The sequence below is a fragment of the Dermochelys coriacea genome, chromosome 19 (genome assembly GCF_009764565.3).
Source record: "Dermochelys coriacea isolate rDerCor1 chromosome 19, rDerCor1.pri.v4, whole genome shotgun sequence".
NCBI lineage: Eukaryota > Metazoa > Chordata > Testudines > Dermochelyidae > Dermochelys > Dermochelys coriacea.
In genome coordinates, this window is record NC_050086.2 from 4,002,567 (window position 1) to 4,284,253 (window position 281,687).

At 53.1% G+C, this 281,687-nt stretch overlaps 7 protein-coding genes and 1 pseudogene across 16 annotated transcripts; 4 read left to right on the forward strand and 4 right to left on the reverse strand.

Moving 5' to 3' along the window:
* Positions 1 to 6,206: 6,206 nt before the first annotated feature.
* On the forward strand, positions 6,207 to 12,665 carry TMEM35B (transmembrane protein 35B). The gene is made up of 3 exons (XM_038377237.2): positions 6,207 to 6,554; positions 9,669 to 9,849; positions 11,896 to 12,665. Exons 1-3 carry the CDS (start codon positions 6,447 to 6,449, stop codon positions 12,024 to 12,026), a joined length of 420 nt encoding a protein of 139 aa, XP_038233165.1. The 5' UTR covers positions 6,207 to 6,446; the 3' UTR covers positions 12,027 to 12,665.
* Positions 12,666 to 29,973: 17,308 nt separating this feature from the next.
* Positions 29,974 to 32,504, forward strand: LOC119845248 (G-protein coupled receptor 183-like). Its single transcript, XM_038377234.2, has one exon. The coding sequence runs from the start codon at positions 29,980 to 29,982 to the stop codon at positions 30,988 to 30,990; it is 1,011 nt and encodes a 336-aa protein (XP_038233162.1). The 5' UTR covers positions 29,974 to 29,979; the 3' UTR covers positions 30,991 to 32,504.
* Positions 32,505 to 56,222: 23,718 nt separating this feature from the next.
* DLGAP3 (DLG associated protein 3) lies at positions 56,223 to 193,922 on the forward strand. Of its 2 annotated transcripts, none has more exons than XM_038377985.2 (11): positions 56,223 to 56,763; positions 164,177 to 165,245; positions 176,286 to 176,491; positions 178,439 to 178,553; positions 180,539 to 180,773; positions 181,918 to 182,258; positions 182,827 to 182,912; positions 184,832 to 185,259; positions 185,519 to 185,610; positions 186,140 to 186,283; positions 189,175 to 193,922. In XM_038377985.2, the coding sequence occupies exons 2-11, from the start codon at positions 164,217 to 164,219 to the stop codon at positions 189,391 to 189,393; spliced, it is 2,895 nt and encodes a 964-aa protein (XP_038233913.1). In that variant the 5' UTR covers positions 56,223 to 56,763; positions 164,177 to 164,216; the 3' UTR covers positions 189,394 to 193,922. The 2 variants fall into 2 exon arrangements, with proteins under 2 accessions (XP_038233913.1, XP_038233918.1); XM_038377990.2 differs by having other exon boundaries at positions 56,473 to 56,763; positions 178,487 to 178,553.
* A 1,964-nt stretch (positions 193,923 to 195,886) lies between these two features.
* SMIM12 (small integral membrane protein 12) lies at positions 195,887 to 199,638 on the forward strand. 3 transcript variants are annotated; one of them, XM_038377611.2, is made up of 2 exons: positions 195,887 to 196,044; positions 198,401 to 199,638. In XM_038377611.2, the coding sequence occupies exon 2, from the start codon at positions 198,432 to 198,434 to the stop codon at positions 198,708 to 198,710; it is 279 nt and encodes a 92-aa protein (XP_038233539.1). In that variant the 5' UTR covers positions 195,887 to 196,044; positions 198,401 to 198,431; the 3' UTR covers positions 198,711 to 199,638. The 3 variants fall into 3 exon arrangements, with proteins under 3 accessions (XP_038233539.1, XP_038233540.1, XP_043361858.1); XM_038377612.2 differs by lacking the exon at positions 195,887 to 196,044 and adding an exon at positions 196,292 to 196,315; XM_043505923.1 differs by lacking the exon at positions 195,887 to 196,044 and adding an exon at positions 197,541 to 198,069.
* An 18,294-nt stretch (positions 199,639 to 217,932) lies between these two features.
* On the reverse strand, positions 217,933 to 224,173 carry GJA4 (gap junction protein alpha 4). 5 transcript variants are annotated; one of them, XM_038377791.2, is made up of 2 exons: positions 223,964 to 224,173; positions 217,933 to 221,256 (listed from the first exon to the last, which is right to left on the reverse strand). In XM_038377791.2, exon 2 carries the CDS (start codon positions 221,236 to 221,238, stop codon positions 220,234 to 220,236), a length of 1,005 nt encoding a protein of 334 aa, XP_038233719.1. In that variant the 5' UTR covers positions 221,239 to 221,256; positions 223,964 to 224,173; the 3' UTR covers positions 217,933 to 220,233. The 5 variants fall into 5 exon arrangements, with proteins under 5 accessions (XP_038233719.1, XP_038233720.1, XP_038233722.1 ...); XM_038377792.2 differs by having other exon boundaries at positions 223,324 to 224,155; XM_038377794.1 differs by lacking the exon at positions 223,964 to 224,173 and adding an exon at positions 222,561 to 223,961.
* A 9,675-nt stretch (positions 224,174 to 233,848) lies between these two features.
* Positions 233,849 to 265,987, reverse strand: LOC119845570 (gap junction beta-3 protein-like). Of its 3 annotated transcripts, XM_038378028.2 has the most exons (4): positions 265,410 to 265,987; positions 260,926 to 261,021; positions 243,501 to 243,603; positions 233,849 to 235,627 (listed from the first exon to the last, which is right to left on the reverse strand). In XM_038378028.2, exon 4 carries the CDS (start codon positions 235,594 to 235,596, stop codon positions 234,790 to 234,792), a length of 807 nt encoding a protein of 268 aa, XP_038233956.1. In that variant the 5' UTR covers positions 235,597 to 235,627; positions 243,501 to 243,603; positions 260,926 to 261,021; positions 265,410 to 265,987; the 3' UTR covers positions 233,849 to 234,789. The 3 variants fall into 3 exon arrangements, with proteins under 3 accessions (XP_038233956.1, XP_038233958.1, XP_038233955.1); XM_038378030.2 differs by lacking the exon at positions 260,926 to 261,021; XM_038378027.2 differs by lacking the exons at positions 260,926 to 261,021; positions 265,410 to 265,987 and having other exon boundaries at positions 243,501 to 243,730.
* Positions 265,988 to 266,324: 337 nt separating this feature from the next.
* LOC119845258 lies at positions 266,325 to 267,636 on the reverse strand (annotated as a pseudogene).
* A 5,724-nt stretch (positions 267,637 to 273,360) lies between these two features.
* LOC119845397 (gap junction beta-5 protein-like) lies at positions 273,361 to 281,318 on the reverse strand. The gene is given in 4 exon segments (XM_038377649.2): positions 273,361 to 274,095; positions 274,097 to 274,413; positions 274,416 to 274,618; positions 281,099 to 281,318. Coding segments are annotated over 3 exon segments (843 nt in total). The 5' UTR covers positions 274,594 to 274,618; positions 281,099 to 281,318; the 3' UTR covers positions 273,361 to 273,747.
* Positions 281,319 to 281,687: the final 369 nt, after the last annotated feature.

Consider the following 281,687-nt stretch of genomic DNA (forward strand, 5'->3'; position numbering starts at 1 on the left):
CCTTGGGGGAAAGGGAGAGGTGGGGACAGCCTGGGGCTGAGGGGTGTCTTGGAGGCCCCCAAAATTTTTTAAATCAAAATGGGGGTCCTTGGGTAGCTGAAGGTTTGAGAATTGCTCTACTAGAGGTTCTCCAGACTACACTGCATTGTACCCTCAGGGACGGGATGGAAGAGCTTGAGAAACCACTGCTGAGAATCACCAGTTCTCAAACTTGGGGATCTGGTGTCCCAAATCTCAGCTGGACAAGTACTTGGCATGTCACCTTTGTGGTTGCAAGCAGTGTAGTCATGGATTCTTCTGCCACCAACCTGATTTTGGCTCCATGCCACCGCTGACTGAGACCCACTCTCAGAATGGCTGGGAGCCCTTTGAATCTGGTGCAGGCAGTGAACTCACCCCCAGGGCTGCACCTGGCCCACTAGGAGCACTCCAAGAAGACCCAATGGATGTGTCTTGCAGGAAATGGAAATAACACCTCCCAAGAGATTGTTCCCTGCAGCCTTTGCTGCTGCCCCTTCCTGTCCTGGGATTGTAAAGAAGAAATTCTGGTCCAGTAATTCCCAGGCTCAGATTCTGGCATGATGATGATGGACCCCGCGCAGACCTGCAGATGTGCTGCAATAGCAGAGCAAAGCATTGCCTGTATTTTAAGTGCCAACAACCCCAGTTACATCCTTCTCCCCACCACTCCCAACAGGAGCAATAATTTGCCTAGATTTCCATTTCCTGAACGGGGGCTGTTTGTGTATCCGTATGAGGCAGGGCACAGCATGCTGTACTGGGGGGTCAGGACACCTGGGTTCCATGCCCAGCTTTCCCACTGACCTGTGTCATTTCACCTCTTTGTGCCTATAATGATACTGACCTGACCTTTATAAGTCACCTTGTTGTGTCAGAAGCATATCAGCTCCCGACTTCTCCCTTGTGCTTCTCTGGCCGGGCAGAGCGTTTTGGAGACGTGCAGCAGCGGCTGGAACCTGGCCCTTGCTGAAGGCAGCTCATGCAAGGACCCTGACATTTAAAAGGTGGTGGTGATGATGTGGGAAGAACCCCACGCAAGCACAGAGCCAGCCCTGGAGTGGGAGCCATCCCTGACCTGCTCACCCAAGTGCCAGCAGCAGAGAGGGAAAAGGGGTTTGCAGCTCCAGACTTTGCAGAGAGGGCAAAGGGAAAATGGGCTCCAGTCTTCCAAAGTGGCAGGCAGCTGGGCCCTGACGGAATCTTTCAAAGAAAGGAATCTTTCAAAGGGTGTTGAATCGGGTCTTCAGCTTGGGGTTTGAACTCTTGCTCTCTTGTGCCTGCTCCCTGAGCTAACCCCTGGTCTTGTCTTTAAAGCAGGTGCAAAGCTTTTCTTACCAAAAGTGAACACTCCACTCTGCAAGGCTTCCTAGAGAACAGCAAGTTACCCTGCCTAAGACCTCCTCCAGGGTTAATCTATGCCACAGGTAGCAGAGCACAAGATGGCGGCATTTCCAACCTGAGGGAGAGGACAGGAACCCATCGAGGGCCGAGGAAGCAACAGGCTTATGTGCACTTCTCCAGTCCGATCCGACCAGCTGTCAAGACGACATCTAGCAAGTCGAAGCCTAATGGGAACAACCTCCTAGCAGGAGCAGTGGCCCAGAGGAATATGCAACCAGCAGCACTGAAACCCTTTCCTGGTGCTACAACACAGAGTTTGCTGGTGTGTGGGCTCACCTGCCTGCCATTGGCCTGGAGGGATCTGCCTTTGCTGCCCCAGATCAGAAAATCCAGAGCAGAGGTCCATGTCTATGTACCCAGAGGGGAAGACAACACAGACTGTGAATCGCTGAGTGAAGATATGAACAGTAAGCTGAGTTCATTGAGCTTGCAAGATGAGGAGTGAATTAGTTCACTGGGAGTTTAGTGTCTGGCCTTAAAGAAACTAGCACTACAGTCTCAGGTGTGGTTTTGCTGTATAGCAGTTTGGCATCCCTAGCATGTAACAATGGATTCTGTTCCATTATAAATCTAATGATGAGGGTGGCGGGGGAGGGGAACATCTTGTGAGATCTTTTTTCTAGGGTGTTCAGGACAGAGGGAAGGATTCCTGGGTTGTATCCCTAGCCCCACTGCTGTGTCTTTAGGCAAGTCACTTAACCTCTCTGCGTCTCGGCTTCTCTAAAATGGGGATAACACTGACATGCTACGAGGTTTGATTCAGCAATACTTGTAAACTGCAAACAAAAGTTGCTGAAAAAAGTGTTAGGAAACAATATCCCGGAACCCTCCACTAATGGTCCAGAACACCACATGTCAGCGTCACTCCAGTGTTGATTGCTCAGTGCAGCACCCAGTCCCTATTGGCATATTTCTGATCTCATGCTGCTGAAGTCAGTGGATTTACACGGGTGTGGTAACCTATAAATTCCCAGGCTGGATCAGACCCATGGTCGACCTAGTCCAGTGTCCTGTCTGAGAGTGGCCAACACCATGTGCTTTAGAGGAAGGTGGAAGAACTGCCCCCTCCCCCCAGGCAGGTGTGGAATAATCTGCCCTGTGAAGGTCTCATCCTGACTGCTGAGAGAGAGAGGCTTAAGTCCTGATTTTTAGAGCACAGCCCAAAGTCCATGTGAACTGGGCACGCTCAGCTGCTTTGAAAAGCAGGCTCTGTGCTCCCAAGAAGAGGTGGGTTATGCACAGAGCATCTTTAAGATGTGCTGGAATGTAAAGCTGTTGGCGTAGATCACAATCTAGGAGGTTATCCTTTCTGTAATCTGTTTTTAAATGTCTGGGGGGTGAATTCAGGCTGAGCATAACTCCACCCAGACTAGGTGTGTTACAGCAGCAAGATATTTGATCCTTATGGCATTTGAAATGGGCATCTTATGTTCTTGGATAAGGGGGAATTAAATGGTTCTTGCAGCATTTTAAAAATTAAAACCAGGCCTCTGTTTTGCACACTAAGCCGTCCCAGCAAGAGAATTTGGATCAAGATTATCAGGAGTTTCCAGAACCCCTGAAAGGATTGGGTTGAAACATCTTCTTTATTTAAACACAAGCAGATTCTTTTTCAGCCGAAGTAAAATGATTTCCTCAGGCTGGCTTCTCTTTATGCTCTTCTACCCTTTCCTGCTTTAACAAGAGTCCTGGGAGACCTGGTTAATGTTTCATGCAGTGATGTGCAAGGTATTAAGGACACACAATCCCACCCTGGAAGAAGGGAACGAGGTTGCCTAATGCAGGAATCTATTGTTCAGAAGGGACTTTTAAAAAGGCTTTCACAGAAAACCCTACTTGAGTTCTGCCCTTTTCTCTGCTGTATTTCCAGTTGTTGATTAGTTTGCAATCCAGAATCGGTCGGGGTGCTGTAGACTAGTATGCTGGTGCCCTGTGACCAGCTCTCCAACATCTGAGGGGTCAGGGAAGGAAAATACAACAGCCAGAAATGGGCTGTGTTTGTTCCATTCTATTCCCCAGTCCCACATGCTAAACTCTTTAAAGGAAGGACCGATGGCAAAAATATCCGTGCAGAAACCTGACTCTGGTTTGACCCAAATAAATACAGCACGAGAGCAAAGATTGCTTTAGCCTCAGGAAGGGAACTGCAAAGACTTATGCATGTGTTTAACTCTACTTATCGCCCCCTGAAGCCTTGACATCTGTAAAGGCCAGGGGCATGCCCTGAAGCTGCCTCCTTGGTCTCTAGAAGCCCAGTGTAGTAAGATCAGGCCCTGAAACAAACCCTTGTATCAGAGGCCCAGTATGAGGCCTGAACTAAAGTGATGGTCAAGACTTTGCGAACATAAAGCTAAATTAAGCTGTTAGCCAGAGACAGGCCCTACTCAAGAAGAAGGCTGCTAATTGCATGTATACATGTGCCAGGATGGCACCAGAACATCCCGTTACAAACACATTCCACAGAGATAATGAGGAAATGGCTGGCCCATTCTGAAGGCAGAGTCAAAAGGATAACATGATGGATAGAGTTGTCTGTTCAAACCAACCTGTACCAGGAAAGAGGCAGCACCCTAACATGCAGAGGGGTTGTACCTTAATGCATCAGGAGTGAGGTGTGACTTATTTGTACCTGTGTATAAGAATGCACCCCTGAAGGGATGTCTTTGTCCGGCCTAGGGGGCAGTGGAGAATCCTGCCATGGACTGAGCCGGTCCATTGTCAGGAGGCATTTTTCTTAGTATTTTCTGTAGAGTCTGCAGGAAACTATTACTGTGCTTCGTTTGGCAATAAACCTGGCTGGGTGCCTTTATCAGAGTCTGTGGTCATTGGGGGTTCTCTCAGGGCCTGCTGGGTCAGCGATCTGCAGAGCCGGGGCAGCACACAGAGGAACACACACACGCAGCCGACTGTTATCATCACTGAACAGAGCAGAGCACCACCACCAGTTTTATTTGTTTTTAAATGGAAGTTCCCAGCTGTTCAGGTTGTCTTGAAAACATGGACCCATATATTAGCAGATGCAGTGATGCCTTTCTGCATTTACACAACAGGAAGGGGTGTACCCCATGCATCAAAGACCATATGATAAATGTCCACATTGTTAACTCTTTCACTGCTTACCAAAGCATGTAGGAAAGGAGATGAGGGATCAGCTTATGAGGACAGAGATGGTTTGTCTATACTTAAAGCAGCACCGCTGTAGCGTGTCAGTGAAGCCATTACCTACGCCTTTGGAGGGTACCTCCCATCGGCACAGGTAATCCACCTCTCCAAGAGGCAGTGTGGTACCTGTGTGGATGGGAGAAGCTCTCCTTTGACGTAGTGCTGCCGTCTACACCAGCAGTGAGGTTGGCATAACTGCATCGCTCAGAGCGACGTGGTTATACTGACAAGGTGCTAGGGTAGGCCAAGCCTAAGCTTTCGTACGCTATAACTGTCAGGGTTGCAAGGCTAGCTGCAGCTGTGTCCCCTTCCTGGTCTCTCTGAATGCACCCCCTTAGGTATCAGGCCTTTTGCTTCTGCCTATCCTAGGGGTAGACAGCAGGCTCTGGGCTACTGTACCCTGAATATCAACAGCCCTTATGCTGCAGACCTGGCTCGGTTTGAGCACCTGGCATTCTGCCCATCGGGAGTCCATGCCCAGAGCCATGCAGTGATCAGACAGCCTTCTTACCACCAAAGTACTGTTCATTTTAGCAGTGGGAACAAACCATATGAGCAAAAAAAGGAGATTGAAGCAACAAACAATCTACATGTGTGTTTACAGAATCTACAAGTTCACCGTTCCCTGAAGACAACATAGGCTGGCCTCGCGTCTTCAGATCCCCCAGGGAGTGTCTATGTCTCAGCCTGATTCCCCCAAACAACTACCCCCTCTCTTGGCAGCCGTCCTTGTTAAGCCTGCCAGCATCCTCTAGGTCTCCTGGGATCCCGTGCCTCTTCCTGTCCTGGCACTGTCAAATCTTCACGTTTTTGCCAAGAAGTGGCTTATCTTGAGGCATTCTCTCCCTTGCTGGTTGTTTTTCTTACTAGCCCCTGTCAAATGAAACCCATGTGTTTGTACAGGCATACCCCAATAACCAGGCCCTGTTTTCAGTGATGATTGCAGAACAGCTGCACATCCACCCCAGCACTGGTTTTTAGATTGTGAACGCTTTAGGGCAGGGGTCTAATCCGGCTCTTTGCTTTGTATCCGTGCAGCATCTCCTGCCATGGGGATTCTGGTCCATGACGGGGGCTCCTGGGTGCTAACTGCAAAACAAATACTACTAGTAACAGAATGAAGATCTGAACACTCTGCTGCACGTGGGATTGGGAGAACAGGGCAGTGCTGCTAACACTTGTGATTTTTTTCCATGAAATCTGCAATACCTGATTGCTTAAAGCTCCAGCTGCTGGAGTCAGGTGATTCCGTGACAGTCTTGACTTTTCAGTTTAAAAACAGAAATTTCTAGCCTTCATGCTTGCCGAGGAAAGCTTGAAAACACGACATGAGAGTGCACCCAAAAGGCTCAGAAGACAAGGGGGGCGGAAATCTTGTACTTTCCAACATTTACTTTTTTTTTTTTTTAAAATCTCATTTTGAGGGGAGCCGCCCCGTGCTTTTTTAATGTTTAGTGTTGCCAATCTTCGGCTAGGTCTAGCTACAAGCGCTGCAGCTGGAGGGTAGACACTTGCTACAGTGCTGGGAGAGGTTTCCCCCCATTGGTGTAATAACCCCCCCGAGGCTGTAGCTAGAATCCTTCTACCAGCTGAGGTTGGTGTAACTGTCGGGGGGGGGGGGGGAGTTTTTCGCACCCGTAGCCAGGTAGACACACGCTGTAGCTGTCTGCCAGGCCGGGGCTCAGCCCCACACCTCGCCCGGCCCCGGGAGGGCGGAGCCCGGCTGCAGGACACACCCGCCCGCCGCGCCAGGGACCCGCCGCCGCCTCCTCTTCCGCGTGCGGCGAGCCCGGGGGCGGGTCCCGCCTTCAGCCGCCGCCTTTGCCCGGGCCCCGGCCGCCGAGCCGAGCCCGCCCGGGGCCATGGCGCTGGTCTTCCCCGCCATCCGGGTGCTGCTCGGCCTCTTCTTCCTGCTCACCGGGGCGGTGAAGCTGACGGACCAGATCTCGGCCGAGCTCTACCGGCAGCTGGTGAGTGCGGGGGCGCCGCCCCCCCCCGGCCCCGGGGCTCGCAGCGCCCCGGGGCTCGTCTTGCAAAGCCGCCGCGGCTGAGCGTGGGGCGGGCTGTTGTTTGTTCCAGGTTCTTGCGGGCAGCGGCCGGGGCCGCGCGGGGGCGGGAGCTGGGTCGGTTTTGTTTCCCGACCTGGGCGGGAGGCGGGCTCGGCCCCCCCCGCAGCCTCCGAGCGGCTCCCCGTGAGTCCTCACCCCGGTCCAAACTCGGGTGGGTGGCGAGCCCCGACCCGGTGGCCGCTCCCTGGCTCTGGCTGGGACTCTGGGCAGCCGGGCTGGCCAGTGTCCGTCCCCCCCCCCCCCCTTTAACAAGCGAGGCTCTGGGAGTATTTCCACCTTCCCCTTTTCCATTGGCACCGTGCATTTAACCCCCACCCCACTGCACCCCTGGATTGTGGGGTAGTTCCCCCCCCCCCCCGAGTTGTAAAGAACAGGAGGGCGACTGACCCCGAGCAAATGAAAGTGCATCGCAGATGCAGGCCAGGGGCTCTTCCCCATATTGTTGTTGGTGCTTTGTGTTGTGGGAGAGCTCAAGTCATGGGGCAGCACCCCGTTGTGCAAGGGGCTGGAGTAGAATCAGGGCCACAGAGTGAAATATTTACCAACCAGTGTTAACACAACTTACAAACATGTATCAAGAGAGATCAAAACCTCAGCTTAACATTGGGCTCTGCCTGGAAGCTTGTTACCTTTGCTAGTTGTGCATTAAACCCTAGGATGGCAGAACTGGCAGGGACTGGAGAAATTATCTTTGCTTTCCCGCAAGTATGTTTGTTTGTCTAACAGCATTTTGCCTGTAGTTACTTGCCCTGTTCCCTTGTCTAGTCAGTCAGTTTTCCTCTGTTGGTTGTGTGGCTTTCTCACAGCAGCAGGGGAAAGCAAAGCAAAGAAAACAAAACAAAAGCTATTTGCAAACCCACAACTGGTGGGGGACTCGGGTCAGAGGTGGCATCTGAACAGGCTGTTACTGGCGTTGGGTGGGATGGTCCAGTGGCGAGGGGTCAGGCGAACTGGGTTCTATTTCTCACCTCTGTCACTGGGGTCAGGCTTTCCAAAACATCTCAGCACCAACCGTGTGAACTGGGGCGGGCACGGCGTGGGCATGCAGATTTTCAGAGGAGTTCTGAGTATGGGCTACATGTTGGATGCTGAGCAATCTGGAGAATCTAGCGCCATCCCTGGCTGCAGGGCAACTGCATTCAGCCCCCCCGGTAGGCACAGGGATTGGTTATAAACCACAGGTTGGGAAATGCCGGGGCTACGATAAACTGATTCTACGTTACTTTCCACGTAAGGGTTGTTGAGCCTCAACCAGTGCAGTTATCGGGAGAGGAGGTGCTTTCCAGGGTCACTTAGGCACGGACAGTCCAGAGATCAGCAGGTTGGGTGCTGAGCTTGGAAAATCTGACCCCAGATGTGGGTGCTGAGCACTTGAAAATGGGGGGGCCTGATTCTGCTCTCAGATCCACCCGTGTCAATGAAGACTAATTCCATGGAGTTGCACTGGTTTTACACCTGTACAGGTGAATGCAGCATCTGGCTCACAACCCTTAATATCTGTGGCTAGTAGTGTGGGATTGTTATGGCAATTTTTCAGGAACTGCCAATATCGCTGTGGAGCTCCCTGCCAAGAGGCTTTGCAGAAACAGACAAGAGAAGTAGTAGTTAAATCATTTGCCAATGAACTTTCCCTGATATGACACAAACATAAATGAACTTTGATTTAAGCTGAGGCCAACAGGGAATAGAGGAGCAAAGAGCAGAGGTTTCCAGTTATCTCTGGCTAAGGGGCAGTTTTTGCCCGCTGGCAATATTATCATAAGAGGAGAGTTTTAGCACTGGAATCATAAACTATCCATATCTCAGCAGCAAGGCATTCTCTGCCGCCTTGAAAAATTCCACCTGTAACCTCACCTGAAGCATTGATGACGATGATTTATTAGGGTCGCGGCACCTATACATTCTGGCAGCACTGGCGTTGGCTTCTTGCATAAGAACGGCCAGACTGGATCAGACCAAAGGTCCATCCAGCCCAGTATGCTGTCTACCGACAGTGGCCAATGCCAGGTGCCCCAGAGGGAATGAACCTAACAGGTAATGATTGACCTAACATGTACTGTTAGTAATTCTTAGTCCTTGTATAGCCCCTTCCATTGAAAGAGCATGTAGCTACGCACGGTGGGAAGTATCATTAGCCCCATTTTTTACACGGGAAGTAATTTGCCCAAGGTGACCCACTGATTTAGTGTCAGAGCTAGGGAGAGAACCCAGGAGTCCTGGCTGCCTAAGCCCCCCCCACTCAATGCACTGTAAGAACCTGTATAATTAAAATTCCCTAGGGTGGTTGTGGGAAGGGTTCTTAACTGCACCCCCCACTCTCACCCCGCAGAAGGAACCTCGAGCTAGTCCAAAAGCAGCCTGGAGATGCAGGTTGGAGCCGTGCACCATGGCGTTCCAAGCGCAGGGCTGCTAGGCTGAGACCAGCTTCTTCAGGCACAGAGGGCCCCCGGCCCAGGGTTGAATTTGCTGATGGATTGAAAGGTCCGGCTGCCTGTTTCACAGCCTGGCTGGGCCCTGAGTGCTTCAGAAAGCCTGGCCAGAGGTGTTGGGAAAAGTGGTTGGGCTGGCAGCCCAGGAAAGTGGGATCCTAAGGGATGGGAAGATGCTGGTCAGATGGTGGGCGGAAGGGGGGATTTCAGGTGGGGTAAGAATTTACTACACTGCAGGGCAGATTGTTGGTGCTTAACAAATAAATATGTCCCTTCTAGGCCTAGGGCTTGATTTCTGGCAGTGCTGTGCCCGTTGACTGCCCTTGGGGGCACCTAGTGCTACTGCAGACAGGCCCTTTAATTGGGAGCCCCCCAGCTTCCTTTCTATACCTCAAAGCAAGGGGCGCCCTGCTCCTTTCCTAGTGCCCTGTGGGCTCCAGGCTGTAGAAGGGGGCCGCCCAGCTTCTTTCTCCCAAGGACCATGCACCGTAACTGAGCCCGTGCTGTGGTCTCGAATGCCCTGTCCCCGGGAAGGGAACCGCTGCGGCCCTGTACCCACTGACTGACGCTCCCTTCCCCATTCCAGAAGTCCCAGTTTGTGCAGTTCGCCGACGTCTTCCCCCTGAAGGAGTTTGGCTACAAGCCAGAGCCGGAGCAGTACCTGCAGGTGGTCGGCTGGATCGAGGTGGTGGCCGGGGCGCTGCTGGCCTTTGGGCCGCAGCTTCTGCAGGAGATCAGCAACTTTGTCCTCACCATCGTCATGATCGGTAGGTGTTGGCCGCTGGGCTCCTAGGTGGAGCTGGCCAGCGGGGCTTGTTACTAAGAGTTCCCCAGCCTGGCTACCCCCTCTCCTCCCCTTCCACTAGGGGGTCCCAGCTTTTGTTGCAGTAGCCCCAAAGTTGATCTTTTCTCCTCTGTGGTGATGCCACCCCATCCTCCAGAGCTCCCAGCCCACCCCCCAGCTCTCCAGGTAAAGGGCTAGGATTCTTTGGAGCAGTCTCTGGTGGGTGATGCCCTCTCCCTCCCCTGGAGCTGGGTGCAGGGTCCCCACACTATCCCCAGCCCCTGGGGCAACGGCACCTTGAATGGCAGGCTCTGCTCACCTGAGCCCTGTTATGTGCCTATGCGGTGGCCGAGCCTAGGTGTGACTAACATGACCCGCTGAAAGACACCCAGTGTCCTGAGCCAGGGATAGAAAAGGTCAGTCAGGTCTCTGCTCTCGGCAGGTGGATTGCTTTCTGCGGGAAGTTCCCCTGGGGCTTGGCCTGGTTGCAGGAACTGGGACTTCTAACAATTCCTTCTGCCCTGATATTTAGCCTAGATTTTCTACTCCCTCCCCCCCGCCCTCCATCTCCCTACAATTCACTCCTGTTGGCCAGCTCTCAAGCCTCCCCGGCTCTTAATTATCACTGTCCAAGCTCAGCCAATCGAGCTCTTTATGTTCCATCATTTAAATGCACCCCCCCCGGCCCTTGATGGGTATAAATCCTCGGCAGCCTCCTCCCTTCTCGCACCAAGTCTCCTCAGAGCGGCTCTGGAACAGTTCGGTGTTAATGGGGGTGTCGCAATGAAAGGTGGGCATCAGTTTAACCCTTAGGTTGCTGGCATGGTGCAAAGGCAAGTGCAAGCGCCCTTGCTCATCGGAAATACAACCGAAGAGGGAAGCTATTCTTCAGGGTGAAAGGCTGCCATTTCCATCTCTTGTCCCTGGCAGGATTCACCTAGCGGGGGGGCTGGCTGATAACCATGTGCCCAAATGGCCTGTCAGTTACAGGCCAAAACACCACTGTCTGGCAGCTGGAATCACGAAGCTGCACATGTTAAACTGGGGACCCTTGGCTTGCAATGACGGAGCTGACCTTCAGTAACCTGGCCCTGCAAGCTCCTGGGGCTAGCAGGCATCCATCAGGTTCAAATCTAGCATGTTAATAGCGTCTCCCTGTCTGCCAGGCCCCGGGCTGTGCAGGTCCGGTGGTGCCTCGTCTGTCCCGTCACAGGACGATGGACGTTGGATTCCTCTCGGGCCCCATCTATCCCAGCCCCGTGGCCAGCACTGAGGGCTCCGTGCAGGGGATTTACTGCTGCTGTTTTGACCAGCTCCGTGGCAAGGTTAATTAGAAGAGAGAGTGGAAAGCACTTTAGAGTCATGTTTGCATCCCTTTGGCCCTGACTCCATGAGGTGTTGCTCACCGGGTTGTGGTCTGGTGTGGGGAGGGGCAACGGAGGCTTTATGTCCCCTCTGGGGATGCTGGGACCTGATCTGCTCCCTCCAGCATAAATTAGAGCATCCCCAGAAGCTGATCTAAATTTACCACCCCATTTGGATAGCTCCGCTGTCCCAGAATAACAACCCCCATCCCCTCCTCAGCATGACCCTGGGGGCTGCAGGGTGAGCCCAGCAGGGCTGCTGGGCAGGCACCATCCCACCCAGTGTCCGTCCCTCCCTCCCCCTCCCCCCTATGCTGGGGATATTCCAGTCTGCCCGAGCTGGGCCTGGCACCTCAGGACCTGGTCAGCATCTGTGGAGTTCAAAAATTATCCCCCAAAGAAAACCTTCTGCACCTGATTCAGGGTGTTGCACCCTGCCTGAATCTGCAGAGTACCTGGGACAATAGCTCCTAGAGGTGTGAATTGCCCCCATCCATCTCATGGGGTTTGTTGACTCTGAAGTGTAATGACTGCGGTTCAAGGCCAGGGGGCTACCTTTTGGAGCCGGGTGCCTTGGGCTGCTGGTGAAGGAGAGGCTCTGACCTTTCATTGGTCCATCCCCTGACTTCCCCAGCATGTTTTCTTCTCTCTCTCTCTCTCCCCAGGTGCCATCTACACCCTGCTGGTGCTGAAGGGGCCCTTCGCCATGTGCGCTCCGGCTACGATCTGCCTGGGTCTCCTGCTGCTGCTCAACATACGAGGAAGGGGGGGCAGGGCCAAGTCCAAGTTTGAGTGACTGGAATGAAATGGGGGGGCGGGGGCGCTGGATTGGCAGAAAATGATGTCACCCCCCCAACAAAGTGTTGCAATGACATGGCTTCCTGCCAGTGAACTGGCTGTTTATGTGCAGTACAAACTCTAAAGCTCCTGGGGAGGGACCAGCAGGCTGACTAATCTGGGGGGGCCCTGGGGTACCTGCTGCAGGTGTGTGCAGAGCGTGGGGAGCAGCTGCCTGGCTGGAAGCTTTGCACAGAGGCTGGGAAGTTTCTCTTTCTGCCCTGGCTTTGAAGGCAGCCAGGTGGGGCAGGGTAATTGGAGCTGGGTCATGATGCGTTGTGCTGGGAACTCCTGGGGGGGGGGGGGGGTTGGAAGCTGTGGAGCGTGCCCCAAATGGGTAACAGCTGTGAGAGTTCCCACAATGGGTCACCCTCCAACGTGACCCAGGCGGAGTCCAGGGGGTCAAACTCCCGTGGCCCAACGAGCCCTTCACCTCTCTGCCTATTTTGCTCTGTCGCTAAGAATCGTATCATGGCGCCAGTGCCCCCATGGAGCTGTCTGGCCGGACCTCGGGGGAGGAGGTGGTGCTGACTCTGCTCTGTACGGGGCGGGGGCTGCATAGCGCTGACTTTTAAATAAAACCTCTATTTCCAGGCTATTTCGCTGCCATGGACTGTTGAATCCTCGCTGCTGAGGAATGGGAAAGGTTCTGGGGGTGCTAATCCCATCCTCGCCCCTTGGTGGGCAAGGCATGTGGTGGAGGAACCAGGCCTCTCGGGAGACTCCCTGACCATGCCCTGGATGGGCCATGCCTGCCTGCTGGTCCAGCTGGGCCCAGGGGAGGGTGCAGGTGGGGTGTGAGCATAGGGTGGGGCTGGGCGGAGCTTGCCTGTGGAGGGGCTATCCAATAGCTGTGACCCCCCCCTTCCTCTAGAAGTGGGGCTGGGCTCTGACTCTCACCCGGTGGGAAGCAGCAGAGAGCCCTAGAGGTCAGAGCTGGGGAAAGCCCCAGTGCATAGCTGTGGCCAGAATGATGCTGAAGGTTCATGAATGGTCACAAGGGCCTGTTCTGTAGAACTGTTTAAGAAAAAACAGACAGATTGAATTAACTTAAACAGAGGGGGTCTGCTGCTTGCCCCCTGGACTGGGTTAAGATTATGAGTGGTAAACAAGAGGAGGAGGGGATGGGAAATTAATGGACCAAAATTGGTGCTTTGGAAATTAGGCCTAATGGATAGGCAAAAGCAAGAGGCGGGACCATTCCACCCATCGCCCCTTTTGGGGCCCCTTAAAAGAGGCTTGATGAGAAAGGAAGGGACTTTTTCCACCACCGCGGCTGGGGCAGGATTTTTACTGCGACGCTCAGACCTTGATACTCCTGTGATGACACTTGACCATCTGTGCTGCACCAGCAAGGACCCCAGCCTGCTACGTGTGAAATTCTGCTCTGTCTGCCCAGCCCCTGGGTATCTTTCCATCCCCCATGATCATCCTGCTCTCCTCTCTTGGCTTTTCGCCCTATCCTCGGATCGGCTGCACCGCAGGGCAAGAGGAGACAGTCCAGCCGGCTCTGAGGAAGTGCAATGAAGCAGAGGGACCTGCCGTGACCAACCAGATGATGTCCCCAATTGGGGAGGCAAGCCAGGGCCCAGAACAGCAGCTGTCACGGCCGGCCTGCCAGCCTAAATCATCCATTCGTAATTGATCAACCACCCCGTGTCCTGCGAACGTCAACCAAATCTGTATTTCCCCCCATCTATGCTATTCTATCTCTCCTCTCCCTTCAGCGTCTGTGTGTTTTGTCGAATGCGGCGACTGATGTTACTGACTCAAAATTGACCAGAACTACCCCTTTCTTTCCCAGCTGGGAGGGCTGTTTGGCAGAATGAGACTCACCCATAATCGCCCTCGCTAGAAAGAGACGTTGATCAGGTTTTGTTATTTGTGTTGCATCATCCCTCAAGTCCAGTTTCAGTGTTTTGCCTTGTTTTGATTCTTTTCCTTTCCTGGGTTTCAGTTAGTAAATTTTTAGCCTTTGGCATGAATTTCCTGGGGTGTTCGCTGTGGTACTGAGCGGCCGTGGTCTCCAGCTACCCCTTCTCCCCCCCCACCCCCACGCTACATTTAACGCTGTTTAATGTTGGACAGTGACAGGATCATGTTCGTGCTTTGGGCCTGCAGTGTCCATCCAAATTAATACAACAGCGTGGGCTGTGCCTCAAGGCCCCTGCAGCCTAGTACAGTCGCACGCAAGTGGGGAGCCCAGCCTGTCCTGCTATGCCATCCCCTGCTGCCTCGGGCTGGGGTCTGTAATGAACACGCCTTACTGTGGGTTACGTTTCCCTTTCCTCAGTGCAACTGTGACTACGTTGGCATCAGCCTGAGGCTGTAGCATCGTGGCAAGAGTCGTGCCTGTGTATCAGAGACGTTGGCAGTGCTGCGGTTCTGTGGGCAGCAGAGCCTAGTGGGTCACTAGTGGTCAGCTCTGGGTTCAATGGCCTCTCTCTTGCCCCTGTAACTGCATTGGCTGATTCGCCCTGCACCCAGGGAGGGGAGGATCCAGCCATGGGGTGGGGTTGTAACTCTGGCTTGGAAAGGGCTGTAGCTCCCAAGAGCGCAGCTGGCGACTACAGCAGGCGCCCGGGGATGCCACAAGCCTCCTGGTGCCTCGAGGACGAGGTCTCCCGCAGCCCCTGCCAGGGGCTCTCGTAGGGCAGAAGGGGGCTCCTAGCCCTTAAGTTGCTTGAGAAGATGCAGCAGGGACTGGTTTGGGGACAAACACTTCCTGCACAAGCTCGGTCTGGCAAGGGAGGGCGTGCGCGTGAGCTGCTGGCATCCCCAGAGCTGGCAGTGTGGCCATGGCTGCACCAGGGCTTGTGGGATCAGGGGGCAGTTGCTGGCAATTCAGGGAGGGACAGATCCCTGCCTCGCTCCCTCTGCTGCACCCCCACCCAGCAGGATTTAGCTTCACCCACTGACAACCCCGCCCCCCCCCCCCCCGAGCCCGGCTGTGAGGGATTCTGGCTGTGACAGGTGCGGCCCTGGCTTGGGATCCTGGGGGAAGGGGGAGGACTGTTCCTGCTGCAGCTGCCGGGCTGGGTGGCTCTCTGGGAGTCCAGGCCCCTGGGGCACGCCTGAGGCTCAGGGCTTCCTGCTGGCTCCCCACCCCTCCATCACTTGTAACATTCCCTGCATTTTTCCCTAGCCCCGCTGGCTCCTGCTCTTACAGGAGCAGGGTTCACTTTCCTTCCTCTGCTGGTGAGTCTGGTGTTTGCCAGCAGGACGACTCCAGGGGCTGATGCCCTCAGTGTGGAGCAGAGACGGGCCAGGCTTCCCCACTCTGCCCCAGAGCAGGGCCCTGCTTGGGGTCTGACAGCAAGGTTTGCTCTCTCGGATGAACCAATTAGCCCCCTTGCTGGCGGACCCAGAGGCCAAGGGCTGTGTAGCTCCAAGGACTGAGCTCCTTGCTTGGCCCTACCAGGGAAGGGTAGCAGCATGTTGGCAGGTGGGTATGTGCTTCTCATCTGCCTTGGGGGGCATGGCATGGCCTAGCAGGGCCCCACAACTTCCTAGACGCAGCCATGAGCTTTCCCGTTGGCCCCCACAGCATGGGAAGCAGTTTGCAATGCAGGCGAGACCCCGGGGAGCAGAAGATCAGAGAGCAATCAGCCTGGGGGCGGATGGCAGGTGAGGCACAGCCACTGTGGGGGTGGGAGCCAGGCAGCAAGCTGGAGCCTCTGAGACGTGTGCTGGACCAACTGTCACAGGGCCAGGGCGTGAGAGCCTCAGAGTCCCTGGGGGCCTTGCTTTTGTGGTGAGGCGTGTGTGTCAGCGCTGAGACAGACTGAGAATATAGGCCCCGATTCTCCATTGCCCTGCCTGGGTGTGGAAAGCAACTCGGAATAGTGGTGCTCGCTTTGCACTAGTGCAGGGTTTCTTAAACTTCATTGCACCGCGACCTCCTTCTGAGAACAACAATCGCTACACGGCCCTGGGAAAGGGGGACCAAAGCCCAAGCCCCGCTTCCCCGGGGCGGTGGGGGCGGGGGCTGCCAGAGCTCAAAGACTTCAGCCCTGGATGGTGGGGCTTGGATTTTGGCTTCAGCAAGTCTAACACCAGCCCTGGTGACCCCATTAAAATGGGGTCCTGCCCCACAGTTTGAGAACTGTTGCACTAGTGGAAACAGCTATGCCAGAAGCAGGGCAGTGGAGAATGAAGCCCAAAGGATTTGCCAGGCAAGCCCAGATAGCACGTGTCTAGATAACATCTGAGACCTCAGAGGAGAAGGAAATCCCTGCAATGTACCTGATTCCCTGACTGGGATAGATTCCTTCCTGACCCCTACAGCTTACACTGTGGAGCCTGGGATTTGATTACCACCATCATCCTGCCTTGCAGAGATACAAAGGATGGGCCAAATCCTATCCACCTACTGAACACCTGAAATGCCTGCTGGAGTCAGTGAGATTGAGAGTGCTCAGGATCTGATCTTGGGTTAGTGATCCAGTCTCAGCATTTGCCTCAAAGTACTCCTGCAGCAGGGAGTTCCACAGCTTGATTATGTGCTGCATGAGAAAGCATTGGATTCATTCTGAAAATAAAAGAAGAGCCATCTTCACCCTTCACATGCTAATGTGTCTGAGTTGCCAGCACCACATCATAGCCCGGTGAGCTGCTTGGCGAGCTGCTTCTTGGTCTGATTTTCGCTGACAATCAAAAATAATTATTTACCCCCTTCTCAAGCCTGAGACGAGTATTTGTGACTGGGGCCTGAAGGAGACCATGCGAGACAGTCTCAGGGGCATACGTGCTGAAACTAAGGGGGTGGAGGGGGCTGCCGCACCCCATGGCTTGAAGTGGTTTCCATTATATACCGTTTGGTTCAATGGCTTTCAGCACCCCCACTATACATATTGTTCCAGCCTCCACCCTGCTCAGGGCCTCAGATCGGCACCTCTGACCCTCTTGCTCTTTGTTTCTGAGAACTGAGAATTAACTTTTGGGAAAGTTGTGGGCAGGACAACCTCTGAGAACCAGGTCACCTCGCCCGTTACCTCCACCCGCATCCAGTGAAAAGGCAGCTGGGTGGGCTCTGAGATCGGGCGGATGCACTCAACAGGCTCACTGAGGCATTTATTCCAGAATCCCCTGGGGGATTGCAGCCAGACCCAGAGAGAGGCACTGGTCCCCAGCTCTGGACATTTTGCTGCTCCTGAAATTCCCAGCTAACCCCAGCCTCAGAGGAGAAACGGCCATTGGGAAGATGACACATCCATGGTCAGGGAGGGCTTTTCTTGGTGTGTTTCTACTAGCATTGATTATTCAGATGCCAAGTGCATGGGAAGGAAGATCTGAGGTCCCGGACGACTGGAAAAAGGCTAATGTAGTGCCCATCTTTAAAAAAGGGAAGGAGGAGGATCCGGGGAACTACAGGCCAGTCAGTCTCACCTCAGTCCCTGGAAAAATAATGGAGCAGGTCCTCAAGGAATCAATTCTGAAGCACTTAGAGGAGAGGAAAGTGATCAGGAACAGTCAGCATGGATTCACCAAGGACAAGTTATGCCTGACTAATCTAATTGCCTTCTATGATGAGATAACTGGCTCTGTGGATGAGGGGAAAGCAGTGGACGTGTTATTCCTTGACTTTAGCAAAGCTTTTGACACGGTCTCCCACAGTATTCTTGCCAGCAAGTTAAAGAAGTATGGGCTGGATGAATGGACTATAAAGTGGATAGAAAGCTGGCTAGATTGTCAGGCTCAATGGGTAGTGATCAATGGCTCCATGTCTAGTTGGCAGCCGGTATCAAGCGGAGTGCCCCAAGGGTCGGGCCTGGGGCCGGTTTTGTTCAATATTAATGTTCTTCATTAATGATCTGGAGGATGGTGTGGATTGCACCCTCAGCAAGTTTGCAGGTGACACTAAACTGGGAGGAGAGGTAGATACGCTGGAGAGTAGGGATAGGATACAGAGGGACCTAGACAAATTGGAGGATTGGGCCAAAAGAAATCTGATGAGGTTCAACAAGGACAAGTGCAGAGTCCTGCACTTAGGACGGAAAAATCCCATGCACCGCTACAGACTAGGGACCGAAGGGCTCGGCAGCAGTTCTGCAGAAAAGGACCTAGCACAGTGGACGAGATGCTGGATATGAGTCAACAGTGTGCCCTTGTTGCCAAGAAGGCCAATGGCATTTTGGGATGTATAAGTAGGGGCGTTGCCAGCAGATCAAGGGATGTGATCGTTCCCCTCTATTCGACCTTGGTGAGGCCTCATCTGGAGTACTGTGTCCAGTTTTGGGCCCCACACGACCAGAAGGATGTGAAAAAATTGGAAAGTGACAAGCGGAGGGCAACAAAAATGATTAGGGGACTGGAACACATGACTTATGAGGAGAGGCTGAGGGAATTGGGATTGTTTAGTCTGAGGAAGAGAAGAATGAGGGGGGATTTGATAGCTGCTTTCAACTACCTGAAAGGGGGTTCCAAAGAGGATGGATCTAGACTCTTCTCAGTGCTAGCAGATGACAGAACGAGGAGTAATGGTCTCAAGTTGCAGTGGGGGAGGTTTAGGTTGGATATTAGGAAACACTATTTCACTAGGAGGGTGGTGAAATACTGGAAAGGGTTACCTAGGGAGATGGTGGAATCTCCCTCCTTTGAAGTTTTCAAGGTCAGGCTTGACAAAGCCCTGGCTAAGATGATTTAGTTGGGGATTGGTCCTGCTTTGAGCAGGGGGTTGGACTAGATGACCTCCTGAGGTCTCTTCCAACCCTGATAATCTATGATCCTTGGTGCACATAGTCTCCCTGTCTCAGCAAAGAGACCCCCAGAGGGGGCAGGAGTCTCCCATTGGTGGGAGTTCCATTCTCCCAGTTCACAGGGAGGGTGGCAGGGATGCTTGAAGATCGGACCATTGGAGGAAATGGAGGTCCTAATGAACTGGTGCTGGCCAGTACAACGTACTGTGTGTTACGCTATCACTTTTCCTTATGTCTGCAAAGAAACCCCTGCAAAATGTGGCCCATACAGTGCCGTGAGCCTGAGTCTGTAGACAGACTGAAACTCCAAGAGGGATGTGAGCATTGATCACCATGGTGTGTTGACTCTGAAACCTAATGACAAATGTAAACAAACACCAGCATATTTCATTGCGGATCCTTTTAATCAAGAAGTCAGTGACTCACTGTTTGTGGGTGGAGCTTAGTGTGGGCAGAGCCTGAATAGAGGATGGCTACTTTTCCCTCTACAGCCTGACCTCTGCTGTATTGGAGGCCTTGGGGATCAGTTAATTATTTACTCTCATGCTTCCCACTCACAAACACAGAGCAGCAGGCCCAGTATTGGGTCTACGATCATACACTGGCACAGTGCCCATCTGTGTGGTTTCTGGGTGCACACACACATAGCTGGGAAGGGGCCCACAGGTTCCAAAAGGAAACCATCTAAGAATGTATTTCTTCCCTTCCAGCCAACGTTCTCAAAGCATGTTATAAACATTAACTAACTAACCCGTGCAAACCTTGATGCTCAGGTGGGGGAAACTGAAGTACCGAGAGAGGGAAGTCATGTACCCTAGATCACACCGCGAGTCTTGGAACAAAACCCAGGTCTCCTGAAGCCTCAGTGCTGGAGCCTTTGATTCAGCACAGACCAATCAAGTGCTGCACACGTATCTGGTGGGGCTTCTGGGTGTTAATTCTGAACGTCACTTTGAATGAACAAAGAGCAAAACCTGAAAGGAACAGAAACTCCAGCTTTGCTCTCCCTTTGCCGCTCGTTCAGTAAAGCTGGTAAGTTGTGGAAACTTGACCACATGGAGTTGTCATGCTCCCCATCCATCCCTCGGGCTGCACTGCACCAAATGCATGCTCCGTGGGCTTGTGCCCCGCGGGCTCTCCCACTGTGGGTCTCTGCAGGAGCCCGGTTCTCAGGGATTCCTGTTAATGTTTCCCTTGGCTCAGAGCCCAGGGGATTCAAACCCCTCAGGCCATGATCCTTGCTCCCCCCATTCCCGTGGGATGCGCATAATTCAGCTAATGTGATCATTAGAGGTGCAAACAGGAGCTTAGTGAGTAGGAACATAAGAACGGCAATATTGAATGAGACCAAAGATCCATTTAGCCCAATATCCTGTCTTCTGATGGCGGCCAGTGCCAGGGGCCCCAGAGGGAATGAACAGAACAGGGACATTCCTGTCCCCATTCCAAGCTTCTGGCAAACAGAGGCTAGGGACACCATCCCTGCCCATCCTGGCTAATAGCCATTGATGGACCTATCCTCCATGAACTTATCTAGTTCTTTTTTTTGAACCCTGTTATAGTCTTGGCCTTCACAACAGGAGCAGGATGGGGATTTTACCTCAGTATACTGCACTGGTGAGACCAATACTGCATCCAGGTCTGGGCTCCACATTTTAAAAAGGATGTTGAAAAATTGGCAAAGGGGCAGTGAAAAGCCACACAAGTTATTTGAGGGCCGGAGAAAATCCCCTGCAGTGAGAGATTTAAAGAGCTCTGGCTGGTTAGTTTATCAAAAAGGAGCTCGCAAGGCGACTTGATTACTGTGCACAAATAACTTCCCAAGGGGAAAATACCAGGCCCGAGAGGGCTCTCTAATCTAGCGGAGAAAGGCCGAACAAGAACCGGTGGCTGGTAGCTGGAGCCAGATGCATGGGAACAGAAAGGAGGTGCATGTTTTTAACTGCGAGGGTGAGTAAACGTTGGAACGTGCTGCCAAAGGAAGTGTCGACGTCTCCATCTCCTGATGGTCCAGCCTGGCTGCCTTTCAGGAAGAGGCTTTAGCCCAACACAAGTTCCTGGGCTCAGGACCGGGCTAACTGGGCGAGGGGCCGTGGTCTGTGCTATGCAGGGGGGTCAGCCAAGCTGATCTGAAGGTCTCTCCTGGCCTTTGCATCTAGGAATCCACGTGGGAGTCGCTCATCTCCCAAGGTGAGCGTTGTCCTGCTGAAGTCTGGGGTTGAGGTCAGGACCAGTCGTGGTCAGGCACTGCCCCAGGTCCAGCCAGAGGTGCTAACCCTAGTGCAGCTGGGCAAAGACATGATACCCTGTAACTTACAGTGGTGCATCTTGCCTGAATAGTTAGCCGCCAAGAAGTGTAACCAACATCAGTCCCCAGGGAGTGAATTCTCACCAGGAGTGGGGCAGGTGCTACTATTCTGCATCCCAGCTATGGTTAGGAAGAAACTTCACCACTGAGAGAAAGGGGGGCCAGGACATCTGGGTTCTGTGTTCAACTCTCCTACTGCGTATGGGTGAGTCACTGCCGCACTCTGTGCCTCAGTTTCTCCACTGGTAAACGGGGCTAGCGACACCCTGCTCTCGGCATGGGTGGGGGAGCTGCAAGTGTTAATTTCTCCAAGTTCTGTCCCTCCTTTCCATCCCCGATCCTGTAGTGAGTGCTCTGTGGTTAGATTCCTGAGCCCCACCGCAGTCCATGCCAGCGCAGACCCTGGCTTGCACCCTCAGCTGCCACGTTGCTCAGTCAGTCCGGCCCTGAGAGCAGGGAATAAAAGGGCCCATTATCCCTGCTGGTCACACATGGCTGATTCATCCCAGCCGGCACCAGGCTTCCTGCTGGGCTAAGCACTCCGGGCTAGTGTGGGCAGGAGGACTGGGTCAGGGAAACAGGAACACCCTTCACCTCCGCACAGAATGGCCCCCGGTGCTTTGTGCCCGGGACTTTCTGCCTTAGCTGTTAGGTCCCATTGTTCTCATCTGCACCCCATTCTGTGTAGATGTGCATGACGTGGGCCAGGGGCTGACGTGGGAGCCAGGGCTGCGTCCCCACAGCCCCACTTGCAGTACTGCTGGCCTCCTCAGGCTTGGGGAAGCCTTAGAAGGGCTTTTCCTCGAGAAGTCCCCTTTTACAAACATGCACAGGTGCCGTGCCCTGCCCTGCCTCCAGCTGCCACCCCATACCCTGCGACACCGTGCGGATTAACCCTTGACAGAGAGAGACGGCACTCGGGGGCGGTGAAGATCAGACGTGCCACACAGCCTAGCCGGCCTCCTTAAAACCTCCCAGAGACCTGGCTCAGCCAGACAGCAATGTGCAGCAGGGACGGGAACGCTGCCGACCCACAAGCCAGCCTTGCAGGGTAAGAGACCAGCTTGGAGCCAGGAACCTGAGCATCCCCTTTGCACCCCTTGCAGCGACATCTCATTGGAGGGGAGTGCTCAGAAATAGCGAGTTCTTTGGATGGGGCTCTCGGAAGAAGGGGGTGATTTGCTGGGTAGGGCCCAGAGCCAGTATTCCACCCCCCTTCCAAGAGGAGCAACTGGCTAGGGGGCTTTAGCAGGGCAGGCTGCTTTTCCCTCCTTGAAAAAACATTTAGCTGCCCCGCCGTAGCTGCTCTGGTTTCTACACTAACAACAGAGCATGGAATGGCCTGGAATGGTAGAGCCCTGTTATTCCTAGAGATGGGAAAGTCCTAGAGATCACTGGGCTCCTTTTTCTGCCATGTGGGATGGGCCTGCCATTCAGCTGTGACAAACAACGCTTTTGGCTCAGCGCTGCAGAACCCAGCGGGGTAGCACTGTGCAAGAGTGAGCTTTGGAATTTGTATCCTGGGTGTGGGTGAGTGTGTGAAGAATGTCTCTCTCTCTCTCCCCTTGGCCCATCACTTTGCTGCTCTGTGCCTCAGTTTCCCCATCTATTCAAGAGGGATATTGCTATATCACCTTTGTAGAGGGCTTTGAGAGCTACTGCTGTTGAGCACAATATAAGAGCCAGGGTGCATTATGAGGATCTATATTCCCAGCTAAGTGCCACTACTGCTTAGTAATAAACAATCTAATGAGAAAGCTTAGGAGGGCCAAATCTTTTTTTGTTATCGAACTCACTGCTCTGCCAGTGGGCTTGGAAACGGAGTTGGTGCATGCAGAATAGTGTAACGTGCTGTGTCATCGTGACATTTACAAGAGCACCAGCTTTTCGAGGGCCCTGCACCAACCAGTGGGGCTAGGTTCCCCCCGTCCCCCCGTGCTGATTTGTTTGGAACTCAGCCCTGCTTGTGAGTGAAGCACAACCCTCCCAGAAATGAGGGCCACCCAGTGTTCCCGGGAGGTCTCCCATACAAGCACTAACCAGGCCTGAACCGGCTTAGCTGCCAAGATCAGACAAGATTGAGCACGTTCAGGGTCTGGGGACAGATCCTCTACTGTTGTCAGTAGAAGTTAGGAGCCTAAATACCTTTGAGGATCAGGGCCTTGGTGAGTAAATACCGACACTTAAGTGGGGGGATGATTTTGGTGCTGGTCAATGTGAAAGGGTCAAGGCAGCCTGAACTCTGGGGTGGCCTTAAGATCCCTTCTCTGTAGCTCGGAGTGTTTCTGTGGCTGGGCTGAAAAGCTCAGCTCATGTGGTTTGAGTCTCTTGAGAAAATCTGCTGCCTTTCATGGCTGTCTGTCAGCTAAGGGCGCCTGGCAGTGTCTCGGCCTCCCAGCGTGGGGCTGAAATGACTCGCGCCAAAAAAGCCACAGCTTCCTTGTAACTCTGTGACAGCCAGTCCCTGGCAAGCAGGATGTGTCTGGGCTGGGGAAGCCTCTTTCTCTCTCTCCCCGACTCCTGCTCATCTGCCCATTTGAAGCAGGGCTGCTGCAGAACAAGTCAGACAGGCAGAGTCAGTGGGTAAGGATCAAACCAATTTTCTTACCACTGGTTCTCTGTGGGGGCTCTTTGCTGCATCTCTGGCGCTTTGCCCTGCTGCCTGTGGGCCCAGCCGTGGGGGTGTGTGTGTGTGTGAGTGAGTGAGAGATCTGCATGGCCCCCATGAATAGAGCAGGGAGGTGTGAGCAGCAGCTTCCTGCACTCCCGCCCTGGGAGGGTTCCAGCTAGCCAGTCTTTCGGTGTGCTTGGCTTCGTTGCAGAGACTGCTAACAAGGGGCCCAGCTAGTGTCCAGTAAGTTGGTGGTTTCAAAAGTGTGCGATGGGGGGAGAGAGGAAACCTTTCTGGATGTCAGTAAGTCCTAGAGCTGCACGAGCTTGAGGCAGGGTCACAGGGGCAGTGATTCAACCTCAAGCTTCAGGGCTCAAACCTATCACCTGCAGGGGTCAGGAAGGAATGTCCAACCCCCTGGTCTCAGCACTCAACAAGTGGCTGAGTGCCTTTGCTGGAAGCTGGCTCCTCTCTGGGACAGGGCAGTAGCTGCTGATACGATCTGAGATGCTCGTTCCTTCCCGGTGGGAACGTAGCCTGTTGTTGTGGGAGTGGAGCATGTGGCTAGCACAGCGCTGGGCGAGTGTGCACAGCGGATGAACCAGCGATTGCCAGGCAGAGAGAAGCCAGCGCCTGGCTCGGCCGAGGGGGAGCCGCACTGCCTGGCTGGAGCAGGACACAGGCAGGGACACGTACGCGGCTGTGGCAGGAGTGCTAAGCCCCTGCAGCTGCGAGCTGGAGCTGGGGCAGCATCTCTGCAGGATCTTCTCTCAGTGGCTTAGACCCTGTGGCCCTGGATGCAGCTGTGCCTCTGACTCACGGCAGCTTGGTAAATCCCCCAGGAAATCCTTCTCTCTGTGACAGCCCAGAAGGGCTCTGGAGTGGGGCTGGGGATGAGGGGTTTGGGGTGTGGGAGGGGCTCAGGGCTAGGGCAGAGGGTTGGAGTGCGGGGGGAGGGCGGCAGGGTGGGGCTGGGGATGAGGGGTTCAGGAGGAGGTTTGGGATGTGGGGGGTGAGGGCTCTGGCTGGGGCTTGGGATGAGGGATTTGGGGTGTGGGGCAGCTCAGGGCTACAGCCACGCAGAAGGGAAACTAGCAAAAGAAAAGAAAAGCAGAGGCGACGAAGGGACAGAAAAAGCCCAAAGCAGCCACCTGGGGCTTCCTGAGCTGCTCTGGTCGCCCATTCACTCCTCTGAACTTCCACCCAAACGCCTCAGCCTGCTGCTGGCATCGCTCCCTTGGGCAGCTGCCCGCTGCCCCTGGCTCAGGCAGGGATGCTCCAGGGGAGATACCCAGCCCCGAACACTGGTGGAGCCAGGCCCCTGTGCCCTGAATATTTCTGGAGCCCAGGCGCCTCGGGCCCATATAACTTGCTGCCCCCGATCAAGTCAGACTAAATCTGGCTTCCTTTGCCTCTACATTCGGGGTTTTCCTTTGGCCCAGGGAATGGCAGAGGCTGAACCTCGCTGCACTGATCTATGGGGCAGCTGGAAATATCTGCAGTGGAGCAAGGGCCTATCTGTCCTTTCCACCTCTAGCCATGCAACCGGGCCTGGTATTTCTAATGCACGGCCACTGGCCATGGCATTTCAGCCTCAAGGACTCTCCTGGGTCAGGTCACGGGGCAGGGAAAGTACTGACATTGGGTGAACGTCTGCCTATCGCCTGCTCTTGGAGCAGAGAGCCACTGCCGGACTAGGGTTCTCGATTGGGCTGCAGTCCCAGGGGGTTTCCCTGGATTGAAAGGGATGGGGAAGTTGGATTGCATCGAGGATGCGCAGCCCAGCTGCTCGTTAGAACCACAGTGCTGAGCCTCCTGGCTCCGTCGGAGCAAGGCTCCACTGAGTCGCCTCCTGAATGGTCCAGGCAAAGAGCTAAGGCTGGGAGGTGCTGCAGGAAGTGGGGGTGCTGGGGGAGGGACTTCAGCCAGCTCTGATGCCCCGATCCCTTTCAGGAGCCAAGGCGTTGGTTTGGCTGGAGGGTGGCGTGGGGATGGCGCTGGCCGCAGTCCCAGCCCCTGTATCAGCTCGGCCCGGAGAGGACCAGCTCGCGTTTGGATCACATGCCTGGGAAAGAAAAAACTCCAACTCCCCACTGCTGCCGCTGGTGCCTTCCTCCAAATCTGCTGCCGGTGAAACCTGGTGCTGATTTCCCCTGGGATAATGACTCCGGCTGGGTTGTGGAGGTGCAGGGCTTGACCTGCTCTGTCTGGGGCCTAGATGCTACGGGGATGGGTGCACTGCGGGGTGACTAGGCAGTCAGATGTGCAGGGTTAGATTGAGGGATGGCTGGATGGACGGGAGCATGGATCTAGAGACAGACAGTCCCTTCCTCCTTAACCCACAGGGCTCTCTGGCGCACCAACCGTCTGCCTTCAGGCGAGCCGTGGGAAACACTGCACTCGCGTGGTTGAGACATTAACGGCCAACCTGGCTGGCTGGCTGTCAGGCGCCGGGTTGTGGTTTGAGGTTAGGGTTCTCTGGTGATTCCCCTGCAGCATTGTGGCTGCTGACAGTGCAGTGATGAGCAGAGAGTCCCGTAGGCGTAGAGAGTGGTTTACATGCTGACGGGGGCTGTACGGCGTAAGGAGCCCGAGCTGCTGTCCCATGAGCTGTGTCCCAGCTCTGATGCAGGAATCTCCTTGCTCATCCCGGAATGAGTCCTCTCCGGAGTCCTTTCGGGCTTGGCAGCCTGCTGACTGCACCCCAGGCCAGCCTCCCTCCAGCGTCACAGGAAGCTGGGGCTCAGAGACTCGGTGCAGCAACCGGGTAAGTGTTGATGCTCTCCAGACCCTGCTAGTCCAGCCCTGCTCCCCAGACAGCTCTATTGGGGCGTGTGAAGAGCAGGGGTCTGGGCTTGTCTCAGGGCAGTCATGGTGCTGGATTGTAGGGGGAGGCAGAGATGCTGCCCGCTGAAAGGGGCTGGGGGCGGATGGCAGGTTTGACAAGGATAGGTGCTGCTGAGGGGATGGCTCGCTCGCCCTGCCGGCGAAGGATGGGGGCCGGAGGGGAATCCAGCTCTCTGGTTAGCGGGAGGTAGAAGAACATTTTTGTCCCCTTGGGTCCTGGGGTTCCTGGGGCCTGGCTGGCCTAGGGAACAGCGATGGGGGCTGAATGCCCAACACCCCCAGCCATGGCCAGTTAGTGTCTGTGTCCTCTATCTCTAGGTGCTGAGGAAACAGGCAGCAAGGATGGATGGGACCCAACCCCCCTGCCATCCCCAGCTCCCAGCAGGAACCGGGCATCCGGCTGGGGTCTGCTCTGCCCAGGGATCACGTGAAACCTCCCTTCACCTGTCACCAACCCTTGCCTGCACTGCAGCCAGACAGGGAGGGGAGCTGCTGGCCGGGCAGGGATTTCCCTGCATCTGAAGCACTTTGTTCCTTCTGCAAAGCGTTTCAAACTGATTGAGGACACAACTGGCTCTGTTCTGCAGAGAGCCACTGGGTTAAGGGCCAGGTTCTTCCCCTTTTTCAAACAGGGCTGGGCTGCCTAATTCACATGGAGCACTGAGCATCAGTGTCATTTGACTTCTATAATGGGGGGGGGGGCTGGGCTCCAGTCAGGCCAACGGGGCCACGCGTGTGTGTGGGCAAATTCCCTGCCTGCCCATGGGGGCACCATTTCAGATGTTTCGGGGGGAGGAGGAGCATAACTTTAACCATGGTTCCAGGGTTAGGTAGTTAGTTACTTAGGCAACTGAAAACGCTTGTTTTTTGGCAGATAATAACTTACAATGCTCCCGTCAGATCATTTCTATCTCATTCCTATAGCAAGAAAGAAAATTTAATAAATATTAGACCCGCTCAGCTCTAATACTAACGTGTTCTGACATCTTGTGGCAAGTCACTTACGGGACACTGGTGAGGTTTAAATTGTACGGTCTCGTCATACTCAGATACTCTTACTGAAGTCAGAAGGGACCATCATGATGATCTAGTATGACCTCCAGCACATCACAGGCCATAGAACCTCCCCAAACACTCCTGTAACAGACCCCAAACCTCTGGCTGAGTTACTGACATCCTCAAATCATGGTTTAAAGACTTCAAATTACAGAGAATCCACCATTTACATCTGCAAGTGACCCATGCCCCAGGGTGCAGAGGAAAGTGCAACCCCCACAAGGGTCTCTGCCAATTTGACCCCAGGGGGAAATTCCTTCCTGACCCCAAATCTGATGATCAGTTAGATCCTGAGCATGTGGGCAAGACCCACCATACAGATACCTGGGAATAATTCTCTGTAGTAACTCAGAGCCCTGCCCATCTAGTGTCCCTCTCCAGCCACTGGGGATTTTTGCTACAGGCAGTCGCTGATGGGCCACACGCCATTGTAGGCCATCCTGTCACACCATCTCCTCTAGAAACTTCCCAAGCTCAGTCTTGAAGCCAGTTCGGTTTTTCTCCCCCACTGCTCCCCTTGGGAGGCTGCTCCAGAACTTCACTCCTCTGATGGTTAGAAACCTTCATCTAATTTCAAGCCTAAACTTGTTGATGGACAGTTCATATCCATTTGTTCTGGGGTCCACACTGGTGCTTAATTTACATAACTCTTCTCCCTCCCTGGTATTTGGCCCTCTGATGTATTTATAGGAAGCAATCATATCTCCCCTCAGCCTTCTATTGGTTAGGCTAAACAAGCCAAGCTCTTTGAGTTTCCTAAAGTAGGTTTTCCATTCCTCAGATCATCCTAGTAGCCTTTCTCTGCACCTGTTCCACTTTGAATTAATCATTCTTAAACATGGGAGACTAGAATTGCACACAGTATTCCAGATGAGATCTCACCAGTGCCTTGTATAATGGTACTAACACTTCCCTGTCTCTAGTGGAAATATCATGCCTGAAACACCCCAGGACCACATTACCCTTTTTCACAGCCGCATACCACTGATGGTTCATATTCATCCTGTGAACAACAAATAGACCCAGGTCTTTCTCCTCCTCCTCTGTCACTTCCAACTGATAGGTCCCCCAGCTTATAGCAAAAATTCTTGTTGTTAGTCTCTAAGTACATGACCTTGGTTTAAAGACTATTAAATATCATCCCATTTCTATTACTCCAGTTTACAAGGTCATCCAGATCTTCTTGTACGATATTCTGATCCTCCTCGGTATTGGCAATACCTCCCAACTTTGTGTCGTCTGCATATTTTATTAGCACATGCTCACTTTTTATGCCAAGGTCAGTAATAAAAATGTTTAAGATTGGTCCCAAGACTGATCCCTGAAGAACTCCACTGGTGACCGCCCTCTAGCCTGACAGTTCACCTTTCAGTATGACCTTTTGTAGTCTTCCCTTTAACCAGTTCCTTATCCACCTTTCAGTTCTCATATTAATCCCCTTTCTATCCAATTTAACTAATTAATTGCTCATGTGGAACTGCATCAGACACTTTACTGAAATCCAGGTAGATTAGATCTACTGCATTTCTTTTGTCTAAAAAATCAGTTCTCTTTTCAAGGAAAGATGTGAGTAACTTTGTAACTGCCTCTGGAATACAACAACTGAAATAATTGTAGAAAAATCTCCAATTACTTTCTATCATTTAGACGACTTTTCCCAGTCCACCAAGCTTGAAACAGATCATTTAACTTGAGGAAACATCCTACCAGTCCATTCTTATCTTAATCACCGTGTTTATAACAAAATTCTGACTCCTAGACCCTGCCTCAGGGCTCAAGCTGGGAGCAGCTCATCTGTCTCCTCTGCAGAATTCATTGCATTGCACACTCAGGATGCCTGCCTGAGGCTTGCAGTTTGGGGGGGCAAAGTCCTCCATGACCCCCCAAACTCCACCTGTGGCTGCTGTGCTCATGTTTGCTCCACATCTTCTGCTTTCAGACTTTACTGTGAGTTCAGTGCCTAGATGCTAGCTGGATGGATAGAGGAGTGTCTGTGGAGATGGATGGGGAGAGGGGCTGTATGGAGAGGGCTGAATGGAGAGGGGGAGAGGTCTGGGTGGATGTATGGCTCATTGGAGGGGTGTGGAGGGAGAGAGAGCTCGAGGGGTACTTATGGGGCTGGCTGGCTGGATAGATCAATGGGTGGATGGGGAGATAGGTGGAGGAGTGGGGATAGGATTAGATAGAACTTCTCCGGAGTTTGAGGGCGTCAGTTTGGCTCCTCCTACCCAGCAAGGTGTGCTGGGGCCAGGTTGAGAACACAGCTTTATGAGGGGCTCCTAATCAGTGTCAGTCCCCCGTCCCCCCAGCTCAGGACTCTGACCCCCTTTCAGGCACACAGCCAAGGCCTCCCCTCTAACCCTGCCCTCTCTTGTCTTCCAGTGGTGCTGAGATGAACAACTGGACGGCCAGGCTGGAGGCGACGGAGGCACCCCTGGGTGCTGCCCGCGGGGAGTGTGAGCTGAGTGACCCCGTGCAGTTTGTGCTGGTGCCCCTAGTGTACTGCATGGTGCTCTGTGTGGGGCTGCCTGGCAATCTGGTGGCCCTGCTGGCCTTTCTGCAGAGTGGCCAGGTGAGGAAGGCCATCCGCATCTACCTCATCAACCTCACACTGGCCGACATCCTCTTCAACCTCACCCTGCCCCTCTGGATCCCCTACTACTTGGCCGGGGGACACTGGACTCTCTCAGATGCCACCTGCCGTCTGGCCGGGGCTGCCTACTACATAGCCACTTACAGCGCCATCGCCTTCATGACCCTCATCAGCTTCGATCGCTACTGCACCGTGCGTGTGGCCAGGCTGGACCTGGCTCTGAACCGGCACCACGGGGCCGTGGCAGCTTGCGTGGCGGTCTGGCTGCTGTGTTTGGGCTGCGCCATCCCCACCCTGGCAGCCCAGCAGATCTGGGCAGGCTCTCGGGGCACCAAGTGCTTTGAGCAGTCTGCGGGGCACAGGAACTATGCCTATGCCATGGTGGGCTTCTTCGTGGCCTCCTTCCTGGTGGTGCTGGGCGCGTACGCCTCCATCATGAGGTCGCTCTCGGCCACGGCCTCCCACGGCAGCCACCGCCGGCTGGCCCGGGCCATGGTGCTGGGCATGCTGCTGGTGTTCGTGGTCTGCGTGGCCCCCTACCACCTCACCCTGGCCCCCTGGGTGGCCAGCCAGACGCAGACCCCCGGCTGCAGCCCACCCTCCACCCTGGACATCCTGCACACCCTGAGTGTGGCCCTGCTGAGCCTCAACAGCTGCATCGATCCGCTGATCTACTGCTTCTCCATCAAGCGCTTCCGGGCTGATCTGTGGATGACTGCGCGCAAGATCGTCCGGTGCCTCCCACTGCCCCCCTCCCCGCTGGAGAGATCCATTCCCAATGTCCGCTCCTCCTCCTTCACCTCCTCCTAGCGGGGCGGCTGGGAGAATGGCTCATGGCTTAGCTCGGCTCCCTCTCCAGGGCACTGGTCCACCCTAGCGCCAGCCTCCAGCGTCTTGGCCTCGTTGTGAGAGTCTTGGACTTGCCACCGGAGCTCTTCCAGTTGGGTGCGGGAGGTCACCTGGTAACAGCATCTCCCTGGCCTGATTGGAGGGTGACCAAGTGCCCGGTGTGAGCTGGGGATCTGCTCCCTCCCAGCGTGCCCCGTGGCAGGAGGTTGGCAGGAACGGTTTTGCTGACGAGTCTGAGCCAACCTGCCCAGATGCACCCGGCCCACCTGGATCTCACTTGCTGCCACCCCCAGGCAATCCAGCCCCCCCCCCCCGCTCCTCTGGGGCATGGGCCTTCCCGGGGCTTCGGCTGGATCAGAAGATTCAAGGGACATGGCGGTGGCACGTCTCCCTCCTCAGCAGTGCTGGCCTTGTTGCCTTCATGTTGCTGCCGGAAAGGAAGGCTTCTCCTGGGCTGCTCCTGCCTGTTTTGGAACCCCTCCTTTGCTCAGCACGGGTACGGAGCTGCCCCATCCCTGCCTTCCTGCTCCTCTGGCGCATTAAACTCCCCTTGGGCAGATGTCCCCTACCATCGCTGCTCAGGGCATGTCATTCACCCATCAGCCCCATCAGAACGTCTCCAACCCCCCCCCGGCTGGATTGTGGGGACTTGAGCACTAACAGCCATTAGCTCCTGGCCCTCCTGATGGGGATGTGCCCCGGAGGGTTCCGACGGGCTGTTAGTTGGTGGGAGGGATGCGTGGCTTGGTACCTGGTGTGACGCCCATGGCCAGACAGAGGGTCCCGCCTGCTTGGAGACAAGGCTGCTTGGAAACGGGCCAGGTGAATTTGGGCATAAACTGCGTTTGCTCTTCAAAGTTCTTTCCCTTGTCTCCTAGCTCGCAGCCAGTTCCCAGCAGGGACACGTCATCTGGCTGGGGTCTGCTCTTCCCAAGGGCCTGTTGATATGGGGTCTGTCATAGGGTGACACTGGCCCTTTAAGAGGGAAGAGGCCCGGGCACCTGTGACTGGTCACTTGACCCTCAATTAGGCTTAATTAGGGCCCTAAGGGATCAGAGCTGCCTGGGGCAAGCAAAGGAAGGAGCAGTTGAGAGCTGCTGGGAGTGTCCCGGTGCTTCAGGCCCCCTGGAGCAGGAAGGGGTTGCCCAGAGACCAGCAGGAGCCTGGCCACTGGCCTTTCTGAGCTGGAGAGCTAGTGCTGGGGGGCAGAGGAGGTTCTGAGCTGGGGGACTGTGGTCAGGTCAAAGAGCCATGAGGCGGTTGCTCTCAAGTGGCTGGCCGGGCAAGTGGGGGCCTGCACTGAGGGTGGAAAGGTGCTGGGGACCGAGTGCTGATGGGCTCCCGGGTGGGTGATCTAGAAGTGATGTTGCTGGAAAGAGGAGTGGAAAACCAGCATGCACTGGTGTGTTTTACTAGGGAACTGGGAGAAGGGTTTTTCCCATGAGGGGTCCACAGACTAGTGCATGTGCACGTGTACATGAATAAATTCTGCCCAGAGATGGCATCATTTGTATCAGACAGTGAGAGAGACTGTGCTCTTTTTTTGTGGTTGGGCTGAGGGGAAACTGAGGCACATGCACCTCAGGTTGGGTGCCTTATTACAGGGTCACTGTTAGGTCCCTTCCAATGCATCTTCCCCCAGCAAAAACCCAGACAGCTAGTGCCAGGGGCCCTGTGGGGCCCTGTTGTATGTGGTCCTCTGTGGTGAGTGGGGACAGCTATTTATAGTGCACTCTCTAGTAGCAGTTCCCCAGACTAATGGGAAGGGGGCACAGCTGCTCCAGGGGGGCAGATCCATAATCATGAGTGGCAGTGACCCGGGGGTTTGCTGTACTGATGGGGAGGTGCTTACCCGTCAGGGAGACTTTAATAGCAGCAATGGGGAAGGTTATCCAGGACAGGGCACTGGGAAATAGCAATGCCCCCTCTAAGTATAATGCCCCCTCGATGTATGGATGGCTACTAACTGGCTCTGCGTCTGCACATGTGTCTAATAATTGCTGGGTGTTTGACCCCCAGCCCCATGATTATTTTATACTAAATGAGGCTATTTGGGAACTTAATTTCACACCCCAGCCCCCATGCAGCGAGCCCCCATGAGCAGCAGGTTATCCCCAGCCCCAAGCTTCTGCCTGGCGCAGTGTGCCCTGGAACCTTCCAATGTCCTGTCCCGTCCGCACCGGGTGCATGTTAAAGATCCTTGTGGCGCATCTCGTAAGATCAGGCAGGGCTGGCCCAGAGTCCACTCCGGGGTTTCCCTCCCCTGGGGTGTGCAGTGTTGCTGTATGCCTGGCTGCTGCCCTCTGCCCCAGAGGTAGCCACATTTCAGTCCATGGCATGTGCAGGCGGTTGGTGAGGTGCTTTGGGAGCCTTGGTGATGAAAGGGGGCCAAAGGCTCTGCTTGGTATTAGCTGGGCGAACACATGGTGCCGTTGGGAAGTCAGTGCAATCTGCGGTGGGTCCTAGAGGCTCTTGCAGGGGAGCAGAGGGATGGAGCCAGGGTTCACCGGTCCCCGGGGACTGCAGGCACTGAGACGGCACATTACGCTATCGTCTGTCACCCTGCAGCGCCGCTGGCACATGTGGGGCTAGCTCTGACTCGGGGCTGCACGGATAATTGCTGGCAGGACTGATAGCACCTTCCATGAGCTCCATTTCTGTGGCCTGTTCGGCCGGGCCCTGCTGCCAGGCACTCCGGCTTCGCAGCCCATCCCATTCTGCCAACCCCCTTGGTTTGAGTGACAACAAGCCCAGGTGAGATGCCCATGCCCACACCAGATTAAGCCCATTCCTTCTTGTCCTACCTTCCGGGGACAGGGAGAATGATGGATCCCACTCCTTTGGAACGGCCTTTCACATATCTGAAGACTCTGATCAGCTCCCGGCCAAGCCCAGACATGCCCAGGTTTTTTAACCTTTCCTCAGAAGTCGGGTTTTGCAAACCTTTTAATCATTTTTGCTGCTCTCCTCTGGACTCGCCGATTTGTCCCCATGTTTTCTAAAGTGTGCTGCCCAGAACGAGACCCAGTTCTCCATCTGCAGCCTCGTAGTCCTGAGTAGAGCAGGACAACTACCCCCCATGTCTTACATCTTATGCTCCCGTGAACATACCCCAGAATGACAGTAGCCTTGTTTGCAACTGCATCACACGGTCAACTCGTATTCCGTTTGTGAACCACTAGAACCCCCAGATCCTTTCCTGCCACCTAACTAGTGAGTCCCCTTTTTGTAGCTGGCTATTTGATTTCTTTCCCTTCCTAAGTGAAGCACTTTGCACTTGTCTTTATTGAACTTCATCTTGATGATTTCAGACCAGTTCTCCAATTTGTCAGGGTTGTTTTGAATTCTAATCCTGTCCTCCAAAGTGCTTGCAGCCCCTCCCTACTTAGTGTCATCTGCAGATTTTATGAGAGTGTGTGTCTGTGCTTTTGCATGTGTTCCTACCTGTGTGTGCGCATGTGGTTAGTGTGAATTTGCATGATTGTGTGTGCAATGTGCATGTGTCTATTGTGTGCAATTGCGTATGCATGCTTCTCTATGATGCATATAATTGCGCACACATGTCCCTGTGCGTCTAGGATCTGTGCAGTGTGTGGGCGTGTTCCTGAATTTTGTGCGCATCCCCAGTGTGTGTCTATGCTCTGTGTATTTGCACAATCATGCATTCATAGATTGTAAAGCCCAAAGGGAGCACTGTGATCCTCTGGGTCTGCGTTAGACAGGAAGGCAGAACAGACCTGAATTAATTCCTGGTGGAACTAACACAGATCTTTTAGAAAAAACATCCCGTCTTGATTTAAAAGTTGCCTGTTATGGAGATTCCACCACAATTCTTGGAAGTTGTTCCAATGGGGAATGACCCTCGCCTTCTTTCCACTCTGAATTTGTTGTAGCTTCAACTTCCAGCCATTGGGTCTGTATGTGTATGTGTCTTTGATGTGCCTAGTTGCACACATGTGTGTCTTCATGCACATCTATGCTGTGTGCAACTGCCCAGGGGTGTGTGTGTCTTGCTGTGTGCAATCAAATGGGCCCCTGTGTGTGTGTATCTGCATTCACATGTGCGTGTGAGTCAGAGCTGAGGTTTCTTTGCCTAAGAGCTGACTGTTAGAATCTGTTCCTCCTGGTCTGGATGGGGCTGCTTGTCATGCAAACACTTCAGCTTCCTTCTCTCCCACACTGAGTCACAGCTGTCTAGCAAGGTCCGGATGCACTAACCTGCCCCTGTAAAGGAGCTTGTTTACAGCCCTGAGAGCAGGCTGCGACCCTGCTATGCTCTGGGGGTTGGCACGGCCCCTGTGGAGGTTCCCGTGGTGATATCACCAGCTGGTGATGTGTGGGCAGCCCGGTGACCTTGATCCCTGCAGTAGGGTGCCCAGATAGCAAGTATGAAAAATCAGGACAGGGTGTGGGGGTTAATAGGTGCCTATATCAGACAAAGCCCCAAATATCAGGACTGTCCCTATAAAATCGGGACCTCTGGTCACCCTCCCCTGCAGCCCCAGCTTGGAATCTGTTTAACCCCAAGTCTTGGCACCTACTCCACTGTAGAAATGCCAATCCCCACCCCAGGGCGTACGCTCCCCGTGGGGCACTACAAATGTGCCTAAGCATCTCCCTCTCCCACCAGGGCTCCAGCAGGGGCTGAGGCTGGGGGCATTGTTTGCAGAGCCCCCAGATGAGAGGACACCTGCACCGTGACCCCCTGTGCTGAGCTAGGAGAGGCCCTGATGGGCCATGCAGTCCCCCGCTGTGCCATGCCTGAGACACCTGATTCCACTGGGCGGGGTGCAGCAGGGAAGTGACGACGTGAGTGGGAGAGACCCCTTTCAGAGGCATGAAGAAGGGGGAATCTTCTCTGTCCTGCCTGCTCCTCTGCTGGTATCTCTGGCTGCCAGGAGGGGGAGTGTGCGGGTGCAGGGCAGCTGGTGCAGACCCACTGAGCTGAGTGAGTCACGGGACTTGGTGCAGAGTAGCAGCCGTGTTAGTCTGTAGCTGCAAAAAGAACAGGAGGACTTGTGGGACCTTAGAGACTTGATGCAGAGTTGGTGGGGGGGGAGGGGATGGAAGAGGGGGAGCCAAGCTGCTGGGGGAAGAACAACAGAATCCCTCCAGCCTCTATCATTCAGGCTGTTGCCTCTGGAGAGCTTAGCACTGGCTGGGGCAGAGGGTGGGGGGCTGGGAGCAGTGGAAGGATGGGGGCCAGTTCCCACTTATTTGCTCAGAGATCCCCTAGGAAGGGCAGTGTCTCTTTAGGAGGGTCAGCTCCCTTCTGTAGCCACCCGTGGCAGGGGAAACAATCCTGGCTCTGCACAGAAATAAGACGCCCCAACATTGGGCAACCACCTGCAGTCTGACTCATGCCAGTCTGGTGTTTTTCCTTAAAGCCCCAGCTCCCGGAGTCATGTGAGCATCTCAGCATTCAAAGTTTCTAGCCCGGATGATTGTAGAGAAGCTTGAGAAAAGGCTCAGACACCAGAAGGCAAAGCACCCCACATGGATTGTGAGTCCTTTAAAACTGCTGCTTCCGGGGGCCCTGGTTTCCGGCCGCGTGCGGCTGGCAGGGCTGTGGTAGAGCTGACCTTGAGCCCCGGAGAACGCAGGAAGTGAGCGGCTGTTATACACCTGTGCTCCCCCAGAGGGCAGCAGCTCACACGCATAGACAGGTCTAGAGATCATTCATAAATAACTCACGAGGCGCGGCTGCTCCCCAGGTGATGGAGTCGCACAGCAAGGGGAGCCAACCGAGGTGCGTGGCCAGGGTGCCAGCCCCCTGCTGCTGCAGCTGGCGGCCACCACCGTCCTCAGCCAATACCAACCCCACCTTCGCTCGCGTCACACCAGCCCCTGCCCAGCTGCATCAGCCCAGCCAGGAGGGGGTGTGCCCCCCGCTCACGGCTCCTGTGGTCCAGGCTGACCCAACCACCCATGTTGGCTGCACAGGCAGAGCCGGGTGCCCCAGGAAGAAATTGAGCAGCGTGGCCTGGGCCCAGCTGCTCATGGCCGCAGGATGGTGCTGGGCTCGCTCAGGGATTCTGCTCCCCAGGCTGAAGGTGAGAGGCTGGGCTAGGTACTGACAGTGGCAGGTCTCAGCAGTCCAGGCACACAGCACGATAGATCGGTGCTGCGCACGGAGCCTGTGTCCCACCCCCAGCGCTGAATGACATAGCCGGAGAGTCCAGTGATGAACCCAGGCAGGGGGAGAGAAGGCCAGAGACAGGGAGAAGGGCATTGGTCACTGCTGAGGCCAGGAGTCCTGACTCTTAGGCCTCTGGCTTTAATTGCTCTAACCACCAGATGCCCCCACCTCTCCCAGAGCGGGAAGAAAACCCAGGTATCCTAACCACCAGCCCCCGAACCCCTGCTCTAACCCACCCCCAGAGCGGGAAGAGAACCCAGGTGTCCTGACCACCAGCCCCCCAGCCCCTGCTCTAACCCACCCCTAGAGCAGGAATAGGACCCAGGTGTCCTGACCACCAGCCCCCCACCCCCTGCTCTAACCCACCCCCAGAGCTGGAAGAGAACCCAGGTGTCCTGACCACCAGCCCCCCACCCCCCGCTCTAACCCACCCCCCAGAGGAGGAATAGTGTAACCCCAGTGTAACCAGTAGACACCTCTCCAGTGACAGAGCTGGATGCCAGGCGAAGCCAGGCCTGTTTCCTCCCAGAGGGTGAGACCCGGGTGCTCCTCAGGTGCTGGGTTAGCCCTGGCTATGGGCTGTTGGTGGCTCCAGAGAGCTGGCTGCTCCCTGGCAGGGCGGAGTGTGCCCTCCTCTCCATGCTCCCGCTTCATGGTCTTCTTCAAATAGCCTGCGGGGGAGTGGAGGGGCCTTAGCAGAGCGTTGTGGGGGAGCCTGTAGCAAAGCCGGCTGGGGCACAGGGGGTGCGGAGCACTTGGGAGGGGCAGCCCTCAGACTGCTGGAGTGAGAGGAGAGGAGGGACCTGGGGCAGGGAGCCAGGGTTGCCCGCAGGAGTCTCCGATCGCTCTCCCTCTCTCTTTAGGTGGCTGGCTGTCACCTCTTTGTGCACCTCTGTCCACGCTAGCCCCTGCTGCGGCCGCGAGGAGTCCCGGCAAGTCGTCAGCGCTAGGAGCCCCAGATTCCCCTTTCGCTGCCGTGACGTATGCCAGCCCCTCGGGGGTGACACAGTCACACCCACGAGTCGGTCTCACGTGCTGCCCATGGGAGGGCCGCATGCCACGGATACTCGCACATGTTTGCTCACACCCACTCACACTCACACGCGGGCTCTCGCCTCCCTTGTGTTCTGCCTGCACCTAGGGCCCTGGGTTCAGCTGTCACTTGGAAGGGAGGGCGCCCCCTGCTGGCCAGGCAGGGCAGTTTTTACCAAGCCACCTTGACACTGTCCCCTTATCCCTGCCCAGTCGTATGCCCCTTGGCTGGGCTGACCTGTGGGGGGAGCCTGTCTGACCCCCTCCCCCTCGCCACTTATGGTGCAGGGACAGAAGGTGGGGTGGGGAAGAGGAGGATGGGATCTAGGAGCACCCCCAGAGTTCAGCTCTGGACTGCATGTGGTGATGGGGATCACAGGGGATGTGTCTCTGGTGCTCCTGTGCCTAACCCCCATGTGCTCTGGCTGACAGGAGCTGGCTCTCCCTGGGTCTGGTTCCTGCCCAGTGGCAGGAAGCAGTTATGGTTTATGGAGTGTGTCCTTGTCACTCAGGTTTATCGAGCCTGAAAAGCAGGCTATGAAAATCCCCAGGTGGTCACAGCAGAGAGCCCCTACCTGGAGTGGATCTTCTTCCCGCTGAGAGCTGGCAGAGTCCGTGCTGCCCTCGGGGCTCGCTGAATCCATGGCTTGGCAAGGCCAGGACTCAGCCTGGGAGCCACTCCAGCCTGCACCAGATTGGAGCCCTGGGCCTGTTGTACTCCGCTCCTGGGCTGGGGAGCAGGGGGCACAGCCAGCTCCCTCCACATAACCCTCCACAGGGGGAAACTGAGGCAAAGTGACTTGCCTCCCTGGCTGACTTTGGAGCAGCACTGACAGGAGCCCAAAGGAGGGTGCTGCTTGGCCCAGCCCCAGGAAAGGTGTTCTGAGGAGGACAGGAGCATGCACTGCTATAACGGCATCCACACTGGGGGGTTTCAAAGGGGTTTGTTCCACTCTCAAACGGATACAGTTAAAGGGGTACAAAAACAGTGTTTAGATAGGATCTTGGATTGTGAGTTGATCAGGGCAGGGTCTCTCCCTCACTATGCGTCTGTACATCATCTGGTGCAACAGGCCACTGATCTTGGTCAGGATCCGTGCAGCGCCTGGCGCAGCGGGGCTGCTGATCTCAGCTAGGGACTCTAGATGCTACCCTAGTGTAAATAATAACATTGCAAAAAGTGCCAAGGGAGTTTTTAGGGACCAGATCCTCCTAGGTCTTTAGGTACCTAACTCCTCTTGAAATCAATGGGAATTGGGCACCTAAATACCTCTGAGGATCTGGGGGATGTAAAAAGGCGACCTCCCTGTCTTTCCATAGGAACTTGGCCCTGGCAGTGTGAAAGGCGCTTGGGGTGGCAGTGCCAGCCGGCCAGAGAGCTGCCTGAGTCTGTGGAGAAGGAGTTGGCACTTCGACAATCATGCCTCATTTCTTGTGCCCCCTTAACCTCAACTCTGATGCACCATTTGAAATGCAGACACTAATTAGCCAATTAGAGAACGGGCGGCTTTCTGGGGAGCCCAGCACCAGCAAAGGAGCGGTGGGGACCCAGCACAAGTCCCCAGAGCGCTCTTGCCTTCATCTCAGGCCTTCGTCAGCCCTTTCGTTTGCACCATCCCCTCCTGTCTCAGAGCGTGCATGTGCCCTTTGACCCTGGGGGGAGGGGGCTCTCTTTGGAGGGCTTAATTAATTGGAGCGTTGGAATGAATTAAAAGGAATAACAAAGGAAAGAAACGTGGAGCTGCCTGGAGTTCTCCGTCACCTCTCACCATATGCTGCCTCTGTCTGTTCTCACCATAGGCACCCTGCTGCCCATCTCTAGCCATCCATCCTTAGATAGACAGGGAGGGGTTTGAAGGACGCATGACTGGCTGTCTAAGGAACTTATCTGGCCCCCGTCATCACAGTATTTGAGCCCCTCATAGCCTTTAATGTATTTATCCTCAGACCCCCCTAGGACAGGGTCTGGCTCTTTTCGCTCTTGTACAGATGGGAAACTGAGGAACAGAGAGGCTAAATGACTTGCCCAAGGTCACACACTGAGCTTGTGGCAAAGCAGCGAGTTGAGTCCAAGATCTCCCAAGCTGCCGAACCAGAGGACTCTGACTAGAGAGCTCGGCCCCGTCAGGCTGGCTGTACCCACTTGAAGGCCCTGAAGTCAGGGGAGATGTTCATGCCCTTGTTGATTTCAAAGCCAGATGGGAACATCTGCTCTGAACTCCTGCAGAGCACAGGCCAGAGACCCTCTTCTGGTGGATCCTGCCTCAAGCCCAGAACCTGTGGCTGAGCTGGACATAGTTTCTAGTTGCAGGTGAGTGGAGGCAGTTTTTATGGGGGCCTCCTTCACCTCCTGTTCTTTTGGTTTAGTGTGTTCCCATTGCTGTTTTTCCCCTTGCTCTCCACTGGCATGCAGGATTCACCCTCATCCCTTCTCCTAAACTGCTGCTGAGTGCTGTTGAAACAGCTGTTATGCCCTTCCCCAGAGGTGGCCGCATCTCAGCAGTGCTGGGAAGTTAGGAGCAACTCCCTTGTACTGCACTTTGGGCCTTTTGAGGCTTGCTGTGTCAGATGAATGACTGTTAATGCTGCCTTAATTAATAAGTGTCATGACTTATTTTGCCCGCCTCATGGAGGATTTCGTTCTGGCATTTAAAAAAAAACCCAGACCCCTTACTTTATTTGAGGTTTGAGTAGAAAGTGATGATTATTATTAATATGATAGAGGAAGGGTAATAAAAAAAAGCAAGAGCATTAACTAAAACAAACCCCTTTTGGCCTAGGAGGGACACAGAGATGTACCAATAACCCAGCACTGCCCTAGCTAGCGCTGCATGCATCAAACCAGCCATCTCCCCAGCAGCCCGTCAGCCCCCTTCTCTGTTGCTAGCACTGTCTCTCCCAGCCCCCTTCCTCTGTGGTTGGCAGTTCACATTCCCTTTGGCTCTGGGTGGCTGGGGTTCAAAGGGCAGGTGGGTTTGTTCTGGGACTAGAGGGAGATCCCGTGCATTCCCAGTTTGGGGTGGAAATTGGACTGGTTCAGTGCGGATTTATACCTATTCCATCTCTATGATCTGTCCAGGCTCCATGAATTGATTTAGGAGGCGTGCTGGCTATCGAGTGTGATGTGGAGATATTGCAAAGGCTGCTGAGCTGCAGCATTGCTAATGGCTGCTAAATATTTCAGCCAGTGCCATGAAATGAGCTGGTGGGGGAAGGGCTGGTGCTGCACTGGCCCGTGGTCCTCTCCCCCCCATGGCACAGCATGCACTGCAAGGAATGATCCCACTGTGGGAAAGGGAATTTGCACCCAGCCTGGCCTGGGTCTGGAGCTGTGTTAGCTAAGTGAAGCAAACACACAGGCCTGGGGTCTGTTTTACCCGGCTCAGGAGCCATATCCCACCTCGGCTTCCCATCCCAGCTAGGGAAGGATAATTGCCCAGTGCAGCCATCCAGCAGGATGCCCTGTCCAATCCCTGGTGCTAGGCACACCACCAGGGGTTCACTGGCCATGAGAAATCCGCTGAGAGCTTGGCTGCTGATTAGAGGGTCCCTGAGCTGGAACCTGGAGTACAGGGTGGGCCCGGGTTCCCCTGCCAGCCACTGGGGAAGTGGCACAGTCAGGGCAGTGGATTTGAAGATCTCCTGGGAGAGTCTTTGATACCCCGGAAGGGGGAAAACACACTGACCTGACCTGAGGGCCAAGCCACGGAGAGAGAGCACCCCAAGTTGCACAGAGAGAAGCTGTGGGGTGTGCAAGTGAGCGACGGAAGGGGATGTTGGACCTGGAAGGAGCTAATTCCCAGAGCAGGCCAGGAGGAGGCGCCCTAGCGGTGAGTGAATCCCGTGATGCTCCCCATATTATGGCATGGCCACAATCTTGTAGCCAGGGCCCTGGACTGGCCACAGTCTCCCAAGGAAAGTGCCATCCCCGGCGATACGCTGAGTAGCCTTGTGCTGGCCAGGGCAGGGGGCCTGCTCTGATCTCTCCCTGGCATGGCCCATTCCCCCTGCTCTGAGGGCAGGAGGGTGCGATTGGGTTTCCAGACTGAGCTGGTGAAAGAAGGGGATTGATGGCCCACTGGGCCAGGCTTCCCTTTGACAGCTGCTGCACTTGGCTTGGGTTCATCAGAGGCAGCCCCATTGTCAGAGGGAAGGCCGAGCCGTGGGGCAAGGGACAGGCTTTCCGTGCATCGGAGATGAATATGCATGATCCATAACTCCGGGTGATTGAAGACTTCATCGGCCCACCAGCCAGAGCCTCTTAATTTAGCAAATCATCAGGGCTCGCGCTCTCTCTCTGAGCCCTGGGGGTGTTGTGATGGTTGTGGCTGATAAGGTCATGCTCTCGTGGGATGTGTTAAAAGCCAGAGCGTGTCTGTGTGGGGCTGCATGTAGTGCTTGCCCATTGGCAAAGCTCCTGCCCTGCATCTCACAGCTACCTCCAGCAGGAGCAGCTGGGCACGGTAAATGCCAGAGAGGCAGGGAGCTGGTAATTCTCCTTTTTTCCCTTTCAACCCCTGTCCCCTGCCCAAGTAGCCTGTGAGGCCATTTGTGGTCTAGTTAAAATCAGCTGGGCTAAGAGGTGATTAACTCAAGAAATGCCGCCCAGCGAAATGACCGTGATCATCTCAGTTCATAACAAGCCCTGTCTGCTGAAGCATCCCCAAGTGCTTTACGAAGGATATATGCAAATCGCCTCTTCCGTGGCTGAGATGCAGCCACCTCTGGGGTGGAATGTGGCCACTGCTTAGCAGCCACACAGTAACACTTTGCTGTGGGACAGGAAGCGAAGAAGAATCCTGCGTCCTGTTGAAACTGCTGGGGGAATGCAGGGAGGTAGGATGCAATCACCTGAGTAAAGATTGGGCCAGGACCCCAGGGCTAATCTTCCAGTCTAGCAAAAAAAAAAGAAGCAAAGCCTGGGCTCTTTAATGGGTACAAGGGCTCAGTCCTACAAACAGCACAGTGCCCCTAGTGCCATGCCGTGGCATTCGCCCAGTTCTGATTTGGGGAGGGACAGCCCCACCTCTGGAGTAACTAGCTCCATCTCCTGCTGCTCCCCTGGGTTTCCTTTTGCTCTGGCCCCTGCTTGGCCCGCCTGGAAGCCCAACTCAGCAGGGGTGGATTGCATTGCACCAGGGACGAGGAGCCAGGTGATTAATGAAGAGTGTGGGGTGACCCCCTGGAATGGGGGTGTATAGATCCCATCCAGAGTTCAGGAGGGAAGGGGTTAACCTTCTCCTGCTGGCTGGGTGCAGGGGTTTGCAGGGCTGGACCAGCTGTGGTGGATGAAGTACTCTCACTCCTCCCTGGATCTAGATCTGTGGTGGGGGTGGGGAGCCAGGCACTGGGGTCATGGGGAGGGTCTCTGGGAAAGGCTGAAGTCGAATGGCGAACGGGCTGAGAGGGCAAGTCCCTTGTCCTATCTGAGTCCCAGGCCCTACCCCATTGCTGAGCCCAGTGGCTGAGAGAAGCCCGGTTGTGTCTGGGTTTGGCCCTTAAAGCGATAGACATTCATTCTCCTGCCATACAGTGGAGCCCACCAATAGGGATATAAACCCGCTCAGGCTAGCAGAATCCTCTCCTGCTGTGCTCCCCCAGATCAGGCCCCGGGCTCCCCTCCCCAGCATCCCTCTGGCCTTTCCTGTGGACCCTGGGTTGTGCCCCATGAAAGGCTTTTTTTGTGCAATGATGCACGTCGAGGGGGCCAAGCCACGCGGGCCCCTCTTGACCTGCACTGCACCCTGCAGGCAGGGACTGGAGAGGGGTGGGGGAGAAGAGACACTGCAGACCAAACCTCCCTCCTTCGCCCCTGTGGGATGGCTAACCGGGGAGAGGTAGCTCGAGAGACACAGGGCCAGGGGACGCTCCATGCGACACAGACTCTGACCGGATCCTGCAGTGGCAACTTCCCGGTGTGTGACAGTGAGTGTCCTGGCAATGCCCATAGGGTAAGTGACTGTGATTTACCTCCTGTTATGGCTGGAGGTGCTGGGGGAAAGTCTGGTTCTCACCCTATTCATGCTGGCTTTAGCCAAGTTTAATTCCATGGGGCCTGAGGCTAAGATACTCCAATCCTCAATGTGGGGCTGGGATGGTGTGTGAAGGTTAAGGTGACTTGAAGTCATCTTTATGTCTCCTGTGTTCTGGGCTATGCCAGGGGGAGGGCCCTGCCTGTCCCAGTGTCAATCAGCCTCAGAGTTGCTCTAACTTATGCTCTGTGCCCCATGGGTCCTGGGAAGCAGAGGATAACTGTAATGCAATGCAATGCAATCCAGACCCATCCATACACCAGGGGCTGGGAGCAAAGCTGATGCACAACCCATCAGCTCGGGAGCCCCTAGGGGTTGCTTCTACCCCACTTTGAGGCCACTTTATGCAGCCAGGGTAGGTGAAATGGGACTGAGAGTGGCTGACTTCAGCAGTCACCTGGCTCTATGCCAGTGGGAGGGGAGCCGGGCCCAAAAAGCTGGGTGTGTTGGGCACAAGTTGCAGGCTGAGGTCTCAGGGCGATCTGGCTGTGGGTGTTGCAGTGGGAGCTGCTGAAAGGCTGAGCCTTAGTTTAGTGCCTAAATGGGAGGTGGGCTCGCTGAAAAATCTGGCCCTAAGAGCCTTGGCCAGAGCTGCCCAGGTCGGTGTCAGAGCTGGGACTAGACCTGCAGGGCCGGCGAGCGGTCAGTTTGAGTGCTGCAAACGTGCAAGAACTCCAGCAAAGTCAGTGGCGTGATCCAGGGTTTACCCCACAGTAACAGGGCTCCGGGTCTGGCCCCTGGGCAGGCTGACCTTTGATCTCCCCGTGCTCCCACCATTGGATCGTGTTGCCTTCTCTGACAACCCCCGTCCTCCCGATCCCACGGCCGGCTCTGTTCCACGGCTCGCCGAGCATGGAGAGTCCCCACCTAGCACCTCTCCCTGCCAGACACGCCCAGGGGTTAATGTCTGTAACACGCCGTGGCCCCCAGGACGCACCATCCATTGGTAATGAGGTTTGAACAGAGATGCCCAGAAGCAGCTCACGTAGCTGACTTGATAGTGTATTAATTTTTAAATGCACATATGAAAATTGAATTCTAATGTATGTAACTTCTCGAGGATGCTCCAGTCCCCTCCTTGGTAACTACGGCCCCTCCTTGGTAGCCGGGACTCCTCCAGCGCCAATTGCTATGCTGGGAAGCAGTGGAGATAGGAAAGCAGCTAGGGGGTTGTAATCCGGTTCCTGCCCAAACCTTCATGCAGGCGGACACCAGCATTGCTCACCTCAGGTACTCAAAAACCAGGAATCACCCCCACCCAAATCAGGAGATCAGTTTAAAAATCAGGAGGTTTTACAAACCAAAAGTTTTTTTGGATTATTTTTAAATTCACCTTTAAAACAAACAAACAAACCTTTATTCCAGGACCACATTTTCCTGCTTTTCTCTTCCGCCCTGAGGACTAGAAAATGAAAGCTGAGATTCTCATGAAATCCCATGACTCCAGGAGCTGGGGCTTTTAGGAAAATGCCCAGTAACTGGAGACTCACCAAAAAACCACCAGAGTTGGCAGTGCTGTGGGTATAATATAAATCATGAGCTAAATGAAGGTGCAGCCCTGCATGGTGGCTCCAGTGTTTGGTGCTCAGTAAAGCAAACTGCTATGTTGCTAAGCTTTGTCTGGGACACCCCCAGTTCTCCCTCCTTGCCTTCCATCCCTTCTCTTCAGCAGAGGCAGACTTTCCTAATTCTGAGATGAATGTCAGGCAGGGGGTGAAGGTACATTGGCCCTTTCAGCTCATCCCTTTGTCTCAGAGCTAAGCTCACCCCCCCAAGTCCCCAAACTATGCCCACTAGTGGTGCTATAACAAAATGCTGCTCACAGCCATTGGTGCAGATCTTTGCAATATGATCATCCCTCTTCTTCCTCATGTGCTTGGATTAGCAGGAAAACAGCTCACATTCAAATAGACATCATTAGGTTTCAGAGTTATCATCTGGTTGAGTAAAAGAAAAAAAGCGGCGGGGGGGGGGAGTTAATCATTGTTTCAGGCTGCCTGCTGTCAGGCAGATGTCACTGTGTTTCAGGCTGCCTGCTCTCTTTACACCAGGGCATAGTTTGAAGGTTCTTGGCCACCGTCATGTCATGAGATAGGGAGCAGCTCAGGACTGGCCCTTGTGCTGTGGTGATTCTATGCCCCTGCAAAGTCCCAGGGGGCAGCGATACAAGTGAGGGCTGCTCTGGCTGGTGCCAGGATGCTACACTAGCCCCCTGCATCCCACTGTCCCTGCCTCTGCCCCTCCAGCTCTTTCCTGCTTCCCTTGTGTAGAGATGATGCAGGGGAGAGGCGGGTGTGGCCCAGGAGGTGTGGCTGGGGGGGTATATTTTTCTGGGTGTCGTTCTGGCTGGCTCCCTAGGGGAGAAGCTGGCTGTTGACTCTGCAGTTGGCTGTGTGTGGGTCGCCTGTTGGCTGGCCGCACTGCCTCCCCGGGGAAAGGAGCCCCCAGCCATGGCCCATGGGCACCCTGCACAGTTGTGCTGACCTCAATAAACCTCCCTGACCCCTTGGCAGCTCGCCTTCCAATCCGGCACAGGATTCACGCTAGGAGTCTTGCTGTCCGCCCCAGTGACGTGCCCTTGGTTAAGCAGCTCAGGTGGGCTAGCCAGGGAACCAGTCCTAGGGTGGGAGGGGATACTGAGGCAGGGGGAGGGGAAGTGACTTGTCTGGGTCACAGAGCAGGTTGGCATCAGTGCAGGAAATAAAACCCAGGTCTCCTGAGTCCCAGCCCAGTGCCCTATCCGTGGGGCCATGCTGCCTTGAATAGGAGCTGCAGCTTCTTTCCCTCAGTGCCTGTGAGCTCATCCCCTTGCTCCACCGTATCCGTGACTCTTGCCTCTGGGTTATGAGTTCAGCTCCCAGCTCAAGGCTTTGGCTCTGCTGCGGTGAGCTCAGTGCAGAGGGGGTGTCGACCCGTCTCTTGGATGTTAAAGGGTGTGTTCTGGGTGCCAGGACTCCTGGGTTCCATTCCTGACTCAGACACTGACTTGCTGGCTAAGCTGGGCAAGGTCACTTAATCTCCGTGCCTCAGTTTCTCTGCCTTTAAAACAGGAAGAAAATGTACCAGCATCTCTGTAATAATCACTGATGTCTGTAAAAGTGCTTTGTGATGGAAACCGGAGGGAAGACAGGGGAGACTATTGTTTAAATGACACATCTGCACCACACACTCCATGGGCCTGATTCCCTGTTGCCCTGACCCTTGTGCCTCATTTAAACCAGAGCTGATGGGGTGTGAACGGACTTTGCCCCATTGTAACTGGCTGTGCAGAACACAGGGCAGTGGGGAATCCAGCTCCAGACTGCGTGCATTCTGTTATGGGCAGGGAGGTCAGCGCCCAGGGCCAGGCTCTGGCTGGCACCAGGACGAAAAGATTACCTGGCAGCGTGTGGTCAGAAGGCGCACGCCTGCCCTGACGAGCTAGAAGGGTCGGATGCAGCTTTCCAGCCACCCACACTCCTTTGCCAAGGCAGCCCCAGGTCTCTGCGGGGACCCAGTTCTGCCAGGCAGCTCGTGTGTAAAGATTTATTTAACAGGTTTAAATATTTAGCAGTAAATAAATATTAAAGGCCGAGGCATGTTATCGGAGAGTGCTGCACTCAGGCTGGGAGGGGGGTGAGGGTGAATCTCTTCCTCAGTGAGTCTGTCTCCTAGAAGACTGGGCAAGGTGGGCAGTGGGGGGCACTGAGGCTTTAAAATAACCCAGGGTTGGAGTTGGGGTGTGTGGGAGGGGCAAAGCTTGCATGGGGAGGGGAGGGGAGAGAAGACAGAGCCAGGGAAGGAAGAGGAGGGATGGGGGAGGCAGAGCACCCTTGCAGTTATGAGGCCTGATCTAATGACAAAACTCCCACTGACTTCATGGGACACGTCACAGGAGGAGCTGCCAGCTCTGCCTCGATTGGGACAGTGCCCCCCAGCCTCCTCCCTGGGAAGCAACATGGAGAGTGAAAATTAAAGCCCAGTTGCTGAATGGTAACAAACTTCAGGGTTAGTTGGTCTGTTGGACTCTGGAAGGATAGACAGACCAGGTGCATCCAGCGCATCACACAGCCAACAAGGGAGCGAACGCCCCCAGAAATAGACAGGGGATGTGTGGGGTTAGGCCTGGCTTCCCCCACTGACTCACTTGGGCAAGTCCCTGCTCCTTTGTGCCTCGGTTTCCCTGTCTGTCAAGATGGGGATAATGACCCGTTTCCTTTGTGAAGTGCACTGAGGGCTCCGGGCAATGAGTGCTATGCCAAGCTGCCAACGCGGAGCAGTCGGTGATTGGTCCTGACTCTGCCATCGTTTGATCTCCGGGTGAGAAACCACTGGAGATACTCCCAGCGCTGGCTGGAGTGTCATCTCCCTGCAAAGAATTGCAGCTCATGGCTTGGCAGGGAGAGTAGCCCTGAGCCGGTAGGAAATCGGCGTGCTGGCGAGCTGTGTTTGCTTGGAGAGCCGAGTGGGCGTATATCTCCTGGCCTCTTGTGCAGCCTTGGCTGTAAATTACCTGCCGCTGCCCTGTGGTTAATAATGTGTGAAAATGCAGGGATACGTTTTCTTAAAAACAAGCTCCAGGAAGCGTGTCCAGGCTCTGTGCTCCCCCCTCCTTGCCAGCCAGGGTCCCTTGCGCTGTGCTGCGGGCTCTCTCCCTTCAGCTGGGCTTTGCATGGGATGTCAGGAAACGAACCCCCTGGTGCAGGTGGACTCCTTCCTCACCCCTGCATAGATCAGGCAGCACTCAAGCGGAACTGTCCCTATCGCAGATTAGCAGGAGGGTCTGAAGCGGGGGCTTTCCGCCCCACAGCACAGACCTCTGCCATTGGAGCTAAAGAAGTAACCCTCTTAGCAGCAGTAGTAGGTTATTATCCTCTAGCGGACCATCTTCTAGATGCGGATGGAACACACATTTTGCCCCTGTATCACACACCCACCCACTCACACTTGGGCCTGGGTCACACACTGAGGCATAGAGATGGGAAGTAACTCGTACAGCAGGTGGGGATCAGAGCCAGAAATAGAACCCCGGTGTCCTGACTCATAGCCACCCCCACTCTAACCACTAGACCCCACTGCTTCTCTCCTGTGAACTTCCTCCACCCTGATGATTCCCTGGGATTACCAGGTAGGGGTGCAGCTGGGCATGAAACATGATTTAATAGCTGTGGGCTTCTGATTCTCGTTGGGGGAGCCTAGAGGAAGGAGAGACGGGGAGCAGGGCAGCATGGGGGGCTGTCACCTGCACTCTGAAGCACATGTTTCCCTGTCATTTATTTGCTTGCTGAGATTAGCAGGTGGTGGTTAGATGCCCAGGGGCAGTCTCTCATCACAGACCCTGATAGGCTGGCTCTCATCTCTGCTGCTGGAGGGTCCAGCCGGCTCCTTGTCTCTGGCTTCTCTGCCTGTTCCCAAGCAGCCGATCTTTCCCTTCACTTCTGAAAGCAAGTCTCCTTTCTGATAAAACCAGGCAGCATGGCCGACCGCCAGGAGACAAGTCACCCTGCTGCGCTACTGCAAAGACTTGATAATTGCCTGCCCTTTCCCCTTCTTGTACAGATGGGGAAACTGAGGACCCGGGCAGGAAAGCTGCTTGCTCAGCGCTGTGTCAGAACTGGGGTTGTAAGTCAGGAATTCCTGGCTCCCAGGCCTTTGCTCAGACTGCATCACGCTCTCTGTCTGTTTCCTTTGTGGCTAGCAGAGGTCAGCACGCCGATGGACATCCGGCTTCTACCCCATCTTGCTGTAGGGCTGCGAATGAGTCACTTCAGGACAGGAAAATGTATTTACCTACTCCACCCCCAGGAGGCAGGGGACTGGGGCTGGCTGGTTGGCTGAACTCCTCTTCTTAATGCACTTTGAGACCCCGAATCAAAGCTGCCCTGGATGTGCCTGGTGTTGGTGAGAGTGTTTTGTTTTGCTTTCGGAGGCAGCGTGGAAAGAGAGAGAGAGACACAGACCCAGACCGGGGGCATGGGGGCTGTTCCCAGCACAGCTGGGTGCTCTTGGGCAGGAGGGGGCTGGCTCCAGCCTTTTGCCTGTCTGTAAGGGCGAGAGCCCATGGAGCACACAGCAGCAATCGAAAGGGGCAGTGGGGGGCTCAGTCTTTGGGAAGGTGGAGGTGACTGGGTCAGAGCAGAGAGGCTGGGCTGAATTTGCTGGCCCTGCTGGGTCATGGCAGGCATATCGCAGTTGGAATCTGATTTCTCATTTCAAGCTCTGCTGCCCGGGGAAGGTCAGGCAGCCACATGGCATCGCCAGCTGCTGGGCCCTGCCTGCCTTCTCTGCACTGGGCTTGGCACTTCGCATGTGGGCACACGGAGAGATTGGGCACTGCCAGGCACCTGCCCTGCCTGCCACTGCTGTGGCTCTGAAGTGGGAAGGATGCCAAGGCAGGTGGGCAAAGGCAATGGGTTCCACATGCCCTGGGCTTGTGGGCTACCACAGACTATGTAGGGTACGCCCCCATGAGCCACGCTCTCTGGCCCCTCTGCTGCACCAGTGCAACAACCCTGCCCTCTGGGCACCATCCCCTGTGCTTGGCACGGATCCCTGAAGAAGTGGATTGTGGGAGATTTCAAAAGGACTTCTGGGAGAAAGTCCTTTTGAAGAGGCCAAGCTCCCATAATTCCTCGGGGAACCCCCATCACGCCTTGGTTCCTGCAGCAGCTCGTGGCGAGGGAGGGGGCGCGAGTGATCTAGGGGCTGTGAAGGTCGGGATGCCCTGTGGAGAGGTAGCTCAGTACAGACCTGCAGGATGATGGTCGCTGGCCCTGGGTGGAGCCTGGGCCAGGATCACCATGTGTTGGGGCTGGAGGTATCCCCGAGCCCGGGGACAAGCAGCCGGGACTCAGCTTGAGGTAGGACGCTGCCTGCTACTATGGCCAGAGTTGGTTCTGTGGTGATCAGAGCTGTGAAGGGGCATTTCCCTTTGGAAGCTGGCTACTCCGCTCATTCCCATCGGGCTGGGGGGCCACGTGGGAGGTTTGGGGGGCAGTTACACTGGGTGTAGCAGGGGCACATGAGGAAGTTGGCCATGATGCCAAGGGGTCATTGAGGGATTTGAACAGCTGGAGCCATTGCTGGGTGCTCCAGCCAGGCCCCCTCCTTTCCCTGGTGCTGAGAGCCCCATGGGAGATGAGCTTGGACCTGGTTCTGGCCTGGCTGCTGGATCCATCTTAGCCTGTCTGGCGGTAGTGAGCTGCAGACCTGTCCCAGGAATGGCTCCAGCTGACCCAGCATGGCCTGGAGCTGGGATCCCAGCTGGGACATGGGCTCCCTCCATGGCCTCGCCCAAGTCACCCGCAGGGCCCTGGAGAACCACACGTAGGAGGCAGCCCTGCCCTGCACTGCCAGGGGAGATGGACAAGGGGAGGCACAGCAGGTCTCTTCCGTCGTTAATTTCTGTGTGTGTCTCCAGGGGAGAACATGTCCCAGTGCCAGCCCAGGGGGCCGGGGAATTTATCTTCATCCGACAGGCGACCTCATCAGTCTTCTGGGATAATGGATGAGGAGCCGGGGCCTCTGGCCTGCGCCAGGCTGTAGGTTTCAGTTAGCACAAGAGCTGACGATTCAGGACTATGTCGGTATCATTTCCACATGCCCAGGCTGTGCGCAGGGTGCAGGAGTGAGCCAGGCAGAGCCCCAGGGCGTTTCCTCTCTGCATTCCTGCCCATCCCTCTCTGTAGAAATCATCTGGCAGGGGCTCCATTGCTTTGCCCTCCCACTGACCCCCTCAGAGGGTGGATTCTTGTGGCCCCCCTAGACCCCAGTGGGCCAGCTCCTTAGCTGCTATGAGCAGGGCTGGGGGGGGGGGGGGCTCAGCTTTCCGGCCTTTCACCTCTGCAGATGTAAATTCCAAGCTTAAATTAGGTAAACGGAGAAGAGGAGTTTTCTGAGCTCAGCCTAATGCGCGCTGAATGCTTCTCCTAACTCCCTCCCCCGTGCACTAGAGACTCCCCAGGTTGGAGCCCGGAGCCCTTGGTGTAGCTTGGAGAGGGGCAGTGCTGGAGAAGTACAGGTGCTGGCTGAGGGAGCCGGGGCACCCCATGCTGCAGACCAAGCGAGGAATGCTGGAGTCTGCGCTGCCGGTCCTCCCTCACTGTCTGCGGCCCCAGCCTCCACCCAGAGAGGGGCTGCTTTTCTTTCTCTATTACAGCATTGACCTCCACAGCCAAGAGAAATTATTCCAGGAACTGCAGCCAACCTCCTTCCTCCCTCAACCCAGCTTCTGCATGCACAGAGCTCCTGCAATTAGCCAGGTGCCTCGAGGTGGACCTTTCCCCCACCCCCCAAATGCAGGCAGAGGAGAGCCACTCGCCCCTGCTCATCACCTCACCCCAGCACCAGGGATCCAGCCTGCAGCCCAGGAAGTTCTTGTCAGTGCTGGTTACGAGCACCCACGTGAGATCAGGCCCCGCTGTGCCACACAGCCGCAAGGAGCAAGCGGCCCAAGGATTATCATTGATGGGGAACTGAGGCCCCAGCATGTACAGGAACTCTGCGGCAGAGCTGGGATTTGAACCCCGATCTCTTGATCCCAGGCTGGTGACCACAAGGCCACCCCTTGTCTCTACGGGCCTTAGAGCCTTTAAAGCCTCCAGTGGCCAAATACGGGAGAGGAAGCCTGGTCTAGCGGTTAAGGACTCCGGACTCCTGCGTTTTAGCTCTGGTGACTGGTTGTGTGACGTGGAGCAAGCCCCCAACCTCCCTGATCTCAGTGGAGCAGCGCCAGCCCTGGTGTTTGCCATGGAGGCCCAGCCCAGCAGTGAAAGAGTTAAGACCCAAGAGGCAATGACCCTGCCCTAGGGCAGTGGATCAGGACCAAGGCAGCAGGATGTGCCCTGGCTTGGGTATTAGGGAAGGGGCTGTCGCTGCTCGCGGCGCAGTTTGTGCACTGGGCTCTGACGAGTGGTGGGAGGTCTCAGGCCACTCTGTGAATTACAGGAGCAATCCAGATCGATATAACAGGGGAAATGTGAGAGTGCAGGACCTCACGTGCTACCCTCCGGCCTGCTCCACGTCCCTGGGTGACTGCCAGGGCCATGTGCGCCGAGCTGGAAGTGGCAGATGGAGGGAAAACGAATAGGCCAGGACCCAGCCACCTCCTGCCATGGGAAGCTAACAGGAGGCTGGAACGGCCCCACGGCGGCCCTACCTGTTTTTCCCTTTTGATCAGTTTTTGCAAAGTCCACATCATCTTGTCTCTGTGTTAATGCTTCCTCCAAACCAATGGCAACCCTACAATAACACGCCAGCCTTCACAGCATCCCTACACTAACATACCCGTGCTCTCAGGCAAGCCTACAATAACCAGCTTGCCCAGTATTTATAAGTGGCCCTAAAGAAACAAACCAGTATACACAGCACTCATGCAGTGACCCTACAATAACAGCCTATGTGCAAAGCAACCTCTACACGAACACACCAACATCTGCAGCAATCACCAGTGACCCTACAACAACAAACCAACAAAACCAAAGGCAAAGGCAGCCGATTACAGGATTAATCTTCCACATGGTTTATTCTAAATACCAACAAATGAAAGGAGAAATGATGTGAACCGTTCCTGGCCGAGCCCCTGTTAAAGTCATCTAGCCACCACTGAATAGAGAGGGATTTTCTTTGGCTTACCCTGGGGGAACAGAGTCTGCACAATTTGCCCTATTATTATAGCAGCAATAGGGCTTCAGTGCTCTGAGAGCAACCCAAGAAACCAGCAAAAACCCAGGCAAAGGGCATGCACTGATCCGTGTGTGTTTCCTCCACTGGGCCCACAGGGAGGCATGAACCATTTTATTATTTTATTGCACTTCTAACTGGTGCTCGCCATAATTATGATGATTAGTGAATTAGGCTGCATATGATGCGGGGTTTTGACGTGTGAAGGGCAGAAAGGAATCTCCTTGCTGTGCCACGGGCTCTGCATTGATCTGGGAGAAGGCAGACTGAGTAGTTATTGCAGAACCGATGGCAGGGCCAATTACACTCCTCGCTCCTGGGCTAGTCCCAGATCATTTTCTCAAAGGCTAGGAGAGCCCTGAGTTACAGGTTAGACTCAGAAGGCTGGAGATATGTCCCAGACATGGATTCGTTATTGCTCCCCTGCTAGCATGTGCCAGGAGCAGTGTGACATAGTGAACCACAGCTGCTTTACCAGGGACAGCGCCTAGGGAACCTGCAGGCTCCATAGCGCTCAACACAGCGAGCTACAGAGGTAAAGCTGGCAGGTGGCAGTACGTGGCGGTCATCTCTTGAGGGAGGTAGGCTCCAGCTCCCCATGCCAGCATCTCTTGACTGAGCTCGTTTTAGCCAAGCAGTGAAATAATCCATGACTGTGTTGCAGCTAAGGTCACCAACCCTCCAGGATGGTCCAGGAGTTAAAGAGGAACCTTTAACTAAAGATTATGTCATGTGATGAAACCTCCAGGAATACGTCCAGCCCAAACTGGCAGCTTGAGTTACAGCTTTACTGTGAAAATGCAGTGAAACCGCACAATGCGGCATCACCCCGCGCTGATGAGGGGTGGGGGGTGTCAGCTAGGGGAGATAGGAGACCACCTCTCTCCGCTGCCTTGGGGAGATGGCTCCAAAATGCCTGAATGGATCGGTGACAGTGGAACATGGTGACCCAGGAGCAGAGTCCAGAGGAAGGTGGCTCATTGGGGTGAGGGTGAGGTGTCACAGGTACCCATGTGAAATTCCCCTCTCAAATACACAGAGACCATTACACACATCCTCGTACAAGCACTCACTCATTCACATGTCTACATGCGCATGCACACGCACATACTCAGTCACACCTACACTAGTGTGTATTCACACACACTTGCATACAACTGCACAGGCACGTCCCCCCATACACTTGTGCACGCACACACCCCGGCACATGTGGACAGTGGTGTGAGCACTTGCCCCCCCCACCTCACATATGCAAACACTCAGGTACAGCCACACACGTGTGCACATGCATGCTGCTTTCACCGCTGTCCTGTGGGAAGGTCTCCCCCAGCAAAGGTGCCCAGTGAGCAGAATGCAGCAGACTGCGCAGGACCCAATGCATCCACCAGCTGGCTCCTGCAGGGTTGGAGGGAATCTCTTTGTGGGGCAGATTCAGCCCTTCGGGGTCCATGCTCCCCAAGGAAGAACTCAACAACTGGCACCTTGCTGGCTCATGGCTGCTTCATTCCAATGGGGGTAAGGCCAACTCCTCCCTCCTTGCCTCCCCCCTTTTAAGCACTGTTGCCTTTGCTGTCCTGGGCCCATAACCACAGCCCCAGAGAGGCCTCCTTTGCACCAGGCTATCCCCCTAGAGGCTGCCTGCCACAGCCAGATTCCAGTGATTGGTGAGATGAGTTTGGGAGCCTCAGCCTTGTTCCTGGCAGAACATTTTCCAGCTCACAAAACCCCCACTCAGCTGGGGATAATGGATGGGTAGCAGGAGTGGGATGGGGGGAGCGGGGGGTCAATCAGAAGTGCGGTGTGTGCGTGGGCAGGGCTGTGGGTCATGATAAAAGGGGCATTGGGGAGAGACACTGATAGCCTGGGGGTTGTGGGTCAGGTCTGAGCTAATTGAAAATTGGCAAAAACTTTCGACACCTCCGGGAAGGCCAGGAGCGCCTTCCGGCTTCCCTGCAGGGGAAGGAGACCTGGCAAACTCAGGACAGCCGTGAGCTCGGCCGGCGTGGCAGCAGCTCCCCGGGGCAATCACCCCGGCACCCTCCTGCAGCCGCAGCTCGGGCCTGGTTATGCCTGGCGCTGAAATAGCTCGGCCGCTGCGGGGGGAGCCAGAATCCGGCCCTGCGGCGCCCCCGGCCCCTGACGCGCTCGGGGAGCTCGCCCTGCCCAGCCGGGGCCGGGGGCGTGGGGCTCGCCCTCCGCGTGGGCATTTTCCCGGGGGCAAAGCGGCTGCTGTGTCACCCAGCGGAAAGGGGGCTTGGTCCCCGCGCCCACCGAAACAGCCCGTTCCCTGCACGCCCGCCCCGAGCGGGGGGCCCCCGGGGCGCGCCTTGGCCTCGCGCATGGGAGGGGGGCCCCCCCGTTGCCTGGCCTAGCCGCGCTGGAGAGCGGGCGAGCCGCCTGGACTGGGGCACCGAAAAGCACCATGTGCTGAGACCCTCTTGCATCCTCCCTGCAAAGCCCCAAGGAGCCCGGGCTGCCCCGGCGGGGGGGGGGGGGGGGAGGCTTTTGTGTCTGCGCGAGGCTGCACCCCCCTCCCCCCCCGTTCCTGGGGAAATCCACCTCCGCATCTTCCCCCGCGCCGCTCCCCGGGTGTCCGTGAGTAAAGGAGACGCCGCCGTGTCTGTCTTATTAACCCCCCAGATCTGCAGTGCGGGGCTGGGGAGGAAGCCGATGGTCTCCGGACCCCTCCCGCTTCCCCTTCCCCAGCCCAGCCGGGCTCCGGCGCCGGGGAAATCGCGGCTGATTTATTCTCCGGGGCGGGGGCGTGATCCTCAGCAGGAAGCAAAAAAAAATCCGGAGGAGGAGAAGCAAAAGCGCTGGAGGAAGCTGGAGCTGAGGATGTAGCCCCGCGAGGAGCGGCTCCCCGGCAAGGTAAGAGGACCGGGGCTATTGCTGGCTGCTGGGGGGGGGGGGCACATAAGGCTGCAGCTGGATCCTGGCGAGCGAGCCCAGCCTGGCGGCTAGTGCGCGCCATCGAGCAACAGTTAGTCGCCCACTTTGCAAGGGCTCGTCCCTACCTGGGCGTGGGCTGGGGGCGGATTTGCCCCCCCCCCCACCCCCGCTTTCTGGGGGGGAGGGCGTCCGGGCCCCGCCGGGGACCTGGCTCATCCGCTCGCTCTCGATTCGCTCCTGCTGGGGCGGAATCTCCCGGTGGAGGTCGCTGGTGGCTCTCTCCCCACCCACCCCGTGGGGGCTACCGGGGCTGCAAACGGGCCGGCTGGGGGCGAGCGGAGCCCGGGTAGGACTCGCTCCCGGGGCTGGTTCGAGGTGCAGACGCCCCGCAATCGGGGGGAGGGGGAAGTTGCTGAAGGGGGGAGCGAGCGACTTGGGGGCGTCCTGCGGAGGTGTGTGGGGGGCGTGTGTCTCCCCGAGCCGCAAAAACTTGCTGGCTCGGTCATCTGCCTGCTGGGGAGGGAAGTGAGACCCCCCGCCCGCCGCCCTTGGAGGTTTAAACCGGGGGAGCAGGGCAACGCGCCCCCCCCAAGTTTGTAGGGCTTCCTGGTGTGGGAGTGGCTCTCCCTCCCAGATACGCCCGGGGAGTTAGCGCTGGGCTGGGGGGTCCCGGCCCGGTCGGCTGGGAGTTCCCCCAGGCAGTCACTGGCCGCTGCCGCTGCACAAGCGATTGTAAATAGTTACATCGGGTCCTGATTCTCCTCATTGCCAGCCAGGGGTTTCTGGATGTTGAGCCACTCGGCAGTTCCCCCAGGTGACTGCCCGATCCTGGGGGCGCTGAGCCCCCGTTGGACTGTCTTGGAGCTAGGGGTGCCCTAGCGGGGGTGCCCTGCAGAGTATCTCCAGACTTGGAGCATGCAGAATGAGAGGCCGTTGTGGAAAACGTGGGTCCCTGCCTCGGTTTCCCCACCTGTAAAACGGGGGTGGGGCTACTGCTCTGCCCCGTGGGCGGTGAGGCTAAATGAGTACATCTGTGCAGTGCTTGGAGTCCCTCTGACAGAGGGTGACACAGAAGCACTGAGGAGCCTGAGCTTGGACCCCAGCAATTCCTGGAGGAGGTCCCCAAAGTAAGGCCCAGATCCTGTGAGCAGCTGTGCAGAGCAATGGGCAGGATCGGGTGCTCCGATTGCCCAGGGCAGGCTGCTGACCAGAGGGTGAGGGCAGGAACTCCGAGCTCCTGGGTTTTATGGGCTGGATTTGGTTCTTCATTGGTTTTATTTTTTTGGTGGCTACTTTGATTAATAGTAAATGCTGCTGTTTGGACAGGCCTTCTCCCTGCTCAGCAATCTGCTTGTGGAGTCACAGAAACAGTGTCAATCCTGATCCTGAAGAGAACAACACGTGCTGCGGGCCGGATAGGGGTTGTATTGTAAAGAGTGGACGCTGTGGGTCTGATTTCCTTTCCCTTTACAGCGGGGTAGCTCTGCTGAGTCACTCCAGTGCAGTGGAGAGCAGAATTGGGCCCTGGGCTTTCAACTGTTGTTGGAAAGTAGGGAGGATTGGGTTTGAGCCTCATTCTCCTCCTGAAATCCAACAACAATCTCTCTACCAGGAGCCTGGTGATGGGCAGTAGCATAGCTCGGTCTCCGATCCCAGCCTCGGTGGATGTGGATTCTTCCTTTTGTTGACTTAAATTGGAGCAGGATCAGGCCCTAAATGTAGATTCAGCTAAAGAGGTAGCGTGATGTAATGACCAGCAGCCTGGGCCATCCACTGGGTTTGAATCAGGGAGTTCTGGCACTGCAGTGCAGACCTCCTTTAGGTGAGCTATAGGAGTAACTCCATTAGCTACCAGCAGAAGTAGGGCTGTTATCCCAGAGTTGGCAGGCCAGCTGGAAGGGGGGATGGGACGGGACACAAGTACACACCAAAGGCAGGCATGGAGATTTGGCATAAGGTGAAACCTTCCTCCCTTCAGAATGTGATGATGAGGGTTAGACGTGTTCTCATGGCGGCGTCCTGTGGGCATCCGTGCCTCGACAGCTCCCTGGCATCTGTTTGTTGATGGCTCTGGTGGGCAGTGCTGTTCCTTGTTGGGAATTCTGTGGGGCAGGGGTTGACAGACATTGCAAAGCGGCTTGGGGCATTTTGCTGGGGCTAATGTGTTTAGCCAATTGTGGGAAGATTTAATTCCCATGTTGGGCTCACTCTCAGAATCAGCTGCAGGCTGCCCAGCATGGAGTGATCTGGAGGGACATCCATCCCTAACTTGCATGCTTGTGCTGTCAGTGGCCCTGTGAAAGTCTGGGTTTGCCATGTCCCAAGCACTATTCTCGCTGGCTGCAAAACCCCAAATAAGGTTGCAGAGGACTAGTCTTTCTTAGCAACAGCATTGGAGACCCCAGCATGGTGGGGGTGAGGTTGTCACTTATTGTAGGTCCTGGGTCTCTGTACGTTACTAGAGCCTAGTTTCTGTAGTGTATAGGAATTCGGTAGTATTCCTTTAAATAGTTTGGGAGTTCTCTAGTGGACCTCCCTGTCTTCTATTACAGTCTTGCCTGGAATCTCACATGAAAGACTGCAAGGCACCAGAAGGATCTGGGATGTGTATAACCTGGGTATGATATGTACAGCACCTGGAGTGGTGGGGATGAGGAGGGACCCTGCTGGTGACAGACCCACCTGGGGACATCTGCTGCCCCCCAATAGGTCCCTCCAGGGTGGGCTTCAGAGCCTGAGTGCAAATGGCTGCAGGCTATGCTAGGCCTGTGAACCTGAGCCTGTAGACGCGGCTCTGAGACTTGCTGCCTGCAGGTGTTTTTCGCAGTGTAGATGTACTCTCAGGGGTTACATCCATTGGTGGGCTTACGCCTGTCATCTAGACCCTGAGCATGAGGCTCAGAACTGGTGGGATGAAAACACAGCTGGGTGGATGGTCATTTATAATGCCAAGTCCGTATATGATGGCCCTGGAACCCAAAAGAGGGCTGGATTCCGCCGGTGTGAATCTGGAGTGATTCCAGAACAGTTACTGTTGTGTAAATGAGAGCAGGAGCTTGCTGGTAAAGTTTAGATTCCCTTAGGGAAGAGCTGTCATTTCCTGACTCTCCTGCTCTCCTTTTCATCCCACCCAAGTGCTTTTAAGTGCTCTCCTGTAAACATTTCTATGTGTTCCCCAGCTGCTGGAGTCCTCGAGGAGGCTCCTCTGTAGGCAGCTGAGGAATCTTTCCTTTGACTGAGGGAGGGGATCAGGCCGTGAGGAGCAGCATGTGATAGCATCACTGATGCACTTAGAGGAAGGGTTGGCAGAAGATCAGCCCTTTCAATGCATTTATCAAAGTGCCCGCGGCTCCCGTTTCAGCAGGAGTGTCAACATGAGAAATAAACAACCACCAACATAGCCACAGAGCCATTTGAGTACCTGGAATGGGAAGCTGGCATGGGGCTGGCGCTGTCGGAGCTTGTACCCGTGGCAAGATGGCACAGAGCGGGTCAGCGCGTCAGGGTAGAGCTCAGATGGGTAGACTCTCCGTGAACTGCATCTTATAATACTTAATGTCCTTGGTTAGCATCTTCAGGCCTTAGCCCCAGCTTGGAGCTTTCCATACAGACAAGTTCTGGGCTTTGAGCAGGGTCACAATGAAGCATGACCATCTCCCAGCTGCTTGGTGACCTGTGTGTGGCTTAGTCCACACCCTAGAAATAACTCCCAGCGTTTAAAGCCAGAAGGGACTATTAGATCTTTTAATTGGTCTTCCTGTATATCAAAGGCCGTAAGCTTTCATCCACTAGAGCCCAATAATTTGCATTTGACTAAAGCATTTCAGTCTTTGGGAGGCCAAATGGGGGTGTGCTTCAGGCAGAGAACAGGAGAGACCCAGGTGCCGGGTAGATCGGGGTGGGCAAACTACAGCCTGCATCTGGCCCATCAGAATCTTTAATCTGGCCCTCAAGTTCCATTGCCTTGCTCCGGCCAGGGGCGGGGTTGGGGACTTGCTCTGCTCCGGCACCCTGACCTTGCTCCCAGGCTGGAGCACTGGGTGGTGGAGTGGGGCAAGTGATGGGGTGGGCCTGCACTGGATGATAAGTGAGTGGGCGATGGCCACCCATGGCTACGCCCCAACACAGTGTCTTTTCTGATTTAAAAAACCACATTGCTGTCACAGCTCTTCACTCATGGCCCGCCATACAATTTCCATACCCAGACGTGGGCCTCAGGCCAAAAAGTTTGCCCACCCTTGATCTAGATCATCCCTAGAGGGCAGCCATCCCTTTGATTCCAGCGTGGCAATAAGACAGCTGCCATAGACGGCCCAGCTTCTGGAGAAAGAGTGGGTCCCCACTGGGGCGGTGGTGGACTGGAGTTAGGAGGGGAGTTTGCATTGCTGAAGGTGGTCTCAAGTCTAGCATTAGTGGGCCGCTGTCCAGGTGGTAAAACCACCACTACAACCCATTCCCTTGTTGCTGAGAGAGGTCAAGGTCTCGATGGACCATGGGGACCCTACCCCAGCTTTATGGGGAGGCTTTTTCCAGCCGGGGGCTGAGGCTTATTGTTGGGACAGTGGCGTGTGGGAAGCTTGCCCTGCTGCTGCACCGACTCTGCGGATAATCAAAGGACTTAAATCACCACTTACGATCTTTCATCAGCACTAAACTCCTAGATGCACTGCTCTGCAGGTAGATAAGGCATGGCCATTAGCCAGCATGTGGGTCATTGCCAGGGCTGTGAATGCAAGTGATCCTGGGATATTAATTAATACTTGCTATTGGGGGTTGGGGAAATACTGGGGCGCAGGAAGGTTGTGCTATAAAAGGAGTGCAAGTTTTGGGACTGTGGTACCCATGCTGGGAACATAAGTCTCATACCTCAAGATACATCTGTGATGGAAGGGGGTCATTATGAGTAACGCCCTTCCCCTCCACACCATGGGTTTTATTATGGTCTAGTCTTGTGATCTGAAGAGTAGAAGTGGAGAATCTTAGACCTAAGGTTTAAGAGTCTAAAAGTCTTACTCTTTCTGATGGTATGGCTGGGCTCTCCTGGAGCAGCGAGCCAGAGCCCCCTCCCCCTTCCAAATACAAATTCCTAAAGTTTAACTGATCTACATTTTGCACAGGCTTTGTCGGGGGCTAAACTTTTCCCAGTGCCTGTGTCCGGAATTTTTATTTGGGCCCATCAAGAGTTTTGTGGGGAGAGATATGGGATGGAATATCACTGGCACAGAATAACATCCAATTTCAAGTATTTCGGGTCCAAATATTGCACTTACAGCTAAGATCTATAATGAGCTGCACTGAATCCTGGATCTGAACGGCCAGGAAGTTTGGATCCAGATCTAAATTTTGCACTTGGCTTTGATTTTCCATCATAAGCCTGAACAGCTGGCCATTTTGGATCCAGATCCAGGTTTTGCACATGGCCCTTAGCTCTCTAATAATAAGATGAACAAAAAACCTGGATCCAGCCTACCCTGATTTTTTTTTTTTTTTTTTTTTTTTGGTGTGGATGTGGAGCCAAACGTTGCTCTTGGCCCTTATTACCATAATAGGCGGAACCAAAGCCGTGGAGCCAAACAATGTGAAGAATTTAGACACAGATCCAGATCATGTGACTTAAGCCCATCACTCTCCACACAACAGGATTCCCCCCCAAAAGCTCTCAAAGGGCCAAACCCAGTAAAGGACTGAATATTAGGTCAAAAAGGTTGACTGAACAGGCTTCTGCTGTAACACAGAGAGCATGGAGATTCCCACTGCAATCCTGGATGCTTGCTCCAGGACTTTGGCAATGAATAAATAAAGTTACATTGCCTGGAAGGATACAGAGTTCTAAGAATACTCTCCTGATTTCTCTTTCAAAATGCTGAGAGGCCAGCATGAGCTTGCATTAAGGCCCTATGCTGTTTGGGTCAGATCCCCCGTTAGTATAAATTGGCATAGCTTTATTGAAATCACGAATAGGCGGCTGGTTTCTCTTCTTCATAACCTGTCTCACCATGATATAGTGGTTTCTTCCTTCCTACAATGTGCAGCTGGGTTAATCGTCAAACAGCGGGCTGATGCACTGCGAAAAGGCCATAGAATTGCTCCTTGAAAGGCAGATTAGGGAGCTTGCGTACAGGTGGAGCAATTCCCATCTGCAAGCTGCATGGCATATAGGAATGAATCTCAAGTGGAGCAATCTTATCAGGAGCGGCTGGGGAAGGTTTTCCTAGTTACACCAGGGAGGTGTATAAATAGATCACCTTGCCCCCATTCATCATGATGGTGGATCAAGGAGAACTTTCCCCGGGTGGCTCTTGACAAGCCGTTTGGTGCAGTGGGCACCTGTGCAGAGTGGAAAGGACACAGTGGCCCCTCAGATGCAGGCTTGTCGGTCTGTTTCCAGGGTGAAGTAACTCAGTTTTAAAAAAACTTCACTATTAAAAAAGAAAAGGAGTACTTGTGGCACCTTAGAGACTAACAAATTTATTAGAGCATAAGCTTTCGTGAGCTACAGCTCACACTCACGAAAGCTTATGCTCTAATAAATTTGTTAGTCTCTAAGGTGCCACAAGTACTCCTTTTCTTTTTGCGAATACAGACTAACATGGCTGCTACTCTGAAACTGTTCACTATTAAAATCGCAAATGCCCCATCCCACACAAGGGAAAAGACCCCAGAGCCCGGGCTGTTTCATTGAGCAAAATATGAATTAAATGGTAATGAAGCTGGAACCAAAACCCAGCTAAGGGGTGTGAGACTTACACTTTCACCTGGATGGGGAATGGCCTTGACCCAGCTGGAGGATTAAGTTGCTGCCCATGTCTGGATGGGCTGCCTTACGAAGTTTGTATTTCGTGGTGAAGGCCATGGTCGGGTCGCTGGGCATGTGTGTAAAGCACTGGAGAGCAGTTCCCAGCTCCGCCAGACTCCCTGGGGGACCTGGGCCAAGTCGCTTCTCCTCACTGTGCTCATCTCCTCGCCTGTGAATTGTTTCCCCATGTGTGGCGCTCAGGCCGGGTTTCCTCATCACTTCCTAGCCCCCTGGGAACAACATGACCGTCCGAAGCTTGTACTGATGCAACCTTGCTATCACCCTGCCTCATTTGGCCTATTCATAGAATATGCAAAATTCTGTGGCTAGCTAGGGCTGCGTGGCTGTGTCTCTGCTGCTCCCCTTGGGCTCCCAAGGGTGTCACAGAGTGTGGGGGAGTTAGGACCCTGCACCCCTCTTCCATTTTACTGGCTGTCTGAGAGTCACGGTGAATCCCAGGAAGGTTTATTGGACGACAGGAACACAGTCCCAAATAGAGCTTGTAGGTACAACCAGGACCCCTCAGTCAAGTCCTTCTGAGGGCCAGAGAACTTAGACCCCAGCCTTGGGGTTCCCTGTGTTTCACCACTCAACTCCAAACTGAAATCAAAAACCCCTCCAGCAGGCTCTCTCCCCCTTCCCCCAGCTCCTCCTCTAGCCTTTGGTCCAGTTCCCAGCAAAGGTATCAGCTCTCCCAACCCCCCTCCTGCTTCATGTTACAGCCTCAGGTATCTTCCTTCAGGGGAAGAAGTCTCCCATTGTCAAGGCAGACAGTCCCAGTGAACCTCCCTGGCAACACTCCGAGGTCAAATCCACCCCACTCCCTGCTGCATCACAGAGAGGCACTGGGGTTTGGCTGGACTGAGGCTCAGGAGATCTGAGTGCTCTTCCTGGCTCTGCTACTGACCTGGGTGTGACCTTGGGCAAGTCACTTCACCTCTCAGTGCATCAGTTTCCTCTCCCATGTTTTCTAGTTAGTTGGTAAGCTCTTTGGGGCAAGGACGGTCCCACAAGGTGTGTCTGCAGCACTTAGCACAGTGCAGCCCTGATCCCAGTTGGGGCCCTTAGGGCACATCTGTGCTGCACACTAAGTCCAGGCTCTGAGTCAGGTTTGAGCCCAAGTCCCCCTACTATCCACACACAAATGAGTCTGACAGGGGTCAGCCAGCTCTCCGGAGCCAGGTCCTCAGACCTTGCTAGGGGCTGGGTTCAGAGCCTGAGTCCCACTGCGACTCGCACCCAGCCCTATGACTTTGCAGTGTGGTTGCGAGTCACGCTGCAGACCCGACTTGGAAGGTCTGCGCAGCGCAGTATGGGCTCGATAGCAAGGCTGCGAGAGCCAGGTTTACAATGCAGCGTGGACGCTCAAACGTGGGCTTGGCAACCGTGAACTGTCCGGAAGTCCAGGCCCCACAGACCTGGGCTTTGTGTGCAGTGTAGACCTACCCTTAGGCACAACCATAATACAAACAATAAATCAGAGTGAATCTTGCTTCTGCAGAAGCATCTGCCCCTCCCACTTGAATGCAAAGAAAATCCCCATTAGCTCTGAGCCATGTAGGGCCTATGAAACACAGCTGGGTACTGATGCCATCCATCAGAGGGCATTGGTGTGTGTGGGTCGGTCTCTCTCTCTCTCTCTCTCTCTAACACCAAGGCTGAGAGATTTGACAATACAGATGAGTCACCTTATTTGAAAGGCTACCTGGCTGCTGTGCTTGGCAATCCTAGAGGAATCCTTGAGATCCACATTGTAAAATCTGTGCGACTGAAACAGACTTAAGTGTCTAGTTTGTGGCCTCCTCCCACGGCTTCCTAGGGATTCCTCTGCGGCCAGGGTCCCTTAGGACAGCTCAGGCTGAGTGCTGGCAGCCAGGGCCAGGACCTGAGGCAGGCCTAGGGCCCTGTTGCAGGCCGGTGCTGCTGCCGTAAAGCGTTGGCCACGGCGAGCTTGTAGGTAGCCCTGCTTAAGTAGGGCTGGGCTAGCCTCGGAGGGACAGGTGCAGCCCTGGGGTGACTTGTCCTTTGCAAGGGGGATGGAATGCTGCACCTCCATGTCACCTCTGTCCTTCCCCCTGCTCCCGGCACTCCTCCTTTTCCCCTGCGTTCTCTCCTGCCCCCTCTCTCATGTCACACGGTCTTCTCCCTACGCCCTTCCCCTTCCCCTGTTCACCTGATCTGCAATCTGTCCCGTCTGCACCCCCTCCCAGAAGATGAGCGCTCCCCCAGAGTGCAATACAATGGAGAAGAAAGCACTTGCTTGCAGAAGGTGCTGGCTCTGAGCTGAGCTCATAGCTTGCCTGGATCTAGGTTCCCACTCAGGCTCTGCACACCCCCTTCCACTCGAAGCAAGCCAAGAAGCAACGAGCGAGAGTGCGCACAGAGCAGGAAATCTGTGCTTTCTCCCATCTTCTTTCCCAGCTGCTCCCCTTCTCTCAGGGACACTAGCTCCTGGGGATCTCTGCTTTCACCAGCCTCCTTTGAAGCAGAATGCAACTGACGGATTGTTTCGCTGCATTTTGGTGTACGGATTGCTGTTCCGGTTAGGGTGACCTGGCACTTGGAGGGAGATACTACCGCGATGGGAAAGAAATGACTTAATCATTCCCAGGCCGGTACTGTCTGTGTGCGTGTGCAGGGTCTGATCAAACTACTTGGGCAGGTATGTCAGCTCAGGAGGGTACATGGAGAGACATGTAATGGGAGAGCAAATGCACATGGGCCTAAGGAGAATTAATTGGTACAATTATACATTTTTATAAAGACAGGCAAGATCTGTGTGTCTCTCCCACACCAGGGATAAAGGGCAGAGTATCTGCGGATGAACTTTGACATCTTTCTATTTAAACTCCCGTAAAACCTTCTATAAATCCTAATTAGACTTGTCACGTTTTTACTCCCACCCCCCAAAGACTGGAATTGGAACAAGTAATGATGTGGTTTTTAATCAGCTGCAGAATTCCTATTTCTCTCGGCTCTGGTACAGTTCAGAGAGATGCGTCTCAGGGCCTTTTCGGCTGGTGTTGCCCAAGCAAAGAGGTAATTCTCTTTGTAATTCTCCCTTTTCAAACCTTGCTTACCGCACACGTACACTTCACGGCTCCCTGCACCTCCGGCAATAATCCTGGGGAAGTCCTACAGTAATAAACCAGTGGGAGGCAGCCGAGCACTCATGAGCAACACTACAGTAAGGGGGGAGGGGAGCAAACCTTTGGGGGTCTCTTCCTGGCAATCACTGACTTACTCTGGGACCCTGGTGAGTTTTATAGGAGTGTGATATTAAGAGGCACTGAAGCCAGTGGGAGCTGCCGCTGCTCGGGACCTCTGGAAATCAGGCCACTTGATCTTCTGAGCCTCAGTTTATCCCTCTTGACAAGGCTAGAAGGATACCAGGGCAATGCGAGGTGCAACTGATGCTTGTCAGCCTCTTTGAGCAGCTCCACTGAGGGCTGCTATAGAGGTACAAAGCTTTACTGGTAGCGTGTGATTTATGTATCATTCATAGCTGTTGAGTTGCACTTGAAAAAGCATTTACAGGTAGGTGCCCAGGGTCATCTGGCATGCAGGTCGATGCACACGCCCAGACAGATACACTGACAAATGGCCTCAGTGGTGGATGGCCTTTTTTCCTGACACAACCCCGTAATGTGCGACTTGGCACCAAGGTGACTGGTGCAGCATTTCAGAGTGGTAGCCTGTAATTGCAATCAAGAAAGCCTGTGTTTGAGGTAACATTAATGCTGCTGGCACGGCTCTGTATGGGCAGCCATATGAGCTGCCTCTGCTTTGTGAAGGTGTCTGGTTGAGCGTGTTAAGGGAAGGCCAACTTGTCGGGGCTACCACAGGATAAATGTTAAAGGACAATAATGATAAAAGTCCCACTTAAGCCCTCTGCACAGGAAGGAATTTAACTCTGTCAGCGCAAATCCACTTTAGCTGGGGTGATCCTTGGCACGTTGTCAGCAGTGGGGATTGAGCCTGGGACCTCTGGATTGAAAGACACGAGACTTTTCTGCCTGAGCTTAAATATCTGGCTCTGTTAGCGAAAGACTGTAGAAGCTCATCAACCTCTGTTGTCTGTGTCACAGTTCTGGGCAACTGCACCTGTATTTCCCCTCCGTGACCCGGTAAGGGGACCCACTCTAGGCTCCTCGGCTGCCACCTTTCTTTCCCAGACTCCTGTCGCTCTCCCTCCTCACCAGGGTGTCTTTCCAGGCTGCACGGTTCCCTGCCAACACTGGCCACGTGGAATAAGAGACAGTCCCTGTCCCAAACAGCTTGCAAAGCACCTGTGTTTTGCTTTCTCTTTGAAGGTGTATAAGCAGCATAACTGCTGGCAGTTATGTTACTGCACAGCTCTTTCTAAGCAAGCACATTTATTCTCAAGACAAAAGCATTACAGAGAACAATGAAAGAACCTACACCCATGTCAGTTATCTCACCAGGTATTACCTCTAGCAGGGTTTCTGGTAGGAGTCAGTTCTTCAAACCCCACCAAGAGGCTTTCTTGTGGTTACACCTTTATAACAGCCTTAGCTCTGAACATGTAATCAGCTGACAATGTGTCTCTGCTTAGGGCGTAGCTTCAAAAGAGTGGGTTTTTGAATAACTGGAGGAAGAATTTGCATTGATCCCTAAATAATTTCCCAGGAAATACTGTCCCAAAAGATCATTTGTGTCTACCGCATTGTTCAATACAATCCTTTGATCATCCAGACCCACAACAATACAGAACCTGTGCATTTAATACAGTGGACTCCAAAGAAACTTAAACTTCATTCAGTAAGGTTTTTTCAAGGGTATTGCAGGAAATTGCCCTCTGTGTCCCAGACTGCTAACCACTAGCGGGGGACAGTGTGCTAATGGAGTGGGTGTGGCTTACACATGTGCTTGAACAATTTGAGCCAATAAGAAAGCAAGTTTTGCTAGATGTATCTTTGCTCTAAGCAGGCACTTCTGTACATGTCAAGGTGATTTTTATTTTTTCTCCGGTTCTCTGCGACCAAAACCTCTTCAGATGGCAGCTGTGACCAGTGCTAGTGGATGCAAACATTTCTGAATGCTGGCCACCTGTGAGTCAGGACATCGGTAGAATAGCAAATGTTTGTGGTGTTGCCCACTCTTGCAATTTTATTGCGAGCCTCTTGATATTTGGTGCTTTTTCTTAAAACTCCTGCAGGCAGATGATTACATGAGTCTCCGGTGTCTTTTTTTTTTTTTTTTTTTTTTTTAAAGCAAGTCTCTACTCCTCATTGTTGTCGAAAGATGCTTGAAAACGTGACCAGTGTGCAACTTAATGGTTCAAAAAGCAGGAAGTGAAGAACAGTCCCCACCATTTTTATTATTTAAATAAATCTCATGGTTTTAAAGCCAGTCTCATTGTTTTTGAGCACTTAGGCTTTGCGGTCTGTGTTAAGATACATCAACTAACAGTGGAATACCATGTGGGTGCGCGCACACATAAATGAATTAAAACCGGTGGCAGCTTGTTGAGTTTTAGCATACAGCTACTAATTGGCGGCTGTTTTAACACCATGGCTTTAAGAAACTGCTCTTTCCTAACTTCTGTCCTCTGGGGTTTTGGCTGACCTTGTCTGACTTTTCTCATGGGAAGGGTCCTGTATTCACTGTGAAGGGAAAGTACTGTTTTTAAATGAGACATAGTTAACCTGTGGAACTTGCTGCAGCAGGAAATCATGGACTGAACCTGCGAGGCAGGCTATTTGAAATTACTAGTAGTATTTGTAGTGCAGTAGCACCCTGTTGTGCTAGGTGCTGCACAAATGTATAACAAAGAAAGAGTCCCTGCCCTGAAGAGCTTACAGTCTAAGTATCCATTCACTTTAGGAGTGTGAATTCAGTTTTACAACAGATCAAGATCACAAAGACCCAAAGAGGAGGAAAATAAAGCTTATACTTCAGAGTGAGATTGTTGCCTATTGGTTAGAGAAAGGGGCAGTGAGTCAGTCAGGACTCCTGCGTTGTGGTGGGGGGAGCGCGCAAGGCCGTGCCTCAGTTTCCCCACTTGTACAAAGGGAGTGTTAGGACTGACCTGTTTTGTGAAGCGGTTTTGCAGGGCCTAATTAATAAGGTGATAACCCATTTTGTGGCCCTTCGGGCCTAAGCTCAAAGTGCAGTTACTGGTTTGGTCTGTACAGGGAGTACCACTGTTGGGTCAATGTTCTGTGGGATTTGTCTCATTGCTGTACTGGAAGCATTGACATGAACCTGAGCTGACCTTCAAGACATCAATCTGGATCCAACCTCCAGCTCTGTCTAATAGGCTGCTCCAGTCCCCCAGCTGAGGGTCTGAAATCCAGATCCAAATCCAAACTTCTCTGCACTTCAGAGTGTCTGGCAAGGCACCAGCTGTCACTGACACCCTGCTGCTCTGCTCACGTCCATGGAGGGGCGTAAGGGGGCGCAGAATACAACCTTCATAGACAGAGGACTTGGCACTGGACTCGGGTCAAGATCTGGGGTTTCGATTGGCGTCATTGCTGTTAGCATTACGGTAGCGTTTGGGGGGGGGCCCTGACTGAGATACCCCTGGAATAAGAGGCAGTCCCTGTGCCAAACAGCTTACAAGCTAAACAGCCAAGGCCGAATGGAGGGGAAACTGAGACAAAGAGAGTGAAATGACTTGCCCAAGTTCACACAGAAGGTCAGTGCCAGGGTTAGGAATAGATTCTGAGACTCAGGCTGCAACTCTGTCCACTAGCCTATGCTGCCTCTCCCACCTGGAAGTGGAGGCCAGTATTTCCCCCCCAGTCTAAAGCCAGGCTCCTAGAGTGTCATTTAGGCACCTAAAATAAGTGGCCTTGTGGTTCCCTCCCCCCCCCCCCCCCAACTGCTGAGTGCCTTATTCTCCCACTGGCTCCCGTGGAATCGGTGGTGAGCACGTCCCCTTTTCCAGAGGCGCCAAGGTCGGGAATTGGGGGTCTACCGTCAGGCAGCCAGCTGTGAACAGCGCCGGGTTCCTTTTGCTGCAGCAGAAGTGCTTGTCGCTTAGCAGGTCTGTCTCCCCTGCAGCCAGCCGGCTAAGTGGGCTTCTGTGTACTGTAATCACCAAACAACCAAGCGGTTCATGGAGATTAGGGTGGATCCCTCTGATGGGGCAGCAGCCAATGTGAGCGCTGCCCGGCTTCTGGCTGTTAACTAATGCCCAGTCTGCCACTGAAGGGAGTGGCTGGGTAAATGGCAGGGCTGAGGTATTAGGGAAATCAGGGCTATCGTGTTTAATGAATTCGCCTGAGAGCGCTCGTGGGCCCTGCGCATGGAAAGTGGCTGCAGAGTCAGCTTTCTCCTCTGCCTCTGAGCCGCTGTGAACAAAGAAATGGGCAGTTTGGTGGTGGGATCCCTCTGTGTGTGCGTGCATGTGTGTGTGTGTGTGTGTGGGGGGGGGGGGGCTCTGCATTCCCCCCTCACCCTGCGGGGATGTGATCTGTGTCTCTTTCTGATGCTGGGATTTGTGGCTTTGTCAGCTCCAAAGGTTCAAAAATCAGGAGCTGGGCCCCCAGAATCATGAGATTTTTTTTTTTAAAGCAAGACATAATATTGGGGCTCTGTTTAGTTGCCTTCTGGGGTGGTAGCCAGAACCAGGAGAGACAGAAACACACTTAAGCTGGGATTCTCATGGCACCGTGGGACTCGAGCAGCTGGGGCTTTAAGAAACACATCAAAGATGGCAAGCTTAACAAGAGAAGCCTGAGAGCTGGCAGCCCTGGATTTGTGTAGGGGTCTCCCTCGCTGTAATTTTTTGACCAGTCACATCCAGGAATGGATGGTATTAACCTTGTTCACTCAGGACTGTCACCTGCCCATCTTTGTGGGGCCAGACCAGGGGTCTACCTGGTCTGGTGTACTGCCTCTGGTGCAGTTGGTGCTTCCAAGCAATGCAACCCCCTGTACTCCCAAAGGTGCAACGCATCCCCATGAGAGCAGGTGGGAATAACAGCTGGCGATCAGCCTGTGCCATGCAGCGGGAGGATAGGGAGCCTCGTTTAATGGCAGAAGCTCTGCTTAGCCACGTGGAGGAGGTGGTTTGTGAGACTGCAGCGTGGAGGAAGCCAGGCGTTGGGAATGGATGGGAACTCTACCAAGCGCCCCCCTCCCTTTCCAGCCACCTGATCTGTTCAGGGAAGGTGGTGGCAGCCTGGCAGGGGGTAAAGCCTGTAGCTCCAGCTGCGAGGTTGGACTGTAGGAGAAAACAAAGCTAAGCAAGGAGGTGCTGAGAAGAGGCTCCTGGAGTATCACACGATAAAGAGGGCAGACATTTGGAGCAAGAGCTGTAGGAGATAGAGTGCCGAGAACTCGTGTGCGGGCCCATTTGGGCATCACTGCCTTCTGCTGAATGTAATCAGAACTGCTTCACTGTGCATCATGGGCCCTGTACTGCTCAGAGATTCTCCTGCAGCTCAAGAGGGGGGGCAAATGCTTTTGGAGCAGGAGGAGCTGAGTTCTGGTCTCGCTGCGCATGGATGCTGGCTGTGCTCTGATTCCAGAGAAGGGTAGAAGCTGGGTTGCAATGGAAGAAGCTGTGTGGCTAAATGGCCCACTGCCTGCTTACGGCGGCTACCAGTGCTGTGGAATAAAGCCTTTAGAATCATGATGTAGAGACTCGTTTGTCAGGGAGTTGTGGGGGGGCGGGGAGGTGCTCAGGACTGCGATGACATAAAGGACTCTGGCTTGGAGTCCCCAGCCCATAAAAAAGAGGGTAGCTTTTAACAAAGTGGCAGCTGGGTCTCCCATCTACAAAGGATCTTAAAATAACTCCCCTCCCCTGGGCTGCTCCCTGCACGGTGCCAGAGGCGAACCCTTAGCTAGCTTATGAAATTCCAAATGCCAGGAGGGAGCCTTTGGGGCCGGAGCAGATGCAGTGCCAGTGAGCCACTGACCTAATTCATGGGTTGGGGGGAAGGGGGGCCCCAAGGATCTGCTGTGTTGTAGCACAAATTTCAATATTCCACTGTAACTTATTTAAAATATACATGCTTGTAAATTACAACTCCCTGGGAAACTTGTCCAGCTGTGCCATGCTGCGCATGTATCCGTCCATCTGTCTAACAATACGTGTGGGTATAAAATCTGGGCAGTGTGGTGTAGGGAACTCATCCGAACTGGGTGGCAATTGGCTCTGAGCGTCTCCATTTGGAAGTTGCTGTGTGTATGTATACTTGTGAATATAGCTGTGAATAGAGATTTCTCCATCTGGGAGCAGCTCTTGCTGGCTCTTGACTGAAAGCTCTTGTAAGACTACGAGTCTGTGGTATCCTGCACTGATGGGGCTCCCAAACCCTGGTGTTTTGAGGTGTTGGGGGTTGGTTCTCTAAGCTCCCCCCACAAAGGGAGGTTGTTTTGTATCCCCACCCCATGCCATAGAACAGGCTGGGGTATAGCGCTTGAAAACCATGGCTCTCTGGGCATTGATGGAAGGCAGGAGCACTGGCAAGGGAAAGGGTTATTTTGTGGATAAGGCATTGGACTGGACCCAGGAGATCTGGGTTCAGTGCCCAGTTCTGCTACAGACACGCTCTATGACCATGGGCAAGTCATTCAGTCTCTGTGCCTCCTTCCCCACCTGTGCAGTGGAAATAATATTCCTTCCCTTGCCTGTCAGGTTTGTGCAGATTATAAACTCTGTCTGCACAGCAACCAGCACGAGGGGGCCCTGATATCTGCTGGGGCTGGGAAGTGCTGCTGTGATGCAAACAATACATAACTAGTCCTGCATGTGCAGCGAGCAGGAGCGAAGTCACAAATGGGGTCATTATTTTGTGCTTCCAGACCCAACTTATTTATTTTTTTTAAAATGAGAAAGGTGATTGGGCCTTTCCAGGTAAGCTGACAAGCAAGTCAAAACCCATTAGTCGGAAGGTGTTAACGTCGTCTCTCTATCTTTGTTCTGGGGGAAAATCTTGCATGTCTCTGAGCTAGCAATCCTGAACTCTGCGCTCCAGAGGTGCATGCCAGGACATCCCTAATTTGCCTTATTAAAAGGTTTGACAAGTGCCATGGTGACACACAGAAAACCATCGCCTTGAGGCTGTTATCTGGGGTCTGTTTCCAATTAAGTCTCTTCACCCCTGGGGACTGGCAGATGAAGTCCCCAGAACAGCCTCAGAGCCTGCACTTGAAGTGTTTGCATCCTTGGTGGCACAGCCCTGAATTACTTAAGGAGATTTACGGCTCTCCCTTCTAATGGTGCTTCATTGACTCACCTCCGTGGTGTTATTGAGCATATGTGAGATCATCAGGTTCCTTTGGGATGGGGGCTGTGGATTTCAATGTGGATGGACGGGGGCATGGGGGTATTCTCCATGCTCTGTGGTGGTCTGGGCACCTGGGTGCCAGGTAGATGCTGATGTATTGTGAATATCCTCAGGAAAGAGCAGTGCGGCATGGTGAAAAGGGGCTGGAGGAGGAGAGATGCAGGGGGCTGAGACTTAGGAGGGCCATGAGAAGCAGTTGCAGCCGTGGTCAAGGAGGGAAAGGATGGGGTGCTGAGGGGCTTGCTAGAGGTAAGTGGGACAGGATCGTGCAGCTCTGGGAAAGGCGGGAGCCCCATTACTACAATCACTGAGAGTGAAATCCTGGGGAGAGCAGCCCCTGGGGACCAGCCGTTGTGCAGCCTCCAGCAGCGGGAGCATCCTGTGGGGTCGAGCACGGTGTGAGGATGTAGACAGATGGACAGACCCTACACCTGGGAAGGGGATGGGCTAGCTGTTCCATTAGATCTCTCTCCACTCTGAGCGCTACGATTGCAGGAGGGGCAGTGGGTTTTTTGGCCCCCAAATTCAAAGCCACCTGCTTTTTGCTGGCTTTGGGCTTGGGGGCCAGAGAAGAATTAGTGTGAAGAGAGCTCCCCGCTCAGCCCCCTTCCTCTCCAGGCTGAAGGGGAAGGGGTGCGCTTCTGCAGCCCACCGCTCCGTATGAGGACATGATGACGGGCTGCTTCTGTGCGGGGATAGATGCAGGGCTGTAGGCACACCCCATGCGGGGGAGCCACGGCAATCACCCTAGCAGAGGGCCAACACTTGTCCTGCATCGGTAACTTTAGGGTGGTCCCCCCCAGAGTGCCAGCCCCAGCTCAGGTGGCCTGGCCTGCTCTGTGGTGAGGGTGTGGCCAGGTCATTTGCTTTCTAGCAGCCCCTGCCGCTTCCTCTGCGGGAGGCTTCTGACATCTCTGCATCAGTTGCATTCAGGGCCCACCCCCTCTCTGAGCAGCTGTTTCAGGCTCTCAGCCCCTGCAGACTCGGGCAGAGTCCCTTTTGCTTGGGTCACGCTTTCAGACTGTTCTAACTCTCACCGTTGCAAAGAAACATCTATTTTTAAAAATGATAGCTGAGGTCCTGATACCAGCAGGGGACTCTGGGACCTGGGCCTATTCGCACAGGCCTGTGCCTTCATTTGTCTTTGCTTTTTGGGCTTGTAGGTTGGCTTGCGGGGTGAGAGGGTAGGATCCAATCTCTAAAGCTGCCACAGCTGCAGCTCTTCCTTTGCATGCTCTGTGCTGCAAGTGCTTCCCGGTCCCTCCTGTTACACGTTCCTCAGAGGTTCCCTTGGGTTGAATCGTGCTCTGTGCTTGCTGGGAAGATTAGGAGGCATGTCTGTGCAATGTGGGGCCAGGACACTGACTCCCATCGCTGCTGAGGGGGAGCTGGCGGGCTCAGTGCTGGGTATGCAGTCTCACCTGGTAAATCATTAGGCTGCTGCCACTTGCCCCTCCCTCTGGAAGGCAAGGTGGCTACGGAGCGAGAGGCCGGCATGGTCACAGCTCAGCGATGGAACTGGGGCTGCCTGCAGCTGTGACTGTCACCCCATTTATTTAGAGAAGGGAGTGGTGTTAGACGGTCTTGTGGTAAAAATACAGGGCTGGAAGTTTGGGATATCAGGGGTCAATTCTTGGCTCTGCTGCTGTGCTCTGGGGCAAGTCACTTACCTAACCTTTGCCTCAGTTTACCCAATGGTGATTGCCTACTGGTAACGCTCTTCTGGGGTTTAACTTGGCATGGCCAAACCATGCTTCTTATCCTGGGCTAAAGGACAATTTGGTCCTAAATGTTTTGTAAACCTCTCTAGAAGTGCCACGTATGTTTAGACCCACACAGATGCACAAACAAACAAATCTGTAGATGCACATGTGCATGCCTGCCGAGACCTGTCTGACTGTACTGGGACCCAGAGTATGAAGAGCCAGGCGAGACGCAGTCCAGGTGATGCCACTAAGCCACCAAGGAGTCCTGTGATGTTAATTCCATCCGCCCCTCGGCTGTTCTCCTGCTCTCCCTTTGCCTGGGTTAAATTATTTAACAGACCCCGCTCTGGCAGGAAGGGCTGCAGGCAGACGTAGACACGAAAAGAGAATTAAATTAAAAAAAAACTCCTGCTCTTACTCCTTGTCCTCTCTTCTGCACCTCTCTACACCAAATCCCCTCCAGCCAGGGGACGTGCCAGGTAACCTGGGAATTTGGCACATGAGTGGGTTTAGTTTGGCATCATTTCCTGTTTCTCAGATTTATTGCAGCTGTTGCATGGGGCCATGTAAATGAGAACATCTTGGCATAAAGAATGCAGGCCACTCTCACAGGATGGGGCACTCTATCTTGGGGAGTGGCGACTCTGAAAAAGATTGGGAGGTCCTGGTGGATAATCAGCTGAACATGTGCTCCCCCGGTGATGCTGTGGCTCAACTGTCTGATGCGATGGTTGGATGAATAAACCGGACTCTCGTGTCGGGGTGGAGAGGTTCTTTTGACCGCTTCTGGAATGCTGCGAACCGTTTGGTGCCCACAGTTCAAGAAGGATGTAAATAGATTGGAGAGGGGTCAGACGAGTTTCGAGAATGATTGAAGGGTTTGAAAAACCTGCCTTACAATGATAGACCCAGAGCTCAACAGGGCGGGTTGCGGATTGGCTTGATTAGTCTTTAAGCACCTAAATGGGGAATAAATACTTACTAAAGGGCTCTTCAGTCTGGCAGCGAAAGGTCTAACACCATCCAATGGCTGGAGGTTGAAGCTAGATGAATTCAGACTGGAAATAAGGTGTAAATTTTTAACTCCAAGAGTAATCGACCATTGGAACAATTCACCCAGAGATGGGGTGGAGTCTCCATCACTGACGGCTGTTAAATCAGAGCCCAGTGTTTTTGTAAAAGCTCAGCTCTATTTTGGGCCTGTGTGACGCGGAAGGTCAGACGAGAAGATCTTGGAATCTGCATTTCCCCCCTTTAAAGGCCAGGCTGTCAGTGATCAATTTAGGCTCCCAGGATCCTATGGTAGGTTGGCTTTAGGGCCCTATGACCCATTAGGGCATAAGCCAGCCTGAAATTGATTTTGGGGGTAGGAGCTGGGGCGTTAGGAAGAAACAGCTCCTCTGTGCAGGCTGTTGTCCACGCAGGGTTTCAAGCACCTTCCTCTGAAGCAGCTGGCACTGGGCTCCCTTCTGGCTCATCTGCTCCGTAGCCCTGGGAATCCTTGCTTCTGCAAGGGGATCTGTAGTTCTCAGCAGGATTCATAATGGCCATACTGGGTCAGACCAAAGGTCTATCTAGCCCAGTATCCTCTCTTCTGACAGTGCCAATGCCAGGTGCACCAGAGGGAATGAACAGAACAGGTCATCGTCAAGTGAGCCATCCTCTGTCGCCCATTCCCAGCTTCTGGCAAACAGAGGCTAGGAACACCATCCCTGCCCATCCTGGCTAATAGCCATTGATGGACCTATCCTCCATGAACTTATCTAGTTCTTTTTTGAATCTAGTTTGGACCTTCACATCCTCTGGCAAGGAATTCCACAGGTTGATTGTGCGTTGTGTGAAGAAATACGTCCTTTTATTTGTTTTAAACCTGCTGCCTATTAATTTCATTTGGTGACCCCTAGTTTGTGTGTTACAAGAAGGAGTAAATAATGCTTCCTTATTCACTTTCTCCACACCAGTCGTGATTTTATATTCTTATGTTCTTGCTTTCATATGTGCTCTTGGTCATGGAAAGCGTGACTGGTAGTTCAGGCTGCCATCACCTCCCCATCTGGCGGGGATGCACAGGCTTTATTGCAGATTAAAAGGAAAGGTCTTGGCATTTCTTAACAAAATACACGTTTTTTCAGTGCTCCTGGATCTTCATTTCCCCTGGGTTGGTGAGAATATTAACATGGGCTGGGCTCCCGGGGTTAGGGAAAGCAAGCAACATTTGCCTTGGCATGGCACTGTGATGGGTGTTCCTGTGTGATCAGCATGTTTGTGTGTGTGTGTCTGTGAGCGTGTGTGCCTGTCTCCATTTCTGTGTGTGTGGCCATGAGTGTGTGCACACATCCATTTCTCTGTGTGAACACATGCATGCTGTGTTTGTGTTGTATGTGTGTGAGTCTGAGTAGGATTGTGTGTGACTGTGTGCACGTCCATTTGTGTGTGTGCGCGCGCGTGCATGTGTGCTCCTGGGATGGGGGTGTGTGTGTTGTGTGCACGTGTCTCTGTCTGCGTGTGTTCCTGTATACACAGGGCTGTGTGTGAATTTCCCTGCCGTGATGGGTGAATGTTTGATTGTGTGAGTTTTGACTATGTGGGAGTGTGAAGATGTGTGTGATTCCACGTGAGTGTCTGCGCATGTGCTAGTTGTAAGTGTGACAGTACTGAGTGGGTGTGATTTCTGTGTGAAGATCTGTCTGGGTGGGTGGGTGTGTCAGTGAGGTTGTGTGGAGAAGTATCTGGTCAAGCTGGGTGATGAAGATCTCGGACCGGTTGTGCGGGAACCGTTCAGGTAGCTTGTTCCCTTTGATCCTGTCTCGTGTTCTGCATTAGGCCCTGCGGGATTCCCCTCCCCCCACGCAGCCCGAGGTCTGTCCTCCCCTTGCCGCTGTCCAGCGGATAAATTGGCGCTGCCTGCAGTTTGCATCGCTCAGCTTCGCTCTCGGCATGGAAAGCCCAGGGGGGTTCCACAGGAAGAAAGCTAATTCTCTCTCCTCGCTGCTTCCGCCCTCAGTCTCTGCTCGGCAGGAGGAGATCAACTTTATGGCTCGGTGGCAAATTCAGAGTGAGTTGAGACCCACTGGTGTGCTAGCATAGGGGGTGTGGAGCGAGCAATGTACCACGGGGCTCTGTGGATGGGAGGGTGTGGCATTGGGTAGCTGCAGAACACACTCTGTGCCCCTCGCCAGCGGGCCTCAAGCTGGACCCCCTTCCCAGGGGCATCCTGTCTCTATGGCGCAGGCCGTCGTCGGCCCCACTGCCACCTATGATTGTCTTTTTTGCGCTGTGGACACCTGACCGACAGGACCTTGACTTATTCCAGTGAGTCCACTACATGCAGGGGACCCCTGGTCGCTGCTGACCTGGGCTGGATTTGAACCAGTGACTGGACTGTGCAGGACTTCACTGCCCTGTATGACTCCCCGAGCCAGCCAGCCTCTACGGCAGGATTTGATCTTAACCCTTTCATGCCCAGCCCCTGAGAGTGAAGAGCACCCTTTTCCAGCAGCTGCTCCGTCTTCTCTTGTAGCCCTGGGGACACCCCGGGCTGCTGCTGGCCAGTGCTCAGGTGCACAAGCTCAGGTGTTTGTCACTTGCTGTGCCAGGGCCAGACCCCAGCTGGCAGCTCCAAATGGAAGGGTCCTCCTGTGACCATGTACGTTGTGCCAGTGCATAGATGTAGCCTGGGACCTCTGGTGAAGCAATGCGCCTGGTGAATACGCTGGGTGAGGGGGAGGACGGGGAACCCATTGCTCATTAAACCCATAACACATCCCCTTGGTAGGACTTTGACCCAGAGAAGGCTCCAAACCTGAGTCTAGGGCCAAGCTGGCTGATGACCTGAGGAGAAGGCAAGGTTAAGAGGACAGTGGTGAAGCATCAGGGAGGGGCTGATGGGCAGCTGTGAGGTTTCCTTCCAGAATCAACGTCTGACCCCAAAATAAGCTGCGGGTAGCAGTGTCCAGTTCATGGCACTGTGTGTACAAGTGTAATCTTGGGCGTGTGAGAGAAGGAAGTGGCTTTGGAGAGAAACATGCCCAAACGGGAGCATGCACAAGCAAGGGGGTGCGTGTGTGGAGGAAGAAAATGGCTATTTTTAGAAACACAGCCAGTTTTTTGTGTGTGCACAATTGTAAGTGACAGGAAATGTCTGTGGTGCGCAGCACAGTCAGTGGTGCACGAGTGTGAGCTGGCATGTGCTTGTGTGTGTGTATGAGGAGGAGGGGAATGGCTCACGCTGGCAACATGTTTCTGGGGTGCGTGAGGCCTTCGTGGGTCTGCCTTTTGCCTTGGCCAATGGCTTCTGATGCAATGTCTCTGTGCAGTGAGCAGATTTTGCTTCTTTGCCCTTAGAGGCCTGGGGCAGATGGGCTGTGCTCCTCTCAGCAGCATGGCGAGCTAACGAGGGGTGCACAGATGCACACCCCGGTTGGGGGCGGGGGCCTTGTTCTTAAACTCTCTCTCTCGGCCTGATGGGGCTCCTGAAACAACAAAGCAGGGCCCTCATGGGACCTACTGGTCAGCATCTGTCACAGGTCCCCAGTCCAAGTAGGCTATCGGTTTGTTACTGCACCAACTGTGAAGCTTGGATCCTAAGCTCAAAGCGTAGAGACTCATGCTGCCAGCCCTGGAGGTCTCCAGTTTGATTCCCAGTGTTGACCAAGATGGCAGCCATCATGCTTGCAGTCTGTAGGGCTTAGTTATGGACTATTTGGTGCCTCCTGATTCCCATCACTCATATCTGACTGGCTCACCTGCATGCATGGACTTGCCCTCACAACCTCTCCCCTTCATGAGGCAAGTCAGTGTCCTCGATTTTGCAGATGGGGACACTGAGGCACAGGAATGGAAGCAACTGCCCAAGGTCACCCTACTTCTGGCAGTGCTGGGAATTGAACCCAGGTGTCCAGAGACCCAGGCAGTGCCTCAGCCCCAAGGCAGCCCTTCCTCTTGTAAAAGGAGAGTGACCCACACGTTGTGCCCCACTTCCACTAAGAAGCATCCGTGCGCCTGCCTCTGAGGAAAGCCATCCTAGGGTAAAGCTAAGCTCCTAGTAGAGGCTTTGAAGCCATGGTTCTTCATTGCACCTTCACTGGGACTTTCAAGCTGTGCATACCTCCCCCTGGAATAGAATGGGCACCTTTGCGCTTTCACCAGCAAGGGACGTGTGGGCTGCATTGCTGTGGGGAGTGGTGTATGGGGCTGGGTCCAGGGATTGGGGGGTGAGACATGCGCATGAGTATGGGGATTTTGGATTGTGCTTTTAGAGATCAGCCTACCCGCATTACTATGGCCGCTGGGAGCTGTCCAGGGTGCGGAATGGAGAGACCTGCTTGCAAGTCTCTCTCCCTGTTGGAGAGACAAGGTGGGTGAGGCAATATCTCTTACTGATCAGTTTCTCCTTGGCTGCAGCAAATGATCCAAAGCCCACTGAAGTCAATTGCAAGACTGCCCCAGGCTTTAGCTTGTGGTGCTTGGCCTTTCTCTGAGCACCTTTCATCTGTGGCTCTCAAAGCAGTTTGCAGCCATTCATTAAGGCTCTTTCCATGGTGCAGATAATGATTATTGTCCCCCTTTTACAGCTTGGTAGACTGAGGTACCAAGAAGTTGAGATCTGCCCAAGATCTCACAGGGAAGTCGTTGGCCAAACCAGGAGAAGAACCCAGGAGTCCTGACTCCCTGTCTCCTGCTCCAGTCCTGTTTCAGATGTTTCCCCAGCAAGCTACACCTGAGAGAGGGCAGCAAGGACCCAAGGAGAGCTAGGGATGCTTAGCATTACTCCTCCTTGCACACTCTTAGCTGGAGGTCCCTTCATGGCTACAGGGGGCAGCATGAGAGTTTCAGTTGCTCAGGGCCCTGCCAGCTGTGTGCAGTGAGTAATGTACCCCACTTCTCCAATTGCCACCTCACGGCAGCTTAAGCCTGTGGATGTGCTGCAGCTCCAGGCCTGGTTGACAGGGAGGGCAGCTAACCTTTAAAACAGGCTAAGATCAAACAGCCTGCCTGCCTGGCCATATGTATCAGTGTGTCTGGCTCAGGTCTGTGCTGTTAATTACCTGATTCGATGGGTCTGACAGGGAGAAGGAGCAACTCAGCGTGACTCACCATACAGTGTGAGCCGAATAAACGTGAGAGGCAGCGCAGAGACACGGTCAGCAGGAGACAAAAATATTGATGGACAGGTGGAGAAGCTGCCGGTCCGCAAGACCCTCAGGAGCCTTCATGGGGGCCCATTATCAGGGAAGCCTTCTCCACTTACGAGATGGTTCAATGCCCAGAGCAGAGGGGCAGCTGAGGAAGAAGACGGGCTCAGGTGCATGCGTGAAGAGGAGCAGAGCAGTGGACGGACAGACTAGGGAGCAGGGGTTCTGTAGGGTGCCGTGGAAGAAGACGGGCTCAGATGTGTGGGTGAAGAGTTTGGGATTGTCCAGAGGGTCTGTTGAGCGAGAGTCTCGGTTCTGCTTTGTGTGTTGGTGCCGCAATTCCGTCTCTGGTCTGAAGGTGTTGGTCTGTCTACGCTAGGGGTTGGCATTGTTGTAGCCACATCACCGCAACTTCGCCCAGTGCAGAGAGGATTTGAAGAAGGTGAGGGATGGCAAAGGCCCGAGAAGGGAGACTGGAGAGATGGGTGGGTGAATCTGCTTCCCAGAGGTGCTAAAAACTTCATGGCCAAGAGGGATCCCAGCTCTTCCCCCCCTCCCCCATTTTGCTAGTGTTGTTCTCGGACTTTGTGGCAGGCTCAGACAATGTGAGCCCCCTGGAAAGTTACCCGCTCACCTACCTCCACTCCCTACACTTGCCCCCTCCCTGGGAGAGCCATGTTGATTTCACAGTTTCTTGTTTTATCTTTGCACTTTTGCAGGGTTCCTGGCAATGAAATGCCAACCATGCAAACGAGGCTGCAGGAGAGTGTCAGATTATAGGGCCATGCTCCTCCTTGGAGTGCAATCAAATATGCAAATGGGGTCCTAGGGAAGCTTGCGGGCTATTAATAGTTGTGAACATGGCTGCATGAACTCAAGTCACTTTCTTTGAAAGGACACGGCTAAGGTGGAGAGATGTGGACATTGCTTTGTGCATGCCATGTGTGTATGGGACACCAGCATGGCATATATGTCGTGTGTCCCATTACTGCTGCCATACAGTGAACATGCAGACTGTAAACATACAAGGGCCATCTGTTTGGAGATCAATTGGTCTCTGACCTTTCAACCCCCAGGTTTGTTCTCTAGAGCCAGAGTTGGGGGGTACCCCAGGGTGCTGGAGCCATGATTCTAGCATCCTGAATCTGGAAGTAGTGCTGATGGGTATTTCATTGGCATTTCATCTTCTTTCCTTGGTGAAGCACCAGCTTCAAAGCAAATGTCAGCAGCAGTCACGGGAGCAGAACTTCTGAGCCACGGGCTGCTGTTTAGCCTGTGTGGGGAGCTAAAACATGTTGTTTGTGTATCCTACAAAAATGGTGGGTGTAGAAATTGAAACAACAGAGACCCCCACCCTTTAAGAGCCAGATTTTCCAAAATTTAAGGGCTGAGATTGTAACTTGAGGGATTTGCATTTAAAATTAATAGGGATTAGGGTTCCAAATTGCATTTTACTTACGCAATTGCATGCCTACGCTCTTTGAAAACGTGGCCGTATCTTTGATATTAACTGTTCCCCCCCGTCCCAGACTGTAACTATTTAAAATGAGGTTGGTTAGAATCCACGAGCTCTGTTGCATCTCTGTTTCAGCCTTTGGGCACGCTGGGCGTCTAAAGTGGGCTCTTGGGCTCCACTGTGGCCTGGAGATGGAAACTGGGCCCCCAGTCACAGCAGAAAGCACAAGCGCTGAGTGGCCCAGCTCTCATCCTTGTGCTTCAGCCTTTTACTCTGTGCTGCGAACGTGTGTGGCACAGGGGAAGGGAGGAACGGAGCCTCACCGTGCGGCGCTGTGGTGGCTCATGACTGCAGTCCTGCTAATGAAGGTCAAAAGCTTAATGCTCCCATTGTCTTTGTTTTTTAATAGGAATCTGTTAACCAATTATCACTGCACAAAAATGTGTGTGTGGGAGGGGAACACCAGCTCCTTGCTGGAGAGCGATAACCTGGTGGCACATGGATTGCACAGACTTGCCTTCCCGTTGCTCTGCTTTGCTGTGCTGCTTGTAGCATGCTCTAATCTGACAGACCCCAACAATTCATTTGGAGAAAGGGGCTGATGGGGGAGTGTGCCTTCCCTCTGACCTCTCCCTCGCGCTCGTTACTGTCTTCTCCTCCCCTCCCTTCTCCTGTCCTGTTTTCCTTCCATCTCTTTCACTGCCTCGCCAATGAGCTTTCCTAGAAACAGGAGGTCAGTTACCAGTGAGAGAATTAAACCCGCCCCCGACTTGGCTGGCTTTCAGCAGAAGGAGGGAGGCATGGAGCCCATTGGGCTGTTGAGTGGCCCTTTAGCATTGCAACATGGAGCCTCTCCAAGCCCTTTATCCCCTTCTAGCACAAGGGCTACAGCCCTGGGAGTTCTCAATCAGCCGTGAACAATGGGCCAAATTCTGCTCACCCTGAGGTCTGGGCCCAGCTGTGATTTCACCCCTGAGTCTTTTGTGCTGTTCTGTATGTTTTTTATTTCTGGACAAGATGTATGAGGAGAGAAGCCAGCTGGGCCCTGACCCTGAGAAACAGGCTAAAGGTCTGGACCAAAGCTCATTGAAGTCAGTGGGAAACACTCTCACTGATTGTGGATCAGGCCCCATGGGAAGCTCTGAATGTGAACTGCACTATGCTCCCGCTATAGAAAGGCTTTGTCACCATCCCTCCAAGTTCTTGTATGCGGTGCCCTCCGTGGGCTCCTGAGCTAACGGCTCCCCATGGCTCTGGTTTTCTCTTGCTTACACCAGGGTGTAAATCACGAGTTGCCTAGTGTCAGTAACAGAAGCATCAGGCTCTTGCATTTTCTTTCCGTGGATGTCAAAGGGTAACCTTCCGCCACCTCCCGGTAGCTTGTCTGAGGGTATCCGATCCAGAGGTCTCCAGTTTGAAACGAGAAGTGGTTCTGGAAGACCAGCTGCAGGAGCTCACGGTCTGTGCCAGATGCAGAAGCCTCCATGTCTGGTCCTGCTTCAGCCTTTGCCGACACACATTTTGATTTTTTTCATTTGGAAATGACTTTTCCAAATGAAAGGAATTGTTTTTAGATTCAAAACATCTTTAAAAAGTTTTTTAAAAAGGTCAAAATTGGAACAAAATGTCAATTTTGTGATGCAGTGATGGCTGTGATTTTGTGATGGTTGTGATTTTGTGATGGCTGTGATTGCAGAGCCCTTGGCCATTATCTTTGAAAACTCGTGGCGAACGGGGGAAGTCCCGGATGACTGGAAAAAGGCTAATGTAGTGCCCATCTTTAAAAAAGGGAAGAAGGAGGATCCTGGGAACTACAGGCCGGTCAGCCTCACCTCAGTCCCTGGAAAAATCATGGAGCAGGTCCTCAAAGAATCAATCCTGAAGCACTTAGAGGAGAGGAAAGTGATCAGGAACAGTCAGCATGGATTCACCAAGGGAAGGTCATGCCTGACTAATCTAATCGCCTTTTATGATGAGATTACTGGTTCTGTGGATGAAGGGAAAGCAGTGGATGTATTGTTTCTTGACTTTAGCAAAGCTTTTGACACGGTCTCCCACAGCATTCTTGTCAGCAAGTTAAGGAAGTATGGGCTGGATGAATGCACTATAAGGTGGGTAGAAAGCTGGCTAGATTGTCGGGCTCAACGGGTAGTGATCAATGGCTCCATGTCTAGTTGGCAGCCGGTGTCAAGTGGAGTGCCCCAGGGGTCGGTCCTGGGGCCCGTTTTGTTCAATATCTTCATAAATGATCTGGAGGATGGTGTGGATTGCACTCTCAGCAAATTTGCGGATGATACTAAACTGGGAGGAGTGGTAGATACGCTGGAGGGGAGGGATAGGATACAGAAGGACCTAGACAAATTGGAGGATTGGGCCAAAAGAAATCTAATGAGGTTCAATAAGGATAAATGCAGGGTCCTGCACTTAGGATGGAAGAATCCAATGCACCGCTACAGACTAGGGACCGAATGGCTCGGCAGCAGTTCTGCGGAAAAGGACCTAGGGGTGACAGTGGACGAGAAGCTGGATATGAGTCAGCAGTGTGCCCTTGTTGCCAAGAAGGCCAATGGCATTTTGGGTTGTATAAGTAGGGGCATAGCGAGCAGATCGAGGGACGTGATCGTTCCCCTCTATTCGACACTGGTGAGGCCTCATCTGGAGTACTGTGTCCAGTTTTGGGCCCCACACTACAGGAAGGATGTGGATAAATTGGAAAGAGTACAACGAAGGGCAACAAAAATGATTAGGGGTCTAGAGCACATGACTTATGAGGAGAGGCTGAGGGAGCTGGGATTGTTTAGTCTGCAGAAGAGAAGAATGAGGGGGGATTTGATAGCTGCTTTCAACTACCTGAAAGGGGGTTTCAAAGAGGATGGCTCTAGACTGTTCTCAATGGTAGCAGATGACAGAACGAGGAGTAATGGTCTCAAGTTGCAATGGGGGAGGTTTAGATTGGATATTAGGAAAAACTTTTTCACTAAGAGGGTGGTGAAACACTGGAATGCGTTACCTAGGGAGGTGGTAGAATCTCCTTCCTTAGAGGTTTTTAAGGTCAGGCTTGACAAAGCCCTGGCTGGGATGATTTAACTGGGACTTGGTCCTGCTTTGAGCAGGGGGTTGGACTAGATGACCTTCTGGGGTCCCTTCCAACCCTGATATTCTATGATTCTATGATTCTATGAATTTTAGTGAAACAATGTTCTGAGAAGAGAAATTTCTCAGAGGTTTGTTTTGCAGGAAATTTTTGATTTTCTTTTTGTTGCATTTCAGAACAGAAAATTTTTGAAATCGTGGCATTTTCTCTGAAATGGAATATATCTGGTCCATGGCCAGATGTATAAACAGAATCCTTCTGTCTGCAGGTTTCTAGGTCTTGTTTATTTTACAAGCATTAAAATTATTTGACTTTTTTTAAGGTTAGGATAAGGCTGGAGACAACAGTAACTAATTATTCAAACTCTGAAACTGGAATAATTAGCCTAATTACCAGTCTCAGGTGATGTCTTATTCCATCTGATAACAGACCGAGGAAGGCAAAAATTAATGAACCCATCAGCCTGACTTTTGTAGATTGACCCTGGCTTTACACAAAGTTTAGGATGCTACCAAGGTATATTTAGCATGTGTCAGTTCCACTTAAGTTATTCTTTATGGGTGAAATTCACCAGAAGTATTATACAACATGTGTTCACTCAAAATCTGACTTCAGTGAGAGTAAAACGAAGCCTGGGTTTTGTGCTGGCTCCTCCGTTTCACCCTATAAAGTATTTTGGGTCCAGATTTTTCAAAGGGCTTCCTGTGCTGATGAGCATGCCTGTGCAAAACGACTGCATCTGTGCGTGAAAACTGTGTAAGTGACATGCACAGTGGCCGCATGATTGGCTGACTAGCATGTGCCAGCACCTGCTTTGGCTTCTGATGTAGGGATTGACACGATTCAGAGAGACAGGCTTGCACGTGCCGAGGGCACAAATTAAGAACTAAGACAAATGCATCCATTAAAATTAAAGGCAAAGGTGCTGTCCAAGGCACAATGGGAATTCAGTGTTCAACTGCCACCCCTTCCAAAGGGCTCCTAACTGTCCTTTGTGCCTGTGAAAATCTTCCCCAAGCCTCCCCCATCATCCCTAGGGCAGGTGCAGAGATCTGGGCTGCTGCTGGAGGATACGGTAGTGATTTTAAACATGGCTCAGGGTTTTAGTTGTGCTGAGCTGCCCAGGTCAGATGGAAGGGAGAACTGACTGTAGGGGGAGGAGGGAGGCTGTGAACGGGGCAGGGAGGGGCTTGGCATTAAATAAAACACCGGGGCAGTAAGAGCGTGTTGCAGTCAAGGTGAGCAGCTGTGCCTTTAAGGTTACTATGGCAATGGTGGCATTCAGCATGCTGAGAAGAACTTTCCAGCTGGCAGGCAGGGTGCCCCCCCCATTGTGTGTTTGCTGTTTAGCGATGGGGGTGCCCCACTGAGACCAGAGCAGAGGGGATAGGGCGGTGCTGCTAGGGGCCAATGTGCCACATGCTGGATGGCCAGGTTCCATGGAGGGCCCGTGCCGTCAGCCTGGGGAGCAGGATCAGGGCCGGGCAAGGAGCTGGGCCTTTGGAAAGCCCCTCACTCCAGGGGCTGGCACATGGCCTGGGTCCAGATGCTGCACCTGTGGGGACACTCCAGTCCCCTCCACGTGCAAGGTGGGAGGCTGGAGACATTGCGAAGGAGGCTGTAAGAGGGAGCGGAGTTATTCCAGGGTGGTTGGTGTAGGGGGGTAGAAATAGGAGGGACATGTCAGGCAGAACAGTTCGGAGAGTGCAAGGCTCCTAAGGGAAGGGCTGGGGTAGTTGGCACTTCATAAGTGCGAGCCCTGTGCTGGCATAGGGGGAAAAGGCCCATGAGCTCAAATTGTCACCCTCCTTTCCCCCTCTCCCCAACTGCTTCAAATGCAGCTTGATCCACCAGCTCTGCCAAAACCCCTTGTGAGGTTCTCCGCAGATCTCTGTGCTCTCGGGCTGGTCTCTCTCTCAGAGCACCAAGCCAGTGCCCCCGCATGGGGCACAGCTCAGCGTGCTCTGTGTGACGCTGTCTTTGCCAGCGAGGGAGCCCCATTGTTACAGCTGTATGGTCAGGAGGTATAAAACACTGGGTTCAGTCTATATGCTCAGGGCTGACTTTCCGGCAGGCTGTGTGGCCCAGTGGTTAGGGCTCTACACTGGGACTTAAGAGACCTGGCTTCTCTGCTGCTGTGTGACCTTGGGCAAGTTACTTCCCGTCTCTATGCTTCAGTTTTCCTCCTGACCTATATCTATTTAGACTGTAAGCCGTTCAGGGTAGCAGCTGTCTTTTGTGCAGCACCTAACACCATGGGGCCGAGGCATCCCTTAGAGACTTTAGGTGCTGCAGATAACAAGCTGAGCTCCATGCAGCAGGCTCGTGTACAGCGGCTCCTATATTTTCCTTCCCATTATCAGTTGCTCCCCAATCACTGTTTTGAAGTGCTCCAGCTCCTCTGGCTCTTGCCCCTGACAAATTCTGAGTCCCTGCTGCGAGTCCTGGGGTCAGGGAGGTGCCTTTTGTTCTCTCCAGGAAAATCCATTCAGATTTGGCCTAGCTGTGAGACGCTGTAAATCCCCATTTGCAGCCTGCATTTGGCTTGTTTCCATCTTCTCCTGAGAGGTGATGATGCTGGGGGTGAAATGGACTGTGTCCCCTCCCCATTTGGTTTTTCCTCTCTCATCCCTTTCCCTGTGTCGTTGCCGGCTTGTTGCTCCAGGTTCTGTCACTAGTGCATGTGGCCCAGGATATCTGGCACCGGGAGTTGGAGAGCGGATTATAGGCAACTTGGGTTATTTCAATAGGAAGAATATACACTAACACACCCACACTGGCTACCCCCTGCCTGCGCAGCACATTTGTCCTCACACTCCGTGTACCCCCACCTTCCCACCCGCTGCGGACATGTGCATGCCACACACGTATTCTCTCCCACGCACCGTCACACACATACTGTATCCTATGTGCATGGATACTTGGACACTGCGTTTATATGCCCATTGCTGCTTTTCACTCTCCTATGTGCAGCCTGCATTCTTACGTAGGCCCTCTGTGTGTGCACACACCATATGTTCGCTGCTCCATGTACACACCACAAGGCTTGACTCCCACTTATACAAATACACACATGTCGTGCACGATTGCTCTCACTTGTACACACTCCGTATACATGCCACATATACAACACACGTCTGTACATGCATGCGCACACGCTCCCTGTTTGAGCGCACATATACATCACACAATTGTACACACATGCGCACTAACACCTTACGCCCATGCATATAAGTCTTGCATGTAAACAGATGTTCATGCACATACATAACTTATGCACAAGCATATACGCATCATACACACATACCCCCTACAAGCATGCACTTGTAACGCACATATTATTGCACTCCTAACCCCCCTACCCAACACCTAGCTACACGCACTGTAACACACTTACACATATGCTCACTGATGACCTCTCAGGCCAGCTGTGTCGACTAGGCCCCATGTTGCGGGACTAGCAGACACAGTGAGACCTTTATCTGCAGGTAGGCTTGGTGCGGCCTAAATGTTTTAGAGACGTCTCTGAGCTTTTTGAGTTTTAATGAGGTAAATCCTATAAAAATCCGCGTTTGTCCTAAATGCCTAATGCTGCTTGAACACCTCTCCAACAAGGGCAAGTCCCCATCTTTTAGAGGAACAACTCTCGTCTCAATATTTAATGGCCTTGCCTGTTTGCTGGTCCCACCTTGGCTGTGTGGCTTCGAAAGCCTGGGAGAAGCAGTTAAGAATTTCATCTCACTGCATGTAGCTGCAGCCACATGATACATTAACCTGCCTGGAAGGGGGAGCGTTCAGCAGAGCCAGGATGAAGGCGGGTGGTGGAAAGGAAGGGCAGGAGAAGGCTTTAGATAAATTTTAATGCACTTGCGATCATTTCCCCAATTTTTGCAGCTTACCTCAGCAGCTTATCAGCCTCCAATCTCATTAAATCAGGCAAATTGAAGCATCTGATATTTTATGGAGATGAAGGCGCGCACACAGACTCTGTAATTATCAGGAAGGCTGTATTTACAGTACCTTGTTGCTAGTAAACAAAAATAACTTCGGATCAGAGCATTTGTACAGGGGAATAAATCTGCCTCTGGAGCTCTAGCGAGATCGGTGAAGGGGATAAGCAGCAGTGTAGATCAAACCTGGGTGCACGGGGGGAGAGCTGGATGGAAGTTTGTGTTCCCTGCTGGGTGGATGGGCATTTAGAAAGCAAAGGGATGGGAGATTTCAGGGTGGGGGCAATTCCACGTTGTGCACCAGTTTGCAGAGCCCAGATCCAAGGAGTCAGGGGTGATGCAGGCAGACACGGTCTATGGGCAGCAAATATTTCACTGTGAAGCTGCAGCCTACTGGTCCCATCGTGCCATACTGCACCTTGGTCCAAGCAGAGGTGAGGCCCATGGAAACTACTGATCTCAGCAGGCAGTGCTCCATCTTGATCCAGCTGTACCGTCTCCTGGCATTTCCATGTTGGTTTATGGACAGACAGGCCACCCAGCCCACTGCAGGTCAGGGCACCTGTATGGCTGACATTCCCAGGCTCCCTCTGCCCCGGGTGGGTGCTGAGCTTGCTATAGTTCTTTATATCCAGGTCGGGAGCACCGCACGTTGGGGAGGAAAATGATGGACGTTAACCTCCTTGGCCAAGTGAGAACTGGCCATTGTGTTTGACCTAGGGCCGAGCTTTCCTAGTTGGTGGCACCTGCTTTCAGGATCTCCCCCTCTGAGCATGCCCTCCGGCTCCTGAGGGCTGGATCCTCTGCAGGTGTAATCAGGGTAGTCCCATTGAAGTCATAAAGCTATGCTGGTTTACATCAGATGAAGATCAGGCCCCAGTCTCTACTGACGGAAGGCTGGTATTTATTCATGCAAACATTTGACAGTTATTTTATTTTCCCTACCTGGGTATTTTCTCTCAAAGTTGAAAGCTCTGCAATTTACAATTAACCTTGTTTTATTGCTGGTTCAAGTTGTTACAGTGAGTTTATTGCAATGATAGGGGCCAAATCCTTACACTGATTTACACCAGCTCTCTCCATTCCAGTCAATGGAGCTCTCATTTACATCAACTGAGGATCAGGCCCTAGGTATTTCATAGACTATAAATTGATATTTGGGGCCAGATCCTGAGCTCATATAAATCAGTCTAGCTGCTTTGATCTCAGGAGAATGATGCCAGATGAATTTTGGCCCTTCATGTCACTGATGTGTTTGCCATACTGTATAGTTAAAGGAAACTCGGTACAATTATTTTAAAATCTTGTTTTGTTTTGAGTTTTTACTGTTGTGAATTTGTGGGTCACAGGTTTGATTTTTTTTTTTCCCCCAGCAGTTCCTTGCAGTTTTAGACCCACAAATTTGCCCCTGGAACAAATTGTGGAGGCAGGTCTCTGTAGTTAGGTGCTGGACCTCCTGGTAATGCCAACAAATCTCCTGTCAGTTAGACATCTGAGTCCTGGCTGGGGTCATGAGTTATCGTGGGCGCAGAAATGCAAGAAAAACGACTTATAAATGTACAAAATAGCACCTCCAGAAGCAGAAGCTGCACTGGGGAGGGGAGGCAGTGTGGCGCTAGTGGCTGGATCCAGACTGGGTCTCAGGAATTCTGGGTTCTATTCCCAGCTCTGCTACTGGTTTCCTGGGTGATTGTTGGGCAAGTCACGTCCCTGCTCTGTGCCTCAGTTTCCCTATCTGTTCAAAAAATGGGGCTAACGATTCTGGCCTCCCTTTATAAAGTGCTTTATGATCTATGGGTGAAATCAATAACTGCAAATCTGGCCTTAGGTTCATGTAATATAAATAACCAGTAGTAATTAGCATTTTCATATGTAGCGGTCTTTTTATCCACAGATCTCAGATCAAAGGCATATCTGTAACATTAGCCTCACTTTACCGATGTGGAGTGACTTGCTCACAGGCACACAATGAGTTGGGGGCAGTGCTGGGACTAGTTTTGGTCAGAGCTGTTGGGGTGATGGAAATTACATTGTCTTGCTAGCACTGTGGGCCAGACCCTCAGCTGATGCAAATTGGCATGGCTGCATTGATTCTAGTGGAGCTATGGCATTTTATACCCGCTGAGGAGCTAGTGCTGTGTCTGTAGGTTCCCAGGCTGGATTTCTGCCACACGTCGAATATCTGCTTTATTACGGGCAATGAGCTCCTTTTGGGATGGCATTGTCCTCTGCCCTGTAATGTAATCCGCATGCATGACTCGGCTCACACAATGCATGGCTATTGTCGAGCAGCTGCAGTGTTCAGAATAATGGGCTGCGTGCCTTTTCCCTGCTCCATTATTATTGCCTCCTGTATCTAACAAATCCACAAGGTGAAATGCTGGAGGAAACACTCAGTGCAAAGTGTTTTAATCCCATTTGCAGCTTCCCTACCCTGGCAGGCAGCTGCCTAGGGCTGGGAAGGACCCCTTGGGATGGATGTTGTCCAGTAGTAGTTTACTCAGGGCACCAGAAACCATAGAGCTGGCACTAGCTCCTCCTGCTGGTGTGGGAGTGGGAACACGGGAGCCTAGACAGGATGGAGAGAGGAATATTTTGCATTTTTGTGGTACTGCAGTATAGCTGCTTGTGTGCACATGGGCCCATGCATACCCACATAACAGGACATATATGCGTGCCCACAAATGCAGATGCTACTGGTACACATATACACAATGGGGCATTGATGCAGTCTCACCCTTGTGCATGTGCACACGAGGAATAAGTGTGCACATGCATGCACGCCCACACAGGCATGCTTGTGTGTGCACACACAGAACATTGGTGTTATAACAGCACTTGGCCCTTTTCTGTTGCCCTCTGTCTGATAGTGCTTTGCAAACATCCCCACCCTGAGCTGCCCAGCTCTCTACAGAAGCAGGGAAGTAGCAATATCTGCCCTTTACAGGTGAGGAGAGGGATGTACAGATGCAGTATTCCTCACCCCAAATATTCCAGATGAAACAGTCTGGTCCACCCAAAATCACACGATTGGCTTAAGAAAAGCAGGAGATTTTACAAAGTAATAAACATGGGGCTCGTTTTCTTTGCCTTCTGCCTCGTGAACTTTTAGGGCATCCTCGTTTCATGTTGCCAAGCTTTTATACAGAGCCAGCAGGGCTAGAAGCTTTGGGTGTTCAAAGAAATGAAAGCTGAGATTCTCCTGCAGTCACTTGATGCCCGCCCACACACACGCGTGTGTGTGTGTGTGTGTGTGTGTGTGTGTGTAAGAATAACACCCAATATTGAGAGACTTGTGATACAATTGTGAGAGCTGGCAACACTACCTGAAATACAACCCCTTGCATTCCTGCAGGCAAGCTGGCCTGGCTCCCTCTCCATGTGTCTTCATTTAATGTGCCGTGCAGGGGTGCTGTGGGTGGCAGTTGGAGTGGGGCAGTTGTGTGCATATGGAGTGGAATCTGGGCTGATTCCTTTGCTCCCTCTCCTCCTTTAATCTGTTGACCCCTTATTCCCTGTAATGGCTCAGACGGTGTCAGAGAGGGGAGGGTGCCCAGGCAGCAGTGGCAGGGTGGTAAGGTGGCCTGGTAGGAGATGCAATGAAGTAGTAGGTGGTTATGGTAGCACGCAGCTGAGGTCAGGGCCCCACTGGGAGGGAGTGGTCTGCACACACGCAGAGTGAAAGACAGACTCTCAAGGCAGACAAGTGGTGTGTGTGTGTGTGTGTGTGTGTGTGTGTGTGTGTGTGTGAACTGAGGCACACAAAGGCAAGGTGACTTGCCCAAGGATCATGCAGGACAGCTGGGAATAGAACATAGATCTTCTGCGTCCCAGTCCTTGGCTCTACCCACTAGACCCCATTGCCTCTCAATTGAAATTGAATCAGCAAGTTTAAAGCTGATGGGCCAGATCCCTCGCTAGTGTAAATCAGCCCCATTGATGTCAGTGGAGCTCGGCTGCTTTACACCAGCTGAGAAGCTGCCCCACTGTATTATTTGTAACTGGCCACCTTTTCACCAGCTGTGAGGCTGAAATGGCAGCAGCTGCTGAATCTCTCCACTCCCCTCCTTCCCAGGAGCTATTGTTCAGTGCATGGGTTCAGAAAGTCAGTGATGGAGAGCAGGGGAAGGGTCCTGATGGGCCTCCCCCTCCTCCTTTTCCTGGAACAAGAAGGCAACTGGGGGCTCGCTGTGGCTATGGAAAAGAGCGATATCTGGGCTGGGGAAGGAGAAAATCTATCTCCAGCAGAAATTGGCTCGGGCTGGGTTCACTGGGCTGATTCCTCAGCTCATATGAGAAGCAGTAAAATGTAAATGACGGGAACTGGAGCTTGTTCCTGTGAACAGTGCCGACGCTTGCTTCGCGGAGCCTCCTGCGGCTGCCAGCAAATTGTATGCTGCAGCCCAAGGGCTGTGGGAGTGGCTCTGTGAAAGGGGGGATGTTTGGAGGGGGGAAGGCACCAGAGGGACCCCTTTGCCCCGGATCTCTCCCCTGCTCTTTTGACCTGGCTTTGTGGCTCAGGGGATAGGCTGTAGATTGGAAGGGTTTGGGTCTAAGCAGCTGGGCGTGGCAGGCAGAGAACTGTCGCCATGGGCCTATAATGGCACCATCAGGGAGCCAGAATAGGAGAGAAAAGAAACAGCCAAGGTTGGGGTGACAGTCTGGGCCTGGGGTCAGTTCCTGGCTCTGCTGCAGCTTCCCTGTGTGACCTTGGACAGATCACTGAGGCCTGGTTGACAGTAAACATCTGGGTGGGCTTAGCTCTGCGGCTCGCATCCCAAGGGCAGTGGTTAAAATGACCTAATCCCCTGTGTGGATGCTGGCATAGCTGGAATGCTCCTGCTCCCATTGAAGTCAGTTTTTTTTTTTGTTTTTTGTTTTTTGCCTGAGCAGGGTCATTAATGCAAACCCCACTCCCCAAATATTTCCTCCACCTTCTCCTGTCGTCCCCACCCCCCATGGCATCCAGGCCCCCCATACCTGTGAGACTGACTGAGGCTAGGGAACCGCAAGTGGCTCTTCACTGTGTCTTCTGCGGCTCTTTGCAGTACGTGATATTACAACAGTGTGTGATTTAATTATTAACCAATCAGGATCTTTACTAGGTTATGAACCAATTGTAGAATACTTGGTCAGTCACTTTGCTGTGAGAATATCAATAAGAAATGCAACAATGAATTGGCAGGACCACAGCTCTTTTGGGAACTGTTGATTGCCGCTTGGCTCCAGAATCACTGAGGTCTGAGTATTGCTGAGTTAGATGATGGCCGCATGGCCCTGGGTCCCCAGGCTGGCTCCTACCAAAGGCAGTGAAAGAGTTGCAGGCTCAGGGCTCCCAGACTGTGGCCCAAACCAGCTGGCAGTTGATTCCTGGGCTCCCCAATCAAGGAGCCCGGGGCAAGGCTGCAACTGGCTTGGTTCCAGCGGCGTGTGTGTCTGCCATACGGCTCTGTAGGTGTGTGCTGTGATTCCTTTTCAGTGGAGTTTCCTGGGCTGCCGTGGGCGGCCTGCGTGTGTGTGGGAGGAGAAAAGGCTCTCAGCTGAAGTCACTCAGATAATGGACTTACAAGGAACCATGTTTTAAAAACTCTACATCCAGTTCCACCGAGTCCCTGTGTCTAGGTTACAGCGCCTGCTTGGAGCAGGCGAGCAATTAGATTCACATCCAGAGAGCAGCCTGGGTGCAATTCTTTGTCTCTGCCTCTCCACATGAGGCAGCGTGAGGAAGGTTTTTTTTTCTCCCCCTTTGTGCTGCCTCTGTGCAGAACGGTGGGTGTCTGGGGGTCGGGATTGGGGGTATTCAGTACGGATGCGTGTTGGGAGCCCAGGGTTGGAGTGGCAGGGTGAGGCTGTAGGTTTATGGGGGAAGCCCAGGACTGGAATAACGGGGGGAGGGTATGTGGGTCAGGATTGGAGGGCATCAGTGAAACTGTGCGGGGTGGGGCTCACAATTGGGATAATGGGGGGTGGGCTGCAGGTTAGGATTGAGGTGCATTGGCAGAGCTAGGGGGTATAGGGTCTGAGGCCACAAAAACAGGGATGCGTGCCGAGGGTCCATATTGAGGTGCCTCAGCAGAACCGTGTCCTGGTGGAGTTTGTGTTTGCACATAATCTTTGCAAGCAACCACTCTGTAGTGTAATGACACAAACGCAGATTGCTGGGGAAATAGGAAGATACAGGAGATTCCATGTCACATATTCTGGGCAGGGACTGAGAGAGACACCACTCAGGGATGGGAAATATCTCATTGCTGCCTCTCCAGGAGATAGAGGGACACCACTTGAAATGAAAGAGAGAAGAAATAGACCCACGTGCCTGAGAAAATGAAACCTGCCAGGGCAGAGCAGGAGCAGCCACTACCAGTGGGGGCCCAGTGGCTGTTAAATAAAAGGGATCTGACCCTCTCTGAGGCCAATCCGGGTCTAATCCTGGGGCAAACGGAGCCCGTGTCAGTTTGTCATTGGATCTTCTAAGGCTGGCGGGGGCTGCAGAGATGAAAGGCTGGATGGAGCCGGGCATTTGGCCAGGAGCTGGTACCATCTCGTACATTGACCCATGCTCAGACTATGGTAGGGAGGTGCTCCAGGCTGCCAGCTGAAGGACAAGAGTAGCACTGGGGAGGCGGGCACAGCAGGAGAGGGGGCACATCTGTTTGGCATGTTTATGGCCCAGGGAAGCCAGTGAGTAGCTAAAGTCCAGGATTTCTGGGGGTGGGGGGAGGCATCGGGGCAGGACAGCATGGGGGGGGTTGTAGCTGGCGTCTGTCTGATTTCCCCCTCCCCCCACCAATGTGATGTGCTCAATTGCTCACCCTCCCCTCTGCGGGTGGGTTGTTGCAGGGGTGGCGTTGTGGCTGTCCCCCGGAAGTGCCCTGCCAGCTCCAGCAGTGGGGACCCGTTCGCAGGCCCGCACTGCCCGGTCAGAGCCATTCCTGGGGCTCACCTGATCTGGGAAGGTTGAGAGCTGCCGCAGGGCGCTGTCCAGGGTGCTGATCGGAGACACCTGCTTGGAGCGTGGCTCTCCCTCGCTCTCTGGCGGGAGCGGGTGCTTTCTTGGTACCAAGCTAACCCGAGGATTTCAGAGCCCAGGCATGGGCTAGTTGGGCCTTCAGGCTTTGGCTGGGCGGTGCTGTCTGGGGGCACTAGCCTGGCTCAGCCGCATTCCAGGTTCGGTTTGTTTTAGCGGCCACATGGGGGGTTCTTTGGAAGCGTCAATCGCCTACGTCGTAGCAAGTCAGGAACACAGCAAAGGCTAGACCCGGGAGTCCTGATTCCCAATGTCTTGCTGTAACTGTTAGACCATGCGCCCTCCCAGAGCTGGGGCTGGGGTCCTCTGCTCTAACCGCTGACTTAACGCACCCAAGATAGTTTCCTTAACCCCCAACATTGAACTGTAACATTAAACTCCCAACCACAGTGAGATGCAAAATGACTCTTCTTGCTTTCAGCCTTTGCACCCGGAGCCTTCTGTTTGAGGGGTGTCGTTCCCCTTCAGAGCAAACTGCCTTACACGGGCATCTGGCTACTTCCCCATCAGAACTGAGGGCTCTTCTCCCATCCCCCCGCATCATCAGCCTGCCCATTCGTTTTCTCTTTCTTCGCTCCCTCAGGGCTTCCTCAAGTTGAGCCTCACTGCCCTTACAGGGGTGCTGAATCCCTGCTCAGCCATGCCTCCATCCAGCCCTGCTCCACTCCCAGAATGCCTCTGGCACCCAGGGCTGCTGCAGAAGTGGTCCAGAGCTGGCTGTGCACCCAGGCATTGGGATAGTCACCAGAGGGAGCTTGTGCCAGCCCTATGGCACCTTTGTGCCCACCTCACTGGTGCAAAGGGGCTGCAGCACAGTGGTGAATGAGGTCCCATCCCTCTGGAAAGAGGAGAGCCTGGAATCCAAAAGGATCAAGCAACCCAGTGGCTCCTTGGTGGCTGCTGGAGTGGAAGAAGGGGTCTTCCCTAGTGCTTGCTCTGTACATTGCTCTGAGCCCCTCTCACCTCCCGCCTCTTGCTTTAGTCATTAGAAAACCATGCATCAGGGAGTGGAGCAGAGTTTCTACCAGATGAGATCTAGTATTATTTCCTTAGAGCTGGTGGGTTGTGCTACCCCTCCAGGGGCCATGCCAGGGATTATTACCTATTGGCAAAGGTCACGACTCCCCATCATCCATCACACGGTTTCCACAAAGCCACTAGCCTCATCAGCAGGAGAGCCAGTGTCGCTCCCTGCTAGGTCACAAGTACTGTGCACCTGTCCTTTCAAACGCAGGGAGGGAGTGCAGCGTGGAGAACCCAATGGTGCTGCAGGCTGGGTGAGTTGAGTTGGTCCAGTGCGGCATTTCTCTGCATCAAAATAATGCCTGTCCATGTTTTAGTTGACTGGCACTCTGGGCGAAAGAGAGGGCCAGGTCTGGAATGGCAGGACAGGACAACCCTGAGGTGCATCAGGAGAACTGGGGAAGGGGAGGTTAGCCCAAGGCTGGAACTAGCCAGGGGGTGGGAGGTGGGGAGGGAGGCTAACCCTAGTCTGGTTGCAGGCTGTGACGGAGGGGCACCCGCAGAGCTGTATGTGGGGATCCCAGGACTGGAATAGCAAGGGCGGCTATGGGTCAGACCCAAGAGGCATCCGCAGAGCTCAGTGCATGGGGAGCCAAGGCCTGGGCTGGTGGGTGCGCATGCCGGGGAAGGATGTGAAGATCAGGCCTGAGACGTTGGAATGTGTGTTTGGGGTAATAATTCCTGTGTCCTGGCCTGTTCCTGCTAGGGCTGCGGGGAACGAGCCTTGATATAAATCTCTTTGCTCGGCACACGACCTACTTTCCAGACAAGAACGCAAGCCTCTCCCTCCCCCATTCATCTTGCTCCTGCCCCCTCCCTGTGCCGGGAGCCCTTGTCCTGTGGGATGCAGCAGCCTTGCTGCCCAGCTGCAAACCGCAGCCTTCTCTCTTTCCCCTTCAACCAGCTGTTATGAACCCCTGGCGCTAGCCTCCTGGGGTCTCCAGCCTCCTGCCCGCAGCAGGGGCAGGGTTGGAGTGACCTGGCCCCACGAGCCATCTGCCTCTGCATGGGGACACCTGGCTGAGCGGGAGCCGGGCTGGTGTCTGCACAAGGCACATGCTCTTATTTAGTGTCAGGGGGAGTGTTCCAAACAGGTCTCTAGTTCTAGTCCTGGTGCGGGCAACATCTTCTATGGGTCTGGCTGTGAGGCCCCCTGACTGGTGCTATGGGGCTGCTGGTGACCTTTCCCTACCATCTGGGGATGGACCAATTCCTCCCCTCCACATCCTCCTGGGGCAGGGAGGGATAAGAGACCTGGAGGGGATCTGGACCAGCCAGACCTCAGCTTTGGTGGAGGCCTCGCTAGAGCTTCGCTTGTCCGGAGGCAGGAGACGCAGAGGGCCGTGAAGCTGCTTTTCCCAGAGGGGGATGTATTGGCACCTTCCCTGTGCTGCCCACCAGTCCCACTGTAGAGCCCGCGAAGGAGCAGAGCCAGCTGCAGACTCGGCCCGCGTGTCTCCAGGGCATGGAGTGGGGAGCGGGAGACAGTACAGGGTGCAGACGGGGAGTGTGCGAAGGGAAGGGGGCCACTGGGCGCAGACAAAAGGAAGCAGAGAAGTCTGAACCTGGGGAGCGGGTTCATCTCTGCAGGGGCCCTGCCTGTCTGCTCCCTGAGCCTCCCCCTGGAAGCTGGGCCACTGCCCCTAGCCATGAGGGTGTTGCAGGAGCAGCATGATGCAGTGACCCTCTCTTGCTGTCTGCAATGTGCATGGGTCCCCTCCCCCGATGGAGGCCGGTCAGTTGCGTGAAGGGACCATGCCCTCCTGCCCAGTCCTGGGGGGCATCCTCACTCCACCTCCCTCTTCAAAGCCCACTCGTGTGGTCGTATCAGGAAGGGCAGCTGGGTCTGCGGGGCCAGGCCATTCGCGGTGCAGACCAGTGCACTGAAGAGGTTAATTAACAAATAACGGGGAGAAGTTGCTAGTGGAAGAGAAATGGAGGTCCTCCCCTGCATCCAGCCCTGGCATCGGTGCCAGCTGGCTGCGTTTCCCACTGGCTCAGCCGTTCAGTCTTTGCTCAGAGCCAGCAACCGATTTGGACAAATGAGCTTCATAAATAAAAACACTCGGAAAGACCTGTCTAGGAATGAAAGTGGCAGGCACCTTCCTCAAGGGCTGGCTGGAAAGTGAGGGCCACGTGGGAGTGGGCAAGGCCTGGCCAAGGGGCGGTGAATGATGGCAGTTGTGATGCTGTGCCCAGATGTCCATCAGCAGTGACTCTGCTGGGCCAATGGGGTGATGCTGGGGTAGGTGAGAGGAGAATCAGGCCTTGTGGGTGCTTAGAAAGGGGTGGGCCCAAGGGGGCTGGGGCAGGGATAGGGATTTGGAGCAGAGGGATTGTTAAGAGAAGGGAAGAGGTGGATGGCCCTTGGTGTGGGACATTTCAAACGAGATGGGACAAAGGCCTGTCCTGGCCAGGGGGCTGTACTCTTAGGGGACTGCTTCTTCTCTCAGCTCTGAGGCAATAGCTTCCCCACTCAAACAAGCACACGGCCCTTGGAGAATACAAGCCCCTTGGAGACTGTCCGGTCCAGGAAAGATGCTCTTGCAAGTTTTTTGGCTCAGTCTTTGAGCCGGGAGCTCAGACAAGTCTGGGCTCAGGGTGGCTGACAGCTGATCCTAGCTCAGCCTCCATGCATTGGCACCTCTCCTGGCCAAATTCACCCTGGGGCTGTCTCCACTGGCTTTCTTGTGTTACACCAGCGGGGAACTTTGCCTGATGACTTGATCCCAGAAGGACAAAGTCCAAAGGGGGGACAATAAGCCAAGAACTGGAGCGACTGTCCAGGCTTAGGCGCTGCTGGGATCCATCACTCCAGTTCCCAAAACCAGGATGGGTGCAGCTGTGGAGAGATGAGGAGCCCAGGAGCATGAGTCTGGTTGCAAGAGGTCACTTGAGACCTGAGATTTCTTTGTGCCCCGCCTCTCAAACACTCCCCTGCTTGCTCAGCACAGAGGAGCAGTTGCCTAGACACTGTGTTTTTCCATCTCCCTGGAAGCTGCTTGCCTTCAGCCCACCCTGAAATCACCCTATCTCTAGCCTATTGTCCACCCACCTCACCGCAGCCTCCCCCTCCCTGGGATCATGATGGCTCTAGGAAATAAATCCTTTCACGGGGAAGGAGATGAAAACTGAGAAGAGAAGGAAGCAAGATATTTGCTTCCATCTCATTAGGCGGATTCCTGTCCCCAGGACCCAGCCGAGTGTATTCAGGAGCCTTCTGATGTGTAATGAACGAGAGATGTGTCGGAGGAGAGCCAGGAAGGGGAACCTCCAGCAATTGTAATTAGCCGGCTCTGCTTAGCCAGGTTCTGCTAATGGTGTTCGTGCCCCAAAATAAAAAGATATTGAGGCTTTGATTTGTGGGGCTCACGCTTTATATTTAAGTAGAGTGATGACCCCAATGGAAGCCCTGGGTTGCAATACAGATTGGGGTGATCTGAGGGGTAGGGGGAAGGTGAGTATCAGAGTTTGTGGGGTGACACCCCCCCATTTTAATTGGAACACACACTTCTCAGCCCACCTTCCCCCAATGCCATGTATTTCAGACAAGATTGAAGAATAATGGGGGGAAGGGGAGTGAGGAACAGGGCATAGCGTGCTGCCTTTCATACCCCGATCCTGCCAGGTGCTGAGCACCCCTCTGAGCCCCCGGATTGCTGAGGGCGCTCACCTTCTGGCCTGTCATAGTGGAGCTAAAATTGACAATACAAATTGAATATTTAATCTGTAAATCCTATAACCCTCTTTCTCTCTAAGCTGTTGTAGCAGGAATATCACTTGGGTAATCTTGGTCGAGGGCTTCCCCCCGACCCCCGTTCTGTGATTAGTGTTTCTTACCTTGCATCCACACCTCCCCCCGACTCCTCGCTCGCTGGCTTTGCAGCTGCCATCCAACTGGGAAGGGTTGGGAGCGTTAGGCACAGGCCTGGGGGCAGGAGCTCAGATCCCAGGGGGCAGGATGGGGTATCGGGAGCCCTGCTGCCTCTCCTTAGAAGGGCCCAGCGATGGATCCCGCTGTGCGAGGGGTTCTGATGGCTTTTTGGTGGAACGAGTTTGTTGGGTCTCAGTGCACCTTCCTACAGGATGGGTGTTTTGCATTGGAGAAAACCACCACCCCGCTAGCCTCCTAGCTAGCAATCCCAGCAGACAGGCCTAGGGCCGACTAGATGGTGGGGTGAGGAGGGCAGTATAATACCAGCACAGCAGGAGCCTTCCCTTCCCCCATGCTCTCAGAGGTGGGCTGTCCAGGGCAGAGGTGAGGACGGTGAGAGGAAGGCACCGAATTGGGTCTCAGGAGAGCTGGGTTCAAATCCTGCTGCTGCCCAGACTCCCCATGTGACCTTGGGCCAAGCCACTTACCCTCTTCGTGCTTCAGTTCCCCACCAGTAAAATAGGGGTAATAACCCTCCCTTTGCCTTGTAAACTCTCTGGGGCAAGGACTGTCTCGCACTATGGGGACGGGCCAAGGTCTCCACTATGGCCTTGCGGTGCTGTTCCGATAATGGTAGTGGCAGAAGCTTGCTCTGGGCTGTGCCCGTTCTGTGGATCTGCAGGGCTCGGTCCAGCATCTTTCCAGCCCTGCCTTCATGAGGATTAGAGGAATAATCCCAGCTGCCTTTAACTGAGATGAGGCGGAGAGCCAGGGCAGCAGCAGAGCGGGTGGCTGGAAAGGCCAGGATCTGTCCCCACCTTTGCTACCTGTTTGCTCTAAAGAGGTTCTCTTGAGCAGGTTTCCAAAGGCTAGAGAGGTGGGAGTGGTTTCCTCCCCCGTGGAAAAGTACAAGGCTTCTGTCTCCTTCCTGTTTCAAAGCACCTGAAAACAGGACTGAGTCATCTGCCTTCAAACTCAGGACATGCGGGGTACATGCTGTGTTCTTGCTAGCCCACCCCACTGCACCTGGCCTGGCTATTGCAAGACGCGATACTGTCCTGCAGCAGAGGCTTTGGGAACTGGATTCAATCCTCCAGAACATATGGGCTGCGATATCTAGAGACAAGAGGGTGAGCAACAAACAGGCTTCCAGTGCTGGCTCTGAGCTACCTGGTGCTAGAGGGCAACTCTGAGCCTTAAAGAAACAGCCTCACCTCCTGTTATTGACTGGCCTTGGTGCAATGGCAACATCAGAACCTTGCAAACCCTCCCTTACTCCATGTCCACTGACGGCGAGGGCTGCGTTAACAGATCTAGACAGGTGCTGGAACTACGCTTTGGAAGCACTAGATACGATGAGCCAGATCCTCAGCTGGTGTCAATTGGCTTCAACATACACACGCATGGAGCACCTGAGGAATCGCCAGGCTGGATCTGACCAGTGGTCTGTCTAGGGCAGTCTCCTGTCCCTGTGGCCCAGTGGCCAGTATCATTGGCTTCAGACGAAGGTCCAAACCCCAGGTAATGGACAGTTGCACAATAATGTGTACTGAGGAAATTTCTTCCTGACCACAAGTAGTTAGTGGTTGGCTGGTACCTTGAAGCCTGAGAGTTTATAGCCTTTAGAAAATGTATAGTTCTTCTAAAGCTTGCCTGCCCTCTGGCCCTGCAGGTCCCCTGATCCTCAGATGTCACCCTGACCTCAAACTCATTGTGAGCCCCAAACTGGAAATGGCAAGTGTGGGGGTGGAGGCTGGGAGATTTACAGCAGGGATTGTTCATTGGCTGATACTCATTCCACTCATGGTGCTTTTCAGAGCCACTTGGGAAAGTGGCAAATTAGAGAGCAAAAGCCAAGGGACATTTAATGACTCTTGTCAGTGAAACTATTGAGACTGGCTCGCAGGGCGAATGCGCGTTGATCTGCGATGGTGCAGGCAGGGAAAGGAGAGGTGGTGCTACAGGGCCAGTAGGTGAGTGAAAATGGATGTTTGCGGTGCTTGCTTAAGCCTCAGTCGGCCAGCAGACCCCTCTGACGGGTGCTTGGGAAGAGGGCTCATGGAACACGTGCGAGGGCATTTCTCCCTCGTCTGCCTGCTCCCCGCTCGCTCGCTGAACATGCCACATCACTAATGTGGCCTCGGCTCCCCATCTGGCATGCTCTTTAATGCCTTCCTCTCTAAAGACGACTCTCTGAGCCAGTAGCGACATTACTTTGCATTCCTCGAAGGACTTTGCAAACTTCTTCTCTGGCCCCCCACGATGGAGGCAAGTGTTTTAATATGGGTAGAAATCCCAAGTGAGTCAGGGTAGAACTGGGACTAGAACCCAGGCGTCCTGACTCAACTCCCCCCGGCTTTAATAACTAGACTCTTCTCTGACCTGACTGGTAGTAAAAAGCTGCAGAAATCACAAGTTATTTTCTTCTGATGCAATAAAGTTAGCACTGGCTGAAAGACCAGGTTTTTTTTTTTTGTTTTTTTCCTCTCTCTCTTATTCTGTTCTTATCTAATCTTAATTACATACTCAATTGAAGCTCAGATTATGATTATCTCAAATAGTCTAAAATTGGGCTCCTGAATTAAGGAACTCAGTTGCCTTAAGCAGGTGTTTAGGGGCTCAAGTGTCAATTGCCGAGATCAAATCTGGAAGGGGGAGTGGAGATTTAGGGAACTATAAGACAGAAAATGGAGCCTTGAGGGAGTTTGTGTGTCAGAGAGAGAGAGAGAGAGTGAGAGAAATCCATAGGACCGGCTCCTTAGTTAATGTAAATTAGCACAGCTTCATTAGCTTCAATGGGGGTTACACTGCTTTACACCACTGCTGCGGATCTGGACCCTAAATTGAATTAGTCTCATAGACTTTAGGCTAGAAGGGCCCTTCATGATCAATTAGTGTAATCTCCTACACATGGCAGGCCACAGAACCTCGCCCACCCACTGCTGCAATAGGCCCAGAACCTCTGGCTGAGCTACTGAAGTCCTCAAATATTGATTTAAAGACTTCAAATTACAGAGAATCCACCATTTACTCTAGTTCAAACCAGCAAATGACCTATGCCCCCAAACACAGGGCCTCTGTCAATCTGATTGGGGGAAAATTCCTTCTTAACCTCGAATATGGCGATCAGTTAGACTCTGATCATGTGGGCAAGGCCCAGAGCTAGACACCAAGGAAAGAATTCAGTCTAATTACTCAGACCCCTCCCCATCTAGTGTCCGGTCTCCGGCCCTTGGAGATATTTGCTAATAGCAGATGCACTATATGCCATTGTAGGCAAACTCGTTGTATCATTTCCTCCATACATTTATCAGACTCAGTCTTGAAAGGAAGATAGGGTTTTTTCCCCCTCTGCTCCCCTTGGAAGGCTGTTCCAGGACTTCACCCCTCTGATGGGTAGAAACCTACCTTGAATTTCAAGCCTAAATTTGTTGATGGCCAGTTTACAGAATTTGTTCCTGTGCCAACGTTGGCCCTTCATTTCAATAACTTCTCTCTCTGCCTGATGGTTATCCCTTTGGTGTATTTATAGAGAGCGATCAAACAAAGAGCAAGGGGAGATATGGTTAGGCTAAACAAGCCAACCTCCGTTAGTGTCCTCTGATCATCCTAGTAGCCTTTCTCAGCACCTGTTCCCATTTGAATTCATCTGGATCAGAACTGCACACAGGATTCCAGATGATGTCTCACTAGTGCCTTGTACAATGGTAAGACCACTTCCCTATCTCTACTGGAAATACCTCCCCTCATTTCTCTTGGTTTCCAGGTGCTGCTTGTCTGATTATTGTATCCATGATGCAGAAACTGCTTTTTATGTAATATTTTAAACGCCGCCCCACCCGAGCACAACTTTTGAGCCACAAAATGGCCTAGAATCAAATGAATTCAGAAATACTGAGCTCTGACTGCTCCCGTGGACCTTAGCTGGAGCTGGGAGTACTAGGGATTTCTGAACCAGGCCCTTCCAAATGAGATTGCTGTGATAAGAAATAACATCACAAGCCAGAAGGGACCACTATGATCCTCCAAGCCGACCTGCTTCCTAAGACAGGCCAGAGAATTTCCAGCCTCACATCTAACAACTTGGAGGGAGTTGGCGCGTATCTTTTAGCAAGATAGCCCAGTTTTGGTCTAAAGCCTCCACGGGATGGAGAATCCACCCTGCCCCTCGGCTGGCGGTTCCAGTGGTTAATTACCCTTGACGGTAAAAACCACCATGAGCTGCCCCTTGTGATGGGGTGGGGAAGGAATTGAGGGGAAGTCACCTGCTCTGCTCATGGCCTTGGGGGTCTTTTGGAAGGTTCCCTCCCCCTATTGGCACAGCTCAGTTTTGTTCCAGTTATTGGCGTTTAGTTGGTGCCGTGTTGCCATGCTGATTAGAGACACTAAGGGAAATCCCTGTGGGCAGGTGTTCCAGCTCTCAGCCCTCCTATAAAACCTCCACTCGCTGAGCCAGTAATGCAGCTCTGGTGGTATTTAGGTGGTCAGTGAATGAAGGGAGGAGGATGATAGTCATGCTTGGAATCCTAAGCCCTGCCAGGAGCTTGGTGGCTCTGCCTACAGCAGCTCAGAAAATGCATGAAAACAGATGGGTCAAGAGTCTTCCCAGCTGAGGTTCTTTTGGGCTAAGGACTCCCTGACACTGGTAGAGTCTCTGGTGGGCATGACCACCTCCTTCTCTCTGCTGGCTGCAGATGAAAAGTAAAGGCCCAGCATGGGTGCAAGGCAGCTGGGGAACAGTCCGGAGGGGAAGGGGAGAAACTGTCGGTTTGGAGGAGAGCTCATCCAGAGGGAAAAGGCCGGGGGTTGGGGATAGGGGAGTCATTTAGAAGGTAACAGGTTATTTGTAGGTGGGGAAATAAGCAGGAGGATTGTGCAGAGAATGGGAATTTGGGAGGGGCCTGCTCCGGGGCACCTGTGATCTAGTGGCCAGAGTGAAGGGCTGGGAGTCTGGACACCTGAGTTCAATTCCTGCCACCGAGTCACGGCGAGATCTTGTGTGACCTGCTGTCCGGTGTGTGTTACTCTTCCCCCTGTAGTGAGTGGTCCCCGGAGGATGTGAGTCAACCACCTTAAATGCCAGCCTTGGTAACCCCTCTAGTTTAAGTGGCTGATGTTTATGCATTTAGTGCTGGAAGTCCTGGGTGCGCCATCTAGTAACAACCCACAAGGTCTCAGATCTGAGCCAGTCACTTCCCTTCTCTTTGCCACACATGACTGGTGTGGAGAAAGTGACTAGGGAGTGTTATTTACACCATCACATAACACAAGAACAAGGAGTCACCCGGTGAAGTAACAGGCAGTGGGTTTAACACAACCAAAGGAAGTATGTCTTCACTGTTAGCCTGTGGAACTCCTTGCTAGGGGATGTTATGAAGGCCAAAAACTATAACATGGTTCAAAAAGGAATTAGATAAGTTCCTGGTGCATAGGTCCGTCAATGGCTATTGGCCAAGCTGGTCAGGGACGCAATCCCATGCTCAGATGTCCCTAAGCATCTGACTGTCAGAAGCTGGAATTGGACAATAAGGGATGGATCACTCAATAACTGCCCTGTTCTGTTCATTCCCTCCCAAGTACCTGACATCAGCCACTGTCAGAAGACCCGAATACTGGTCTAGATGAGCCATTGGTCTGACCCAGTAGGGCTGCGCTTATGTTCTTGTGTCTCAGTTTCCCCATTGTTAAAAATGGGAACTGATGTACTGACCTCCTTTGCAGGCTTCCTGGGTGTCTATGGCTGGAGAGCCCTGGACAATTGCAAAGCCTTGCTATTCTGCAGAGGAGGGAGCACACTCGCCTATTGCCCATTCTATTAGATGCAGCCTTCCTCCTCCCCGAAGCAAGAGGCCAAGATCTTCCTCAAAGGCAGGGCTAGCTCTCCACTTTGAAGTCCTCCTGCAGGGCGCCCCAGCTGCGTGGTGTACAGTGGGGTAGTTCCATTTGCCCAGGCAGCGAGTGAGCCGGTGCGGCTGTTGGATTCCAGAAGGGACTTGTGGCGTTAACTGCTCAGCAAAGTGAAGCCAATGTGTAAAGGCAATTGCACCTCTTATGTAACCAACGGGGAGGGAGGGGCCGCATGGGAGCCTGCAGGGAAGCTGCTGCTGCTGCTGCTCTGTCTGTGGTCATTTACTTAGAGAAGACTGAACCTGGAGAAAAGTGGGTCCCACATCCTGAGATGGCTCCCTGAAAGCCAGGCTGTCCTGTACCGTCCTTCAGAGCTCAGCAGAAGGGAGGCGGGGTGGCAGAAAGGGAGGGGCTGCCCCTCCTTTTTTGCTTAATGCATTTGTGGACATGATTTTCAGTTCTGATCCTCTGGAGCCCTGATCCCCAGTGCACCCTGGATCCCATCTCTGAATTTTCTCTTTACACGTACCTGTGTGTGAGACACACCCACACCTGAGTATGCCGGGCTTCCAACGTGCACACACAGCGGAGGTGATCGGAAAATGGATTTTCCATCCTCTGGAAAATCGCCGAGATTTGGAAAATAAAAAATGGTCCCAAATTGGGATGAAAATTTCAAACATTTTTGCAAAATGAAACTCTGGAAAAAATGGTAATGTCAGGTCAGTTGAAATGTTTTGATAAATTCAAAAGGTTTGATTGTGACCGTTTTAAATTTGGTTTATATAAAACATTTTGAAACAAAAAGTTAAAACTTCCCCTCTAAAAATGTTTCCGCATTTTTGATTTTTTTTTAAACAAAATTTTGTCAAAATCGATATAAGTTTGCAAAAATTTCAGTTTGGTCGAAATGGCTCTTCTTTTGCTTTTTTTTTTTTTTTCCTGACAGAAAAACTGTTTTGGTGCAAATTTGCCAGCCAGCTCCAGTGTCCGTGTGTGCGCATGCACAGAGCCCTGTGAAATCTCCTGGTGACTGTCGTTTAGAGAAGGGTTTGTTGGTGAGGAAGCATTAAAAGTACCAGTTATTACTGGCGATTCAAGCTGTGATTTATTTGACGAATTATCTCCTTTTCCACCCTGACTATGTCTTGCTCTCCAACCCACCATGACCCTACCAGCTTTGTTTGGTGGCTGAAATGTTTTGCCAGTTTTTTTTCCCCCAAACACGTCTGAGCCGGCGGATGCTTCTCAGTCTGTGACTCGTCAATTGGCTGGCACTTGGGATTCGCCTATTGAGCTTTATAACTGGTTAGCTAAAGTCACACGGCTTTCCTGCTATTTTCTGATTGGGTGGCCTAAGCTTTATAAACTGCTTCCTTGTGGATTCTTTGTATTTTACTTCCTTGATTTAGATGAGTCTTAGTGGCAGGGTTGAAATTGACCATTCACAGTCATGCAGACAAAATAAACATGAATAAAATTAGGCTGGAAATGTGAAGAAAGCTTCTAAATATGGGAGGAGGGAGGTTCTGGAATGCCCTCCCTATAGGAGTAGTAGGCAACACCCAACTAGCTTTGAGGAGGAGCTTGGTAAGTTTATGGATAAGTTTATGAATGGAATCGTATGACAGAGTTGTCTCCAAGAGCAGGGGACTGGACTCAGTGACCCAGGAGGTCCCTATGTCCCATGTTCCTGGCATTGGGTCGTACGAAAGCTCTTGAAGAGTGAATGATAATGGGGTGGCACCGGTTGAATCAGTCACCAGCTTCTGAGCAGGTTTTGATGTTGTTAGACCAGCTCCGCTCAGCGTATAGGGTGAAATCCTGGCCCAGCTCCCATTGGCTGCAGTGAAGCTGGCATTTCACCTCTGGAGCTTGGCAAAGTGACAACTAATGCAGGGGGAATTGAGGGACAGGAGTAGGGTCTTTGGGGATCTGAAGGGTGGGAGCCCCAAGGATGAGAGGAAATTGAGGGGTACAATGTGGTGAGATGGGATGCAATGAAGGAAAGGCATGAAGTCCATATGGCTGTGGAAGAGGCCCCAGCCGTGGAGGCCTTTCAAGGCAGTCTTGGCAAGTAGCAGGAGAATTTTCTGTAGGGGGCTGGTCCGGTGTCAGCCAGGAGAGATGGGCTGCTTGGCGTCTACCAGGGTCTTTTCCTTTGTTAAGAGACCACAAGCTTTTGCCCTTCCCCGTCTACCTTATCTGTAAGTACTAGCTGGCACCCTTTACTGGTAGCGTTTGAGTGCCTCGCAGTCTTTAATGAACTTCCCCTATAGCAGGGATGTGCTATTGTTCCTCATTCTACAATGGACACCAAAGTTGTAGGGCATGCCTGCACCACAAGTTAAGGTATCATGGTCATGCAGGAGGGTGTACTCTGGTAGCTTTAATTGAATTAGTGCAGGTAATTGAAGACCCAGCAGCAGGGACCCCAGCATGGGCCAGCCACCCATGTACAAGCCCAGGGTCCCCTGCAGGCTTGTGCTGGGGTGACTAGCCCATGTGGCCACATCACCACCTCAGAGCTAGGACACGTGTGCTACAATCAAGCCTGTGTGTGTGGCATAGACATAATCTAAGCAAGTGGCCCAAGATCAGTCAGGGAGCAGGGACTTGAACCCAGGTCTCCCAAGCTGAGTAAGTGTCTGAACCACTGGACCATCCTCTCTTCATGGTTGACTCTCAGGACAGACATAAACTGAGGCTCAGCTAATGCGCCAGACAGGCCTGTTCTCTGGAGCCGGTGGGAAGAACCAAGGTGAGAGAATCCTGTTCTGCAAACGAGACTGTAACAGCAAAGCCCCGGCTCAAACTGTCTCTTCCCTTTTCCCGCTGTCAGTGAGTTCCTCAATGGGATCACAGCTCTGCCTTCCCCGCTGCAGTGTGTGCTGCTGCTGGCATCCCCACGTGTGCCCATCTGCTCCTGAGCTCAGGGTTTCTGCCTTCTAGTGCTGCCCCTCTGGGGAAGAGAATCTGAGCTCACTCCTGAGTGGCCAGGGATCGAATTCCTGACAGCTCCTTGCTCCTTCACTGAAGGAGATGCTGAAAAGCAGCGGAGCAGGCTTGGTGCTATCGTAATTCTGCCGATCTTCTTCTCCGGGGCAATTCTTTCCCTCTTCCTTGCCCTCCTCCTTTCCCTTTACTGGACTTGTGCTAAGAGCCATTGGGCATTGACATATTTGGATTTTCACCAGCGTTGCAAATTAAACCTAACTTTTTTTTTAAAGTCCCGCTCTTTGCATTGTGCATATCTTTTGCAAGTTCAGTCAAAATGCAATCTTCTGTGCCCCCCCCAGCACTGCCAGTCCCCCTCCCACATCTCACAAAGAAACCTCGCCTCCCACATTGCATAGCCGCTTGGAACCGATAAAGTTGGGTTTGTTGCTGAGCGTCTCTGCCACGGGTGGGAAGAGCCTTGATGGGCTAATGGATAAGTGCTGTTTGTATCCACCCCTTATCCCAGTTCATGCTCGTTGGGAAGCCACACCCCCTTCCAATAACATCCTACAAGTCTCCTTCAGGCTTGTAGTTTAGACCCAAACTTTTGTGATTAGCCATTCAATAGAAAAGCCGCTGGTACTGGCGGAGATGGGATACTGCTCCAGTCTGGCAATTCCTATGCAGTGCTGACATCTGATCTCCATGGTAAAGCCCTTTGACATGTGGAAGTATATCGAGGGTCTTAGCGAAGTACACACACCCCTGAAAATGCAGCGTCAAGGGGACCTGACATCAAGTATTTCTTTAAGCAACGAGTTGGTTCAGGTTCCTCAGTCGCTGGCGTGCTGGAAAATGCTGAAGGAGCTGGTGGGTGAAATGCCAGGGATCCCCACAACCACTTGGCATTGCGGCTTACGCTCAATGTCAGTGGGTAGTGCACAATAGGAGCTTTAAGTGACATGAGACTTAAGTCATTACACCATGTGGCTGGGGAGATAGCTGGCTTCTTAAGCCCTTTTCTTATTGTAAGAAGTGGGAAGTTGAGCTGCAGACCCGGAGGGCGAGATATAAAAGCCAGCATGAGGGAGCAGGGGCAGAGATCCTGAGTCTAACACCCTGCTTCTGCTGAAATCAAGGGATGCTTTACCCTGGAGTCCAGCATCAGTGGGCTCAGGTCCGCAGCCTGGAAACAGCCGTCCTTGTGCCGGGCATTTACCAAGCAAAGGCTCTCTCAGCCAGAGAGGTAAGTGCTTGGATTTTTATTTTTGTTTCAGTTTTTCCTATAAACTGATCAAAATGGAGTGGATGTTTTTATGGATACTGAGAACATTGAGTTAGAATCGTAAGGATGAAAGACCCTCCAGAGTTTTGGATGGGCTATAAACTTTCCTGCTCGAGGATATAAACCAACCTCCAACACATGGGGGTCAGGAAGAAGCTCTCCCTAGGGGCTGATTATTCCATAACTGCAACATTTCTTACATCTTCCACTGAGGCAGCTGGCCACAGTCAAAGGCAAGGCACAGGGCTGGATGGACCTCAGGTCTGATCCCTGGGTTCCTAAAGTTAATCTGTAAATATAGTCCTTTAACAGTAATGGAGGGTAGTCGACAGGTGAACTATGGGCCAAATCCGGGCTGCTGGATGCTTTTGAATGGGCGGTGAAATCTTTTTATTTACTTATTATTCTCATTATTGTTGTTGGTTTTGTATTATTTTCTCTGGAGTCTGGACCTTGACTATACCTTGACCAAGAAATCTGGCCCTTAACAAAAAAATAATTTATTGCCCCGCAAGCAACTAGCTCTTAGCTTTTCTGGAGCAATTTCCATTGCAGGATCTCAAAGTGCTTTGCAAAGGATGGAAAACTCCAGGCAAAATCCCAGAGGGCACAAACCCTCCAGGAACCAAAAGCAAAGGCAGGTTGGTGTGAACCCTTGCAAACCATACCCAGGAGGGGCTGAGGAAACAGTCCTGTCCCTCGCTTTGCTTCTGTCTAACCTGCTGTGCTGTGAAACTAAGAAATGTCGGATAGGACTGATTGTCAGGTGTCGGGGCCTGTTTTTCACACCTGAGCTATCTAGGTAATAAGCAGGGTCAGCAAAGAGAATGGGCCAGATCCCATGGCTCGGGTGTGCCCGCTGGGCCCTGTGCTCCAGTGACGGATCCTTGGTGCAGTCATCGGCACCAGGGCAAAGAGGGCGTGAAATGCTACCGAGTTAGAACAGCTTTCGTGCAGCGCGGGTGAAGCCCATTGGTGTCCAGAGTGGAGTTAGTTACAGCAGCGATGAGGCATGCTGAGTAATGTCTGTTGATCCTGGCAGCTGCACAAAGTGAGGGTGAGAGACCTCAGAGCCGTAGGTTTCTCTCTGCCCTGCTCCACCCTCCTCCCCAGTGAGATCGGGGAGCAATGCTTCATCCCCGCCTGTCATGCTCCCAGCTCCGCTAGCAGCCGGGCTGATAGATGCATCCCTGTGGGGCTGGAGAGGAGATGTTTGTCAGCCCTGGTGGTGGAGCTGACACCGGTGAAGATCTATTAAAAAAGAAGCTGCAGGGGCTGTCTCCAGAGAGATGGGAACGCACCCTTTTCTCATGGCTGCCCCAGGCCAGATTCATAGATACTAAGGTCAGAAGGGACCATTCTGATCATCTAGTCCGACCTCCTGCACAACGCAGGCCACAGAATCTCACCCACCCACTCCTACGTAAAACCTCACCCATGTCTGAGCTATTGAAGTCCTTAAATCATGGTTTAAAGACTTCAAGGAGCAGAGAATCCTCCCTCAAGTGACCCGTGCCCCATGCTACAGAGGAAGGCGAAAAACCTCCAGGGTGCCTCTGATCTGCCCTGGTGGAAAATTCAGATGGCTGCGTGGCTCACAGGGGCTGTGGGGGGTGTGTGTGTGAGAATGGACCCTTGTCTCCAAGCCCTGGGGCAGATGGAGCTATAGGAGCTGCAGCCGAGGCAGAGGATGTGCTGAGTTTAAGGAAGCATCAGGCCTCAGCCCAGAGGTTGGGAGGCCCAGGGGTCAATTGGACCATAGGATCCATTGTAGGGGACAATCCTGAGTCAGCCAGATGCTGGGGTGGGCTGGATGGAGCCCGACTGGCTTGTGCTTTTCCACCTCTGACTGACTGTTTCTATTGCTGTCGTGCCTCGGAACCCAGTCAGTGCCCCAGAGTGCTAGGTGCTGTACAGACATGTAACATGGCTGCCAGTCCCTGCCCCTGAGCTAATGATGCAAGGCAGGGCACATTAGATTTGGTCACCCAGGCCTGCTCAGAAAGGGGACCTGCAGCTCCATGAGGGGCTCGTTTCCCATCTCCGCTGGTGTCCAGTGCTGGAGGCTGCAGGAGAAGGTGCAACCCCCCCTTGTCGTTAACACATCTAACTGGGCAATACTCCGTCTCTTCTTGATCCTCGGGGCTGGGGCTGGCTCGTGCCCAGAAGCAAGAGGCTGTAGCTGTTAGCCTGGCCAGATGCCATTCCTGCCCAGAGAAACGGCTGATCGCTCCCCAAGTGAGTGGCCTACAGCTCATGAGTTCTTCGCAGCAAAAACCCAACCCTGACTCGATTTCCTGCCAGCCCCTGTAGCTTCTGCCTGGTGCCCCCGCAGATGGGCAGGGGTGAGGACTGACCCTACATGGGCTGCGTCCTGACCTGAGTCACACCCATCTCAGCTCCCCCAGAGTGTGTGTGTAAATGAGGGCAGGACACAACCTTATCTCCCCTACTACTGCGTCTCACTTAGCCCCTGCTGCTTTTCCTCCCCTCATCCTCCCTCTCCAGTCTCGCCAGGGCTTTGCTTGCTAAATCAATCTCCATCCCGCTCCCCGTGCCTCCAGCGGCTCTGAACAGCCATTTCCTCTCTTGCCCTGGGCAGGCGTGAGATGCTCCCAAAGAGAATGGTCTTTCTCTCCGGCATTAGCCGCTGGCCCCGAGTCCTCAGATGCAGCAGAGCTGAAAGCAGCTGGGGAGGGTCTGAGTTGCTGCTTCTTACAGGGGCACTGAGTCTCCCCAAGGTTTAACCATCATAATGAGCATTTGGAGAAGGCCTGACTGGTGCACAAGGCATGTACCTCGAGGATCCCTGCCTGACTTCCCAGCTGAGAACGAAACTTCAATGACTCTGATGGTCTCAACAGTAAAACTCAGACCTTGGTGCAATGGAAGATAGCAGGGGGGGGGCTGTTGGCAGAGCTGCATAGCAACCCAGGATTGGACTAGTGCGGGGAGTTGGTAGGGACCTGTGCAAGGAGCCTAGGGGAAGGGTAGCAGGGGTCTGTGTGGGTTGGGAGTGGGGGGAGTTGGTAGGGCCATGTGTGTGGAGCCCGGGGGTAGGGTATCAGGGGTCTGTGGGTTGGGAGTGGGGTGAGGGGAACGGAAGAGCTGTGAGACCGGTTGCCAGAGGGCTCCATCTCTCCTGTTCTTTACAGTGGTTCAGGCTCTTATCATTTAAAAGGACATTGTGAAACTGTGTGTGGGTGTGTGTATGTATAGCTGGGGCTTAGTGAGCTGGAAGTCGGCACTGGGGGAGGTTCTCTTTCTGACACTGCTCCTGCTTCACCTGGGGGACATTGGGTGAGTCAAGTCCCTGCTCCATGCCTCAGTTTCCCATTTGTACAATGGAGATGATGCTGTCAAACCATCTCTGTCATGTGCTTTGGGATCCTTGGGGCTGGCCAGAATTATTTCCATCCTATCTATGATGCCACGGGGCATGGCTTCTTCCCCTCTCTGATTTTCTGTCTCTTGTATCCTGTTCATTGTCTTTCATCCTTATCTCATTCTCTTGGATTTCCTGACTTAGTCTGGAGTTGGCAGATGCTTGGCTGCAAACTCTGAACTCCATCATCTTCGCACAGGAACGAAGGAGAGGCTAAAAAGTGGAGGAATTTGAATTTGGCTCCTCCACTCCGGCTGGCTGTCAGCAGGATCCTTGTCTTCTTGGCCTGATCCAAACAGCAGGCAGCGAAAGAGGTGGGGGCACAGGAGAGCTTGCTTTAGCTGGGGAGAGGGGGATGTACATCTGGGGGCTGCTGGCATAATATGCATGAGGCTAATAGCAATAAGGCCGAGTCCTGCCATTGTGCAGCCCGTCTCTGCCTGAGTGCTTGGCCCAAATTTCCTTCTTGGCCAATCCCTGCTGGGATCTCTGAGATGCTGACTGACCTCCCCCTCCCCCCGGCCCGGGAGGAAAGGGAAGGAGTTGGTTGTTGCTCTGCAGCTAAACCTGGATTAAGGACCTTGCCCAGTAGCCAGGCCCCTCCAGGAAGAGCATGCTTTAAAGTGCCCCCCAAATTTCAAATCCATGCATGAGACCGCACAGACCTTTAGATCAGGTTTTTATTCCTGACTCTCTTCCACTGACCTTCTGTGAGACCTTGGGCAAGTCACTTAGGTCCATAGAAATTAAAATCTTTGAGGATCGGACCTTACTCTTTGTATGCCTCAGTTTCCCATCTGTACAATGGGGACAGCGGCACTGCCTTAGAGCGGTGTTGCGAGGCTCACCACATTAAGCTTGTGAGGTGCTCAGGCAGCATGGTGAGGTGGGTCAGGTGAGCACCTAGATGGATAGATTGGGGCGCTTGTTGCATTTGGGTAGCGTCAGGTGCTGAAGAATGTAATTTACGCGCCATAACACAATGTTCAATGTGAGTTGAGACATGGGCGTTTGTGTTGCTGTGTGTGTGGGTATCTGTGTGTGGTTCTCTGTATGCATGTGTCTGTGCCAGTGTGCGTCTGTGCCCGTGTGTTGTGCGTAGCTTAGCCCAACAACCTTGCTGTCGGGGACCACGTTGCCTGAGCGCGTGTTTCAAACCAGCCTGGCGGGCCGGCTGGCCCATGGGGGCTCCCATCTCTCTCCCGTCTCCCCCTCTCTCTGCAGCTGTCTCCACCAGCTGCAAAAGCAGCTGGGCATGTCCTGGCAGAGGGTCCGGCGAGAGGACCTGGCATGACCCATGCCAGGGGTGATTTGGGGAGGAGCTCACCGCCCTGCAGCTCCCGTGGAGATTGGTGGGTGGAAGGGAAGGGGCTCAGCCCCTTGTGAGGTCAGGATGCAATAAACCCCGGCCTGGTCAGTCTCTAGTGGGAAAGGCCAGGGGGCAACAGGGCATGGGAGCTTCCTGGAGATCTGCTGAGCTGGGGCTGGGGTCTGCCACCCCTGCACTCTCCATGTCTCTCTGCAAGGCACCCTAGCCTTGGGGCCTCCATCCTGGCTCATATCCCTGGTGTTCTCTGGGGCCAGCCAGTGGGACCCAGTTCTGGGAGTGGCACAGAAACAGGGAAGGGGATTCTGGACCCTGAGTGAAGCCGAATGCTCCTAGCTCCCATCAAAGCCAATATGAGGGGCGGGGGCCTGGATCTGAGTCTGGATCCAGGGATTGGCCCAATAAAGTTTTGGGAACTTCAGGCTGGAGCAGAGACCTCTGCCACAAGAGCAGAAGGAGAGAGAATCTCCATGGGATGTGAGCACTGTAGAGCCTATGACCCACAGCAGAGCAGTTCTGGTTCCGTCCAGCAGTGGCTCACTGGCTCAGTATGCAGAGAGTTTGGGACTGCAGTGTGTTACCCCTTGCAGAGACGCATGTGGGTGGTGTGAAGTGGATCTTTGTCTCTCTGTGCTGCGTCTGCTTGTCACCACGGGGGCAGTACCTACCAGGAGTGGGGTAAGTGATCGCTTGGCTGCTGGCTGTGGGTGGAGTCTTAACAACTAGTGTCCATTTCACACACAAGCTGGGCACCCTAACAAGGTTGCACTGCAGTTCTTGAGCCATATGCATTTTGGTTTAACTGCCACCCGTGCTGCTCAGAGGGACAGAGAGGGGCTCTCCGGCAGATCTGTGTGCACCCCAGGCTGGGGCCCCGGCTGGGGTGGAGGAAGTCAGCAGCCCTACGCACTGCTCTGGGGTGCCCAGGGGATTGCGCTTCCAAGCCACTAACACAAAACTCCGGGAATCCAGTTCAGGAAGTTGAACTCCTGGGTCACTCACCTGCTTGGCAGTGCAGTCGCTAGCCCTGGGCTGGCCCAGAACCGGGCTCTGATCTTTCCTGAGCGCTGGCTGTATTAGTGCTTTGGTACGACTTGGTCTCCCCCCAGCTGACTCTGCTCCCCGACTCAGTTAGTTCCTGATGGGGCTGGGAATCTCCTGTTCAGACAAATTCAGGCTCCCCCGATGCACCTTCTGCTCTGTGTTGGACCCAACCTGTTAGCAGAGGGGTGCCAGGAGCTGAGAAAGCTTTTATTAAAGATGGGACGAAACCCCTTGACAAACGCGGATGAGATGATCTCCTGCTGACCTTGCTGAGAAACAAATGCCACCAGGAAATGGCTGCAAACTCCGGAGAGGTGGGAGCCGGACGCATGGCAGCTGTGCCAGGCATTGGGCTCAGAGCTGTGGCTGGGAGAACCAGTGGGTACCAGCTGAGCCCCATTTGTAATGAGCAAATAGTTCCCGTGTTTCCCGTGGGCTTGTTCACTATTTGGCCATAGCTTTTGTAGGAATAATTTTCAGATGGTGGGGCCCGATTCTCTTCCGTTACACCTGTGTGTAAATCAGGAGAGACTCCATGATGTCAGTGAGCCTGATTCACCTTTCATTTACACTGACGTGGAAATCGGGAGTAGTGCCATGGAAGCCCTATTGCTTCCCGGGTGTGTAACAAGGGTGTGAGGAGGATCAGGCCTATGGGTTGGCCAGGAATTGTTTCCTTTGAGTTTTCATCCCTTTGCTGTTGAACTCTTTGTGTTGTGTGTTAATGTGGGATGTTGGTGATTCCTCAGGCTTGTATACCCCCCCGCCCCACCCCTGGGGGTGTGTGTGAATATTGCCCATAGCAGATTATGGCCCCACTGGTCAGACCGAACTGAAAGAGGCACTTGCGTTCACAGAACGTTTAGCGAACCATGGGCAGAGTCCTGGACTGTTGGACCGATTCACACCAGTCAGGCATGTCAATGGAGTTGTACCACTTTACGCCAGCTAAGGATCTGGCCTCCAGTGTTTATTTTGAGCTGTAGGAATAACTCTGCCTACGAGTCCTATATCCATGTCCCCTACATCCCTTCTTGCCCGTTAGCCTGTGGGACATGATTGCTGTTCTCTGGTACAGTTAGCAGGTGGAACAGATGTTTAGAGCATCCATCGGAAAGAATCTGTCCATGGAAATAACCTGTGATGTGATGCTCATAATTCGTCCTGGTACGTGCAATTCGCTTTGCTCCAGCTGGCACCCAGGGTCAAGGTGGAGAGATGTGTTTGGCTGGAGGCTGAGTACACGTGGGCCGGGCATCTGGCTAACTCTCCTGCATCTCCTGCGCGAGCCGGGAAACCTCAGAGAGGTTTGCATACCGCCCCAGGGCTTCAGTGGCTGCAGATGGGTGACACGTGCTGGCTATAATGGACCCGCTTCCGTTTGCACCAGCTGAGGGTCGGGGCCCAAGTCTGCAGAGCGGATGTCAAGGCTCTGTAGGAAACCTCCATCCTTTGCAACCCTGCCAGCCAGCCCGGGGGTGGAGTCCCCAGAATTTGTCCCCTAATAGCCAGTGATGGCAAAGGCCTGTAACATCCAGCCTCCGGCCAGCAGCGGGTGTTTTATTGCAGGGTGGGCCATCCCCTGAGGGATAGTTCAGCTCAGGCCGGAGCTCAGACTCCCAAGTCTAGGGGGTTGGGTGGGCCTGAGCCCCAGCCCGAGCTGTACTGTCCACACGGAGAGAGCTTCATATAGGGCCAGATCCCCTGCTAGCGTAAATCGGCATCACTCCATTGGAATGAATGGGGCTACACTGATTTACGCTAGCTGAGGATCTGGCCCATGGGTACCTATCCTGGCCGTCACCGGGATGCATCACCGGCGCTCAGTGTCAATTGCACAAGACTTCGGCTCAGGTTCTTGACTCGGTGTAATTGTGGCATTGATAGCACAATTTGCAAGTGGCTTTAATGGGGCTGCTAATTAGACCCTTGCCTCCCTCCCTCCTCTTGTTAGGCCGCGTCTCCGAGCTGTGATGAGTCCTGATTAATCCGTGCCTCACTGGGTAATCAGACAGCGGCGCTCCAACTGAGCCGCACCTGGCTGGCATTTCTTCTCGCTCCCATGGCACTGTTTTCACTGGGGTGCAGAGAATCCCACCCCAGCAGCAGCCATTGGACCAGTTTTGTCTTGGATGGGGTGGTTTGGACCCACCTTGTTTGAGGCCGATATCATTCACACTACCTCCGTGCGGGGCTTTGTTGCCCCTTAGTGACTAGTCCATGGCACAGATTGATGGGTCTGTGGCAGCCCCACCTAATGAGCTACGTCCTCTAGGTCCAGTGGTGGAAGCTCACGCCTTTGGTGCTGAGGGGCCAGGGTTCAAATCCTCCCGTTGGGCCAAGGAGGAAGAGGGTTGTTCTGGGCAAATTCTGCATGGTGCTGAGAGGCCCATTGAAGTCAGAGGGTGCTCAGCACCCTGCAGCACTGGGCTCTTGGTGCTGGTTTTACTGCCTTGACAGAGACCTGCAAAGAATATTCCCCGACCGCCAGCCTCCCTGGGAAAACCCTACGCCACCCACATCTCCCCAGGCTTCAGCTTCAATTGCAAACCTGCCTCCAGCCCTCGTTCATCAGAAGAGATGCTGAACGCCCACGGGCCTCTCCTGGGAGCCCAGACCCCATCCCAGCTACACTCTGGGGTAGTGGCGCTGGGCCACGTTTTATAGTGGGGGGGTGCTGAAAGCCAGCTAAGGAAACTGCAAAGCCGTGTTCCCCAAACTTTTTACCTCGTGCCTTACCCCTGTCGGGGGCCAGCAGCCGGGGCCTGGAGCAGAGCCCTGGGTGTGAGCTGGGGGTTCTGCCACACCCCTAGTTCCTGTGCCTATGTGCTGGGGCCAGCTAATGAGTTTGCATGGCAAGCATGATGGGTTCCTGGGTTTTGATCCAAACCCGGGCACCGGGCGGGACACGTTTGGAACTGAGTTAAACCTGAAGTTAAAGTGACATTTGGGGAGGAGGGGAATAGAAACAAGCCACAGGAGTGTCAGGACAAAATGAAAGGGCCAAGGCTGCAAATCAGATCCACCTAGTTATTTATTATATTACCGTGGAGGCAGTGTGCCAGCTGCTGCATGGGCACACAGCGAGAGATCGCTCCTGTCCCAAAGAGCTTCCAGTCTGCTTAGGGCAAACAGGCAGAGGGGGCATTATGACCCCTGTTATTTAGAGGGGGGATCAGAGCCATTCAGAGATTGCCCCCTGGGTGGGGTGGAGTCTGTGCCAGAGAGCGGAACTGAGCCCCAAGTCGTGACCACACGACCCTCCTCCTTCTTGGTGGCGTTGCCCAGCTGCTTGTGCGGATCTCTTGTGCCCAGGGAGAGGGGCAGCTGCTGCAGGACTTTGCTCCTGTTTTGTGGTCAGTTGGTGGCACGTTGTGGCTCTTTTCCTGGGACCTTGGCAGCTGCTTTGGAACCGTTCCTAAAACTCTACCTCTATATTAGCTCTCGGTTCTTTCCCCGTTAGAAGCTTTAATATTCCATTTATTTCCTGACCAATGTTTGTCCTTTTCTGCCTGGCAAATGTTAATTCTCTCTTTTCTCCTCCTGTGTGTTTAATGGAGCTGAAAGTGAGGGCGAAAAGCAGGCCTTCTCTGTGTCTTGCTCTCTGCTGACCACAGTTTGCCAGGGGCTCAGCTCCCAGTCTCCTATTGTTCTCAATGGGGGGTAAAGTTGAAGGAGGGGGGGAGAGGTGTTTCTCCATTGTTCTTAAGGGGCGGGATTGGGGGGAATCACCATTGTTCTTAGTGGGAACTGAGCTCTTTGGAAAATCTGGCCCTGTGTGTGTCCGGGTCAGATTCGATCTCTGTTACATGGGTGTGAATCTGGAGTAACCATCTGGAAGTTATTGGTGTCACTCTGGATTTATGCTGGTGTGACTGGGATTGAAATGAGGCTGTTTGCCTCTCTGCCTCCACCTCTCTGTTTGTGGACCGGGTTCTCTCTTCAATAGCGTGTTTCACACTGTAACGCCTTTGCCTTGCATGGGGTCACTCCTGATTTACACTAGTGTGAGTGCAGCACAGGCTGACAGTCTTTCCCTTCCCTCCGCAGCAGCAGAATCGCCCCTGTTGTCACACACATCTCTCCACCCTACCCTTTACGTCCTATATGCCATACCCGGTCCCAGACAGGAACTCCAACGGCTCTGCCCAGGTTTCAGAGTAGCAGCTGTGTTAGTCTGTATGCACAAAAAGAAAAGGAGGACTTGTGGCACCTTAGAGACTAACAAATTTATTAGAGCATAAGCTTTCGTGAGCTACAGCTCACTTCAATATTCTCAGCCTCCGCCCTGGCTTTGTGTGGTGACTTGACAATGCTGCTCACTCCCCTCTTGCTCCCCCCCCCCCCGCACATTGGTGTTTGGTTTTGTGGTTCTCCCGGTATGGGCTTCCCTCAGCCCTGCTCCCCCGCTGCCTGGAAGCAGCAGGGCCTGATCCTGCTTTCTCTTGCCCCACTTGCACCCATGGCATTCCTCCCAATGTGCACCAAGAGGAGACTTGCATGCAGAGACTGGGAGGATCTGAACACACTGAAGGGGATGAGGGTATAATTTACAGTGTTGCTTGGCGAGCTGCTTCTCCCCAATGCGATAGCCCTGTTTTATTGCAGTCATGAATTCTCCGCACCGTAATGACTGTCCAGCATGATAGGGGCCCATCGATTTCCTCTTCTTCACACCCACTTCTTTTTGTTACCTAAGCAATAATGGTGATAATATTAGATGGTCCTTCACTGATAAAAGCTTCAGTCAGAGGGAAGGCAGGGTACAGAACATAACACTGAGTGCTTTGCATCCGGGAGGCACTCAGGCTTATCTTACATTGAAAGACAAAACTCCCTTTGATTTCAATGGAAGCAGCATCAAGCCCCAGATAAGGACCCGATTGTGCAGGAAGGGGTTCAGTACAGTTTGGATAACTTTGTTTTGCAGCTCTGCTTCTGCACGTCCTAGATCTGTCCAGGAGGAGAACTGCTGGGATAGAAGACGGCCCGTCCTTGCAATATTTCCAGCCCAGCTCAAGTGAGACCTCCAGCAGCCAGGCTCTGTTTTCCAGCAGTTCCTGATTCAATTCTGCAGCCCCAAGTAGCTGTGATAATGGGGAGGAGCAGCCCAGACCCACATGTACTGACTCTCTGAAGTTTCCAAAGTTCCTCCATTGCTCAGGGTGCGGGGGACAGGACACAGGACTGTCGCTGTAACTAACCGTGGCTCATCAGGGAGAGGCGTGTGGGTCTCTGATTTGTTCTCTCACTGCATCCGGCTCACTGCCCCTCATCTTGAACCGAGTGCTGCATGTGTGCAATGGAAGCTCAGCACCATGAATGTCAGCAGCACTTCCAGTAGCATGAACACACCGAGGCTGCTCTCCTGTCAGTAATGGAAACACTCCTGACCCTGGCAGCGGAGAGCCCCAGAAGCTCCTGTTGCTTTGGCAAGTTGCGGGGTTGCTAGTTAAATGTTTGCTGATGACTTGGACGCTTGCAGGAGGGAGGATTGATGGGCTGTGATGGAAGCTGTAGGGAATGTTTACAAGGAAACTGGACTGCATGACACTTTCCTGATTTCACATTTCTTGATGAACTGGGAATTTAAAGCAGCCTCCGGTTTGTTTACACTTCCCAGCTTTGGAAAACGTTCAGAGTCTGATCAGGAGCCACACCAGACTTTGCAGCTTGGCCCATTTTTACTGGTGATCAAACATGGTCTCAAGAAACCCTGGGGTTGAGATTGCATCAAAGCCTTACAAAGCTCCTGCTGACTTGCATCAGACCCCTGAACGATTCATGCAAAACTTGCTCTGAGGCCACACAGATCTAACACCAAAACCAGGCAGAACTTGTACAAACTTTGCAACAAACCCACGTGCAAAGTTGTGTCGACATTGTGCAAAACGTGAGCAGACCTTGCGTCAGATGCATGCAAAACTCTTGCAACCTTTGCAGCAAAACTCGGGCAAACCCTGTGTCAAAACCGTGCAAACTTTGAATCAAATCAAAGCCGTGTAAACGAGGCTCCTCAGCGGATGCTCCAAGCTTCCCTTTGAGTTTTTAGTTAGAAACAGAGAGAAGGGGAATCTCTGGTTTGGCCAACATGGACTTTAAGGGACGAAAATGGGTCAGATCTGCAGCAGGTATAGCCGAAGTCACTGTTGCTGTGTGGGTTTGCACCAGCTGGGGGTCTGGCCCCATTCAGTCCAGTGGATCTGTGGCAGAAAGAAAGAGTGAGCGAGAATCAGTGTGGTGAGCAAATAGCAGCCCCCTCTGTCTTGCTGAGATGTGCCAGGTGCTGGATGAATTGTGTGGTCCCAAACCCCGCTGCCTTTTCCTGGGTCATTCCCAGGCCAGAGGGGGTGGGTGGGTTAATTAGCCTGGGCTGGAGTCTGCATTCTGCCTGGCAGGCCAGCAATGACTTGGAAGCTCTTTGATCTCCATCCAGCACTGAGCAATGACACAAAGCGTGTGCTGCTCTCTCTTGCTTGCTCGCGCGCGCTCCTGGCAGGGGGTAACGCAGGGACACTTCCCTGCAGCTCTGGGCTCCTCTTGCTTCTGCACTGTGTGTCTCCTAAACCCTCTTCTTTTAAAGGCCTCTCCCCAGGACTGACCATGCGAGGCCCCTTTCCAAAAGCCCAGTCCTTGGGGTGGGTGATGGGCCGGGCAGTTTGGTGCAGAGTTGTCTGTGGGTCAGGGAGGAGGGGGGCATGCGGGCAGGTGGTGGTAGTGGAGGGGGATTTGTGCGCAAGAGGCATGGGGTTGAAGAGGGAGCATGTGGGTCTGTGAGTGATGGAGGAAAAGGGTGATTTGGGCTAGGCGTAGGTAGGGGAGCGGCTGAGGGTGGCCTGGCTTGGAGGGACACCCAAAGGGCTCAGAGTCAGGTGGTCCGAGTTCCGATCTCAGTTCGGCCACGTGCCTTGGGCAAATTACTTCACCTTCTGCCTCAGTTTCCCCATCTGTAACCTGGGGCTGATGATGCTGCCTCCCTTACTTGACAGACGTGTTGTCAGGCCTTGTCTACAGGAGAAAATGATCCTGATTTATCTAAAGGCTGGGGCCTTCACAGAGCTGCAGTGGCTTAATTTAAGGATCTGATTTTAAGCCAATTTAGTTAAATCGGCCCAATTTCCTCCTGTAGACAAGGGCTCAGCTGATGACTGTGGGACATCTTGGTCTCATAACCTATGTAGCACTGCGAAGGGAGGGAGCATGTGTGGGGGCTGCAGGGGTGTTGCTGAGGGAGAGGAGGGTGGGATAGAAGGTGGGTGGGTTGCTAAGGAGAGGGCTGTGAAAACGTTACGTCTGTGTACAGACACATTTACTCCCTGCAAGCTAATGTGCCCTAATCGGTCACTCGTCTTGATACCCGAAGGACACCTGTGCTGTTGAACCATCCCACAGAGGTTCCAATCCTTGAGATTTCTGGAACCGTATCATACCTCACCTACCCTGGGGGTGGGGTGACAATGGAACCAGGAGCCAGACCCACAGCCCAGTCCACCTCTTAACAGCCCTAGGGATTCCCCAGCATCAAACGAAGATGCCATTGCTTGGCTATTGTATGCTTGGCACTGGATACTAGCACAATGAGTTAAGTGCAGGGGTGAAGTGCACTAGCAGAAGTGCAGCAAGATGTCTGTTTGCAAGCTGCAGCGGCACTATGGGCTGCAGCCACAACCCCTCGGGCTGTGCCCGTACCAGATCTTATAGCCTAAGCAGGGCTGGGGCATGAGGTTGGTATGGGGATGGGAGACCTCCAAGAACGGTCCAGGTGGATGGGCGGATCGAAGGGCGTGTCTGGGGATGGATGGACGGGCGGAGGACGGATCGAAGGGCGTGTCTGGGGATGGGCAGATCGAAGGGCGTGTCTGGGGATGGGTGGGCGGGCGGACGGATTGAGGGGCGTGTCTGGGGATGGGTGGGCGGGCGGGGGGATTGAAGGGCGTGTCTGGGAATGGGTGGGCGGGCGGGTGGGGGGATCGAAGGGCGTCTCTAGGGATGGGTGGGTGGGCGGATAGAAGGACGTGTCTGGGGATGGGCGGGTGGACAGACGGATCGAAGGGCGTGTCTGGGGATGGGCGGATCGAAGGGCGTGTCTGGGGATGGGCGGGCGGGCGGATCGAAGGGCGTGTCTGGGGATGGGCGGGCGGATAGAAGGGCGTGTCTGGGCGTGGGTGGATTGAAGGGCGTGTCTGGGCGCGGGTGGGTGGGCAGATCGAAGGGCGTGTCTGGGGATGGGCGGGCGGACAAATCGAAGGGCGTGTCTGGGGATGGGCGGGCGGGTGGGCGGATTGTCGGGCATGTCGGGCATGATGGCTCTAGACTGTTCTCAATGGTAGCAGATGACAGAACGAGGAGTAATGGTCTCAAGTTGCAATGGGGGAGGTTTAGATTGGATATTGGGAAAAACTTTTTCACTAAGAGGGTGGTGAAACACTGGAATGCGTTACCTAGGGAGGTGGTAGAATCTCCTTCCTTAGAGGTTTTTAAGGTCAGGCTTGACAAAGCCCTGGCTAGGATGATTTAACTGGGACTTGGTCCTGCTTTGAGCAGGGGGTTGGACTAGATGACCTTCTGGGGTCCCTTCCAACCCTGATATTCTATGATTCTATGTCTGGGGATGGGCGGGCGGGTGGATAGAAGGGCGTGTCTGGGGATGGGCGGGCGGGTGGGTGGGCGGATAGAAGGGCATGTCTGGGGATGGGCGGGCAGGCGGACAAATCGAAGGGCGTGTCTGGGGATGGGCGGGCGGGTGGACGGATTGTCGGGCATGTCTGGGGATGGGCGGGCGGGTGGATAGAAGGGCGTGTCTGGGGATGGGCGGGCGGGTGGGCGGATAGAAAGGCGTGTCGGGGGATGGATGGATGGATGCTGTTGATAACACTGAGCTCAGCATGAGGCCTAGAAGATGCTTGCTCTGTCTAGACACTGGCATTTTTATGCATTTCTTCTCTAGGCGTTAGACCTTCTCTAGCGAAACACTTCCCTATAGAAGAGCCCAAGAAGGGTTTGATCCCCCTCATGTTAGGAATGAACTATCTACTATCCCCTCAGGCAAAGTGGTGTCCTTTTCTCTTTATTGTGGCTTTACAGCTTTGAGCTAAGGGGTCAGGTGGCCATCGTTGGGGGGTACAAAAGGCAGCTGCTCCCTGATCTTTGGGCTCAGCTGTTGATCGGGGAGTGCTGAATGAAGAGAGCGGGAGCCAGGACTGTGGCAATGTGCTGCCCTCTCCTTAGGGCAGGGAAGCTGGTTGTGTCTCTGTTGCTCTGGTATGTTTGCAGGGTTAGCTGGTGTTGTCCTGGTGAGGAATGGGGTTGAGGCTGCCCCTGGCTGGAATGGGGCGGGGTGCAAAGCAACGAGCCTGCTTGTCTTGCCATCACCAGTGTCTCTCTGCAGGCTTCACCAGTGCTATGGCCTGGCTTCTGGCTTCAGACCCTTGCAATCCCTGTCTTCCTGCGATCCGCTCCGCTCTGCTGAGAGAAGGGGTGTCCTTTCCACTGGGGCGACTCTGGCTCTTGTGGAAGGAGTCTGGCCGGGAGTGCTGGAGTTCAGGTTGTATCCCCAGAACGTGGCTTGTGCGAGCCTGTTGTCGGGCAGGCGCCCCGGATGCCATCTCACCCCCCGGTGCCTCCAGCTCCATTTGGGAGGTGTGATCGGGGAGTTTGGGCTCCAGGCCCACAGGCTTCACAACGATCCCACGATTAAAGACACAACTGGACTGCAGGCTTTGTCCCTCTCCTATCTGCTGGAGGGGGCTACCATGGTACCAATAGGAACCCGAAGGACCCGGCAGGTGGCTGCAACAGCTTTTGAACTGGGCTGGATTTACCACCCTAGAGGCGAGGGGCTCCCTCTGCCAACGCTAGTTCCTAGATCATCCTGCCCTACTTCTTTCCCCCCTTCTAAGTCTCTGGCTTCTGGCTCTCCCCTGCTCCCTCCTGCTTGAATTTCATGGTGCATGCAGATCTGTGTGTGTATGAGCTAAAGACACTTCAAAGCCCATAATGAGCTCTTCTTTATCTTTCTGAGCCTGTTAGGCTGAGCTGAGCCGTCTTCCCGTTGCCTGCGAGGCTGTACGTGATCAGTGTGTGTGCACGCGCCTTGATCTCTCTGTTCGTCCTTATGATGAAGCATTTCCCCTTTACTGCTCCCTCTCCCTTTGTCTGCCGGCCTTTTACTTCCAAGCCACTTCTTTGTGGACTCACAAACTTGCAACTCGGTCCTTTTTTCCATTGTGAAGAATGGGGCTATTCAGACACGCTTTTGCTTGGCTCAGCTGCCAGCCTGGAGAATGTCAGAGCCTTGTTAAAATGAGGAATATTCAACCGCTTCATCAGGCCCAGCCCGGATTCCTCGTTTAACTCGAACCCCGAGCCATAGATCTGGGTCAGATCCCATCTCCCGGGCCGCTCTGTAACTTCCAGTGGGGGAAGAAAAATTCCTTTTCTGGGGGAGTGGGAAGGTTGCAGTGGCTGGGTGTAGGGTGAGTTTGGCCACAGGGCACCCCCTTCCCACATGGTACGGTTGTTTTACCTCCCTGTCACTGCAGCTTTCCCTCCACCTGGGACGGGATGGACGTGTCGTGGCCCTGTCTGGAGCCCGTCGCAGGAGCTGCACGAGGCACGGAGTGGGAGAAGACGGACTCTCCCCTCACGGCCTCTGAGCAGAACTCTGCCCGCGCCGGGGTCTCTGGCCCTTGGAGCTGAGCGCCCCGTCTTGACTCCTTCCCTCCCTGCTTTGTCTCTACATGGCTGGGCTTTCCTCCACTGTTGGAAGGGGGTGACAAAGGGTCTGTGTTGGATTTGACCCCCATTGTGGCAGGGGGGATTAAAGGCCTCTCCAAACCAAGCCCCAAAGAGGGGCTGCATGGCTCTTCCAGGCAGACAGCTGAGGGAATGGGTAAAGGGCAGGCCGCTGGGCGCCTGGCTAGCCGGAGCTGGGCACTCCTCTTTCAAAGTGGCTGGGGAAGGCCCGTTCCCGATGGCGCTCCCCGGCTCGGAGGACAGGCTGACTGTTCAGAATCAGGCTGGGAGAAGCGACCTCCGGGCTGGCTTCCCCAGCCCCAAGCCTGGCTTCACAGTGAGGGGCCGTGAGCGGCAGCTGCTTCCCCTCCCCTGCCCGGGAGGATTCCCTTTGGGGCGCCTCTGCAAGCTGCAGACCCGCTCGCTGGGCCATGCGGGGACAGGAAGGGGATGCTGCCTGTCATCCCGTCCCTTCCTGCCGGGCTGGCCCGTCTCCTCCATGCTACAGCCCAGCATCTAGCTGTCATTGGGGCTGCCAAGAGATGACTCCTTCCATGGGCCACCGAGCCACAGGCCCCGTCCAGCCAACCATGCTAACTGACAAGGACAGTGGCACCTGGCTGGACAATTAAGATAATCCTAACGTGGCCCATGTAAGCCTGCTGTTCCTTGTGCACTGGGATGCCTTGGGGGGGAGAGGGGGGTTGAAATTTCCTACCCTGCCTGCATGAGGGCTTCACTGCCAGCTGGCTGGGGGATTCTGCTTCAGGGCGCTGGGGAAACCTGGGTCCCCCGTGTTCCCATGCATGTGGCACACAGGCCATTGCCAGGCCACCCATGTGGGACCTGGGGTGGGGGTGAAGCTGCAGCTGCCCACTGGGTGTCAGAACCTCGAGCAGCTCCGATAACCAATCACCCAGCGCTTTGCCTAGGCAGTCGGAGGAATGCAAGGGCCCATCCGGGCCATTTTCTGGGTGGCATGAAGAAGTCTCAGTGCCCAGCTGCTTCGAAGGATTTGCTGCCCCCCGATGTTTCCACCCTTCAGGAGAATAAAGTCTCCTGGTTCCTGAAGCCCCTGGCTGCTTTCTCTGGAGTAGCACATGGCAGTGCCCGCACTAGCATCCCATGGCCACGCCAGGGGGAGACTAGCTTTGGGGTTGCATCAATCTCTCTCCATCCTCTATCAGAGAATGGCTCCTCTCTTATCTGATTGCTTGATGCCTGCCAGACCCTTGCCCCACAATGTCCCTTCCCCTCCCGCGTCACATGCGGCTGTCTCTCTTCTCTCTCCTCTCTCTCTTTCTGGAGTCTTCTCTGTTCTGAACTGGCTGCATGATCAAACCGGTCAGGCTTCATCTTTCTCGAAGGGGCAGCAATTCCACCTCTGTCACCTTTCGAGCCTGCTTCAGAACCTCCGTTTTGTGTTCTCCCTTCCTTTTCATTTTTGCTCTTGCCGTTTTCTTTTTTCTTAGCACATTAATTGGAAAAGCAAAAAAAACCCAACCCCTGCCTGGCTGTTGCGGCAGCCCTGGATCTTGAGGGCCAGATGCTCAGCCAGTGTAATTCAGCCTTGTGCCCTTGACTTCGGCGGAGGTATGCCGCTTTATGCAAGCGGCGGAGCTGGCCCTGTGTCTGTAATCGCTGTGAAATCCTCGGCAGAATCTCTTCCTCGCTGCGTTCCTGAGCTGCCGTCTTCAAATGGAGCCTGGCAATCTTTGAGAGCTGAGCTCCCCGTTGAGTGGCACCTGTCAATTGGCTGGACAGGGTGCTGCAGGTGTCCGGGGGCAGCTTGCTGTCTCTGAGCTTCCAATTCTGCATCATGGGATCTGATGCCTTTCAAGATCCACCCTCTTCTATCTCCTTAATTCATGATCCATAGTAATAAAGCCATAATCTGATGCTGGCTCCTCTGCCTGGCTCTTGGGGTGACTGACCTTCTTGGAAGCTCTAGTGACTGGGCTTTCTGTTCATGGGGGATGTACTGCTGCAGTGCTTTGAGATCTTGAACAGGAAGCTGTTCACAAATGCTGATGCTAGTGCGGGCTATGGCTCCCAGGGGCTGCTTCAGGAGTTGATCGTGCTCTGTCCTGGTGAAAATGAAGCTCTAAACGTACGCCCCTGGAAGGTAAAGAAGTGTCGTCTCTGTGGGGCGGGCTGAGACTCGGCAAGCAACATGCCCAAGGTCACACAGTGAATCAGTTGCAGAGCTGAGAATAGAGCTCAGTGCTGTGTCTTAACCAAATGTCTCATTGCTTGGGATTTTCTGTGCATTTTCTGCACCTTGGAGTGCTGCCAGTTAGCACCGTTGCCTAACTTAAAGCGGGAGCTCTGAATTCCATCCTTCAGGGTAAGATGGGGTCCTGCAGAGTCTCTGGGGTGGTCCCAAAGCACTTTACAGCCTCCGGAAGGACTGGATTCTGATCTTGTTTAGGTGATGTCAAAGAGAAGAGATGGGACCTAACCAGTATATTGTGTGTGTGTGTGTGTGTGTGTGTGTGTGTGTGTGCATGCGTGCGCACACGCACGCACCAGGAGTTACTGAGGATTTGCACTGGTATGTCCAGGATTACTCAATTATTTATCTAGAGGAATCGCTGGAGCTTTAGGGCCTGATTCTGTTGCTCTGCACTTCATATTGTTGCTTACATCAGTGCGGAGTGCTGCCCTGTTGGTGAATGTTCTGTGCCTGCTTTGCACTAGTGTAAATGGTGCAGGGGGGATGGTGAATGCAGCTGGGCCTGTTGCACGGCACTAGCATAGTGCAGCACAAGGCCTGAGAATAGCAAGGTGATGGAGGAGTAGTGTCCCATTTACAGGTGTGCGGCTCCAAAGTGGAGGGTCCTGTCTGATTCTCCATGACGCCCAGGGATTCCTAGAGGCTCGAGTGTGTGTCACTGTCACACCAGTTTTTCCTTGCTCTGCTCTAGGAATAATTGCTCAGATGGGGACGTGGGGCAACTCCCATCCCTCCCCTGGAATGTTAATGAGTCAAGAAGACTCAGACAAATGGCTCGTTAAGAAGCAGTGCTGCATTGCAGGATTTTTCATCCCACCGACCGCTGCATCAGCAGAGATAGCACCTCTCTCTCCCCCCCCAATCCCTGGCGAAGGATCTGTCACGGAGCCCAGGGTCTGTGCCAGAATTAACCATGTGCTTAATAAACTACCCTTCATGCCCAACAGCCCATCTGCAGAGTCCTCTGGGGGAGAAGTGAGCAAGGTGCAGTGGGTGTCATAAAGCAACCCTCAGATCTTGTCTCCTCCCCAGAATTAGATCCTTTACTTTCCCTGGCCCAATAGGATAGAATTGGAGTTGGGGTTCTGACTCCCCCATCCCTCCACTTGCTGACAGGAGGCTCCAGAGCCAAACTCCACAGCCTGGGTCCAATCCAACGCAAACGTCTGATCCGTTCGGGGGTGGACGCCTGGCTAAGAATTTACGAACCAGAAAGGCCAATTCTCGAGTAGCGGCGCTAGATCGCGGCTCTTGGAATGAAGGGCACAACGCAAATACGAACCATTCAGATGCTGTGTCCCTACCCTGTAGCTGTGCCTGTCTAGGGATGGAACCTCCCGAATCCATCAACTCTGGCACCTGGGCCTGGCTGCCTGCACCCTGTGCGGTCACTTACCCCAGAATTATTGGGCTCAGTCCAGGGGTAATGGGGTGTAATTCTCTGGTGTGTGTTATGCAGGAGGCCAGGCTAGATGATCGAATGGTCCCTTCTGGCATTAACGCCTAGGAATCAATGTAAAAGAAGCTGCCATTCTGCACTGCATCCTGGGTCAATAGCTGCACAGGGGCAGGGGGTTGGAGGGCGAGTCGTGTCCAATGCCTCAGGCTGAGTCTCCCTTCTGGGTAGGAGAGATCTGCTAGCCACATCTCTTGTGAGCATGTGGCAGCTTTTCCAGGGTGCATGGGGCGGTTAGGAGCCCAGGTCTTCTTGAAGGTGGAAGGGACTTGTGGGTGCAGCCTCCCCCCTGTTTGTGACTTTAAAGAATGTCCTGCTATATGCTCTGAGGTTTCAGAAGTGGCTGCTGAGTTGGGGTCTCTGGATGCCCACTCTGACTCTCATTTTCTTTTCCAGAGGGGCTGGCCACGTGTAGCGCTCACAGCATTCAGTGGGACCTGTGAGCAGCAGGCACCTCTTAAGGCCTGATTTTTCAGGTGCCTCAAGTTGGACACCCAGCAAGGGAGACTCCTGAACTAGAGGCCGATGTCTGAATGGGTTGGCCTCGTTGTTCCCTACAGTGTCTGGGCTGGGTGGGATGAGAAATTGTCCATCAAACCCTCCCTCCTCAATGGCGATCCCCGCCAGCTGATGGGAGCTGGGTGGCAGCGCTCAGGAAGGAGTGTTTAATACTAACCAGGGCAGCTATTGCCATCGGGCTGTTCCAATTGCTGTGGAACGACCTTGTCAGTTTGGGGGCGTTTGGGCAGTGCGGACCCAGCCGGGAGGCCGTACGGAGCCAGAGAGGCTGTGGGGAAGGAGGTACAAAGAGTGGGGCTGAACGCTGGGTTACTCCAAAGTTGGGTGCATTCCTGGGTGGCTGCAAGTCCCCTACATCTGTGGAGACCTTGCATGTTCCAACCCCGCAACTCCAGGAAGTAGCAATGGTATGAATGCTCTCAGAGGCCGTTCCTGTGCCCCCCCCCCCCCCCAGGAAGCAGGGAGTGGCCTGAGCAGGGCTGTTTCTTGGGAGGCCTCCCCCTGGGTTTGCCGACTTGGGAAGGCTGGAGAGTTGAATTCAGCCTGAGCAATCTGGGGGGAGAAGGGCGAAGGGAAGGCTGCATGACTTAGATCCAAATGCAAAGCCGGCAAGCCACTGACGTGCCCCTGCGTGGACTGGATGTGCCGAGGTTACAACTGGCCCATCTCTTGATCGGGGTTTGGGGATGGTACAATAGTCATATCTGAATTTTTTTTTTTAAATCCAAACCCTTCCTCAGCGGGTGGCGGGGGCGAGAGGGACCTGCACCTGTCAATTTTGAATGGATTCCAAATGCTTCCTTCTATACTGACAAAATCAGAATTGTGCATGGGGAAGACTTCAGGGTGGTGGTTGTGGGTTTTTTTTTTTTTAAAGCAAACTTGATTCTTTTTAATTTTTTTTCATGGCAAATAGTTTTATCTTCTTTTAGCCAGCCCTGGCTGAAGCCTCTCCCAGCCATTGGGATCCTAAAATCCTGCAAACTGTCCTGGAAAGACTCCAGGTCAGAGGGTAGCATGGGAAGTCACAGCCTAAGTGCCCTTGCTTGTGGGTACAGAAGTTTCCACTCCCATCCCTGAGAGACCCTCTTCTAATCCAAAGTCTCCCATCGCTATTATTCTCTGTGCACCAGTCACTAGTGGGCTATGCTGGTTTGATACTTCTCCCTCCACATGGCTGCCCTGTGGAGCTGTGAGTACATCACCCTGTGCTGTGGCATGATAGATCAGTGTTTTATGTGCCAGCTGCGGAGCAGGGGACAGGGCAGGCGGAATGATAAATCGCCAGGCTCAGGCATTTGTGAAAACAGATTTAATTAGCTGCCTTGATGGACGATATGGCACCTTTAGGGTGAGACTCAGCCAGTGAATTGCAATGAACTCCTCAGCCTGTCTGGGCAGGGTTGGTGCCCTGGGAAGTGGCTTTAGGCTCAAGGGAGAGGGAATCATGAGGGGGAGGGGGAAGCGATGTCATTGCTGATCCAACAGAAGTGCGACCTCCAGCCAGGTAATAGAGGAGAGAAGGCCCTTAATTGGTGGTGGAGAATCTCTCCTGTGCTCTCAACCCTCCCTCATGCATCGGGAGCCCAGCGAGGCTGCACGCATGTGGCTGCGCTGGCTCGTTAGAAGGCAGATCTCAGTCATTTCCAAGAGGCTTCCGGTCTCCAGCACCTCTTGCTGATAGGGCATGGGGCGGTGACGGGACATGAATAACCGGCCCAGTCTGGGGGTCGTGCCAGTGTCTGAGTGCTGCTGGCAGCAAGTCTGGGGGTAGGCGGGTAGGAGAGCCTCGCATGGCCTAACCAAGTGGCAGGGACTTGCCACTGGAAAAGACTGGCTTGCTCAGAAGGTGCGGTTCTGCGTCTGACAGCCCTGCTGTGGGCAGCGTGGTCCTGCAGGGTCCGGTGCAGGGCTGAGCCTCGGGGATTCCATTCCTGGCTCTGTCACTGACCTGCGGGGTGTCCTTGGGCACATCACCTCTCTTGTGCCTCTATTTTCCTTCTCCCCTTTGTCTCTTGTCTATTCAGCCTGTAAGCCCTTCCTGGCAGAGATTGTCTCACTGCGTGTCCTTGCAACACCTAGCGCAATAGGGCCCTGATCTTGTTCACTCCTCTAATACAAATATACCCCCCCCCACAACTGATGGCCTCTGTCTTTTAGCATGTCCTTGCTCTCACTCCCTATTCGAGCGCCTGCCTTTCTCGCTCTTTCGAGCCCTTTTCCTTTTCACCTCTCTCTCGTCGCCAGGCTCTTGGAGGGCCCCTTTGCCAGCACAGCCCCCTCTCCTCGCTATAAATTACTACTGGTTTAGCTTGTATTTGCAATTCCTTGGTTGATATTTGTCCTTCATGACTTTCAGAATCTTGCTTCATTCTTTATAGCTGCCTTGTGGCTTGTTTCTGCCCCTCTCCCGAGCAGTGGCCTGTCTGAAGTCCTGTTGTTTTTGTTTAGTGGATAGTGACTGGTTCTGATTTCCTGGTTACATCCAAGGTGTTTGCAATGACCTTTGCACCCTGCTAACTTAGTGTGGCCCCAGTTTTCTTTCTCTCTGGATTTTTATCTGCTTTGGGTCAGAGTTAACCCTTAAAACCTAGCTGGGTTGCCTGGGGCTAAATCAATGGGAATTTGGCCATTGACTTCAGAGGACCCCAGAGGAGTTGCCATCGGTCCATTCAGCAGCGACTGCTTCAGAGGAAGGTGTAAGGAGCAGGCATAGGCAGATGCAGGAGAATCTGCTCTCATATTAGATCTCATCCTAGTGGCATCTACTTAGAGGTTGGCTTTAACTCAAGAGCGTGAGGCATAGAAATATATCCTAGAATCTCAGGGTTGGGAGGGACCTCAGGAGGGCATCTAGTCCAACCCCCTGCTCAAAGCAGGACCAATCCCCAATTTTTGGCCCAGATCCCTAAATGGCCCCCTCAAGGATTGAACTCACAATCCTGAGTTTAGCAGGCCAATGCTCAAACCACTGAGCTATTTCCCCCCGCCCCCAAGGACACAGGGGACCACCTAGGTCATAGAGTCCAGGCCCCTGCTATTGCAGGCAACTCCATCCATAACCCTGTCCCAAATTCGTTAATATCCCTTCCAAATGTTTGTTAGTAACTCTCATAACTCTGATCTTATCTGTGTAAAATTTAGATTTTTTTATTCAGAATCTTGCTGATTTCTTGGTCTTAATGACATCCTGTGACCATGAGTTCCACAGTCTAATGATATGTTATCCTTCAATGAGTTCTGAATTTGCCACCTTTTTAGTTGCATTGAATGTCCTCTTGCTCTTTTGAGACAGGGAGAACAGAAGCTCCTGATCTCCCTCCTCTAGACCATTAATCACATCATCTCAGTCCCTCATTACTACATATGTGCTACCAGATTATAAATATTTAAAAAAAATAAGATCTCAGGACATTCCCACCCATGTATGTGCATGTTACTGCTGCACAACTCCATCTGCCTTCTTAATAAAACCTGGCACTTTACACATTCAAAGCCCTGTGCAAACTTTAACTAACTAAGCCTCGCAGCATCCCTTTGAGGTATTTGGTATCCTCCCCATTTTACAGATGGGAGAAACTGAGGCACAGAGCGGGGAAGTGAATGTTTAGGTTGTTTCTTTCATCCAAATGGAAATTCCAGTGAAACGGCCCTGCTTTGGGAATGTAACTCCACAAGAGCTGCAGAGAATACCAGAGGTGAAGGAGTTAATTTGTACAGCTTGAAACCCAACTGGGTTTCTATATGGGGAAAAGATGGTCTTGTGGCTAAAATATACGACTATGCATTAGGACTCCTGGGTTCTAGTCCTGACTCTGCCACTGTCTTGCAGTGTGACACTGCAAATAAGCCACTTCAGGCCTTGTGCCTCAGTTTCCCCATCTTTAAAAAGGGGATAATTCATTGCCCACCTCTTAGGCATGATGTGGGGGTTTCTGCATTGTTTCTAGGAGGTTTGGGACCATCTGAGGGAAGGAGGCTAACTGGCCCTTGATTTAACAGCTTTATTCCTGATCTATAGCAGTGTGAGAGGGAAATCGGGCCAGATGTGCATCGAGGACCGGTATAAAATGCCCAGTCAGTAGCTAAAGAAGATGTAGGCAGCACAGCTGTGCAGGTCATTTTGCCCTGGAGTTTTAATACAGCACCTCTGGCTCCAGAGAGGCTGCAGACCTGCGGGATATTGGCTTGTCTGCTTCACTTAGAGGCTTGGAGATAGAAATGTCTCTTGTTCTGTCAGTGATAGGTTCTGAGTTGGCTCTGGGCCTCGGTGACATTTTATGTGATTCAGTAATACCAGCCGCAGCAAAACATCTGTCAGGGAAACAGGGAGGGGAAAAAAAAATCAGCAAACAGGAATGAGCCATTATGTAGGTCAATGTACCAAGCAATAAGATAACAGTGGGTGTGTGTTTAAAACCTTCAAGGAGCAATGCTAAGCAAATTTCCAGGCCACTTTATCCTACTGAAGGGAGATTTAGAGGAAAGTGCTTTATATGAAAGTACCCAAGAATCCCTCCTGCTTTGTGCTCTGAGGAGCTGAGGGCAAGGCCAGGGAAATGCAGTGCAGAGGGGATGTCATTGCTTAACTCGACCCCACCCCCTGCTGTTAGCTTCTTGGAGCTCCATACTGCATGGGGGGCCTTTTGGAACAATGAGCCGTGTTCCACGGTGAGGGCCAGATCCTCAGCTGGGCTAAATCAGTGTTGCCCCCTCGCTGATTTACACCATCTGAAGATCTGAGCACAGCACAGGCGTTGGGAAATCCCAGATTCTCATCCTGGCTCTGCTGACTGGCTTGGTGACCTTGGGCAAGGCCCTTCACCGCCATGTGCCTTGGTTTCCCCATCTCTAAAACTGGGTTAATGCTACTTGATAGAGGTGAAATTTAAAATCTGGCAGCAGCTTCTGCATTGATCATGGACTGGATATAAAACAGACCAGTGGGGAAAACCCTGCTTGGGAGCCAATGGCAAAACTCCCCTTGGTCTAGCTAGGTGTTAACCATCCCAGGAATGGCCAGGCAGACTGGGGATGATCCTCCAGTGGCAAAGGGCCCATGTGCGGGGCTCTTGCATCCCATTGATGGTGCTGCAGGGGGAAGGGGTACAGTCAGGATGCCCCCTTGTCATGCCAGTCCTCAGCTGGCTTTTCAGCCCTTCGTGGCCTTTGCAGTTCTCTATCCATTGGAGCTGCCCTAGCCCAGCACAGGCCTGTGGGCCATGCACCGAGCAGCCCTGGGGTCAGAAGGGGCTTGAAGGCAGCTTAGCAAATGCCCCCACCTCAGCCAGTGACTTTTGGCTACAGCTGAGGATCTTGCCCATTATTCCCTTGCCGGCTCTTCCCAGCCACTTCTGTACTCCCCCTTCCCCCGCTCACTCTGGGCTGTCCTGGTCTGCTTGGTGGGTGATTTGAAAGCACAATCCCAGCCTGTTCTGCCTGGCAAATCTCTACCACACTGCAGTGGGCAGCAGCAGCAACTATGTGCAATTGTGCTTCTCTGTGCATAGGACGTGCCGCCCGCACTAGGGCTGGTGCAGGGGTGCGACTTTGCTCTGCAAGAGTGTTGAGCTGACAGCACCGAGGGGCTAATCCCCTGTGCGGGGCTCTGCCTCCGCGGGTAGAAAAACAACACAGCAGCTACGGAAGGCACGCAAGGGGCCCTGACCTCACCTGTTCCTTGGAGTGACCCTTCTCCATCACACCAGAGCTGGCCCCAGGTTTTATGGGCCCTGCATGACACAAGACCCATGTGAGATGCACAGGGCAGGTGCCACTGTGAGGCTGGGGACAGAGGTGGGTGGGAACCAAATATGATTTGCATAAATGACTTTTTTGGTCAAAGAAAACATTCAATTTCTTCTCTGACCAGCTCTAATGGGAGGTGTCTCTCCTCAGGTGGAGGATGGGAGGGTCTGTCCCAGCATGGAGGGGGATCAGAGCCCATCAGTGGGGCAGGAACAGGGAGGCTACAGTCACTGGTGGGGCCTGGATTAAGCTGTTGACCATGCCCGCCCCCACCCCCCATGTCATATTCAGGGGCCTGATCCACTGGGCAATGTGGGGTGCTCTAGCCCGGGAAATGCTGTGGGGTTGGGCCAGATGGGGAACCAAAAACTGCTTTATCTAGGTCAAGCCCTCCCCGCCTTGTCACTATACTGTGGCTTCTAGCTAGCTGCAGGCCCCACTGGAGGGCTGTGCCCGCGGGGAGATGCTGGCAGCATGTGGGCTCAAACAAGCCTAAGACTCAGCCAGAGGGGCAGAGATTCACCCCCCCTCCCCACCTGTGTGCGCCCCATCCCATTGCCTTAGGCTACTTGCAATCCCACTGCTCACCCTGCTTCTCCATCCCTCCCCAGACCCTCTTCCAACCCCTCTCACTGTCCCTTTCCACTAGATGCTTTCTTAGTGTGCATTGAGCCACCTGCTGGGGCACCAGTGCTCTTGGGAGAGGAGGGGGCCAAGCCCTACTGGAGACATCAGGATTGAGGGAGGAAATTGTCTGTCACGGCAGGAGTGGCTCCAAGGGCCAGGGTGGCCATTCCCTGAGCCTTGCTGGGAGACATGTGCCATGGGGGCCACTGCTGGCTAATCTCCATGTTTTCATAGAGGCTTTAGGGCAGGCTGGGCTTTCCTCCCCCAGCGGCCTGAGGCCAGGATGGTTTTGCGTGCAGTGTCCCTGAATAACTCACCCTAGCAGCATCCCTCAGCGAGCCGGGTCTGGCCTGGGCTTCCTGGTGCTCAGACACAAGCAGCAGGGCAGTGCTTCCACAGGCTCCTTCTCCGGAAGCAACGTGGTCCTTGTGCCAGAAAAAGCTAACCACTGCCTGGGCTGGTTTTAGCTTTGAGGCGGGGCAGGGGGACTCGCAGTACTGGAGATGGAGGTTAAAATATGGTGTTTGGAAGGGACCCAAGGGCAAATTCATACGCTGCTGACCTGTGCAAGTCACGGTCTCATGTGCCTCAGTTTCCCCATCTGTTGCATGGGGATGATACTTCTCTAGTCCTCTGGAGTGTGATAGAGGGAGTGTTACTGTTTTGGGAGCTCCAGACGGAAGGCAGCATGGCAATCCACATACCATCAGCCACAGTGGAAAATCAGTTCACAGACTGTCCTGAATATGGGAACAAGGGAAAACCCCATGGCCTTGAACTTCTACTCTCCCCCCTCCCCTTTCTGTGTTCAGTTTTCTTCACCTTCTCCAGTGTAAGTGCCCCTTTTGAAGCCCTAAGGCCTCTCTCAGAGCTGGGGCCATACAGGACCCGCATTGTCCTCAGGGATCATGGTGACCCTTCTCTCTCATCTCAAGGGAACTGGCATTTCAAGGTCTTCTGAGGCTAGGCCAACCTTCCCTGTGTTCTCACGGAGGAGCAAAAGGCAGCTCCTGGCTCTCTTGGGGTGTCCTTGGATGGCCTCCTTCACCCAAGTTAAAGGGCTCCATTCATCTGAGGAGAAACAAGCTTTAGGATCATTTCCTTGCAGTGCAGTAAGCGCACAAATAATCTTCTTCAATGAGCTAGAAAATGTTCATCTGTCAGAGGAGCTGCAACTGACTGCCATGGTGCCAGTCCTTGCATCACTGTGTGTGTCAGCGGGCATGCAGCGGGGGGGCTCCTCTTGCCATGGGCCATGTTCCCCAAGCCTGGGGGCTGGGCAGCGGAGCCAGTCGTGCACCCCCTCAGGCTTGCCCACTCTAGAGGAGCCAGTGGATGTTGAAGAGGCTCAGCGGGGGTTTAAATGGGAGCGTTTAATAGTCATGGACAAACCTTGGGCCCAGTTTTCCAATGTTCATGTGACACTTGTTCTACAAGATGCACCCAGCCGCACATCTGAGTGTGCAAAACGGTCACTTGCATGTACAGAGAGGGGGTTAGTTGCACGCCCTTGTGTGGCATGTGGTACATGATTGTGCAATGGAGCAGTCGTGCATTTTTGTGTGCAGAGGGGGCTGGATGGGCACTCCTCCATTTGTGGTTGGATCTCCTAGTTCATCCTCAAGGCCCCTGACCCTGAGCACTTTGCAGTTCTGAAGTCTCTTGTTCTTCCACTTCTCAGGCCTCTCTTAGACTGAGAGCACCTCTGAGACAAATCTTCCCTGGGCAGTGGAGAGGAAGGATGGCCCAGTGGTTGGGGGACCTCCATTGGTACTTGGGAGACCTGCGTTCAATGCCTTGTTCTGCCAGAGGCTTTCTGTGCAACCTTGGTCAAGTCACTTTAAGCTCTCTGGGGCTTGGTACCACCCCTGTAAGATGTGGGTAATAGAACTTTCATCTCCCACAGGGATGAGGAGGATAAACCCATTAAAGGCTGGGAGATGCTCAGTTACTACACTAATAGAGGGCTAGATATGAAACCTACTCTGTGTTGAGAAAGTGCCCGTCACATCCTGGGCATGTCTAGCGCCAGGATGGGGGTGCAGTGGGTGGTGCTGCTCTATTTTGTGGGTGCAACGTTTATTTCCCTGCTCTGAAAACTTGGCCTTAAAAGAAAAAAAAAATCTTCCTCCTCCACCCCAGTGTCCTTAGGGTTTCTGCAGTCAGGAGAAAAAGAAGAAGCCAAGAGACTCGCATGCAAACCAGGGCTGGGGCTTGATTGGCCAAAGGACCCACTTGCTGGCCGTTCTCCCAGCCAGAGTGAAATGCAACATGCCCCTGACTGTGAAGTGAATCACTCAGTTGGCATGTAAAATCTCCCCCTGTGTATGTTATATAATGTCAGTGGTGCCTTTCACAAGGATCTCTGACCCTGAATGAACAGAACATCTTCCCCCCCACCCCGATGCTAGTGCCTGCCCAAATACACCAGTCTTTCCTGAGGAGTAAAATGAGGGAGAGCAGAAGGGGCCATGAGGTAAACTGAAGGGCAGCGAGTGACCCTTGGTGGCAGAGGAACCCTGGCACCTGCCTCCCAGCCCTGCTCTCAGAGGTTGAGTGGCACATGCCTTATTCAAACATCCGACTATAAAGAAGTGATGCACCATATCAGAGATTTGCAGGAATAGCTGGGGAAGAGGGGGAATACTTTCCTTCCACTGCAAGCAAATTTATTTTGAGGGGAAAATCCCCTACATGAGAGCCTGATCCACAGCCCACTGAAACCAGTGGGGCTGTTTCCATTGACTTCAGTGGGCTTTGAATCAGGTCCTTTGTTTCTCTTGTAATTCCCTCTCCTCCACAGTAATACATTGGTGCGGTATTTTACACGTTTGTTTGTAAAGTAATTACTTACAGGAATGACAAATTTCTAACTAATTACACAATCACTTTCCTGTGTGAAAGGACTAATGAAATATCCATGACCTTCTTTCAGCTAATTCAAGTTTTAAGAAAATAATTACACTATATAAAATTATGTGCTAAATTAGGTGATTCTTTACTAAACTCAGGGTTTTTTTTAGACTGAGTAAATTTTACCAATACACAGTCTAATAAAATACAACTGTAAATGGTAATAATTTAAAATATTTGCTTCCTATAATTCTTTTCACTTATGACTCATTATAAAAAAAAAATAAATAGATTAAAAGTGCAGTCAAAATGACCTGGTGGGATTCCATATTTATTTTCTTCTGATGATTGTAGATCAAATTTGCTCAGTTCATGAGTGGAAAGACCATTTTTCTACCTGCTGCCACTATAGCGTTAACCCAGTATTGGGAATTGAAGCTGTGAGCTTTTTCTGTCTCTTTCATCGCCAGCCATAAAGATCCCACAATGGGAACTCCTTTGACATTCGCAAGACAGAATGACTCTGGCATGGTCTCCCATAGCTGTGTATTGTCTCTTCAGGGCATAGGGCTGTGAAAGCTCACTTTTGTTGCTATGGTAAGCAGAGATGACTTGAAGAATGGACAGGGAGTATAGGGCCCAATCCAAAACAAGTTGAAGTAGCTGGAAAGATTTCCACGGGTCTTGATCCAACATCCATTGAAGGCACATTGAGTGAGATGGGGTCTTTCTCACATAGATGTCACATGGATCCTGATCCAGCAAAGCACTGAAGCACGTGCTGAGGTTGAACCATGTGAATAGTTCCATTGACTCAACTAGGAGCTTGCATGCTTACCATTAACTGCATGGTGGATCAGGGCCAATGTGCTCGGCACTGTTAGACTCCAGAAGTTTGCTACCCCTTGAACTCAGTGGAAAGCATCACCTTGCCATCAGTGGGTTTTGGTATATAGCCCACTACCGCTTTGAGCATAATGTGTCTCACACTGCAGTGGCACCCTTCCACCTGCCATCGGCATCCGTTCCTTTATAAAAAATCCAGCCATAACTGCCCCAGATCCTGGAATAACTCCCTTGTTAGGTGATGTGTGCTCTTGGTGAGGCAGGCTTGTCTAATGATTATAGCACTAGGCTAAGACTTGGGAGATCCAGGTCCAATTGCCTGCTCTAGCACAGGCTTCCTCTGTGACCTTGAGACAGTCTCTTAGCCTCTCCATGCCTCAGTTTCCCCATGTGTAAAATGGGAATAACGCTGTTTCCCTCCCTCACAGGGATGTGCAGAAGGAAATACACTGAAGATTGTGAAGCACTTTGAGAGCTACAGATGAAAAGTGCTCTATAACAGCTGGACATTATTTTTAATAGAATTTTTTTCAAAAACTCTCTCCCCTCACAAGTAAAGTTTGAACTGTGTTTAAAATGGCTTTTTAAAAACCCTGTTAGGCACTGCCTTAAAATATACAAATGCAAGCATAGCTAACTTCCCTGGGCCTGTTCTCGACTGCTGGAAGTCAGAGTAGCTGCACTCCAGCTGAAAATCTGGTCCCTCTGATTCTGAAATTTATTTTCTATCCAGCTGCAACAGACTGTTCCTTCTGTAATGGGCAGAAATGTATCTGTCCAATAAACTTCAACTTGTTTATACATTGCAGAAGTGGTAGTGGGGAAAAGAGCCACAGCAGCAAACAGCATCAGCTGTTAAATTATAATGGGTTAAAAAAATAATCCCCCAGGCGGCATCCTCCATGAGTGTCGATCAGTGTAGCCCCTTGGAAATCAATGGAACGGGGCGGATTTCCGCCAGCTTAGAATGAGGCTCCAAATGTTGGAATTCTTCACACTAATACTTAGTCTTTTTAGTCCCAGAGCACCTCATGGCTACTCTTCATAACAATGTATTAGCCACGTCTTGCAGGTGAGGAAGTCAAGGCACAGTGACTTGTCCAAGGAACATGTGGCAGACCCAGGACTGGAACCCAGAGGGTTCTGGTGCCTACTTGGGCCTGCAGACAACGAGGCCACACTGCCTTCTACCTCCGAGGCTGTTAAAGGGGACAGAGGAGATCTGAGCCGATGGCGTGCTATGTTCAGCACCAAGGACAGATCCTCAGGGAAGCCGGGCCGTTGGGGAGGAGGAAGGAAGGAAAGCCAGGAGTCTGTAGAGAAAGCCATTCTGCTAAGGTTTCGGGTCACTGCTGATTGGCAGGTCAGCCTGGCGCAGTGCGATTACCGAGAGGGAGGGGGCAGGTGAGCAGAGCGGCAGGGCTGCAGCCAGGGGATGCTGAGGGCAGCTCAGGTTAGTGCTGAGGAGAAGGGCGTCTGCGACCGAGGGGCTGATTTGCCGTTTGGGGTGTGTAAAGTCTCCGTGAGCTCTGTGTTGGCATTCGGGGGTGGTATGTGCCTGCAGGGTGGGGTGGCGGGATCCCGAGGGGAGAGGGAGGAAATGGTGGCATGTGCCCATGGAAGGAAACCTCTGCCTATCGTGATCCGCTAGGCCCCAGCACCAATAGGCCGTATACGTATAGAAAAACCCCATGATGCTCTATAGGGGCTTCCTACTGTGCGACCTTTTGGATAGGGCTTTGTATGACTTGGATTCAGACAGCTGGGGCAGAGGGCCCCCACCCTCCAGGGTTTCAAATAGCCTGGCGCCCCCTGCAAGCTCAGCACAGGGGCAGTTCTCTCCCCCAGCAAACTCAGCAGAAAGCGCCATGGCCTTGTCCCTCCTTCCCCATGAGGAAGCCTGCCTAGGTTCCAAGCCCAGCTGGCAGCTCCGGCCAGCTAACTCTGTGTTGCTTGCCTGCCAGGGGAGGAGGGGTGGCTTTCGCCCTTCCTCTCGTGTGTGTCAGCGCCCATGGGCTTGCGCCTGTCTTTGCTATGTGGATTCCGGTTGCTTTGGGCTCTGTGACGAGCCCTTCCCAGGGAGAGCATCCCCACTCCATTCCCTGCACTTCTCATGCTCTCTCTGCCCTCCGTCCCTCCAGAACGGTGGCATCTTGTCGCCCGAGGGAGGAATCTCCCTGGAAGCGAGTGATCGAGACACCTGGGACCATGAGGCTACGAGCAGTCTAAGAGTTGGGAGCCGTTTTCCTTCTCTGCAACTCTTCTCCTTGGGCCCGCTGGAGAGGGGCCCGGAGCAGACAGTTCAGGCGAGCTCATTGAAAACGATCCGGCGAAACGACAGGGCTGAGAAGTGGCTCATGCGCAATTATTGCAGAGTGCCAAGTGTGGTAATGAGCCCTGAGGTCAGAAATGCTCTCGGATAGAAGTGCCAAAGCATAGCAGAGAACAGACAGCAGGATACGTTTTAGGGGCTGCGCAGGCATGTGTGTGAGTGGAGATCACCAGCAGGGGATTTTGCTGATAAAGGTTGGGGAGGGGAGGGAATGAAAAGGCAACTGAGAACACAGACGTGGCATAAATCAGTAAAAGCACTTGTTGTGTTGATCCTCTGTACATGCCTATCTCCCCTGGCACCCTAGGGCTCTGCACTTTGCCAGCATTAGCTCACAAAGCCTCACTGCTCTCTGAGGTAGGCCAGGTGTTTGTATAAGGGACTCTGTTCCCCTACCACTGAAATGCAGCTGTCTCTGGGTGGAACTTGGCAGAAGTTTAACGGTGCATTTCAGCACAACTGGCTTCCTGCGTAACTTGTAACAACGAAGCATTTCCTAGTGGGTTAGGATGGGAAGTGAAGGAGGGTTCCCTATTCCTAGGGAAAGGAGGAGGAAGTTGCTGATTAGCTGAGTTGCAGTCTGTCCAGGGCACGGGTGGACACTCAATTCTTGCTAATGCTGCTTTAGGACCTTTAGTGGGGTCAGAACCTGAATGGTGTCATCTGGGTTTACAGGGCTCCCATCCGGTCACTGAGCAGTGATTTTATGTAGTGCTGGCCTATGGGCAGGGGGTTAGTGCAGCAATGTCAAAGGTGAAGCAGAGTGGCAATCCCCTGAACTCTGGGTGTCACATGCTGGGATCACCTGATGAAAAGCGCTAGAGATGTCATTACCCTGCCCTCATCCACAGTGAACTCAGCCCTCCGCCTCTGTGGCCAAGGAGAGTGTGACAGGAAACCAGCAAGGTTGGAGACTGATGGGAAAAGAAACGCGGGCACTTTGGAAAATCTGGCCCTTGGCTTTGGTGCCGGGTTGGGGAAGTTCTGCGGGGACCAGGGCTGCAATGGTAAAAAGTCCCCACAGACCTGATCAAAAGGCCAGAGACGCTGCCGTGTTCTTGCAGATGGGCCAGCTTTTTGCTCGTCTCCACCACTGGCCATTGCTGGAGGCTCTGCGGAAGGGACCCAGGGCCTTTCCAGCTCAGGGAGCAATCGAGACGAGAGGCCAAGGGAAAGAAGATGGCAGTGCAAGCTCCCCACGCCCACAATGTATGTGCCCCCCCCCGCCAAGACAAGTCTCTAATAGAGTTTGACGCTGTTTTTTCTCTTGCCTCACCGAGCTCTGCTGGTGTTTCACGGCTGTATTGGTTACTCGAGGGCAGGAGAGGATGGGTGTGCCAGGGGAGGGATGGAGCTTCACGGGCTGGGCACTAAGTGGAAGCGTTTCCTGGGCATTTGCTGAAGATGGGCTGGAGGGGATGGGAAGAATCTTGTGCTGCCACTGGTGAGGGAAACCCCTGGGTTGGGGCACAGCAAGCACAGAGGCCAGTTTTCCCTGCCCTTGTTTCTCCTTGACACGGTGAAACTGAGGCACAGAGCAGGAATGTGGCTTGCCCAGGGAGACGGTGGCAGAGCCAGGAACTGAACCCAGGAGTCCTGCCTTCCCAGCACCCCCTCCCAGCAGCAAATTCTCAAGCTCTCTTAGAGCTTCCTTGTTGATTCGCTCTGTTACTTAAGGCCTGGGTCATAAATCCTCCACTGAGCTTTTTGTTAGTTGATTTGGCTGCTGAGTCTGAGGTAGCAGTGCGGTGTCAGGGCCCCCTGTGTTTGGAAAGGACAGCTGGGAGCGAAGGGGCTATGGACAACTGAGGTTAGGGCTAGGGCCATGTGGAAACCTTCCCTGGAAGATGCGAGGAGCCAGCCCTGCATTGCCCATCTCTGAGATGGGGGCCTGTGATGGTGAGACGCCAGCCACTCAGGCTGGGGTGGCTTAGGGTCAGCTTGGCCTAGACTCTGAGTTTCTGGGTCACACAGACTGTGTCAGAGCTGGGAAAAAATCCAGGAGTCTTGGCTCCTAGCACTGTGTTCTCATTTCTAGACCAAACCCCTGCCACAGCTGAAAATAGAACCCAGATGTCCTGGCTAGGCTGTGCTTAAACACTTTAATCAAAGGTGAATCGCAGCTGTGTTGCAATTTAAGGCCTCTCAAACTGGTTCAGATAAAATAACCCGGGGTCGGGTTTGCAATTGAACCCATGATGGCTGTCTGCTCGTGGGGGAATCCGGTCCTCTTTGGGCTGGACAGGGGTCTGCACCACACAACCACCCCTGGACCCGGCACTAGCTGGGAACCTCGGTAGAGAGGCCAAGGACTGAATGGGCTGTGGAAACAGAGCTGGGCAGGGCTGAGTCCCATTGCACAGGCTTTGCGGGGAAGTTTGCACCTGTCCTGTCTCCAAAGAGAGGAGCTGAATTCCCCTAGCAACCTGGACGGACCGACTGCAATAAACCTGCCTCTGCAGCAGCTTGGCCTTAGTCGCACCTGCATGCTTTGTTGCCCGCTGCGTGCATGGAATTATTAGCCACCTCATTTGAGGCGCCGCAACCAATGCACAGACAATGCAGCGAGGAGCCACAGGCCAGCAGCTGGGCTGTAGCTCCCGAGAGACCGCCCAGGAAGCTGTCTTTGTGCCTTGCAGCTGCTGAGCTGCTCCAGGGCTGGAGGGGCGTAAATCAGGGCAGTCTGGGAGACTGCTGTCATTTACCAGACTTTCCAGAGTGCTCCAGCCCCACCCCCCCTCGTCCTGGCATGCTCCTGCACAGAAGGGGGGATAGGGCTACGTATGCTGACCCCAGCTCATGTGCCAAGGGAACTCTCCCAGGACCATTGCATCCATGACTGGAATCTAGCACTCAGAAGACATGGCTTGGGAGGGGGATAAGGCCACTGTGTGCCTGCCCTGCAGCTGGGATTGACAAATCATCTTGCCCTGTCCTTTTCCCCCCAGTCAGACAATGGAGTATATTTCTATTCAAAGGGATGGACTGGTGTCTAGTGGTTAGAGCAGGAACCTGGGAGTCAGGACTCCAGGGTTCTTTTGCCAGCTCTGCCACTGACTTAGTGTCTGTCGCTGGGCCAGTCACACTGCCCCCTGGGTCTCCGTTTCTCCCATCTGTAGAAATGGGGGGAAATGATCCTGCTTGTCTCTGAAGTATGTTCTGCAGAGCCACCTGAGTTAGTCAGGGCCCGCCTCTGCTTCCAGAGCAACCGCTTCTCTAGCCCTCCTGCTCGAAGGGCAATAAGTCTATGGGAAGCTTCTGCAGGTGAACTTCTCTGGAAACACCCCTGGAAGATCCTCTTAGCAACAGCAGCTCATCCCCATTACTCACCCAACTGACCACTCTACACTTCCTGCAAACAGTAGTAACAGGACGTGCAAAAAAGCCGTGTATGGTTCTTCGGAGGCTGGGCCTTGCTGCCTCTTGCACTGGCTTCTCAGACCCCGGCTGCCTGTGTAATAAGGGTAAGCAGGTGCGATTGAACCTGGAGCCTCCAACTTTTGAGTTAAAGGAGTAATGTCATTAGCTGGTAGCAATCGTCAGTTGCTACCCTCCAATGGAACAGCTACTGTTAGCTACTAGTTAGCAGTTTATCAACATGCTTTGCCAACACATTACACCCGTGCAGAGCTGTGCATCCTTTTGTGCTGTTCCCCAGAGCTGATGCCTCTGCTGCTTTTATCTCCAATCCACATAGACTCTATGGGGAAGCTGGAGCACGGCAATCAAGCACTGCTGAGACAAACCCTGATCCCAGCTGAAACCAGGAAGGGAGTTTAGCCATGTACCAAACTTTCCAGAGTGTGAATCTGGGCTGGAAATTTGATTTTTCTGGTAGTTCTGGGTGGACCCTCAAAGGCATCTGGAGTTCTGTCCCAGTGTCTGGTTCATCTGGTCCCAGAGAGATGGGGTTTAAATGAAAAGCAGTGTAGGAAAACAAGTTAACCAAACTTTTCCATGAGCCGTGATTCCAAGTCCATATCCACTTGAAATCTGTGCCGTTGCTTCATTGCTTTGTTTTCCTGTCCTTGCCCCATTGCATCCCATGGTAGATGTCCCATTGCACACAAGGCGGTCGCTGTCACAGCGCACGTTGCTAGACAGAGCAATCTAGCCAACTCACTCGTGAAGAACAGAATCCTCCCCCCCACATAGCGCCATAAGGTCTGTGGCCCCCCAGGGAAATTAAAGTTGTCCGCTCTTGGCATATGGGCCATATATTTGCCTGCCCAAGTCCCAGTGCCCTATGGTTACGAATCCCAGTTTGCATTCTGCCTTACCCTCTCCAATGGGGAAAAGATGCAGCAGAAGCAAAAGTATGCAACTAACTTGGTGGTGGGGGAATTGCTGATGGGAGCTTCTCCTGGCATAAGATGCAATAAAGGCAAGAAGTGAGTTATTTGTAATGGTAATTACGCTCTTCCAGTTTATCCTAGCACATAATTGTGTGGGCGTCAGGTTCCCAATGGTGGTAATTACCCTGGTGCGAAATGGCACAATATTAAGATGTATTTTTTTTCTTTCTTTCTTCTTTTTTGTTGTTGTAGTTTACTGTAACAAATTCCATTCTTATCAACAGCTGACAAGCCAAGATCCTGCTTTAGTAACCCCCATTTCCAGTCTGTTGCGGGGAACCATTTACAGAGGAGTGAATTTCAGCCTGGTCCCCACTCCTCCTTTCCATTCTGCCTTTGGAATCTTTGCACTATCCTTCTGCAGCCTCTGGTTCCCCCTGCCCCCATCTGCTCTCCTTAGATTTGAGATTTGGACCTTTTCCTCAGCTAGGAAGGTTAGAATCGCTTGACCAACCCAGCCCGTTGCTTTTTCTAATCCACTTGCCTGTCTCTGACAATGGCCAGACATTTACATCCTCCTATAACGTCTAGAGAAATGAGCATTAAGCAGGCCTAACCCAGCAGCCCTTCATCCCATACTCCTCCTGGGGCCAACCCTCCTCCCTTCTGCTCGATTCCCTTTCAGGTGGGCTGAGCAGGGTTGTAATTTGCCCACAACCCACTGCACTTTCCTGGAGGCTGTCGGCAAATGCATCTTCCACCCCGTCTTGCTGTCTTCCACCCCTCTGGATTCATGGATTCTAAGGCAAGAAGGATCATTGTGGTCATCCAGTCTGATCTATATAGCACAGGCCCGAGACCTGCCCTGAACTGATTCCTGCTTGAACCAGAGAATTTCTTTTAAAAAAAACTTCCCATCTTGAGTTAATGGGTGCCAGAGAGGGAGAGCCCACCCCAGCCCATGGAGAACTGTTCCTCTGGCTATTTACCCTCACTGCACTGTATTTTCACTCTGAATTTGTCAAGCTTCAACTTCCAGCTGTTGGCTCTTGTTAGACCTTGGGCTCTTCAGGCTAGCAGACAATTATCAAATTGTTGTTCCCTGTGGTAGCTACTTATAACCTGTGATCAAGTCACCCCTTAGCCTTATCTTTCCGTTAAATAGATTGAGCTCCTTGAGTCGATCGCTCTCAGGCAGGGTTTCTAATCCTTGAATCATTCTCGTGGCTCTTCTGAACCTTCTCCAGTTTATCAACATCCTTCCTGAGTGGTGGGCACCAGAACTGGATGCAGGATTCCTGCCACAGTCGAGATACAGAGGTAAAATAACCTCCCGACTCCTACTCAGTATTCCCCTGTTTATGAATCCCAGGATTGTGTTAGCCCATTTGGCCACTTGCAACTCATGCTCAGCTGATTGAACGCCATGACCCCCACGTCCTTTCAGAGTCACTACTTCCCAGGATAGAGTCCCCCGTCCTGAAGATGGGCCTGCATTCTGTGTCCCTAGGCTTACACGTTTTACATTCAGCCACCGCGAAATGCATATTGTTTGCTTGCGCCCAGCTTACCCAGCAATCTGGGTGCATGGGGCTGGCTTGTGTGTGGGATGTCCTTCCCTCATGATCTCTGTGTGGAGGCAGCCCTTCTCGCTACCTTTTCAAAACCTTTCAAGTGAACTGACCTAGATCTGCTCCGTGATGAGTTGGAGGACAAGGTTACAAGACCTGACAGCTGGGGTTGTGCTCACACCTAGTTCCCCCCAGCATGGCAGGGGAAACAAATGCAGATGCTGCCTCTCAAGCAAGTTCTCAGCTGGTGACCTGAGCGGGGCCCTCTTCAGAATCAAGAAAACGCCGATTGAGCATGTCAGCAGCACTTAGCCAGGGTCAGTCAGCACGGCGTAAGGCGCAGCTGAGAGGAGACCTAGTCTGCTCAGTGAGCCATAGGCAGGCACTGGCAATGTTTCTGGGTTCCCGAGGGTGAAGCAATTGGCCGGGACCTTTCTCCAACCTTTTGAGCTTCAGAAAATCTTGTTTAGCTCATTTCTTCCCCTTGTCTCTGGAATAAATCTGGTTAGCACTCAATAGCCAAGCCTCATAACAGCCCTCATGGGGGTGGGGGAGAAGAAACAAGGGGTCCCCCTTTTTTAGACATCACAAAAATAGGGTAGGTAAGTTTTCTACCCAACAAAGGGGGCTAGCGGCAGAGCTGGGATTAGAACTGATGCCCTCCTGGGTCATGGGCTGTGCTGCTCTGAAAATGCCACATGCAGAATAATCAGGTGTCTGGGATGAGCTGACCTCGTGGGGCTTCTAGGCCTGCATTGCATATGTGAAGGGGTTCAGAAAAGCACTTCAGTTTGCAGGGCTGATCCCAGTCTCTTGAGGTTCCTTCCAGTCCTACATTTCTAGGACTCGGGTGAAGTACCCAACTTCCAGTTACTAGCCCAGGAGGGCTTGTTGTGTCACTGGGGTCCACTCCTCATTTCTTTTTTTAGCTCTGCCCGCATGGATCTCCCAGGCACTCTCACATCATCCATCAAAGCTGCTCCTCGGTCCCAGAGAAGCTCAATGAGACATCCCCACGCCCCTGACAGATTTGGATGCAGCTCTCCACGGTGCTCAGCTCAGGGCGGGTCTCTCCTTGGCTTATGCACCGCCACCATCCTGCTTGGAGCTGGGTTTCTTATTCCCTGCTAGGCTGCACGAATGCAGCTTCTCTCCATTCCCACCAGTGGCAGGCTCCATGTGGCATCCGTGTCTGGGAGGGATGAGCGTGGTGTTGAGAGGCAGGGCTGGGCTTGACATGCCTGCCTGGGGAGCGGGGGCAGGAAAGCTTGTCACTGGAGGCCATGGCTGCGCTGCCGGGGGGGACTCGATCCTCACCTTACCAGCGCCTGCGTGCGCTCCTCAGCGACTTCCCATGTGCAGGGCCGGGTTCTGCTCAAAGCCCTAATGACCCTTATCTCCCCTCCCAGGAAGGTGCAGCACCGGGGGCTGATTCTCTAGCTTCACCTTGGCACGGCCCCGCTGGCTCCGCTCCAGATACCCAGGCAGGCGGGCGGGAGGGAAACGGCCTGTTATCTGGGCCCTGTGACTGTCCCTGAGCAGGGCCTGTCTGAAAACGGGGGTTGGATCAAAGTTTGTATCCAAAACCCAAACTCGCCCAGTGTGCACACGCCGGGGCCTGCCAGCCTCTGCTGGCATCGGACCCTGCCCGCTGCAGCTGTGACCCTTTCCCCATCCCCAGCAGGGCTCCAGCCTGAAAAGGGGCACAGTAAGGTAACCCTGGCATCCCAGCCCGTTCTGAAACAACCAGCTCACACTCAAATGCTCAAACATCCCCCCGTTGACCACTGAATGCACCAGCTGCAACTGCTGTTTCCGCACTCCCTTGGAGGTGCGGGTGTCGGGGGTTAAAAAGGGATTCTGCCACATGGGTGGGGGGTACGGCCCTGTGGCAGGGCTGTAAGGGAGCTAGTTCAGGGTCAACCCCCACGCTGCTCCAGTGAACCATGGGGTCCAGTTCTGAGCTGGTTGGGGTTTGGAGGCAGGGTTTCAAGCTGCGGGGCAAAGAGCAGGAGTCTGGGGTGGAATCCACACAGGAGTGGTACTGGCCTCCCACTGGGGATGCAGCCACCTGAGCTCCCTACCCGCTTCCATCGGTTTTCCAGGGGTGGTGCAAGGCGCGATCTGGGGGGCTCAGAGCATGTCCCTGGCTGGTGGGAATTGAGGCATCTCTGTGCAGTGCATCAGGGCACGCTGCTCCCAGAAATACAGCTGAGGGCACTGGGCAAAGGGACACATGGGAGATCCAGGGCGTGGGAGCTGGAAGCCTGGCGCACGAGATGCCGTGAGGGTGGGCTGGGAGCAGGGTTATATGGAGGGTGATTCTGGTCTCCCTCCCCAGGGAGTGGGTTTCCCTGGCTTTGCGCTGGGGCGAGGGAGATTTGCTTGGGGGCTGGGGTGTGTAGGGAGCTTCAAGGGGGCATAGCCAGCTATAATCAGCCTTGCAAAGCCTCCCCAGCCTGCATTACTTCTGCGTGAATGAAAGACCATGGCCATCAGGGTCAGGACACTGAGGAATCGGCCCCATCATGCCAAGCCCCTGCCTTTGGCCAGTCTGGTCTCCAGGCCTTTGTCCCCTCAAGTCCCAAAGCTGCCCCGTCCACCAGGGCAGTCAAACCCCATGGCCCCTTCCAACTGTGGCAGAGTCAGGGGGGGAATGGGGGGACCTCTCCCTCTGCAGTCCCCATGAGGGTGAAGGTGCAGGACCCCCACACACACACACACACCTGGATTCATTACAGGCTGAGGTGAATGTTCTTGCTCAGGACTCCTCTTCCCTGCCGCCGGCAGCTCTTTACGAGAAAATTACAGAGCTGTCTCACAAAGGCCAGGCCTTGCTTTGCTTCATTCAGTTAATTCCCTGGCATGAAAGCCCGCATGGCGGATAATAACTGGGGCTCCTCTGCTATTTTGACTCCGATTTTAAATATTGCAAACATGTAGGTAAGACGATTTGCTTGCTTCCTTTAGCGCTAGGAGATGATGCCTCTGCTACCTCCTACCCCAGCCCCCCAGCTCAGCCAGGGCACTGCAGGAGATCACAATAAATCCATGGCCTGATTCTTCAGTGGGTGTGAGGGGAGCACAGCTTTCTATTCTCAGTCATCATCTGGATTGCAAGAGCACCTAGGAAGCCCAGCTGTGGAGCAGGGCCCCACTGTGCAAACACAGAACAGAATGATGGGGCCTTTGCTAAAAGCAGAGAGGAGCTCCCCTTCCTTGCTCTGGTTTGGAGGACCACCTGCACCCCACCAGCTCTCCTCTTCCTTCCTGAGCACTTCCCCTCTTGTCTCAATTGCCTTTTCACCCCCAAGTTATCAGTTCCCCGAAGATCTAACCACTGCCCCTGTGTGGCACACACTGGCTTCTACTCTGCTCCAAAAGGACAGACCCTGACTACTTGAACTCACGGAGAATCTCCATTAGTTGTCGGCAGGGTAGGGCTTATGATGCACGCGGGAACAGTTGTGATTCCATCCAGAAGAGGGCAGCAGTTTGTTTTAATGGAAACCTCATGTTTTGTGATGAACCTTGGCTATAGGCGTCTCCCCTGCTGACGGACCCTTAAATTCCAACATTTCCCACCTGAGTTCAGTACTCGGGAAAGGCGCTGGGTTGGCCGATTTGATATTGTCCTCATTCTACAAGTCACCAAACAGGAGTGAGTCCGTGGCTTTCCTTGTACAGAGAAAGAACTAGAAGAACTCAGGTATCCTGGCTTCCAGTTTCCTGCTCTAACCACTAGGCTGAGATGCTTCACTGCCCCTCTCCCCTAACACTGGAAAGTGGCGTCGATCCGTATGGAAGGGACATAAGTGGTCCGAGAGGACAGCCCCAGCGATTGGAGGCTTCTTCCTGTTTACAGAACAGGCCCATCCCCGGCCTGGAGGAGTGCGAGGACTTCCATCTCCAGAGCCCATCTGGTTCTTCCGGGCTGAAAGCCTGGCCCTGCACCCCGAGGTGGAGGAGATCAGACTGGGGCAGTCAGGAAACCATGGCCCCAGAGCCCTGCTCGCCTGGTGGCCTTTGGACGCCGTGGCTCACCTTTCCGCTGAGTGAGCTGTTCAATGTGCAGCTCTGAAGCTAGTGCCGCTGGGGAAAGGGCTCCGGTGCTCGGAGCAGAGTCCCCATCTGGAAGCTGCGTTGGAGGCTCTTATTCCAGGGATTGCATCCAGGAGTCCCTCTGAGCCCCATCCAGGCAGGAGCCGTTCATTCTCTGGGTGCATCTTCCCGGCAGTGGGGAGTGGGCATTCCAGGGGGGCGGGCTGGGAAGCTCACCCCCTGCTGGAGACGTCCCCTCTGAGGGTCTCACGGCAGCAGCAGTGAAATCCATCCTGTGCTCTCCTGTGGCTAGCCGCTCAGCTCTGCTGTCCCTAATGAAGACACCGCGCCCTCCCCTGCCTAGCCCAGGGACCCTTGTGCCCCTCCATGCTCACTACGGCTCTCCAGATGGGAGAACTTGGATTTTCATCTCAGTCTTTTTCCCCATTGGTTTTTAGCCTGGGTTCAGGGACACTGGAGTCCCCTGGGCTGGGATAACCGTATGCCATAGCCAGCTGGACTACTGGTCCCTCATCCTGCCTTTGGCTGATGCCTTTGAGGTGGGCACGGTCCTCTGTGCTGTGGCGGGTTCCTTCCTGACCCTTGCAGGGATCAGCCTATGCCCTGGAGCATGAGATTTCACTGCCCCTTTTGGCCACCTATAATTGCCAGTGCTGTTAAGAAGTCAGAGAACCCAGCCCATGACCACACTATGGAATCTCCTCTGGGTTTTTTGCTTTGAATTGGAGATGGAGCAGAGCCTCGAAATCCAGATCCAAATGTCCTAGGAGTCTGGGGAATGAACCACAGCTCCATGCAAACCATGCTAGTTAGTGAGGATCTTTGGAGGCCCCAGTGTGCTAGGTGCTGTACAGAAGCACGATGGGAGACAAACCCTGCCCTGAACCATTTACAATCTAAATAGGCCCAGAGGACCCAGGTCACCCAGCAGGTCACTGGCAGAGTCTCCAGAACCCTAACCACGCTGCGTCCCTGCTGGCTGAGCTAACGGAGTAACTCCTGTGTCTCTGAGTAGCCAGCTCCAGCCATTGCTGGGAGCTACTGCTAGGGGGAGACACGGATCACATGCACTAAGCCGCTGTATTACACTTGCACCCAGGCGATCGAGGCCAGCTGCTGCATCTGAGTGCAGATCTGAGCTCCCCCCAGATCTGGGGGCGGTTCTGGGCTGGAGCCTCTCCTGTAATTGTAGCCGAGCAGGGCAGCTGGGTCGGCAAGCGGCTCGAAGCTTTGCTGCATAACGCTCTGCTTCTCACGGCATGCTCCTTCCCTGCGGTACGGCGTGCCCTCGCTGCTCGCTCAAGCCAGGTGGGGGGTGTTGGAAGCAGCAGCCGTTTTAATAAATAAAGAACGGGGATTCATTAAGGCAAGAGGATGGGCCTGATCCTCCTTTCGGTTTACACCATGCTCACGTCTGTGAGAGTCTTCCAGGCCCAATCCTCCTCTCAGGAGGATCCTCCTCTCAACCCCTGGCGACCTCCGTGGGGCAACTTGGGAATGGATGTGCCAGGAGGCCTGCCATGCGACATCTCCCTGGGAGGACAGCTGCCTTTTCTTTTAACAGGCGGCAGCTAGGGAGCTTCAGATGGAGCAATTAGGGAGCCTCATTAGTGCAGGAGTCAGATTGGGAGGGAGGGAAGCGGGACTGAGAGATCCAGCCTTGAGGATGGAGGAAAGGCGAGTGGAAAAGCGGCTTAGAGGAGCTGTGTTCCCAGGCGGTTTCATTCTCAGCCCCCTGTCCCTCTGGAGGCCTGTTCCGTCACCCTCTGTCATCAAGAGACCTCACTCCCAGTTGCCAGGAGTCAGAGAGATCCCAGGGGAGCCTGGAGCCATGAGCGTCCCTCTCCTGGCATTGCACCCACAGCCCTCCCATTGTTCTGCCAGCCCCCCTCGTGGCAAGTGGCAGTTTCTCCCAGAGCCCGAAGGCGGAGCTGAGTTCCTGTAGTGAATCCCTGGCCTGAGAAGTCGTGTGAAATGGGGAGTCGTTCAAAGAGAAAATTCAGCACTTGGGAAAGTGAGAGCTTGGCTAGAGCTTGGCATAGCCTGGGCACATGGGCACACAGCTCTGCCAATGTACCTCACTCCTGATCTGCAGCCCTCCCTGCAAACCCAGTCCTGGGCTGCCCAGGTACAACTCTGCTGATGCACCTCAGTCCCACCCCATATTGGGCCAGCCCCTCAGCGGGTGTAAATAGCAGTGGAGGTAGTGGACCTGGGCCGATTTGCATCAGCCGAGGATCCCTCCTCCTGGATTTTGCCTGAAGATTAGGAATCAGTTTTCTGATCCCATTTGCCCACTCCTAGTGTCAAGCCATGCTTGGCTTGGAACCACAGTGTGGGTACGTGACGAAGTGGGACTGTTCTTAATGTTTCCTCTGAATACTGTAGGGGTGCCTCAGTTTCCCCTATGCCTTTCTTAAGTCTCTAGGTGGTGGGATAAGGGGGTGTAATTGTTGCAGAGCAAAGGGCCAGGGTACATAAATGGCCAACACCCCCTGTCTCCTGGCAACTGATGGCATGGCCCTTCCCCCCTGCAAGGTGAGAGCTAAAGGGTTGGAGAACAAAGGAATATGGTGACCTCCTGGTCCCGGGAAAGGGACAAAGCCCAGAGGAGGAGGAGCTGGAGAGTGAGTCATTTGAGGGTGGCTGGAGACATGGAGTGAAGAGCAGACGTGGTTGTCTGGCTCACTGCCCCCCAAAATGGATCCAGCTGAGGGGTCCTGTTCTCTGTACCTACAAGCTCTGTTTTAGACCATGTTCCTGTTATCTAATAAACCTCTGTTTTACTGGCTGGCTAAGAGTCACGTCTGACTGTGAAATTGGGGTGCAGGACCCTCTGGCTTCCCCAGGAGCCCCGCCTGTGTGGACTGGCTGTGGGAAGCGCACAGAGGAGCAGAGGATGCTGAATGCTCCGAGGTCAGACCCAGGAAGGGGGGAGCCGGGTGAGCTTCTTGCCCTGAAGACAGGCTGCTCCCAGAGAGGAGACTTCACCAGAGTCCTGACTGGCTTCGTAGGGAGCAGTTCCAGAGCATCACCCGGGGACTTCGTGACAGGCTCTGAATCTCTGTAAACAACTGCAATGTGAACGGGCTCCTCCCTTCATGTTACGCCCTTGATCTGCATCAGACTCAACTCCCACCACAAGTTACCGCGAACGGGATTTAAGCGGCTGAGGAAGGTGGCTGCAGCTAACAAGGGAAGACGCCGGCTTCCAATCCTCCCTTTCGCTCTCTAGGAAAAGCCACCTCTTTTGCAATTACCTTTGTCTCAAGTACAGTCTACCTTTCCTAACGTATGATTTGAAGACAGGTTGCCCTAGGCGCCCTCGCTAAATATGCTAACAAGAGCGCTAATGATGCCTGTTAATTAGCCAAGCTACGCTGGAGAATAAGTAATTTCCTCATTTATAGTCATAACAAAGCCAGCCCTCTGACGGGTTCTAATGAGGTAAAAAATACACACGCAATCCCCCATGCAGACCCCATCGTGCGTTCTCAGTGTCTCAGATGCAGGCTGTTGCCGCGTGATCGGAGACCACATGAATCTCACACTCTCTCCAATGCAGAGCTGCTCTCTCAGCACCTTCAAGGGGAGAACCTGGACCCAAAACAGTGGGGCTGGCAGATATTCTGGATTCGCCTCACACCCCCATCATTGCTGCTTAGTTTTTAAATGCCTCCTTCTGCATTTTCCTTGTTGTTAGCTGTTTTAAGTGTCTTCCCTGTGCTGTCTCCCTGCAGCTCCAGTTCGTAGAGGTATAGATTTTCAAGCCAGAAGGGATCATAATGAGCATGTAGGCTGACCTCCTCTCTGACCCAAGGCATGAAACCTCACCCAGTAATTCCTGCATCGAGTCTGCAGCGTTGGTGGAGCTACAGCATATCGCTGGATTTAAAGACTTCAAGTGACAGGGGCTCCACCGCATCCCTCAGGAAGTTGGCCCAATGGCTAATTAGCCCTCACCGTTAGAAAACTCGGTCTTATTTCTCTGCCTTCTGCTTTTGGCCACTGGGTCTCATTCTGCCTTTCGCTGTTACATTAAAGAGCCAGCTGCTATCGGAGATCTAGGAACTTGGAGACTGATCAAGTCACCTCTTAACCCTTCTCTTGGACACACTAAAGAGATGGCGCTTCTCACGTCTCTCGCAGGGAGGCAAGGTTTCTCTTAGCTTTTTTCTGAACCCTCTCTGATTTGTCAGTATCCTTTCAGAAGCGTGAATGTCTGGCCTCTGAGCCAGCCGATGGTCCCGGGGTCCGTGTTTCAACCTTGGATGCTCCGAGGCCTCTTTGGCTCCTCAGCTCAGCAACTAGGCTCACAGGCGGAGCTGGTCCCCTTTGGAATTAATGGCTTTTAAAATCTCACTCGGAAGCTCTTCATATTAACAAGTCAGCTGAGTGACCAGGTGTACTGGTCAGACGGAGCCTGTCCTGCTTGCTCCCTGTAGCTTTCAGTTTCTGGTTAGCTGCTGTTAGGATAGGGAGTGGATTGAGCCGATAGAGAACGTGACTTTGCAAGATTGAAGGGATTGGCAGAGCTGTATGGGGAGGCCAAGGCTGGAATAGCAAGAGAAGTTGCAGGTCAGGTGAAGGAGCATTGGCAGAGAGTGTGTGGGAGTCCATGGCTGAAGCAGCAGGGGCTGAAGTGGGTCAGGATTGAGGGGCATTGGCACAGCTGTGTGTGGGGAGCGCTGGACTGGAACAACAGGTGGAGTTGTGGGTCAGCACTGAAGGCTATCAGCAGACCTGGGTATGGGACACTTTGCATTTGACTTTTATAGCTTGCAAAACAGCTGAGTCAAGACACTTCAGGCAGTTTTCAAAAGCCATTGGAAAAAAATGTTCTTGTGGCATCTGAATTGATTTGTCCAATTCATGCTTTGTGGCACTCTAAGCTGTCGAGCAGCGTATCCATAAGATATTGCCGCTGCAATCCAGCTGTCCAGCCCATTCCGGGGGAGGCTAGCGTCTGTCTGTCCTGCCGAGAAGATGTGTTGCCATGTGGCTTTTCTTCCCCTTTTTAATATGGGTGGTTTAATATTTATTAATAATTAAACAATGATTTGTGTTCTGTAGGCTCCCACACGAACCAAACCCTGAAAGATCTGCTAGGGGAATAAGGTGACCTTGTTTCTTGTGTCTCTGGAGATGGCGCTTTTATTTTTTCATGAGCTGCTCGAACTAATCATTAAAAAAAGGTGAAGGGGAGAAAAGAAGCAATGAGGTTGACAAGATTTACTAAGCCAGTTCCCCTCCCTCAGTTGCTACTGCGAAATATTTCAGGGTGAGGAAAAATACCCTTCCCCATTGGTGAAATTCACAAGACCCACGAGCACAGAGAGATGATGTGACTTGTCCAAGGAGCCTGTAGCAGAGCTGAGGACTGAAGCCCAGTTCAGGGACTGAGCCATAAGACCACATTTCCTCACTGTTTTCCTGCTTTGGGAAATTTCTGCCTCCCCTTCTACTTTGCTGGCAGTACCTAGCCCCACTACTCGATCTTGCATCGATCTGATCTGGTTGAGTAACTACTGGCTGAGTGGTTTCAGGCTGGGTTGGTATTTGGATAGGAGGCCTCCAAGCCCTGCTGGATCAGTAGGATCCGTTTGAGCACAGAGCCCTAGTTTGGTATAAGAGGGGAATGGGACGCAAAAGCAAGCTCTCCCTGCTTGTGGTCATTAAAGAGCCCATGCAGTGATAGGGTTAATGTAATCTTATGCCCTGCCCAGATTCCAATGGGGGTAATTGCATTGTGCTTCCTTAAATGCCCCTTGTAAGGGGTATTCTCCACCTCTACTCCTAATGATACTTAGCATATAGAGCACTGTCTACTTCAAAGCATTAGACCTCCATTAACTCCTGTGAAGGAGCATCATTGTTCTCAAGATGAGATGGGAGAAACTGAGGCAGAAAGGTGGTGAGTCTTGCCCAAGTCTAGCATTAGAATGGAGGGCCTGTGGATTTCTAACCCTCCAGACCACACTGTCTCTCAAACAGCACATGCCGAAACTCCTGTGTATAGGGAGGCAGTATTGCCTAGTGGCTAGAGTGCTGCCTTGGCATTCAGACCTGAGTTCTATCCCTGTCTCTGCCACTGGCCTGCTGGGTCACCTTGCATAAATTACTCCCCCCCATGCCTCAGTTTCCTCATTTGTACAATGGGGATCATGATACTTTGGGGATCAACTGCTTTGAGATCTATTGATGAAAATTGCTATATGAAAGCTGAGTATTATTATTATTAAGCAGATGCCTGTTCTGTTTAACAAACTGTTGTGAGTGATTTGAAAAGTGCTTTGGGATCCTTCTGGTCGAGAGCCAGGGTATAAAGATACACACACACAACACCTTTCATCCCAAACGCTTTACAAGGTATCCCTACGGGTCCTGCCTTTCACCCCATGGAAATACCGTCACCTCTAGGATGGAACATGGCAACTGTTTAACAGCACTCTGCAACATTACTCATCGGTTTAGGACAGGAAGTGAAGAAAGATCCCAAATTCACTTGGAACTGCAAGGAGAATGGCAAGAGTTAGACTATAGTGATTCAGTTTGGCCAGGACATTGGGGTCAATGCCCTCTGCTGCTGGGAAAAGTGCCCTGGGATCCTTAGTGGCAACATGGGGTCAAGAGCTTGGTTTTACATCTCAGCCAAAACCCAACCCTAATGAAAGAGTTACCCAAAGCACCACTACGTCTTCCAGGAGTGCTACTGCAGGAGTGCAGTGGTTTGGGCAGTATGCTGGAGCATTATTTTTAGCAGGACTGCTGGGGCATTGGAATCAATATGGATTCAAGAGGGTACAGTGTCCCGTGGTGACTCATCATCATGCCCTATAACACCATGGCTTTTCCATCAGGGCCTCCCATACACATACTGGTCTGGCCCACCCTGGTAAGCGTGGGAGAGATGGAAACATCACAGCTTAAAGCCGCATCGCTGTAGGCTGCATAGATTGCTATTAGGGCTCCCATTGCTTCTGAGCGTTCTCATTGGTAACCACAGGGTGTGGCATGGAACAGCTGTTCCCTGCAGCCATGGGTGTGTCTGGACGCAGTGCTGGGGTAACAGCTTTGAGTCAGGTGAGCACGTTGCCTAGCCCCAGCCAGTGCCGATTCATGTCCGTCCCTCACCAATGTATAAGGAAATAATAATAATAATAAAAGCAATGTGAGAGAAATGCCAGGGCCTCCTCAATCCCCGGGAGACTGTTCAGTTCATGGCTCAAAGCCCATGAGACAGCCTGTTAGAGGAGCCAGGCCGTTTGGTTTGAGCCTCGTGTTGAATAAAATGCCCTGGGTACAATTTAACTTTCTTTGCTCAGTTTCTTTCTTCTTTTTGTTTGCCTGCTTTGAATGGGGAATGGCAGGCACTTTGATAAATGGACTGATAGGTTCCTGAGGTTTCAAGGTAGCTTCTATAAATACCTCTGTAACCTCCACTGGAACACGGCAGAAGTGCCATTTGGACGGCTTGATTGAAGATCTGCAGGTAGAATGAGGATGGATTGAGATTTCATATCACAGTGGGCCCTCTCTCTCCTCTGACTCCTTATTTCAGCACATTATAAGCCACGTGAGTAGAGCTGGTTGGAAAAATGCAGAACCATTTTCCACCGGCCGGTGCAGTTGTGATTACATCAAAACGCTTAGGATTAAAATTTCATCAAGGAGGAAAACCAGGGGTGTGTGTGTGGTGTGTGGGTGTGGGTGTGTGTGTGTGTGTAAAATGTTCTGACAATGTTGAAATGTCCGATTTTGACATGTTGAACTGAAATCTTTAGATTTTTCATTTTGAAATGACTTTTCATTTTGATCGTTTTTTATTCTGTGTTCTAGTATGTATTATAGTAGAACACTGACCAAAATCACAATCACAATGAAATGTTTCAATTGATCCAAAACACATTTGTTTTTTAAAAACAATTTCTGTTGTGGAGACCTTTGAAATTTTCGGGGTTTCTTCTGATTGGGAATGAAGCTAGATTTTGAAATCTCAAAATCCTTTCGATTATAAGAACCGCCATACTGAGTTAGACCTACTCCATCTAGACCAGTGTCCTGTCTTCCAGTGCTTCAGTGGGAATGAACAGAACAGGACAATTTATCGAGTGATCCATCCCGCTGTTGTTCAGTCCCAGCTTCTAGCAGTCAGAGGCTTAGGGACACCCAGGGTTATGTCTCTGACTATCTTGACCTATCCTTTGTGAATTTACCTACTTCTTTTTTGAGCCCGGTTAGACTTTTGGCTCCACAACATCATCTGGCAAGGAGTTCCACAGGTTGACTGTGTGTTGTGTGAAGAAATACTTCCTTTTGTTTGTTTTCAACCTGCTGCCTCTTAATTTCATTGGCTGACCTCTGGTTCGTGTGTTATGGGAAGGGGTAAATAGCTCTTTTTCTCCACACCATTCCTTATTTTATACGCCTCTCTCATATGCCCCTCGGTCGTCTCTTCCAAGCTGAGCAGTCCATGTCTTTTTAATCTCTCCTCATATTGAAGCTGTTCCATCCCTTCTCTGCACCTTTTCCAGTTCTAATATCTCTTTTCTGTGTGAAATGGAATGTCCGTCCTGTGCTGGCTCTGCACGTGAGCACAACTTTGGGCTGGGCTCACAGACCTGCCTTACTTGGAGCTCACTTTTCAGCACCCATAACTTCGCCATCCTTTCAGATGTGGCTGGCGGGTGCGGTCGGGTTTTTAGACTCGGTGGGCCAGGCCTTTGGCTGGTGTAGCTGGGTGCAGCTCCATCGAAGTCAGAGGAGCCGTGCTGACTTACACCAGCTGACGGGTGGGCTCATAAATTCTGCCCACATAGAAGGGTGGGTACAGAGACGCCACCGACCCTTCTCCACATGGGCAGGTTGAAGGTGCAAAGAGACGTGGGGCTCGGAAACCTGCCCAGGTGCCAGAGGGATGGGAGATGGCTAATGTGTCTGTCCTGTCTCCGCAGGGGACCCCGCAGGAATCATCCGGCAGAATGAGGACGTTCCATGCAAGGTTCTGACATCATGAAGGGCTACCATGGGGAGCGCAGCCAATCACAGAGCTCCACAGGGCACCCATGTCCCTGCATCCCAGAGGACTGTGACCAGCCCATGGAATACATCCGCCACGGCCAGGAATCCAGGCAGTCGTACCTCTTCAGCCCCAGTGAGCCTTGTTCTTTGGATCACCGCTACTGCCCCTCTCGGAGCCCGGGGATCCCCGCCGAGTGCCCAGCTGGGCCGATGAGCCTGACCGAGCCGCTCTCTGCCAGCAGCAGCACCTTCCCCAGGATGCACCATACGCAGCAGCAGTACGACTCCTGCGACGAGTGCATGGCGGCCACCCACCCCTCCAGCAAGATCAACCGCCTGCCCCCCACCCTGCTGGACCAGTTCGAGAAGCAGCTGCCGCTGCACCATGACGGCTTCCACACGCTGCAGTACCAGCGGGCCAGCACCACGGAGCAGCGCAGCGAGAGCCCCAGCCGCATTCGCCACCTGGTCCACTCCGTCCAGAAGCTCTTCGCCAAGTCTCACTCCCTGGAGGCCCCGGCCAAGCGGGAGTACAACGGCACCAAGATGGAGGGCCGGGGGGATGGGTACCACCATCACCACCAGCACCACCAGTCCCGGCACGGCAAGCGGAGCAAGAGCAAAGACCGCAAGCTGGACTCCCGGCACCGGCCCAAGATGATGGGCTGGTGGAGCTCTGACGACAACCTGGACAGCGACAGCAGCTACCTGGTGTCCGGCCGGCACGCCGTGGACCAGGGCACCCAGTACTGCGTGGATGCTCCCGAAAGTGCCTTCAGAGACTTGACCTTGAAGAGTCTAAAGAGTGGGGGGGAGGGCAAGTGCCTGGCCTGCGCTGGCATGTCCATGTCGCTGGACGGCCAGACACTGAAGAGGAGCGCCTGGCACACCATGACAGTCAGCCAAGCCCGGGAGGCATATCCCAGCTCGGGAGGCAGCCAGGAGAAAGCCTTGGTACTGCAGGAGGCAAAAGCCAAAGACAGAGGCTACCATTACCTTCAGGTGAGGTGTGCACTGGGGGGGAGGGCTGGCTTGGCTGGTGGGGCGCGGCAGGGCGGAGGGGGGGAGGGCGGTCAAGCCTGCAGGAGTTGATTGTTGCTTCCCGTCCAGTCTGGTTGCAGTGTCTAGAAGTCACTCCGCCCTAGCGCAGAGGGCGGTCATCATCAGCGCTGCGTCTCCCAGTCCTGCAGAGAGCTAGCCAGAAGCAGCGCTGAGAGCAGGTGTCCCTTCTACACTAGGGCTTGCAGCAATGGGAATGCCTGGTAAAAACACCCCAGCACAGACAAGTCTCTGGATGCTCTTTGACCTTCGTCAGGGACCTTCATCATCTCCCCTCCGCGCACACGACACCCCGTGCACACAGGCAGCTTTCGGCAATGGTGAATTGCAACATCCGCTATGAGCCTGCAGCCATGGGCTGGGCTGCCGGCCGGACAGGCTGCTGTGGCCCTAACCCAGGAGTTGTCTCTGAAGCGCCGTGCGCTGTTGCACAGAAGCACGATGCCCCCGGGCCGTGGTCGGTGGCTGCTGTGCCAGCCTGTGATGCTCTGATGGGATGCCCAGGGGCAAGCTCCCTGCCCTGCATTGTGGGAGCAGGGGAGCTGTGTGGCGGGGCGTGCGGACAGGGCTGGACTCACTGCGCTAGGCTGCGGTGAACCGTGGAAAGCTGGAGAATGTCCCTGTGTGGCTGACACCCAGGACTCGGGGCTCCCGGAGCTGCAGGTCCAGTGGGCTGCTGCCATCTATGGGCTAGAGTCCATGGTAGCACGTAGAGCCTGGGAGCGAACGGGGCGGGAGGCCGGGATGGGATGCAGAGAAGCTTGGGGTGTGGGTCCAAACGGGATGGTCCTGGCCTCCAGCTCCCTCCTGGGCTGGAACAAGGAAGCCCCAGCTGAGGGTCTCCTGCTTCCCAGTGACATAACCTGTGAGACTGAAGCCAGGTCCTGAGCCAAACTCAGAACAATGGGCCTGAACTATCCGCCCCTCATCCCTATGCAGGGCTGGACCCAACCCCACTCCCACTGCCTTCCACACCTCATATCCTACCCTTGCCAACCCCCTGCCCCGCACACACCCAGTGCCCCTCACACACACTTCGGAAGACTTTGCTCTGGGTGCTAATCCTGCTGCTCAGTCTTGGTTTCGGTTTGGTCCCACCTACAGCCATGTGGGCAGCGGGTAGTCTCCTGCCTGCCCTCCAGAATCCAACCTCCCCCCCCCGCCCTGCTTTGACCCACTTGGCTGGGGCTTTGGTTTGCCAAGGGGTGGGGGTGGGGTGCTTCTGTCAGGGGAAGGACCACGCCCAGCCAGTGCCAGCCTTCTCTGCTTCTACTCCCGCAGCCTCAGGGCCTGCAGGGCTCTTGGTGGTGGGGTGATGCCTCCTCTGCATTGGGCCTGTGGATTGTTCCACACGTGACCATGTGGTGCAAAGGGCAAACAGTCTGGACCTGGCACTGACTTAGGGTCATCAGTCCTGGCTCCTCCCAGTTTCAGTGGGGGGATCTCCCTGTTCTAGACCGTAGGGTATTTAAGGGGCCTGAGATGACTGGGTCTCTCCAGGTATCATGTGGTGATGAGATTAGTGTGAGGGCACTGCAAGGTGATACCATGTGCAAATCCTGGCATTGTTTCATCCCAGGATGCCAGGATACCATGCGACTCCTCACACCTGGTATGCTTTGGTAGTTGCTGCTGAACCCTGGGAAACTGAGGCACAGAGCGGCAAAGGGACTTTTCCAAGGTCACTCAGAGAGACCTGACGAAAAGCTGTGTGTAGCTCAAAAGCTTCTCTCTCTCACCCACAGAAGCTGGTCCAAGGAAAGACATTACCTCACCCACCTTGTCTCTCTCATATCTGTGACCAACCCGGCTACAACCGTACAGCCTGCAGAGAGCCAGCAGCAGGAATAGAACCCAGGAGTCCTGACTCCTGTTCTCCTGGTCTGAAGACCAGGCTTCACTGCTTCCGCTGCAAAGCATGAGTTTGTCCAACGCCGTTTCCCCGGTGAAATGGGTCTGACTTTGGGAAGGTCACTGCTAAGCAGGCATGTGCCACCACCGCTCCTGTGGCTTATCACACCAGGCCCCGCGGGGGGACACTTCCAGAGGTGTCTCCCGCTAACCGCAAGCACAGCTCGCTTCTGTTCCCCGCTCCCCTGCTGAATTATTATTATTTATTGATCTGGACTGGGCCTGTGGTGAGCTCCAGAGCACTTAGCAGATTCCCAGCCTCTTGCCAGTCTGGCGTCCATGTCCCCGGCTCCCTCCCGGGCTGTCCCTGCAGCTGCAGTTCTCGGGGTAGCAGGTGGCTGGGGGAGGTGGGGGATGGGCTTGTGCTTCAGGGCTTGAGCTGGGGTCAGAAAATGGGAGTTCAACTCCCTCCTCTGCCCTAGGCATCCAGTGTGACCGTGGTCATGTCGCTTAGCCTCTCTGTGCCTCAGTTCCCCTGCTGTGGAAGGGGGGTGATATTGCCTCCACTCTCCCACCCATGGTCTATTCAGATTGTAGGGCAGGGACTGTCCCTCACTATGGGTCTGTACAGCACCTGGCACGCTGGGGCCCTGAGCTTGGTTGCAGCCTCTAAGTACAAAATGGAACACCCTACCCCGCTCCTTCCCTGAGGCCCCGCCCCCTGCTCAGTACATTCCCCCTCCCTTGGTGACTCGCTCTCCCCCACCCTCACTCACTTTCAGAGGGCTGGGGTAGGGGGTTGGGATGTGGGAGGGGGTGAGGGCTCTAACTGGGGGTTCAGGCTCTGGTGTGGGTCCAGAAATGAGGGGTTCAGGGTGCGGAAGGGGGCTCTGGCTGGGGGTGCGGACTCTGGGGTGGGGTTGGGGATGAGGGATTTGGGATGCAGGAGGGTGCTCTGGGTTGGTGGGGGCTCAGAGGCGGGGCAGGGGGTTGGGGCTCAGGGTTCGGGTGTGGGCTTACCTCGAGCTACTCCCAGTCAGCGGCGCAGTGTGGGGGGGGCTAAGGCTGCCTGCCTGCCTGCCTGTCCATCCTGGCACTGCCCTGTGTATGCCCTGGAAGCAGCCAGCAGATCTGGGTCCTAGGCAGGGGCGTGGGGGGCAGGAGGCTCCATGTGCTGCTCTTGCCCACAGGCATCCCCTCCCCCGCTCCCATTGGCTGGGAACCCAATGGGAACTCCCAATGGGAGTGTGGAGCTGATGCTCGGGGCAGGGCAGCGCACGGAGCCCTATGGCTCCCCCGCCTAGGAGCCAGACCTGCTGGCCGCTTCCGGGGCGCAGTGCGGTGCCAGGACAGGTGGGGACTAGCCTGCCTTGGTGCCGCAGCACCGCTGACTGGATTTTTAACAGCCCAATTGGCGGTGCTGACTGGAGTCGCCAGGGTCCCTTTTTGACTGGGTGTTCCGGTCCAAAACCAGACACCTGGTCACCCTCCCTCTAAGCAGTACTGCCATACCGATAGCACGTAGCAATGTCACTGCCGTTGGAGTGTAGGGCAGACAGCGAGGAATATGGTGTCCCACTGACGCCAGCAGCGGAGATTTTAGGAAGGTGAAAGGGGATTGCATGGGACTGCCCAGCACTAGGGGAAAAAGGGTGATGGGGCTGACCCTCAGTGACCCAAATGGCCAGTGGCACAGTGCCCCCTAGTGCCGGGGGGCTCACAGAGACCAGGTGGGAGGCAGAGAGGGTGGGGAAAGGGGGTGATTGAATGAGCTGGCTGAGAAGGGCACAGAGGTTCTCCGCCCTTATTCTTAGTGGTGGGATCAACGCTCATCTTCACCCACGCACCCTGACAGCTGGCTGGCGTTGGCTGCTTTTAATGAGCGCTCGCCTTTCCAAAGAAAGCTCCCCTCCTCCTAACGTGTCTTCCCGAGAGCTTGTCTCTGCCAAACCACCTCTCCCTCCGGCTCTGGCAGCTGGAGCAGGAGGTTCGGATCAGGTCCTGCTGCTTTCAAAGGACGCCTTTGCTATGGCTGGTTCAGAGAGTCACCCCACCTGGCTTCCTTTAAATGTGAGTCTAGAACCAGGCAGAGCCAGGGCAGATACAGCATGTGGATAGGCATGTGTCTGGCCACAGAAGGGCGGTCGGTCGGTCAGTCTAGCTAGATATAGCTGTATGGGTGGGGGCGTAGATAGCTTGGTGATGAGCCAGGGCTAGCCCTCACCCCGCCTGTGTGACGGGTGGTGAGAGCTGGGTGTGTAGCTCCGTGGCTGTCTACCATCCCCTGGGACTGAGCTCCTCTCCTCTGGGTTTGGGTTGAGTGGGATGGGATCCAGGACCTGGCTTGGTTCCCAGCTTCCTGCTCCTCCTAGCCTGCCCCCCTTTTCCCTCTCCATGGTGGCAGAATCGGGTCCAGTGTGTTACAAATGTGCACAGGGTCCTGTCCCAGCTCCCTTACGGAAGCTCCGCTCTTCAGTACTTCTGCCTCATGCTCCTCTGAGTGATCCCCCAGCCCGCCCCAGTTCCTGAGAGCTGCTCGGTGGCGAGGCACAGAGGGGCAGGGTGGAGCTGCTTGCTCTGCTCTGTGCTATGGGAGCCCCAAGACCAAGGTGATGGGCTGGCAACTCGGCGTTTGGGACCTTTCAGCGGCTACAAAGAGTTACTAGTGGCAGCTTGGTGACAGGGCCACGCCTCATGCCATGTGTTTAAAAGGTTGAGATGGCTGGTCGGGTAAAGCCCTGGGAGGATCACAGGTTCAGTTCCTGCACATGGCCTTGCGCTCCCATGGACCTCCCCGGAGCAGGATCTAGGTGCGCACTTTTCAGCCCCTGCTCGGGGGAGGAGATGCTCAGCATTGCGTCCCCTCCCCTAGTTGTTTGTAGGAGGGGGGCATAGAGAAGGGGACTTGAGGACATCACCAGACGATGCCCTTGGGGATGGGAGTTAGATCCTGAGGACAGAAGTTGAAGCCCTGGGTTTCCCATGACCTGCTGATGGCGCTAAGGCTGGTGGCATAGCGCCCCCTAGTGCCACGCTGGGGAGCTGGCTCTGTGCAGCGACAGAGGGAAGCCCCTCCTCTTGCTGAACCACCAGCAACTCTTTCTGCATCTGCCTGAATCTTCCCTGCAGCAGGGGCTCAGAGCAGCACTATCAGTCGCTGGCTGGGTGCTGTGAATACCCAGCCTGCTCTCCTGCTTCAGCCGGGGTTCTAGCCGGCACCATCCACCCACGGATTAGCTAATGGGAAGGGTGGTGCTGCGGGTCGCTGTGCTTCTGGGAACAGGACTGGCTCTTTGATGGCAGCTCCCCTGTGGCTGGGGAAGGGCAAGCACTGAGCTTTGTAGGCCCTTGAGGGTATGTCTACCCTGCACCCTGAGCCCGGGCTCTGACTCAGGTTTGAGCCACAGCCCCCCTTCCGTTGACACACAAATCAGTCTGACCTGGATTAGCCAGCACTTGGGACCTGGGTCCTAGGATCCTGCCTGGGGGTGAGTCTCAGTCTGAGTTCCGCTGAGACTTGGTCCAACTGTCATTTTGCAGTATGGACGCAGCTCAAGCCACAGCCGAGTCAGAAGGTCTGGCCAGTGCAGTATGGACGCGTCAGCTGGTCTGAGACCCAGGTCCTGCAATTGTAAAACTAGGTTCGCAATGCAGTGTGGACGCTCCAAGTCCCCAGGCCGGGCCCCACAGACCCAGGTTCACAATGCAGTGTGGATGCATCCTCAGAGGGGGGCCATTGTCAGGCATGAGGACTCAGCCGAGAGCGAGCCCAGCTGGAAGCTACATGTTACTCTTCTCTGGGCCAGCGCGAGGCTGAAGTGGCTCTTTCTTGCAGCTTTGTTCCCCGTTGGCTTTGCTCTCCCCAGTGTTCCCACAGTGCCTGGCGGTCCAGCGCCTTGATGTTTGCGATTAGAGGAGAGTCAGGCTGTAATAGCCTTGTCCTCTAAAGGCACAAAGCAAAAGGCTTTTATTTAAAAAGGGGACAGGAATCTGCCAGCGGCTGCGGCCGGCTCCCATGACGCCAGGGCCCCCAGCTCTGCACATCCCAGCCCGGTGCTCCTGCTAATCACAGCCAAACAACAATGAGAAGGAGCCTTGGTCCTTGGCTCTCCGAGGGAGACAAAGCCCCAAAGGCCGATCACTGAGCTCCCAGGTCTAACGAGGAGGAAAACAGAGCAACGGGTGGCCAGGAGAGGCGGTTTGTGAAAATGCATCTTAATCCTTCTTCACAGCATCCTTTGCTGGATCTCTCTGTCTCCATATAGGGCCCAGCAGCTCACCCACATTCATGGGCCTCTTTGGGGGAGGGGAGGGTCACCATTCTCCCCCTATGGAACAGGGGTGCAGAGAGACTCACCCAAGGGCATACACAAAGCTTGTGGCATCCTAATCGCCTGCTTCCCTATTTGGTGTCTTGGCCACAAAGCCATGCTTCTTCTGAGAGCTCTGGAGCATGTGCTCATGCTCAGCGGGACTTATACATCTAAGGCATAGGTAGTTGCAGCTCAAGATTTCCACCTGACACCCCACCTCTCCCTGCTCATGTCCCGCAGCCCCTGACTAGAGAGTGCCCAAACTGGGAACAGATTCTGCTCTCCTACCGTTGTAAATCTGGAGTAACTACAATGGAGTGGCACCGGGGCAAGGGGGGGACTTTGGCCCACATGGACCATTGAAACCCTGCTGCTGTTGGCACCATGACCCATCTAACCTGCTTTGCAGATACACAGGGTTCTGAAGAGGCTCCCGATCCGGTTCCCTGCTGTGTCCCATCCACGCCAGTGTAAGTGGAACTCAGAGGCATTGCCTGGCATGAGACCGGGATGACTCTGTACAGAATCAGGCCCTGGGTTTCTTTATTTAGAAATAGATGTTTACCGTGTACAGCGCCTAGCACAATGGAGCTCCGATCTTCATTGGGCTCCTGGGCTCTATGACAGTTGTTCTCAAACTTATTTGATCAGGCTCCTCTTCTTTGTGTCTGTAGTCGTTTAGGGCCTCACCTATAAGTACATATATTGCCACCCAGCTCTGTGGGCAGAGCAGAGAGCAGTGGCTGCTGGGCAGAGCAACCAGCTCTGAAGGCAGCACCATACCAGCAGCTGCACAGAAGTAAGGGTGGCAATGTGAAAAGTGACATTTGTCAATATCACTTTTCACAGCTGACTTGGTGCCCCATTGCCACCCTTACTTCTGTGCCACAGCTGCCACCCTGGGGCTGATGGCCGGAGCCCCGCCCCATCCAGGTGAGGTATTGGGGAAGGCCGAAAGAGAGCCCGAGCCTGGGTGGCGGGGCTCTGGCTGTCAGCCCTGGAGCAGTGGGGTTCCAGCTGTCCCCGTAATCCCTGCCTCTGGATGTGCACAGCCCTTCTGCCGAGCCCCAGCCACCCCGAGCTCTTCAAAAGAGCACACGGCTTGGGCCTCCCTTGACACATTCACCCACCTCCCTGGGGAGGCCTGCCCCATAGTTTGAGAACTGCTGCTCTTTGGTAATGCCAGGAATAATCAGAGCCACCGAAAACCATCCACTCAGTAACTAAATGTTGCGCCCATCTGAGGGCAGCTGGGTGAAGGGAGATTGTGGCCTCACTCCAGTGACCCTGTTCTGTGGGTGACTAGATGGACCCCATGCTGCCTGGCAGCTGAGAAATAGCAGGGAGAGCGCTGAGTGGAGTGGAGATGGAGTCATCTCTACCATTGAAACCTTACTGCTGTAGCTACAGGACCATGAAGGAGGCAGCCGGCCCATGGGAGCATTTGCACTGGTAACCGCTTCCTCCCCAGGGTCTCGGAGTGGCTGGGCATGGAGGGATTTGCCAGTCAGGGTTCTCCATGGAATAGGCTGGATTTCGCTGCGTGGTTTTCCCATGCTGTGATCCACGGGGAGCTGGCAGGCCAGGCAGACCCCCTCCCTTCCACTCCAGGTGGGCTCAGTCTCTGTTTTCTTCCTCACCATTCTTATGTTTCTGGGTGGGTTGGGCAGGCGGCAGATGGAACTGACTAGAAGCCTGGCATGCCATGGGCAGGGATTGAGTGTTGGCTTCCTGCAGGCAGCCTTGCCCCTCAATCCTGGCCTGCCACGTGTCCTGCCACTCCAGCGCCAGGATCCCACCCCACATCTTTCATTGTCCAGCTCTGCCAAGGACCGGGATAGAGACGAGGTGGCGGGTAAGGATTGAGGGGCATTGGCAGAGCTGGGTGGGAGCCAGGGGCTGTGGGTCAGGATTGAGATGCAGCGGCAGAGCTGAAGGGAAACTTGCCTAGCGCCGGCCCGTGCTCTCCCTGGCTCTATCAATCGCTCACTGTCAGATGGCCAGGCTGCTCTGAGGCCATGGCTCGTGTCCCATCCCATGTGCAGAGAGCACATGGGGAGTGAGCTGGCTCTGCTCCCAGGCCCCAGTGGCGTGCTGCAGGCGTGCAGCTTAACAGGGCAGGGACTCTCCGAACCCCAAAGCACCCACCTCACCTGTGCACCCCACCTTGCCTGGTCCTGCAGCTGGTGACATGACCTGGCCAGGGCTTACAGCTCTGGCCAGGCCCTGGGCTACCTCCAGCCTTGGATTCCCAGTGCAGCCCGTCAAGAGTCCTCCCCAGGCCTGCGCTGTAGCGTGCATTTCACAGGCCCTCGCAGAGCTCCCTGGCTCCCAAAGTGCAACCCCCAGGGCCTGCATTCCCCAGCTCCAACCCTGCCACCGCACCCCCTCCGCTGTCCCCTCCCCTGCACACATGTGCCTGTTGGACAGCCAATGTTGCTGTCCCAGAGGCAGAGCAGAAGTCACCCCGGTCTGAGGCCTCCCAGTCTGAAGGGGAAACCGAGACTCTGCCCTCAGTTTGCAAATGGCTCCTGGGCCAGATCCAGGAGTCTTCACCTGCTGCGGTCTGAGGAGCTGTGATTGAAAAATCAGGCCTGCGGGCGTGCATGTCCCGCGCCCCTCGCGGGGCCAGGCTTCCCGGCTCTTAGCTGAGCAACGCTGCTGTTTGTTTCGCACCATTTAGCACAGATTGGAAAAATGTAAATGATCTGCCTTCCTAACGAGCCCATCAGCACCGGGCCTCCCTCCTGCCGTGGGCCCAGCTCCAGCCTTTCCATGGTAGAGGCGCCTGGCCCGCGCTGCCAAGGGGGCAGGGAGGGGGGAAAGAGTAGGAGTGGGCCTGTGTGTGTTGGCACCTGTGCATGTGAGATCTCTGGGGCCAGATCCTGTCTGCGTGCTGGTCCCTTTCTGCTGTTCTGGGTCTGAGAGGAAGCCGGTCAGGAGCCTGCCCAGCACTCTGGGGAATCCCAGCAGTGACACTTGACACTAGCCCCACCCTAGTGTCATTCCAAGGGACAGGAGATACTTTGGGCCAAATCTTGCCCCAAGTTACACTGGGTGTAAATCCACAGCAACTCCACTGCTTTAGCAGAGCTACACTGGATTTGCACCCGTGAGTTAGCCTGTGCGCACCACTCCATGCTGCGGTGTGGGAAACGGACGCCCTGGCTGATCTGTGGGGCCAGGAAGGGCCACGTTCGGCTCTCGTGCTGCTGTAAATCCGGGGCGTCTCCACTGGGCTTCAGTGGGGCCACCCCAGTTTCAGGCTGGTGTAGGAGGGAGCAGAGCTGCTCTCCCACGATGCAATGGGGCAGTGGGTCTCATTCTTCCAGCTGCATTTCAGCAGCGCCTGGCAGCATTGGGGACGAGGGGTGCTATAGCAGCCTCAGAGGTTGTGCTCAGATCGGGTTCGTTGATGGTGCATTTTGCTCGCGGGCACATATGTGACCGGGGGCGGTCCGGGCATGTCAGGCACGAAAGTTTCCCGCCTTCCTGTTGGGGCATGGCTCTCTCACAACCAGTATCGATGGCAGCTGGAGCTGCCCCCTCTTCCCGTGGTGGTGGCCAGCTGGGTTCCAGGGAGGGGAGGCAGCAGAGAGGACTGTGGGAAAACAAAATTCCCAGGAGCCTGCTTGGCCCTGCCCCAGGTTCGATCTCGTTGGGCTGAGCTGCTCTGGCCGGGATTCCCCTGGCTCTGCTGCGGCCCCCAGGAACGGGGAGTCGCATGGCCGGCGCTGGAGCCTACGCAGGGCTGCTGGCCAGTTCCCGTGCTGGTTAGCCTCAGCTGTCACTCCCCGTCTCCGGCCCATCTGCACGACCCGCAGCTCACTCGTTGGCTGGACGAGAGGAACGAAGGGATTCTCCAACATTGGCTCATCAGCTCTTCCCTGGCCCAGCCTTGAGCTATTGATTGCGGCCTGTCCTCAGCTGGCTGATGCACCCCTTGGGCTGTCTGCTTCCCGAACACTGTCTGGGCACCTGTCCCTACGGCTCTGACCGGAGCAGCCCTCTCCTGGACTGCTCTGCTCTGCAGAAGAAGCCCCTCCCCAGGAGCACTGGAGGCTCTGAGGTTTCGGCTAAGAAGCCCCAGCAGCATGAGGCAGAATTGTGCTTCTTGGAAACAAACAAAGCCAACGGTAGGGCCAGTCGCCCCAGGACAGCCCCAGAGCCGCCCTCTGCTTGTCTCCTGCCAGAAGGTCTCCATGGATGCATTGACACGCCTCCCCCGCAAAGTGTCCATATTCCACATATCCCCAGAACCCGACTGGCCCAGCACAAAGAAATCTCCAGCACCAGAAACAGCCCCACAATGAAACTGCTCCTGTGCAGTGGGACATCCCCAAACTGCTCCACACTTGCACGCAGATATACTCATGCTCAGATACCCGCACACTCAGATACACTTACATTCGTGCTCAGGTACGCACACATTCAAGTACACACACACTCGCATGCAGATACACTCATGCTCAGATACACGCACACACTCAGATACACTCATGCTCAGACGCATGCACACACAAACATGCGTGCTTAGGTCACGTCTCCCCAGTGTCCTGCCCTGGACTGTGCAGCCATGGGGTGGATGGCTGAGTCTGCTCCGCCACGCAGAGGGTGACGTGTGGGTGGGTCACGCGGGATCACAGCCTCCCCCTCCCCCAGATTTCTACCAGGAACCCCGGCTGCACACCACCAGAACCTTTAAATTGTGCCTCCCCCACCACTATCAGTCATTACATGTCATCTCTGCCCCCCATGCACGCTCCATGGCCCCGGGCTCCCTGACCTGACCCCTCTCATGGGGCTGTCCTCGCTGCAGGTGCCACAGGACGAGTGGAGCAGCTACCCAGCGGTGGGGAAGGATGGTGAGATCCCCTGCCGGCGAATGCGGAGCGGCAGCTACATCAAGGCCATGGGGGACGACGACAGCGGTGACTCAGAGGCTAGTGCCAAGGTGTCTCCCAAGGGCTTGTCCCGGCGAGATGGCTACCGCCGCTCCTCCAGCGTAGACCAGGCCAGGACCAAGTAAGAGAGGGCCTGAGGGCCAGGCCTGCTATGAACCTCCTTTGGGGATGCAGGCTTGGAGATGGGCAGGGGAGAGGGAGGTGGGGCTTGGGGAGAGGATGCTGGGGCGGTGGATGCAGGATTGGGGAGGGATGGTCGGGAGGATGTTGGGACGGTGGGTGCAGAGACTTGGGGGTTGCTTTACTTAGGCTTTAGTGAGAGAAGGGTTCTCTGGCAGGGAATTCAGGCTAAAATACACAGCTTATTTTTTAAAAGTGAAACTCCATAGAACTATGGATTTCAGCATCCCACCCCCCTGAAGATTTGCAACTTAACATCCTAGGCTCAGGTTAGTGCAGGGACATTTGAGTATGAAACTGACCAGCCTCACAAAATTCGACTCGCCTGCTGTATTTATTCTTTATTATGTGTACTAAGGTAGTGCCCAAAGACCCTGATCGTGATTGCACGCCATTGTGCTAGGCGCTGCACATATATATCAAAGGAGAAAGTCCCTGCCCCATAGATCTTTCAGTCTGGTAGAGCGGGGTGTGGGGGAGAATTTCCAGGCAATTAAAATCTTTCAATTTTCTTTGTCTTCCATGAGTGCTAGCGAGTAGATTTTGCACTGGGAAATGTTCAGTTTTGCAGGGCTGCCATAAACAAGAAATGCAAATGTTCCGTCTATATTCAGAGGATCCAGATTTTCAGAAACGCTTGTTCAAAACGCCTGTGGGTTTGATTGGGTGGCTCTGCTAAATGTGCGCACAGATGATATCCAGCTTAGGTGAACATTTGCATATGCAATGACTGCAGCTGCATTTGCATATAAGGGCCTGATCCTGTGCTTGGATCAGTGGGCACAGACTGAGTTCAGGAAGGTTCTGTGTGGGTGCAGGGTGCACACGAGGGGATCTGATTGCAGGATCGGGGCTTGGGTGCACAAGTGTCTGGGCATTTTTGTGCATGCAGATCTGTGAAACCAGGACAGCGAGTGAAACCCCAAAGTTAAAAGAAACTGTATTGGGGTTCAGAGAAAGTTTGAACTGTTTGACTCTCTCAGGGTTGGGTCTTGTCTATTCTGGGATTTTAGCCACAGCTGAAAATCCCTGGCTAAGAGGGATGCAAACACAGTTTGCACCAGCACAGGGGGATTTCACATTGGTGCAGTTTATCTTTGTTGCAGGAATGGGGCAGGGAAAAGAGGAGGGTTACTGGGGTAAACTGCAATAGTGCAAATCACACTGCAGTGTTTAGACTAGGGGTTTGCATTGTTGTAAATCGAAGGGCACTTGTGAAAACAGTGTTTGTATTAAGAGTTTGCACTAGTGTCAATTATGCTGGACTGGTGTCAATTATGTCTACATTAGGTGTCAATTATGCTGGACTGTGCAAATTGTGTTTAAACTAGAGGTTTGCACCATTGCCCATTGCAATAGACTGGTGTAAATCAGGCCTGCAGTAGGAGTTTGCACTGTTGCAGAGTGCATCGGGCTGGTGTACATTGTGCTGTGTTAGGGGCTCACACCAGTCCCTATGTCGACAAGGCTGTAGTGCTCTCAAGTGTTGATGGCCCAGGTAAGGACACACCTGGTTAGCCTGCTCTGTCTCTCTCAGTGGCCTTGCCTCTTTGCCAGCCCCACACTGCCACCATGGGTCTGCCTCCTGCCCTGCTTATCGACACCTCCCTCTGTTGTGGGTGTGGGTGATGTTCTGTGAGCCCAGCCTAACCAGAAGTGGAGGGCTCTGGGAATCCCCTCCTTGCTCCGAGGCTGCCTGGGGAGATTGTAGAGGTGGTGGGGTGCTCGTGTTGGGATGGCGGGTGCGTAGGGGGCGGGACAATGATCTGCCCAGTCCATGGGGCAGCAGCAGCTGCAGGCAGGAGCCCAGTCACTGGGCTGTTTCCAAATTCTGCTTGAACGTGTTGCTTTTGGTCCGAATCCTTTTTCCCCCACTGTCTCTCATTAGGTTTTCAAGTAGGCACTATTCTGATTCATATATCTGTAACTGTCCCAGCTGCTGCACCCCACCCAGAATGCACCCTCGGGGACAGGGCTACGGACGCTCCTTCACCACTGGCCAGGTAAGGTGGGCCGTGCCCGTTGCTGTGCCTGGCTCTCATGCCCTGACTGTCCTGTGCCCTCAGTCGCTGGAGTTCATATGCTCGGCCTGGGGCGGGGGGGCGGCGGTCGGGGTTTGGGTGGACTCAGCACCCACCATGGGGCTGGATTTTCCGAATGAGTGGCTGGAGCTGAGGAGAGCTCTGCATGCGAGGAGCCGAGTGGAGCCATCCGGAGCTGGGCATGGGGGACTCAAGGTTCCCAAGTGGCAGCAGCGTCTGAGAGGCAGGCCGGGCCTGGCTGCTCTCCACTGACCCTTCTGTGCCACATGGGCACCTGACCCCCCCACACCCCGGGGGGCTAGTCCCCCCCACGTCTGCATTGCATGTGCTAATCTGCAGCATGGGGACGCTGATTCTTGGGGAGGCGGCAGGCTTCCCTGCATGTACCAGTGAGGCTCTGCCCCTTCCCCGCAATGGCTCGGCTTCTGCTCCTCCCCAGACATGCTGCCTGTATCTCCTCCCTGTCCGGCCAGCGCTGTCCTTTCTCCGCTCATACGGTAATGCAGAGCGCTGTCTGCACGCTACCAGCCTTTCCTCCGCAGCCCTGCCTGGGCCAGCCGGGACCCTCCCATTGGTGGCGACGCAGAGTGCTTTCATGTCTTCCAAGGGGCTTGACTAGCCGCAAGAGGCCCTGTGTTCAGGCGGCTCTCGTTCTTGGCCTCTCCTCTCTGCTCCCAGCATAGGCTGTTTATCTGCCCCTCCTTCTGCATGCATGTTAGCCCCAGGGAACGGTACCCAACTGATGTGTCTGTAGAATGGGTGCAGACCGGACAGTGGCCAGGTAAGCTGCCCCAGGCTGCCCTTCCAAAGCGCTACAATCTTGAGTCCCTGCAGAAGAGGTGAGGGGATATCAGCCTCCGGGGCCCTTTCACTTGTTGGCCTCTCTGCCAAGCTGGGCTCCACATTTTCCGCCAGCTGAGGTTTTCTCTCCCACTGATGCATCTCATAGAAGGCATCAAACGAGTACCAGGTGCTAATGACTTTGGAGGACACTCGTGACTTGAATTGGATTCAAACCAAAGACCTAGTAGCGCAAGGCTCCCCAGGCCCCTATTACCATCTCCCCAAGCCATCCAGCACCAAAGAGTAACCTTAGTGTAGTGCTGTGATAATTTGGAGTTGGTTTGGATAAGCTTTCCCAAAGGTTTGGAAGCTTCTCTGAACCTCTTGTTTGTGCCAGGCCTGGCCGGTAACATCTACGGAAGAGCTTGTTTCTCTCATAATCCCGGTGCTGCTTCTCTCAGTGCTGCCCGGACAGACTTCGCCTCCCCTCAAAAATGGGTTGAATTTGGGTGACTGTCTCAGTGCCGCGTTTCCCCAGCAAACCCCAGGGCCCCCTGCTAACTCCTGGACCCGGCACCAGGATTTGGGCGGTGATATCTGCCTGCTCTCTGTCAAGAGCAGAGGTAGAGAGAGACCTTCTAAGTGCTCCAGGGACATGCTGCAATGGATGGAAACCTTGACTGGGAGTCGCCTCCTCCTCAGTGGGTCACGGCTGGGCTCCAGGCAGCACCTGCACTGAAATAAAGCCCGACACGATCAGTCAGGCCTTTCCCTCATGGCAGATTCTCATGCACCAGAGGAGGTAGCTGCCTGGTACCAGGGCTCAAGAGCTGCAGCAGAGGGGAGAGGCCCTGGCAGTTGGTGGGAGCCTGGCAATGGGACTGGCAGATTTTCCTCTCTAGGTTGCTGGGTCAAATCCAGCCAGGGAGAGGGGAACTGGCTGGCTGGAGTCGAAGGGTCTGGGTGACTAGGGAGGGGTGGATGCAGGGCCCTCGCTGTGCTGGCCGATATATCAGTATCATCTCTAGCCCTGGAGCCACCAGCGGGGGCCAGGGCGAGTCGTTCCCTGCAGCCCCTCTGCTGTCTCCATGGAGGATGGAGCTGGGGGCGCTGGACCCTGTCAGAGCTGCCCAGGCCCCTCATCTGCCCCACTCTCCCCTCAGATCAACGAGGAGCTCAACCACCAGTTTGAGGCGGTCTGTGAGTCCGTCTTTGGCGAGGTGGAGTCCCAGGCTGTGGAGGCGCTGGACCTGCCGGGCTGCTTCCGCATGCGGAGCCACAGCTACCTGCGGGCCATCCAGGCGGGCTGCTCGCAGGACGACGACTGCCTCTCGCTCTTCTCCATGGCCGTCCCGCCCAGGCCAGCCATCACCAGCAGCATCCTGAAGCCCAGCACCTGTGAGTCCCAGCCCCTGCCCCATAGCGCTGCTCCCAGGGGCCCTTCACTTGTACGGGGCGGGCGGGGTGGGCAATCCTGCCGGGACCCAGAGGGACCTCACAACCACCCCAGCCCCTTCCCACAGGGGGACCCCCCCAGAGCGCCTCTCCCCTTCCCACACCTCCTGCCAGCCCCTCCTCCTTCCCATGAGGGACCCCCTTCCCACATTGGGACCCCCCATACCAACCCCTCCCCTTCCCACAGAAGGACCCCCATCAACTCCTGCCTCTTCCCACACAGGGACCTCCCTGCAACCCCTCCCCATAGAGGGACTTCCCCCACCTCCCCCATAGAGGGACCTGCCCACCTACCTCCCCCTTCCCATAGATGGCACCCAGTGGGCTCACCACTCCAGCTTCCCACTGCCGCACTTTGCTGCCATCTTGAACGGCTCTCTGGGATGCCCTCCAAGGGCCGGGCTCAGCTGCCCGTGGGCTCACCCGCCATGAGGCTGTGGGTGCTGCCAGCCCCAGGGCAGTTCTCTGGCTGGCTGGAAACATCAGCCTCACTGAGGTGGCAGCTCGTGTGGTTAGCCCTGGGGGAGGCTAAGTGTGTCCGACTGGGCATCGCTCCAGCCAGCCAACACCCCTCTCTGTCTGTCTGTCCATCAATCCTCCTGCCTGGTCTCCACCTTCCTCTCTGCATTTATTTCGGGTTTCCCCGCCTCTCTTCCTGTCTTTCTGTTTTCCTCCTTCTCTTGTTTCTCTCTCCCTTTTTCTGCCTGCCTGCCTCATGACTTGCGCCGCACAAGAGCACACTCATCTTCCCTCTCATTTGAGGGTCGTCTGGTCCCTTCAGGTTTGGTGGATGAATTGGACAGTCCAAAAGCAAATGAAACTTTTATGCCCCTTGCCACAAGCTCACAGTTAACCGGCAGGGCATGTGGGATGGTGCGGCAATGTAGGGCCAATTTCTCGGCTGGTGTAAACAGGCCTGACTTCAGTAGGGTCGCTCAGCTTCACAGCAGTCAAGGATCTGACCACTAGGCCTGGCACCCCATGGGGATGCAGGAGGAACAGGCGGGATTGGCCGGCGTTCGCATTAGGAAATGAGAATGTGTCTCTTTCTCACGTGACTTTTTATCGTGTGCCTCTCCCACAACAGCCTTCAGTTACCGAAAAGCGCCACCATCCCTCCCTCCAGGAATCAAAGCCAAGCCCCTCATCTCAGTCACGGCACAGAGCAGCACTGAGTCCACCCACGAGAGCTACCTCCCCAGTGAGGTCGCCCGGAGCCCCTCGTGGTCCAAAGACGCCGTGGCTCGCTGCAACTCCACAGAGAGCTTGGAGAACTCCAAGGTGACAGCCATCTCCTTGGATCTGCCTCCCGTCCAGCCCCGGGGCTCTCCCAAGCCGTCCACACTCATCATCAAGGCCATCCCGGGCCGGGAAGAGCTGAGGAGCTTGGCACGGCAGAGGAAATGGCGCCCGTCCATCGGAGTTCAGGTAGGTGTCGCTCCAGTGTTGAACCGGGGCCTAAGCCCATGTGAATCCAGCTGCCAATGCTATGACTCCGGGCTTCCAAGGGGCCCCAGCACTGGCACTTGTAGGCTTGGCAACTGGGGCTCCGTGCAGGGTCCCAATGCATGGTGACGCACCTCCCATTCAGCCCTCCCTTCTCTTACCCTCCGTGAATCTTGGGCTGCTCCAGACCAAGGTCTCACCACCACGACCTGGCTTTGCAGCCGTAGCCAAGGCCTGTTGCAAGCAGCATTGTGTTGGCATGAAATGGTCTTGCCAACAGGCAGTGGCAGCACAAGGGTCCTTCCTGCCATGGCCCCCCGCCATACCTCATCCTTGACCAACAAGGTGAGAGGGGACTCCAGTCTCCATGGCCCTTCATCTCGGTGCTGGAGCTGCCTGGCCATGGCTTTTGTCAGCCCTTTGTTTCTCTGGCTTTCCCACTGCTGTGCCGCTGCACCTGCTGACGGAAATTAAAAAGCCTGAGTCTGTTGCGCCCGAGGCTGTGCAGCGATTCTTCCCCGACATGCTCTCCCTCTGATCACCACCGCAGGTTGAGACTATATCTGATTCCGACACAGAAAGCAGGAGCCAGAGGGAATTCCACTCCATTGGGGTGCAAGTGGAAGAAGACAAAAGGTACAGCTGGTTAAATGCAGCTTTTATCGCTCCATCCCTCCAGGAACAGGGCTTAGCGCAGCCGCCGTGCCGGCTTGATTGTTTTCACACAATGCCTCCCTCAAACTAAACATTCATATTGTGCTCTTCTTCTCCTGAGCATCCCAAGAGCTCGGCAGCTGCTTATGCTGACTGCTAAGCACGGCTGTGTTTCCTTGCTAGCTCATAAATCAGTGGGCAATGCAGGCAGCAGCTGGGCGAGCTTCCCTGTGCAACAGCCTCATCCCTAACCTGATGTCATCCTAGGGATGGGTAGGTAGGTCAGTCTCTGGACCATTAAGCTGCTTGGTTGGTTAGCTGTCAAAGAAGCCGCTGATTGTGATGAGCAGGAAGGTTGTACTGTGGGCACTCGTCCGCTGCAAAATGGATTGAGGCCCAGCAAACTTGCATCACACAGGTCAGCAGGTGGCTCTCAAGTCGTCACAACTTTTGCTCACTGCTAATAGATTCAGATCTGCACCCAAGAGGCCAGAGGCTCTGGTACCCTGTTACGGCTCCTTCCTGTTTTATCAGCACGTTTGTTACCCTGGGGCCTTGATTGATATGCCAGAACACCAGCCGTCACAAAGCATGCGTTAACCTATGCACTGGGCGGGTACTGAGGGATTTGCAGCTGTCTCGGTTCCATCTTGCTGCAGGTGTGAGTAGTGACTCTGGGATTGATCCCTAAGGGATGTGTGTGTGCCTGGAGATCAGCAGCTTCTATCTGCCTGTGGTTCTGATCCAGATCTGGGGCTCGGTTCTGGGGGTTTGGATCTGCCCATCATAGAGCCCCCTGGTTCTGATACGGAACTGGAAGCACGGTTCTGTAGGATCTGTCTGAGACCATCAATACCTGGGGCTGAGCAAGGCTGGGTACGAGGCATGGCTATGACTCAGCTGCTCAGACGAAGAAGCTGAGATGCCAAGTGGAATCCGGCTGGAATCCCTAGAGATGGCCACCAAAGGGGCCCTTCACGTGGGCCACTGGGGCTTGTCCAGCCCTGACCCAAGCCCCTCAGAGGCTGGGCTGCTTGTTCACCCTCCCTGCCTCCCCCACTCCTTCCCGCCCATGGCTGAGGCATCTGAGGGGAACTCTACAATGTTCTTTCTCTTTGCTTAACAAGGGGCCTGAGTGTGTGTTCCCGTCCCCGTCCTTCAGCATCCATCCAGGGCCCGTTACCATAGAAACAGGCTAGCGTGCGCAAGCAGGAGAGAAGGCATCGAAATGAGGGAACACGAGGAAGCGGCTGTTAGCGGGCTGTCCCCACGGACAGCCGGGAGTCAACAGCTTGTGAGCCTCCCAGCGCAGCTTCCCGGTCCGGGAGCCAGCTGGCCCCTTGCTCTGCTCCTGCAAGGGGCGAGGTGTCCCGGCTGGGCAGGGGGAGGGTCACACTGCAGAGGGGCAGCGCAGCCCCAGTGCATGGGGTTTACAGTCACTGTGCTCTGAACTAGGGATTACACTCCAGCTGGGCAGGTTTTCTTAGACCCCCCCACCACACACACACACACCCCTCCAGCTCCAGGTCCCACACACGGCTCTGCCGATGCCCTTCGATCCTGACCCGCAGCCCCCTGTTATCCCAGTCCCGGAGCCCCTGCTGCTGTCCCTCAATCCCTCCACCTCACAACTTCCCCACCACCATTATTCCAGTCCTGGAGCTCCTGCAGCTCTACCGATGCCCTCCAATCCTGACCCACAGCTCCCCGTTATTCCAGCCCCCCAGCTATGCTGCTGCCCCTCAGTCCCAACCCACAGCTCCCCGTTATTCCAGTCCTGGAGCTCCTGCAGCTGTGCCGATGCCCCCCTGTTGTGGTTTGAATGCTTTGCAGTGCGGTTGCGGCCCCTGCTGTGGGAACGGGAGTCCGTCCCCATAACCCCTTTATCTCCCTGTCCCCAGGCGGGCCCGGTTCAAGCGCTCAAACAGCGTGACGGCTGGTGTGCAGGCCGACCTGGAGCTGGAAGGCTTCACGGGCCTGTCGGTGGCCACAGAGGACAAGGCTTTGCAGTTCGGGCGGCCCTTCCAGCGGCACTCCTCAGAGCCAGACGCATCCAGCCGGCAGTACTCGGTGTTCAAGACAGTGCACACGCAGGGCCAGTGGGCCTACCGGGAGGACTACCAGATGCAGTATGACACTGTGGAGGTGCCCCGGCGGGACTCCTGGATCGAAAGGGGCTCCCGCAGCCTCCCCGACTCCGGCAGGGCCTCTCCCTGCCACCGGGACGGGGAGTGGTTCATTAAGCTATTGCAGGCTGAGGTGGAGAAGATGGAAGGCTGGTGCCAGCAGATGGAGCGGGAGGCTGAGGATTACGACCTGCCGGAGGAGAGTGAGTCAGGCAGGGCTGGGAGACTGGAAGGGGGATGCAGGGCACCCAAGGATTCCCGTAGGGCTTGGGGGGACTGGAGTTGTGCAGCCCTGAGTAACGGGTATGGGGTATATCCCCTTTGGAACCTGAGCCAGTGGTTGCCCTGCACATTAGTGGCAAGAAATACTCTCCAGGGCTTGTGATGGCGCATCTCTGGAGCTGGGAGGGCATGTCATTAGCAAATTCCTCACACATTGTTTTTTTCTGTGTGCCTTACCAGTTCTGGAGAAGATCCGGAGCGCCGTGGGCAGCACCCAGCTCCTGATGTCCCAGAAGGTGCAACAGTTTTTCCGACTCTGCCAGCAGAACATGGTGAGCGCCTTCTCCTTCCTTATGGGTTTCCCAGGGATGTGTTCTGTGTGACGGGCAACTGGGCTGAGGTGGCAGCCTGAAGTGAGTACATGGCACTCTGCACAGCTGGCGATGGTTCCATTTGGAGGTGCTACCTGAAGGGTTGGAGGCTTACCAGGACCCTCTTAAGGCTGGGTCCAAGGTACCGTAGAGAATAAATGGCACTTTCTTCTGGCAATTTGGTTATTTCATCTCTGGCTGGAAGCAACAGCTGCACCAGCCTTTTAATTAAATAGTTATAACAATTCCCAGCCTTCTCCCACATCGGGAGCTGATTCGGGCTCTGGGCTGAAAGCCCAGCCTGGTTCTTATTTCCCTGCAGCATTTTGTCTCAGCCCTGCTAAGGGACACATTTTTAATCCAATAAGGCCCAGACAGCCCAGCTCTGCTCCTCATCAGCTTGAGCAGGGAAGTGATGGAAGACCTGGAGTCCCCTGCACCCTATGGTATGTAAGGAGCTAACCAGCCTTGTCTTCTCCCCCTTCGGAAGGACCCTAATGCATTCCCCATGCCCACCTTTCAAGACCTGGCTGGATTCTGGGACCTCCTGCAGCTGTCCATCGAGGATGTCAGCTTGAAGTTCGCAGAGCTTCAGCAGCTCAAGGCCAATGGATGGAAACTCATTGAGCCTAAGGTAGGGGGATAAGACCATCTCTGCCAATTGGCTGAGAAGGGTGGGGGGTGCAGCTCGGGTGTCGGGGCGGGGTAGCTCTCACTTCACAGTGCACAAAGTCAGCTTTTGTTGGCCTCCAGCTGGAGAACGAAGACTGCATATGTCATAATGCTACTATGTGACTCCATGGTGCACTCATACCTTGAATATGGTGTTCAGTTCTATTTGCCCCATTGCAAAAAGCATATAGTGGAATTGGAAATGATTCAGAGAAGGGCAACAAAGATGATCAAGGATGTGAAATGGCTTCCTTATGAGGAGAGACCAAAAAGATTAGGGTCCTTCAGTTTAGAAAAGAGATGACTATGGTGGGATATGCTAGAGGTCTCTAAAATCATGAACGGCATGTAAAAAGTGAGTAGAGAAGTGTTTGATCCTTTCACACAATACAAAAATCCAGGGTTACTCAATGAAATTAAGAGGCAACAGGTTTAAAACAAATGTAAGGAAGTACTTTTTCACACAATGCACAACTAACCTGTGGAACTCATTGCCAGGGGATGTTGTGAAGGCCAAAAATATAACTAGATTAAAAAAAGAACTTGAAAAGTTCATGGAGGATGAGTCCATCAATGGCTATTAGCCAAGATGGTCAGGGATGCAACCCCATACTTGGATGACCCTAGACTTCTGATTGCCTGAAGCTGGGGTGGAAGACAGGAGTGGATCACTCCATAATTGCCCTGTTTTGTACACTCTTCCTGAAGCTCTAGTGTGGGCCACTATTGGAGACAGGATACTGGGCAAGGTGGACCATGGTCTGACTCAGAATGGCAGCTCTTCTGTTGTTACATGTGGGGCATTGTTAGCGAGTGTATTCATGGCTTGGCAGAAGAGCAGAGGGTTTGTTGGGGGAGAGCGGGAGGGGACATAATCGGATCTATTGTCTATGTAGGTTGTGTTCCCCATAGCATTCGAGCACCGTCTCGCAAAAAGAGTGGAGAAAAAGAGGAGTTGGGTCCCAGCTGCCATGGGTAGAAATGGGTCTGGCTAGAATCAGGGAAGTGCTGAGAGGGAGCACTCTGTCTTAAGGCACTCCAGCTGTTTCCCAGCTCCAGGAGAAAGTTTGTGTTCCTTGGCGTCTCCAGTGTGTGTGTGGATTACGGAGCGTCTCCTTGCATTGCATCCCTGATACTGTCCTCAACCCCCTCTTGCGGGGAAAAGGGGCAGGCCAGGAAACAGATGAACCTTGGGCTCCATCGCAGGTCTCAGTGGAGATTAACTCTCTCTTCCCCTTTCATTGGTTCGTGGGCCTGGGGTGGGGGATGACAGGACTGGGCTATTGCCGCAGTGGGACAGAGAGGGGCAAGCTGGTGGGAGCCCTGCCAGATTGTGAGCGTGGCCAGGACCAGTTAGCAAAGCCCTAGCCCGTCTGTCTCAGACCCTGCCTGCAGATGAAGCCTTTGTGAGTCACGGGGAGCGACTCCGGTCAGGGTAGGTGGAGAGTGAAGATACTGCATGCCCAGCTAGTGTGAGTGTAAATGGCAGTGTAGACAGTGAGGGACAGCTTAGGTGGGTAGAGCAGAGTGCCCCGCACACCTGAACCCCTGGGGTCTATACCCTGTCCGGCTCTCTACATGCCCAAGCAGAGCCTTGCGCGTCTACACTGCTATTTTTACCATTTAGTGTCCCGCTGCCATTCCCTGTACTCTGCACACCGCCATAAGTGTAGACAGAGCGTAAGTGAGCTAAAAGTAGGCTGAGCTCAGCTCGAAGTCACTTCTATACAGATCCCATCCTGGCTGTGTCTCAGGGACTTCGTGGGGAAAACGTCGGGGACGCGAGATATGTATCATCACAGCTACCTTTTTCTTTTTCCATGCACACTTCCGCTCCTGAGCTGGCACTGCTGATCTGTGCCAGGCAAAATCAACAGGCATCTTTAGTTAACACTTAAAAAAAAAACAAAAAAAAAAACCCCGAACAGAGCCCTTTTCTCTCCTGTGTTTTTCACGTACAGCTACGGCGTGTCCTCTGTTTGATGTTATCTTCAAAGGTACAGATATCCTCTGTGCACACATGCACCGCGTAGGACAAACCAAAGCAATTCCAGTCCTCTCACCCCCTAGCAGCCCTACCATCCATCACACTGATTCAAATCCTGGTGGAATGCTCCCAAGGTCAAGCACAATCACCAGCCCGTGTCGCAGGCAGAAAATGCAGCCCTCATTTGCCTTGTGTGAACACAGCACGCACGAAGCATGTACGCAGGCACTGGGCTAGATCCTGTGCTGACTTTCAACCCCAGGGACTGCACTCAGCCCCAGGGACTGGTGGAATTGAACAGAGTGTCAGTCAGCACAGAATTTGACCCATTTATTCTGTATAGAGATAGGTACACACCTGGGGGTATCCGCTTGCCGACACATGCACTCCGATATGGATGCAGACGTATGTACAAACACTGGGATGCATGCACGTACACAGATGCACACAGATGCATACAGATGTGCAAGCACACATCTGTTTATAGCTGCACATATACGTATGGATTCTTACAGACATCAGAGTGTATAGACAGGCACCGACTCAAGTGTGTGTTCTCTTGCATGGCCTCTCACACAGACAGATGGACACACATATGAATATTCACACACAGATGCACAAACACATACACATTTGGATGTGCATACACAGACACATGCACACACATGAATGTGCATGCCCACTGTGTGCACCCTTGCATGGTCTCACACACAATCATGCAGCTGTGCATACATCCCCCCACACACCCAGATGAACACAGACACTCACACACCTGTGTGCACCCCAGGCACATGCTGTCTAACACGGCACATCCAGCGCCTCCTGGAACCCCCTCTAAGCCCTGCTCTGTCTGTCTGTCTGCACAGGAAGAGAAGAAGGTCCCTCCCCCGATACCAAAGAAGCCGCCGCGCTCCAAGGTGCACCCGGTGAAGGAGCGCTCCCTGGACTCCGTCGACCGGCAGAGGCAGGAAGCCAGGAAAAGGCTCCTGGCTGCTAAGAGAGCTGCCTCCTTCCGCCAGAACTCAGCCACCGAGAGCGCAGACAGTATCGAGATCTACATCCCCGAGGCCCAGACCAGGCTGTGAACGGAGCCCTGGCTTTTCTACCCACACTGTACAGAGAGAGTACATAGCTCACTGTGATGGCCAGGGCCCGAGCCGCAGGGACCCCCGGGGGCAGCTCTCGGCCCACTCACAGCTTCTCGACTTTTTATCATCTACGATTCATGGATCCGACAGCGAATGAACACGAGCCTGGTTCTGTCCTGCCCTCATGCTCCTCCCCGTGGGTCAGGGCTCTCCCCCACCCTGCCTGCCCACAAGCCCCTTCCTGGCCTTTCCCCATTGCCCTCTCTCTGAGCCCCCTGTCGGCCCTGAAGCCTTTTCTGCCCTCCATCTCCCCTCCTTCTTGAGGCCCTGTCCCCTTCCAAGCCCATCTCCCCTTCCCTGTACACTCCCTGGTGGCTTCCTGTACCCTCCTTTCACATCTCTTTGTACTTTGCTCCTTGCAGCCCCCCTCTCCTTCGTGTCCCCCTCTCCTCATGTCCCCCCTCTTCTCCCGCCTTCCCCCTTATGCTGGAAAGGGAGGAGCCCCCCCAGCTCAGCTGATTGGGGGCAGGCAGGCCCACCCCTGCACCTCCGTGTGTCCTCCCCACCACGGTCGCGCCACCTTTAACTTCTCTCATTTCCTCAATTCAATGCAAACAAAGCGTCTTGCGGGGGGAAGCACCGCCGAGCTCCATGCTGCACCAGAGGGGGCCTGTGCCAAAGTCACCATTCCCGGAAGCCCGGTGGACCAGCTTCCCTTGCTGGCATGAGGCTTCGGGCCATGGCAGGCATGAGGGGCAGTCCCTCCCCGCACCCCCACCATGGTTCAGTCCCATCCCTGCCTCTTGCTTGGGCACCTCGGGGAATCCATGGTCATAGACCTCTATACATATATACATATAATCGAAGGAATAAAACAAAAACTACACATGACCACAGCTGTGTCCCTGCTGGTGAGACTGGGATCAGATCATCAGGAAATCCGTGGCAGCCGCAAAACCAGCCGCTGCTTTCCCTACACTTACATCGTCAGTAAGAATATGCTATGATTTCTCTTTTCTTTCTTTCTTTCTTTCCCTTCCTTCAAGCGTGAATCCTGGACCTGCACTGGCGTGCATCCGCTCGCCACGGAAGGCTAGGAGAAGGTCAAAACTTGGATGGTCACTTTATTTTCCATCCCTCTTCGATTTCCCCACCAGCTGCTGGTCTGACTAGTTTATCCTGGGAGTGCAATTCGAGGGTGAGGTTGGGCGGCGGGAGGAGCAGGTGTCTTTGGAGCAGCGTTTGGTTTCTGTCTAGCAATGGCAAGGGCTGGCAGAAGCTGAGGTCTTTGGGGTTGGTTTCGGGTTTCCCTTGCTGCTGTCCCCTCTCCCATTAGACAGGGCATAGAAACAAGCCTGGCCTTTCAAGCGACCAATCCACCATGCAGGGTATTGGTCCTGAGCTAAGTGCAGGACACTGGTTCTGACCCATCTGCATCTGGTTTAAAGACACGGCTGTCGCCAGGGGCCAGGCCGGAGCAGATGGCAGGGAATGGCAAACGTGCCATTGACAACCCATCTTGCCTTAGGAGGAAGAGGAACCCGCTGTTGCGTCCCCAGGGTGTTGCTGGGCCGGCTCCTTGTGTTGTATTTACCAGTGTTAAGGAAGGTGAGAGAACCCTTGGAGCTGTTAACCGCACAGACGGAGCTCCAGCAGGCGAGGGTACTTGGGAACGACGTTTCTGTCGTGGGCAGGGGGCTCGGGGGCTTCCTGTGGGGTGAAATGCGGGTTCGTTGTTACTTGCCACATCTGTTCTATATGATGATTTCAGAGCCTCTGTTTTGGGGCTTCTCAACCCAAAGGTCACAAACCCCTGGTGCTGAATGGGGTGGGGGTCTCAGCCAGGTGGGAGTGGCTTCTGGTATGGAAAAGCTTGAGAACGCCTGTGCAATAGCAGCCATGGCAAAGGTGACGCTGCACTCACCGTGTGGACCCTTGAGCATTGGAGCGGGAGGTTTTATTCCAGCCGGGCTGCGATGGGGCTTGCCATGCCGGCCCTGCCTGCCCAGCCCATAGCGAAGCCCTTCTCCTACAGTGCAAACTAACGGGAACGGTAGGCACTCAGGAGCGAGCCACGCCAATGCCAGCCAGGCCCACTGCCTCTTGGCCCTTCTCCCTCATCACAAACGCTCTCCAGCCCCTTTCCCTGCCCTGCCCTGCAGCTGCCCTGCGGGGGGCTACCCAAGCCCTCTGGCTTTGCCAAAGCCTCAATTTGGCTCCTGCCGCCCAGTGGTGCAGCCATCATTTTGTGACCCTTTCGGTGTCACCTGCTGCTCCCATCCTGGGGACCCATGTGGGCTCACAGACGCCAGGACAGGGCCCCTCCTTCGCAGCATGGTGCCCTACCAAGCAAGGCAGCTGCCCTCGCTGCTGGCAGCCGGGTTAGGCCACAAAGAGTGTGGCAGGGCCAAGGCCTGGAGGCCTCAGTAGGTTCAGCCTGAGTAAGGACTGGGGCAGGTCAGCAGGCATTAGCCTTCAGTCTCTATCTGGCCAATAGTGCCCAGGGACAGCAGCTCCTGGTGGTTGCGTTCCAGGAACCGCCCTCCCCGGTCAGTCACTGTCACTAACGCCAGCTGGGAAAGTGACTTGGAAAAGCAAAGCCCTGGCAGGGAAGGGCAAGTGGAACTGGAGGTTGCCATGGTGGTGGGACTCTGGCTCGTGGCCTGTGGGTCATCACCCTGCGCCTCATGCAGTCCTTTACCTCGCAGCAAAGCGAGTGTGAAATGCGGCCGTTCTGTTCGGTGATGCCTACCCCCGCTTTGCACTGGTGTAAAAGATAGGCCCTGGGGGGCGATGGAGGATTGGGACCCTGCTCTGTTCAGACCACCTCAGTGACGATAACCTCCAGCAGCTGTACCAGCTCCCTAGCTGCCAGCCCCCCTCGGAGGCCGGGTAAGTGCCGCTCTCCTTATCAAGGGGGGAAATGGAGGCACAGGGAGCCCAGGGACACGACTCCAAAGCTCCAGTCTGTCATTGGAGACAGACCCAAGACATGAATGTGGGTCTGCCCTTCCTCAAGCTGAGTTCCTACTTGTGAAAGTGGCAGATAGGATATCACATTACAAGAACCCCCTCCTCCATGGGCATCCCATCCTCCATGATATGGCATTAGCAGTGCCCTGTCCTCCTGGGTATCATGAGGAATGCCCTCACACTCATGCTACAGTAGAGGAGGTGCCCTCTCTTTTGTGAAGCTGTAAAGGGGATGCCCTCCTCTTCCTGGCATGGCTGCCATGGTACCTTTCTTCAGGGCTCATGGGGTGACCCCCCTATAGCACGAAGCCATCAGCCCTAACAGCACGTAGATGAAATGTGCCTGGGGAGCCCATTGTCCACCGCCCCCTCTGCACATCGTTACCTGTACGCAAGCCAAAGGTTGGGCTCCACATTCTTCATATTACCCACCGTGGGCACCTTCTCCACGAGGCTGTAGTCCTGAGCGTGCCGAATGGAGGGGGTGATTTCAGACCAGGCTAGGCCCTCTCAGGTGAGGTGGTAGGGGGATAGGGCATAAACAGAGGGGCCCTGTAGGGTAGGTACCCGCCAGGGTCTTGGAGATCAGATGGTCCAAGTTCTCCCCTGCTGGTTGTCCTGGGTTGTCTTTCCTCTCCTTTTCACTCATTCTGCTCCCCAGCCCTGCAGACCCCTCCTTCCCCCCCCCACAAAGTACAGTCTGTTCCACCTGCCCTGATGTCTGTAAGGCTGGGGAGCAGAGTTCACCCACTGAGCCAGGTGTCCTGTCCTGGAAAAATGGGGTTGCCAAGCCACACACTCTGAAAGTTCAAGGAAACAACTCAGTGCTGCCTTCTCACATTGTCCCTCCTTATAACTGGGGAGCCCCCTGCACTGTGAAACCCTTCAAGGGGGACCCCCCATCTTCTTGCCACCCTATGATTGTACCAGCTCCTGCTCCCTGCCCACTCAGCTGTCTTGGAGACACCCTGCTTCAGACATGAAGAGGGGAGGAAAGATCCCAAGAAGAGTGGCTAAAGGAGCAGCAAGGCAAGGAGACACCAGCCACAGCCTAGGTGGCCAGATCTCTAGGGCAGGGACCGTCTTTTTCATGAGCATACAGCACCTAGCACTATGGAGGCCCCGATCCCTGACTGGGTCCCTCAGGCGACAATAGTAAATTTCAGCCCAAGGGGACATCCTGCTTGGTGCATGCTGGGATTCCTCCCTGTAGCACCTGGGACAGGTAGGATGTACTGAGAGACGGGAGATTCCACAACCATATTGGCTTGGGCAGGTGGAGGGAGGAGAGCTTAATTCTACCAAGAGCAATGCACCACTCACCCCTGGGGCCTTTACATCCCCCCCTTGGATGGGATCCATACCATGACCTGGTGCTAAACGCTCCCCCGGCCTCTGTTATGTGCCTGTCCAGTTGGGAGGGTTTGAAAGAATCATATCATGGCCTCAAGTTACTACATTAAAATAACAGGTTTCAGAGTAGCAGCCATGTTAGTCTGTATCCACAATAAGAAAAGGAGGACTTGTGGCAACTTAGAGACTAACAAATTTATGTGAGCATAACTTTCGTGAGCTACAGCTCACTTCATCGGATGTATCCAGTGAAGTGAGCTGTAGCTCACAAAAGCTTATGCTCACATAAATTTGTTAGTCTCTAAGGTGCCACAAGTCCTCCTTTCCTTTTTACATTAAAATAGATGTTTAAAGGGAAGGAGGGGGGAATCCAACCAGCATATCCTGGAACAGAGAATCATGAAAAAAATTCCCAGCAGCGTGAGATCTGGCCCAGCTGGAGGAGGGGAAAGGCAAGAGACTCCTTGCTCAGCATCCAATACTCTCCAATACACTGCTGTTACCGTCCCGGCCAGGAAAGCAACCATCAGCTCGATGCACCTGTTCTCTGCCTCCGTCCACACTTTAGTTCTTAGCAATGTGCCTGGAAGAGGAAGCCCTTCCACTTGTAAGTTCTGTAAGACAAACAATACTGTACAGTGACTGTGACATGTGGTTTCATTTTTATTGTAACAAACTTAGCCGTACTGTAATAAAGATGACTCTTTGATTACTCTGGGCCTGGCACCATTCTCCCAGCCGGTGCTAGTCTCACCTTTGACCCTTTGTGTCCTATGTCTCACTTTCTTGTCTGGTTTAAGGGAAGGGGAGGGCTGAGTCTGGAGTCAGCTCACCACGGTGGGGACTTGCTGCTCTTCTCTGGGAGCAGGAGCGAGGTGGCTTGTCACGATGCTGGGGAAGATGCAGAGAGGAGCGCATTTCTCCTGCACAACTCACTATGCTGCCAGGTGGCTTGCTGAGTCTGCTGCAAGGGGTCACTGGAACAGACTTTATTAGCAGAGGGCTCCCTGCAGCAGCTGGGCTGGGCCCTGCATGTTACCACGGCTGAGACTAGAAGGGGGCTCCTAACAGCGTCTGCAGGAATCAGAGTAGCAGCCGTGTTAGTCTGTATTCGCAAAAAGAAAAGGAGGACTTGTGGCCCCTTAGAGACTAACAAATTTATTAGAGCATAAGCTTTCGTGAGCTAAGTGAGCTGTAGCTCACGAAAGCTTATGCTCTAATAAATTTGTTAGTCTCTAAGGGGCCACAAGTCCTCCTTTTCCGTCTGCAGGAAGCAGCTTTATCAGTTGAGGTGCAGCGAGTGCCTCCTGCCTGAGCCCCCAGGAGCTGTGCAGAGCTCTGTATTGAGAGGGGCAGCAGAGCTGTGAATCAGTGAACCCAGGGCTGGAACCACTTGGGGGGCTGGGGGAGGGGGGCTCTGGGTCGGGACTGAGGGACTTGGCCCAGCCTGCTCTTCGCTCCCAAGCTGTTCGGGTGGTTTTGAGGGATTGTCTCCAACCCGAGGGCTACATCCTCGGGCAAACCGGGTGCTTGTGTAGCCCAGAAGTTCATCCCTCGAAAGCAAAGACCCTCCCGGGCAGGTGCCACCCGAAGTGACAGGGAGCGGGGTGAAAGGGCGGGGGGCCAGCGCTGGAGACAGCCTTGGCTGGAGTCTAAGAACCGGCCCTCGCAATGAAGGCGGAGGAGAATCCTCTAGCCGGCTGGCCAGGGTGTCCCACCACATCCCAGCTCCCAATCCCCTCCGGGCACCGCCCCGGTGCCCCGGGCCTGGACGGACACATGCCCGCCCGCCCGCCCGCCCGGATCCCAAGCAACGCTGCTGGTTTGCACCCAAGGCAGAGCCTGGATGAAATGTCCACAGGCGGCACCTGGCTCTGGTGCCTGGCAGGAGGGGTCCCCAGCCAGGGTTGGCCCCCCCCGGGCTCCAGCCCCATCCAGAGGCCTGGCAACCCCCGGGCCGGGCCCCTTCGCAGCCGGGCGCCCGGGCAGAGGCCCCGGCGCTGAATCCCGGCCCAGCTGGGGCCAGGGCTCCGCCAGCTTTGGAGAGGGAGGATTGAGACGGAGCGGGGCTCTGTGGCCCTGAGCCCCGAAGTCCAGCCGGGGCGGGGCGAACAGACACCGCGGAGTCCCCCCGCTGGAAATCAAGCCCCGGGCCGGACGCTGCCGGGGGAGGGACGCTGGGGGGCCGGGCAGCGCGCCCGGGCTCCGGCCCTGCCCCCGCGGCCGCCCATCGAGGGCGGGAGGCGGCGGCGGCGGCGCGGCCTGGCCCGGAAGCCGGCGGCGGGGAGAGGGGCCGGGGCCGGGCCGGGGCCGCCGGCAGAGGTGAGAGGGGCCGGGCCCGCTGCGGGGATCCGGCCTGGGGCCGCCCCGTGCCCGCCGCGCTCTGGCCCGGCCGCCCGGGGTGCGGAGCCGGCTGGGCTGGGCTGGGCTGGGCGAGCCTCCGCCTGGGTCGCTGCGGGAAGGAGCCTCCGCCCGCGTGTTCCTGCCCCCGGGATTCAGCCTGACTCGTGGGCCCGGCGCGGCAAAGGCCGAGCGGCCTGGGAGAGGGACCGTGCCCGGGGGGGTCGGGATCGGGGGGCCTGGGCTGAGCTGGGTGCGTGGGGAGCCCGGGGCTGGGATAGCGGGGGGGGGTGGATCAGGATTGGGGGGGCTGAGCTGGGTGCGTGGGGAGCCCGGGGCTGGGATAGCGGGGGGGGGTGGATCAGGATTGGGGGGGGCTGAGCTGGGTGCGTGGGGAGCCCGGGGCTGGGATAGCGGGGGGGGGTGGATCAGGATTGGGGGGGGCTGAGCTGGGTGCGTGGGGAGCCCGGGCTGGGATAGCGGGGGGGGGTGGATCAGGATTGGGGGGGGCTGAGCTGGGTGCGTGGGGAGCCCGGGGCTGGGATAGCGGGGGGGGGTGGATCAGGATTGGGGGGGGCTGAGCTGGGTGCGTGGGGAGCCCGGGGCTGGGATAGCGGGGGGGGGGTGGATCAGGATTGGGGGGGGCTGAGCTGGGTGCGTGGGGAGCCCGGGGCTGGGATAGCGGGGGGGGTGGATCAGGATTGGGGGGGCTGAGCTGGGTGCGTGGGGAGCCGGGGCTGGGATAGCGGGGGGGGGTGGATCAGGATTGGGGGGGCTGAGCTGGGTGCGTGGGGGAGCCCGGGGCTTGGGATAGCGGGGGGGGTGGATCAGGATTGGGGGGGCTGAGCTGGGAATGTGGGGAGCCCGGGGCTGGGATAGCGGGGGGGGTGGATCAGGATGGGGGGGGGGCTGAGCTGGGAATGTGGGGAGCCCGGGGCTGGGATAGCGGGGGGGGTGGATCAGGATTGGGGGGGGCTGAGCTGGGTGCGTGGGGAGCCCGGGGCTGGGATAGCGGGGGGGGGGGTGGATCAGGATTGGGGGGGGCGGAGCTGGGAATGTGTGGGAGCCCGGGGCTGGATAGCGGGGGGGGTGGTTGGATCAGGATTGGGGGGGGGCCTGAGCTGGGTGTGTGGGGAGCCCGGGGCTGGGATAGCGGGGGGGTGGATCAGGATTGGGGGGGGCTGAGCTGGGAATGTGGGGAGCCCGGGGCTGGGATAGCGGGAGGGGGGTGGATCAGGATTGGGGGGGGCTGAGCTGGGAATGTGGGGAGCCCGGGGCTGGGATAGCGGAGGGGGTGGATCAGGATTGGGGGGGGCTGAGCTGGGTGCGTGGGGAGCCCGGGGCTGGGATAGCGGGAGGGGGGTGGATCAGGATCGGGAGGGCCTGGGCTGAGCTGGGGGAGGGAGCCCGGGGGGGGGATCCGGATCGGGGGGCCTGGGCTTAGCTGGGAGCATGGGGAGCCCGGGGCTGGGATAGCGCGGGGCCCATGGATCAAAGATCGGGGTGTGTCCCCCGTCGGCAGAGCTGTGTATACACTGTACAGCCGCTGTTTCTGTCCAGAGTCCACCAGAACTAAATTCCTTTCCTCTCCCTGCCCCAGACTAACCAGCCGCTGCCTTGATTATCCCCTCGGGTGGAGGGATCAGGAGTGGGCTTCCTGTTTATACTTCACTTTCCAAGCATAACACAAAGCATGGGGCAGGCTCCCAGCAGCTGTGTCCTGGGCTCTGGGAGATGAATGGGCTGTGGTGGGGGGTGCTGTTCTGCCCTTTCTCTTAGGGATTGGGCTCTGCTGGAGCAGGAGACCTTGGAGAGGCTCACTGCCCCTTGCCTTCCCCTAGGTACCCCAGAAGCTGTCAGGATTGGGGGGAGGTGGCTGGCATAGCGGGTTCAGCCCACTAACTGCCCTAGAACCCTGCAGCCTGGTTGCCGAGCTGCCCCAGGTGGGAGTTTGACCAGTGCCACCCATGTAACACCCACGCGCTGAGGCGGGTCATGGCCACGTAGGTGGGTGTTTGGGGGGGACAAGTGTAGCTGAGATATCTAGCCATCTGGGGGGGTGCCAGCATGGGGGTGACTTGCCTGGAGTTCCAGTTTGGGCCTTTGGAGCTGGGTGTATCTGGGTCCAGGGGCAGGGTCAAGTGCGTGTGGTGATTTTGGGGCCCCCCCTGGAGTGGAGGGAGGTGCAGGGTGGGTCATGTGGGGGATGACAATGGTTTGGGATCTTGGAGGTTTGTCTGGGGAGCCGGGAAGGAAGGGGGCGATTCTCCCTTGGGTGGGGGGCTAGGAGGGAGGTGGGTCCATACAGCTGTGACACTGACTCTGCCCCCCTCTCCAGAACACATCTGGCACTCTCTCTTGGCAACGCCATGTGGCCCTTGCTGTGGATGACTGTGCGGACCTACGCCCCTTACATCACCTTCCCTGTGGCCTTTGTGGTGGGGGCAGTGGGCTACCACCTGGAATGGTTCATCCGTGGTGACTCCCCGCAGCCAGCTGAGGAGGAGAAGAGCATCTCGGAGCGGCGGGAGGACAGGAAGCTGCAGGAGATTGCAGGCAAGGACCTGACCGAAGTGGTGAGCCTCAAGGAGAAGCTGGAGTTCACCCCCAGGGCTGTGCTGAACAGGAACCGTCCAGAGAAGAGTTAACCAGGCTGCCCGGTTCCCCCTTTCCTTTGGGTTGGAGCTGAGCACCCAGTCCATCTGGCTGCCGGTCAGGACCCTGGGTCCCTTAGCTGGGCTCCTGGAGTCTGTCCCATCTCATCCATGTGTTTTCAAGCCCAATCCACCAATATCTGGCTTGTGCTGGGCGTCCACCCCCGTCGCTCACAATGACTATCTTGCGAGGTGGCTGCTTGTTGGAGTTTCCCACCCCTGGATGGGGAGGAGGAGGCTGCACGGCCAAGAAGCAGAGCTAGGCAGCCTTGGCCATTGCTGCCTGAGTCCCTGGCGCACCCAGTCACACAGCTAGGGAGAGGGATGACGCTCCAGAGGCCGCGCAGTTCCTGGAGGAGACGGCTCCACTCCCAGGGTGAACAGGCCCTCGACACTCGGCCCGCCCTGTCCTGGATCCCTCTGGATCTCCCTGGATTCTGCAGGCTTCCTTTGCATGGAAACAGCCAAGACTTGCGACCAGGTGGTGGAGCATGGCTGCCTCTGCCCAGAGGCCGGGGTGTTTGTGTCCTGGGAGCTGAATGGCATGGGGTCAGAGTGGGGCAAGGAGGCTTGCACACTGCTCGCCTCCCTGTTCCTGGCTGGGATTCCCCCTCGCTTCTCAGGACCCCCAGATTCACCCTCGCTAGCAGGCACAGCCCCTCCCCAGCCAGAGGGCTCCAGCCCTCTTCGCTGTGGTGGGTGCCCCTGGCGTCGGATTGGCAGCTGGCGCGGAGTGTGAGGGAAGCTGTAATTGCCTGGCAGGCCAGAGACTCGTGGGGGGAGCTGGAAGCCATTTCACCCTCCTGCCCCGGGAGCCCTGGCAGGGAGCTCTGGGCGCATTGCTGTGGGGCCGAGGTTTGGGAAATGAAATGACCTTGCAGTTGTGTAGAAAGAAGCCAGATTAAACCAGCCTGAGAACTCAGAGCCTCCATTTTCTTCTTTCCCTCTTGAGCGTTTTGGCTCCCAGTTGGTACCGTCCCGTTCCCCTGCCTGACACCCAGCAGCCGAGCGAGCGGGACGTTCTAGAGAAGGATCCCACCTCAGCAGCGTGAAGCTCGTGGGTCCTGCTTGGCTCTGGCGCAGCGGGAGGGGTGGTTGTGTCTCTTCCCCAGCAGCCCGGGTGGGGTGGGGGGTGCTGCCAGCAAGGCCCTCTGTGCACAAACCGAGGCTGGGTTTCCTCGGGGAGGCAGCCTGCCTGGAGCTGATGTGAGACTCCCCTTTTCCAGAGGGGCTTGGAAATGCAGAGCTGGCTCCTCTCATCCCCCAGTCTCCATCCTGTCCTGCTGGGTCCTTGCCGCACCTCTCCTACATGGGACCTGGGCCTGACACTCCCCACTAATCCAGAGCAAAGCCCCTGTTACAAATTCTCTGGTAAACCTCCCCCCACCCCTGAATATTCCAGACATGACAGTGACAGGCCTTTGTGTTTGCTAGCGGCCACGGGAGGGGGAGGGGATGACTGGTGACCCCCTTAAAGGGGCCCAGTTCTAAGCGGTTGCAAAGGCACAATGCAGGAGGTGCTGTGGGTACTTGGTACTTTCTAAGAAACCGGTGCCTTTAAGGGGTCTTGAGGAAGGCTCGTCCAATGGTCGGAGCACTAGCCTGGGCTGGGGGGGAAGACCTGGATTCAATTCCTGCTTGGCCACTGTGGGTGGGCCCTGGGAAGTTGCTTAGTCCTCTTGTGCCTCGGTTCCCCATCTGTAAAATGGGGCTAAGAGCACTGTGCTGTGAGAGTAAACACTAAAGATTGGGAGGGGCTCAGACCCCCCAGGCCAGATCAGTGTGATAGAGAGAAACTGGGCACCCACAATCAGCTGCCACTTGGAGGGTGAACACCCACAAAGTTTATCCAGGTCCACATCTGCCCCACTTTTAAAGGGAGAGGGACTTATTTTGAGCAGCGGGCTGCTTTTCCTTCATCGTAACAAGGGTAGCTGGGAAGAGCCGGTCTGTGCCAAGGGCTGAAATGTGCATTAGCAGGCGAAGGCATTAGATCTTCGTGATCTTCCTTTGCAGGGGGAAGGGTTGGGTTTGTTTTGCTTTAAAGGGGCTTTTTCAAGATGAGTGCAAACGCTTTCACAAGAGCCTGACCTTTCCTGCAAGCTGGCCTGTCAGCCTGGGTTCGTAGCCATCTGCCTGGCTGTCTTCGGGAGACGGCCAGAAACCCACCCTGCGCAGAGCTCTGCCTGTCAATCATTGCTACTAAACGATGGGGGTGGGGATGGAGAGTCGCCTTCCCCTTCACCTGCCCACCAATCCCGACTAATGTTTTCTTGACCCTTCAGGCCCTGACCCTGCTGCCCGCTTGCTGCTGGGAGCGCTGCCATTGACTTCAGCATGTATCCACGTAGTGATCCCTCGTGCACTGGCAGGGGGTGGGCTCAGCACCGCCCTGGGGCCGCAGGGAGGGGAGCTGGCTGGAGGGTGGGTGCCCCTGGAGAGTAGCCCTGCTAGTGACGAGGAGACAGGATGAGGGGGTTGGAGTGGAGGCCAGTGGCTGGCATGTGCAGCGAGGGGGAGGAGTGGGGATCTGGCGCAGGAGCTGGCTGCTGCAGTGAGGGCCTCCCCCTGCAGTGGCTGTGGTTGCTCTCAAACTGGACGCGCAGTTTGAATTGAATCCAGGTAGGGTGCTGGCCCCTCTGGCATGCTCTGTTGTGGGGGCTGGCCCTATGTCTTGCTGCGTGCCTTGGAAGGGGTGAGTTCAGGAGATAATTGGCTGCGGGAGGCCATGAATTGGCTGGTGTAATCCAAGCAGCCCCCTGGGGTTCGGCTGGGCGATCCTGGTTCTTGGCTGTCAGGGCTGAGCAGGGAGCTGCATGAGGCCACGAGGAGCATTCAATGAAATCTGGCACCTCGGCATTTCCATCGTCCAGGGGCTTGTTTGACTAGCACCTGGGCCTGGAAAAAAACTCTGGTGGTCTCCAGCTGGTGCAGCCCCTGCAGTGCTGGGAGCAGAGAAGCTCTGCCGACCGGTAGAGCTGACTCTCCATGGCGGTGATAGAGCCTGGCCCAAATAAACCCAAATCTGAGCAGCGCAAATGCCTGAAATCCCCTGGCACTTTCCCTGCTCTCTGTGGGCCTGGCTGTACCACGAGGTGGTGCGCCCCCAAGTGGCAGTGAGGTGCGTTGGCACCCGTGCTGCTTCAACGTGGCTTTGCTCCTAAAGAGGTAGAAAAAAGCACAAAACTGGGGGTTAGAGAGGAGCGAGTGTGGGGTGCTGCCCTCCTTCAGTGTGACCCTGGTACTGCAAACCGACTCCTCTGACCCAGCTCCTTTTGATGTCCCTACTGAGCCACTCAGTCCTCCCCAAACTTGCTAGGCAGCTGGATGGGGGGCGCCGGGCCCCGCTCTGCACACCAAGGGCATGTGCACAGTAGCAGAGAGGTGATGCTTTTCAGCCAAGGACACTGTAGTGAACCTCCCGGTCTTACCTGGGCTCTGCAATGTCTGCGCAGAATAGATACAACTTTCTTCCTTAAGGTCTCAGCTAAAAGGACCCTGCACCAGCCCAAGGCACAGAGCTCGGCTCATGTCACCTGGGAAGGGACCTGACCTCATTCCAAGGGAGCTGAGGACCTGCAGCTCCCTCTGAAGTCAGTGTAGGGCGGGGTGAGTGCTGAGCATCTCTGGACACTGGGTGGGTGGGTGGGTGCTGAGTGTTTGCTTGTGGCTCAGGTGTGCATGTGTTATGTGTGTGTACATTTGCAGTGTGTGTGTATAGGTGCAGTTTGCAGTGATCTCAGCTCTGCCAGGAGAGAGGAAGCAGAGCGAAGCTGACTCTTTGGGAGAGCATCCAGCAAAGGATTCTAGGGAATACTATCAATCATAATGAGCCTCCTCGAGTCCCACTGTAACCCCCTGGACATCAGCGGCTTTCACCAGGTGTGAGTTTGGCCCAAATATCCCAGGAGGAACACAATGGACCTCAGAGCAGGAATAGCCTCTACACTGGGCTCTCATCTGACTCTGCCACAGACTCACCCTGGCCATGGTCCTTGCCCTTTCTGTGCCTCGGTTTCCCCATCTACAAAATGAGAGCAGCAGTATAGTATTTCCATCTCTGCCAGGCACATGCCATAGCTAGTTCATGTCGCTTGAGGCCTTGAATGCCAGCAGCTAGGACCTAGGTAAACTACAATTATTCATTAATTCCACTGTTACTAACAACGCCAGGGCTTGAAATGCCTGAACTACCCCGACTTATTCTGGTGCCCTCGGTCGAATGACGCTGCGGTGTTGAGACCCCAGCTGGCTCGCTCAGCACTCGGGGGCAAGATATGGCTGTGATGGGGCTGCTAAAACATTCCTGATTCTTGGGTCCCCCCCTTTCTTTCTCGGAGCCTTCGCTCTCTGCACCAGCCTGTCCTTCCACTGCCGAAGGCGATCAATCCGCTGATGAATCCCTGATGTCAGCAGTCTGTTTAGCACTTTGTATCGCTATGGCCCCGTTTCCTCGAGCGCTCTGGGGTTAAAGGTCACCCTATTTCCCACAGATGTTATGGGTGGTAATCGCTGAATTAGCAGCCAGCTTTGCGCTGGCTCCTTGATCCCCCAGCTGACAGCTTTATGAGCAGCACTTGCCGTTTGTGTTTATCTCCTGCACTTGCTCCCAAGTCGGGCTGTAATAATAACCCTCTTTCCTGCTGTCCTTCCAGCCAGGAATCCCTGACTCCTCACCAGCAGGCATTGAGGAGCCCTCCAGAGTTTATTATCCCCATCGGAACTAAGGGGGAAGGTGAGGGGTCGGGAGTTGGCCCAGATCACCCAGCAGGCCAGCGACAGGTCAGAAGCCTGCACCTTCTCCTTGCCTGGCTCTACCAGCTTTCTGTGGAGCTGGGAAGGTTCTCATGGAGCTGCCCAAGCCGCCTCGACCATCCCGTTGGGTCCCTGCTGTGCTAGGACCTGAGTCCTTGTGCCACAGGATCCCTGCCACCTGGAATCCAGCACCTCAGCCCCTGCTGCTGGTGATGGCTTATCTTAAGTGATCACTCTCCTTACAGTGTGTATGATAAACCCATTGTTTCATGTTCTCTGTGTGTGTATATAAATCTCTCCTCTGTTTTTTCCACCAAATGCATCCGATGAAGTGAGCTGTAGCTCACGAAAGCTTATGCTCTAATAAATTTGTTAGTCTCTAAGGTGCCACAAGTACTCCTTTTCTTTTTGCGAATACAGACTAACACGGCTGCTACTTTGAAACCTGTCACCCCTCGCTGGCGGCCTTGTCTCACCCAGGGGGCCATCTGCTGCCACCCAGCGGTCACTGCCCACTAATGCAGAACATTTGCAGGGAAACCCATTTTTGCATTTTCAAAGGTGAGCCTTTTGCATCAGGAACCTCAGTGACGCGAGCAGGAGCCCAGCACAGCTAGTGGCCAGCTCCTTAGCTGGTGTAAATCAGTGTAACTCCAGCACAGTGGATGAAGCGATGCTGATTTACACCAGGTGAGGATCAGGTCCCATATTCAGATTAAGTAGCTAATTTACCTGGCCCTTTGCAGCATTACGTCTGAGCACCCTCTTATAGTTCCTGGCCATAGTTTACCAGGTATCTAATCATCTTCAACAGCAGGATCCTGGTAGGTCTGTGATTCCTCCAGCCCCCCTGAAAGTGCTGGGGAGAGCTGTGGGTGGCGTAATCCATTTCCTTAACTCCCAAACCACACTGGCCCCCCTGCTGCAGGGAGTGACTTCTGTAAAAGCTGCCCAGTCCTTTTGATCACCCTGCTACCCAGAGACCAAGTCACTTTTTTAGCTGTGAGCTGTCATTTCCCAGCATTGGCGAAAGGATCTAGGAGCCTGGAAGCTAATAGTTTCCTCCATTGTCTTTTAATTGCCCCTCAAGTGTTTGTTTGGAAGTTGCTTAGCTGGTTCCATTGTGTTGCTTCCAGTAGCCTCCTGTTAAACTAGAACAATACATTCATCCAGGAAAGTCTTCAAACCCAATATTCAATCACTTCACCTCACTGCTTGAGTCCCATCCAGTGTTCATAAAATTCTCACATCTCAGGATTCTTAGATTATTCCACGTTCATCACGCACCCAACACCCATCAATTGTGTTATTCTCTTCCCCCTCACCGGCAGCTAGGGACTGTTAGCCTCATTTTACAGATGGAGAAACTGAGGCACAGAGCTATGAAGTGACTTTCCCAAGGTCACACAAGGAGCCTGTGGCAGAGCTAGGCATTGACCCCAGAGCTCCCGAGTCCCGGTTAAAGAGTCCCAATAAATCCCAGCAATGCGCTGCTTGTGAACAATCTACCAGGCAAGGATTATTCCCTGAAATATGCAGCAAATAAAGTCACTGGGGGCAGGACTATTCATTATTAGTGAATTCAGGACTATTCAAGGACTATTGTGTTGAATAATCAGGCTTGCTACACGCTACTTCCCAGCTCTTACACAGGATCATTCAAGGAACAAATCATCTTCCAGGCTACTATCATGAGGCTGCGTCAATCCAGCTGGGATGTAGCTGATGTGCTGCGAGGGCCTTGTGGAAGGGGATCAGAAAACATTTCCAGTAGCAACAGCTTAGACATCTAAGGCCCAAAGCATCGTCTGTGCAAAAGGGCAGCAAAGCAATGGCAGGAAATTCCGTCTCCCCGGGGCGGCTGAAGGAGCACATGCTGCCTGAGTGATTCCCTTCCAGATTCTGGGGGCCAGACTTCCCAAGGGGGTGAGGAGGAGACGGGGCTCCCCTGCAGCCGATGCAGAACCTCCAGCTTGGTGCATTCAGCATGTGCATGCACCAGGGAAGCCGTTGATTAGGAAGGCCAGAAGAATAAGTGCCTGGCGTTCAGTGGGCTGAGATGACTTTGTTCCTGCTCAAAGCTGCTGGGCTGGATCAAAATTCTGTAGCTGCAGAGGGGGATATGCCATGAACCAAGCCCCGGTTACCAACCAATGCATGGTGTAGTCCCCAGTGGGTGCGTGTGAGGGGCCTTCACTAAAGCCTTATCAGCAAGGGGGATTTGACCTGGTTACAAACCCCAGCTCCAGGCAGGCAACGGCGCCATTAACTGATGTTTGTAATTGTGCAGCTAACCCCAGGTGTGTAAGTGAGCTAAGCGCCCCCAGTGCAAGCCAGCTTGTAGAAAGGCTTTGCCTGTCCGTGGGGTTTGCACCAGTGTGGACAAAGCCTAAGCACTCGTCTCCCGGCACGCTGGACAAGTTGCCGTGGTGCATACGGACAGTAAGGGAGGAGGTGTGTAACGGCGGTGGCGTGTGTAATTCAATGCACGGCTCAGGCTACCAGAAACACAGTGGTGTGATAAAGCCATCTTCATGCCCCTTCCCTCCCTGCCCCAGGCATGGGATTGGGGTAACTGCAACCTCTCGCCCTGACACTGAAGCCACACCCAGCGAGCTGCTGGTGTTGGGTTGGGCAGTGTCTGGGCAATGCTGCCCACCTAGCTGTGGCCCAATGCATGGGAACTTAGGCTGGAAAACTGACGAGCACCTAAGCCCCCGGAGCCGAGCCAGGGCCAGGCAATGGAAACAAAGCAGCCGATCCCGTGGAAATCCCCAGGGGGACTGTCTGCTGCGTGCCCCATCCCTTCCATCCTGCGCTGGCCTGTTTCTCAGGCTCCCTTTCTGCCCTTTTTCCATGAGCTTGTGGGAATCTTTTCTCAGCCTCTCGGAGGGTGACCCGCTTCCTGGTGTGGTCTCCACGGCCCTGGAGCTGCCGCCTCCAGCTGCGCCTTCTTCCCCAGCAACCAGGCGCAGCCGAAGCGCTTGGTTGCTCAGAGGAGCCGGTCTGTGTTTACAGTGTAATGTGGGCCAAGAGTGGGAGAGGCCAAGTGGGGTGATGCCCTGATACACCTCCCAATGCCCTGCACTGCCCTGCTCATTTTTCTGGCCACTGAAACCCAATGGCCAGAGCTCTTGTTGCAGCCTGGCGTAATCAGAGCCGGTGCCGACAGCAAAGGGGGCTGAAAATCACTGGGTGAAACGGGGTGTGTGTGTGTGAAAGAACAACAAGCCCGGGGACTCGGGATTGGGAGCAGGGTGGGTATGGCAGTGGGGTTTGCAGACCCCAGTAACTCAGCAATCATGTCATTGGGGGGGGGAGTAGATGTGGGGTGGGGGGCTCCCACAGACTTTGTTGTCCTCTCCCAGAAATTTTTGGGCTGGTGCATTATTTCTTGCCTGTTTATTTAGCCAGGTAAAGGGACGATTCCCTCGCGGCTCAGGGGGGTATGATGGCTAGCTTAGGATGGGTTTAGCTTGGCCATGGGGATGTGTCAGTAGCCTGGGGGGGTGGGCTCGTTTGCATTCTTGCCCATGCACACAGCCTAGCACATGAAGGACCAGGCTCCTTGCCTGGCTGAGTCCCTGGTAGGGCACCCAGGAGGCCTGGCGTCCAGTCCCTTGCTCTACCCATTAGCCCACACACGTCCCTGAGCTAGAAATTGAACCCACCTGCCTCCCCTCCCTCCCCCCCCCCAATGCTCAGAGCCAAGAACAGTATGTGTGAGGCCTACTTCACAGGCCCCAAGGCCCTCCCAGTGCCAGGAAGAGAACCCAGGCGTCCTGACTCTCTCACTCTCTCACACACACACACACACACACACACAGAGCTGTACCCACCAGCCAAGCCTTCAATGCGTTGCCCAGCATACTGTGGGTGCCATGGCGTGCTGGGGTTGGGGATGGTTTCAAGGGCGCACTGGAGGGGGGGGTGCATGTGAGCCGTGGCCCCCCCCCAAAAGAAGCCGGCACCCCCGTCTGGGAAGAAGCTTGCGGAAGTGCGGTTGGAGGGGACTGACAATGTCAGGATACGGGAAGTCGTGGACGCTATTGAGAGCCGCTTCCTCCAGCATCGTGGTTCTCACACATCTGTCAGGCGGGCTGGGTTCTGCCAGGGCTCAGCATTGTCTGGCACAGCCCCTTTGAGAGGTGCACTATATATAACCCCGCTCCCATGGCTGGGATGGGGTGGGGTGGGGGGGATTGTTTGGGGCTTGTGGTCCCTTATTGTGAATTGTTGGCACCAGGTGCGGGTGACTGGGGTTTGTTATTTCTCGCAGCACAATGGGAGACCCAGGGGCTTGGGTGCAGTGTTTGTGTCCGCAGGGGCAGGCGCTGGCGGCTCGCTGGAGGCTGCCATTGTAACTGGGATGGGAAAGGCAGCTAAGACACCGCCACCCTAAGGGTGTAACTTAGCCAGGAGTTCAGTCGCATGTCAATGGCACAAGGCCCTGGCCGGTTACAGGCGCTCTGCGAGGACAATGTGGCCTGGTGGTTAGAGCAGGGGAATTGGGAGCCAGGCTGCCTGGATTTCATTCCTAGCTCTAAGGGGAGAGCGAGGTCTAGTGGGTAGAGCAGGGCTTGGTTGCCAGGATGCCTGGGTTCTATTTCTGAGTCGCTTGGTGGCCATAAGCAAGTCACTTAAACCCTCTTGTGCTGTGGGTTAGCTCCCTGTTAAAATGGGCCCTGACCCACCAGCTGGACGGCTTCGTTAAGTCGTGCGTGCGGCTGGGCTAGCCGGCGGTAGAGACGCATGCTGTGTGCTGGGTCTCTGGGCCATGCTGGCCAGGGCTCCATAGTAAAGACACCGGGGGCGGGGGGTGCGGGTCACAAGGGCTTTAAAGGTTGTGTTTCCTGGCTGCAGCTAGTGCACTGCCCCAGCCCGGGGATACGCCATGCAGGCCTAGGTATGCCCAGCCCCCAGCTCTCCCATGCGGACGCACCACCTGCCCCAGCACACCCAGCACGGCAGGGATTGCAGCAAACGAGGAGGAGGTAATGAGCCACTCGGCTTGTCCCAAAGTCCAGCGGAGCCGGAGCCGGCGTGAAAGGAACCCACAGCTGACCTGCTGCACCTCCCCTCGGGACAGCAGCAGCTGGTTTTGGCGGGGACCCATTTGCAAGTGTCCCTCCAGGGGGCACTGGGTCCTGAGGCCCCTGGGTTGCTTGCCACCCAGGGCTCCGCAGGGTCACCGAGTGCCAAGCACAGCTGGCCACCCTTTGCTCCAGCAGCAGCCAATTCTCAGGGTACCTCCCAACAATACACCCCTCTCCTGGGGCACTGGACTGGCATACCCCCTGGCACAGAGCTGGCATGGGTGGGAGTGATAGCTCCAGAGGGGGCTTGTGGTAGAGGCACTCATTCTCCTCCCAGCCAATGAGATTGTTTCCCAGCGGGGCAATTCAAGTCTCCCCCCGACCCCCGCAGCAGCTCTTGGCTTGCTGTTTCTGTCCTCAGTTTCCGGCGAGGGAATCTGCTCTGGGAGCATTTTCTTTTTCTTATACTGGGAAAGTTTAAAAATAGACACACACTCCTTCCACACATACACACGCACACGCACACCCTCCCTGGCGCTGCTCAGCACTGCCTTCCAGAGGGGGTGGGGATGCCTCTCACCTGCCGCGCCGTGAGGTGCCCTCTTGGGTGTGGTCCATTTGCCCTCGGCTTCCCCTCCCCTGCAACTCTGGCTCCTGTGCTCTGGGAGATGTGCTCAGATGACATGGAGCAAAGCCCCGGGTCACAGGCCTCCCCTCGGGCCCCCCCCGCTGGGATCTAGAGGGGCCAGGCTCCCCGCAAGGTTCTACTGGGGGGCCGGGGTGGTGGTAATGGAGTGGGGCCTGCAAAGGACCCCCCCCAGGGTCATTTATAGCCACTTTGCCCTGGTGGGCTGCTGATCTATAGGTGCCCTGGGGCAGTTGGGAATTGGCCCTGTGGCCTCTCTTCCCTGCAGAGCACCTACAGCCTAGGCAGGACCACAGAACCGCCCCAGAGCCATCCCACCCACCCTCCCCCAGGGCATCTTTCAGGGAACTCACTGCCCCCTCCCCCCCCAACACCAGTGCCCTGTGGCCTGGTGCAGGCCCAGGGTGCAGGGAAACCCAGCCTGGCCCAGGCACGAGGATTTGCACGGCCCTTCCTCTGAGAAAGTGCAGGCTGGGGGGTGTCCCTAGGGCTGCGGAGGAAGTGCTGCGTCTGCTATCGGCTCCATCCGGCAAGGCCCGCGGGGGGATGGGGGTAGTGACAGTTGAAATGACAGTGCGCCCTCCCACCTCCCCTTTCCCTATTAAGACAGGTCATTAATCAAGCAACAAATTCATCCCTGCTGCAACTTCATCGACGTCAACTGACTACGGAGGAACTGGACTGGGTGAAACAGAGACTCTCTCTCTTTCACACACACACACACACACACACACACACACACACACGGAGGTACAGTTAGTCAGTCGGTCTGTCTCTCCCTCTCAGACCTCCCCCCGCCCCGGCTGGAGAGACAATCACACACGTACAGAGAAAAGGTACAGTCTCTCACACACACAATCACGTGCACACACAAAGGGAGCAGTGCAGTCACATATACAGATGGAGGGACACTCTCTCATTCCCTTTCATCCTCCCCCAAACAGAGAGAGGGAAAGAACCCCCCCCCCCCACACACAGAAGGAGATGCACACACACACACACACACACACACACACACACACACAGGGAGACGTACAGATGCGGAACTCTTGAACACGTCCCAACTTAGGTTATTTTTCAAATTCCTTCTGACAACTCCCCCTTGGCTGCTGCTCCCTCCTCCCTGTCAGTGGAGCCCTACACGTGCCCAGCAGCTTTTGCTAGCCCCGGTTCCCTTAAACTCGTTAGGGCTACTAGCTGCTTGCTGGGGCTAGGCCCCCCCACCAGGTCCTCTGCTGCCCCTTGCTTCTGTTCCCATGAGGCTGGCTCTCTCTCTCTTTCTCTCTCTCCCCCCCCCCCCGCCCCCGCGTAAGGGCTCCCACCCCCTAGGTACAAAATTTGCATGGAGAGTTTCTTTCTGCGACTCAGCTCTTTTGAATCCCCTGGTGACCACTTGTGCTGGGGCCTGGGAGTTGCTGTGCATTCCAGGAACTGCAACCGCTGAAATAGCCCTTCTTATCTGTTTATGTAGCATCAGAAAATAGTCTCCCGCTAGCACTGCTGGGAGCGATAGGGTGAGCATAGGAAATCGCAAACACCCCCGAGCGGGTCACACCAGCCTTTATAGCAAGGAGAGGGGCAGGGGAAGAGACCTGGCAGGACAGGCGGGGTGGGGGGCACTTTTACACACTGTACTTATAGTTAGACATGAGCCCAGGGGCTGGTTGCTGAGAAATGGAAGGTTTCCCACCTATAGAGTTTCCTAGGGATGGAGCCGAGGGTCTTACAGAAATGTATCGGGGGTGCTAGAGACGTGCCACTAGAACCGAATGGCGCATGAGCCCCTTCCTAAAGCCTGGCGCAGTTGTCTCTAGGCATGGAGGAGGAGGAGATTATGACGTGGCTCTGGCTAGAGGTGCTGCATATCAGTAAGAGCCAGGCCTGCCCCAAAACGCTAACAGTCTGGGCCAGACCAACACGGGCTGGGAGAAGGGCAGTACTGTATCCTTAGCTCCTTTTTGCAGCCGGGGCCCTGAGGAACAGCCAGACTAAGCGAGGTCCTGTGGCAGAGTGGGGCATTCCCAGTTCAGTGCTTTAACCGCATGCCCATATGTGTGTGTGTGTGGGGGGGGGTTCACATGTGTTTACATACAAGATGCATGTGGGTTTGGCATGGGAGCACTGAGGGTAAGGTGGCCTGTATTAGGCAGTGGGGACAGCAACCCTGCCCATCGAGAGAACCAATGAGACGGGGCGTTTCAAGACATCCCCCGGCCAGAGGTCGGCGGGGGGGGGGGGTCTTGTTTCCCACACTCACTAAAACCCTCCTGCACGGTGACTGTTCAGTAGCTGTATTACGGTAGTGCCTAGTGGCCACAGCCCCACTGTGCCAGGTGCTGTACAAAGTGGACAAAAAGAGAATCCCTGCCCAGAGAACTTTCATGCGAAGAAGAGAAACCACAGGAGGCTACAGCAAAAAGAACGCCCCTGTTCCAGCCCTCTTATGGTAGGTGAAAGGGCTGGCATGGTGTAAAAGGGGCCCTCAAACCCCAGGTCCAGCCTGGTGAGGTGGCCCCTGGCACTGGCCCTGTGCCAGGCATCCATAAGGTGCCCTCCCAGGAGTCCCTTGCAATGACTGGCACAGGGTGTGTTCAGCGGCAGGCTAGTGGAGATCCCAGGCTGCTCTGTAACCCAGGGAGGCTGCCGTAAGTGAGACAGGCCCCAGGGCTGGCTGCGTTACCTCGGGGATCACGCCAGGCTCCAGAGCAGGCGAGGCTGGGGATGGCGTAAAGCCACCTTAGCCCCCCACTTCCCATGGGCTGCAAGTTTGGGACAGCACAGACTGTTACCTACAGCGCTTTACAGGCCTTGGGATGTAAGTAGCTCAGGATCATGCGTCTGACTTTACAGATGGGGAAACTGAGGCACAGAGAAGCGATGTTCCTTGCCCAAGGCCACACAAGAGGCCAGTGCAGCGCTAGGAATAGATCCTAGCCCTCCTGAGTCCCAGCCATGCGAGTGTAAACACTTAGCTAGGCAGGAGCATGGTTAAGTGCCAGGGCTTTTTTTTAGGCTACAGCATCTGAGCTGATGTGTCTGCACATCCCCAGGTCCTGGCTGTGCTTTGTTTGGTGTTGCTCTGTGGGTGTTATCAAGAAGCTGTTTCCTGAGCTCTGAAAAGAACGGGCGGGATCGACTGGCCGGACCTGCCCCACGCTATCACACAAAGGCAGCCGCAGCCCTGCCGCCAACTTTGTATGGCAGGAAAAGTGGGACCATCCAGTTTGCAAACTCCAAGGACAAAAATATAACACGGCAATAGAATCTGTTACCAGGAGAGAACATGAGCGTGTCAGCCAATCCTGGGCTGGACTTCTCCCATGAGCACCAATGCATCACCGAATTACGGATGTGCTGGGATCCAATCACATCGCTCCTTTTCTGCACAGGACACTCCCTCTGATGATTAGTTGCCCTTTGACTCCATCCTAGAAAGATTATTCACTTAAGCACGTTAAGTATCATTATTCCCGTTTTACAGATGGGGAAACAGAGGCATAGCCTGGGGCAGGCTGTCATTGAACTGTTCTATGGCCATTTGGAAGAGGCAAGAAAGGCTTCCACAGAGCCAAGCAGGCTCCTTCGGGAATCCCGCCGAAAAAGCGTCTACTGCCCCTCACCGGCAGACATTTCTGCACAGCCTGGTGCAGTTGTGTGTGCCACACGGCTGTGGAAACCATGAAAGGTGCATCGGAACGGAGTTCAGACGTCCCCCCAGTCAGGACGCTGGCACGGCAGAGATGGAGGAATAATGTGGCTTTCCAGCCAACGCAGAGCCCTCAGCTACACGCAGTGGGGTGAAAGGGTTGTTCCACTCATTGCATTGCCTATGGGTCTCAGCGTGAAAGCACTTACCACCAAGCAGCATGCTTACACCGCACAGAAGGTGGTATGGGGCTGGGCTGGGGGTCAGGCAGTGTTACTGAGCTGCTGTGTGATGTTCGGCATCTTCCCTCCTGTTTCCCAGTTTCCATTGCAATCTCTGTGGGGCAGAGACTGTTTCTTACGATGTGTCCATACAGCACCTAGCATACGGGGGCCCCGAGCATGGCATCATGCTCTTCTGGAGTTTAAATCACAACGCGGCATCTAGTTCATCAATCTAGACCCAGACGCTCACGGCCCAGTTCATTGGTACCCCGAGTCAGCTCACTGCCCTGCGGTCCCGCTCTTCCCTTGGCTGCTGCACAGAGGGAGCAGAGGCCTCGGTGCTGAAGTGTATTATCTCCCCACCAGGCCTGTGCAGAGGGGAGAGCAAGTGGTTCATTTCCATTCACCACCCTTATCAGCTGCAACCTTTTATTTGCACAAGAGCTGACTGCCCTCCTTCTAGGGAAACAGGCCGTGTTTGTGTCACTCCAGGCACATGGTCAGAAGCAGGGCCTGGTTGTCTCCTTGGCTCCCTGGCTGGCCCCTGGAAATGGCTCGCTGTGAAAATTAACTCCTCTCTGTTGTTCTTGGAGTGCAATGAAGGCAGCTTCCCACATCTGTGCAAGCCCCTGGCCAGCACTTCGGGTCACTAGGGCAGCCAGGGCCAGCCTCATCATAACACAAAACAATAGCATGCCCGACAGCATTATTATTCTAGCGCACCTCACAGCCAGAGCTGGCACTGGGAGCTCAGAGGCTAGGGCACTGGAGGCTGCAGGTTCCAGACAAGGGGGCTCGCGGCTGTCTTGTTTTTCACCTTGCTGGAGCAGTGGGAAAAGCCTGAAGCCCTGGCTGTGCCAATGAAAATATTCACTCCAGGCCAGGAGAGGGAGCAAAAACAGAGAGCAACACAAATAAACAGCAGACTAAGCACTCGGGCTGTTGTTGACCAGGGGTGGCAGAGGCATCTGTACAGTTACCTTTCACACAGGCATTTCCTCTCCTTTTGCACGCTCAGGGCTTCTCTCTTTGGAAAGCCAAGTGTGTGTGTATGGTGGGGGTTATCATCAGTATTATGATAGCACCCAGTATTATACTTGGGGAAACTGAGGCACAGCATGGGGACGTTTTCCAAATGTTTACAAAATAGTTCACTTACAGGATAGAAATTCTCCCCCGATCCAGGACTGGCTCCAGTGGGAATCCCTCCTGAAAAGCATTTACTTCTCCTCCCCGACAGACATGTCTGCATATCCATGTGTGTCACGCATGACGGTACCTCACAGCAGCACCCTGCGAAGGATGCAGGACCTAACTGGTGTCTCACTCACACTCATGTAACTCTAGGGATTCCTAGTGAGCTTAGTGATAGTGTAGTAGGCTATTATCCATTTTACAGGTAGGGAACTGAGGCCCAGAGAGACTAATTTCAGAGTAGCAGCCAAGTTACTCTGTATTCGCAAAAAGAAAAGGAGTACTTGTGGCACTAACAAATTTGTTAGTCTCTAAGGTGCCACAAGTACTCCTTTTCTTTCAGAGAGACTAAGCGACTCAGCCAAGATCAAACAGGGAGTTTGTGGCAGAGCTGGGGATTGAACCCAGCTCTCCCAAGTCACAGACTAGCACCTGAAACACACAACTAGCCCACCTCTCTTTGGAAGGGCAAAACCACCAGCACTTCCCCCCCCCACTCTTCTGCCATGCCTACTAGTAGCCAATATCTTGTAATCAGGCTGTATGTAGCCTTGTGCCTGGAGCGCACAAGGTAGATAAGCATTAGCCTTAACCAGCAGGTGGGGAAATCAAGGCACGGAGACTTGTTCCAGGTCAGGTGGCGCATCTGTGGCAGAACTAGAAAGATGGCCCAGACAAACCAGGTCTTCTGTAGCCCAGCCCCAGGCCCTGATCACTGGAGTCACCTGCCACAGCTGTGAGATTTATAGAGGCAAGAGCATCACAGGCACTTGAACTAGGAATCCTAGGAATCCTAGCAGGAGAAAGTTAGGGTGGGAATGAAAAAGGCAACCGTCCCAGTAGAGGAAGGGGCCTGCTCCCTCTTGCTAAGCCTGGGTTCTTCAATCTAGCAGTCTGTTCGCTCCCACCCCACATCAAGAGAGTTGTTTACTACAGTTTCCAAGTAAACAACAAGGCTGCACCAGTGCCGCTGAGGGCATCAGCACCTGTGTTAGTTGCAATAATGCACAAGAAAGGACCCAGAGCTCGACTCTCAGATGCCCCAGTGAAGCAGGCAGGGCTGGCAGGCAGTTTGAGAGAAAAGAGACCCTTCTGCCTGTACCCTGAGCACATTCAATGTGAAACCAAGCGGATAAACACAGGAGCTCAGTGCCATTTTTACAGGCATAGGGCATCTATGGCCTCACTCTATTTCCTTCCACAGCTGACTGCAGTGCTACTCTTCCCATTCATGAAAGCTTATGCTCTAATAAATTTGTTAGTCTCTAAGGTGCCACAAGTACTCCTTTTCTTTTTGCGAATACAGACTAACACGGCTGCTACTCTGAAACCTCTTCCCATTTGCTCATCCAGCATATGAATTCAGTTCACAGCTGGAAGGGGGGGTGGGGGAAAGTGCATGGTTCAGAGTTATTTTTGAAACCCTTTTTTACACAGCAGTTTGCCAGAGAGAATGGCCTGTTCTGGTGTATTTTAAGCCCTGTGGTTATAGAAGCAGAAAACAATATAGGAGTTTCAGCTTATCTAGAGCCCATTTCCACCTATTATGTGAGAATGGGTGAGTACATAGCCCGAATTCCACTTCACCACTGTACTTTGGAGAGCACACGCACAATACAAGAGAGGCAAGGATGGTAAGGCTGGCCTACCCCCCAGGCCAGCCCCCTGCGAAGTAGCCCTAGGACAGTCTCCACCCAAGAGTCTGAACTATTGGTCAGAGTTTCTCCCTAGCACAGGCTGTGTGAAGCCAGGAATATAGTCACCCTAAGATTCATAGATCCCAAGGCCAGAAGGGACTATTGTGATCATCTCATCTGACTCCCTGTATAGCGGATGCCCGAGAACACCCCCCAAATAACTCCCAGAGCAGATCTCTTAGAAAAACATCCAGCCTCGATTTTAAAACAGTCAGGGACAGAGAATCCACCCCCACCCTTGGTGAGTTGGACCTATGGTTAATTACTCTCAGTGTTAAAAATTTACACCTTATCAGTCTGAATGTGTCTAGCTCTCGTTTCACACATTGAAGAACAGGTTCTTCAATCTAGCAGAGAAAAAGCATACCATGATCCAATTTTTTTCTCCCCCTGTAGGTATTGTAACCAAGTCACCCCTCTTCTCTTGGTTAAGCGAAATAGACTCAAAGAACTCAGTCACTAAGGCAGGGTTTCAAATCCTTTAATCATTCCTATGGCACTTCTCTGAACCCTCTCCAATCCATCAACATCCTTCTTGAATGGTGGGCACCAGGTCTCCACACAGCACTCCAGCAGGGGCCACACCAGTTGCAAAAATAGAGATGAAATAACCTCTCTATTGCTACTTGAGATACCCCTGCTTATAGGTCCCAGGATTGCCTTAGGCCGTTTGGCCACAGAGTCACACAGGGAGCTCATGTTCAGCTGATTGTCCACCACAACCCCCCCAAACCTTTTTCACTTCCCTGCTTCCCAGGCTAGAGATCCCCACACTAGGAGTAAGGCCTCCTTTGTTCTTAGATGTATACATTTAGCCTCATTAACACACAGGGCTCAGTTTACCAAGCCATCCAGCTAGCACTGAATCAGTGATCTGTCCTCTTCATTAGTTACCACTCCCTCAGTTTTTGGGGCATGTGAAAACTCCCCCCCCCTTAACTTTATCACTGGTAGATTGATTTCAGTGTGACTAAGAAAAGGAGTACTTGTGGCACCTTAGAGACTAACAAATTTATTAGAGCATAAGCTTTCGTGAGCTACAGCTCACTTCATCGGATGCATCCGATGAAGTGAGCTGTAGCTCACGAAAGCTTATGCTCTAATAAATTTGTTAGTCTCTAAGGTGCCACAAGTACTCCTTTTCTATTTCCCCATGGTATTCCCCCCCCCCACCCTACCCCCCACTGTTCCTCTGATATTCTTGTTAACTGCTGGAATTAGCCTACCTTGCTTGTCACCATGAAAGGTTTTCCTCCTTTTCCCCCCCTGCTGCTAGTGATGGCTTATCTTAAGTGATCACTCTCCTTACAGTAAAAAGAAAAGGAGTACTTGTGGCACCTTAGAGACTAACAAATTTATTAGCCACAAGTACTCCTTTTCTTTTTGCGAATACAGACTAACACGGCTGCTACTCTGAAACCTCTCCTTACAGTGTGTATGATAAACCCATTGTTTCATGTTCTCTGTGTGTGTGTGTATATAAATCTCTCCTCTGTTTTTTCCACCAAATGCATCCGATGAAGTGAGCTGTAGCTCACGAAAGCTTATGCTCTAATAAATTTGTTAGTCTCTAAGGTGCCACAAGTACTCCTTTTCTTTAAGGGCTACATAGTGAGGCTGCTTGTGAGGAAGGGCTGAAGAAAGGCTGCTCAGCCATGATACTGGGGGGTTAAGGCAGTGAGCTATAGCTGTGGTACACCTGGATGGAGGGAACTGAGGTTATTCCCATTCTTCGTATGTCTGGTTAGCACCTGGAGTTGAAGTTCAAACAAGACCATTTCAGCCCAAGTCGTGAATGATGTTGGCAAACTGACGAGACTGCCACATTTACTAGACCCCAGGTTAATTTATAGGGTCAGGCTACAACTTCATTCGAAGTGCTCCGCTGATAGTGACAAAGAAGACAAGCCAAGTAACCCTGCATTCACAGTAAAAAGCTGGGAGCATTAGACTGAGAACCACCGGACTAGACGCATTACACTAGATCTGTGAGAAAGTGCCACACAGACACGGCAGGAGGTATTTTATGTCAAAGTTTTATTTGACAAAAATATAACATTAAGTCTGCCAGAAAGAGCTGAAGAGCAACTTCCATCTGCTCCTCTCTCAGCCTGGAGCGTGTACACTTTGGTGAGATAAGAATACAGACTGAGCAGACATCTGTGGTGGTTTGGCTTACATTAAAAATGGAACAAACAATCAGAAGGACATAAGGCTAGACCCTTTTGGTTTCACAGCTTTGGGATTATTCAGGCACAATTCACTGGAGCCTGCTCTCTTGAGGAGGGACAGTAGGTTTCCCTCAGCCCACCACCCTCCCTGCATGTCACACCCCAGCAGGAGAGGACATTGGTGCAAACAAACAAAGTTACTTGATCTTTTTTTCTCCTACCCCTTTTTAAAATTAAGATTTTTTGGGGGGTGATTTGGGTGCTCATTGAAGTGAAATAATCAACAGCCTAAACAGTGCGTATGAGCACTCTGCCAGGCAGCTCTACACCTCAACCCCCGCCACACCCCCCCAGCTACTCCAGTATCAGATCTCTGCTGGCCAGGAGTTGCCTGTTCTGTTGACTGGTGCAATCAGTCCCTATCACAGAGCCCGAGGAAAGGGACCTTAGGAAGAGTGTGATCAGCCTTAAACCCCTGCTCCCCCATCAGTGGTTCTAGGTCTCTGAATGGGGCAATTCACTTACTCACAACATCCCTGCTCCCGTCCACCTTGGCCGAATCTGTGGGCAGCCCCATTCTGGCAGAGGCCCCGTGCTCACACTCCACACGTGAGGGCCCCTCGTTCCCAGGAGAGCTGAGCACACAGTGGGATCCCTGTAAAGCAGCTGGGAAGTGAACACTCACACTTAGTGCGAGCCAACCGACAGCTTAGCAGAGCCAGTGGCAAATACTGGGCTTTGAAGCTGCAGTCGTTTTAAAGTCAGACCAGCAGGTTTAAAAAAAAAATAAAAAAAAAATTAACCAATGGAAATCTGTGCCTCAGAAATAAGGCCACCTGGGGCAGAGGATCGGGGCTGTTACTGGAGCTACCCATGGGGATCCCTTACACCTATAAATACACAGACAGCAAGTTACTCTGAACATACATGGGGAACAGTGCTTATAACTTTGCTCTGGGGCAACTGAACTCAGGGGAGTAGGCGTTAAGTCCTGCGAAACGTCCTTTCCTTAGTGCATCAGGATTTCCTCACCCTGGGTGGGCACCTCAGCTTGGACGGATAAGCTACTGAGTCATGCAACTCGGTGTGGCAAGATCTAGATGTTGGGATTATTTTGTCAGGTGACCCAGAAGAAGAAGAGATGTTTGGCTTATGAGCAGGACCAGCTGCTTTGATTGGCACTTCAGTGCCCCCAGCCCCACATTAATTCTAACAGCAAGCTGCCAGATGGAATTTCAAGGCTGGTGCCAAACGCTTGCAGCTGCTAAGATCTCAGAGGCAAATAGCTTCCCCCACTGCCTCCTTTAGAAGGACAATTGTTGATCTAGGCTGGGCCAGATTAACTCCACCGGTTAGGAATTAAAGATCTTGGCTAGAGAGATTTAGAGTTTAGGTTACAAAGCACAGCTCTGATCAGAGCTGATGGAAACCATGGAGCAGGAAAGGGAATCTCCCCAAGTTATAGTAAGGATATTTCCCCACATATTGCCCCAAAGACACAGTTGCTGGTCCACCCCAAGGCAAAGCACCTTGGATTTGAATGCAAGCCGCATAATATCCCAGGCAGCTTTCCACTGAAGACGCTTCTGTAGCTGAAGAAGGAATTTTGTTTGGTTTTCATGTCTACACAGTTTAAAAAAAGAAAGCAACAGCTCTCCTGGGACTGTAGCTGGAGAAAGGCGAATGTATTGGTATCATGTGACATCGGTTACTTAGGGTCTTTTGTACAGACAAAGGCACCAGAGAATAACCCTCCCCAAGGGAGCCTGAAGTACATTTTGCCAGTAGAATGGTAGGAAGGGTCCTCGCACCCTGTAAACTTCAGCCAGCTGGCTATAATGTAACATGCAATTGAGCCACGTGCACATCCTATGGCAAGACCATTCTGCAGAGAGGTGCACACACCTGAAAGCACATCTATAGCACCCACACTTTAAATACACAGACACACAATGAACAGTGGAGAGCAGGAGGTGCCTGCTAGTTAACCAAAGTGGGTCGCCAACAGGAGCTTCTGGGTTTTGTTTTGTTTTTAAAGCCTCTATAGCAAACAGGTCCTATGGCCAAGATGCCCAAGAACCAGAGTATCCCCTTGTTCAATGGCCAAAGGATACCCCCAAGACACAGCAGCTTGGTTTCAGTGCTCTCCTAGACATACTGTTTCTTGGAAGCAGAGCTGCCAGGCCGGCTGGCCTGCCTCTCCTGCAGGGGCTGGGCTCCTGGGGCGTAGGACTCAGGGGAGGGCTTGTTGCCACTGCGCAGAGCCAGGTTCTCCTCGGTGTTGAAGTTGGCCCAGTTCTGCTCGCTCGACAGCTTGTTGTAGGCCAGGTAGGGAGGGGAGTGGCTCTCGCTCAGGGGGAGGTAGTGGCACTGCTTGCTCTCTGGGAAGGAGTCTATGTCCCCAGCTGGGCTGGGAGAGGAAGAGGCCTTCCTCACACTGCTGAGCAGGTTCTTGCAGCAGAGGTGGAAAAGTTCCAGGAGGTTGAGGCCCAGGGAGATCATGCCCACCACCATCATGAAGATGATGAAGATAGTCTTCTCAGTGGGGCGGGAGACAAAGCAGTCCACCTTGTGGGGGCAGGGGGCCCTCTCACACACGAAGATGGGTGGCATGAAGAAACCATACAGGTACCACTGGCCTAAGAGGAAGCCGGCCTCGAAGATGCTCTTGCAGATCACGCTGATGACGTAGGTCCACATCAGGGAGCCACGAATCTTGATGTGGCCGTCCTCCGCCACGCAGATCTTGGAGATCTTCTTCTGCACCACCACCAGAGCCTGCTCCACCTTCAAGTCTTTGATCTGCGCTGCCCGGAGCTCGCTCTCCCGCTGCTTCAGCTTCTCGTCCCTCCCTGAGAGGTAGATGACGTGGCCCAGGTAGACCAGGGTGGGGGTGCTGACGAAGAGGAACTGCAGCACCCAGTAGCGGATGTGGGAGATGGGGAAGGCCTTGTCGTAGCACACATTGACACAGCCCGGCTGCTTGGTGTTGCACAGGAAATCCGACTGCTCGTCCCCCCACACCGATTCCCCGGCCAGGCCCAGGATAAGGATCCTGAAGATGAACAGCACGGTCAGCCAGATCTTCCCAATCACTGTTGAGTGCTCCTGGACCTGGTCCAGCAGCTTCTCCAGGAAGCCCCAGTCCCCCATCTTCTAGGGGGTCTTGTGCTATTGATGGCAGAGAGAGAAAAAGAGTTAAGTCAACCTGACAGTTTTAGCTTTCAGTCCTTGTTTCCAAGAAAGCCAGAAGTAGGAGACACACGGGGCTCCCCAGATTGCCACACGGCCTGGCAGTACTCCCCACCACTCTGCTCCATGGCTAGTGTTCTGTTCGACTAGGAACCCAGACAAGGGCCAGAGGGACACCACAGCCTGCCCACCCCCATCCTGACCAAGACGCTGGGTTTTAGCCAGCTCCACATGCAGTTCTTGGGTTCTACAGAGCTATGTTTAATGCTGTGTGGGGTATCGCTTTGAGGACCAGGTAGCTCTGCAGGAGCGGAAGGACTCAGATGGGTAGTTCGTGTTAGGTGCTAACTGGCTGGTGGGGTTGGGCTTAGGGTTGCCAGCTTTCTAATCACACAAAACCGAATACTCCTTCCCCGAGGCCCTGCCCCTTCTTGCTCTATCCCCCCTCCCCCCATTTCTGACTTTCACCAGGTCAGGACAGGGAGTTGGGGTGCAGGAGGGGGGTGCAGACTCTGGGGTGGGGCTGGGGATGAAGGGTTTGGGATGCAGGAGGGGGGCTCTGGGCTGGGATTGGGGGCATGCAGGCTCTGGGAGGGAGTTTAGATGCAGGAGGGGACTCTGGGTTTGGCAGGGGTGCAGGAGGGGGTTCGGGGTCCCAGCTGTGCTTACTGCAGCTCCCAGAAGCAGCAGCCATGTCGTGGCAGCCCGGGAAGCTCCATGCGCTGCCCCCAAATCCGCAGCTCCCACTGGTTGCGGTTCCTGGCCAAAGGGAGCTGCGGAGCCAGCACTTGGGCAGCGCCTGGAGTCTCCCTGGCCACCCACACGTCCCGGGGCCATGAGGTGTTGGCGGCTGCTTCCGGCTGCCCCACGAAGCTGGGGCAGGCAGGGAGCCTGCCTTAGCCCCACTGACCGGAGCCACCAGGGTCCCTTTTCAAGCAGGCATTCCAGTCACAAACCAGATGCCTGGCAATCCTAGTCAGGCCTCCATGGAGCACAAGACATTTTGTTCCCAGCTGAAGCCCAGGCAGGAGTTTGCAATGCTGGCTTAGCCATCCCATCAGAGCATAGGGAGGGCTACTCCCTCCAGGGAGCCCTGGGCTAGTTATGGGACCCTAAAGCTTATCACTGGGGGTTTAAGGCGGCTACCATCTCTGCCAAAATACTAGGGCTGCAGCAAGAAGCCCCACACTGGGATACCACAAATATCCAGCAGAGAAAGCTACACTAGCTAGACAGCATTAGCCACTGAAGCAAGGGGTGGGGGATGGGACACCCCCTCTCACCTGGTGATTGCAGGGTGCTGATAAGCCTGGTTACATGAATCGACAAGTGCAGCTGTAACAAGCATCCATCAGAAAGCAGCACCTTACAGCTGGGGGCAGGCTGTTTTTAGTTAAAGGTGCAAGGCCAGTTAAGGGCAGCCCTCACCTTCCTGGCCAACCACCAGCACTGCCCCCTTAGCACTGCGAAGCATGGGTGCCCCTGGAATTTAGGGGCTTAGCACAGCCTTTCTTCCACCAGCTCTTGGCAACAGCTCCAGCCAAAGGGTGTCCAGCTGAGAAGCCACTGAGGCAGGACGTAGACTTTAGCGGTCCCTTGGCTTCTTGTAAGAGCTGGGTTAGTGCCACAGGGCAGGTTCGTGCCAAGGCATCCAGGTGCCCAGTGGGTCATCTGTCCCTGAGCAAGAGCATAGGGCAGCAGCTCGCACCTGGGTGTAAGAAGTTAGAGACGGACCAGTCCCCCCTGTCTTTAGAAGCCTGCCCTGCAGCTGAGCTGGAGGCTGGGCACAGACAGCTGTTGCCGCTGTGTGCCCCCCTTTCGACAGCCTTACTGAGGAGCTTGTTAGAGACACAAAAGCACTGGGGCTTAAGCAGCCCTCTTGGATAGGAGCCCAGTCTCCCAGGCAGCACCCCTACCCGGGGGAGAAAATGGGGGGAGGGGGAAGAGTGGGATTTGAAAGCTCCAGGGGCGCTATCCTTCTCCCCAGGGTCACAGCAGCAGCAGACAAAGCAGAGACGCCCTTCCCCCACTTTACTACTTTCTTACCCTTTGGGGTGCAGAGTTTAGTTACTCAGAACCCAACTCAGCAGAAACAGACACAGATGTTAATCACCCAGGAAAGTCAAGGGAGCAATGGAGAGACAAGGCATTTCAGCCCCAATGCAACAGCAGCAGCAATTAGCTGCCCGAAGGGAGGTTCACTCAATTCCTTCCCAGGGTCTCACTCACTTTCCAAGGGCACTTCAGAGCTAAGCACAGTGGCCACCCCCTCGGGACAGGGGCTCCTGCAGTACCATGCCCCTAGCCTAGAAAGCTCATTTGTAACGAACACCTATCAATTAACCAATTAAGGGGTCTGTTGGCTCTTTAAAGCAATGACTCACAGTGGGGATGGGTTGATGGGGCCAGATGCAGTCACAAAAGGGTTAAACCAAGGCAGCCTAGTGCGAAGCCAAGGGCTAAGGCATGCATCACCTGAGCTCCAAGGTGCATGCAGTGGGCTAGGACACAGATCCCCTTTTGCATTCCCCCATCCCCTTCCCTGCAGGAACCCTCTGGTTTGCAGCATCTGGGCTGAGCCCCTGTCCCCAGTCCCAGCACCTTGGCCAGCCCAGCCATACCCCAGAGCAGAGGGGCTGCTTGGCAGAGGGACCCAGCAGCCAGCTGGAGTCTGGTGTTTACTCACCAAAGCCAGGCACAACTGGGTGACTTCAGGCCCAGGCTCCCTGCTGTCCCACAGGCTGGGAATCAAATGCTCTGCCCCAGGTGGGGCAAGGGGGTTACAACCTGTGGCTCTTTACACAGGAGGCTGTTGCTCCTACCAAATCCCTGAGACTGTTAGAGAGAAGGAGGAAACTGACCCTGGATAGAGTTACACAGGGGGGCGGGGGGAGGAGCCGCAGGAAACTGGGGGTTGGTAAAATTAATAGTTTGGCTGCAGAGCCCTCCTTTAAAGGGGCAGCTGCTTTGGCAGGTGTGCGGGGGCGGGGGGGACTTTATTTTTTTCTTGGCTGGGGATTCAATGTGAAATCACAGCAATATTGGGGGAAGAGCATAACGGTGGGAGGGGGGAGCGGCTGTGGGGACAGGGGGGAGAGTGGCCCTGCTGGGCTCCCTCCTCTTTCACAGGGAGTCGCAGATGGGGCCAGGGCAGCCTGGAAATAGGAAATGGAGGAAAACAAGGCAGACAGGGCTGAAATAATACTACTATCAGGCCAGGTCAGGGTCTCCCCCGCGGAGCCAAAACCAACACGGGGAAGGACTGCTGGGAAGATCCCAGGCCAGGGACCTGAGCTGTGAGAGTCTGGTGACAACCAGGCCTCTGTGGGGGCATCACCCCCCATAAAGCTCTGTTTTCGGGCCGTCTTCCCCTGAAGCCAGGGAAGACCTCTGGCATTTGAACCAATGCGCCGGTGCACAAGTGACTTAGGCTGGGGGCTACGGGAGCCAGGAGCCTAGGAAGTGCCCCTCTCAGATGCTTTGCCAAGGGTCCATCTCCCCTCGTCTAGCTCCCCCTTGTCCTAAGGGGTAAGGCCCTGGCCCAGAGCTCACATGGGGCTCTGCTTGGGGGGTTGAGCTTGCAGGATAAATGCCTAGCAGGGGGTGAAGTTGAACAGCTCTCTCTGGGCTGCTGCTGGGGCTGGCGACATATGCAAGGGTTTGGGACGCTCTGAGTTCAGGAGCAGGTTCAATTCTGCTCCCAGCTGGGCCTGATCCACCATAAAAGGCCTGATCCTTCCACCCTCGCTCGCACTGAGTAGCACTTACCTTGGAAGCCCCATTGATTTTGACAGGGACTAGTTACCTGGCTGAGGCCTGTGCAACGGCAGTGAGGGGTGCAGACTCAATCACACTCTCAGGGAGGTGGGAGAGGAGGTGACTGGCTCCCAGGGAAGGGCCGAGCGAGTTGAGAGCTGCAGGCAGAGGGGATGGAGGGGCGGCTGCAGTTGAAAGGGAGGGGGGCACTTGCAGGTTCCATGGCAAGGGGGCACGAGGTTGATTATTGCAGGGGAACTGGCCCAGAGGTGGCTAGTAAAGGAAGATGGGACTGAGGACCAGGGTTAGAGGGTTATGACTCCCTGCTAGGCTGACCATGACCAGAGGTGGTAAAGCCCTGACCACACTAGGAGCCCTGGGATTTAAAAACAGGTTAATTAAATCCGGGTTGATAACTCTTTTTAGAACAAGCCATAGGATTTCCCTAATCTAGACAGGGCTGTTCTCTCTGCCGCACTCCGAATCTCTCTCACGCACACGTGTACACACACACACATGCACCCCTCGCAGGGCAGCATTCTACACCCACGTTACATTCTCTTTGCACGAGGGTACATGACAGCACTCAGCACACGGTGTGAGGTGAGGCACAGCCAAACCCATAATCTCGCTCTCTGGCTATAAACTGCCCTGCACACACATTTTGTACCAGAGCAACGTGTTGGTTTAGGAGGGTGATCCCCCCCCCCCAAATTGTATTGCCACAAACCCTAGTTCTGTGGACAGCTGTACCAGTATAAAGGTGCTTCCACCAGTATATTCCCCTCTGGTCTGTTGCATTCCTAACTGCCCAGGCACTTTGGATGTTAGCGATGAGCACCACCCTTTGGACAGAACGAGAAAGGCACGAGCAAGAGGAATTCGGATCATACATGGTTTTAAAAGAATGAAAAGACTTTCCCCCCCTCCAGTTTATTCTCATCCACCCAAATAAGCCACCATCCCTCCCCCTCTCCTCACTCTCTGCCCTCCCCCAAACAGAGGTGATACTTTAGGGCTGCTATTTTCCAACCTGGATCCCTAAAGTTCAGCTCCTAAATCCATATTTAGGCTACTAGATGAAAGTGGCTTTATTCCCAGAGGTACCAAGAGGCCACAACTCCCCGGCTCAGCAGTGGTGGTGGTGACTCCTTCAGGCTATGTGGCTACTCTCAGCAATTTTTCACTAGGCAGGTGCCTCCATTTTCCTGCACTGCTTCTTGAACTCCCTGTTGGGCAAACTGGTTGGATTCTGAGAGGAAAGACACTGAGTTCTCAGGCCTGTCTGAAATGTGGGTGACTTCCAGCAGATCAGGTTTAGAGCCTCTCTCCATATAAGGTACTTATCCAGCCCCACTCACCGTAGTCTCTGAGCACCTCACGGTCTGTAATGTGTTTATCTTCACAACGCCCAGTGAGGTAAGGAAGTGTTGTTATCCCCATTGTATATATGGGGAAACTGAGGCACAAAGTGACCCAAGATCATGCAGGGGGTCTGTGGCAGTGAAGGGAAATGCACCCAGGCCAACACCCTAATGACTGAGCCATCCTCCCCTGCCCCCCAAGATCTAGGTTTATTTCCATTTCCAATAGCACCTGTGTCCCAGTGTGTCTTAGGCTCCTTGGACGCTTTCAAAAATGTCCCCCAGGATCTCTCTGGGCCTCAGTTCCCATCTGTACAATGGACGTGACAGCCCTGGCCTGCCTCGCTAGGGTGATTTGGGAGTATAAATACCTTCAAAGATTAGGAGGTGCTCAGATACCATGGCTGTGGGGGCCACGTAGCTACGTTAGACAGATGTGGCAATTCAGCAGGCTATTGGTTGGGTTTTAGGCTGGATGATCCTGTTTTTCTAAAGTTTCTCCCCCGTTTGATACTGAGACAAACCCTGACGTGGTTTTGTCCCGTATCGGACGGGGAGGGAGGAGGCACCATTTTGAAGAGCGTGCAAGGTTATGCCAGCAGGGCAGGGTGGTGTGCACCTCAAAATGGCATCCCCCTGAGCGTGACCTTGCCTGGTGCAGCGGAGTATCCGCCATTCTGGGATGAGGGGCGTGGCCAGCCTCGCGGCAATGTCTCGTCGTGGCAAGGCAGTAAAACCGGCAGGACTGATGTCCCCACTCAAACCTGCAAGGGGAGCCGGAGTGTCCGGTGGCAGCGCAAGGAGTGGACGTCTGCTGTGGAACGGCCAGCACCCACTGGGTGCAAAGGAGTCCACAAAGGAATTGCTTATAGTACCAGGCTTTTAGCAGCCAGCAGACTCAGCCACCAGCCTTTCTTGCTCTGCCTGGCACACGGCACTCAGTGGGCAGGGAGGGTGCTGAGAAGTTGCAGAATCAGAGCCCTTGGACAGGGGTTGTGTTTTCCCCAGTGGGGGATTCTTCACCAGATTGGTCCCTGGGTGGCACTGGACCAACGGAGGATTCCCACAAAACCACTGGAATTTCTGAACTTGTGTTGAAAAGAGGAACCTCAGAGTTACAAACACCTGAGTTACGAACTGACCATTCACGCACACACCTCATTTGGGACCAAAAGGAGGCAATCAGGTGGCAGCAGAGACAAACAAAAGCAAATACAGCACAGTGCTGTGATAAACGTAAACTACTAACAAAAAGGGAAAGTTGAAAAAAAAAAGATTTGACGAGATCAGGAAACTGTTTCCGTGCTTGTTTCATTTAAATTACACTGCATAAAAGCAGCATTTTTCCTTCTGCATCGTGAAGTTTCAAAGCTGTATTAAGTCAATATTCAGCTGTAAATGTTTGAAAGAACAACCATGATGTTTTGTTCGGAGTCCTGAACGTTTCTGAGTTACAAACCACCTCCATTCCCGAGGTGTTCGAAACTCTGCGGATCTACTGTACTTAAAAACAGCATTGTCTCTCTCATAAATAAACCTTTCCCTCGGTTAAAGGCACACACTGATCTAATGGGATGAGCTTAATTAAACAATCAGGGGCCATAACATGCCATCAGATTTTAAGCAGAACTTCTGCACTGGAATAACCATGGATTTCTGCTGAAATGCCCATGGGGTATATGGCCCTGTGTCTTTAGAAAGGCACGAGTCTAGATGTTCTGAACAAGGCAACAAGCTCTCAGAGAGGAGCTTCTCCCGAATAGGGGAACAGATGGGGTTTGGTTCCAAGGATCTGATCAGGTGGGGTTCAATTTCACCTTCCCAAGTCCTTTTGAATGGTGTTGATGGAGATTACTCATGGCATGGGATGTAACTCAGCGTGAGCCAGGGGATCAGAATGTGGCCCTTAGAGTATAGGCCCTGATTAAGCAAAGCGATGCTTAATTCTTTTCACATGCTTAAATCCCATTGGCTTCCAGGGGAGCGGAGTTAGGCCCGTGCTGAGCCCTTGTGACAGCCCCACCCATATTGCAGCTGACGTGCTTAATGTGCAGGGGGTTGAGCTGCAGGGCAGGGAGCTGCTCACTGGGTTACAAATAATCTCGTTGCACTCAGCTCTGGCTCTTTAGCAGGGGGTCTCTTCCAGGAGGCCCTGCTGTGTCATGAAATAGACACCAAGGGCCGGATAACCCACACACTAATCTCTTTATCCTCAGCCACTGCTCATCCCTATCAGCTGGGCGCATACGGGCCACAGACTGCCAATACCCTCTACCTGGGCTGGGCCAGTAGGGGTCAAGATCTGTGGTCATGCAACCACAGACAATCCTAGGGCAAGTCATGTCAACCAAAGGGAACAGGTTAGTTTCAAATAGCAACTAGTGGGATTCGCCCCTGGGAAGAGGCACATTAACTAGGGTGGAGGGGCACATGAAGGGTGGGGCAGGAATTGCTGCTAATAATAATAGGCCTCAATAATAAATAATACTGTTTCTGGTAGCACCCCTGATGTGCTAGGCCCTGTACAAACACAAAGCAAGGGATGGTGTGGTTCCTTTATCTGATGTATGGTCATGCCCTAGTACAGTTTCCCCTGTATTCAAACAACTCTGATTAGTAGCCTCTGGGCCAGATTCTCCTCTCCTTTTTTACATTAGTCCTGTGCCATTGGGGTATAAAACAATGCAGTTCCATTGAGTTTAAAGCAGTTACTGCTGTCACTGGAGAAGTGGTGCTTGGCTGCCTTACATCAGAGCTGATGATTGGGACCATTGACTTCAAAGCAGTTACTCCGGATTTGCGCTAGGGTAAGCGCAGAATCAGGCCCACTGCCGCTCTTTGCAGCCTTAGCTGCTCCTAGCAAAGTTTTCTGATTGAGAATATAAAATTCCTCCGTTCCAGCTGGGTTGAAGCTCGTCTCTGGCCTGTTTTCTGCCCTGGATGTTTGGTCTTTCTGCAAGTTTCTGTTTTTCCAGCGACTGACGTTCCCTTCACTATATTTCACTCTGTGCTTTGAGTGGGTGCAGGGAACATGGACACATGCTCTTCTCTGCACAGGCCTGGCCGTTTCCTGGGACTCATTGGTGTGGGGATCTAGGAATTGCCTTGTCTTTGCCGATGCGCCCCAGAAGCGTCGGCATGTGTCAGCAGTGAAAGCGCGGGAAAAAATCACCAAAGCAAAGAGGATTCTGATGCTCATTGGTGACGAGGTCGCTGTCTACCTTTCCCCCAGGGCTGGAGGTCTCTGGATGGCCTCTCTAGTGCATCTGCCAGAATGACTGAGCCATGACAGTGCTGGCAAGGTCAATGCTAGGTTTTCTAGGAGTGCTGGCGTCTCCCAGTGGCCAGGGGGAAAGAATGACAGAGACCAGTGCTGCTCGAAGCAGGGAATTTGTATGCAGCTAAAGTCCAAGGAGTCTGGGATTTCTCTCCCTCCTTGTCTTAGAACCTGAGCCAAAGCCCAGGGGAGTTTTCCCATTGACTTCAGTGGGCGATGGATCAGCCCCTGAAAGCAGGGATAGGTGCTACAGATGCGGCCAGGTAGAAAGAAATTTCTGAACCGCCGGTACATTTGGGAGCCACATCCCACTGACCTCAGCGGAGTGCTAGCTCCTGGAATGGTGCCACGAAAGGGTTAACAGGAAAGCCTAATGGGAGATGGGGCCCAGCAAGGCGAGTAGGTGTTTGAAGCCCCAGCTGGAGTGAGTGTTGACAGGCCCTTTGCATAGAGCCGGGACCATTTAAGAATAGATTCAATGGAAATCATCCCTATTTACTGTAATATTTATCAAGGGTTAGTGAATAATTGAGGCTGATCCCTTCTTGATTTCCTGGGGGGATGGAGCCTGCTTATATTGAATTAAAGTTTAATGACATGCGGCGAAGTGGCAGGCTGCAAAGTGGGCAGCGCACGTCCCGGCGACGGGCCTGGGCTGATGGAACGCCAGGGCTGAGCATCAGTGGGCCAGGGGCAAGGCCACGCCTACAGCCCCCCTTCCTGGTTCGGGCCCAACTCTGCTAACCCTAATCCTAACCCTTAAAGCCAAAAAGGTGAACATGTTGGCTTGGGCTCATGCATCCATCCATCCTCAGCTGCGCCTCCTTCTATCTCTGCACTTACCCTTCTCCCCTCCTCTCTCTGTCCCATCTCTACCGTATCTCAGCCATCCGTATCTCAGCTTCACTAACCAGAGGCAGAAGAGAGTTTTCCTTTCACCATATCAGAGACAATCCCCTCTCTTCTCCAGATTTGGCAGCAATTCTCCACAGCAATGCTTCTAACCACACCTGACCACAGTTGCACTGATCCTCTTCAAGCTGCAAGGGGGTAAAGCGATACTGTGCTGGTGACTCCCTTTGGTCTCCATTTCAATCCTGGGGCACTTTGTGTTTAGCAAACTTAAATCCAGGTCAATGTCCGTGGGCAATCTGGAACAGGGACAGCGTGGTCCAGTAGTCAGGATCTCAGGAGACCGGGGTTCTATTCCTGACTCTGCCACTGACCTGTTGGGTGATCTTGGGCAAGTCACTTGCCTGCTCCGTACCTCAGTTTCCCATTTCACCCTTTGTTTATTTAGACTGTAAGCTCTTTGAGACAGGTGTGACATACAGCACCTAGCACAATAAGTCCCTAATAATGGGAGCAACATTCCTAAATGAGATACAGTGGTCCCGTGCTGAAATAGGCAAATGGTCCTCAGCAGAGGCAATGCCCCACCGTGTACATCCCTCAGAGAAAGCAGGCATGTAGCTGTAGATAAACAATGTAGCATTTATTTGGCCATTCCATTACCTGGTCGATTACACAAATCAAATGTTTGCTTGGCCACTGGGGGTGGGACATGCGTCCCCCAGTCCAGCAGGAAAGCTGTAAAATACAAAATACTAGTCGCGTTGCTGTGAAGTGTTTTTTGGAGTGTCCCAGACAGCAGGAGTGTGGGAGGGGCACATTTACAAAAAAGAAAATGAACGAAGTTGACTGGGTTTGACAAATCAAAACCCAACGGGATGGATCCTCAGCTGGTGGAAACAGGCTATGCCGGTTCTTACCAGCTTAGGAGTTTGTCCCAACGTGACTTCAACCCAGCAAAGATGTTTGCTAAGTAGCTGCTGAATGTTTCTTGTCTATAACGTTTTCTGAGCTGTGCATTGCCCGAGAGAGAACTCCCTGGACGCTGCAGCCACTCGGCAAAATGGAGTGAGGGCTAGCCTGCTCTTCGCTTAAAATGTATACAGGTCTAGCAATATTGGGCAGGGGTGTGAAAAAAGCCCACAACCATAGGGTATGTCCACACAACAGCCGCCCAGCTATGGTGCTACAGAGACAGAAGGGGTTTTTCTGTCCATGTCGTTAATCCACCCTCCGGGCGGTGGTAGCTTTGTGGATGGAAGAATTCTTCTGTCAACTTCGCCACGCCGACACCGGGGATTAGGTTGTGGTTTCACAGCCCTGAGCAACACAGCTAGGGCAATTTGAGTGTATACCAGATGCTAGAGACAAAGCCATGCTGACAAACCCCCAGTGCAGATGCAGCTGTGCTGACAGAAGAAGACCTCTGTCGGCATAGGGTAGTGGTGCTTTTACAAAGGCAGAAAACTCCTGTTGGAATACGCTGTGTCTACACTAGAGGGCAATGCCGGCATAGCTACGCAGGCTCTGGAGTGTAGATATAGTCTGTGAGTGGCTACCTGGCATTCATTTTCAGGGGAGGAGGATGGGGGAGTTATTAATATCAGGGGCTTGATTCACCATTACCCTGTGCCTGGCTGCAGTATGCTGCACAGTGAGTGCAAAGTGCTGGCAGATCAGAAGTAGCTGCTCTTTTTACACAGCTGTAAACAGCTGGCCCAAAAGGCTGTGTTCTCCTGCATTCACACTGATGCCAAGTGGGTACAGAATGTTACCAGGGCAACAGAGAATTGGGCCCAACATGCAGGGCAGCAGAAGCAGGGTTTAGAGGCCTGGCTGGTTGTTAACCAAAACACGGCGCATCAGAATGGGCCGGCTTCTCATTTACATGCAGGCCATTTTACACCGCTCTGGGTGTATAAAGGGAGACAGGTGGAGCAGTATGTGTGAATGAGGATCTGGGAATTTTGTTTCGCAGTCCAGGCTGGTCAGCTGCTGAGCTAACGAGAAATAAAACATCACTTCTAAACAGGTTGCACTTCTGAATCTCTTTTAATCTCGTCCTCTCGCTGCAGGGAAATGTTTTCCTGGGATTTCTAGAAGAGCTGTGTGGCCATTAGGGCACAATAGTACGAGAAAACAGACTGACCTTCTCCATGCAGATCCTTCAAGGATGACATTGGTCCGTATGGCCTGATATTGACCAATCAGTAAATATCAGCCTGGCAATCGACAGAGCTTAAGGTCCCAACAGAAGCCAATGTTTGCCTTTAGGACAGCCTGAATTCATGCCAGCAGAATCCGAGACACTTGTTACTTACCTGTTACATTTCCTAACCAAAAAAGTCCTGGTTTTGGGGTCAAAATGACTTTTTGTTTCAAAATTTAAGTTAAATTATGTAAAAATAATTTAAATATAAAAAAGGTCAACATCAAAACAAAAGGTTTGGAAATTATCAAAAGGAAGTCTCTCACTCAACCAGATTGGAAATTCTTTTTGGATTCTCGGTTCATGAAAATTTTCATGGTTTTGACTTTTTGTCTTGATTCAGGATGGGAATTTTTTTTGAAATCTCAAAAATTCTTGTGGGATGGGCGAACGTTTCCCAATATACACAAGCATGTGCACCATCAGCTGTTCAGGACTCTATTTTAGTCAGAAACATGTTGGTGAAGTACTAAAAAAAATCCAAAGAACAAGAATTACCTGCAAATACATATACACTCAGATTCCTCAGATCTTACGGGCTTATGTCCTGTCCTAGTCAAACATGCAACATCAGTTACCTGGGCGCATGGGTATGGATTTCCAACCATGGTTAACAATAAACTCACTGGGACAGAGTCATCTGTGGTGTATTTGGATTGATACCTCAACTGGATTTGACTGGCGTTACCCCAGGGATGAATTTGACACATTTAATTTGAATTTTGCATCCCGATCCCATTTTCAACCAGGAGTGGGAGAACTCATTGGGTTTCAGCCAGAAGCTACTCGGTAACGGGGGTTTACAGAGTTAGGGAAAATGTTGAACATTACAACAGAAAACAACTTAAACCAAAAATTGTAAGGCCAGAGTCTCGGCTGGTGGAAAATGGCCTCGCTCCATTTATGTCATCTGAGATCTGGCCCAGAACAGGTCACAAACCCCCAAACTGCACTGGGCTGTTCCGCTGCTTCTTGAAAATATACAAAACTCTTTCCCCCGCAGAGTCACTGTTACTGCTGCGAATGGCCACTATTCAATTCAGAACGGAGAAGCTGGGCTATGGAATCACTGTTATAGCTACTGCATCTGCGGCTTTCTCTAGCTCTAGCTAGTGCATTAACTCAAGGTTTTGATCTAGGATGTTTTACTGACTGAACTCTCCCTGGCAAAGTTTAATGCCCTCCCTAGGCACCCGAAGGCACAACGAGGGGGCTTCTTTGCTCTCTGACCTGAGTGCTTTTGGAGAGAGGTTGAAGTTTCTGAGATAGATGCAAACTACAGAGACTCTCCCAAGAGAGACACCCACAATCTCACTCTGTGCCTATGACTTTATTCCCACAGAATTGCTAGACCCCATGGACTTGGTTTTTTGGTAAGGTCATGGTTCACGGGAAAGGCCAGGATTTGCTCACTGCTTCAGTATCAGAATAAAGCCCCTTCCATCAATGTCCTAGTTAATGAACCATCCGCTGAGGTACTAAGCCCAAGCGTCTCTCTATGCGATGTGATGGAGTCTGCGAAGGGAGCTGGCACTTGGGGCGTGGCAGCTGCGAGTCTAGCAGAGGGGAGAGAGAACTGCAGACAAATATTGTCCTTGGCAACTTTACATTAGTCATTTTTCCTAAGATTTAAATGCCAGCCGTCTCCTCCTTTCCTGTGACCTGTCTGAGCACGTAGGAGGGAAGCTCCAACCTGCAGGATTGCATGGAGTGGCTTGATACCATGTAAATAATGAAAAGCATAGACTTTTGGATTCACACATCCTCCTTGGCTAGGCAAACCACCCACCTGTGCCCTGCATGTTAAGAGCAGCTGCAGCATATAAACTTACTGCCAGAGCCTTGTCCTTTCTGCCCGGCCCCAACAAAATGCAAAACTCAGTCAGCCACGCAGAACAGGGAGAGCTCCTGCCTTGGTGATGCGCCTCCTCTCCCTGATTTGTCATAGCCATTGAGGTCCCATTGAAATAATCCAGTAATACTTGAGGCATGGCAGGCAGCCATCTTGGAAGTCAGTTGTCTCTGGCCAACATCAGGGCTTTTCCCTCCCCCTATCAGATCAGAGTCAAGTTGGGAGAGGAGGCCTGGAGGGCATCCAAAGGCTTGTTCTTGGCCTTGCCATCCTGCTGCTCCAGCTTGAGGTGGCACTGGCAGGTGGAAGCCTTGTTGTAGTTGACCAAGTGCTTGGAGTTCTTCTTCCACTTGTGTAGGCTCTGGACAGCCCGCTTGAAGATGAGGTAGAAGATCTCGCAGACGGTGAGGACAATGCAGAGGGCAGAGGCCCCCACCATGAAGTAGGTGAAGACCTTTTTCTCAGTGGGCCGAGCAATGTAGCAGTCCACGATGTTGGGGCAGGGGTCCAGATTGGCGCACTTGACCAGGCGCGGCAGGTCAAAGCTATCCCACATCTTGTGGAGGAGGTAGAGGAAGCTGATCTCAATGGTCAGCTTGAAGAAGAGGGTCAGCAGGTAGGTCCACCACAGCCCGCCGTGTTTCTTGCCCGGGTTGCGATAGAGCTTGGGGCAGTCCTCACCATTCTTCTCCCGGTTTTTCTTCTCCCGGTCTTCCCGGTAGGCCACGTGCATGATCACCAGCAGGGAGGGGCAGGTGACAAAGATGAGCTGCAGGGCCCAGAGGCGGATGTGGGAGATGGGGAAGTAGTGGTCGTAGCAGACGTTGGTGCAGCCGGGCTGCTTGGTGTTGCAGTCAAAGTCCTTCTGCTCGTCCCCCCACACGCGCTCCGCCGCCACCACGTAGACCAGCACCCGGAAGACGAAGACCACGGAGAGCCAGATGCGCCCGAAGGCCGTGGAGTACTTGTTCACCCCGCTCAGCAGGCCCTGCAGCATCTTCCAATCCATGGTGACGGGCGTTGGGGGAAGCCAGACTCACCTAAGTCAGAGAAAAGCAAGAGAAATAACAGGTGAAGGGAACGCAATGGGAAATATCAGATGGCCAGATCCCCAGCTGGTATAAATCAACGCAGCTCAGATGAAGTAAGCAGAGCTTCACTGATGCACCCCAGCTGGGAGCTGGCCCAAGCAGTTTTGCTCAGTGATTCTCTTGGTTTTGAAAGAACTCACATTTCAATACCTTGATCCTCACACCAGGCTGCCCCTGTCCTTGGAGCAAACACACCAGGGGGCACCCCTTTAAGAAGGGATCTGTAACTTCAACCCCTTGAAGCGGAAAAGTGCCCAGCAAGAGGGCAAAGACTATGGGGAGCAGAGCTCTGGCTGGGGAAATTCATCCATTTGCAGAAGGCCCCTCCCCTGGGTTTCGGAGCCCAGGCTCCAGCCCGAGCGGGAACGTCTGCATTGCTATTTTTAGTCCCACAGTCCTCCCCGAGTCCCCCACCATGACTATCGACCCAGGCTCTGTAACTCGCTGTCATGGGTTTGGCTGGTTTTTTTTGCAGTGTGTAGATGTACCCCGAAGCCCTCGGGGCAGAGCTCTGGCTGGGAGTGGGATTTAGCCGGCAGAGTTGTTGTGATAACCCTCTGCACGGGGTGAATTGCAGCCACTGTGAGTGTAGTCTCTCCCCCTTGACCGATGTGGCTGCAGGGGCTCTGGTGACTGGAGAACCAGTAGCTCGGAGTCCAGGAGCTCCAAAATGGCCCCGTGTGGCTGCCCCGCTCCAGAACTGCTTCCAGAGCGTCTCTTTGTGGAATCTGTAAACCAGTCAACATGTTCCATTCCACAGCTGGGAGCAGGAATAAGGCTGAGGCTTTGCTGAGTGCCATTAGGGCCTTGCACCCGGGCTCAGGAGGGAGCAGCTCCTGTTGGCTTATGGGTTTTACCAGGCCAGAGGTGAAGTAGATCCTAGATCTGGCACCTGATATATTCTTCCTCCCTCCCTTCCTCCCTCTTGGTACAGACAGATCATCAGTCCAATCCAGACCCAGTTCCCTAGTGACCAAGGCTGGGATTTCCAAAGGGATTTAGGTCTCCAATTCTCACTGCAATTCAATGGGATTTGGGCGTCTAACTCCTTAGGCCACTTTGCAAATCTCAGCCACCAAAGTCAGCCTGGGGATGAGGATAACACAACCCACGTCAGAGCAAAGGGGAGTCGTCCCACCTGAATCTGGGCTACATCTAGGTCAGCTGGTGTCATTAACCCGTGCAGTGCTGAATGTTTTCATTTAGCCTGCTGAGTCACAGCTGATTTGGGGAGTGACTCATCTATATTGCTCATCGCCTTGACAAAGGCTTATTAGTAAGAGATGACGAATTGGGCAAGGTACTACCTTTAAACCAAAGCTCTGGACAATTAGCTGCCTGATTCTTCGCTCACTAGTGTAAATCAGGGATGACTTTACTGAAGTCAGCTGATAAAAGTGAGTGGAAGATCAGGCCCTGAGATTCAGACATAGGGTAAAAAGAAAAGGAGTACTTGTGGCACCTTAGAGACTAACAAATTTATTAGAGCATAAGCTTTCGTGAGCTACAGCTCACTTCATCGGATGCATTTGGTGGAAAAACAAAACAAAACAAAAAAAAACCCTTTTTTTCCCCCCACCAAATGCATCCTTTTTTCTTTTTTTTTTCCACCAAATGCATCCGATGAAGTGAGCTGTAGCTCACGAAAGCTTATGCTCTAATAAATTTGTTAGTCTCTAAGGTGCCACAAGTACTCCTTTTCTTTTTGCGAATACAGACTAACACGGCTGCTACTCTGAAACCAGACATAGGGTAGGATTCCTGTGTTTCAATGCACTGAACACTGTGGAGGTAGATTTCAGCAAAAGAAATGCAAAGCGCCAAAGGCAAGCTTTCAGGGCGTATGGGGCATATTCCCCAATATACAAGCTATGCAGGGTCAGCCTTCACCTTACCCCAGTAAGAGAACAAAGCAGGAGCCACATGAAACTGATTGCTGGAAACCAAAAACTTGGTGGAATATTTTGCAGGTTGGATATAAAACAACTAATTTATATAATAGGCTTTTACTCCTCTCGGTTAACAACTTGAAACAAGAGGAGGGGATAATAGTCTAGAGGGTCAGAACTGTATTAACCCTTTGCGGATATTGGGGTGTGGATCTTGCAACATGTGCTAATATGTGAGATGTGACCATTCCCAGAAGAGCCAGATCCAAGGTCTTTTGGTTCTGTTTGTACAGCCCCCAGCACAATGAAGTCTTGGTCCTTGACTAGGTGCTATGGTAACACACATGAATCGTAATGATAGTAACGATGCTAATAAAGGTGATTGATCACTACACAGCAGATGTGAGAATCAAAATTCCACCCAACCTGGAAGCAGAGCTGGTGGAAAAACTTCCACTTTGCACTTTCCCATTCCTAAATGAATTGCCTCATATCTCCTAATGGCTTTGGTTAGCCCCTCTGCACAGGGATGTAGCATGCAAAGCATCCCTAGATAAATAATAATCATCACTAATTGTATCTGCTGCAGCCCACACTTTGTAGGATGATGCATAAAGCACAGCAACATGCTGACTCCTGGCCCAAACGAAGAGGGTGAGTAATGGTGCTAGGTCGATCTGCATTACTGCCGTGATTGGAGTGGGAGGCCCGTGGACAATGCTGAGGAGAAGGTCTCTGAAACATCCTGTGGAAAAGTTAGGAGGTCCAAATCCTAATCCAATGTGATTTTCTTAATTTAATAACTAGAGCTGTTCAGCGTATGGGTTTCCCCCCCTCAAAGTGTCATTTTCAGAAAAAAAAAATTGAAACCCAAAATATTTTGGCCAGATCCTGAGATATTTCAATTCTGAAATGCTTCTGTGGTGCCTCATGGGAATTGTAGTTTAGCTGCCTCATGTCCATGTTCACCTCTATAGACCAGGCTCCCTGGTTGGACTACATCTGCCATAATGGTAGGGGGCCATGTATCATGGCAATTGCATGGCTGCAGTGCACCATGGGAGATGAAGTCCAGCTGGGGTGCCCAGCCTGTAAAGGAGAATGGGAGCAGGAGGCACTGGAACTATAACCCCCAAGAGGCACTGCAGCAGTCTTTCAAAATTGAAATATTGTAGTTTTCTGGCCATTCAGTGTTTTGAGTTAAAAAAAAAAGTCTACAGAAAGCAGAGTAGTTTAATCAAATCCCCAATTTTCCATCAAAAAAATAATGTAGATGGAAAATTTATGACCAGCCTTACGAAGAACTCTTTGGTTGCTCCTCCTGGGATTGCCTGCTACAATCAGTCTGCAAATCTCTGACTCAGAAAGCACCACACTAACTCCATCTCTCCCTTTACAGTCAGCTCCTGCCCATATCCCACCACCTTGCCTTTAAAGCCCCTCCAAAAATTCCAAAGCCCTGACTGCTCTGCCTGGCCATAAAAGACCTCATGGCAAAGTTCTTACAAATGGGGCTGTGGAGGGGGTTTTCCCCAGGACTCTTTGCTGCAGCAGCCCCTTCTCCCAGTGTTGTGTGCTCTGTCTGCTGCCCTCTACCCCAGCGGCAGCTGGATGCAGTTTGTGATTCTGTGGGACGAAGGAGGGATACTCTTCCCAGAAGACAATTCACTGCCCAGGCAGGGAGTGAGCTGAGACCCCCAGGAGACAGCACCAGTAGAGTCCTCAGTGGATTCATTAGCAGTTCTGCTGGGGCTCACTCCTGGGACTTTTGGGGTATGACCCAGTTGACTGCATAGCTCACACTGTGTAGCATGAACTCCCAGAAAGAGGCCTCCTCTGTGCTGCCTCCCCCCACCCCAACTTTGGAACAACCTGCTCCCTTACAATCCATCTCAGGTTTTACCTACACGCCGCCTCCGGATGCTTTATTAACCAGTCTAGTTAGTTTCAGATGGCTGGCCAGCCAGGGAGCCTTCCTAACTATAACAATGAATCTCCCTGTCATCTGGGCCACACAAAACAGAACGGGTGGGTTCCCTTGCAGCCTTAACCCTGCATGCTCTGCCTGCTGTAGGCTCAATTCAGAGGTCTAGGAAAGATCATTTTGTGGGTGGTTTAATTCCAGTTGAGTTTTTAATATTGTTCTCTCTCTATAATATCAAAGAAAAGACACACTTGATCTAGGTGCCTATAGAGCAGTTTTTAGGTATAAGGGCCAGATTGTGGCTAGGGCACTGGACTGGAACTCAGGAGAGCTGGGTTCAATTCCTGGCTCTGCCTTTGGTTGGCTGGGTGAGCTCGGGCAAGTCACTTCCCCTCTCTGTGTCCCAGTTTCCCCATCTGTAAAATGTGGATAATGACACTGACCTCCATTGTGAAATGCTTTGAGATCCGCTGATGAAACTGCTATACCAGACCTAAGTGTTGTTATATTCTCAGCTACACCAGCTGGATATCTAGACAGCTCAGCCAATTTTGGTAGCATCCTAAGTTACACTAATATAACCGAGACAGAATTTGATCCTTAAGGGGTAGCTATAGCAAAAGTGACTACAGAGTGTCCCTTTCTTAGTGCCCAATAGCTGTTCCCTACGTTTTCACAATAGACTAGTAATTTGGGGTGCCTCACTGATTGGGTGCTCAACACAAGACACCCTAAAAGGGCTGATTGTCAGGCAGTGGGTGCTCAGTACAGCTGGTTAGGAAATGGTGAAGGAACCATTTTCGTCCTGGAAAATGCTAAGTCAGCAAAACCCACACTTTCTACAGGAAAGGGTCAGTTCTGACAACTTTTCTTTACTTGAAAGATTTTTTTTGGGGGGGAAAAAAGCTTTGAAATTGTCAAAACACTTCATTTCCATGTTTTCAAAATGAAAAATTCTGGTTTAATTCAAAGCGACTTTTCATTTCAAAATTTAAGCTAATTATCGTAAAGAAATTAGTAAAAACAGGTCAAAATCGAAATGACACCTGTAGAAATTCTCCAAGTGAAATGTTTCTGTTGACTCAATCTGAGATTTTTTCCTGCCGGTTTGTGATCATTTTTGCAATTTTGATTTTCCATCCTAATTTGCGACAGGAAAATGTTTCAATGTTGTGAAAATGTTCATCAGACACAAAAACCATTTCCCACCCGGGGGTGTGCTCAGCACTTTCTGAATATCACAACCCTTTAACGTGTCTCAAGTTGAGCACGCAAAAGCAGTCCCCACTTTTGAGCATGCAGGCCCATGTCACTGAATCAGAGCTGTTCACTGTAATGACAAAAGGCAAGTGGTTTTCTGCTGTGATTATAGCCCGAGGGGTGGGAGTGGGGAGAAATGCATCTATAGGGAGAGTGAGCTGGAGTCTATATAAATGTATATATAAGTGTGTATATAAATCTCCCCACTGTATTTTCCACCAAATGCATCCGATGAAGTGAGCTGTAGCTCACGAAAGCTTATGCTCAAATAAACTTGTTAGTCTCTAAGGTGCCACAAGTCCTCCTTTTCTTTTTGCGAATACAGACTAACACGGCTGCTACTCTGAAACCTGGAGTCTATTGTGCTTCTTATTTCATCACGACAATTGTCAGCTAGATTTTGATCACAGAGCCTAGTTCTGGTGGTGGCGGTGTTAGAGGTAGAAAGAATACAACTGCATTTTCAAAACCCTCCCTTGACTTTATGTAATGGGAAGTTAGCAAAATGACCTTTACAGGTGTAAATGTGTCTCTGGAGATGGGAGTCTTTGAGAAAGCACCAAGAGGGTAGTCCCCCATTAATTTTTATGCAATCACTATGCAGTTGGTCAGCAAAAAGCCCATGTATTACTGAAGCAGGCTAGCAAGGGACTTAAGTGGCACAGAGGTCTTTTACTGGCCCTCTGGACTGGGGTGAATTTCACCCTTTGAAAATAGCAGCTGGCAAAAAATCACAGAGAGGGCCGTTCATGCAATACAGCATGACACTGGAAACCCTCAGCAGAGATCTTCTGCATTTCATTCTGAATTTCTGAGGAGGGTTTTGTGATGTTTGCCTTGCTTTGTTCAAATTGCAGGACTGTTTTTGAGTCAACATGCTTCCAGTTGTCTTGAAAAATTGTACAGATTTTGAGCACATACCTCTATATTTTGCAAATTTTCATTTGGATAATTATTTTTTTAATATTGAAACCTGCAAAAGGGCAAATGCTCAAAATCTTTCCGGGCAAAATTGGCCTTTTTACAAAAATGATGATGTTGCCCGGCTGTGGCATGTGCTGGAATAAAACTTCAAAGACACTGTTGCCCAAAATTCATGGGCAAATGTGCCATCTTTTTCAGAGGCTGCTAACCAGAACAGAGACAACCAACAGCTTCTGCGCTTCAATCCGTTTCCTGAGGTAGCAGCAAGTTCCGTAACCAAAAGCCCTGATTACTCTTTAGACGTCGGATCACTGGGTGTTTGCACTATTCATTCGGAAAGAATGTGACCATGGTCATGAAATGAATCGTGGGAAGGAATAAAGTTTCCCTGGACTGGACAAGCTGGTTCTGGATGATATCAGGTGTATTTTATAGAAGACACAAACATTTTGATTGAAAGCCCATTGGAATGACTCCCATTGACTTCAATGGGCTTTGGATCAGAGCCAAAAAAGAACATTAGTTTAAGCCACTGTAAAGGAAGTTAGTGAATGTGAGAGCTGGCTGAATGGTAGAAGGACTGATTCACAGATGTTAGATTCTGGTGGCTTCTGCCCCCGCTAGAAGGCCCCCAAGCTATTCAATGGGACATGGCTCCTGGGCATGGGACCTTATCCAAGTTCTCCAGGATTTAGAACATTTCAGGGACATAATTGAAGCCCCATCTCCATGGCACAGTGCAGTCTTGCTGTAAGCATGTTGGGGGACAAGAGTGCTTTGCCTGGATCCCCTGACTCACATCACTGTAATGCACACATGGATGTAGTCTCCCTCAGTGGATTGATACCATGAGGCTGAAGCTCTTCTGCTTTCTACTGATAGCAAGGAGACCCACCCATCCCTCCGGTAGAGAAATTGCCCATGCAAACAGAGGCCCGAGGGTTGTTTGCTTCTGTGCCGTGTTCAGATGATGGTTACAGGTGGAGTGAGAGGTGAGGACAGGACTGTATGCAAAGAGAGATGAGGCTGGGTAGGGAACATAGCCCAAAGGGGGAATGTTGGGCCATTATAGGGAATTAGAGGCAGTTCAGAGCAAGTTGGTACCCTCCAGTGGCAAAGACATTTTGGTTTCCAGGAGAATCTTTATGAGCCAGGGGTAAGAACCATCAGTTCCTGGGCTTGGATAATTTAGCAGCATCCAAAGAGGGGCATGAACCCCACCAGATGGAGGACAATGCCCCCCATGCCTTCTAACATTGAGACACATAGGCTTTCAGAAAATAACAGCCTGATCAGAAGCCAACTGACTTTGGATTGGGCCCTAAGTGTGATTTTCTTTCTATATCCTAGCAACATTTCTGAAAGACTTTCTCATGTGCCCTTCTTTCTCTCTGATTATTGGACAGTTCACCACTTCACTCTGGAATAGGAACCTTTCAGACACGTTATGTTGGACCTCCTAGTGATCCGGGATGGGTTATTTATTTTTTTATAGCCCACACGATATAAATCTTGCATGAGACAATGTGAAAAAAACCAGCCTCATTTCCCCTTCCACTTCCCCCAGACCCTCGCATTCTCTTCTGTTCTCCAAATCTAAAACCCAGCAGCCTGGCTGATTAAAATGACTTAAAGGAAAATGTGAAATAAATACAGAGTTCCTTCACAGATGTGTATAACTCTATTTTGAAAGGGAGGGGGAAATTGTCTACTCAGGTCAGAATCATTTCCTAGTGCTATTCTTTGGCACCCAGCTTAGAGTCCCATATTCAATACTCCAGAGAAACTGAAGGTAAGAGAGAAACTGAAGGTAAATTGCACTCACCTGCACAGCTCTCTGTCTGTCCTGATACTTCCTGCTTAATGAAAAAGCAGTCAGCTTCCCCACAGCAGCCCTGTTTAAAGGCTATGCTGTTGAACTACCTTTCCTGCAGAAGGAAGACAGGGAGAGAAAGGCAACATGAGGTCTCCAGCTCATTTCCACGCAACAACCTCCCTTATTTTCTGCCCAGCACAGAAGGTGCGGGCCTGCAGGAAGTGTGCAAAGAGAAAAGAATTCTTCTCAGGCTGGTGAACTAGTATAAGAAGCCAGGGGGAGCAAGGGCAGGACCTAACTTTCCCAGAGCTTCACCTGGCTGTGCAGCTAGGAGCAGGGAGCTAGCTTCCATCAAGCAAAAGGCTGTAACACCTCCAGACCAGGGGACAGCACCCTCACTGATGCCAACGTGCCAAATTGGCAGAGTGTTCTCAGCCCTGTGTCCCGGATTCTGCCCAGTGCAGGTCTGGATTGCTGCACCTAGCCACACGACATCCAGTGGGACAAGTAGGATGGAGGGCTTGATCTGGCACTGAGGCAGCCAGGTTGCTCCGGCTCTAGAGCAGAGGGCCCTAGGAAGGGAGCCCAGAGCTCAGCCCCCTCAACTGCCAGATGAGGATTCCCCTTCAACCTATGTCTCCTTGGACCCACCCCTCTGCCCCCTGTGCACTGAAGAGGGGGGAAGCAGGGGATGGGCCAAGAAGCTGGGGACTTGCTGTTGCTCAGTGTGGCAGGGGGCTGTGCCCAGCAATTCACTTCAGTTGCACTAGCGCCCAACTATTCTATGCGCTGGGCTGCGTGCGGCCCACAGATGGGCAAGGGACAAAGCCTGCATGGGAGGCTAACGTAACATGCTGCCTTAGGTCATATCTCCCCTCAGCATCAGGCCCCAGCAGCTATAGAACCTGCCTCTTACTGCCAAGGGAGTTCTGCTGCGTGCAATTGGCAGGCGTCCCGTTTTTGACACAGGAGATTTGATCCCCACTGATGATTGCAACATCTGCCCGTGGCTCTGTCTACATTACTAATTGCCCTGCTTACGTGCCCAGATTTGAGCCAGCCAGAGTATAAAGAGCTGTGGTTGCAGCAACAGAGACGCGGCTGGGCTATGCTGAGTACAAACCCATGGGTGTGTACTCGGCCTAGCTCAGCTGTATCTCTGCTGTGGCTCCCTGCTATTTACACTGGCATGAGCGAGCGTATGCATGTGTGCATGAGCAGGGGAATCACACCCCGAGCTTGTAGCACGGATGTATCCTGTGTGCAGCTACAGTTCATCGCAAATCCAGTGGAGGACTCAGCTGGGAGGGAAGCTGCCACTCCTGGTAGAGTTATCGCATGCAGCTTGTCAAGGCCCCAGAGCGATCATGCCCAAAGCAACCGGCCATGTGTCTGCCACTCAGCGTCACCCTGCGGAGCACCTGAAAGCAGCTGGTGCACAAGGAGGCAGCTTGATTGCACAGTGGGTTTGGCCATGCCCCACCAGTATTAAATCTCTACAGCCCAATATGGTTCCAGTCCATGCTACCAGAGCAACACCTCTCCCTATTAGCCGATGCATTACAGCAAACTGCCCCTAGTGTTCAGCATCAGGAGGCCTGTTCAGTGGAGAGCCCTTGGCTCTGGAAATCTCTTCTTCCTTGGGCCTGGGTTTGTTGCCCCGTAGGCATCGTGTCCTCTCTGTGATCAGGCTTTTGCTATAGGCGTGGAGCGGTGGTTTGCTTATGCTCTTATTTACTGGGTGAGTCTACTTAGCACATCGTTTTCATTATGGGGTGTGTCTTGTTTGTATGCCCGTGTCCTAGATCTTGCGGTGGGTGTGTTTTAAATGCTGAAGAATAAAGGCAGGTAGAACTCTTATAGCTGGATTGGCTGGGGCAGATTCTGATCCCAGTGATGCCTGGGTATCCCTCTTGGGGAGGCTGGATTTCTGAGGATACTCAGTCCCAAGAATAAGGGTCTCTCTGTGAACAACCTCAACTTGGGAGCCACAAATCCCATCCATTAATATCTTATAAGTAGAGATGGTCCAGAACCAACACTCTGGCCCTAAACACGGCTGCACATTGGCTCCTGACCCAGATTCAAATAAGCCTGTTGACTGGGGAGGTTTAAAACTGGATCCAGATCCCATCTCTAATGATAATTAGTTATTCTGACAGGGGAACTAATTTTATAAGGCCTCTTTTATTTAACAAGAACCAGTGAGCAGCCTTGCGGAAGTGACTGGAAGGGAATGGAATGGCCCATGTTAGTGGACAATTGTAGCTAATCAGCATCTCTCTCCACATCCATGAGCTTCTAAACGCACCCTGGGAGAAGGGTCTTGAGGAAACAAAAGTAACAGCTAAAGGAAGATGTTGGTACCATTAGTTTCAATAGGACTCGATGCTACTCAGTACTATGAAGGGTTGGGCCTCTTGCTAATGATTTTTTTCCTACGGAGATTTGAGGTCTTAGCCACAACTATGAATGGGAATGCCCTGCTTTTGTTTTTGCACACCCCATCCAGCACTACACAATTATTGTCGGTAGTGTGGCTGCTGTTTAGGAAACCCTAACATTGAAACATTGTCAACTAGGAAACCCTCTAAGGCCCTCAGGCAATCCATGTATCTCTGCAGCCATATCATCGGGAGCTGTGATCCTATCAGTTCTGACACGTTAGGCTGTGATGGTGAACACAGGTGCTCTAGGAAACGATGGTGGTGACTCACTACTGACTGGTTTCGTCATTCGCCGTGGACTTGCGGTGTTCAGAATGCCCTGGGGTGCAAAGCAGTGAAGAACTCTTTGCCACTGCCGGGGGTGGGTTGGCTGCGTAGCCACTGTCCACCCCAGCCTGATTTAAAGAGAGATTTTCATGCAGGGAATCTGATGCCTTCACTGGTCTCCTCACTAGAGCTAGGCGCAGAGCTGATTTTTTGGTTCAGAAAAAAATTGAAACAAAAATTCCATGAGGGTCAAAACTAATCTGAAGCTTTCCAGAATTTTCAGTGAATAGAAAGAGTCCGGTTTGGGTCTGCTCTAGGGCGGGGATTCAAACGTGGGTTTCCCACATCCCCGATGAATGCACCAATGCCTGGGCTAAAGGGGTGCAGCCGCAGCACCACCAGCCCCAAATACATTCAGCCCGCTCTAGCCATCACTGGTAACTTTCTCCTGAAATGACATTCCTACTCCCAATCACAATGCAATGTCTCCTTTTCCTCAAATTAATAAAATAACCTCCTCCCCCAAACCCACAACAGGCAGAGTACATGTGCGCGAGATGGGGGAAACACTGTTCCCTCCACCAAATCTTTGCCATTTCATTTCAGGCACCTTTCCATGAATGCTGGAAAATGGCCACTGGGAGTGTGGGAGAGGGTGGCTAAAAATATGATCAAGTGGAAGTGGCCCCTCTATCATTTAAACAGGGTCAATTTCTGAGCAGAACCAATTCCTTCCTCCACCTCCTTGGACCGCCATTTAGTCAGCCTGGGGTCATACACACCCAATGGCAGTGCTCAGCAGTGCATGGGGAAGCAAATGGCACACACATATTTTAGAAATCTGGATTCAGACCAGGATTCAGCAGAAACAATGGAAAAGGGTCATCCTGGAACTTCAGGACTTTCAATAGCAACTTCCGTCCTTGCTGTTTGCAGCTAGATGAGCAGAGGTCCGGTCCAGTTCTCAGTGAAGTCAATGAAAAGACTCCCCTTTGTTCCCATGGGAATTGGACCTGGTCCCAGATGAGCCTTAAGAAAGTGACCCAGTTCTAACGAGCATCTGTTATGCTGGGGCCTAGATACCCTCCATCATGTTATGACATTGCATCCGAGGGCATGTTTCTCAGCAGCTTGCTTTGTGCGTGTGGATGGCATGGCTTTGCATGCACATGGGACAGTTGTGAGTGCATGTGTGTGTGGTGGCAAGGGTGTGCATGGTGCAGTTGTGTGCATATGGTAGTGGCAGTATGTGTGTATGTGTGTGTGCCGGGCTGTTGTCCAATACCCTACCCACCATTTCTTTGCAGCAAGAATTTTTATTCACAGACAGATGATGTCTCCATCCTGCCACCCCTTTAAAAAAAAATCAGCTCTCATGAAGTATCTTAAGTTCCTCTCCAGGAAGAAACAACTTTCTCCTGCATGGGGCTGATTCATTTCTGAGTGGAGCGGCTCTCAGCTTGGAGTTTCTCAAGGGTGCGATACCGGCTCCTCCCTTTGCACTGGAGCAGCGAGCTGTGCATGTCTGAACAGACACAGGTTGGGGGTAGGGATCCCTCGCAGTTTACCTGCGTGTTTACCTTGACACTCAGAAATACCCCTCAAAGAAGCAGGAGCGCGGCCTCCCACACACGCCCAGGATTCCTTGTTCTAACATGCAAAGGGGGTGATCATCTCCTTAGAAACGCAGGGTGTTTTCCCTGGCTGCCGGCCACCTCTTGCTGCACTTCGATGGCCAGTCTTCTCAGTTCAGCTCGGCTTTTTTTGTCATGCTGCAGAAATTGACCAAACTAGGGATATTTTGTATGTGCATGCCATGGGTGTAGTTTTAGGGGGCGGCAGGAGGGGCATTGACCCCCAAACTGCAAGCCTGAGGCAGGCACAGAATTTGTCCCCTCCCACACATGCGTGACAGGTTCTTCAGAGACTTTTTTGTGGCAGGAATTCGCAGTGGGGGAGTGGAGGAAAGGAGCTACCTGAATGGGTGCCAAGCGTTATAAAGGGTTTTGCAGGGCCTCGTGCTTAAGGGTCAGGTAAAGGGGAGCGTGCAGGCAAGAGAGAAGAAGGGAGACACAATGGCAGATTCCTGAGAGCCAAGAAGTAGAATCATTGAGTAGAGATGGGCAAAGAGACCCAACCCCGAACTTAGCATCTGGCCATGCTCAGACACAAACATGACACCCAGGTTTCATCCAATGCCCCCAAATTGCAAGAAAACATACGGGGCCCTATTCTCCCAATGCCTCAGACAGAAACACTTGGCCCTATGATAACTTCTATGGTACCTTTCATGCAGGGCCCCAAAGCACTTTGCAAGCAGAGTACATAGAGGGATCATTCCTTTGCCTCCTCTAAAATGCAGCCAGCACTGGGGTGGGGCATCACCATCATTCTTAGCCATCAGCCCTACACTAGGAAAGAAAGTGACTAAGAAAACTGTGTCCACTTGAAAATGCATGGGGAAATAGGTCAGCCAAACATGCCCGCCTCGATTAAAATTGGGCCAGGACCCTGGCACGACCACCACTGGTCTTAACAAAACCAGCATGGGATCTTTGATGTCGGCAACTGGTCAGGAGCTAGATTTTTATCTCTGCTCTAAACCCCACAGTGCCCCTGCCTGCTCAGAAGGAAGAATTTGGCTTTATGATCTACCCAGTGTGGGCTCAATGCTTTTGGTCTCCCAGTGATGTGGAAACCGAGATCTCGCAGACCCCTGAAATGCCTCCAAAGACGTGAGTGATACCAGCTCCCAAGGGAATCTAACTGACCATCTCTTCTGATGCACCTTCCTTTCCTCATTGAAACACGGGCTTCTCCCCACTTTGGTTTATATGCTTGGATCTCGCCCTCGCTTTGCAGCTCACAAAAACGTTTGGAGCCATGGAAGAAAAGCTCTTGGAGCCAATTAGCACGCAAAGGGGGAACAACAGCCTCAGTGCTGGTGTGTCTGGGGAGGAGAAGGTCACTGGTGCAGGCACAGAGCAGGGGCACACACAGCAGAGCTTACTCTCCTAACCAGGTTTCAGAGTAGCAGCCGTGTTAGTCTGTATTCGCAAAAAGAAAAGGAGTACTTGTGGCACCTTAGAGACTAACAAATTTATTTGAGCATAAGCTTTCGTGAGCTACAGCTCACTTCATCGGATGCATCTGATGAAGTGAGCTGTAGCTCACGAAAGCTTATGCTCAAATAAATTTGTTAGTCTCTAAGGTGCCACAAGTACTCCTTTTCTTTCTCCTAACCAGCTGAGCCTCAGCTCTCCTGGCTTTGGAGTGGGGCTAGCCAGCAGGGGAGAACTTCATTTCCCAATAGAGCAGGAGAAGTGGTTTTGAGGTCTAATGGTCTGACCCTCTACTGGGGTAGATCATCTGTTGCCTTCAGCTGATGCAAACTGGGGTTGCTGCACTGAAGGTCTGGCCCCAAGAGTTTCAATAAAGAGTCCTGATTCTGCTCTCACTTAACAGTGGTGTGAACCAGGAGGAACGATGGTGACGTCTGAGGCACAGTGCATTCCTGTCCTTTCAATCATAGCTTTGCACACACTCAAGATGTAAACCATTAAACTTTAAAGTACTGGGTGGCAGGGCAGGGCAGGGCGAGGAGGGAGTGAGGAGTAGCATTGAGCAAGCAGCCCAAGGAGTGGGCGAAGGAGGGGAAGAGTGCAGAGATGGAGAAAAGCTTCATTGCCAGAAGAAATGAGATGAAATGAGAGAAATGGAAATATTGCAGGATTCATGTGAGGCGCAAGATGGCACCAGTAAAGGAGCTAGTGTGTGTCCATATGAGGCAGATCAGATGTATGCCTTACCTCTGGGGCTGGTACCTCTGGGTCCTGCAGGTTGTTTTCCCATTGTAGGAAAACTCAGCAATGTGGCATCTGAATATATTCTTAGCACACTTTTTTTTATCTATAGTGTATTGCACCAGTCCTGGAACATGGTGGTCACAACCAGCATGCAGAAAGTCTGCTCTTTCAGAAACCTTTGCCCAACACCTATGACTGATTCCCAGTGAGCAATTCTGCACCAAGAATTGACTCCAGTTAGAGCGATTAAAGGCAGAAAGTAAACTCCCTCACTCTTTGCAATAACTCCCCCCAAAAGGAACATCCCATCAAAGCTAACAACAATACAGCATGTTCTCCAAGACTGACCAGTGTTCAGCTGCTCAGGAAAAGTGCTGGTAAACTACATGCCACAGCACCATCTGGTTCCTGGATTAGTCAAAGGAACTACAACCCGATTCAGCCTGGAACGTTTTTATATTCCCTTGTCACTAACCCAACCACACAGTAAAGAAGCCAGAGCAGCAAAAGTGTATTGGCAGGAAATTGTCAATACCTTGGTGTGGGGGATCCTAACTATACCCTTCACACTGCAACCAATTGTCTGTAAGGTAGTCTGGCAGTTTGGGCGCGCCAGGTGACTCACGGTGAGTGATCAAGAATTAAAAAAGCTGCGCTGGCAAAAGAGAATGCTTGAAAGGAAAGTGGATTTCTAAAATCTGTTATCCAGAGCAAAACTGGGACCCAGTCCAAACGCTGCATCTCCCCTCCCCCCCCGCAAACTGGGGGCGCTGATTGGACCTGGGCCTGTCACCAAGGTATAAAAGCCCACGTTTCTGCTTCCAGCTTGAGAGCTGTGATCCTGAGAAAGCTGTTAGAAAAAGGAAATTTGGTGCCCCTCCTCCTCCCTCTCCCCTCATCTGAAGCGATGATGGCTCTGTCCAATGCTACCGGAGAGGTAGTACAGTGCAGTGGCTTCAGCACTACACCTCAACCTAGGAGACCTAGGTTTGATCCTTAGTTCTGCTGCTAACCTGCTGTGCAATACTGGGCAACTCAAGTCCCAGTTAAATTGTCAGCTTTTTGGGGCAGGCACTGTCCCTCACCCTGTGAATATACAGTGCCCAGCAGAAGCACAATTTCTGGTGGGAGCTCTACATGCTACTGTGTCAATAATGAAGTGAAGTCTGCATGGAGGCTGGTGTGAAGATGTGCAAGAGGGAAGGAAAATCTGAGTGCCATTTCCCCAGTAAAGCAATGCTCTGACCAGGGTACTTATTTCTGACCATATTGACTCCGGTAGGCTCGGCTCCATAGCCAACTATTGCATTCCACCGGAAAAGGCCTCTGGGCCAGTTTCTATCCAGTGCGACTCCAGAGTAACACAGTTAGCTTCTCCAGAGCTGCTCCAGATTTACGTTGGTGTAATTAAAGTTTGACTTTAAAAATGGTTTCATGTATATTTAAATACATTGTTCCTGTAACAGACAACCATGTGTTCAGTTTAATGAATGCCTACAAATTCAGGGGCTAGAGCCTCAGCTGGTGTAAACTGAACTCAGAGTTACACTGATTTACACCAGCTGAGGATCTGGCCCCAGATATTTATTCATTGTTCATGTATCCGATCATTACTTGTTTTGGATGTTCAGATCCGTGTTTCAAACAGGCAGCAGAACTCTAGGAGCCAGAGGACTCTGCTTGGAGAAATATGACAAAGGTAACATCTGAAATCACAAATGTTGCTCCCTCACCTTCTAATCCCACTTCTTGAGAAAACAAGGGGAAAATATTGCATCTTACTGAGTCTAACTTGTGGCCAGATACAGGAACAGATATAATCACTTGTCAGAGTTTGCTTTCATCTGGATAGACACACTGGTGAGAATAGGGCCCCGTATGTTTTCTTGCAATTTGGGGGCATTGGATGAGACTTGGGTGTCGTGTTTGTGTCTGAGCATGGCCAGATGCTACTGGTGGAGAATGATATAAAACTACACAGACCAGATTCTGATCTCATTTCCACTGGTGGAAACTGAGAGGCAACTTCGCTGATTTCCACTGAAACAGAAGTCTCTGTAAATCTCACACATCCCCTCTGGGGAAACATGTTCTCCCTACTGCCCCGACCCATCTGCTGGTTTGTGAGAATGAATGAGATGGCTAGATAGAAATTACCTGTGCTCTTTTCACTGTCACAACAGAATCTGGATTGTATCCCACCAGAAACGGTGTCTTGCAATGGTCAACTTTTTATCTGGCAGGGCGAGGGTGGGGGTGGTGTGTGTGTGCGCGTGTGTGTATCTTGCACGTAGCATTTATAGTTCGAGAGCAATCTTCCCCCGGGTGTGGAGGAGTTGTTTTTGTACATTCCTTCTGACTATAGTAGAGAAACCAGGAATTTCAGTGATTTTTGAGAGAGGCAGGACAACATTTTTACACAAGAGCAAGAGCTAAGTACTGAGATGAGATTAAACTAGGGCTGTGACCTTAGATGTGAAAGACAGATGTGTGGTGCTGGACTGAGAAATACCCAGCTGAAATAACAGGTTTTATTCCTTATTGGAGTAGTAATTACCTCCATCACTTTCCCCCTCCAGTAATAAAACTCTCGAGTCTCATTCTGCTTTGATCCAGGCTACCTGGAGAGAGAACATGAGGAGCGGGAAAAGCCAGTCAGCTGAGCGGGTGGCAATGGTCACTCCTGTGACAGCTCAGCACTTGCAAAGACCCAGTTGCAGATTCAGAACAGGAGACAGGAAAGGGAAAGAGACGACAGCGCTTCCCTGTTCCTTACCAGCAGCGAGTTCTCAATGACTCTATTCAGCAGCACTGCTCCTGGGAGAAAGTTGGTGCCTTTGGGGAACCAGAATCTCTGGCAGTGTCACTCCATGGGTCACCTCTATGTCTTTCAGTGCTGAGTCAAATCGTTAGCTCATCGGATCCCTGCCCTCGTCTCAGGGATGCTGGGACAATTTGTATAGTGGGGGTGCTGAGAGTCATTGAATCAAACTGTAAACCCTGAATATAATGGAAACCACTTCAAGCCAAGGGGTACGACAGCACCTCCGCTCCCCTCGTTCCAGCCCCTATGCGCCTTCTGGAACCGAGCAGCGAAAGGGAAAGACCTAGGATTTCATTCTTGAATACATTCCCCCACAGCCAAGCCAGCCAACAAGAGCAGGCCAGGTTCTCCACTGGGGTAATGCAGTGTAGCTACACTCATGTTCAGTGGCCAATTTACTGTGCCAATTTACAGCAGCTGAGGATCTGGCCCAGCTGATTGTTTCTGTTTCCCATGTGAACTGGGGTTGGGTCTAAGCTGTGAAATTTGGCCTGGAACAGTCCCAAAGATGGTGGGTTCAATTTGGGTCTGGGGTTCCTGCTCAGGCCCCTCGCTAACAACAGCACCAAAAACCTCAGGCATCCCATACAGACCCTTCATAGAATCGTAGAATCTCAGGGTTGGAAGGGACCTCAGGAAGTCATCTAGTCCAACCCCCTGCTTAAAGCAGGACCAATCCCCAATTTTTGCCCCAGATTCCTAAATGGCCCCCTCAGGGATTGGACTCACAACCCTGGATTTAGCAGGGCAATGCTCAAACCACTGAGCTATCCCTCCCCCTTCCTTGATCTTCCTCCCCTACCCCCCAGGCAGAGTCCCCTCCACTATAGACTCCTAGGCCTCCCATTCACTACCCCGCTTCGGGAGAACATGGATTCCCTCACTGACTCCCCGCCAAGGGTTCAGACACCCACTCAGGCTTCAGCTGTTTATATCCCCACTCAGCCTCTGAGGTTTGCCCATCACTAGCTTTTACTATCCATGTCTTTGGGCATAAAGAAAGAAATCTGGTAAAAGAACATATGGAATTATCTTTATCAGGGAACTGGAACCTGTGGAGAGGAAGCAAGGGCCTAAATTCACACAGTGAATTAGTGGCAGAGCCAGGAATAGAACCCAGGCATCCTGACTCCCAGGCCCCCCCCGCTCTAACCACTCAACCCATGCTGCTTTCCCCTTGTAAATCCAGTGGGCCACTCTGCAAAAGTTTCCCAGCGTTGGCAGTGCCTGGGTCACTGGTGTATGTGCACCACCCCAGCTGTTAATGTTGGTTCATTACAGTTAATCCCCATTAGCCCGTGGTTGACTGGGGTTGGGTTCTTCCCCTCCAGCCCCAAAAGGGGGAAGGCTGGGCATGTTTGTGTGTCTGAGGGAATGAGAGCAGGCAGATTTCCTAATTTAATCAGTTTTTTAAATGGCTCAACCAAGCCCTATCTGACTTTTTGCACCCTCTTGAAGGTAGGAACTGGTGAAACTCTGCATTTAATCCCCCAAACAGGTTAGGCCAGGGCAGTTGAGCAGAGCGTTAGCTCTTTGTACAACGTCAACAGGCTGGAACAAATCAATGTCTCTGAACAGGAGTTAAATACACTCAAGTGATGAAAGGACATTTTAAAAAAAAACGTAATTCAGTGCAATGGTTTATACCACGTTCACGTAACTGCATGATACCACATCCATCTAACCTCCACACATCATCTTAAATTCATTCACAGAAAGTACAAGGAGAGTGGAGACTTTCAGGAAGGAAGGGTAGTAATAGGAACACAAGAACTGCCATAAAGAACCAGACCAAGGTCCATCTTATCCAGTCTCCTTTCTAAGACAGTGACCAGCCCCAGCTGCTTCAGAGAAAAGTGCAAGAAACCCTCCAGTTATGGGATAACCTACCCTCAGCGGAAGTTTCTGCTTGACCCCTCATGCATTAGAGGCTAGTTTATGAAGTAAGAGGGTTTAGATCTGGTCCAAACCTCGTGACTGTTTGATTCATCCTCACCGTTCTAACTCTGCATGTTCTCATAATCCATACAAATGTCCAGTCTCTTTGAGGCCTGCTAAACACTTAGCGTCCCTGCTATCTTGTGGCAATGAGTTCCAAGGGATGTTTCCTTTTTTCTGTGTTGAATTTACTGCTTTTTAGTTTGGGGGACTATTCAGTAACCCTCCTCCCCAGATCTCACAGGAAAGGGCCAAAGTCCTGCCACTGCTTTGGACTCGCTTGGTGCTTATGAGCCAGACCCAGCTCTCATTACAGCCAGTGGAATGACTCACGGTTTGCAAGCGAAGCCTCAGTTTTCATGGGAGTGGGAACTCATCTTACAATGCCTTACAGGGGCCTGATCTTCAGACATGGGGAGGCTCAGTCGCTTTTAGGAAGCCATGTCCCTTTAAGGTGCCTCAGATTGGGCTCCCTCATCGCTGTAGGATCTAAGCCCCTCAGAGTCTTTAATGCATTCATCCTCAGTGCACTTCTGAGGCAGGGCAGTGCTGCTTTTACAGAGGGGCAAACCCACTAGGCCATCCTTCCTCGCTAATCCCTTTGGAAAACCTGGTTCCCACGGAGCACAAATGGACTTGGCTCAGGCCCTGGGAGGGCCATCTCCTGGAAGACAGGGAGACTGTTTGCGGGTAGAAAGCTCAGGCAATGGGTAGGGTGTGGAACCAAAATGCAGGAGATCTGGGTTCAGTTATGTCTGTCACAGACTCCCTACATATCCTTGGGCAAGCCACTTGATCTGCCCTGTGCATCAGTTCCTCAGCTGTAAAACAAGGATAGCACAATGCAGGGATTCTGTGAAGCTCAACTCCTTCGGCAATCGGGAGATGCTCAGATAACATAATAAAATCTAGGTCCCATTTAGCGCTTTTCAGCAGTAGATCTACAAGTGCTTTACAAAGGAGGTCCCTATAGTTATCCCCATTTTAGAGATGGGGAAACTGAGGCACAGAGACTTGCTCAAAGTCAACCAACAGGCCAGTGACAGAGCCAGAAAGAGCACTCGGGTCTCCTGAGAGCCAGCCCATCGCTCTGTCCACTAAGCAGCGAGAGCCAGAGAAGTAGATAAAGGAAGGACTCCTTGCATGAGCCAGTACTGCACGTTCCCTTTGCACTTCAGCAGTCCCATCCCTCTGTCTCAGCTGCTGCGCCAGCGATTGTGAAACTAACGTCCTCCCCGTGGCTCATTATTCACCCTAAATGTCACACTCATAGAAATCCATGTGCTCTCTTTAATGCATAAAACATAAGTGCTGGAGACAGAGGGGCCTGGCACTGCCCTGTCTAACATCCAAACAGCTCCTGGGACATGGCGAGAACATTTCTTTTAATGACATTAAAAATAAATTTAACACATCGCGGGGGGCTGTGATTCCATGCTACGCCCATATTAATGCCCTGGGAATAATAAAAACCAACAGGGGCCTGCACCTCCATGACTTTTGGCTCCATCCCACTGTCTCTCTCATCACTTCGTGAAATTTACAAATCTCTCAGCCCAAGGGAAGAGGGTGCCCATCCTGCTAATTGGACATGAAAGAACAAGGGCACAGTGCTTGCATGCAAGTGCTGTTACTTGTTTCAGCTTGTTGCTAGGGTATAATATATAAATAATATGAGAATACATTATGAGCTTCCTCCATTCTTGGAAACCCTTCTGGTCTCCCTCCTTGGGCAACCTGAGTGAATCACTGTGAACAGAAAAAACTTTGTCCTAGTTAGCTTGTGACAAGGAGTTTCACTGGGCTATCACTGAGGCCAAGAGCTTGGGAGGATTCAAAAAGGGATTGGAGCATGTCTGTGGATAACGAGATCCAGAGTTCTAACAAAAAGAAAAGGAGTACCAGTGGCACCTTAGAGACTAACAAATTTATTAGAGCATAAGCTTTCGTGAGCTACAGCTCACTTCATCGGATGCATTTGGTGGAAAAAAACCCACCAAATGCATCCGATGAAGTGAGCTGTAGCTCACGAAAGCTTATGCTCTAATAAATTTGTTAGTCTCTAAGGTGCCACTGGTACTCCTTTTCTTTTTGCGAATACAGACTAACACGGCTGCTACTCTGAAACCTGTGAGAGTTCTAACAGTGAGGGTTCAAAGATACTGAGAGTTTTAGACTGGGGTCTAAACTGTCCTGCTTCAAAGCATAGGCCAACCTATCTACTGCAATGGTCCCCAAGCTTGTCAGGGTCATGCCCTACCCCTCCTTACCCCATCTTCAGCCCCGCCCTGGGAGTGGGGCTGCAGCTCAGGGGGAGATGTGGACAGGAGTAAGGGGGCCAAGACTGGGGCAGGTCTAGTCTGGGGCCAGGAACGAAGCCACAGCCAGGGGCCAAGGCTGGGCAAGGGCTGGGAGCTGGGGCCATAGCTGGGTCAGAACAGCTGCAGCTGGAGGGTGGGGCCAGGGCTGCAGCTGGGTGTTGCTCCCTCCCTGCCCACCGTGGGGGCTGGCCTGGGCCCACTGTACCCCCAAATGTTCCTCTGTGCCCCTGAGGGGGCGCACCCCACAATTTGGAGATGAGTGATCTACTGAGATTTAGAGAAAAAAATCTTGGGGGGGCAAGTTATCCCATAACTATGGACTGCAGGGATTCTTGCACTTTCCTCTGGAGCAGCTGGTGCTGACCGCTCTCAGAGACGGGATACTGGCCTAGACTGACCTGATCTATTATCATCATTTGTATTACGGTAGTGTCTAGATGCTGCAGCAGAGATCAGGGTCCCATCATGCTGGGCACTGTATATACTCAAAGTGAGTGAGAGTCCCTGCCCCAAAGAGCTTCCAATCTAAATAGACCAGACAGACAAAGCATGAGGGGGAAACAGAGGCTCAGAAAGGGGAAGAGGTTTGTCCCTGATCACATAGCAGGTTGCTGACACAGCTAGGAAATTTAGCTTCTATTCCTGATGCCTAGGGCACGTCTTCACTGGCAACCTTAAAGTGCTGCCGTGGTGGCAGTTTAATGTGGCTTGTGTGGTTGCGGCGCTCTAAAAAAAACCATCTCTATGAGGGGCGCAGCTCCCAGTGCTGGGGCACTGTTTACACCGGCGCTTTACAGCGCCAAAACTTGCAGCGCTCAGGGACGCGTTTTTTCACACCCCTGAGCAAGAAAGTTGCAGCGCTGTAAAGTGCCAGTGTAGACAAGCCCCTAGTTTATCCACTAGGCAGTACTGCCTCTCAATTAAGGCACTTCCAATGTTCCTATTCATCTCTGGATTTCAGTGGACTGCTGATGGGCTCCACAACTGTTCACTAAATGCATTTCCTCCCATCCCCCTTCTTTTCTTTTACCAAATTGCTGGAGTCCCATTACTCACCTCATGGCCTTAGCTTTCCCCCCCGCCAGCTGAAACCAGAAGAGATTAAATTACAGGCACATTGTTTCCCATTAAGGATGCCGCCAAGCTTTCCCACTTCTGAGGTGTGCCCAGCACAGATGCTTTATCTGAACATAATGGTGTAGAACTTCAATCTAAACTATGCAGCAGATATGCGTTCATTCCTAGTGCTGGAATAACACTGATTACAATAGACTCATGGGTATTAATGCAGCTGTGACAGTAAACTGGAAAAATGTCATTATCACTTTTAATTTGCAACCAAGTCCGCATGGTCTTGAAACTGGGCTGAAGGCCAAGTATCTTGTTACCAACCCTCCCTTACTGACTCGACTATAGTCATAACAACAATGAGTTCTTAGCCACATCAGCATGCTGTAATCAAGTACTAGGTCTCTTAATATTGGTTGATTTCCACCCAGGAAGCACAAAGGAACTGGAGCACTGGTTTATGAAGCTTTACGTAGGGTAGCCAAGTTGAGCCCGGGAGATCAGCACACTTTCGAAGGGGACATTCTTGGCAAGATTTAAGAAGTGAAGGAGAATGGTATGAGCACTGGTATGAAGCCAGCAAACAAAGAATTACAAAACGACTACCGGAGAAGACAAACAACAAGCCATGATACCTGGGAGCAAACTAAAAACAATACCCATGGGGAAAAGGCACGTGAAAGAGGACAGAATGTTCTATAGTCGGAAAAAAGGATTCTCCTCTCTGATCTGCATGGTGCACCCCTTAGCTGAGCACAGCTTCCTCTGCAAGGGACATGGGATTCTTGTTCCACCAGCAAAACATCTACTGATCTCAATGGATGTTTTAAGCACCCGCGCCGGCCCCGCTGCAGAGCTGTGTCTCTGGGGGACAGGGTGGGCTAGTGAAGAGAACGTTGCCTGTAGTTTCTTGCAGAGCTACAGTGGTGAAACTAGGACTAGCCAAAAGCAGACCCCATTCAATGGGCTGCAGGGAACAACCCTGCACTGGTAGGGAGCTGGTCTGAGTGTCCTAATGAGACTTTTCCACCTCTAAGTTCTAGGAGTCTCTGTTGGTTGAGAGCTAACCAGTGCACTCTAACCCCCCACCCCCAGCTTTTTCAGCCAGCAGGATCTTATAGTCCATAATGGAAAAGCCCTGTTAGATCACTGAATCATCCCCTCACAAGTCCCCGGACAGAAGATGTACCAGTATCAGATATTAAACTGCTACAAAGCAGGATGTTAGCCAAGAAGGAGAGAGCAAATGTTTCATGGGGGCACTCTGAAAAAAAAAAATAAATAAAAAACCCAAACATTCCATCTGGAAGCCTTGCTACAGTGCAAACAATGCGACAGCCTGTCTTCCCATACTTCAGGGAAGATCAACAAAGCACTCGAAATGGAGCCCACAAGGGAATGTGGTAGCATGTTCCAGATTAACTTTGGAATTCGCTCTTGGCCAGAAGTAGCTCAAGCCAAAGTAACTAACCATCAGAACGGCTTACCAAGGGATGTGCTAAATTCTCTACCCCTTAGAGTCTTTTAGAAAGATGCCCAACCTTGCTTTAAACTAAATGATACACTGCTGTGCTACCATGCCCTCCCACAGCAGAAACACGCTGGTCCTGCCTGCTGATCAGCAGACCAATAAGCGATGCAAGCAGAGGGACTCCTGAGATGCAGTGATCTAATGTTGATACAAATTGGCCTTTTCAACGGAGAACGAGGGGTAAGAAACACAGGAAAGAAATGCTGCATAAACAGCATGAAGCCAAACCAGACTTTTTCCAAGGAGACACTGATAGATCTGTATTCTTTAGTTTGCTCTCAGCTTCCTCCCGAACTTCTCTTTATTGCCTGGTACGAAGAAACACAGGGAGAGTTGGCTAGTGGTTATAAGAGCAAAAGGTGGTGTTAGGGTTCCTGGTTTCTATTCCAACCCCGATGGGAACCATGGGCAAATCACTAAACACAACTACTGTTAACTTCCATGGGAAAGAAATGACTCAGGAGTCAAGTAATTCACCATGTGCAGAGGGTCTGCAATACTTTAACCCTCAGGGAAAAAGAGTCACACCTGATTTGCATCATCATCATCTTTAAAATACTGTAGGGGCTTTCCATAGGAGGTGCAATGATTGCCTCTTTATACAGGGATGAGTTACAACTCAAAGATTTGACTCTTTATGGATGCAGGCACATTATATTAACATGCTTCCTCTTCCCAGCATCTCTATAATTGTGATTTGGAAGCAGGAGAGAGAAGGAAATACACTGTACAGTATTACAAAGCTCAGAATAATTCAGCACCGGTGTGATAATTCATAATCCGTTCTTTCTGGCCTTGTAGATTTTGTGCATTTTAATATCATCCTTTCTTTTAAACCACTTCACACCCCACAAAGCCATCTGGCTATACAGATTTCCCCATTTGTTTACACTTGTTGTGTCATTTCAGATTGTGAAGTGAAACATGCATTGCGGCTCGCAATTAGATTTTACAGCATTATTAATTAGTGTCCCTAAAATACACCTGACATGAACACTGGGAAGGGAACCATGCTAAAACTGCCATGCTCAGCCAAGCAGCATCGTAAAGAGACCAGCAACCTACATCCTCCTAGGAGAAGGCTGTACTGTCAGATTCTTTACTGAACATGTGGCTCTGTAAAGATCTGGGACGTCCCTAGGATGATTTCCCTCACAGGGTACATTTCTCTGGCTGTATAAATTGGGTGTTCTGACATGCTGCTTATGGCAACTGCTGAAATTCTCACTCACCAGCAGGACTTCAGTAAAAGACATGACTGGGTAAGAAGCAGGTCGGTTCTTGAGGCTTGACACTGGTGCAGAGAAGAAAACCGGGCCCCCTAGTGTCTGTGGGAACAGATAAGGCAGAGAGAGAACTGAATAAATCCTATTTTGGGAGCACCCAGGGGGCCTCAGCAACATCTGATGCCATTGTGCTAGGTGATGTACAAACATGTAGAAAACAACAGTCCCCGCCCCGAGGCGCTCACAGTCTAGGAGCAGTGTGAGCGGCTGCTCCGTCTCCCCCATCCCAGGAAGGACTAACTCCACAAACAGAGTCAGTTCAGGCCCTTCATTTGTCAACTGTAAGATTCATGAAGTAATCCCAAAACAAAGCTATTCCCTTGACCAAAGCAGGGAGCCACAGGAGCTCACCCCTGCCCTGAGCCAAGCACTCACCTACTTCCCACCGCTCCCCTCAAACTGAGCCACTTGCTGGCTTTTATCATCACTTGATCGGTCTCAGTTGGGAGGCTGCCGATCAGCCACAGGTGAGGCTGGGCCCCACGTCCCTTAAAGGGCCAGCTGCCCTGTGACAACAAGACCCAACTGGTACATGAGGCAAGTGAGGGTAACAGAACTAACAGTACAGGGAGAGGAAGCAAGAGGGTTTTTACAGATTAAGGGCAAAATTCTGGGGCAGAGATTATCAAGCGACTAGTGATTTTGGGTGCTTGGAGTCCATAGAGCTAGTTTGGCCTTTTATTATATTCAGCAGTAATGCAAAGAACCTACAGGCCTGTATCCTGCTGACTTATGCTAACTCGCTAAGCAAGCTAAGTATAGCCAAGTCTAGTAGTCCTGTGACTTTTGGCATAATGAATGACCTGACGGTTACCCTTGGATTTGGGGGAACTAGGAATAGCTTGCTCAACAGCAAAAGTTAGAACCTAATGGTACCTGGCAACTGCAGGAACACGGAAGCGATCCTGGGCTTGGATATTTTAGGACAATCGTTGGCAGATATCTAACCACCAACTTGTTTGAGCAAAAGGCAATGTAGATGATAATGAGTTAAATGGCATTAATATGTTACCCTATAGGATAAGTGCACCCGTATTAGGAGGGTGAAGAAGTTAGATTTGGACGTGGAAGGCTGGGCATTAGAATGAATATTCATGGTCGTGCTCAGGCCCTATAAATAGGCCTAACCACCATGTGGCAGGGGTTAGCTTCCCATTATTTGATCCTTCAGCTCTGTTGTTATCTACCACCAGTCTTGGGCACTGGGGAGTCTGGACCATCAGACTTATTTGGCATGCAGAGGCAGGGCTGGTCCTTTGTCTCTCACCACCAGGTCCTCAAGAAAGGGTGTAGATTTACAAGTCTAAGAACATATGCAAGGAATGATACCACAGATACCCCCCATAATCTATTATTCCTATCTGTTTATGTGGGTTGGAGCTTTCCTGTCTCTATTATCGGTTTGAATGAAAACCACCAAGGCTTTGCTTTGCCCTCAGTGCGAGGCTCCTTGCTGTACACCCCGAGGGTCCCTACAAGATATTGAACTTGTTGGTTTTAGTTCTGTGTAGCCTGATACTGGGACAGGAACCCTGTTATCCCCAGCTCATTAATCAGGATCAACCCATAATCAATACAATTATGATTAACCATTAAAGAAAGTCAGGCAACAGTGCCCAAGTTGAGAGACCTTAAAAGGTGCTGAGGTTCAGAAAGTGCTGAGCACCGTCCTCTGAAAATCAGGCCCTTTAAGAGTGTCTTAAGTTGGGCACACAAAACAACTAGACAGATCTGAAAAGCTTGGCCTGGTCTCTTATCCTGCCCATAAGGCCCCATTGCCTATCCTGCCCTGTCTCTCTTGCACACGGTCAGTGCAGGGCTAGTTGTAGAATATACATCCACCGAATGCATCTGATGAAGTGAACTGTAGCTCACGAAAGCTTATGCTCAAATAAATTTGTTAGTCTCTAAGGTGCTACAAGTACTCCTTTTCCTTTTCTTTTTTGAGAATACAGACTAACACGGCTGCTACGCTGTCACCACAAGAGATGAGCAAAACCAGCCTGACTTTAACATCATCATCATTCATCCATCCTTTGGAAACTACTTCCCTGCATCCGATGATGTGAGCTATAGCTCACAAAAGCTTATACTCAAATAAATTTGTTAGTCTCTAAGGTGCCACAAGTACTCCTTTTCTTTTTACTTCCCTGTACTTTCTGGTTTACAGCTGCTGCTTGTAAATGTGAACTGCTGTTACCCTGGCTCACTATGGGCTGCTGCTTGCAGGCGATTTGGTGCCTACAGAAAAACTGGCTCAAGATGATGAGATATCTCACATATTGGTCATTTGCTGTTTACAGAAACAGCTGTTCTGAGCATGTTTTTCTTTTGCAGGCATTACCTAAATACGGACAGGTTCTTGCATGTTGGAAATAGAAGGGGAGCTCCACAGAACAACAACTAAATCAGTTTGTCTTAATTTCCCAGCATAAAGGCAAACTTCAGACTGCTCTGAGGTAAAACAAGGCTCCAACATGGCAGCGTGCAACAACCTGGCAGAGAGATTCAGTGCTCGGCAAAGGGCAGGGTTTGCTCAGTTAGAATTAGAGCCAGTCAAAATTTTCCAAAACACAAAGTTTTTTAATTAAAAGCCTTTTAAAATTTTTTCACAAAACACAACTGCCTTTTTAGACCTTTTTTACATTTTTAATTGAAACTGTTAGTGATATTTAGCTTTTACCGAAAACCTGATATGGCAGTAAATGAAGAATTTCAACAATCATTTTGACAGTGTTCTCAATAACACTGGAGGTGAAAAAATTTCATGCAGATTTAAAAAAGCCAGCAACTCCCAACAAACCAAATGGTCCATTTCAAACCCTGTGAAATGGAAATGTCAAAATATCTCACGATTTAAACCAAACACAGCAAAACCCCCACAACCTCCTAAAGTTACAATAAAGCTGATTTAGAGAGTGACTTGTGTCAGCTGATATTTAAAGGAGTTGCCTTTAAAGAGATCACATTTCCAGATGATGCTCAGCTGGACTATATATACTGAGCATCTATTAGACATGGGCTAACACATTAGCAATGTTTCCATGATATTTACTTGAATAAAAACACTTGAGATTTTAAAAGCTGCCTAAGGGATTTGGAGACCCAGTTTCCACTAGAGGAAGGATGGTCCAATGGTTAGGGAAGTAGCCTAGAACCTGACAAACCAGGATTCAAGTCTCTTTTCTGCTACAGCTTTCGCTGTGGGACCTTGGGCAAATCCCTTAGGGTCAGATCCTCAAAGTCTCTCTGTGCCTCAGTTGCCCATCTGTACAATGGGGATAACAGAACCACCCTGTCTCCCAGGAGTATTCTGAGGATAAGTACACTAAAAAGATTGTGAGAAGCTGAGATGCTAAAAGCCAGATAAGTACCTGAGGTAGCAAATTCCACTCTGCCGATTCCTCTTCCATGACTATTCTAGCAAACAGAGCTGTACTAGCAGGAACACCCATGGAAAGAATGTATTAGTGCTTATGGGCCAGATTCTCAACTGGTTTCAATTGTCCCTTGAAGCCAATGGAGCTACGCTGATTATCACCAGCTGAGGATTTGGCTACTTGGAGAAAGCAAATTTCAGACTCAGAAGCATGAATATGGCTCCCTGGAAAACTGATCACACCCTTCACCCAGGGGACAAGCAAGGCGACCTGGACCCACTTAAAACTGATCTTGCCATCCAATCACCTTCATGCCGTGTTGCTGGGGTATCAGTCTCATGGTCTTCATGCAATTAACATCCTACCCTTGTTCCACTAGGGCCTACCTCCACCTACCAGCTCTCCCTGTGCATCTTTGCACAATTGTCAGTGCATGAAGTAACTTCCCATGGCTAGGCAACAGCATACAGAGAATCTCACACAACCTATGAGCGGCAGATACACAGAGATTTATTAGCAGGCTCTGATCCATTACAGCCATCTGGCAGGTGCTGAGTTGAAAGTTGCATAAAACAGATTAGGTCTCTGGGCCCAACCCAGTGCCCCATTGAAGACAGTGTCACAGACCTGGTTTAGCTCCCTTCACTGCACACTCCCCAGACTGCTGTGAGGGGGATCCAAACACTGAATCCCATATGCCCTCAGCTTGCTGGGGATGGCAGAGGTTACACACCGTTCCTGGCTTTGGATCTCTAGGCCCACACTCCAGGTGTGGATCTCATACCTGACACCCCTTTGAGCACTGAGGCCCCTGCAGTTCAATTGCCTGGGCCCTGAGACTAACGCCATCTACACCATGCCTCCCCAGCAGCTCTTGCATGTTCCCAAAGCCCCCCGCAGGGTTGTATGACAGCAGAAGCAAATGGACACAGGTGTAGCAAAAGGTTTGTAACTCGGTGCCTCTTAAGTAAAGAGTAAAAGCACAAGAGAGTACATATCATTGAGAAAACAACCCCACTCCTGAATGCAATGCTCCTCACTCCAGCTCACCCTTCCCTTGGGGATCCATCTGCATTCAGGTGGGCAGGGCTCTCCACTACTTCATCAAGTTCTGGCAGCCACTCCCCTCATCTTCAGCTGTTGGAAATGGCTGAAAAGCCAGACTAGCACAGCTCCTGCCCTTTTATAACCTCTGTCAGGTGACCTCCTGATCAGCCTCAACAGGTGAGCACAGACCCCTACCAGGTGATTTTGTAACCAGGTGACTTCTCCCTGGATAGCCCAGTTCTCCTGGGTAGGGGCCAGCCTTTTGTTTAAGGTGCTTCTGTGTGAATATAGGATCATCAAGGTTTAACAACCCTCTATTGTTAGCTTTGTGCCACTACCCCTTGGAATCCCAGGCCATCTTGGAGGTAAACAGAGAAGGCAACCAAACCCCATATTCAAAATGGTGTTTTCAGTCCAAAGAACGTTCCTGGTTTCAAATAGAGTTCATAAACTGTACATTGAAAGAGCTCCCAAATCATCACAGAAGGACTTTATATTCCAGGTATATTTATAAATCGTTTATGACACTTGCGGAATCATTGATTGAAATGTCTATGGACCGTTATTGAGTCCAACAACTGCTTATAGACATGGCTTCAAACCACCCGCGACACTTTCCGCTAGTATGTTTATGCCCATTTAAAACACACATGACTCCATCTATAACATGCCTAGAACATCTACAAATCATTTATCAACCCTTTCTAAAATACTGAAGATGATCAAGAAACCGGCAAATTTTCTCACAAATTTCATCCCTTTTAATTTTGTTGTTGTTGTTGAAAAAAAAAATAGAAATTTGGAAAGTGCTGACTGGCTCTGCTATTTGTCAGTGTACTTTTCATACACAGCGTGACCCTGCCTTCAATGGGCACTGGATTGAAAACCCTTAGAGAAATGATTCTAATAAGCCTTTGATTACTTTGTTGGTGAGTCTGCAGGGAATGACGCTGGTGAGAAGGTTGCACTGGTTGATGGAGTCTGTGCAAGGGATTGTGAATGCCCGGAGATGATGTAGGAGCCTCTTCTCCCTTCACTAGCAGCACCCTCCTTGCTATATAAAGGGACAAACCCGAATGGAGTCGGCTCTGAGGATGATGTACTAAGACTCTGTTCTGCTGTGCACAGTGATGGCAGCCTATGGGCTTGCTCAGCAGCTCCCTGTCCTGGCACCGGGTGGTGAGCTCCCAGCACTGCTTGGTGACCAGGTAGGTCATCTCGCAGAGACTGAGAAGGATGCACAGGGTGGCGGTGGCCACCATGAAGTAGGTGAAGAGTTTCTTCTCGGTGGGCCTGGCAATGAAGCAGTCGACCGTGTTGGGGCAGGGGGCCTCGGTGCACCGCACCATGCAGGGCACATTGAAATTCGCATAGAGCCGGTGGAAGATGCAAAGGAAAGTCACGTCCACAGCAACTTTGAAGATGAGACTGAGCAGGTAGGTCCACCACAGTCCTCCCCGCTTCTTGCCGGGGTCGGAGTAGAGCTGGCGGCAGTTCCCTCCGCCTCCCGGTGCTTCTGCTCCCTGGCTTCCCGGTAGGCCACATGCATGACCACCAGCAGGGAGGGGCAGGTGACCAAGATGAGCTGCAGGGCCCACAGGCGGATGTGGGAGATGGGGAAGAAGTGGTCATAACAGATGTTGGAGCGGCCGGGCTGGTGCGTGTTGCACTCAAAGTCTCTCTGATCGTCGCTCCACACCCGCTTCGCAGCCACCACGTAGACCAGGAAGCAGAAGATGATGACCATGGAGAGCTAGACGCGCCCGAAGGCCGTGGAGTACTTGTTCACCACGCTCAGGAGCTCCTGGAGCCAGGACCAATTTATCCTCTCTTTGGGGTTAGTGGAGCAGGAGCTGGAGTGGAGACAACCAAGCTGCAGTGAGTGGAATGGGCTACAGGAGGGCTAGACTGCAGCAAGCACTGCGCTCCTGCACAAGGGAGTAAGAACCGCCCTGTGGGGGCTACACATCCCTGGGGACTCTTGGGGCCTTGGCGCCAGCCCCTACTCCCCTGGCCGGCAGTGGAGACAGTCCGGGGTGCAGGCCATCAGTAAATTCCTGCCCCTCACCCTGAGCAAGGGAGAGGCAGGGGTGAATTGTGACTCATGGTTGGGTCTCTGAGTTAGGATTCCCTCCCTGGCTCTTCTTGGGGTGGTGCCGCTAATACACACGCCTTGCTCAGGGCTGTGTCTGAAGGAACAATGTACCTCTGGATCTGATATAAGCCCCATTACCACTGCTCTCGCCTCCCTGCCAGTGCAGAGTACCGCCAGCGTTCTCATATGGCCTGCACTGATCGGAGCCACGCACGTTACTGGAGATCAAGCCCTTGGCCTCAGGAAAGCGAGCGAGTCTGTAATGGGATCAGCATGCAGACCACAGCCCTCTTGTACTCTAGGATGAAATTCAGTCCCATGCAGCACCAAGCTCAGGCCCTCTTTAAATCCCATTTAAGCCCTCATGTGCGTTGACCTCTGCCTATAACCTCTGCTTAAGACAAGAGAGTCCTGCAAGTGGTGGCTAGTCCTTTTGCTGGCTCGTTGTACAGGGCTGGATTTTACCCTTAGCCCACACACCTTGTTTGGGGGCTTGTTTTCCCCAGCATGCATTTCACACTGTCTGCTATTACCTGTTGCCCCCTCCCAACCTGCAGTGTTTTCCACAAGGCCATGCTGAGAAAAATGGGTGCAGTTGTCTAAAGAAAAGAACATAAACCACCAGGAGCATTGCCTTGGGTGTGACAGCATGCTGCATACCTGGGACTTAATTGGAGTTGACAGTTTCACACCAGGAGGCCACAGGGATGAAATTCCCCCCCCCTTCAAATTCTCTTAAAGAGATGCAAAGTTTTCAGAAAGTACCTTTCTCTCCGTGTGTGTTTTTCAAAGGCCCAGAGTTTCCAAAGGGACTAGTGATTTCAGGTGATCCAACTTCAGACACCTTAAAGAGACTCGCCTTTCAGAAAGGTTTCAGAGTAGTAGCCATGTTAGTCTGTATTCGCAAAAAGAAAAGGAGTACTTGTGGCACCTTAGAGACTAACAAATTTATGCATCTGATGAAGTGAGCTGTAGCTCACGAAAGCTTATGCTCAAATAAATTTGTTAGTCTCTAAGGTGCCCCAAGTACTCCTTTTCTTTTTGCCTTTCAGAAAGAAAACTGAAAATCTGGCCTTTTTAAGGCACCTAAAGTCAGAATCCCCCCACCCCCCTAAAATGGAAGTTCCTTAAATGACTAGTTTAGGAAAAACTTGGCCCAAGATAACAATGAAAACCCAATAATAAAAACTGAACGTCACATTCAACGTTAATGTTACCGATGAGCATGCTTACAGTGGAATTATTGTTCATTATTCATTCCAGAAAACGGTCAGTTATGGATTGAGGTCCTCGCAGTGCAGCCCGAGTCACTGCAGATCACAACATGTTACTGCAATAAACCAGATCAGGCTTTGCCATTTAGTGCTGTTGTTTTATCCATTTTTGTTTATTAACAAGATGGGGATGTTGTGTTAATGTGTTTCCATGGGGCTCTGTTCATAGATTCTTCAGTCCACTGGGTCACTTCTCCAGTTGTTGGCCTGACCCTGTCAACCTTTACTCACCTGAGCAGGCCTTGCTCAGATGGGTAGTGCCACTGATTAGTCCAGAGACTCCACAGGGGAGGAAGGGTTTGCATGAAGAGTCTTAAAGTACACACTGTTGTGTAGTGCCTTACTCTGAGCAGGCCATTGAAGTCAAGGTGCTGTTCCAGCTAAGGGTGGGGAAAAGGTGGGGATGGGGGCAGAATCTGGCCCTCTGTGTATTCAGTGTGTGAAAGAAAAGGCAAAATTATGAGATAACAATTGGGGGGAGGGGCAGCAGGATGTAGGGGCTAGGGCACAGGGCTAGGAGATCTGCATTCCATTCTCCCCTCTGCCACTGATGGGTTGTGTGACTTCTGGCAAGTCACTTGACGTCACTGTACTTGGTTCCCCTAGCACCCTTAGGCTGTCTTGTCTTCTTAGACTATAAACTCTTTGGAGCATGTATTATGCTTAGCACAACGGAGACCAGATTTTTGTTGTGGCCCCTACACACTCCAGTAATGCAATAAGATTACTCTGCAAGGTGTTTCCCTTAGGTTTGGGTCCGCGCTTTGCATTGGACATACCCTTCCATCCAATTCCAAACATCTGCAGTGTTAGTAAAAAAGCAGGTGCCTTTACTTGCGGAGACTGGCAGTTTGCACCCAGATTTTTCAGAAAATTTCAAAATACCCCCTTAGTCATAATGTCTAGCATTCTTAGCTTCTGAGCTCTTCAGGGCAGGGACTGTGTCCTCATGAGTGTTGGTGCAGCCCCTAGCACATGGGGCACTGATCCCAATTGGGGCTGGGGGCCCTTCTACAACATCAATATTAAATACTGCCAGTAATTTGATTGGTTTCAGAGTAGCAGCCGTGTTAGTCTGTATTCGCAAAAAGAAAAGGAGTACTTGTGGCACCTTAGAGACTAACAAATTTATAAGAGCATAAGCTTTCGTGAGCTACAGCTCACTTCATCGGATGCATCTGATGAAGTGAGCTGTAGCTCACGAAAGCTTATGCTCTAATAAATTTGTTAGTCTCTAAGGTGCCACAAGTACTCCTTTTCTTTTTTTTTAGTAATTTGATTATAGCTTTCCATAGCAAATAAACAACAAAGCTCACCTCCATGAAATCACCGGAATATACAGTGTACCCTCTAGCAAGTCGACAATACTATCTATCATATTCACAACATCTGGAGCTACTGATCTATCAACATAGGTTCTTATGCCATGCACTTCGCTTTGATACCTGAATATAACACATACATACATTCACGAACCGATCAGAACCTCAGTGACAATAAATTACAACCGGAATGTAAGTTTGCACTGTCAAAATGCTTTAGTAACGTGGAACATAGTAAGCAGTAATACCGTGTGTCTTATCGCATGAATGTCTCTGTTACATATTCACACCCCATGCACACAGCACTTGCCTCCTGAGAGGAGACGCTATGCCAGCTTGCAGAACTGCGAAATTTATCATCCTGCATGTAGGCTCCTTTAAATCATACTGCATCCTCCCACCCAGGGTATTTCCCCTAGCCCAAGCAAGCATGCTCCACGCCTCTTACCTGACAGTAGAGAAGCCCATAAACTCTCTCTAGCTATTCCATTGCAGCGCAGTCTGAAAGGTCTCGCTGCCTTTGCTGATGCACCGGGGATGTGTACACCTGCTGGGCGTGTCTCCCTTTCGCCAACAAGCTCAGCAGCCCTTCTTCAGAGAGGTGTTTTAAAAAAAAAAAAAAAAGCCTAGAGTCACAGAAATATGAAATGGACCTGACATGTTAGCTCAGAATTACAGCCAGTGCCCATTGAGCTCCATGGGAGTTTTGCCATGGATTTCATAGAGACAAGGGCTTGGCCTTATCTGGGCTTTGATACATTGCACAATGTGTGAGAGCAGAAGGATAATGCTTAGCAAAATTGCTTTGGAAGCAGGAATCCACTAAGGTGCCAACCCTACTCGTGCTATCCACGAAGGTGCTACCCCCATTTTGCAGACAACAAGACCACGGTTTTGAGAGGTGAAATGACTCAGCCAAGGTCCTGGAGCAGAGTCAGGGCCGGGCACATCACCAGCACTCGGCAAGTAATAATCAATTCACAAGACATTACACGAGTGCAGCTGGAAACAGAACCTAAAGAGATTCCTGGTCCCCTGTTCTCAGCTCCAACCCCTCTCAGCTCCCATCCTGCTAATCACAGATGATTAGCTATGAGGATGCTGGCTTCCAGAGGTATTCTTTTTCTGATTCAGTGGTTGTTTATAGGTGAATCTTGGCTCTTTATAAAAGTAAAGGTTTTTAAATTTTTAATAGTGTTTAGAAAATTGCTTTCCATGCATTATATTACAAGAAGGCTTCTCCCAAGCCACACACATGAACAGAGGCACTGCCAGACCACAGGTTGTCCAGGTTCTGATACCCAACAGTGGCCAGTAGCAGCTGCTTCAAAGGAAGATGAAAGAGGGCCATATTTCCAAGGGTGAGAAGCTCTTTCGGAGAACTAGGGAGTTTATTCCACCCGTCTCCGCAAGCAAATCTTCAACGCTGTAAAAATGGTTTATTTGGGGTGTTCATAGTCACAAATATTTATGCTGCAGTGTTATATTGGTTTTAAGCTAAAACAAAGAACAAGAAACAGAAATAAAGCCCATTTCTTATAAAGAGACATTTTTATTCGTTGCAAGACGAGAAATACATACGGGGGTCAGATCTGCAGCGGGTGTAAATGGGCACAACTCCAATCTCTACAGCGCAGCTGAGCAGATTCATAGCAGTTGAGGGGCTGGCCTATGGACTGCGCAGTGCAGTGGCTAAATGAATTGTTCACGTTGAGCTTTTAAATAATATATACCATGTCCACACTGCATGGTTTTGCAGAAGGTCATCAGTGCTACATATGCTACCTTAGCTCTGTGAACATGGAATGAGTATAGCATTCCATCCTCTGGGAGCGGATCACCCCCAAAATGCCACCACCTCTGGGGTGGAACACAGCAGCCATCCAGTGCCAGTGCCCTCAAATCGTCATTTTCTTTTTAGAACGGGGAGTGAGGTATCTGAGAATTTAGGGCAGCAGGATGCAGTTTCCTGCTTTGGCTCTCTCATCACTAGCTACTCCCTGAAGGATGCTATGGGATGTTGGATGACAAATGATTCCGCAGGAAGAGGGTCACCTACACAGCTGCCTTTGCACCACCAATGAACATTACCCAATGGAACAACTTCCTATCAAGGGATGTGGTGGATGCTCCAGCATGTGGAGTCTTTAAATCAAGACTGGATGCCTTTCTAAAAGATGAGGTCTAGTTCAACTGGAAGTTATGGGCTTGATGCCGAAATGGCTGGGTGGAGTTCTCTGGCCTGTGTGATGCAGGAAGTCACATGGGATGATCAAAATGGCCTTGAAAACCAGTGAATCTAGGAGATTTTTTTTTCTTTCCCCTTGGCTGCCGCCTTACCCCTCTCCCCCGTCAGCAAAACTCTTTAATTCCCTAAGGGTTAATGGATTCCCCATCACCAACATTAGCACGTGTTTAGTTTCCATGACTTGAATCTCTGGCAGGATGGATTATTGGTCATTTCCCGTAGACGGGAAAACGCTGCATTATTTTCATTGGGAAGCCTCCTGTTCTCTGTAGTGTCTTCTGTTACCCCCATTTGGTCCTGTTTGGTTAAGCAAAGCTGAAGAACTGTTCATGAAATGAGGTACTTTGGAGACCTCACGCCCCTTTCCCCAGCAGGCTTGGAGAGAAAATACCCACTTGGTCTAGGCATCCCCATCCAAGGAACATTCACGGCCAGGCCGGATTTCTCCAACCTTCAGCTACCATTTGGCATGTCAGCTCAGGGACAGACAGAAGGGCCTGGGTCTGTTTCCACAGTGGCACTAGCTCTGTTGGCTGAGAAATTCTCACAGCCAGCTGAGAAGTCTGGCTTGTTCCTTACATCCCACTCCTCTCTCTGAGGCTTGACCTTCCAATTGACTCCTTTAAAGTTAGGCTGGGCATGCTACTGGAAAACACAGGGAGCACAATCCTGCATGCTATCTCACCACAGGAATTGCCAGGCCGGATCACAACATGGGTCCTTCGAGCCCAGTGTCCTGTCTCCAGTAGTGGCCAGCAGCAGCTGGTGCAAGAACCCATCAAATCTCCTAAGTCTAAATCCTACAACTCTAGGCTTTGCATTAAGAACATAAGAACGGTCATACTGGGTCAGACCAAAGGTCCATCTAGCCCAGTATCCTGTCTTCTGACAGTGGCCAATGCCAGGTGCCCCAGAGGGAATGAACAGAACAGGGAATCATCAAGTGATCCATCTCCTGTCGCCCATTCCCAGCTTCTGGCGAACAGAGGCTAGGGACACCATCCCTGCCCATCCTGGCTAATAGCCATTGATGGACCTATCCTCCATGAACTTATCTAGTTCTTTTTTGAACCCTGTTATAGTCTTGCCCTACACAACATCCTCTGAACATTCCCCTTCTCCCTGCTTCTCTCCAGCCTGTGGTTCCTATAGAGCTTCCCTCTGTGTAGAGAGACCATTCTTCTCTACAATGCCTGAGTCCACTCATTTCCACCAGACCAATGAAATGCAGGGGGAGCACCCAATGTCGTTAATGCCCGGGCGTGTGATGGGAGCAGAGCTGCCAGCAGAGGCCGGGTCTGATATTGGCTCGTGATGTCTTCAGGCCCGGCCAACAAGGAGGGTTGGTCTCGAACGAGGGCCGTTCTGCATGGAGACAGCCTCCCTACGTCTTTCCCTCTGCTTAGGAGATAACATCTTCTCCTATCTGGGAACTGCCTGTGTTTGGAGCCGTGACTAGCTTGCAAACTGCAGCATGGAAAACCCGCCCTCCCGGCTCGAGGCTGTCCTGCTTGCCATGGAAGAGGGAATGGTCCTTGCTATGAACGACGCTCCTGAACTGCCTGGTTTCCCTCTGGCTGCTCTCGCGTCTGGACAGCAGGGACTCTCGGCACCCTTTCCCCACCAGGTAGCAGGCCTCCACCACGCTGAGCAGGATGCAGAGGCAGGCTGTGATCACCATGAAGAGGGTAAAGATGTTCTTCTCCGTGGGCCAGGAGATGAAGCAGTCCACGATGTTGGGGCACGGGGGGGATCTCACACTTCACCACACTGGGGAGGGTGTAGTTCTTGTAGAACTGGTGGAAGATATAGAGGAAAACCACGTCCACAGCAGCCTTAAAGCCAAGGCTGAGCAGGTAGGTCCACCACAGCCCTCCCCACTTCTTGCCGGGGTTGGGGTAGAGCTGGCGGCAGTTCTCGTCCGCTACCTCCCGGTGCTTCTGCTCCCTGGCTTCCCGGTAGGCCACGTGCATGACCACCAGCAGGGAGGGGCAGGTGACCAGGATGAGCTGCAGGTCCCAGAGGCTGATGTGGGAGATGGGGAAGAAGTGGTCGAAGCAGACTCGGAGCAGCTGGGCTGGCGCGTGTTGCAGTCAAAGTCCTTGTGGTCGTCACTCCACACCCGCTCCGCCGCCACCATGTAGACCAGCACCCGGAAGATGAAGACCAGGGAGAGCCAGATGCGCCCGAAGGCTGTGGAGTACTTGTTCACCCCGCTCAGGAGCCCTTCAAAGACACCCCAGTTCATGGTCCGTGGTGCCCGTTCATTGGGTCTGCAAGGGGAAGAAATAAAGAAACAGGAATCAATATTCCAATCTCTGGCTCTAAGCACGCTCCCCTTCCAGAGCTGGGAAGAGAACCCAGGAGTCCTGCTTCCCAGTGCCACCCCTACTGCTCTAACCACTTGTCCCCTCTCCCACTCAGAGATGGGAACGCAACCCAGGTGTCCTGACTTCCAGTTCCACTCCTCCCCAGCTCTAGCCACTAGACCCCACTCCTCTCTAATAGCTGGGAATAAAACCCAGGAGTCCCGCCTCTTGCTTTTCCCCACTGCCCGAACACCCCCCCACCCCAGAGCCAGGAACAGAACCCATGTGCTCATGCTGCAGTGCACATAGACAAAGATCCTGTGACAGGCTGGCCACAGCCATGGCCCAGACTGTGATGCTGAGAGTGTCTACGGGGGACAGGGCAATCTTGGAGGGTTTTATGACTGTCACTCAGCCCTGAGAGCAATTTTTTGTTAACACATAGGCTGAAACTCACCCCTAGTGCAGGCCTATGTAGCACACGAGTTCTCACAACAGGGCCAGCTACAGGAGAGATTTAAGTTGTGTCTAGGTCATGTACTGGCTCTCTGCACTGGGGTGAAGTTACCCCTCAGGCCCTGCCACATTTTGAAAGCCCAGGCAAAGTTTGTTGGTGTCTGAAGTGACCGAGGAACCTAACAAGTCCTTAGCATCTGATGCTCACAACCCTGTGAAGATACCAAATAGCAGAAGGAAGCACCACGTTTAAAGCAGGTAGGGCGATGCAAATCAGACCCCGCCGCCCCACCAAATGTGTCTGAGCTTGTAAGGGAAATCTAGACCTCGTGTGAGCACATGAATTGGAGTTTAGCGATGTTCGATCCCTTCCTAAATGCCGCTTCCTGAAAGGCAAAGGCAGGGCAAGTGAGGAAAGAAAGTCCGTTCCCCCAAGGGCCCCAAGGAACCAGGGTGGACTGATGGCTGAGGCCAACGTAGAAGAGGGTAATATCTAAATAGACTCTGTCACTGAGCTGCCCAGACCAACGCTGACCCCCTTCCCAGTCTGAACTGGGGCTGCTAATTCGAAGTCCCCTTCCACGGCCCTTCCTTTCTTGGTCACATCTCTAGCCACTGAGCAAAGTTGGGCGAGTCTTGTATTGGAATAAAAGATGGCATGTAAGGTGGGGTTAGATCTCCAGCCAGTGAGAAACCAAAACTCCTGATTTTCTCTGGAGACCATTCCCGGGTGCAGATTTCAGGGGTTTCGGAGCAAGGTGGCTCTCTCCCACCCATCTCTCTCTTAGGCCGGCCCCTCTTTACCGAGCTATTTGTTATTCACTTGCCTTGAGTTGCCAGGCACAGCCTCAGAAAACAACTCAGAAAACAAGATAAGGGATTAATCACACAATAAATCTGCAGCTCTGATGCCAAGGTCCTCTCCCATCTCAGGAATCTGACCTGTGCTACCATGGCAGAGCTATGAACCGGATCTCCCATGCTGCCATCCCTCCACCCCCCAGGGCAGCGCGCTGTGCGTTTGGAGCGGAAGGCTCTTTCCTCAGGCCTGACAAACAACTGGAGGCGGCACCTTGTGTAGGAAAGGCAACCGACATCCCAACTTGGCACCAAAACAAAGTCTGGGTTGGTTGATAAACCTGGCTGCTGCATCCTGCACAAGGGGGATGCTTGGATAGTGTGGAACAGCCTGGATAAATACGAGGAAGCAAAGGAGGAGGAGGGCGGGACTGGGAAATCTTGAGTCACTTTCAGTACAGACACAAATCAAGAACCAGGAGAATTAGGAAAAGCTACCCTAGGTTATAGAGGGAGGGGAAATGGACCAGTGGTTAGCCCTGGTGGCCAGGAGACTTGACTTCTACTCCTGGCTTTGACCCAGAATCACTGGGTGTCTTGGACAAGTCACCGGACCTCTGTGCCTCAGTTTCCCCATCAGTAAATAAGGATGATATTCACCGTCCTTTTCAAAGCTCTTTGAGAGCAGCACATGTCCAGTGCTACATGAATGCAAACTACACTTATCAATCAGATACTCAGCCATAGAGGCACACTGACACACACCACACAGCCCCCATGTGCACCCGCAGCAAATAACACAGCACGCACCACACACAAACTCAGGCATATACAGGACACACGTTCAGAGCCCAGGGGGCTGACTCTGCCCTTATTCAGGTATAAACCTGGAGTAACTTTCTCTCACTCCCCCTCTAGCTAGCTACAGAGCCAGACACAAGACAGGTTTCAGAGTAGCAGCCGTGTTAGTCTGTATTCGCAAAAAGAAAAGGAGGACTTGTGGCACCTTAGAGACTAACAAATTTATTTGAGCATAAGCTTTCATGAGATGAAGTGAGCTGTAGCTCACGAAAGCTTATGCTTAAATAAATTTGTTAGTCTCAAAGACACAAGACAAGACACATACAAAACACACGCTGACATGCTTCATTGCAAATGCCAAGGACCAGCCTGGGATGCTTTGCTTCTCTCAGCTGTACTGTGGGCATAATTCTGAGACAAAGTTCCTTTTTGTGCCCATGTGTCTGAGACACATGCCCCGGCTCCCAGACCTTCTCCAGCCCCGCAGCCTCCCTAGGTCCAGCTCCAAGCAGCTCCTCTTCCCGTGGCGAATGCCGCTTCCCTGGTGGGAGGTCCCCTGCAGAGTTCTTCTCTTCCTTAAGGGGCTTCGGAGCACAAGGCAGAGCTTGAAGTGCAAAGCATCCCTGCATTTTCAGGAGCCAGGGGGAGGAATTTTCAGAGGAAAGCCCTCTCAGGGGCGGGACAAGGAGTTAAGGTGGATTTCCAAGATGCCCGTTGGCTGCCAGCTTGCAGGGTTGCTGGAAGGAGAGGCTCGTCCCAATGGCATTTTTAGGCCCCAATCCTGCAAACTCTTAAGGTACGCGCTTAACTTTACTTGCCTGAGCAGCCCAGTTGGCGTCAATAGGATTGCTCAGGGCTGCTCAGGCACGGGCCCTTCAGCCGGTAGTGTAAATAACTAAATACACAATTGGGGCATGCTGTACCCTCTGTGCCAGCAAAGAGGATGCCGGCCACAGAGAACGATACATTTCCTCCCATCTCCACAGGTCATAGATGTAGCCTGTAGCAGATCCCTCAGCTGCTGCCATGGCTGCAGTTGACACTAAACCACCCCTTCCCAAGCCTGGATGGCCAGGGCATTTTGACTATGCAGTCCCCCCTAGCCCTATACACCTCCCCACCCGGAGCTCAGCAATGCCCCCTGCGGCTCTTTGCAAACCAGCCATGGAGGCTGCAGTCTTGCACAATACAAGCCAGCCCTGGAGTTATTCAGCCGACACCCGGGTGCTTGCAAAACGAGGAGGCAAAGAAAACGATCGCTGCAGCCATGCCAGCAACGGCCCAATGGGGACCAGGTCTGGCTGCACTCTAGCCCTTGCTAGCTGGCTGGGGGAGACTCTTTCAGCCCAGTAGTGCAGGGGACATGACGGCTGCCCCCTGCCCAATGTGCGCATGCAGCCCCAGACATGGGGGCCGGGGTGGGGGCAGGAGGAAGAGTATCTATCACGTAGAGCCATAGAGATTCCCTGCTGCTCCCCACTGCAGCGTAGGCCCCAGGCAGCCTAACGCTGCCAAACGTTAGAGCCAGAATCCGGGCCACTTTTATGGGGTTTCTTTAAAGCCACCTTTGTGCCCCTCCCTAGTTCCCTGTCCTCTGGGTTGTGCCTCCTGCGAGGTGCACCACAGAATCTGTCCCTCTGATTTCATCCAGATTTGGCTTAGCATGGCCGTGCACCGCTACCATGCACACCATTAACAGCCTAATCCAAGTGCCCTTCCCCCCCCAGGGCCTACTCCTTGTGCAGGAGGCGTCCGGCGCTGTACGTTGGCACAGAGAAAGCAGCGGCAGCCTTCCCCTGCTGCCTCTGGCGGTGCCCATTGGGAGGCAAAATGCTACGGAGCAAGGGGGCAAGACGCACCAAATGCAGGAAACCTTCCTCCTGGGATGAGCTAACAGACTGGCTCAGCAGATCACTCTGTGGAGGGGACGACATGGCCCAGGGGACTGGTAATGGGAGAAGGAGCCTTTCACCTGAGTCCAGCCCAGGTCACTCACCGTGCAATGGCTGCTTGGTGGTGCAGATGACACAAACTCGGTGGGTCTCCAGCCTATCCCCAACACTGCTGCCGTAACTTTGGCACCATGCGGCTTCTTTATCGGTCACCTCTGCCGAGAAGCCAAGGAAGGACTCAGTAGGCCATGGCTGAAGCTCTCCCCTCTCATTCCTAGAGCTGGCCTTTCCAGGTCTGGGCTGAGCATGATGTAGGGGACGCTTGCCCTGTGGCTGCCTCCTGGTACCGAGAGGACTCTGGGCCCTGGGGTGCCCAGGCTGGCACCAAATTCACAGGAACATATTTCGTCTAAAGCCAATGCAGGCCAAGGAGCGGGGAATATCATGAAGCCTCTGGCCCTAGGACCAGCTCTGGAGCCCTTCGTTGCAGCATGGGCCTGATTCTCAATCACTCCAGTCCTGAGCTTGGAGGACCAGGCAAAGGAGATTGCTTAGGGCCTTGCCTCTCTATCAAAGGTACTTGTTCCTCCCCCAACCCCCATTACCTCACCAGCATCACATCTGCACACCCTGGAAGATAGGTCAGTGCTATTATCCCCATTTTAGAGGTGGGAAACTGAGGCACAAAGGGGCTCAGTGACTCCCCCAAGATCCCACAGAAAGCTTGTGGGGGCAGAGGAAACTGAACCCCTGTCCCTGCGACCCCAGGCTCACATCCTAACCACTGACCTGGCCTTCGTCCCTAACAGGCCGGGTTGTGTGCACACCACACGTCTCCCCGGGGCTGCTCAAACGCACTACTTTCCATGGGCCCTGGGAGGCAGAGAACGGATGTCGTACCATGCCCTCTGGCCACACCCCTCATCTGCTGTCTATACCAGGGGTTGGAGCAGGGCTAGGGAAAGGACTTCAGGCAAGGGATATTTTCAAGTGGCCATTTCCATCCCTTTAGGTTGCCACCGTGGCATCAAGGAGCCTGAAGTGTAGCTGAGAATGAGTTTCAATCAGCCTGTCTCCTAGGCCTCTCCAGATCAGGTTAGCTTCACCTCCCGAACAGGTGCCTTTTAGATGACATCTTCTAGCATGCCAGCAGCTGGAGGAGATTTTTCATCTCCCCCTTTTAACGAGTGATGATGGTTAATTATTTCTCAAGGAATTAATTAACAGCCGTTTCAGCAATGTCTGACTCCCCTCGCTACAACCGGGCATTAGCGTCTTTCCCAGTGTGCCATGTTTTATCCCTTGCAGAGAAATATAATGACTGAGGCAGGACCCCCAGGGGTTCAACCCTGTGGCTGCACCACTGCTTGCCACTAGGTGGTGGCCTAGCACCGCACTGGAGCAACACAGGCGATTGGCCCCGCAAGCCCCCCGCCCCCTCGCATGAGTTTTTTGGTTCTTCTTTTTATCCAGTTGTCTCTGGGGAAGGGGGGGGGGGAGGAATCACTTTAAGAGTCTTCTGTGCTCCCCCCCTCCCTTTTCTGACTCACCAAGGAAGGAAGTTTCCCCCAAGTATTTTTAAAACCAAGAGATGCTGCAAGATTAGCAGATTCTTGTTATACGAGTAGTCAAACTAGCAATGCAAATGCAAGTCATCAGGCCCACAGGCCCTCTTTGCTCCTGTGAGAACGTTGCTAACTGGGCCATTCTCTGCTGCAATGTTATAATCGTGCTCTGCCATTCTTATATAACATCTGTCACTTCACGAGAGCTCCCGGAACGCTTACAGATTTACAAACCGCCGCGGGCCTGATTTTCCTCCAAAGCTCAGCACCCAAAACTGGGGCCGGATTTTAGCTCTTTGGAAACTCTGGCCATCAGAGTCACAGCGGGAGCCGGTAGATGCTGAGCACTTCTGCAGTTCTGGCCCTTGCTTTGGTGCCTCTCCGGCAGCTGAGTTCTTTGGAAAATCTGGTGTGCCTAAGAATTACTTCTCCCATCACTGAAATGCAGCCACTTCTGGTGTGGAACGCAGTGGCTGTTTAACAGCTACACACACAGCAACATCACATGGGACATAAAAACAGACGAATATACACAAGCAACTCGTGGGAGGGGAGTTGGCTCAGGCACAGGGACACACCAAAGTCATTTTTACCTTTGACCTAAACCCCATTGAACTAGTGAATGGCCAAATTAAGATCCTATTTTCTGAATCTCCTGAGACTTTGCTAGTTCTGATAAAAGTCCAATTCACCCCCTTGCAAAGCCCAAACTTGAGTTCCGTGACCCATATCTGGTGGGTCTGAAAGTGTCAGAGGCGAAAGGCCATTGCAATACCCCACTGCAGCATGCTTAGCCCTTTGCAACTCTGTCCCTGATTAATTCAATGTATATCCCTGGGCAACAGTGCAAATCGAAGGGGAGAAGCAGCTGGTAACCCCAACAAAATCATTTCATTCCTACGAATATATTAATACTCATCTGAACAACTCACCCATGAAAGCGGCTTGTTGGGCTAAGGATGATTCTCCTTTGGGTGCAAGAAGGTCCTGGGTTCAAATTGTGGATGAGTCCTCGCAAAGGCCTGGATTGATGCTATGCCTTTCCATTAGTGGTTTGGTGGGATGCTTCTCATCTGCCATCCAGGAAGTCTGGGGTTCATTCCCGCCCAACACAGCAGTCTTAGTTGATCACAGTGGTCCTTTCCGGCTTTAGAGTCTGTGATACATGAAGACAGGTTTCAGAGTAGCAGCCGTGTTAGTCTGTATTTGCAAAAAGAAAAGGAGTACTTGTGGCACCTTAGAGACTAACAAATTTATTAGAGCATAAGCTTTCGTGAGCTACAGCTCACTTCATCGGATGAAGTGAGCTGTAGCTCACGAAAGCTTATGCTCTAATAAATTTGTTAGTCTCTAAGGTGCCACAAGTACTCCTTTTCTTTTTGTGATACATGAAGGAACCCCAAGAGCTTTTCATACCAGGGGGCTGCAACCTTTCCTTGGGCATTTCAAAAGAAAGATTTAAAAGTACGATTTCCAGGCGCTTGCCTCACTGCAGAGCCAACCAGTGCAAACCAGCTCATG

Coding starts and splice junctions, on each gene's coding strand:
- TMEM35B (XM_038377237.2), top strand. CDS start 6,447: ATGGCGCTGGTCTTCCCCGCCATCCGGGTGCTGCTCGGCCTCTTCTTC. Junction 6,555..9,668: donor CCGAGCTCTACCGGCAGCTG/GTGAGTGCGGGG, acceptor TCCCCATTCCAG/AAGTCCCAGTTTGTGCAGTT. Junction 9,850..11,895: donor CCTCACCATCGTCATGATCG/GTAGGTGTTGGC, acceptor CTCTCTCCCCAG/GTGCCATCTACACCCTGCTG.
- LOC119845248 (XM_038377234.2), top strand. CDS start 29,980: ATGAACAACTGGACGGCCAGGCTGGAGGCGACGGAGGCACCCCTGGGT.
- DLGAP3 (XM_038377985.2), top strand. CDS start 164,217: ATGCAAGGTTCTGACATCATGAAGGGCTACCATGGGGAGCGCAGCCAA. Junction 182,913..184,831: donor CAAGTGGAAGAAGACAAAAG/GTACAGCTGGTT, acceptor CCCTGTCCCCAG/GCGGGCCCGGTTCAAGCGCT. Junction 185,260..185,518: donor TTACGACCTGCCGGAGGAGA/GTGAGTCAGGCA, acceptor GTGCCTTACCAG/TTCTGGAGAAGATCCGGAGC.
- SMIM12 (XM_038377611.2), top strand. CDS start 198,432: ATGTGGCCCTTGCTGTGGATGACTGTGCGGACCTACGCCCCTTACATC.
- GJA4 (XM_038377791.2), bottom strand. CDS start 221,238: ATGGGGGACTGGGGCTTCCTGGAGAAGCTGCTGGACCAGGTCCAGGAG.
- LOC119845570 (XM_038378030.2), bottom strand. CDS start 235,596: ATGGATTGGAAGATGCTGCAGGGCCTGCTGAGCGGGGTGAACAAGTAC.